Source organism: Phocoena phocoena, chromosome 11 (assembly GCF_963924675.1).
Source record: "Phocoena phocoena chromosome 11, mPhoPho1.1, whole genome shotgun sequence".
Lineage (NCBI taxonomy): Eukaryota > Metazoa > Chordata > Mammalia > Artiodactyla > Phocoenidae > Phocoena > Phocoena phocoena.
Window position 1 is genome coordinate 58312921 of NC_089229.1, and position 272303 is coordinate 58585223.

Consider the following 272303-nt stretch of genomic DNA (forward strand, 5'->3'; position numbering starts at 1 on the left):
ATTGGCATCTGAAGAGGGCAGGGGAGTCTTGTGGAACTGAACCCTTAACCTGTGGAATCTGACACTATCTCTGGATAGATAGTGTCAGAATTGAGTTGAACTATAGGAAACCTAGGCTGGAATCCAAAGAATCGGTTTAGATGTGTGGGGAAACACACCCATGCCCCACAATGGAACTGGTATCAGAATCCTACAGCACCCTTTCACAACTCTCTGCTCTCTTGGCTCCTATGAAATCACACTCTCCTAGTTCTCCTGCTTCTATTCCTATTTGTTCTCATTGTCTTTTGCTGGTTTCTCTTCCTCTACCCAATTTTTAAAGTCAATATCTTTAAGAGTTCTATCCTGGCCCTTCCTCTCTTCTCACTGTACACACCCTCCTTGTTTGGGGACCTCAGTCATCATCAGCTTCAACCCTGATCTGAGATCTAATGACTTGCAAATCTCTGCCTTCAGTCAAGATGTCTCCTGACATCTAGCTCCTCATATCCAACTACCTGCTGGGCATCTTCCACTTGAATTCATCCATTCATTCCATAAACATAGAGTCCCTACTATGTGCTAGGTCCAATGCTAGTTACTGGAGCTAAAAGAGGTGCGTAAAATAGACATGATATTTGAAATCTTAGAACTTATTATTTTAGTAGGAAAAATAAACATTAAATATATATTCCCACAAATAAATATATTATTACACACTGTGATGAGGGCTATGAAAGAAAAGCATAGAGAGCTTAGGGAGTATCACAGTAGCAACTCAAACTCAACTTTTCAAAACTGAAATAATGATGATTCAGTACAATCTGATCCTCCTCCTTATTTTCACATTATTTCCTATCCCTACATGTATTCAACAAATACTCAACACATTTAATGATTGCCCACTAGGTGCCAAACAACCCCTTCCAACCAGTTGCCCAATTCTGAAACCTGGGAAATCATCCTAGACCACTTCCTCATCCCCCACATCCAATCAATATTAATTCTCAGTAATATCTCTTAAGTCACTTACGTCCACACAATCACAACCATCTCTACTTTACTGCCTTACTTCAGGCCACAAGTACTTGTGCCCTGGATTCCAGCAACAGTTTCCTGGGATTGCTCTGCCTCTGTTTGCTCTTTCCCCTTCTGTTTGCCCTTTATAGGGCTCCAGAGTTTATTTCTAAAACACAATTCTGATTATGTTTCTCCCCTTCTTAAAAGCCTTCCAAGACTCCCCACTGTCTTCAGACAAATCCGAGTTCCTGTGGAGGAACAAGGTTTGACACTGTGTTTTGATCTGAATCTGCCATCCTTTATTTTAAGCAGTCTGCAAGGAGGAAGCTAGATCCCAATAGTATATAGCTTTATGATTAACAAGAAAACCTATACAATATGTATATTGGCAGGTTATTTATCAAAAATCTGCTAGAGGGGGCCTCCCTGGTGGCGCAGTGGTTGAGAGTCTGCCTGCCGATGCAGGGCACACGGGTTTGTGCCCCTGTCCGGGAAGATCCCACATGCCGTGGAGCGGCTGGGCCCGTGAGCCATGGCTGCTGAGCCTGCGCGTCTGGAGCCTGTGCTCTGCAGCGGGAGAGGCCACAACAGTGAGAGACCCGCGTACTGCCAAAAAAAAAAAAAAAACCAAAAAAAAAAAATCTGCTAGGTTCATTTATAGCTTAGGTGAGAAATTCAATTTCATATATTATATCCATCATATAGATTCAAAAACAATTGCAATATCCTATAACACATGTTTTATCAGCTTTGAAGTCATCATTTGCTTTGTGGTTAAAAGAATCATTCCTGTGAGATTAAACTAAAACTTTGTCATTTAAATAAATATGAGGGTACTCTTTATTACTTTTCAGTAGTTGATGATAGCAAGTGATAAAACCTATCATAAACTGAAATATGACCTTGGCTCCACCTAGATAGTCTCCCTTTGTTTATGATGCTCTTCTGTCAACAGAACATTAATCTTCTTTTATTTTATTGAGGAGGAAAATAACTAGCACAGGAGTACTTCAAATTTTCAATTTGTTTCAACAATATTATTCACTCCCAAGGCTTCTCATCAAATACAGATATGATCAATATTTTATTATAATTTTAACCAAAACTGAATTAAAATGGAAGACGAATAACTTTTTTTTTTTTTTTTGGCCACACCTCATGGCATGCAGAATTTCCCTGACCAGGGGGAAGGTGAATAACTTTTATTTCCACACTCTTTAGCTTGGCATGCAATGCTCTGGCCATAGCTTGCCTCTTAGTCCCATTTCTCACTATGCCTTCCCTTGAAGTCTGAGTTCTGACCATATGGAACTATACTGGCAGGTTCCTGAAAGCACCATGCCATTTCCGCTTTTATGCCTTTGCTCCCTGTACCAATACTGTCCAAGTCTTTAAAAAAATGCTGATGCCACATTAAAAGGATCATACACCATCATCAAGTGGGGTTTATCCCAGGAATGCAAGGATTCTTCAATATACACAAATCAATCAATGTGATACACCATACTAACAAACTGAAGGATAAAAACCATACGATAATCTCAATAGATGCAGAAAAAGCTTTTGACAAAATTTAACACCATTTATGATAAAAACACTCCAGAAAGGAGGCATAGAGGGAACTTACCTTAAAATAATAAAGGCCATATATGACAAACCCACAGCCAACATCGTTCTCCATGGTGAAAAACTGAAACCATTTCCACTAAGATCAGGAACAAGACAAGGCTGCCCACTCTCATCATTATTATTCAACATAGTTTTGGAAGTTTTAGCCACAGCAATCAGAGAAGAAAAAGAAATAAAAGGAATCCAAATCAGAAAAGAAGAAGTAAAACTGTCACTGCTTGTAGATGACATGATACTATACATAGAGAATCCTAAAGATGCTACCAGAAAACTACTAGAGCTAATCAATGAATTTGGTAAAGTAGCAGGATACAAAATTAATGCACGGAAATCTCTTGCATTCCTATACACTAATGATGAAAAATCTGAAAGAGAAATCAAGGAAACACTCCCATTTACCACTGCAACAAAAAGAATAAAATACCTAGGAATAAACCTACCTAAGGAGACAAAAGACCTGTATGCAGAAAACTATAAGACACTGATGAAAGAAATTAAAGATGATACAAACAGATGTAGAGATATACCATGTTCCTGGATTGGAAGAATCAACATTGTGAAAATGACTCTACTACCCAAAGCAATCTACAGATTCAATGCAATCCCTAATCAAACTACCAATGGCACTTTTCACAGAACTAGAACAAAAAATTTCACAATTTCTATGGAAACACAAAAGACCCCGAATAGCCAAAGCAATCTTGAGAACGAAAAACGGAGCTGGAGGAATCAGGCGCCCTGGCTTCAGACTATACTACAAAGCTACAATAATCAAGGCAGTATGGTACTGGCACAAAAACAGAAATATAGATCAATGGAACAGGATAGAAAACCCAGAGATAAACCCATGCACATATGGTCACCTTATCTTTGATAAAGGAGGCAAGAATATACAATGGAGAAAAGACAGCCTCTTCAATAAGTGGTGCTGGGAAAGCTGGACAGCTACATGTAAAAGAATGAAATTAGAACACTCCCTAACACCATACACAAAAATAAACTCCAGATGGATTAAAGACCTAAATGTAAGACCAGACACTATAAAACTCTTAGTGGAAAACATAGGCAGAACACCCTATGACATAAATCACAGCAAGATCCTTTTCAACCCACCTCCTAGAGTAATGGAAATAAAAACAAAAATAAACAAATGGGACCTAATGAAACTTAAAAGCTTTTGCACAGCAAAGGAAACCATGAACAAGACGAAAAGACAACCCTCAGAATGGAAGAAAATGTTTGCAAACAAAGCAATTGACAAAGGATTAATCTCCAAAATATACAAGTAGCTCATGCAGCTCAATATCAAAAAAATAAAGAACTCAATCAAAAAATGGGCAGAAGACCTAAATAGACATTTCTCCAAAGAAGATATACAGATTGTCAACAAACACATGAAAAGATGCCCAACATCACTAATCATTAGAGAAATGCAAATCAGAACTACAATGAGGTATCAACTCACACAGGTCAGAATGGCATCATCAAAAAATCTACAAACAATAAATGGTGGAGAGGGTGTGGAGAAAAGGGAACCCTCTTGCACTGTTGGTGGGAATGTAAATTGATACAGCCACTAAGGAGAACAGTATGGAGGTTCCTTAAAAAACTAAAAATAAAACTACCATACAACCCAGCAATCCCACTACTGGGCATATACCCTGAGAAAACCATAATTCAAAAAGAGACATATACCACAATGTTCATTGCAGCATTATTTACAATAGCCAGGACATGGAACCAACCTAAATGTCCATGACAGACGAATGGATAAAGAAGACGTGGTATATATATACAATGGAATATTACTCAGCCATAAAAGGGAACGAAATTGGGTCATTTGTAGAGACGTGGATGGATCTAGAGACTGTCATACAGAGTGAAGTAAGTCAGAAAGAGAAAAACAAATATCATATATTAATGCATATATGTGGAACCTAGAAAAATGGTACAGATGAACCAGTTTGCAGGGCAGAAATAGAGACACAGATGCAGAGAACAAACATATGGACACTAAGGGGGAAAGTGGTAAGGGTGGGGGGTGGTGTGATGAATTGGGAGATTGGGATTGACATGTATACACTAATATGTATAAAATGGATAACGAATAAGAGCCTACTGTATAAAAAAATAAATTAAATAAAATTCAACAATTAAAAAAAAAAGAGAGAGAGATGTACCACAATGTTCATTGCAGCACTGTTTACAAGGCCCAGGACATGGAACCAACCTAAACGTCCATCAACAGATGAATGGATAAAGAAGATGTGGCACGTATATACAATGGAATATTACTCAGCCATAAAAAGAAACAAAATTGAGTTATTTGTAGTGAGGTGGATAGATCTAGCGTCTGTCATACAGAGTCAAGTAAGTCAGAAAGAGAAAAACAAATACCATATGCTAACACATATATATGGAATCTAAAATTTTAAAAAATGGTCCTGAAGAACCTAAGGGCAGGACAGGAATAAAGATGCAGAAGTAGACTTGAGGACATGGGGAGGGGGAAGGGTAAGCTGGGACAAAGTGAGAGAGTAGCATTGACATATATACACTACCAAATGTAAAATAGATAGCTAGTGCGAAGCAGCCGCATAGCACAGGGAGATCATCTCCATGCTTTGTGACCACCTAGAGGGGTGGGATAGGGAGGGTGGGAGGGAGGCTCAAGAGGGAGGTGATATGGGGATATATTTATACGTATAGCTGATTCACTTTGTTATATAGCAGAAACTAACACAACATTGTAAAGTAATTATATTCCAATAAAGATGTTGAAAAAAAATGCTGATGCCAATAGACAGCTGGGTTATAAATTCATCTATAACATGTCATTATACTTCTTGATTTGGATCCATTGCCCCTGCTAGACTATAACTTTCTCGGAAGTAGAACCCATATCACTTTTTCTCCACAGAGCCTAGCTAAATGTCCAACACAAATTTTCAATAACTCTTTGTGGAATTGTGGAATAAATGAATAAGTTAAAGAATGACTGAATGAACTATATCTTTCCCAAACAGATCATCCTTTTACATGCTAAAAACATCCAGAATAACAACAGGAGCTGGACTGCAAGTCCATGAAGTAGGTTCTACGTCTGCAAAGAACTTGAAGAGGGAGAACTAGGGCTGACCGATTACCCAAAGAGGTTGATAGCAGACATAAATAGTAAATGTCAAGGGGATGGTAGATAGCATAAGGCTTGAAGGACAAAGGGGTTTTGCACCTATGAGGATGAAAGCACAAGGGGAAACCAACTGAATGGCAATACTGCCTCCCAGTGGCCCTTGGGATAAAAGCCTCTATACCAGAGCACTTTCACAAAATAATAGCTTTCTCACTTTGAGTGGTTCTGGGCTATGAGCTGGGCCAGGCACCTCTTACTTTATCTCATTTAACCCTTACAACGATCCCTTGTAGACACATAGCTTGTAGATTAGGAGTGAATCACACAGACTCTGGAGTCAGGATGTCTGGCTCTCCTACTTACTAGGTTTGTGACCTGGGGCAAATTAATTCTCAGCATATGTCCCCAACTGTAAAATAGGGATAATATTAGTACCTATCACATACATCCTTGACAGCATAGCAAATGCTATATAAACGTTAGCTATTATTATGCCCTTTTTTCTGGTGAGGAAAACTTATGTTAAATAAATGAAGCATACAATAGGAACTCAATAAATAAACCTCCTTTGCTTTCCCCCCTTATGTCTTAGCTCCTTACAGTGCGCCCTCTTTAATGGTCCTGAAATTTAAATAGGGGACTCCCAAATAGCTCAAAGAAGTCAGTTCCTAAAGGGAGCAATAAGGAATCTCCAGTAAAGAAACCGAGAAACCTCCATTAAAAAGCCCAGGGGGGCTTCCCTGGTGGCGCAGTGGTTGAGAGTTCGCCTACTGATGCAGGAGGCACGGGTTCAGGCACGGGTTCGCGCCCCGGTCCGGGAAGATCCCACATGCCGAGGAGCGGCTAGGCCCGTGAGCCATAGCCATGGCCGCTGAGCCTGCGCATCCGGAGCCTCTGCTCTGCAACGAGAGAGGCCACAACAGTGAGAGGCCCGCATACCGCAAAAAAAAAAAAAAAAAGCCCAGGGCATGTGGTTCTGGAAAAGAGAACTCTACTGGCACTCTTGTTACTGTTATTAGAGTGAAGACCTTCCCAGCAATGAAATTCACTCTACTGAAAACAGGATGCACGGAGATTGTGAAAATCAACTAAGATTTGTGCAGGATGTCACATTTCTAGAAATATTCAAATAAATATGATCTGTCCAGAGCCTATTTTTCACAACTTTGCCCACAGAAGCTAAGGGACCATGATCACTTTCAAGACTGGGCTAATAATAACCTACTAGAGAGTCTATTCTCTCGTTGCTTTCCTACTATTATTGTAAAAATAAAATTCATGAAAATGATAGTTTTCATGTGACACAACACTGATGTGATTATCAGACTGCCCACCCCAGTTCACCTTTGAGATGAGATGTATCTTTACCTGGTAAGACTTATTGGCAGATCTGCACATCGATAGCAAACAGGCTCCTTTACATGGAGAGTAAAGCTCTCCATGCTTCTGCAAGCTTCTTCTGATTCAGATTTTAGTATTCCTGGGTGTTCTATTTGAGAGACTGAATATACAAACAAACAATGACCAGACCATATTTAAAAACAGAACTCTGACCCGCAACCTGCCCGAAGCCTACCCAGGAAACCAACCCCCTTATCTATAATAAACAGCCCAGGAAGCCAGCCTGCTTAAGTCAGACTTGTAGGAAGTCAGACTGCGGTGTCTAGTGATAGTCCAGGAAGCCAAATAACCCATACAACAATCCGCTCAAAATAGCCAGGACTTGATTAACAACTGAGAGCTTCCCTAATTTTTGTCCCCACTTCCAACTTAGGACCAACCAGAGAAAGCCACATATGCACCCCTAACCAATCACATAGGATGCCCCTCTCTTGAGTTAGACCACCTACAACTTACCCATGAAGACAGCCTTGAATCAGGACATACCTGAAACCTTCCCTTTTTTCACTATCAATCTTTTCCACTCCTCTGCCTGTCTATGAGTCTCTGCCAAAATACAAGTGACGGTGGCTGACTCCCTTTCTAAATATAGCAAGCTATTGAATAAATAGCTTTTGCTTTTCTCATTTGGTTGGTCATCATTTATTTCCACATATTGGACCTAGTAATTCTACAAAGAACTAATTTCCAAACCCTCTTTAAAAGATATTGGTTGGGTTTCCCTGGTGGCACAGTGGTTAAGAATACGCCTGCCAACGCAGCGGTCACAGGTTCGAGCCCTGGTCGGGGAAGATCCCACGTGCCGCGGAGCAACTAAGCCCGTGTGCCACAACGACTGAGCCTGTGCTCTACAGGCCGCGAGCCACAACTACTGAGCCCATGTACCATAACTACTGAAGCCTGCACGCCTAGAGCCCATGCTCTACAACAAGAGAAGCCACTGCAATGAGAAGCCCGCGCACCGCAACGAGAAAGCCCATGCGCAGCAACGAAGACCCAACTCAGCCAAAGATAAATAAAAAATTTTTTAATCTTAAAAAAAGAGATATTGGTTAACATTGTTTCTAAAACAGTCATAAAGTTAGCAGAGAACATCTCTTTTACTTCATCTTAATAACCTAAATCTATATGCTCCAAGGCTCACCTTTAGGCAGAAGATATCCCTGGAATGGGCGCAGCCTCCTGCCCACCTGAGCAGTGGAGTGTCGAAGCGGGCGGGTGGAGACCGCGGGAGCGGCTCCCTCGCTCAGGCGGACCTCCGAATGGGAACTACAATTCCCAGTGGCCCCTGCAGACCGCTGGCCGCGGCCACGATGCGCCTGCGCAGTGGCGGGGGCTCCGGCTGTGTAGTTCCCGCCCTTTCTCGCGGAGGCCTCCCTGGGTTGAGTTCCGCGCTTCATGGAGGCGTTTGACCCCGCCGAGCTGCCCGAGCTGCTTAAACTTTATTACCGGAGGCTCTTTCCCTACGCCCAGTACTATCGCTGGCTCAACTATGGCGGAGGTGATGGAGGCGGGGAGCGTGGTGGGAAGTGGGTTGGGAGGGGAACGTGAGGAGGTTTCAGGAGGGTACCTTGGAATGACAATATGAAGCGCCTCCTGTGCGCCAGGCGTTGTGCCGGGCACCGTCTTGCGTTATCCTGAGCCCTCCCCCTCACTTCTGAGGTGTAAATGGGCCGAGAGAGGTTGTAATGACCAGCCTACCGCTACGCATTGTAAGGCAGAGCCGCTGCGCCTATCACTCCTTGGTCAGACTCAAGTGGTCGGACTCACTTTCGGTTCGGTGTTTATCTGCAGCCAAGGGGGGGGTTACCGGGTCGTAGCATGAAGCTGCAGAGGCGTGATCAGCTCAGGGACAGAGGGGCATCTCCTAAAAGAGGAGAGGTACTTAACTCTTCCCAGGAATTTACTAGTGCCCACCGAGGAAAAAGAGGTGGTATTACATATTGAAAATATTTCTGCATCTTTTTCCTCATTTTTACTTTTCCCTATTAGATGCGGGATGGTAAACCCCTTCAAATTAGGAACCGGTTCTTGTCTTTTTTTTTTTTTTTAACATGTAACACAGTGCTGAGCACGGAGGACTCATTAAAAATATTTTCTCTGGGGTGTGCTCAGAGCAGGGGGTCTGAAGAAATGGCTCATGTGTTTACGACACACCCAACAGGAATTAGGGTTCATTGTGACAAGGGGCACAAAACTTGTGGCCTTCCTATGAACAGATACCCAACACGTATCCCCCCTTCACCTGCACGTGGCTGCTGGGCAGGACCAGTGGGACAGGGCTCAGTACTGGGAGGAAAGCTACAGTATTCAGTGGGGGAGTTTGCCACGTGGAGCCTGCCCGGTCCACCTGTGGCTGGGCCATGAGTGGTGTTAATAGGCATAAAGGCTTTGAACTCCTCTATTCAAGGAAAAAAGAAAAATAGATTCCGTGTATATGCCATTCTGGAAAAGGCAAAACAATGGAGACAATAAAAAGATCAGTGGTTGCCAGGAGTTTGCGGGGGAGGGGAGATGAATACATAGGATACAGAAGTTTTTATGAGCGGTGAAAATACTTTGTATGACATTATAATGATTTTATGTCATCATACTATTGTCCAAACCCGTAGAATGTGCAACACTATTCACTTCATAAAGCAAACCCTAAGATGAACTAGGGACTTCGGTGATTATGATGTGTCAGTGCAGTTCAGCCTTAATTTTTTAAAAAAGGTCTTAAAAAGAATTAACACTCAGGGTAGACGTTTTTGGCAAAACCTTTGTTTCACTTCTATATATGTATACACATTATATATGTGTTTGTTGGACTGTGATGTAAAATGTGCTTTTTAGAATAAAAAAGTTTGCAGGTTACTGTAGTTATACTGGCAAATAAAAGCACAAATTAAAAAGAAAAAAATATATATCTTCTCATTGGTTAATGTTTTAATGCTCTGAGCTGGGTAAAGTACCAAATTAACTTTTAAAGTGTACATTTATTTTGCAGTGGTAAAGAATTACTTTCAACACCGTGAATTTTCCTTCACATTGAAAGATGATATTTACATTCGTTACCAATCCTTCAACAACCAGAGTGATCTGGAAAAGGAGATGCAGAAAATGAATCCGTACAAGATTGATATAGGCGCGGTATATTCCCACAGAGTAAGAAATGGGTTTTTTATGTAGTTTGTTGTTTTTTAAACCAAGAATGGATTGGTGCCCCTAGCATTTTGAGATAAATTTTTAGAGCTTATTTTAGTTGAAGAGCCACAAATTGTCCTTTGATGCTTTACATTACTGACTGGAAATAGTTTGGAAGTGAATTGGTTGTATTCTCACTAGAACAAAAAAAAGAGTATCTGGCTAAAAGACTAGGAAGTCAGCGTGGTTGAGCACAGAGGGCATTGGAGAGAATCATTCTTGATTTCTCTCACACCTGTATCTGTTTCACTAGGAAATCTCTTTAGCTCTGCCATAATAATATCTAAAATCCAACCACTGCTACTAGTGCTGCTACCATCATCATCTCCATCTCTAATCTAAACTACTGTAAAAACTTTCTAACACTTTGCTCCTGTAGACTCTAGACTCGATTCTCAACACAGCAGCCAGAAGGATCCTTTTAAAACAAGATTGTTATGATTCCTCTGCTCAAAACCATTCTCCAGTGGCTCCCCATTTCACTCCAAGTAAGAGCCCCTCTCTCCTGCTCAGTCACTCCTCACCTGCCACACTGGCCCGTGCTCAAGCAGTTTCCACTGCCTAGAACCCATTTCCCCAAATATCTTATTGGTTCATTCCCTCACCTCCTTCAAGTCCTTACTCAGTGAGGCGTCTGCAGCCTGCCATTCCTCCTACCTGCTCACCTCACTGATACATTCTAAGTGCCTAGAATAGTGCTAGGCAGAGAGTACACCGTAATTATCTGTGGAATGAATAAACATACCAAAATTGTCCTCCTTCCTCTCCTTAAAAATACACACATGGTGGGGAAAATATACACATGAAATAATAGCGTTTGTATGGAGCTTTTTCATATGTTGTATAGCTTGTTTTTCATATCAATCCTTACTATTCTTTTTTTTAATATAAATTTATTTTGTTTATATTTATTTTTGGCTGTGTTGGGTCTTCGTTGCTGTGTGCAGGCTTTCTCTAGTTGCGGCGAGCGGGGGTTACTCTTCGTTGCAGTGCGTGGGCTTCTCATTGCAGTGTCCTCTCATTGCGGAGCATGGGCTCTAGGTGCGCAGGCTTCAGTAGTTGTGGCCCTTGGGCTCAGTAGTTGTGGCTCACGGGCTCAGCCACTCTGCAACATGTGGGATCTTCCCGGACCAGGGCTCGAACCCACGTCCCCTGCATCGGCAGGCAGACTCCCAACCACTGTGCCACCAGGGAAGCGCCCTCATTATTCTTTTTACAAAGGAGAACTTCGATAATTTGCCCTAGGTCACACAATTTCTAAATGAGGGAGATGGGACCTGAATCCAGGTTTTCTGACTCTAAATCCCAGGGGAAGGGGAGAAGAAGAGGTAAGATAAGGCAGGCAGGGAAAATGCTTTGGAACAGTTTACTCCTCTTCAGAGGTGGAGATTAAAACTGAAGTCTCGTGCTTCCCTGGTGGCGCAGTGGTTGAGAGTCCACCTGCGGATGCAGGGGACACGGGTTCATGCCCCGGTCCAGGAAGATCCCACATGCTGTGTGGGCCCGTGAGCCATGGCCGCTGAGCCTGCGCGTCCAGAGCCTATGCTCCGCAGCGGGAGAGGCCACAGCAGTGAGAGGCCCGCGTATTGCAAAAAAAAAAACAAAAAATTGAAGTCTCTGTAGAAGGGTCAAGTTGTCACTCTACTCCTTCTCCCTAGCACAGAAGGGCGGGAGGCATAGTGTCATTTTTTTAATTGGACCAAGACAGAGGCATCTGTACACCTTTTTTGTGTGTTTTGTTTGTGATTTTTATCAGTTATATATGCGCGTAAGTTTACAGAATCAACTACTATTAATTAGGCTTTTTTTTTTAAGGTCTCCTACTTTTCCCCCTAGTTTTTGCTCCCCAGAGGCAAGCATTTTCTTTTTGCTGATTGTTAAGGTATTTGCCTCCTTGTCTCTAAATAACATGATTATATTTCTTCTGTTTTTCCATTTTAAGCATTATCTACTGACCTTCCATTCTGGCAGATGAGAGTTTAGGGTTTTTTTAGTCTCACCCCCTACCCTCACCACACAGAGAACCTTCCTATTACCACATGCTCTTAGTATGTTTGTTAAAAATTAGGATTAGATCACTAATTCAACCCCAAACTGCTAATTATATAAATCTCCCAATGTATTCAGATCCATCAAGTATTTTGTCAGTTTCATCCTGAAGAAATTTCTCCTGCAGCCTTCTTAACTCCTCCTCTCTAAGCCTGACGGGTAAATATGAACTTGTAATCACCCTGGTTTCCTTTCACCTCTCTCCTGTGATCCATGTTGCCTAGATCCTATGTTCTCTTTTTGGTTTACTCCCTTGTTTTGGTGGAGCACGTCCTCCAGGAGCTTCCTAAGAAAAGGTGCATGGAAGACAAAATATTTCATACCTTCTGTATCTGGAAAATGTCTTCATTCTATCTTTATGCTTAACTAATGATTGAGTTTGTAAATCATCTTCCCTCAGAATTTTGAATACATTGCTACATTATCTTCGAGCTTCCAATGTTGCTGTTAAGAAGACTAATGCCATTCTGATTCCTGTTCCATTGTGTTGGACCTGGAAACTCTTAGGATTTTCTTTTTTAAAAAAAAAATTTATTTCTTTAATGTTGTACCTATTTTATTTATTTTTGGCTGCATTGAGTCTTCGTTGCTGTGTGCGGGCTTTCTCTAGTTGCGGCAAGCGGGGTCTACTCTGCGTTGCGGTGCGCGGGCTTCTCATTGAGGTGGCTTCTCTTGTTGTGGAGCACGGGCTCTAGGCACGTGGGCTTCAGTAGTTGTGGTGCACGGGCTGTGGGATCTTCCCTCACTAGGGCTTGAATACGTGTCCCCTGCATTGGCAGGTGGATTCTTAACCACTGTGCCACCAGGGAAGCCCCGCTCTTAGGATTTTCTACCTATCCCCTCTGTCCCTAATGGTGTACATCTTTTTTCATCTATTGTGCTAGATACCTGATGGACACATATGATCATGAGCTCATATCCTTCAATCCTGGGAAATTTTCCTTTTTTTTTTTCTTTAATAGATCTTTATTGGAGTATAATTGCTTCACAATATTGTGTTAGTTTCTGTTGTACAAAAAAGTGAATCAGCCATATGCATACATATGTCCCCATATCCCCTCCGTCTTGAGCCTCCCTCTCCCACCCCTCTAGGTCTTCGCAAAGCACCGAGCTGATCTCTCTGTGCTATGCTACTGCTTCCCACTAACTAACTATTTTACATTCGATAGTGTATATATGTCAGTGCTACTCTCACTTTGCCCCAGCTTCCCCCTCCTACCCTGTGTCCTCAAGTCCATTCTCTATGTCTACATCTTTATTCCTGCCCTGCAACTAGGTTCATCAGTACCATTTTTTTTTTTTTTTTAGATTCCATATATATGCGTTAGCATATGGTATTTGTTTTTCTCTTTCTGACTTACTTCACTCTGTATGACAGACTCTAGGTCCATCCACCTGACTACAAATAACTCAATTTCATTACTTTTTATGACTGAGTAATATTCCATTTTGTATATGTGCCACATCTTCTTTAGCCATTCATCTGTCGATGTACATTTAGGTTGGTTCCAAGTCCTGGCTATTGTAAATAGTGCTGCAGTGAACATTGTGGTACATGTCTCTTTTTGAATTATGGTTTTCTCAGGGTATATGCCCAGTAGTGGGATCGCTGGGTTGTATGGTAGTTCTATTTTTAGTTTTTTAAGGAACCTCCATACTGTTTTCCATAGTGGTTGTATCAATTTATGTTCCCACCAACAGTGCAGGAGGTTTCCCTTTTCACCACACCCTTTCCAGCATTTATTGTTTCTAGATTTTTTGATAATGGCCATTCTGACCCTTTTTATTTTTTTAATTTAATTTTTAGTTTTATTGATCTTTGTTATTGTTTTCTTTGTTTCTATTTCATTTATTTCTGCTCTGATCTTTATGATTTCTTTCCTTCTACTAACTTTGTGTTTTGTTTGTTCTTTCTCTAGTTCCTTTAGGTGTAAGGTTAGATTGTTTGTTTGAGATGTTTGTTGTTTCTTGAGTAGGATTGTATTGCTATAAACTTCCCTCTTAGAACTGCTTTTGCTGCATCCCATAGGTTTTGGATCATCGTGTTTTCATTATCATTTGTCTCTAGGTATTTTTTCATTTCCTCTTTGATTTCTTCAGTGATCTCTTGGTTATTTAGTAACGTATTGTTTAGCCTCCATGTGTTTGTGTTTTTTACGTTTTTTTCCCTGTAATTAATATCTAGTCTCAGAGCATTGTGGTCAGAAAAGATGCTTGATGTGATTTCAGTTTTCTTAAATTTACTGAGGCTTGATTTGTGACCCAAGATGTGATCTATCCTGGAGAATGTTCTGTGCGCACTTGAGAAGAAAATGTAATCTGCTGTTTGGATGGACTGTCCTATAAATATCAATTAAATCTATCTGGTCTCTTGTGTCACTTAAAGCTTGTGTTTCCTTATTAATTTTCTGTCGGAATGATCTGTCCATCGGTGTAAGTGAGGTGTTAAAGTCCCCCACTATTATTGTGTTACTGTTGATTTCCTCTTTTATAGCTGTTAGCAGTTGCCTTATGTATTGAGGTACTCCTATGTTGGGTGCATATATATTTATAATTGTTACATCTTCTTCTTGGATTGATCCCTTGATCATTATGTAGTGTCCTTCCTCGTCTCTTGTAACAGTCTTTATTTTAAAGTCTATTTTATCTGATATGAGTATTGCTACTCCAGCTTTCTTTTGATTTCCATTTGCATGGAATATCTTTTTCCATCCCCTCACTTTCAGTCTGTATGTGTCCCTAGGTCTGAAGTGGGTCTCTTGTAGACAGCATATATATGGGTCTTGTTTTTGTATCCATTCAGTGAGCCTGTGTCTTTTGGTTGGAGCATTTAATCCATTTACGTTTAAGGTAATTATTGATATGTATGTTCCTATTACCATTTTCTTAATTGCTTTGGGTTTGTTATTGTAAGTCCTTTTCTTCTCTTGTGTTTCCCAGTTAGAGAAGTTCCTTTAGCATTTGTTGTAGAGCTGGTTTGGTGGTGCTGAATTCTCTTAGCTTTTGCTTGTCTGTAAAGCTTTTGATTTCTCCATCAAATCTGAATGAGATCCTTGCCGGGTAGAGTAATCTTGGTTGTAGGATTTTCCCTTTCATTACTTTAAATATGTCATGCCACTCCCTTCTCCCTTCTGGCTGAGAGTTTCTGCTGAGAAATCAGCTGTTAACCTTATGAGAGTTGTATGTTATTTGTCATTTTTTCCTTGCTGCTTTCAATAATTTTTCTTTGTCTTTAATTTCTGCCAATTTGATTACTATGTGTCTCGGCGTGTTTCTCCTTGGGTTTATCTCTGTGCTTCCTGGACTTGGGTGGCTATTTCCTTTTCCATGTTAGGGAAGTTTTCGACTATAATCTCTTCAGGTATTTTCTTGGGTCCTTTCTCTCTCTCCTCTCCTTCTGGGACTCCTATAATGCGAATGTTGTTGCGTTTAATGTCCCAGAGGTCCCTTAGGCTGTCTTCATTTCTTTTCATTCTTTTCTCTTTATTCTGTTCTGCAGCAGTGAATTCCACCATTCTGTCTTCCAGGTCACTTATCTGTTCTTCAGCCTCAGTAATTCTGCTATTGATTCCTTCTAGTGTATTTTTCATTTCAGTTATTGTATTGTTCATCTCTGTTTGTTCTTTAATTCTTCTAGGTCTTTGTTAAACATTTATTGCATCTTCTCGATCTTTGCCTCCATTCTTTTTCCGATGTCCTGGATCATCTTCACTATCATTATTCTGAATTCTTTTTCTGGAAGGTTGCCTATCTCCACTTCATTTAATTGTTTTTCTGAGGTTTTATGTTGTTCCTTCATCTGATACATAGCCCTCTGCCTTTCATCTTTTCTGTGAATGTGGTTTTTGTTCCTCAGGCTGCAGGATTATAGTTCTTATTGCTTCTTCGGTCTGCCCTCTTGTCTGACCCTTTTTATTTTTAATATAATTTTTCCTACCTATTTTCTCCGGTCTCTAGAATTCCTAAAGGCGATTTTATGTCTTAGACTGGTCTTCTAATTCTTTTTTTCTTCCTTTATTTTTTTTTTTTGCAGTACGCAGGCCTCTCACTGTTGTGGCCTCTCCCATTGTGGAGCACAGCCTCCAGACACGCAGGCTCAGCGGCCATGGCTCATGGGCCCAGCCGCTCTGTGGCATGTGGGATCTTCCTGGACCGGGGCACGAACCCGTGTCCCCTGCATCAGCAGGCGGACTCTCAACCACTGCGCCACCCGGGAAGCCCTTTCTTCCTATTTTTTAGTCTCCTTTTTCTCTACTTTCTGGGCAATTTCCTTAAAAGTTTTTCATTTCTGCTATTATATTTTCATTTCCAAGAACTTTTTTTTAGGACATCCTGTACTTTTTTCATTGATACATCTTCTCTCACTGAGGATATCAATGATAGTTTTTAAAATTTTTTTCTGTTCCACAGGCTCTTTTCTCTAAAGGTGCATTTTTTTCTGTTTTTTTTCACTCTTTCATATCAGAGGTTTTCCTCATATGTCTGGTAGTTTCTTGCTTGTTGCTTATATTTAAGAATAGAGTACTAAAAAGCTGATTGGAGACTCTGTATACATGGCTGAGATTTCTTTACTACAGAGTGATCTGGCCGGGCTGTTTTATTGGGGCGAATCTCTGATGTCAATTTCTCTAGATCTTTACTAGAATGAAAACTCCAGTTGATGACTGATCTATTCCTAGAGCCCAATAACAGTGCCTGGCACACTTGGACAGAGTCTTCAGAAAGGAATCTTCCCATCTCCTGCCTGGGGTGTTAGTGGAAGGGTACAGAGGAGAGGGCTGGGTTTCAGCATTCCCCATGTAAAGGTCTAATTAATCCTCTGAATATCTGTACAACACATCCTTCTTCAACTGTGCCTGTTGTCCCCTCCCCAGCCCAGAGACCCTCTGTTTTACACTCTGCAGATAATAATTCAGGTATCTTTGCCAAGGAAATGGAAGCACAGTCACCTAGCTCCACGGAGTAAGTTTAGCACTATGGGGAACTAACTGCTTCATAAGTAGATTTTAAATCAATCCTCTTGTTTTTAATCTCACCTCCAGAGATGCCTGTTGTCACCTATTCCTGAGACTTTTGGGGATTCTGAGGTGTAAATTGGGTTCCTTCTTATCCTTCAGTGAGAGCTGAAGATTCAGTTTTTTGGTTCTCCTTATAAAAATTGTGGTGGTATTGTCTCCTCTCTGGTTCTTTTTTTTTTTTTTTTCCAGGACACCTCTTTATTGTGTTAGAAAATGTTGGTTACAATAGTTTCTCTAGACATGGAAGGCAACACTGTCCCCAGACCCAGGGGGACCAGAAATTTTATAGCATCAGACGAAAGCCAGGGCAGGAAGCCAGAGCCTACTGAGGACAGAGCTGGACTTAAGACCAGAATACTTTCTTCCCCCTGCTCCTTACCCGAGCCCAGGGTTCTTGCCCCAGCTTCAGCTGTCCAGACATCATCCTTCACCCCAAGATCCTCCTAGCTACCACAATTCAACAAAGGTGCAGTTGGGGAACTTCAGGGTAGGAGTACAGGCTGTGCCCCTAGCCCCGTGGCCTTTGCTCACCCTGAGGTACCCAGTGCCCGTCCCTCAGCCAGCTGTGCCTCCTGGGGAGGGGCCTGGTCATGCAGGTCAGGCAGGGAAAGGGGCTGCTCAGGTCAGCACCAGGCCCCTCTCTGGTTCTTTTTTAAAAGACTTACGCCAATGAACTTACTTATAAAACAGATATACAATCACAGGGACTTCACTGGCGGTCCAGTGGTTAAGACTGCACGCTTCCAACGCAGGGGATGCGGATTTGATCCCTGGTCGGGGAACTAAGATTCCATATGCCGTGGGGCGCAGCCAAAAAAAAAAAAAGGAAATAGAGTCATAGATGTAGAAAACAAACTTATGGATACCAGGGGGGGAAGGAGGGGAGAGGGATAAATTGGGAGGTCGGAATTGACATATACACACTACTACATATAAAAGATAACTAATAAGGACCTACTGTACAGCACAGGGAACTCTCTACTCAATACTCTGTAATGACCTATATAGGAAAAGAATCTAAAGAGTGGATAGGGACTTCCCTGGTGGCCCAGTGGTTAAGACTCTGCACTTCCACTGCAGGGGGTTTGAGTTCCATCCCTGGTCAGGGAACTAAGATCCTGCATGCCAAAAAATAAATAAATAAATAGAAAAAAAAGAGTGAATAGGGGCTTCCATGGTGCGCAGTCGTTGAAAATCCGCCTGACAATGCAGGGGACACGGTTTCAATCCCTGGTCCAGGAAGATCCCACATGCCGTGGAGCAACTAAGCCTGTGCGCCACAACTACTGAACCTGTGCTCTAGAGCCCTTGAGTCACAACTACTGAGCCTGCGAGCTGCAACTACTGAAGCCCATGCGCCTAGAGCCCATGCTCCACAATGAGAGAAGCCACCACTATAAGAAACCTGTGCACTGCAACGAAGAGTAGCCCTGGTGACGCAGTGGTTGAGAGTCTGCCTGCTGATGCAGGGGACACGGGTTCATGCCCCGGTCCGGGAAGATCCCACATGCCGCAGAGCAGCTGGGCCCGTGAGCCATGGCCGCTGAGCCTGCGCGTCCGGAGCCTGTGCTCCACAATGGGAGAGACCACAACAGTGAGGGGCCAGCGTACCGCCAAAACAAAAGAAAAAAGGAGTAGCCCCCACTCGCCACAGCTAGAGAAAGCCCTCACACAGCAACGAAGACCCAACACAGCCAAAAATAAATAAATAATTTTTTTTTAATGGATATATGTATATTTAAAACTGATTCACTTTGCTGTACAGCAGAAACTAACACAACATTTTAAATCAACTATACTTCAATAAGAATTAAAAAGTAAGTGAATGAATAAAAGACTTGTGCCTTTCTTTAAAAAAAAAAAAAAGGGCTTCCCTGGTGGCACAGTGGTTGAGAGTCCCCCGGGCTTCCCTGGTGGCACAGTGGTTGAGAGTCCCCCTGCCAATGCAGGGGACACGGGTTCGTGCCCCGGTTTGGGAAGATCCCACGTGCCGCGGAGCGGCTGGGCCCGTGAGCCATAGCCGCTGAGCCTGCGCGTCCGGAGCCTGTGCTCCGCAACAGGAGAGGCCACAACAGTGAGAGGCCCTCATATCGCAAAAAACAAAAAACAAAACAAAAAAAATTTATTTTTGCACAGGTTTAGAGGAAGCCAAATAAGTATTTGTATTCAGTCCACCTTCTTTACCAGGTAGTCCATCGCCTCAAAGGAGATTACTTACAGCTTAAACCAGACTAATTGAGAGATCTTTTTGAATTATTGAAAATTTTTAAATACATTTCTGTTACTTATATGTCCAGTAACAATTAAAGGTCCTTAAAACACCTTGCAATAGGGCATTAATTATTTGTATGTACTTTTCCTTATCAGAAACCTAAAAACTCATTGTTACGATTTCTATTGATCAACAAATGTTTATTATACAATGTCATATATATCAATTATATCTCAATGGAACTAGAAAAAAAATATGGTAACATGTATTTATCACATCTTGTTTTAAGTAGATGAAAGTTACACTGTCATCAATTCTGGATGTATAGGATCGAGTCAGTGAGCTTCAACTGACATAGACTTGGCATTATATGGTTTCTTCACTTCTCTTTGGCCACTTTTTCTGTGTAGGTAGAAAATAAGCATATCTGGCAGCATGGCAGCTGTTACAGAAACTGATTGTTATTTTGTACTTGTAGCCCAATCAACACAATACAGTGAAGCTGGGAGCTTTCCAGGCTCAGGAAAAAGAACTGGTGTTTGACATTGACATGACAGACTACGATGATGTGAGGAGATGTTGTAGGTGAGTTCCACGTGTTTTGATGGTAGGTGGGTGGTATCACTGACAATGAGTAATGATGATTCTGCTCCAGTTCTGCAGACATATGTTCTAAGTGCTGGACCCTCATGACAATGGCCATACACATCATTGACCGAGCATTGAAGGGCAAGTATTAACAGTATCTGAGTGGGATCAAATGCGAGAATCTGTTTTCCTCTGAATATTAACCTGTCTATACCATTTTATAGTCAAGTCTCATAAATTCCTAACATGTTTCTTTGAAACATATGGTAGGGAAAATAAAAGATTAGAATAAAGTTGTAGTTAAAACTTTGATAAAGCTATTGATCAAATCATTTAATTTTTTCCCAGTTCAATCTATTGAGCAACTTTTGCAAGCTAGGTACTGTGCTAGATGAGGGAACTATGAAAGATAACAATTCTTACTTCAGGTAGGTTATGCAGTCTAAGGAGGAAACAAGAAAATTCAGGATTACATATGCATTAATATGCACGGGATGCTGTGGGGGTATAGAACAGCAGGAGTGCATACAGGAATGGGAAGAGATTAGATGAGAAAAGGCTTCCTAGAAGAGGTGATGATGAGGATGATAATGATAATAGCTAACTCTTATATAGGGGGCTTATGGTACCAGGCACTGTTCCAAACATTTTAAATTTATTAACTCTTAATATCCCTAGACTGTGTCTTTAGAGATAAATGGCAGTTGGTCAGGGAGAGAAATGGAAGTACTGGGGCATGAAGACATTCTTAGCAGAGAGACCAGGATAGGTAAAGAACTGAAGGCAAGAGCATGGGGGCATGGGAAACTATTGGGTTGGCCAAAAAGTTCATTCGGGGTTTTCTGTAAGAGGTTACAAAAGACCCGAACGAACTTTTTGGCCAACCCAATACAAATAATGTACAGTTGACCCTTGAACAACAAGGGTTTGAACAGCGCATGTCCACTTATACAGATTTTTTTTCAATAGTAAATTCTACAGTACTCTATGATCTGTAGTTGGTTAAATCTGCAGATGTGGAACCGCAAACACAGAGGAACTGATGCAGAGGAACTGTTTCTACGGAGGGCCTACTATAAGTTGTACATGGATTTTCGACTGGGGAGCGTTGGCACGCCAATCCCCACTTTGTTCAAGGGTCAACTAATATAGTTAAGATGAGTACATGTGGATAAGAGGTTAAAAAAATGAAGCTAAAGAAGTAAGCAAGAACCAGGAATTCATAGATTTGTTTTAAAACCTATTTTTTCCCCCCTCGTCAGAGGACTTTGGATTTAAACATCGTCTCTGGGTATATTCTGGAAGGAGAGGTGTTCATTGCTGGGTCTGTGATGAATCAGTTAGAAAACTGTCCTCTGCAGTACGTTCTGGGATAGTTGAATATTTGAGTGTTGTAAAGGTAAGGTCTTCTTAATGATATTTACATTTCTTTGTTTGCTAGATATGACCAAGCCTGGTATGTTTTGTAAGAAAATTAAACTATCTTTTAAGAATTTGTATTTCAGAGGAGATGATTTTACCAGGAGATCAATTAAAATCATAGTAGCTACATTTTTTAAGATGCTTCATATTTTGCTGTTAAGCATCCTCCTTTGTGGCATAAGGAAGATTAGTTGACTTTTCTGGTTCAAGTATGTCAAGTAAAGTTAACCCAGAAAGTTACATGTATTGAGACTATATAAAATGTCATCCAAGGTTCTATACTTTGACAGAATTTAATCAATATCTTTAGAACACGTTAAAGAAAGTTTTAATTATTTCATTTATGTTACATAATATACACGAAGTGTTTTTGTGATGGTTTGTTTTTCAGGGTGGTCAAGATGTTAAAAAGAAAGTTCACCTAAGTGAAAAAATTCATCCTTTTGTCAGGTCTGTTGGAAAAGACTCCATGAAGTTTAAGTTGTGTCTGATTTACCTGCATGTGCTTTTAGAATTACCTGATTAATTTTCTCTGCTGGGGTAGCATTTTACAATAATAATAGCTAAGTTAATTGAGTGTCTATTTTATACGCTCCAGTATTCATGATAGGTGCTTCACAAATATTCTCATTGGTCTTCACAACAACCTCATTAGATACATGATGGTATCTCCATTTATAGATGAGAGAAGTGAGATTTGGAGAGATTGTATAATTTGCTTGGCTTCACACAAGTAATTATTAAATTCAGGATTCATGTCCTGGTCTGCTTGATTCCACTGAATTCACTACTTCTCCAGGATAATGGAAAGAGGATTTGCATTAGGAGTAGGAATCCCTATTCTGCCAGTTTAATACAACCTTGATAAATTTTAGAGCCTCTGTTTCTTATCAGTATAGGGAGAACAATGTCTGCTCCATCTATCTCACAGAGTTGTGGCAAAGATAAAATGAAACAGTAGAGGGACTTCCCTGGCGGTCCAGTGGTTAAGACTCTGTGCTTCCACTGCAGGGGGCCCGGGTAAATAAATAAACAGTAGATGTGAAGTCTGTTTTCAAACTGCTAAGCACTATATAAGTGTTGAGATGTTAAAGCAAGCAATTCAGAGTAGAAACTATAGACTGTATCCCACATCCTACTACTGATGTATTATTATGCTGTCCTGACTTGGTTGCTTTCCACCCTTGTTACAAACTAATGATGCTATTACCTTCTAAATCGTGGAGTTTAAAAAGTAAACATTTCTTGAATATCTAGTCTAAACCAAGTATTATGCTAGGTTCTTTCCCCTTAGAGTGTCTCATTTAACTCTTATAACCCTGTGAAGAGATGTAATTCCAGTTTCATCTAGTTAAGTTTTAGAAATTCAGTGAAAATAAGTACTAGCCTTCCAAGTGGACAAAAGCCATGTGGCATATGTGTTGCTAATAACTTTGTTATTGTTATTCCTACAGAAAATCTATAAACATAATAAAAAAATACTTTGAAGACTATGCCTTGGTTGATCAAGATATTCTTGAGAATAAAGAAAGCTGGGATAAGATTTTAGCCCTTGTTCCTGAAAATATCCTTTCCCAAGACCATTTCTATGTGAGCTACTTGTATTGATCTATGATATTATAAATGTGTTCTGCCTACATATTCTCATATGTTTGTAAGTCTAATGTTTTTACACAAAACATCTCCTGTGTTTCTGCGTTTTTTAATCTCTCGTCTGGAATACAATAAGAAGCGAGGCCGTTTTTTTTTTTTTTTTTGCGAGGCCGTTTTGTAAATAAATTTACTCATTTTGAAAGTTGATCCTCCTACAATTAATGACTACTTAAAGGATGTGGGATCATCCTCAAAATATGTACAGACCAGGGACCGGTTTTACTATAGTTATTTTGGCATTCTTTGTTATATCTAATATAGTTTAACAAGGGAATTTCTCTAAGGATATGTGTTTAATATTTGCATTTTAGAAAACAATAATTACTTTCTATGTGAACTTTAGATATCCTTGTGGTAATACATACTGAAAATAAGTTTTTCGTTGATGTGCCCTAAATGAGTGTGTTCCTTAATGACCCATCACCAATGCATGATGAACTTCAACAAAGCTTCCAAAAGCATCACAATTCACTTCAGCGCTGGGAGCATTTGAAGAAAGCAGCCAGCAGATGTCAGGTATATTCCATTGAAATCTGTATTACAAATACAATAATGCAATTTTTAATTAAATTCTGATTGTTTTGCTTACTAAGTTAAAGATGTTTGAAGATCACTTTTTAACCACTTCAAAGAAATCCTCAAAAATTCCTACTGATCCTCATGCTGGATTTGCATCTACTTTTAGAATAACAGCAAAAATGACAAATGTGGACCCTGGCTTGAGTGGGAGATCATGCTCCAGTACTGTTTTCCACGACTGGATATCAATGTTAGCAAAGGAATCAATCATTTACTGAAGAGCCCTTTTAGTGTTCATCCTAAAACAGGTACTATGTAAAGAAAGTAAGGAAAATAAAAGAAAAATCAAAGTTATTTTTTGTTTTAGAAAGCATATCACTGGGTGTGAATGTCTGAAATAGTAAAGGTTGAAGACTTGTTCTGTCAGCTAATGCCCGCGTTCACTGACTTTTCAACTGTTGATTAGTAGCTGCCTGATGAGTTTCCACTATGTAAATAATTTTTAGTTGGGTTTCTGAGGTTCATTGTTAGAAGTAGAGTTGGAGAGGAACTTAGAAATCACAGAACAATAGCTCTCATTGTACAGATGAGAAAACAGTGGCCCAGGAGGTTAAAGTGACTTGTCCACAGTCTTAAAACAAATTGTGGGGAACACCCTGGTGGTCCAGTGGTGAGGACTTGGCGCTTTCACTCATGGGGCCCAGGTTTGATCCCTGGTCAGGGAACTAAGATCCTGCAAGCCTCGCAGTGCAGCCAGCAACTTTGTTCACTTTGTTATAAAGCAGAAACTAACACACCATTGCACAGAAACTAACACACCACTGCGCCATCAGGGAAGTCCCATAAATAATTTTTTTTAAAAAATACTCCCAAATTGCCTTGTTTCCTTTAATAATCTACAGTGACTCTGTAGTGTATACATTTATACAGCCCCTTTTCAGACCTGCCAACACATAGGTGTCTTTTCAATTTCAGCAAATAACTCAAGGTAATGAAATGAACTATTTCCATCTATTCTGTTCCATTTTGAGGACTCTAAATTTGAGACTGTTGTACTTAAATATAGGAGGATATAGGGAAGAGGAAGATAGAAATAAAAGTAGAAATAACAGCAACTAGGTAATAGCTTAACAGTCTTTCACATCTATTTTTTGGTGTTTTGTTAAGAGAAATAAAAGACACACCTAGGGCTTTCCTGGTGGCGCAGTGGTTGAGAGTCCACCTGCCGATGCAGGGGACACGGGTTCGTACCCCGGTCTGGGAAGATCCCACATGCCGCAGAGTGGCTGAGCCCGTGAGCCATGGCCGCTGAGCCTGCGCGTCCAGAGCCTGTGCTCCGCAACGGGAGAGCCCCGAGTACCGAAAAAAAAAAAAAAGGACACACCTAATGTGCCTAAATACTGTTCTTAACAGATGAGTCTAACCCTCTTTCTAAGCCTTAGATTAAAATTTTAGCCAAAAATAACTCATAGGAGACAGCTTATAATGATCTGTATTCCAGTCTTCAGTTTATAACTTCTGATTCTCACAGGTCGCATTTCTGTGCCTATTGATTTACAGAAAGTGGATCAGTTTGATCCATTTACTGTTCCAACCATAAGGTATGTTCCAGATTACTGATCACTCATTTTTTGTTTGTGATTGTTGTTCTAAATGTGACGTATGTTGGATTAGATCCCTTCAAGAGAGGCAGCTTCTCTGAGGCTGTATGATGATGCCCTAGCAGAGCAACATTTCCTAGTGAGTTCCATAGAACACAAGTTTTTCAGCTGCTATTATGCAAAAAAAGAGTTCAAATAAGTTTGGGAAATGCTGACTTAAGCAGATTAAAAGTTATTTACTGCAAAATTTCCTGGTCTTTAATATGCTAATGTGCATGGAAAACTCCAAGAAGAGATTATCGTTTTTAGAATATCCCAAATTTAGTTGGCCACACAATTTTTTCACAGAAAATCTTGTGAGATTCATGTGCTTTCATACACTGGGTAATGTTGACCAAGAACCAACTTTAAAATTATCTTATTCTACTATCTGTAGTTCCATTTGCCATGAATTGGATGTTATTTCCACTAAAGAAGAAGAAAAAGAGAATGGAGCTGAATCTGATATCAAACATAGAACCAGAGGTAGGTTAATATATTGAAGTCTCACTTTAACATAATCTTTCTATATAGACATCTTTCTGTGACTCCAGTAATTAACTCGCCTTGGATTCAGACCAGAATAGATCAATGTTTATCCTGAAACCAGCTCAGTAACAAACAATATTATAGCAATGTTTCTGTCCTTCATAAATTGCCCAGATGGTGCTGTTGAATCCAATTTGAGTCAACAAATATTCACAAGTAACATCTGAATGCCAGGATCTATATTGTAAGTTTAAATTGTCAGTTGGTTTTGATAGTTGTTTGAATCTCACAGTCTTTTTTTTTTTTATATACAGCAGGTTCTTATTAGTTATCCATTTTATACATATTAGTGTATATATGTCAATCCCAATCTCCCAATTCATCCCACAGCCACCACCACCCCCCGCCACTTTCCCCCCTTGGTGTCCATACGTTTGTTCTCTACATCTGTGTCTCTATTTCTGCCCTGCACACCAGTTCATCTGTACCATTTTTCTAGGTTCCATATATATGCATTAATATACGATATTTGTTTTTCTCTTTCTGACTTACTTCACTCTGTATGACAGTCTCTAGATCCATCCATGTCTCTACAAATGACCCAATTCCATTTCTTTTATGGCTGAGTAATATTCCATTGTATATATGTACCACGTCTTCTTTATCTATTTATCTGTCGATGGGCATTTAGGTTGCTTCCATGACCTGGCTATTGTAAATAGTGTTGCAATGAACATTGGGGTGCATGTGTCTTTTTGAATTATGGTTTTCTCTGGGTATATGCCCAGTAGTGAATCTCACAGTCTTATATTCAACAACTATTTATTTAACAACTACTATATATGCAATATTTTGTTCTCTACTTTGTCTTTATATCTAGATGAGTGTTCTGTTAAATACATGTCTAAACTGTGACTGAATTGTATATTCAAGAATTTGAAGGAGCTGGGAATATAAAACTTCCTGTTAGTGAAAGTCAAATCATCTTATACCAATACCCAAGAGACACTACAGCAGTAGAGTCCAATAGCACTTTCTGTGATGATGGAAATGTTATACATGGCCCAAATGGTAATCACTAGCCATATGTGGCTTTTGAGCACTTGAAATGTGAGAAACTGGATTTTTAATTTTATTTAACTTTAAATAGCCTCATGTGGCTAGTGACTACTGTAATGGGCAGTGCAGATTTCTCATCTCTGACCTTTTTAGTCAAATGTTGCTACCCTTTTTTCAGATTCCAAGTTCAAATATCACTTCATATATTCTAGCTCTAACTTAATACGTAAACAAGTACATTCCACCATCATTATTTGTAGAATGATTACAAGCATTCTGTTTAAAATATTGGAAAAAAGTCTCCAACATAAATAAACTGGAAAAAAGAACTCAGGGAAAACAGACAATGCAAGGAACAAAGGAAACCTTTTTTGTTTGTTTTGTTTTGTTTTTTGTGGTACGTGGGCCTCTAACTGTTGTGGCCTCTCCCGTTGTGAAGCACAGGCTCTGGACACTCAGGCTCAGCGGCCATGGCTCACGGGCCCAGCCGCTCCACAGCATGTGGGATCTTCCCGGACCGGGGCACGAACCCATGTCCCCTGCATCGGCAGGCGGACTCTCAACCACTGTGCCACCAGGGAAGCCCAGGAAACCTTTTTTAAAAAAAATGATATCTGGTCTTCCCTGGTGGTGTGGTGGTTAAGAATCCGCCTGCCAGTGCAGGGACGTGGGTTCAAGCCCTGGTCCAGGAAGATCCCACATGCCACGGAGCAACTAAGCCCATGCATCACAACTACTGAGCCTGTGCTCTAGAGCCTGTGGACCACGGCTGCTGAGCCTGCGTACCACATCTATTGAAGCCTGCGCACCTAGGACCCTGCGCAACTAGGGCCCACGCACAGCAATGAAAACCCAACACAGCCAAAAATAAAAATAAATATAATAAATAAATTTATATTAAAAAGAAAAACGATATCCTCAGAGAATAAGAGAAGATAGTGTATCCATGAAACAAGACCAAAACGCTATGAAAAAGAAACACTCAGAGAATAAGAAAGAGATCTTAAAAATCAAAAAAATCACCATTTGAATAAAAAATTCAATGGAAGGGCTGGAAGAGAAAAGTTGAGATTTCCCAGAAAGTAATACAAAAAAGACAAGTTAGTTGTTTTTTTAAGGAAAAGAAAGATAAAATTAAAGACTGGTTCAGGAGGTCTAATATCTGACAGAAAAAGAATAAATAAAACAGGGAGGAAAAAATTGTCAAAATTATGTAGGACAACATCCCAGAAATGAGCCCTTTGTTGAAAGGGCTCAGCATAATAAGAATGATGTGCCTACACCAAGGCACATCATTTTGAAATTTAACACTGAGAATTAAGAGAAGATCTTAAGAGCTTTCAGACCCCTTCCTACTATCCCTCCCCAACAAAAAAGCCATAGAGCTAGGAAGAATGGCCTTAGATTTCTAAGTAACAATGGAAGTATTCATTTTTAGAAGTGAATGCTAGGAAAGAAAAAAGTAGTTGCCATTCAAGAAGATGGAAAGGTCAGAATTACGGCAGGAGGCTGCTATTTTTTTCCACTATAAACCTGTTAGGACTATTTTACTTTTTTTAACCAAGTGCATATATTACTGTAACACAACTTTTTAAATTAATATTATCTCTTTGTGGACATCTTTTTCCTTTGTTCAGAGGTTTTGAGCAAGCAAGTTTTGGCTCCCTATAAGGAGAAGCTTTGTAATAAATACAAGTGTTCAAACATAAACTGCACTGCCTATCATTTCAAGTATTCATAAAGGCTAATAGCCATCAGTAAATCAGGGATGCTCTAGAGGTAGTGGGAGGCTGGAATAGGTGATATGTAAGTTCCTTATTATTTCTTTAGTTTCTGTGATTGTAAGCTTTTGTCCACTTTCAGATTAGTACCATTTGCTCCTTCCCTTCTACTTCTCAAATCCTGGAATGTTCTCCACTCTCCTTTCTATCTAATTAAATCTTTTTTCTAAGACCTAGTTCATAGCCACCTCAGTCAACTTTGATTGGTCAATTCCTTTTTTCTTTTTTTTTAAAAATTAATTTTATTTATTTATTTTTGGCTGTGTTGGGCCTTCGTTGCTGCGTGCGGTGTTTCTCTAGCTGCGGCGAGCAGGGGCTACTCTTCATAGAGGTGCACAGGCTTCTCATTGTAGTGGCTTCTCGTTGCGGTGCACAGGCTCTAGGCGCGTGGGCTTCAGTATTTGTGGCACGCAGGTTCAGTAGTTGTGGCGCACAGGCTTTGTTGCTCCGCAACATGTGGGATGTTCCTGGACCAGGGCTTGAACCCATGTCCCCTGCGTTGGCAGGTGGATTCTCAACCACTGCACCCCCAGGGAAGCTCTGGTCAATTCTTTGGACTCATACTTATCCATATGCCTGTTTGGCCTTTAATTATATATTGTTTTCTATCACTACATATAGGAGTTGTTTTTCCAGTTCATTCCAAAACTTCTTGAGGGAATTCCCTGGCAGTGCAGTGGTTAAGACTACGAGCTTCCACTGGGCCCCAGGTTCCATCCCTGGTCGGGGAACTAAGATCCTGCAAGCCACACAGCATGGCCCAAATAAATAAATTTTTAAAAATAAAAACTTCTTGGGCTTCCCTGGTGGCACAGTGGTTGAGAGTCTGCCTGCTGATGCAGGGGATATGGGTTCGTGCCCCGGTCTGGGAAGATCCCACATGCCGCGGAGCGGCTGGGCCCGTGAGCCATGGTTGCTGAGCCTGCACATCCGGAGCCTGTCCTCCGCAATGGGAGAGGCCACAACAGTGAGAGGCCCGCGTACCGCAAAGAAAAAATAATAATAATAAAAAATAAAAACTTCTTGAGACTAAGTAGTATGGCTTATACATTTTTATAATTTAGCATAGTACTCAATATATTGTATAATAGGCAGTTGTAAATATTTGTTTAATTTGTAAGTATTTGTTTAATAATTATATGAAGAGCTTATTATATATTCCGCAATGGTGAAACAAATATAGAGGCCTTCATCCAAGGAGCTTACAATCTTGAATTAAAGGTTCAAAGTACAATGTGGTTGAACCCAAACTAAATTGATTCTTTGGTATAAGTTTATTTATCTTAAGAAAATTTATATATTAAAAATTTAGAACAAAATTATAATCTACTTTCATAATTGCCACAATTGAGATATTCATCCTTAATACTCTCATCAAGATTCCTTTTCCAGTCCCAAGTAAGTCAGATAACATTTACTAAAAAAATTTTTAAGTATAGTTTCTTTTTTATGTTTTGTTTTAAGATTTTTTGTTTGTTTGTTTAATTTTTTGGCCACGTGGCATGTGGGATCTTAGTTCCCCAACCAGGGATCAAACCTACACCCCCTGCAGTGGAAGCATGTAGTCTTAACCACTGGACCAAGGGCAAAGTCCCTAGTTTCTTTTTTTACTCTTTCCGGTAAACTATTATGAGGACTCTTAATTCCATGCAGACAAAATCCAAATCTCATTTTGATCTCAATTAGATTTTTGCCTCCTTTGGGTATTAATTATAGATTGTTTAATTAAATGGATGATTAAGATTCTGTATTCAAAATTTTATGTACATTTTTAAGACTGTTTTATAGATCAAAGAATACCTGTACTTAATGCATGTGACTATCAACTTCTGATTGTTTTCAGAAGGCATGGCCCTGACTTCACATTTTTAATGTTTTGCTCTGTTGGTAAAACTATTTATTATTAAAGCCACAATTTCTAAAGGAAGGAATGTTTGATGGGACTTAACACACAGCAGTAGATGATGCTATGACTGACTGCTAGAGTAGATGTGTACACGTGGTTTGGATGTTTTAGAGCAGCACTGTCTAATACATTAGCCACATGTGGCTATTAGCCACAGATTTTTTTTAATTTTAATTAATTTAAACTTAAAAACTGATAATCGATTCAATTATTGGAGAACTTTTAAGTATGTTTGGAAAAATTAGTTATATGAGCTTTTTTATCTATATATTTTATAATTTAAATCTAGATCAAGTATTTCCAATGATAATATAGTATCTAAATTGAGATGTACTTTAAGTACCAAATTCTAGATTTCAAAGAAGTGTGAAAGAATGTAAAATATTTCAGTCTTTATCACATGTTGAAATGATATTTTAGATGAAATGATATTTTAGATATAATGGGCTAAATAAAATACATTATTAAAATTAATTTCACCTTTTTAATATGGCTACTAGAATGTTTTAAATTACACATTTCTTATTATATTTCTATTGGACAGCGCTATTCTAGAGAATTTTTACAAGAAACTTATACTTTCATGTTATTCTTGCTGCCAAAATGCTAATTATAATTCATGGTCTTCATAATTTAGATTACAAGAAGACCAGTCTAGGTCCTTTTGTAAAAGTTTTTGAGCAGTTTCTTGAAAACCTGGATAAATCTCGAAAAGGAGAACTTCTCAAGAAGAGTGGTAAGATTCTATACCTTTCCCTTATAGCTATTTAGGTCTTAGTACAGGTAGTTTAAAACATCCAGCAAGTGAACAATTTTTAAAGCTGTAATCTTTCTCCTCTCAAAAAAAGTTACTAGTTTATCACTATCCTTAGTATTTTGAAAACTGGGGTCCCTTAATTCAATTCAGCACACACTCATTTTAACACCTTCTATGTGTCAGGTACTATGAGGGAAACAAAAATGAATTATACAAAGATGAATTCCACATGATGGCTCCCCGCCCTTAAGGAGTACTAACTGGTACAAAACAAAGAAGTACAAAATGCTAAGAGATCTCATCTGATTGAGAGAACCTGAGAAGATTTTATATGAAAAGGGTGGTATTTGAACTCTATTTTAGTGAGCTGCTGTACGAATTCTAATCCCCAATGCTAATATATCATACCTTGAGGTATAAGTAGGATTTCCGCAAGCAGAGATTTGATGAGGTAAAGGTACAGGAGTGGAAAAAGGAGACAGGTTGTTCATTCTTGAAGGAACTGCAGGAACAAAGGCATAGAAGCAGGAAAGCATCAAGTCACTCTAGAGGCCATCAAGTAGTACAGCTTATCTGGTAAAAGATGCATCAGGAAGTGATGGGAGAGAAATCCGAAGAAGCAGACTGAAGCCAGAGTACAGATGGCCTCGAATTCCAGTCTTGGGAGTTTGAGCTTAATTCAGATGGGACAGGGAAGCTATTAAAGGTTTTTGAGAAGGGGAATGCCATGATTTGTAGTTTTATCTATAATAGAAAGATAAATCTAGTGACAGTATATCTGGGGAGAAGCAGGGGATAGACTAGAGCCCAAGAGATCAATTGAGCTATTAGTATTAGGACAGTAGAATTGGAGATCTCCAAAAAGTGCAAATACTGGAGCCATCCTTGAAACTTGGTAATGATTTTTTGGAAGTTGAAAGATCTAAGTAAAAGTGTCACAGAAGCCAAGGGAAAGGAAAGTTCAAGAAGATTATCAAGTGTCAAATGCAGTAGAGAACTGATAAAATCCTGTTGGATATAAGAGCGAGAAGGAGGTGCTAGGAGGATAGCAGTGTCAAAGGAAGAGTTCTTTGAATAGGAGACGCCTGAGCATATGTGTAAGCCAAAAGGAAAAAAATCAACAGTGAATATTATTCAAGAGATTGATCGATACCATAGAAAACTGGCAGTGTTATAAAAATACAAACTCCCTTTCCACTTCATTTTTTAACAAAATGTGTGGTGGTTAAAAAGTAGTGCCTAAGATAATGCTCTAACTCATAGTAGCCACTCAAATATGTGCTTGTTGAATGAACAGTGATGACTCTGAACTTGGAAAGCCTCATTGAAGCTGCCATTCCAACTGGTCATATTAAGTCCTTTGTATTCTTGTTCTGTACTAGCTCAGCCTATAATGTTGGCTTCAGCAAATGTGAAAGCAAATCTTTATGCATGATGTGAATTTAATGGAAGCATTAAGCAAATCAGGATGTGAAATAAATGGGCTTTGTTTTGTTTTCCTTTACTATCCTTGATAAAAATCTGTTCTATTTTAGATTTACAAAAAGACTTCTGAAGATAACAACTCCCTTTTTACCAATGTGGATATCTTCTCCCTTCAACCAAGAATCAACTACTTCAAGAGCCATTTAATAAATATAGCAGAACTGTGTATGTGTCTTAATGCTCAAAGCAAAATTTTCTTTTCTTGAAAAATAATTATGTTGAAAAGATTCCTGAGACCACCAAAGGAGAATATTCAGGTTCCTGGAAGGAGCAATAATAGGAGGATATAAGTGGATTGCAGATTAATTCGTAAAATTTAATATTATAATTCTAAGATTTCTGATATAGGTACTCACTTCTACCAGTTGCCATATATGGAGGTAAGTGAGCAGTAATATGCCCAAGATTTTGATGTCAGTTCACCAGATTCAGCCTCCATATTTCTAGGTGAATGAGCATTTCGTTCTTAAGTCTTAGACACTTAAGTCAATTATACCTGGAGTGTGTATTCATTCACTCCCTAATTTTGCTTACTGATATTTTTATTGGTCAGGCCACACCCTGCTGCTTGTCTTTTAAAAAATTATTTTAAAATGAGCATCTACACCTACTAAAACTTTAGTTCAAAAAATACGAGTTACTATGTTACAATATTAGGGCCTAGTAGAGTATTTTTTACAACTGTTGGCAATTGTAGCTCCTAACTTCTTCCCTCAGAACAATTTTCTAAGCAATTTAGAAAAAATAACTTCACCAGCATAAAACCTTTTGTACTTGTCAAAACACTTGGACTCTCTATATCTCCAGACACTTAAATTTAATTTTAAAGGTTTCATTTCTTCTGTATTTGATTTCATGTGATAGATTCTGAAGTGTCAGATTTCTTTTGCCTGGTTTTACAACCAACCTAACAAAACAGTCATTCTGGTTTACATTCTGTCTTTTGAGAAACACTGAGAAGCAAGCTATCAGGCTGGTGCTTTCCGTGAGTTATGAAAATTTTCCTTCCTTTGCACTATCTATAACATTGTATTCTCCATTGCCACAGTCCGTTTTTTGTTTTTGATTTATATAAAACAGATTCTATAATACAGTCAACACACTGAAATGCCTTTCATTTCTTTCTCTTTTCTAATTTTTTAAGAAAAAATATTAAAGACTATTGTGTAAAATTCCTCATCTGAGCTTCTGTTTACTATGTATTGTTCAGTCTTTTTGGAAAACAGTGACTGGTCAATTAAAACTCCTGAATACAAAATTCCTAAAGACTTGGGACTCCTCTCGTGGTCCAGTGGCTGACTCTGTGCTCCCAATGTAGGGGACCCCAGTTCCATCCCTGTTCAGGGAACAGGATGCCACATACTGCAGCTACAAGTTCACAGACCCAGCGCAGCCAAGTAAATAAAAAAATTTTTTTAATTACTAAAGATTCATTAGTCCATCCTAACTCAGAATGAGTAGAAAGACTGGTATTATGCTTTCAGCAAGAGATGTTTTAGGCTTCCAATATGTCTAGCATTAAAACATTTTAATGCTTTAATATTAGAGCCCTTGATAAAAACCGGTATAATTGCCCATAAAATAAATTACAGAATATATTGTGCTTGTGCAAAAGAGTGTTTGGTTCTTGAAGACAACAGAAACATAAAGACTTGACTTCCCTAGCTGATTTGCCTTCTCATCCATATATGAGAATTGTAGAAACAAAGGGCACAGAACTGGTGTCCGTCTGCAAACTTGCCCAGTTTATAAAGAAACCCAAAGAAAGAAAATACATCCTTCCTTAGCTAATCATTAACAGAGTTAGAAAAGTCAGTGGGCTTGCTGGGAAAGAAAGGGGAATGGTCAAAATGTAGTTTTGTTTGTCTAAGGAGATGGTTGGCTATTGCTGGCCCTTCTGAAGGTAAATGGACTGCATTGACAAGTCTCCCAGATCACTATTAGGTAGAAATTCTATTAACAATTTTAACACTTTTTAAGTAATGTACATAATTTAACCTTCCTAACAATCCTATGAAGCAGCTTCTGTTATCCCCATTTCATAGATAAGGAAACTGAGGCATATATGTGTTAATTAAATTGCCGAAGGCCACCATTAGGTAACCTAGCTGAGATTCAAACAAAGGAGTCTGGCTTCAAAATCCATGTTCTTATTCACTCCATAATATTGTCACTCCTATCTAAAGAGAATTTCAGAATTTTTCATTCCTGGTAAACTCCACTCATTTAATCCTAATTCACTAATCCTAACCCTCACTTCACTATGGTAAAATATCATAAATTTTAAAGTAGCTTTCAAAGCATTGCTTATCTTAAAAGGCAGCCACCATTGTCTTAAAGCCACTAGCTCAAATAGTGTTAGCTGGTTTAGGTAATGTATGTGTTGAGTCCTTTTGGAGAGAGGATATGGGAGTCAGGATCCCTAGCCTTTTCATTAACAAAACACTGTTACATTCTACTTTTCAAAAATCCTACTGTATAAAGCGTGGAATCCTGGGCCTCTAGAACGGATGAGTTTCAGGGTATAATGTCCAAAACAGAAGCAAAAAGAATTGTATATGTGCCTATGTTTTTTTTTCTGAATAGGGAAATTTACACCTTTATAGTAATCTCAGTCTAAATTATGTATTCCAAAAATAAAATTGAGGATTAACCTAGGTCACAGCTATCTTCCAATGGTGTGAATACAACCTCTGGCATTCAGCATTACTTAACACCATATTTTCCTGAATTATTTGAGAAAAGGAAGTCAGAAAGTAGCAGTAATACTGCTGTGGCTACTTTACCGACGGGGGAGCAGAGTTTGCTTCTCCTACAATTGCCCTTCGCGTATCAAAAATGCCTCGACTTGGGGGACGGGAAGGGGTCGGCTATCTTAGGACTGCATGGCTCAGAGAAGAGAGCTCCTGCCAGACCAGCGAGTCCTGCTCTAAATTCATACCCTTATTTAGCCTCGTCACCACCCCAGACTGGAAATACCCGAACGGCTCACTGGTTAAAGGAAGTGACTGCCGGCAGCTCCTGACCCGGAATCGGATCCTGGTCCCGCCCCCTTCCCCAGGCTTCGTTCTGCAACAGGCGTGGGTCACGCTCTCGCTAGCTCTCTTTCTGCCGCCATCTTGGTTCCGCGTTCCCCGCACAGTAAGTGCTGTCTTCGTCACGACTTTTTATCCGTAGCCATCCGCCTTTCTTGCGGGCTGAGCCGCCCCGAGGACTGGGAACTAAGGAGAATTGGAGGTTTTATGGGGCCACCGGGTTCCTGCTTAGCCCTGGGCAGTGTGGCCTTGGGGCCTCCGGACAAAATGGGGTCTGCTGTTGGTGTCCTGGCAAAAGCAGGGCAGAAAGGCCGTAGGCCGCGAGTCCAGGGCTGGGGAGATGGGAGCCGTTGCGGCGTCGGGGATGGAAGTGGGTTGCGTCCGGTGTTGGGAACCGCTTCACGAGAACCTAGAGGAGGTTAAGGGGTCCCAGCCTTGGAACAGCCCCTCCGCACGCGCACACACAAACACACTTCTTATTGTGACAAGCGAGTGTTGGGACCTAGGACACCCTGTTTCTCCTTCTGGGTCCCGAAAGTCGGCAAACGGCAGTCCTTGAGGTCCTAGCCCAGGAAGCGGGGCGGGGGGCGGGGCGGCGAGGGGAGACGACTGTTCAAGGTAGCGTCTGAAGTCTCCCATCCCGTGCTCGGGAGCCAGACCGCGAGCCTCTCCCTCGGGTGGAGAACGCAGTGGTAATTGCTTCTGTGTGGGATTTGGAGTGTGGAATAAAAGGAATCCCTGGGCACTGGGAAATCCGCTTTCTGCAGAGTGTAGAGGAGCGGTAAAAGGTGGTGGTTCTGCTGATCAAAAATGGGAGGGTTACGTCGTGGTTTTCACCTATTCCAGCTGCGTTGGGGAGGGTTGTCCCACGCTTATGGTTTTCTAACAGCCCTCCGCAGTTTGAAGCTTCACTCTGGGTTGGGCAGCAGAATGGATCCGAGTCATTTCAGGCCTCCTTTTTATTCCCTTCAGAAATGCCCGGTGAAGCCACAGAAACCGTCCCTGCTACAGAGCAGGAGTTGCCACAGCCCCAGGCTGAGACAGGTAGGTTCCCCTAGATCCCTTGCCCTTGATTAAGATTGTAAGATCGACCCTAAAACTATTTGGTGGGTTAAGTGACAAATAGAATATACTTGTGTATTTCAGTGTTGACTCTCATTAAAGAAGATGGGGCTGTAGCTTTACCAGGGAGTAGAGTCCATAATAGTAGCTTTCCTGAAAGGACTTGCTTAGAGAGTGGAATAAAAACCGTATATTTAAGATTCGGGAACGTTAAAAGCTCCGTGGCTTGCTTTGTAGGTTATGAGAGCTGCCTCAAAGGGAGCTCTGTTGTGGAAGCCTCCCCTCACATAGGAAAATTGAGCAGGAAAGGGACTCTGATTCTTACCTGTTGGAACTAGGTGACACACTGGCAGGTCCAGGAGACCTGAGCTTTTGTGAAGTTCCAGCCAGCAGGTTGCAAGGTTTTAGATGGCAGTGCTTGGCATTGTGCCGTCATCACATGCCTGGATAAGATGTTTGCTGATGGTAAATGTGTCCTACTGGGCCCCAGGGCCCTCCTAGATTGGTTAACTTGTTTTATGGATTGGTGCTGAGATGTTTCTAGCGTGCTGGAACAGTGCCTGCATCAACAGCTTATCTGGAACCCAGAATTGAAATAGAGCCTTCCTTTGACTGCTCTTCGGCTTTGGAATTAATGAATGTAGAACATAGTGTAAGGCAGGTTTTGAATTCTGATTAAAATACATTTCTATAAAACTTGAGAAGGGGTAGGGAAAAAAATTTTTTATGGTAGTCTTCTTGCTGATTAGTTGTGCAGAGCTAAATGAAGGGAATTTTCAGGCTGTGACCTCCATCCTCATCTTTTTTATTCCCCCTTTATGGTAAATTCATTATTTCTTTTTAAACTCCACCTGTGACTTAACGGCAATTTTTGTCTCCTTCTGGAATTAAAATAGAGTTGTTTATAGTTGAAAGCATTAAGGTTCTCCCTCCCCACCTGTCTGATTTTAGCAGCTGAAGGGATTAATACAGCTGCTAGCAAAGAAAAAGGAGGGGGCCTCTGAGCTGGGAAGTAAACTATATGAAATCCTTGAACTGCAAGGGACTTAAGGAAGGTAAAAATAAAGGACTGGTCTCTAAAAGATTCTGTAGTTTCAGTGCTAACAAAACTTTAGAGAATCTCAACTTGATTTTACAAATGTGGAGACTGAAATTCAGATGAATTTAGAATAATCTGGATCAAGCTTCAAAATTAATGCTATTTGCTTCTGAAGCAATCCTTAGTGCTGTTAAACTTATTCCTGAATATTTTGAGATTGCACAGTAGGTTAGATGATAATATTAAGTAAGCGCCCGTGATGAACACTCGGAGTTTTTTTAATACATAACTATAATTAAATAATTATTAGAATGAATGAGGAAACTGACTCGGGATTCGTTATGGTGTCTAAAGTGAGTAATTTGGGCCTTAATCCCATCTTGAGGTCCAGTGAGATGAAAACATTCTAAGTTTCAAATTCTGATTAATGTGTTTGAGAACATTTGCGCTGTAATCATAAGATTTTCACGTACCAGCTCTTGAGGAAAAACTGCGTGAGCCACCTGTCTTTTCTGTAGTTGGGATACTTTTGGTTGAGTGAATTTGGATGCTATAAGCTTTTTTTTTTTTTTTTTAAATAATACTCCCTTCTAGGTGTTGAGCATTTGTTGGTCTAATCCTGTGTTACCTCCTGATTAGTAAGCATGGTATTTTTTCATCATTTCGAAAACCTTTTGCTTAGGTTTACTCAGTGCAGATAGTGCCTATTTTGGCAGAATGGCATACTCATCCGGATTAAGGGGTGGGGATCCAATGTATTTTCTCCACTCCAGTTCCCTACTTTCAAAATAGAACCACAGTCTGGTTTATCAAGTTGAGTTACAGTTTCATAATACAGTTCCTACCCTTGTGACTAAGCTGTCTCTCGTGGTCTAATTCATCTTAGATTGATGTTTGGAGACTTAACATTACTTAGAAACTGTAGAGTCCACCCATTTGTGGTTGGTTTTTTGTTTGACTTGGGTAAGTAAAATGAGGTATAGGGAGGCTAAGTGAAGTAGTATTTAATACACAGTATTAAGGGTCAGATTTTTCCTGACTTAGTGGAAGCCTGAGCATTAAAAGGCCTGTTTTTTATCATTCAGCTCTGATTCCCCATCATTATTGCCACTATCTTCCTTGTTCCAGTTTTCGGTATTTGTTTCAGTTCATGCTCCTTGGGTAGACAGGGTAGAACTGTTCTAGTGGTGATTCAATGGCCTGTGAGAAAGACTTAGGGTTTGTTTGAGGGGGGAAGGGAAGAGCACAACTGGGAAAGGGTAGAAAGCATGCTGTTCCCAACTTACTCCTGGGCCTGTGCTCCCCATTTAGAGACTAATAGGCTGCTCTTAGACTGTTTTTCACCCTAAAATATTTCACTTACTTTAGTAGAACTTGGGAAATGTGGAAGATGAGGAGAGGGATGTATTCTTACTTGACCACTGAAGTATGTTTGGGGAAGATTGCTGTTGCTTGTCACCTTTGTCTAATCCTGTATGGTGACTTTCATTCTCAGATTTAAAATTCCAATGTTTTCTGTGAGGCATGTTGTACCAAGTTGGGCTGTATAACTCACCTTTGTTTTTTTCCTTCCCTTTCCTCCTTTATCCTCTTTTTTTTTTTTTTTTTTTTTTTGCTTTTCTCCTCCAGCTTTGCTTCCTGTGTCTTCAGCCTTGAGTGTCACTGCTGCTTTAGGGCAGCCTAAACCTACCCCTACGCCTACCCCTCCTTGTTCCCTGGCCTCCCAGCAATGCCCTCTGGCAACCCCTAACCAGCCTTCCTCTTTCCTTTCTCCCTCTACTATTGCCTCAACCCCTTTTGAAGCTCCTTTTCCTGAGTCATCCACTGGGACAGCCCTGCCTTTGGGAGCTGCCCCTCCCCCCGCTGGCACCCCAGCTTTCCTACCAAACCTAATAGGGCCTCCCATCTCCCCAGCTGCCTTAGCTCTGGCCTCTCCCATAATAACTCCAACTCTGAAAGGTGTTCATTCTTCTTCAGCTCCCTTGGCTCTGGTGGCCTTGGCTCCCCACTCAGTTCAGGAGAGCTCTGGCTATCCACCTAACCCTCCTAGTTCACCTCCTTCAGTTGCTGTGATTGAGTCAGGGTCAGTGACGTCTCTATCAGCTCCAGTTGCTTCCTCAGAACCAAAGCCCTCTCCTCTTCAAGCTCCCTCTCAAGTAGTCCCTAATCCAAAAGGTACCCCCAGTCCTCCAGGTATAGTCAGTGCTGTTTCTTCCCATCTTGTAACTCCTTTGGTCTCTCTTCAGTCTGGACTAGCCTCATGTCCTCAGACACCACCTGCCACTCCCTTAGCCATTCCTTCCCCTCAGGTCAAAGGCATCCCTATTTCCTCAGCTCTGACTTCTCCACAAAACCCTGCAAGCCTCAGCCTAAAGGGATCCCTTAGTCCACCTGCTGCTTTATCTCTTTCAACTCAGTCTATTCCTGTGGCTCCTCATGCCCCCCCAGTTTTCCTCACTTCTCTTGGTTCTCCTGTTCAACCTTCAGGTTCTAATATTCTGTCAGATCCCACAGAGGATACTGTTTCTGTAGATCATTCTTCCACGGGTACCTCTTACCCTTCTCAGAGATCTGTAATTCCTCCCCTTCTTTCCAAAAATGAGGTGGTTCCTACTGCTGAGGCTGCTTTTCCAGTGGGAGTTCCAACTTCCCCTCTGGCTCTGTCTGCTGACAAAGGCCTCTCTACTATCACTGACATAGCCTCTTCCAATGTAGCTACCTCTTCTCTGTTATCTCCTACAGCCTCTCTGATTCTCAAAGACTCTCCTAGTGCTGCTCATCAACCTTTGGTGGCCCAGATTCTTGGTTCTTCTCCAGGGAGGCCAGGCTTGAAAGAAGCTCCTGTTTCTTCTGTTGGAACCACCCCACTTGGGATGGCTAACTCCTCTACAGTTTCTGCAGCATCTATTACCTTTGAGGTAGCTACTTGTGTCTCTCTTCCAGTTTCATCAGGTCCCATGAGCAGTAAGGGCTCAGTTTCCCAAACTGTCTTGGTTATGGCGCCTGTGGCTCCCAAAGAGCTTCCTACTCCTCAAGTAACCACCACTCTGGGGATACCTGTCTCTCAACCTCTGCCAGCCCCCGAGAACCCCAAAAGTCTCCCTGTTTCACCAGCCCTGGCAGCCCCTAAAAATCTCCCTTCTCTCCAAAGTACATCATCTTCTCTGGAGATAGCTCTTTCTCCTGAAGCCACCTTTGCAAAGAAGAGCTTCCTAGAGCCTCTCCCTCTAGTTAAGCCAGCCAGTACTACTACCTCTTCTCTGGGGGTCAACTCCCCAACCTCTATAATCAAGACAGATTCTTATGCAAGCCCAGATCCAACTAGTCTGCTTCTCAAAAGTTCTCTCACTACCCCAATTGTAACTACATTTCCTTTGGAAAGCACTGCCATTGATGGGATGGCTCCTACAACTGCCAAAGGTACCTCCACTCCTATACCTGTAGCCAGTCCTTTTCTAGAAGGAGCTGTCTCTTTAGATTCTAAAAGCCACCCTGCCAAGAAGAGTACTTCCACTCTTACTACTTTACCTTTGGTCCCTCCAACCTCTGAAAGTTGCCCTCTGGCTCCAGCTGTGACTTTATCTCCCCAGAATGTTTCTGCTTCTCCAGCTACTGTGGCACAGGTCCCTGAAATTCCCAAGTCTGAGTCTTTTCCCCCTCTTCCTCCAGCTGGTACTCCTCAAGGTGCAAAGAAAGTTCATGGTATTTCTCAAACTTCAGCATTGGCACCTGTGGCTTCCTCTCCTGAAGGGTACCCAACTGAGGATTCTGGTGCTTCTGTTACTGCATCTTCCAAAGGAACTTACCTAACTGACTCCCCATCTCCTCTAGGGACTAGTGTGTCTCCTCAAACCAAAAGAACTCCAACCAAGAAGGGTTCAGCTACTACTACCTTAAGTCTTGCTCCTTCTGTTTCTAAAAGTGTACCTGCTATCCCTGATACCCCTGCTGGAAATCTGTCGTTCACTATTTCTCCAGTTGAACCTTCCTCTCTTCCAGAGGCCAATCTTTCTTTTCATGTCCGTAAAGGATCACTAGCCAAGAAGCATTCCCCTACTCCCCCATCCCCCAAAGAGGCTCCCATTCCCCTACCTATGTCTTCTCCTTCCCCCAAAGCGGGGCCAGCAACCCCATCCCCTAAAGAAACCCTAGCTCCTCCAGCTGTGACTCCTTCCTCCCCCAAAGGAGCCCCAGCAGCTCCGTCTCCCAGAGAGTTCCCAGCTACCCCATCTCCCAAAGAGGCCCCCAGTCCCTCAGTTGTGGCTCCTCCTTCCCCCAAAGGGGGACCAGCAACCTCATTACCTAAAGAGACCCCCACTCCTCCAGCTGTGACTCCTTCCTCCCCCAAAGGAGCCCCAACTACCCCACCTCCCAAAGGAGCCCTTACTTCCCCCAAAGGGGGCCCAGCAACCCCATCTCCCAGAGAGCCCCTCACTCCGTCAGCTGTGGCTCCTCCCTCTCCCAAAGGGGGCCCAGCAACCACATCTCCCAAAAGAGCCCCAGCTACCCCACCTCCAAAAGGGGGCTCCACTCCCCCAGCTGTGGCTCCTCCCTCCCCCAAAGGAGGCCCAGCAACTCCATCTCCCAAAGAGGCTCCTGTTCCCTCAGCTCTGACTCCTTCCTCCCTCAAAGGGACTCCAGCCCCCATAAGAGCTCCAGCTATCCCACCTCCCAGAGAGGATTCCACTCCCCCAGCTGTGGCTCCTCCCTCCCCCAAAGGAGGCCCAGCAACTCCGTCTCCCAAAAGAGCCTCAGCTACCCCACCTCCCAAAAGAGATTCTACTCCCCCGGTTATGGTTCCTCACACGCCCAAAGAGGCCCCAGCAACTCCACTCAAAGGAGCTTCCACTCCCTCAGCTGCGTCTCCTCCCTCTCCAAAAAAGGCCCCAGCAACTCCATCACTCAAAGGAATCCCCACTCCCACTCCCTCAGCTGTGGCTCCTCCCTCCCCCAAAGGGGGCCCAGCAACTCCATCTCCCAAAAGAGCCCCAGCTACTTCACCTCTCAAAGGAGACCCTACTCCCCCATCTGTGGCTCTTCCCTCCCCCAAAAAAGCCTCAGCAACTCTGGTCCCCAAAGAGTCTCCAGCAACCCCAGACCCCAAAGAAGTCCCCACTTCCCCAGCCATGGCTCCTTCCTCCCCCAAAGGGGGCCCAGCAACTCCATCTCCCAGAAGAGCCCCAGCTGCCCCACCTCTCAGAGGAGACCCTACTCCGCCATCTGTGACTCCTCCGTCCCCAAAAAGAGCCTCAGCAACTCCAGCTCTCAAAGAGGTCCCTACTGCCTCAGCTGTAACTCCTTCCTCCCCCCAAAAGTCTCTAGCCCCGAAAGGGGGGCCAGCAACCTCATCCTCCAAAGGGGCTCCCACTCCCCCAGCTGTGATTCCTCCCTCCCCCAAAGAGCCCTGTACTTCCCCAGTTTCAGTCACATGTCCCTTGGGGTCCACTGCACCTCAGGCATCTAAAGGGCCCCCAATAAAGAAAGGCCCCACAGCTCTCAAAGCAGTGCTTGATGCTCCAGCTCTAGAAAGTGCACCAGTCGTCACAGCTCCCACTCAGAAGAAGAGTTCTGTTTCACCTCCTGTGTGCCCAGATCCCTCAGCTCAGAATGGTACTAAAGGATCCCTTCCTGCAGTGGCTGCAGCTCCTCTACTGACAGTCTGCACTCAGAAAGGTTCTTCTCCAAAGGCTCCAAAAGCCCTCCCTACTTCTCTCTTAAAGGGCAAAGACTCTTTCCATTCCCCAAAGGGCCCCTTGGCTCCTCCTGAGTCTGAGACGTCTACCCCTTCAGCAGCAGCTGCCCCAGAGAAGGTCCTTCCTAAAGCTGGATCTGCATCTGTCTCTCCAGCACCTACCCCATCAGTCTCTCTGCCTCTTGCTCCCTCCCCAGTTCCCCCTCTGCTCCCTAAACAGCAATCTCTGCCGTCCTCACCTGGGCTGGTGCTGGAATCACCCCATAAGCCCTCAGCCCCTGCTGATGAGGATGAGCTGCCGCCTCTGATTCCCCCGGAGCCAATCTCGGGGGGAGTGCCTTTCCAGCCGGTCCTCGTCAACATGCCCACCCCCAAACCTGCTGGGATCCCTGCCCCAACCCCCTCTGCCAAGCAGCCTGTTCAGAAGAATAATAAGGGTATTTGCCTTGGTTTGCCGTGTGCATGGTGTGTTGCCCACAACCCTCTGGGGGCTACCCACCGATACTAACCGTAGGATGCGCCGCTTTCTCCAGTATATCTGCTTGTGTTTGGACGTAGAACGATAAGTTTAAATGCAAAAGCTCTAGGAATATGAAACAGAATCTTGGTTTTCATCTCAGATGGTCTGTTGTGTACCATCCTGTGTAATGTGGTTCAGACTAACTCTGGATCTGTCATCTTTTTTACCTAACTGATCTGACATTGAAAACCAAGACCTTCTAGACCTTTAATTTGCTCTAAACTCTACTATGTCACTAACTTTGTCCCTGGGCCTGGGATTTGCTAAAATTTTGGGAAATCTAGAACTACTTGAATTTCTTTTCACATCTTAGACTTAGTAATAACCAGTGCCCAGGGACTCCCTTTTCTTAAAAGACCTATTTTTCCTAGCCTGGGAATGGTGCAGGTGTATGCTTTTTCCCTTAGTAGTCTATCGATGCTTGGCCTTTGAACTGAGGGAAACTTAAATATGTGAATTATTTTTGGAAGAAATGGAAGAGGTCACAAGAGAGTATCTAGTAGAGGTGGCTACAGAACTGTAGATCAGCATTTTTGAGAATCTTCAAGCTGTGTTGATTAGATCAAACTGCTAGGGTGAGTGGTTTGAAAATAAGGCTAAATGTGTGTACACAACTGCTTTTGGCCTCCCCCAACCCAGTTTAAAGGATGAGGGGAAATCGTCCCCCACCCCACCCCCAGTCTGCCTCCACAATGTGATCTTACTTTTTTTTCACTTAAGTATATGTGGAGGCACCTTGTTTACCAGAATCTTTCTAAGACCGTTGGGCTCTTGGGTAGAATTTGGCATTACATAAGTCATTGGTGTTTACCTGTGCCAAGAAGTGAAGACCTTGAGGGAAAGGAAGCAGTTACATAAACTGCTTGGCTGTATCTAGTAATTTTCTCTCATTTCTGGGGCTGGGTCTTTAATAGATGTGTACACACTAGTTTGTGACTGAGTTGGGGGCTATCATATCAGTACAAGCTGGCTTCGTACCAGTCAGTTGGTTTACACTTAATTTTGCGAGGTCTAGCATAAGCCAGTGACCTCTAGTCTGGGGAGGCCATGGTGAGGTGCCTCTTCCTTGTAATCTTTACTATAAAATAGTAAAAGTTACTTATCTTCTTAGGGTCTGGAACAGAATCTGATAGTGATGAATCAGTACCAGAGCTTGAGGAACAGGATTCTACACAGGCAACCACACAACAAGCCCAGGTAGGTATTCTCTTTTTTTTTTTTTTTTTTTTTTAATAAAGTTACTTATTTATTTTTGGCTGAATTGGGTCTTCCTTGTTGCACGTGGGCTTTCTCTAGTTGCGGCGAGTGAGGTTTACTCTTTGTTGCGGTGCGTGGGCTCCTCATTGCGGTGGCTTCTGTTATGGAGCCGTGGGCTCTAGGCACACGGGCTTCAGTAGTTGTGGCACATGGGCTCAGTAGTTGTGGCTCACAGGCTCAGTAGTTGTGGCGCACGGGCTTAGTTGCTTCGCGGCATGTGGGATTTTGCCAGACCAGGGCTCAAACCTGTGTCCCCTGCATTGGCAGGCGGATTCTTAACCACTGCACCAGGTGGGTATTCTCTTAACTTACTAGTGTAAGTACTAGTAAGTTAAGGAAGTCAAGGAAGCATTGGAGGACCAGTGTTGATCAGAGAAGCTGACTTATGTATTTGGAGCTGTGAACCTTCATGAAGGGAAAACCACATAGGGATTGTGGTATCCAGGTCTTACATTCCAGTTTACTCATAGCTGTTTGATCTTCTTAGCTGGCAGCGGCAGCTGAAATCGATGAAGAACCAGTCAGTAAAGCAAAACAGAGCCGGAGTGAAAAGAAGGCACGGAAGGTAAGAGTTTAAGTTATAAAGAAGGATTAAAGGTGCTGATGAAGCACCTTTTGAGAGGGGAAACTGTGGTGGAACTCTTGGTAGTGGTATAAACACGTTTAGTTAAACTAACAGAAGTTAACTATGGCAGAAAGCCCAGGAGGCCTGGAAATCAATTCTGTGTTGCTATATAAACTTTTCTTAGCCCACAGAAAGTCTTTGCTTAGAATGTAGTTTTATTATGTTCCTTACTTCCTGAAGCTGCTTCTAAAGAAGTTGAAAACCTGATGTTCTTTTTTATTCTTTAGGCTATGTCCAAACTGGGTCTTCGACAGGTTACAGGGGTTACTAGAGTCACTATCCGGAAATCTAAGAATATCCTTTTTGTCATCACAAAACCAGATGTATACAAGAGCCCAGCTTCAGATACCTACATAGTTTTTGGAGAAGCCAAGGTAAGGAAAGTTCTTGGGAGTTGCTCTAGACCAGGGTTTCTCAACCTCAGCGCTATTGACATTTTGGGTCAAATAATTCTTTGTTGTGGAAGGGCTGTCTGTTTAGCAACATCACTTGCAGTGTGATGGGGAACAAAATCACCCCCCCCCCCAGTGGAGAACCACTGCTTTAGACCTAAGTTATTTCTTTGTCTGCAGTAATATATAATCCAATATTATCCAATATTATATATAATATATATATAATTATATATAATATATAATCCAAGTGAGGCCACGTGATTTAAAGATACGTAGTTAATGTGAAGTGGGTTTAAGAGCGGGAGTTTGGAAAAGATACAAGTGATTTCTTTGATTTGCTGCTGATCAATCTACTCACATGAATCTCTCTATTTTCTGCCTTATAGATCGAGGACTTATCTCAGCAAGCACAGTTAGCAGCTGCTGAGAAATTCAAAGTTCAGGGTGAAGCTGTCTCAAACATTCAAGAAAACACACAGACTCCAACTGTACAAGAGGAGAGTGAAGAGGAAGAGGTATATAAGGAAATCTTTTGTGCTTTTAATCCTCACAAGATAATATTATGTTTGTATTGATGGGTGGATTCTATATTATTTTAGGCTCTTGAACTCCATTGAGTTAAGTAGCTTTTGAGTTATATTAAGAGCTAGATTCAGGAGATGCCTGACAGAACTACTGAAGTTGTTCTTGCCTTTAGTTTATTAAGTGTTTTTTCTCTCTCTTTTAGGTTGATGAAACAGGTGTGGAAGTTAAGGACATAGAATTGGTCATGTCACAAGCAAATGTGTCGAGAGCAAAGGCAGTCCGAGCCCTGAAGAACAACAGTAATGATATTGTAAATGCTATTATGGTAAGTGTCCAAGCCTTTATTCCTTGACTCCCTCTGCCCAACCAATCGTGGGTGACTTTATTTTCTGTGCTTAATATCAGCCAATTAGGAAGCCTCTTTCCAAAGCCTTTCTGACTTGCCTCAGGTTGTAGTGACCTGAATTCTCTCAATTTGCCTGTAACCACCTCTGATGATCTCTTTTCTCTTACAGGAATTAACAATGTAACCATCTTGAAAAGAGGACCTTTTTTTGGTGTTTCAAAAGAGTAACTGCAGCTGGGTTTGAAATTTGTACTGTTTCTATCATTAATAAAGTTATGGCTTCTTGTTGGATGAACTCAGTTGGTGCTTGATCTCTTCCCCCCAAAAAACATGAAAGCTCTAGAAATGAAAAGGTTTAGTACTTCAGGTTCCCCTCTTAAAACCTCAGCCTTTTCACCTCTTGTGAGAAGATAACTGTTCAGGCTATCTATTAGGAACTTCTTGTTCTCAGAGACAACTGAAAGTTTCTCCTTTCTTTCCCAGATGTTAACTAGTAGCAAATCCTGATTATTCTTACTCATTTTTTTAAATAAATTTATTTACTTTTTATTATTTATTTTTGGCTGCGTTGGGTCTTCGTTGCAGTGCGCAGGCTTCTCATTGCAGTGGCTTCTCGTTGCAGAGCATGGAGGCACGCGGGCTTAGTTGCTCTGCAGCATGTGGGATCTTCCCAGACCAGGTCTCAAACCTGTGTCCCCTGCGTTTGGCAGGCGGATTCTTAACCACTGCGCCACCAGGGAAGTCCCTGATTATTCTTTATTTAATAATTATCCCCTTCTCTGACCTGCGATCTTTCTGAATACATATTGGGCCCCGTCTGGCTTCTGTGGCAAGCATTTCATGTTGGTTACATCTTGTCATGTAAGAGCTTGGGACAGAGTTGGAGAGAATGCATAGTGGGTGAGGGTGAAATGACAGTACTTTGTAGCAAATGAAAAGGTACCTCACGAAGGAGAGATTTTGACTATTGATATACAGTACAAGCACTCTGCTCTTAGACATACACTGTACAGGTATATATTAATCTACAAAGTAAATTATGATTAGGGTAGCCATAGTTATGCTAGGATAATAAATGAAAACCAGAACTGTACCAGGCAAACTGGTTCATACAATTAGCCAGTTTGTGATAAATATAGATAGCTCTATAGAAGTCCTAAGAAGAATAAAATTTCTGCGTTTAGGTTGTTAGGAAATGGTTTGAGGGAAAGTGGAGGGCTTAAAATTTGGAAATAGGAAGCCTACGAGTAAATGTAGAGTCAAGAATCCTAAAATGAATAAGTGGTAAGACACTTAGAACGCATATTAGGATAAGAATAAATTAGACTAACATTGCTGAAGGCTTTTGGAACTAAAGTTTAGATCTTTTTTTATTATTTTCTCAATCTCTGAGAAAGTAGGCATTATTTTAGCAGTTGTGATTAAAAGCTGAGGACCAAAGAGGTTAAATGACTTCCACAAAGACCAGAGCCCTTTTGCTGTGGCAGGCTACTCTGGAGAAGCACAGATGGGTGTCTGGGGGAGGACGATGATCTGCTTCCATTTCACTGGAGTAGAACAAATTAGATCATTAAATGAACAAAGTCTCATGAGGCTAAAGTCTGCCAAGTCTGAGTCAGCCTAGTAATTCTCATTTCAGGAAGAAATTAGGGATATTAACTCATTTCCTCACCCTTCCCTCTACAGAGTTAACAAACTGCCAATTGTTGGTTACATTTTTAGAGAAGTATCTTGTTGAAGGCTATTACTGCCACTGGTAACTGTAATGCTCTTTATTCCCACCTCAAAGACCTTGCTATTGCTACCCCTTCTACCATGTATTACTGGCAAACCTCAGAGATGTGGGTTCAGTTGTAGACCACCACAATAAACAAATATCACAATACAGTGAGTCGTGAATTTTCTTTGGTTTTCCAGTGCATATAGAAGTTATGTATACGCTACATTGTAGTCTATTAGTGTGTGATACCATTATGTCTAAAAAACAGTGTACAGCAAGTCCCCTACATATGAATGAGTTCTGAGAGCACATTCGTAAGTCCAATTTGTTCGTAAGTCCAATAATTAGCCTAGGTACCCAACTAACAATCAGCTATGTAGTATAGTACTGTACTGTAACAGGTTTATAATATTTTTCGCACAATACATAAAAAGCAAACATTTTTAATCTTACAGCACAGTACCTTGAAAAGTACAGTAGTACAGTACAATAGCTGGCATACAGGGGCTGGCATCGAGTGAACAGGCAAGAAGAGTTATTGGAGGACGGAGAGGAGGTGGGAGATGGTAGAGCTGAAGGACCGTCAGCAGTAGGAGACAGAGGGCAAGCTGCAATTTCACTCGCCTGTCTGATGGCACAGGTTCTGGTTCCTTGCTGGTTTCAATTCCATCTATCCCCTTGAAAAAACAATCCAGTGATGTCTGGGTAATAGCTCTTTTTTTCTAGTCATAGATGACACGGTAGCACTGGATCGCTTTCTGAACGGCTGCTGCAGCCTTCATGTACCGTTCTACGTTCAGGTCCTGTGCCTCAAAAACTAACAGTGCTGCCTCAAGTAAAGAAAATCCCCTTACCATTTCCTGTGCTGTGAATCTCTTCGGTTCTTCAGTTACTTCTTCCTCTTTGTCTCTTCGTCCTTTCTCTGGGCCTCCAATTCCATTGTTAACACTTGGTGCTTGTTAGCAGTACCAGCTACATCACCACTGCTTTAACCTTGCTTCTGGACATCCTGGGCTTGGTAAAGATACTGTACTACTGTACTGTATATAGTACTGTACAGTAAAGTACACAGAAGCACAACCACTTTTGGATGAACGCACATGACAACGTACACCAGACACAGGAACTAACTTACATGACTGGACAAACGAACACATGTTTGCATCTTTGAAAGTTCTCAACTTGAAGGTTCATATGTAGGGGACTTACTGTACAGGCCAGTGGTTAAGACTCCACGCTTCCACTGTAGGGGGTGCATGTTCGATCTCTGGTCAGGGAACTAAGATCCCACATGCTGTGCAGCATGGACAAAAAAATAATTAAAATAGTGTACATACCTTACTTAAAGAATACTTTATTGCTAAAAAATTCTATCATCTGAGCCTTCGAGTCATAATTTTTCATTTTACTGGTGGAGGGTCTTGAAGGCTACTGACTGATCAGGTGGGGATTTCTGAAGGTTGGGGTAACTATTTTTTTGGCCATACCACATGACTTGCAGGATCTTAGTTCCCTGACCAGGGATAGAACCCAGGTCCTCAGCAGTGAGAGTGTGGAGTCCTAACCACTGGGCCACCAGGGAACTCCCAGGGGTAACTTTCTTAAACAAGACAACAATGAAGTTTGCCACATCGATTGACTTTTCCCTTCACGTACGATTTCTCTGCAATGCTGTTTTGATAGCATTTTCACCCACAGCACTTATGTCAAAATTGGAGTCAATCTTCTCAAACCCTGCCGCTGCTATATCAACTAAGTTTATGTAGTATTCTAAATTCTTTGTTGTCATTTCAAAATCTTCACAGTGTCTTCAGCAAGAGTAGATTTCATCTGAAGAAACTACTTTGCTCATCCATAAGAAGCAACTCATCCATTCACGTTCTATCATGAGATTGCAGCAATTCAGGTACATCTTCAAGCTCCACTTATTCTAGTTCTCTTGCTGTTTCCACATCGGCAGTTACTTCCTCCACTGAAATCTTGAACCCCTTAAAGTCATTCATGAGTGTTGGAATGAACTTCCAAACTCTTGTTTAATATTGATGTTTTGACCTCTTCTCATGAATCACTAATGTTCTTCATGGCATCTGGAATGGTGAATCTTTTCCAGAAGGTTTTCAACTTACTTTGCCCAGATCCACCAGAGGAATCACTATGGCAGCTATAAGCCTTACAAAATGTATTTCTTAAGTCATAAGACTTGAAATTACCCCTTGATTCCTGGACTGCAGAATGGATGTGTTAGGTGTGAAAACAACATTAACTTCACTACATCTGTCAGAGCTCTTGGGTGACCAGGTGCATTGTCAATGAGCAGTAGTATTTTGAAAGGAATCTTTTTTCTGGCAGTAAGTCAACAGTGGGTTTAAAATATTCAGTAAACCATGTTGTAAACAGATGTGCTGTCATCCAGGCTCTGTTGTCCCAGTTACAGAGCACAGGCAGAGGAGACTCAGCATAATTTTTAAGAGCCCTAGGATTTCTGGAATGGATGATAAATGAGCATTGGCTTCAACTTAAAAGTCACCAGCTGCATTATCCCCTAACAAGAGAGTCAGCCTGTCCTTTGAAACTTTGAAGCCGGGCATTGACTTCTCTCTACCTATGAAAGTCCTGCATGGTATCTTCTTCCAATATAAAGCTGTTTTGTCTTCACTGAAAATCTGTTTAGTGTAGCCACCTTCATTAATTACCTGAGCTAGATCTTCTGGATAACTTTCTGCAGCTTCTACATCAGCACATGCTTCTTCACCTTGCCCTTTTATGTCATGGAGATGGCTTACTTCCTTAAACCTCATGAACCAACCTCCACCAACGTCACATTTTTCTTCTGCAGCTTCCTCACCTCTGCACCTTCATCAAATCTAAGAGAGTTGGGGCCTTGCTCTGGATTAGTCTTTGGTTTAAGGGACTGTTGTGGCTGGTTTGATCTTCTGTCCAAACCACTAAAAATTCTCCATATCAGCAATAAGACAGTTTTGCTTTCTTTTATGTTACTGGAGCAGCACTAATTTACTTTAAGAACTTTTTCATTGCATTCACAACTTGGCCAACTGTTTGGTGTAATTTAGGCCTAGCTTTTGACCTATCTCTGCTTTTGACATGGCTTCCTCACTAAGTTTAATCATTTCTAGCTCTTGATTTAAAAAGAGAGATGTGGGCTTCCCTGGTGGCGCAGTGGTTAAGAATCCACCTGCCAGTGCAGGGGACACGGGTTCGAGCCCTGGTCCGGGAAGATCCCACATGCCGCAGAGCAACTAAGCCCGTGCGCCACAACTACTGAGCCTGTGCTCTAGAGTCCGTGAGCCACAACTACTGAAGCCCACGCGCCTGGAGCCCATTCTCCACAACAAGAGAAGCCACCGCAATGAGAAGCCCGCGCACCGCAACGAAGAGTAGCCCCTGCTTACTGCAACTAAAGAAAGCCCGCACACAGCAACCAAAACCCAACGCAGCCAAAAATTAAATTTTAAAAAATAAATAAAATGAGAGATGTGGGACTCTTCCTTTCACTTGAACATTTAGAGGCCATTGTTTGGTTATTTATTAACCCTAATTTCAGTATTGTTGTGCCTCAGGAAATAGGGAGCCCTGAGGGGAGAGAGAGAAAGAAAAAGAGAGATGGCTGGTTGGTAAAGCAGTCAACACACATATATCAATTAAGTTCACCGTCTCATATGGCCATGGTTCATGGTGCCCCGAAACAACTACAATAGTAACATCAGAGATCACAGACCATCATAACAGATAACAATAATAATTTAAAAGTTTGAAATACTGTGAGAATTACCAAAATGTGACACAGACATGAAGGGAGCAAATGCTGTTGGAAAAAATGGCACCAATAGACTTACTCGACACAGGGTTGCCACAAACCTTCAATTTGTAAAAAAAAAAAAGTGTCTGCAAAGAGCAATAAAACGAAGTATGCCTATAATTCCTTTCTTTCAACCATTTTTTATCCACCATACTTAAAATGTACAACTAACTTCCTCTGCCACAGAAAGATTAAATTTTTAGTTCTCAAATTAGGGAATGTATAGTTTGAATAAACCTTTTAAAGAGGAATTACTCCTTCCTAGTTCTCAAACTGATTAAATATGTGTTCAAATACTCAATAGGCCACGTAAAAATATCTCAAGTAATCTCTGTCTCCATCTGTAACAATAGACCTAATACTCCCCAAACACATATAGGATGGTTAGAAGCATTTGATAAGAATTTGAAATGGGCATAGGTTATTTGCTAAATGACCCTTCTGATTTAAAAGAAAAAAAAATAAGCCTCCTAATGGGCCAGTTTAGTTACTTAGCTAAACTTTCACATGTTTGTACCATTCGCTTAAAAAGTGATTATTGATTATTGGGAGTTTTCTTGGTTTGTTTTGGCTTTGGTTTTTGGGGTTTTTTGGTTTGGTTTTTTTAGGCACGTGGGATCTTAGTTCCCCAAACAGGGACCGAACCCATGCCTCCTGCATTGGGAGCTCAGAGTCTTAACCACTGGACTGCCAGGGAAGTCCCCAAAATTGATTTTTTTTAATTGAGAAATACTTAAAACATGTAGATGAAAGGTTATGTGTACCTACTACACAGCTGTTTCCTTTTTAAGAAACATTACAGGGCTTCCCTGGTGGCGCAGTGGTTGAGAATCCGCCTGCCGATGCAGGGGACACGGGTTCGTGCCCCGGTCTGGGAAGATCCCACATGCCGCGGAGCGGCTGGGCCCGTGAGCCATGGCCGCTGAGCCTGCGCGTCCGGAGCCTGTCCTCCGCAACGGGAGAGGCCACAACAGTGAGAGGCCCGCGTAACGCATAAAAAAAAAAAAAAAAAAAAAAGAAACATTACAGATACAGATGGGGAACCCTGTATATTCTTCCTCAGTCCTATTTCCCTCCCTTAAAGGTAAACACTATCAAGAACTGATGTTTTGGGCTTCCCTGGTGGTGCAGTGGTTGGGAATCCGCCTGCCAATGCAGGGGACACGGGTTTGAGCTCCTGGTCCAGGAAGATCTCACATGCTACGGAGCAACTAAGCCCGTGCACCACAACTACTGAGCCTCAATGCCACAACTACTGAAGCCCACGCGCCTAGAGCCCATGCTCCACAACAAGAGAAGCCACCACAATGAGAAGCCCACGCACCACAACGAAGAGAAGCCCCCACTCGCCACAACTAGAGAAAAGCCCGCGCGCAGCAACGATGACCCAACACAGCCAATAAATAAATTAATTTTTTAAAAACTGATGTTTTATAATTCCTGTACATGAGTTCCTACTCTTAATACATATTTATAATATACCCAAAAAAGTTCGTGTTCTGCAAGTTTTAAAACTTTAAATAAAATTATATTGTGCATTACATATCTTCATGCAAATTGCCTTTCATTTCAACTTACTTTCCAAGATTTATCTATGATGATAGATGTAGTTCTATTCATGCTCTTCCTGGTCCATTGTAGTCTGCCTTTTTTTTTTAAATATTCCCTATTTTTCTTTTTTTTAAAAAGGATTTTATTTATTTATTTATTTGGCTGCGTTGGGTCTTCGTTGCTGCACATGGGCTTTTTTTAGTTGCAGTGAGCAGGGGCTACTCTTCGTTGCGGTGTGCAGACTTCTCATTGCAGTGGCTTCTGTTGCTGTGGAGCACAGGCTCTAGGCACACGGGCTTCAATAGTTGTGGCATATGGTCTCAGTTGTTGTGGCTCGCAGGCTCTAGATCACAGGCTCAGTAGTTGTGGCGCATGGGCTTAGTTGCTCCGCAGCATGTGGGATCTTCCCCAACCAGGGCTCGAACCCATTTCCCCTGCATTGGCAGGTGGATTTTTAACCACTGTGCCACCCGAGAAGTCCCTGTAGTCTGCTGTTTAACTCTACCTCTCCAGCAAACGTTTCTTGTCCAGTTCACCTAGTTGCTAATTCCCGTGGATACTCTTCATGCATGGCCGCATTTGTCTTTCTTCAAATTAGTTTTCTGACTTAGCAAGTTCATCTTCTGTTTCAAGATACCCAAAATTAGTTCTATTATCTATCCTGTCAAAATTTTCCCATATGTATTTCCTGCTAACACAGCTAATGAACGACACAGCTATCCATTCAGTCACATTAAAAAAAAAAAAAAAGGGAATTCCCTGGGTCCAGTGCTTAGGACTCTGCACCCCCACTGCCGAGAGCCCGGGTTCAATCCCTGGCTGGGGAACTAACATCCTGCAAGCCACGTGGTACAGCCAAAAATAAATAAATAGGGATATCCCTGGTGGTCCAGTGGTTAAGAGTCCACACTCCCAATGCTGGGGTCCCGTGTTCGATCCCTGGTCAGGATCGAACTAAGGCCGCAACTAAGACCCAGCACAGCCAAATAAATAAATATTTTTTAAAATTATAAATAAATAAATATAAATAAATTTTTTTACTTTTTTTTTAAAAAAAGGAACTTGGTCTTTGCAACAAATTGTGTTGGGAAAACTAAATATCCACATGCAAAAGAATGAAGTTAGACCCTTATCTTACACCATATACAGTAAGTCCCCTACGTACAAACTTTCAAAGAGGCAAACGTGCGTTCCATCAGCGTCAGGCGTGAGTGAAATTGTAGCTTGCCCTCCGTCTCCTATTGCTGACAATCCTTCAGCTCTACCATTTCCCACCTCCTCTCCCTCCTCCAGTCAGTAACCCTTCTTTCCTGTTCACTTGATGCCAGCCCCTGTATGCCAGCTGTTGTCCAAGGTAATGTACTGTAAGATTAAAAATGTTTTCTTTAGTTTTTGTGTTTGTTTGTTTTTTATGTATTATGTGTGTGAAAAGCATTATAAATCTATTACAGTACAGTACTATATAGCAGATTGTGTTAGTTGGGTACCTAGACTAACTTTGTTGGACTTATGAACGCACTTTCAGAACAGAACTAATTCATATGTAGGGGACTTACTGTACAAAAATTAACTACAGGGAATTCCCTGGCAGTCCAGTGGTTAAGACTCGGTGCTTTCACTGCTGTGGGCCTAGGTTCGATCCCTGGTTGGGGAATTAAGTTCCCACAAGCCTCGCAGTGCAGCCAAAAAATAAATAAATAAAAAACTACAAATGGATCAAAGACCTAAATGTAAGACCTAAAATCATAAAACTCTCATAAGAAAACATAGGGGTGGGCTCCCCTGGTGGCGCAGTGGTTGAGAGTCCGCCTGCCGATGTAGGGGACACAGGTTCGTGCCCCGGTCCGGGAAGATCCCACATGCCGCAGAGCGGCTGGGCCCGTGAGCCATGGCCGCTGAGCCTGCGCGTCCAGAGCCTGTGCTCCACAATGGGAGAGGCCACAACAGTGAGAGGCCCGCATACCGCAAAAAAATAATAATAATAATGAGAGGGCAGATGAAATGAATGACGTTGCCTTCCCTTATTAAAACAAACATACATAAACCTTCAGCTAGTTTTCCTGGGGGAGTTCTAGAATAGTAACTCACAAAAGCATTGTAGAAGTGTACCTCTATTGTTTTACTCCCTGTCTCGTCTCATGTTTCTCCTCTTTGCTGAACTAAAAGCTTTTTCCCTCTTTTTAGTTTTCTCCTTCCCCATGTGAGGTAGACCGTCTGCAAAGATGGCTACCAGTAGTTCCTCTCATTTCTATATATACATGCTGCTCTTCTCTTCAAGAGGTGGCATCTATTTCCCCACACCTTGAATCTGGACTGGCCTTGCTACTTGCTTTAACCATAAGAATGTGTTGGAAATAAAGCTGTGACAATTGGAGGCTTAGGACGCAAGAGACTTGGTAACTTCCACTTTTCACTCTTGGAGCCTTGGAGTCTAGCTATCCTGCTTGAGAGTTTATGTGAAGAGAAAAGCTCTGGCCAACAGCAGGCACCAACTAACCGATGTATTAGGCCATCTTGGATCACCCAGACTCAGCCAAGCCTCCAGAAGACTGTCACATGACTGACCCCAGCTGATATGACATGGAGCAGAAAAACCAGCTGTGCCCATCCAACCCACAAAATAGTAAGAAATAAGTTTTTGCTTTAAGCTACTAGATTTTGTGGTGGTTGTTATGCAGAAATGGCTGACTGAATTGTGATGGGCCAGATACATTTAGATAGAATGGGCACATCCTTGGGAGTTGTCCTCAGATAAAGAGATGACTATTCTTGAGATGTCTACAAAAGAGCTTGAGGGAATTCCCTGGCGGTCCAGTGGTTAGGACTCTGTGCTTTCACTGCCCAGGTTCAATCCCTGGTTGGGGAACTAAGATCCCACAAGTTGCGCAGCACAGGGAAAAAAAAAAAAAAAAAAGCTTGAGGCAATAAAGTAAAATATGTGGCTGATCCAATTATAGATTTTCCACCAAAAACTAGCATAAAGAAAACCAGATACAAAGATCTTTTTTTCTGACCACATATAAGAAAACATGAATGTATCTCATTTTGTCCAATACTCCATCTGTTGGACCTGAGCCAAACAAGAGAACAGGTTCTCAGACTTAAACATCTTACTCCTTGAATTTGGCTTTAAGGTGCAAGGAGGCTTCTTCCCTCTCCTAGAGTAAGAAACCTACACTTACTGGATGGAGAATATATCAAAATATCAAGCTTCTTAGGAGTTGCACTTGAAATTGAAGTCAATTTCCAATTGTCCATGTAATGGAAGTTAAAGCCAGTAAAATATAATTTAAAACTTACCTGAGGAAAAATATTTTTATTTTTGTTTTGTTTTTCTTTTTTGGAATATACTGAGTTTCACTTTTCTCATTATATTTTACCCATGACATGTTATTAAAATGACATCTCAGGAATTTCCTGGCAGTCCGGTGGTTAGGACCCTGCACTCCCACTGCCGAGGGCCCAGGTTCAATCCTTGGTGAGGGAACTAAAATCCCACAATCTGCGAGGAGCAGCCAAAAAATATATGACATCTCATTCCACCCCCAAGCCCAACAGGGAAAGGAAGCCCTAAAGTATCAGAAGAAAGCATTTTATTTTATTTTATTTTATTTTATTTATTTTTGGCCGCACTGCATAGTGAAAGCGCTGAGTCCTAACCACAGGACCACCAGGGAGTTCCCTAGAAGAAACCATTTTAAAGTTAAACTTTGTTTCAACAATAAATTTTAAGCATTTAGTAGACAGCTCCAACATTACCAGTTATCTCATAATTTGGAATGTGGCAAAATCAAGGCACAAAATATCTCTCTTCCTCTTCCCTGCCTCCAATTATGCAGAGAGAAGGGATGTAAGGAATTGAGAGTTGTTTCTCATGAAGTAGAGGACAGGAGGCTGAAGGAAAAACCTAAAGGTGATCTTCAAATACAAAGGAGAGTCATCAGTTTTGCTTCCAAATACAGAATGTGAAGGGGAGAAATGGCAATTGAAGTAGGTAGGGTTCTTTTTGAGGAATGGATTATCAATTCTCTGAGGGAGTTAAAGTAAGCATAGGAAAATAGATGAGATTACTTTCTTGATTTATGTATAAGCATTTTTCCATATATATATATTATTTTGGTGGAGGTTCTTTTTATTTTTCAGTGCTTTTTTTAAAAAAAATTTTTATGTTGTGTATATTATTTATTTATTTGGCTGCGTTGGGTCTTCATTGCTGCATGTGGGCTTTCTCTAGTTGTGGTGAGCTGGGGCTACTCTTTGTTGTGGTGCGCCAGCTTCTCATTGTGGTGGCTACTCTTGCTGCAGAGCACAGGTTCTAGGCACGTGGGCTTCAGTAGTTGTGGCGCACAGGCTCAGTAGTTGTGGCTCACAGGCTCTAGAGTGCAGGCTCAGTAGTTGTGGCACACGGGCTTAGTTGCTCTGCAGTATGTGGGATCTTCCCGGACCAGGGATCGAACCCATGTCCCCTGCGTTGGCAGGCAGATTCTTAACCACTGTGCCACCAGGGAAGTCCAAGGTGGGGGTTCTTAATATGAAAACTTTCACACATAGAGAAAAGTAAAAAGATTAGTATAGTGAATAGCTATATTCCCTTCCAAATTCAACAATTAATATTTGTTTTGTTTTGTTTTTTAACAATTAATATTTTGCCATATTTATTTATTTGCTGAGCAATTTTAAAGAAAATTATGAAACAGGAGGGAAGAGAGCAGGGCACAACCTTTAAAAGAATGACATAGCCAGAGGACATGACAAAAACTGGTTAGAACGTAACAGGCCCAAGATGGCGGAAGATTCAACTTGCAGTGGACCTTGAGCCTCATTATATGCTCATTGTAATACTTTAGCATATGCTACATGACACACCCACCAGGTGCCATGACAGTTCTGAGGATGACCAAAAAAGCCCAAAAAGTGGGTGGTGACCCAATTCCTGGAAATCCCTGCAAAAAAATATAATCAAGGACTTCCTTGGTGGCACAGTGGTTTAGAATCTGCCTACCAATGTAGAGGACATGGGTTCGAGCCCTAGTCCGGGAAGATCTCACATGCCGCAGAGCAACTAAGCCTGTGGGCCACAACTACTGAAGCCTGCACGCCTAGAGCCCGTGCTCCGTAACAAGAGAAGCCACCGCAATGAGAAGCCCATGCACCACAATGACGAGTAGCCCCCGCTTGCCGCAACTAGGGAAAGCCCGCGCACAGCCATGAAAACCCAACGCAGCCAAAAATTAATTAATTAATTTAAGAAAAAAATATATATATATAATCAAATGTTGAAGTTGTAAAGTAGTTCTCTCAGCCTCCACCTTAGGGAAGGGCCATGGGAACCACCCAGGAATTACAGTATAGTCTGTATTAAAGCTACCACAGAAATGCAGGAAATTATTGCTAGGAGGTAACTTACAATGGAAAGTAAAACAATACTGCCCATCCTCCTGTGCCCTGCCCCTCCAATATTCTCTTGCTTAGGCAAGCAGGGGAGAATAATTTCACCTTTAAGAAACTCAGAAGGGAAACGCTGCTAGAATAGGAGGGAACATTGAAGCTTTTGATCTCCAAGTTTCTTGGAAGCTTCTGTGCTCAATGGAGAACTCTGGGTGGGGCCCAGAGAAGAGGAATAGGGACCTGACTACTTAGGACTATGTCTAGGATTTAAGAAGCTGAGGTAAGGGTAGATGAAGTTTTCTATATAGTCAACCCAGATCATTAGGGTAAGAAAGGAAATCAAGATTCATTCTTTCAAGAATATTGTGCATTTAGGGACTTCCCTGGCGGTCCAGTGGTTAGGACTCTGTGCTCTCACTGCTGAGGGCCCGGGTTCAATCCCTGGTCGGGGAACTAAGAAACCACCAGCTGAGCGGCGTGGCCAAAAAAAAAATTTTTTTAAATAATAAAAATAAATAAATAAGAATATAATATGTGAAATATCTGAAACAGAAACTGTTAAACACCTATTCCAACATCTCTTTATCTTCCTAAATCATACAATCTCTGATATTAGCTTGGCACATAATCACCTGGGTAAACAATCCCAGTCTCCCTTGCAACTAGATGTAGCCACGTAAGTTCTTGCCAGTGACTTGCAAATAGAAAGGTTCTGTGCCAGCTATTGGCAGATTGATTTAAAAGATTGCTGGGCAATGAGAAGCCCGAACACCGCAACGAAGAGTAGCCCCTGCTCGCCGCAACTAGAGAAAGCCTGCACACAGCAACGAAGACCCAACACAGCCAAAAAAAAAAAAAAAAAAAAAAAAAAGTAAAAAATAAATTTAAAAAATAATAAAAGATTGCTGGGGAACTTCCCTGGTGGCACAGTGGTTAAGAATCCACCTGCCGGGCTTCCCTGGTGGTGCAGTGGTTGAGAGTCCGCCTGCCGATGCAGGGGACACGTGTTCGTGCCCCAGTCCGGGAAGATCCCACATGCCGCGGAGCGGCTGGGCCCGTGAGACATGGCCGCTGAGCCTGCGCTCCGCAGCGGGAGAGGCCACAACAGTGAGACGTCCGCGTACCGCAAAAAAAAAAAAAAAAGAATCCACCTGCCAATGCAGAGGACACGGGCTCGATCCCTGGTCAGAGAAGATCCCACACGCCACGGAGCATCTAAGCCCCTGTGCCACAATTACTGAGCCCATGTGCTGCAACTACTGAAGCCCGCATGCCTAGAAGCCGTGCTTCGCAACAAAAGAAGCCACCGCGATAAGACGCCCGAGCACTTCAACAAAGAGCAGCCCCCGCTTGCCGCAACTACGCAGCAATGAAGACCCAACGCAGCCAATAAAAAAATAAATAAAAATAAAAGACTGCTGGGATGTCTTCTTTCTCTCTCTTTTTCTCCAATCCTCCATCCTACTGCCTGGAACATGAATGTGATGGCTGGAAATCCAACAGATATCTTAGACCATAAGGACAAGGGCCCTAGGGATCAAGGAGTGGAAAACTTAAAGAATCTGGATCCCTGATGATATCTCAGACTCTCCATACCATTTCCAGAATCCTGTGTGTGTGTACTTCACAATTTTTAAATGGCACTTAGGGTTGTTCTCAGTTTCAGTGAAGATGAAGATAGCCCTGCACTATTCTTGCATTCAAATATTTCTTTCTTCACCCTCACATTTCATAAACCTTGGGTTGCCCTAGAAAAATAAAGATTGGCACAATATTAGTATGCTCTTCTTAAGATATGGTGTTTAAAAACTGAAATGGTTGAAATTAAATATCACTTCAGGATCATTTCTCTAATGTGGGGAATTAAAAATATGAAGCTTGGATGGGAATATAGCTGATAAGAAGTTATGATAGAAAATCAATCTAGATATAGAAATAATTTAGCAATTATCATATCTATCCCTTTACTCATATTGATGAATGCTATAAATATCTGTTAGTACTTAATCAGTGTTCTATTCATGAGCATCAGGCAATAAGCCATACATGCTGAACAGAGGATCAAAAAACATAAGGGCTTCTTTGGCATTTTCCTGAGGATTTCAAAGCCCTTAAAGTTACCCATCTAGAAATATATCTTAGATATTGTGTGGGAGTTAGATATTAGTTTTATTTCCATGTTGCAAATCTGGAAACACAGAACTCAAGTGATCTGAGGTCCTCTGAGGTAAAAAGTGATTTCTATCACAGATCTGGCACCTGATGCACTCCTTCAACAAATTATTTATTGAGCAGGAATCAAGAGAAAGCTGCTAGAAATAGAGACTTCCCTGGTGGTCCAGTGGTTAGGACTCTGCGCTTCCACTGCAGGCAGCATGGATTCGATCCCTGATTGGGGAACTAAGATCCCGCTTGCTGCTCGGTGTGGTTAAAAAAAAAAAGAAGAAAAAAAAAAGCTACTAGAAATGAAACCAGCCCTGTAAAGACTGCTGTTGGCATCTGCAGGGGTCAAGAGAGTAACCCATGGGGACTTCCCTGGCGGTGCAGTGGTTAAGACTCCCTGCTTCCATGCAGGGGGCACGGGTTCGATCCCTCGTCAGGGATCTAAGATAGCTCATGCCAGGATCTTAAAATTTTAAATAAATTCTTAAAAATTAAAAATAAAATAAAAGAGAGTGACCCATGGGCTAGGAATTAAGAATGTCCCTCTATAAGCCTGGAGTGGAGGTTCCTGAGAAGTCAAGGGGGACTCAGATTTGTACACTTTAATACAATTTTTTTTTTCTTTGCCGTGCGGTGTGGCTTGCAGGATGTCAGTTCCCCGACCAGGGACTGAACCAGGGCCACAGCAGTGAAAGCCCGGAAGCCTAACCACTAGGTCACCAGGGAATTCCCAAATTCTTATTTTTAAAAAAGTGAGGGAGTCAGTATCCTCAGGGTGAGAACAGCCCTTCTGCATGTCTCCCTACTGACCTCTATCAGCAGAGGTCAAGTGGGTACCCCAGAACTCTTCATGTCCTGGCAAGATTCCCCACTGTGGGACTTCCCTGGTGGTCCAGTGGGTAAGACTCCATGCTCTCAATGGAGGGGGCCTGGGTTCTATCCCTGGTCGGGGAACTAGATCCTGCATTCATGCCACAACTATGAGCCCAAATGCCACAACTAAAAGACCCTGCATGCCACAAATAAAAGATCCTGCATGCTGCAACTAAAAGATCCTGCATGCTGCAACTAAAAGATCCTGCATGCTGCAACTAAGACCCGGCACAGCCTTAATTAATTTTTTAAAAAAGATTCCCCACTGTACTCAATATTCACAGCCTCTCTACCACCATCTCCCTTGAGATCATTATGCCCTTTATCCCTGTGCAGTCAGTTATCATTAGAATCCAGGAGTCCCCAGCCATGCCTTATGCCCTGGACTCTAAAATTCCTACATTCTGTATATCATTGCTTCTAACTCCATTTTACATGCCTTCCCACATTTTGAAATCCTTTCACAACTGAACTCAAGATCAAATATCTGCAAAATCCCTTATATCCTCAATCTCTTCTCTGAACATTTTCTTCACCTTCTTGCTCTAAGTGTAACCTGGCTCTCCTTTGATGGCAATGTTTCCCCTGCAGCCCTCTTGAATGTAGCTATTCTCCTACACTCTGTTACTATTGGGCCTAGAAGTGGGGTAAGTGTCCTCTTTAAATCGTAAGTTATCAGACTACAGACAGCCCCCAACTTAGAATTGTTTGACATGGTGATTTTTCAACTTTACAATGGTGCAAAAGTGATATGCATATAGAAGAAACCATACTATCAAATTTTGAATTTTGATCTTTTCCTGGGCTAGCAATATGTGGTACAGTACTCTCTTGTGTTGCGAGGCAGTGCAGTGACCCACAGCTCCCAGTCAGCCACTCGATCACAAGGGTAAACAAGCCATACACTGACAACAATTCTGTACCCATACAACCATTCTGTTTTTCGCTTTTAGTACAGTACAGGCATACCTTGTGTTATTGTGCTTCACTTTACATTTTTTACAAATTAAAGGTTTGTAGCAACCCTGCATCTAGCATATCTATTGGTGCTATTATTTCCAACAGCACTTTGTTTCCATGTCACATATTGGTAATTCTTGCAATATTCCAAACTTTTGCATTATTATCATATTTGTTATAGTGATCTGTGATCACTGATTTTTTTTTTTTTTTTTTTTTTTTTTTTTTTTTTTTTTTGCGGTACGCAGGCCTCTCACTGCTGTGGCCTCTCCCGTTGCGGAGCAACAGGCTCTGGACGCGCAGGCTCAGTGGCCATGGCTCACGGGCCCAGCCACTCCATGGCATGTGGGATCTTCCCAGACTGGGGCATGAACCCGTGTCCCCTGCATCGGCAGGCGGACTCTCAACCACAGCGCCACCAGGGAAGCCCTGATCACTGATTTTTAATGCTACTACTGCAAAAAGATTATGATTCACTGAAGGCTCAGATAATGGTTAGCATTTTTTAGCAATAAAGTTTTGTTGTTGTTTTGGTTTGGTTTGGGTTTTTTTGGCCATGCCACGCAGCATGCAGGATCTTAGATCCCCAACCAGGGATCGAACCTGTACCCCCTGCAGTGGAAACACAGAGTCCTAACCACTGGACCGCCAGGGAATTACCAATAAAGTATTTTTTAATTAAGGTATGTACATTGTTTTTTTAGACATAATGCTGTTGCACACTTAGGCTATAGTATAGTGTAACCATAACTTTTATATGCACTGGGAAACCAAACATTTTGTGTGACTCACTTTATTTATTTATTTATTTTTGCAGTATGTGGGCCTCACCGCTGTGGCCTCTCCCGCTGCGGAGCACAGGCTCCGGACGCACAGGCTCAGCGGCCATGGCTCACGGGCCCAACCGCTCCGTGGCACGTGGGATCCTCCCGGACCGTGGCACGAACCCATGTCCCCTGCATCGGCAGGCGGACTCTCAATCACTGCACCACCAGGGAAGCCTGACTCATTTTGACATTTGCTTTATTGTGGTTGTCTGGAACCAAACCTGTAATATCTCCAAGGCATGCCTGTATTCAGTAAGTTACATGAGATGTTCAACACTTTACTATATTTATTTATTTAAAGTTTTGCTTTGTTTGTTTTTTGGCCATGCCATGTGGCTTCTGGGATCTTAATTCCCCGACCAGAGATCCAGAGATTGAACCTGGGGCTATGGCAGTGAAAGCACTGAGTCCTAATCACTGGACTGCCAGGGAACTCCCTTATTTATTCGTTTATTTTTACATTCTTTTAAAAATATTTTTTCCATTATGGTTTATCCCAGGAGATTGGATATAGTTCCCTGTGCTATACAGTAAGACCTTGTTATTTATCCATTCTAAATGTAATAGTTTACATCTACTAATCCTAAACTCACAGTCCATCCCTCTCCCTCCTCGCTCCCCCTTGGCAACCACAAGTCTGTTCTCTACATCTGTGAGTCTGTTTCTGTTTTGTGGATAGGTTCATTTGTGCCATATTTTAGATTCCACATATAAATGATATCATATGGTATTTTGCCTTTTTTTCTGATTTCACTTAGTATGATAATCTCTAGTTACATCCATGTTGCTGCAAATGGCATTATTGTGTTCTTTTTTATGGCTGAGTAGTATTCCATTGTATATTATGTCCCACATCTTCTTTATCCATTTATCTGTCGATGGACATTTAGGTTGTTTCCATGACTTGGCTATTGTGAATAGTACTGCTATGAATATAGTACTGCTATGAACATAGGGGTGCATGTAACTTTTTGAATTATAGTTTTGTCTGGGTATATGCCCAGGAGTGGGATTGCTAGATCATATGGTAGTTCTATTTTTAGTTTTCTGAGGAATCTCCATACTGTTTTTTTTGTTTGTTTGTTTTGTATTTTTGGCTGCATTGGGTCTTTGTTGCTGCATGCAGGCTTCCTCTAGTTGTGGCAAGTGGTGGCTACTCTTCGTTGCGGTGTGCTGGCCTTTCATTGCGGTGGCTTCTCTTGTTGCGGAGCACAGGCTCTAGGCCTGCGGGCTGCAGTAGTTGTGGCTTGCGGGCTCCAGAGCGCAGGCTCAGCAGTTGTGGTGCACGGGCTTAGTTGCTCTGCGGCATATGGGATCTTCCCGGACGAGGGCTCAAAACCATGTGTCCCCTGCATTGGCAGATGGCTTCTCAACCACTGTGCCATCAGGGAAGTCCTGACTTACAGTATTTTCAACTTACCATGGGTTTGACATAACCCCATCGTAAATTGAGGAAGATCTGTATACTACACACTAGCTCTTCTTGTAATTTATTGCCTCTTTCCCTAGGTTACTTCTACTCATTCCTTTAAGCCTTTAGATCCTGGCTCTCTATCACCCTCTCCAGGGACAGCCATCAGAATTCTTGGTGATATCAATAACCCTTCAATACTTTGGCGTTTCAAGTTCCTTGACCTCTTCTCCTCCAATGATATTCTCCTTCACCATACCTGAGCCACCATTTCAATGATCATATGACCTTGTCATCACCAAATAACTGCATAACCAATAACTGCAACCTTGTCATCACCAATTCATTTCCTTGCAACCTTCTTTGGCCACATACTTGAGAATGTGTAATTTTAATATATATTAGATAATTTGGAGGTGATTGTAATTTCTTAAATCTTTTTGTAAAGGCATTGAATAATGCATCTCAGCATATTTCTTGCTTCTTTATTGTCTCCCTCATTAAAATGTAAGATGTATGAGGGTAAGGACTTTTGTTTTGTTCACTGTCTTCAGCATCTACAACAACACCTGGGCCATAGCAGGTGCTCAATAAATGTGTTGAATAAATGGAGGAAATGCCTATTACATATCAGGCCCTAGGAGTACAACAAACAAAACAAAATCTCTGACTTTATGGAAACTACAATTTTTAAAAATATTTATTTGGTTGCGCTGGGTCTTAGTTGCGGCTCACAAGCTCCTTAGTTGTGGCATGTGAACTCTTAGTTGCGGCATGCATGTGGGATCTAGCTCCCTGACCAGGGATCAAACCCGGGCCCCCTCCATTGGGAGTATGGAGTCTTATCCACTGCACCACCAGGGAAGTCCCAAGAAAACTACAATTTTATAGTGAAAATAAAAATATTAAAGTGGTAAAACTTCACTATTTAGATAACAAAGTACCTTTTAAAATTATTTTTTATTGAGATATAATTGACACATAACATTATATTAGTTTCAGTACAAAATCTTTTTTAAAAATTATTCGGCCATTATGCAAAGGTTTGTTTCTGGGCTCTCTGTTCTGTTCCATTGGTCTACATGTCTGCCTTTAAGCCAGTACCACACTATTTTTTTTTTTTTAATATTTATTCAGCTGTGTCGGGTCTTAGTTGTGGCAAGTGGGCTCTCTAGTGGTGGCGTGTGGGCTCCAGAGCATGTGTGCTCAGTAGCTGCAGCATGTAGGCTTAGTTGCCCGGTGGCATGTGGGATCTTAGTTCCCCGACCAGGAATCGAACCTACGTCCCCTGCATTGGAAGGCAGATTCTCAACCACTGGACCACCAGGGAAGTCCAGTACAAAATATTCTTGTGTCTGTGTCTGGACTCTATCAATAATACCCCATTCCTCTTATTGGTTATCATTAATGTTTATACAGAGGTGATCAGATCTGTATGAAATCATCACTTTGATATATGCTTGATCGTCTTTGGCAAATTGTCTTAGGTTAAGCTGCTCTAACAAAGTACCATATACTAGGTAGCTTATAAACAATTGAACTTTATTTCTCACAGTTTTGGAGGCTAGAAGTTTGAGATCAGGTTACTAGCACGGTTGGGTTCTGCTGGAAGCTCTCTTCCCAGTTGCAGACTGTGACTTTTCATTGTATCCTCACATGGTGGAATGATGGGAAGAGAGAGGTCTCTGGGTCCCTTCTAAAAGGGCACTAATCCCATTTATGATGGTTCACCCTCATGACCTAATTACCTCTCAAAGTCCCCACCTCCTAATACCATCACACTGGAGGTTAGGATTTCAACCAATGAATTTTGCAGGGGACACAAGCATACAGTCTATCACACAAAGCCAAAACTTTAACATTCCAGGATTAGAGTACCAAAATAGTTCTATCTATATACACTACATAAGAGATCCTCCTTACAAGCCAAGCCTTGAGTTTTTGTATGTGAAGGAGTTTAGAACCTGTTTACATACTAGTTTAAAAGCCCTTAGACTTTCATCTCCTTCCCTCTTTCCTCTGTGTTTTATCCTCTCCTGCCTCATACCAGACCTTGTTCTCTCAGTTATCCTGTCTTCAACCCCTCCCTTTCTACTAGCTGCTTCTCTTACTCTTCAAACATGATAAAAACAAACAAAAACTACTCCTCATTTCTAAACAAGCCACAAAAATAAAAATCCTTACCTCAAGTACTAAATATATACAATATTAAACTATCTCTTTTTACTCCTCCATCTGTCCCTTTCAGTCTCAGCTAATGGTGTCACATTTCACCCCCTCTCCCAAACTAGAAGCCTCTTTATCTCTTCCCCGCTTCTCTAACTGGTCTTCAAGGGCAGAAATTTATCAAAATTCTGGGTGAGCATTTCTCTTCAGCCCTTCAGCAACTGCTTTAGTTCTGGCTCTACTCTCTTGCCTAAACTACCATAGCTGGCCTGTCTGCAGTCTTTTTACAGCAAATTATATTCCACAAACTTTTGAGCATCTATTATGTGTCTGGCACTGGAAACAAACAAATATGACACCAGTACCTATACGCAAGAAGCTTGTCCACTCACGCTATAGCATCATTCCTATTAAAAACCTGTTGCCGATAGAATTAAGTACAAACTTTTAAGCAGACATATAGGGCCCTTTACCATCTGGCCTGAACCCACTGAACTTCCTGCATTATCTCTCATCACTCTCCTTTACCTATAGTCTCTCTTAGGCTCTGGCCACACTGAACCTTGCACAGACCCCTGAAAATTCCATTGCCTCTGCTTTACATATGCTATATTCTCCATATTCTCCGCCTGGAATACCCTCTTCTGCCTCTCACCATTGGCCTGGGAGAAATTCATTCAGCCTTTGAAACTCAGCTTTGATCATTACCCCTCTTTGATGCTTTCCCAGATGCCCCTACTTAGTTCTTTGGGTTGCTGTTCCCACAGTACTCTGTTTACAGCTCTAATATAGTACTTGTCACATGCATTATAATTTATCTATTTACTTATTTACCTTTTCTAGAATTCCTAGAGGTCAGGAACAATATTGCTTTGCTGTATCAGGCATATGGTAGGCTCTAAATTCCAATTATTATTATTTTTTTTTGAGGTACGCGGGCCTCTCACTGTTGTGGCCTCTCCCACTGCAGAGCGCAGGCTCAGCAGCCATGGCTCACGGACCCAGCCGCTCTGCGGCATGTGGGATCTTCCCGGACCGGGGCACGAACCCGCATCCCCTGCATCGGCAGGCGGACTCTCAACCACTGCGCCACCAGGGAAGCCCTAAATTCCAAATTTTTAAAAAATTAAAAAAAAATTTTTTTTGCCACACTGGGTGGCTTGTGGGATCTTAGTTCCCCAACCAGGGATTGAACCCTGGCCCACAGCAGTGAAAGCATGGAGTCCTAACCACTGGACTCCCAGGGAATTCCCTCCAAATATTTTTTAAATGAAATCTCTTAGCACTTGGTCTTCTCTCATTTTCCTCCAAATGGAATTACCTAGCCCTTATTTCCTAGAAGAGGGAGCATTAAAAAAATTTCAGGTGAACAACTAAAAAATCAGAAAAAAAGAAGCCTCCCTTAACTTTGAAAGTAATCCTATTTCTCCATCATCCCATTATATACTCAGTTATCCTGCAAGGTGCTGAACAAAATGATGTTAATATTCCACCAAAATCTAATGTCTGAATGTATATGTAACCTTTTTCTGGTCACTTCCTACCTTACACAATGGAAAGAGCACAATGAAGTATTTGCTTATGGCAAACAGAGTTACCCGAGAACTGTAATACATTCTCTCTCATGAAAACCATGAAATTAAAAACTATTTGATTTTTTCTGATCCCAGAGAGTACTGCTAATTTACATAGAAATAAGCATATATCACTCTATTTATTGTCTTATTTTCTACAACATGAACTGCTGTAAGGTGATGTTTGGGGTAGAAGACCATTTTTAGAACATTTCAATGTATTTTATTTAAAAATGAATTAGCTTTTTAAAGCTGCTTCCTACACTGAGAGCTGTTCATGCTTTTGTCATCCTACAGTGAGAGACTAGCAGCAAAACTCAAAATATGAAAAAGCTCAACACAAGACACAGTCATTTCTTAACCTTCTATTACTGCCAAACCAGACTGGTAAGGTATGCTTCTAAATTGTAGGAAGATAATGATATCAGAGAACATAAAGTAATTTAAGTTGGTATATGTGATGTTTACATTTAGCTAGGTCATGATGTCTCCTTTAAACTTTATGACCAATTTCTTATTTCCTATACCTAGAACAGGTTACTACTTTGCCCCCTTTCCTTTTATTTACCTTACAAATACAAAAGTAACAACCTCTAAGTTCTTATCGTTTTAGAAAACCCCCTCATAAAACTGGACTTTTCTCACCTGTTATAATTTTTTTTTAATTTTAAAAATTTCTCATATCAGCCTATAAAGTTCTCTTTTGCTATTAGTGACTGTGGACACATTGAAATTCAGTCCTCAGTAAAATATCAGGGAGAAGGTGGATGCTGCAATTAAAACTGACAAATTCTGTGTTCCTTTTTACTAGTGTTTTAAATTGGCCTGGGTACTTCTTTTCTCTTAGGAGACTGTTAGGATCAAACTTGTGAAATGGCATCTAATACCAAGTATTTTCTAGTTTTTGCCAATTCGGGTTGCATATTTCTCTCCCCAAAGCCCTGACACTACTAACTATACATCTTTGAATCTAGATTTTGCCCCCTACTAGATACAGAACTTTTCAGTGAATTTGAAAAAGAGATCTGGTACAACTTGGGTCCCCATCAGCTAATGGATGAGATAAAACGTAAAGACATGGATAAACCTGATTATAAGCTATTTGTGAAACATCTGGGTGAGACGCCATTTCCAGAGCTACACTAACATGAAATCCCTTGAAATATGCCCAATGGGGGTAGTAAATAAACTATAAATTACAATGCAATGGATTTGAATTTTCAAAAATTTCTTGTGATGGTTTTTCCCACAGCACTTCTTTTGATAAGGGAAAATGCCAGTTATTTCGGGTTGCAGACTTCTAAATGCTATCTTCAATTCAGTTCCTCCATTTTCAGTTCATCTTATATGTTGTTGCCAAATTAATCCTTCTAGAACATAAGAGTGTTACTCTCCTTCAAAAAAACTTCAATAGCTTCCCACTGTCAGAGAAATAAGTTGAAAACAATTAGCCTGATACTCAGTGTGACCTACCTTCTCCCTACACTCTGGACTTCCTAGGCTGGGGATTGGCAAACTACAGCCTGCAGGCTGCTAATTTTTTGTATGGCCTTCAAGGTAAGAATGATTTTTACATTTTTAAAGGTTGGAAAAGAAAATCATATGACATGCGGACATTAAAAAATTCCAATTTCAGCATTCTTAGTTTTTTTTTCCAACATACTCTCATTTGCTTACACATTATCTATGGTTGATTTCATGCTACAATAGCAGAGTTCAAAAGCTGCAGTAGAGACCTTGTGGCCTTATCTGACCCTTTACAGAAAGTTTGCCAACTCCACCTAGATATACTTGTTCCTATCTCTTCACCTATCAAGATCCTTGCCTGGAATGTACTGTTCCCACTCATTCCTGCTGTCACCTCTGAGGCTATCAAAGTAAAATTTTCAAAAAATTTCAAAACATGATTCTCCCGCCAATATAAAATTAACGTGAGCCAAGCATTCATTTATTTAACTCACCGAGGGAACCAGTAAGACGGTAAAGCTGGTTCCAGGAGTATTTAAGGAACTAGATATTTACAGGCATTAGAATAAGGTTGCAGGTTAAACAAAACTGGTTAGCTCCTACAGAGCAATAAAACCATAAACTTTCGAGTTAGCTTTTCTATCAGACAGCAATCTGCAACTCAAGTAACTTCACAATGTCTGAGCTCTAATCATATAACAAATAGCAAGTCAAACACAGGTACCTTCTCCTAGAGAATCATCCTTGGGCAGACAAGTTAAACCATGTCTCAGCGTGAACTGAAAGGTCATCCCTCCACTCCTTGCCTTATTTCCATGTTTTGGGTAGTTTTTCTTAACAAGGCCTCTCTTAATCCTTCCAGTCAATATCGACCTCTCCTTTTATGCTCCCGTTATTTTTTGTACTTCCATTATAGGACTCAAATATCTGGATTTGTGTGCTTTATTTTGTTTTCCCCAACAAGCACTAAGCTCCTTAGAATCACGGTATTGAGAGCTGGGGTTTAATCTCCCCTTTCAAAGGGATTTGAGCATTGGGTCCAATGTCCGTAGTTCCCAACATTTGCCTTGCACAGTATAGATACCAAGTCCTCAATGCTTAATATGAAGCCCTCAAACACTTCCCAAAATGTCTTACCGCACTTCCTTAAACCTTGTCTTCTAACGAGCGGCGCATTGTATTTCTCCCTTACTGCACCGTTAAGTGACCTTCTACAGTAGACAGGTACTGTTTTGACTCTCTTGGTTACCATCCCCCAAGAGCCTAACCCAGTGCCTTGCACAAAGCGGCAGTTCGACCGCAGAAAAAAGATGGGGTACCTCCACCAATTGATGTACCTGGAGACATGAAAGTCCTAGTCTCTCCTTCCCACAAACTTAGACCCTAACAGCATTCCTGTTTCACCTACAGCATTAATATCTCAAAGCAGGTGCAAACGCCGGCCCCCAAGGGTAAACGTTCCTCCTCAGCCAAAGACCTCAAATTTCCGCTGCCCCTGTACAGGGTCTCCAATTCTCATAAAAAATGGCGAGGTGGACCAAGGCCCTGCATTCGGAAGTCAGCCCTTCTCCGCAAATATTATATCACCAGCAGAGGCTTTTCCCCTCCTTCTGCGGTGGAATGTTTCCTCGGTGGGCCGCCTTACGCTCTTAAAAGTAACTAAACCCTCATTTCACTTTTCAAGCCTCAGGACTCTGCGTCCCTCCGCCTCGGCCTCCCTCCCGGGATCAACGCGGCCGTTTCTCGGGGAGATCGCCCGAGTCGGGTGGCCGGGAGGTTAGGCGGCCAACGGTTTTCCACCACAAGGGGAGAGCGCGGGAGGACCGGCGGGAACCAGACGGGCCAGAGGAAGCGGACGTAGGGCGGGGCCAGCGCTAGGAAGGATCGCGAAGGAGCTGTGAGGCCCCGCCCTTTCCGTAGATATCTCTAGAAAGCCGCGCAGGAGCCCGAAAACAAAGAGTGCGCACGCGCGGCGGCTAGGCCCGGGCATTTTGCTGCGTCACCAGCCGCCGCCCGGCCTCACCACCCCTCGCTCGCACGCACGCACGTTCGTTCTCCGTCCTCGCGCCCCTTTTCCTACACTTTCCTCTTCTCTCCGACCGGAGGAGTCGCTCTCCCCGCGCGGTGCATTCTGGGGACCCAGGTCGAGCCCGCCGCCGCCGTCGCTTGAGGGAAACGAAAAGAGGCCGCTACCGGGGAGAAGACGCCGGAGTCGCCACCGGAGAGGAGTCACCTGCCCAGGAGCTGCCGCCGGAGACGCCCGCCACCCGTTCACCCGTCCCCCTGCCCCGTTCACGATGTGAGTGCGACACCCCGCCGAGGGAAGGTCGCCCGTGAGGGAGGCCGAGGCCGCGCGGGGGGCTGCCGGGAAGCCGTCCTTTCCCCTCCCCCGCTTTAGGCCCCCTCGGCTTTTCCCCCTCGGTGGAAATCGTTCTTGCCTGGGGGTGGGAGGTTCAGTATCCTTGTTATGATTACCTTTGGCGGGTGGAGGACATATTTTCTCCGATGTCCGCTTCCCCCACCTCTAAACCGGCCCTCGGCTTCCCCGTGCCGGAAATCCCACCTTCCCCCTTAGGCAGTGCCGGCTGCTCCTAACTCTCCGTAACTTAGCCGTAGGCCTTAGTCTCCCGTGAGCTTTTCGCCGTCCGGGCGCCCTGGAGGCGTGGATCCTCGTGGGCTACCGCTCCGCTCCTGGGGTGGTCTGCTCCTGTCGCTCTGTGATGCTGTGACCAGGCCCGGGGCCAAGTGCACCTGCGGTGGGTGCTACCACAAGGCTGCTGGTGCTCGTAGAGCACCACGCGGCCGTGCGCCGCGAGCGACAGGTACTGCTAGGCGACTGGAGGGAGGCCGTACCGTCGCCGCAACTTAACTTCGCTCTCGGTTGTCGTGATTGCTTGAGTATGGTCTTTCCAGGCTTCCTCCTAACTCCAGTCTCGCTGACGGAGTGAAAGTTGCCAAAACTCAGCTGTGTCCCTGGCAGCGAGGAATTACCATTGAGCAGGGCGTTCTGCACGTGTTGGAGTCGAAAGATATTTGTGGACATTTTCAGTGTTCATATTAAACTTTAGGCGAGATTTCATCATCCTATCTTAGTTTAAGGATGAAACAGGTATGTCGTCACCTTTTTGTTGCCTTAGTTTAATTTTCTTTACTGAAGTGACTACAGATTGTTTAGAAGCTTTATGATACAGGAAAACCTTGGTGACTTTAACCGAATGAGAATTCTTGGCATCGCCACTTTCAGCCTTTAAATTTTTCTCAGGGAAAGCTTTACCTTTTCAGATACGAGAACTGCCGATTTAGTAGTTTTTTGGTTCTAATCGCTCCCTAAAAGTTATGTATGGAGAGCAATTGAGGGGAACAATTTTTATTCCTGTAAAAAGTAATGCACTTGCAAGGGTTTACTTAATAAAACGTCTAGACGTTTTATTTAGATAAGTAAAGAAAACACTACCGTCACTTGATGGAAAAGAAGCCTTGAGAAGAATGCATGTATTATTGTAAAGTGACATATTAGAATTTTGGAAGGATTCTCCCACCCCCAAAAGTGGTATGTAATAGAAGATTTTAATCTGTGAAAAATAGCTTGGGCTTTTTCTCTTTGACATTTATTCCAAATAATGTAGCAGGATTGTCAGTCTTAAAACATCTGTGAGGAGAAAATTAATCCTCAGATAAGGCATTACCAACTTTTAATAGATTAATGTAGCCAAGCAAATTTTTTCATGAAGAAATAGTATGTTTGAGATAGAAACACTTTCAGAGGTCACATGAAATAGTTAAATAGGTAAGAAATATTAAGTTACATAAATAGGTTAAAAACTTGGATGAAAAGTGTAGCAGTATTCCAAAAAGCAGTCTGTCAGAAGAATGCTGTTTTCAAAATGAGTGTTTTGAAGGGACCAGGTAAATTTCATTGTGTTTAAGGTATTCAGTATATGCCATCTTGCAAATTCTTTAGGGGATCTTATTAATGACTGAATTTGTAAGATGAATATTATGAGTCAGTTATTTAAGTTGGAAAAGACTTTTAATGGGTCCTAGGAAGAATCTGGCTGATGAGCGTTCATTTTGTTGATGTGTGCTGTGGACTTTTTTTTTAGCTGTAGAGAGAGACATTTACGCTGGACATCTCAAGGGTTTTAAGGTCTGTTTTTTTATCATTTGATTGCTCTTCAGTCGTCATTTCCTAGATAAATTTTTTCTAATCAAGTTTTGTCTAGTAGTTTGCATAAAAGCTCTCAATCTCTCACCTACCTTGGGGGAGGCTGGGAGTTTTAGGACCTCTCTCTTCTCCATTTAAGACCTGCACAAATCCCCTGCAGGGGGTGCTACTTTACTTTTTTTTTTTAAGCTGTTGTAGTTGGTTCTAGGTTTTAAGTTGGACGTATTAACAATAGGTATGAAGTAAAACATTTTATTTAGTTTTGAGCAGTTTGAAATCATTCTTTCCAGTGTCTTGTAGTTAAATTAGTAAATTGTCCAGAAACATACTGTGACCATTGCTAGCGTTGGTTAAAGTCTTAACTTTGCCATTGTTCAGCTTTGTACGATTGAGTCCCCAAAATAAAGTCATCAGTCTTTAACCTCCAAAACAAATGGTAATAGTGACCATACAGCATATGGTTAATTTCTGTAAGTTAAGGAAGAGTAACTGATGATGGCTTTTGTTCAGTGTTGATTTCCTAACCACTGTAACCTAGCAACTGGATTTTCTTTTTTTCTGTGCTTAGTTAGACTTTAACTGGAAGGCAGTAGAAACGAAGTGACAAATCACTTGAGGCAGACCAGTATGTATTGTTAAGATTCTCCTGTTTGTGTTTTCTCAGTTTTAAGATCTTCTAGAAGCTTTATCATTTTAGAGTCATAGGTGGTTAGTGATGATTGCTTTTCAGGAAAAAACACCTTCGTAATAAACTGTTTAGAATCAATCTAGCTCTGAAACATTAATAATCATATTTTATTTGAGTTATTAAGAATTGCTGCATCTAGTGTATTTTACTACAGAAATACAAAGTGTGTTTTAGTAAACTTTATTATTTACTGTGTAGGTTAGGGATAGATTTTAAATTGAGGCTGATGACTTCCACAGAACACCTTAGAACTTCTGGTTTTCCAGGAAGATGCCAATTACTTTAAATCTTACCTTGAGTAATATGCCCTCACCCGTGTTGTACTCCAAAACCAAATAAAATGTGCTGTTGTGGATTTTCTATGCTGTAGTTGATCTTCTCATGTAGCCGTACTTCATTGCTGAAGAGTGTTTGTATCAGGGCTCTTTCCAACTCAGCATGCTTAATTATCTTTGTGTACTGAAAGGATCTAAGCCACAGAGGTGTTTTTTTTTAACTTTTAATTTTATTACATTACAGGATTTAGTTCTTCAAATATCAATTCACAGCACTGCTGATTAGTATAAACAACTGTCCCAAATAGGCTTGGAACCCAGAATTTCTCACAAAGACATTATTTTCACTTTAAAAAAAGGGAGAATAATTTTCCAGGTTGTCCTTTTATTTCCAGTACATAACCATGCCTGGGGCTTCCCTGGTGGCACAGTGGTTGAGAGTCCGCCTGCCGATGCAGGGGACACGGGTTCGTGCCACGGTCCGGGAAGATCATGGCCGCTGAGCCTGCGCGTCCGGAGCCTGTGCTCCGCAACGGGAGAGGCCACAACAGTGAGAGGCCCGTGTACCACACACACAAAAAAAATTGCCTGTAGTTCAGTTTTTCTCTTTTCCCCTGAAATATTTATTTAATTGGTTGTGTTCGGTCTTAGTTGTGGCAGGCGGGCTCCTTAGTTGTGGCATGCAAACTTAGTTGCGGCATCCATGTGGGATCTAGTTCTTGGACCAGGAATGGAACCCAGGCCCCGTGCATTGGGAGTGTGGAGTCTTTACTGGACCACCAGGGAAGTCCCACACATTTATATTTTAGAGTGGGAATTACCAAAGAAAGGAAGTAGCAAAAAGGTTCACAAACTTTCTTGGTTCACCCCTTGGTGTCTTAGTAGTATTTTTGTTGTTACTATTTTGTATTTTTTTTATTTGTTGGTTGGTTTTTTAATGGTGCTGCTAGGCCAAGAGGAGTAACCTAGAAGTTCTGTTTATTAGATAGTTGGGTCCAAAGAGCTTAAGTATTTCGTCCTTATAGCCTGTTAGCTTTTCAGAAAGCTAACACACATAAATTGAAAGAAAAACGTAGTTTCTTGTATAACCACAGTTACTGATGAAAAGTGTATGCCTTTTGGGAACTGTATAACTTGTTATACCTTGAAATCGGATTGGATACTTCCATCTCAATTCCTGTTGCCTGTTGATTTTTTTGTAGGTCTTTTTTTTTTTTTTTTAATCGTAACCGCCAAAAATCCAGCTTTGCAAAGATGGAACTTAGTGGAGAGGGTTACAGTGCAGTCTGCTGTTGAAACTGAACCACTTAGTGTCTTGACTGAAGTTGAGTATCACTGAATTTCTCTTAAATTTGAAATATCCAGTGGCAGCCCTGTAAATTCTTCCGTAGTGCCTTGATGCACCTTGGCATGTAATTTGGGGATCATTGGACTTGCATGTATATTCAGATTAACTTTCCAGGAAGTTTTACATAGTAGTACAACTGGCATACAGAAGATCTGAAAATATGAGAAGTGTATCGGGGTTTCTCTGAGCAAAGAATATGTGTGAGAGAGTTTGGTTTTAGATGTTTACAGGCAGGGCTTTTGATAATACTTAAGGAAAAACTGCTCAGTCTGAAACTGGAACTGCCTTTTTTTTTTAGCAGAATTTTCATGTTTCCGTATCATTCCTCACTTAGTACAAACTGAAATAGATTTACCAGTTTCTCGATTCTCTTTTGCAAATAATAGACCAGTTGATAGACTTGGTTTTAAAATATCAGTTATTCTGAACTTTGTAACATCTTTTAAACTTTTTTTTTTCTCCCTTGGTTATAATGAGTTTGTTTTTTTCCGTAACCCCCTTTTTTTCCCCTTTGCTGCATTGGGTCTTCATCGCTGTGCGCAGGCTTTCTCTAGTTGCAGTGAGCAGGGGCTACTCTTCGTTGCAGTATGTGGGTTTCTCATGGAGTACGGGCTCTAGGCACGCGGGCTTCAGTAGTTACAGCACGTGGGCTCACTAGTTGTGGCACGTGGGCCCTGGAATGCTCGGGCTTCAGTAGTTGCAGTGCACAGGCTCAGTAGTTGTGGTGCCTGGGCCCATCTGCTCCGCGGCATGTGGGATCCTCCTGGACTGGGGATCGAACCCCTGTCCCCTGCCCTGGCAGGTGGACTCCCAACCACTGTGCCACCAGGGAAGTCCCTGTAACCCTTCTTGATGTTTAAAAATACTCTGGGATACATAGAAGGGGAGTGACTCTAGTTTTTAAGAAGCTCTTCATTTACTGGAGATGTTTAGTTTATAGAGGATAAACATAGAGGATACTTTCTCCATTATCAAGTTCTAGTAAAAAGCTAGTCTTCTGATTATTATTGTTTTATTTTAGAATTCAAAGGGATGTTTTAATTCAGACAAACATCATGTTCCATTAAAAATAAATTTATATGGGGATTATCATTACTTCTGAATAAAGTATGTGAGGTTATAGATTGTGATGTAATGTATCTTACAAATACAATTAAATATATAGATGAGTTACTTTTCAGAGTACAAACAAAAAACATTGTCTTATAGTGTATCACTTACTTTAAGAAAGGTAAACCATAGCTAGTAATGGATCCCTCTACCCCCATGTTTCTTAGAAGAAGAATTTTAGGCTAAATTTCATCCAGCTTGAATGTGAGCTTTTTTTTTTTTTTTTTTTTTTTGCGGTACGCGGGGCTCTCACTGCTGTGGTCCCTCCCGCTGTGGAGCACAGGCTCCGGACGCCAGCGGCCATGGCTCACGAGCCCAGCCGCTCCTGTGGCATGTGGGATCTTCCCGCACCGGGGCACGAACCCGGGTCCCCTGTATCAGCAGGCGGACTCTCAACCACTGCGCCACCAGGGAAGCCCGAATGTGAGCTTCTTAAGGGCAGAGATTTTTTTTTTTTTTTTTTTTTTTTTTTTTTTTTGCGGTACGCGGGCCTCTCACTGTCGTGGCCTCTCCCACTGCGGAGCACAGGCTCCGGACACGCAGGCTCAGCGGCCATGGCTCACGGGCCCAGCCGCTCCGCGGCATGTGGGATCTTCCCAGACCGGGGCACGAACCCTTGTCCCCTGCATCGGCAGGCGGACTCTCAACCACTGCGCCACCAGGGAAGCCCAAGGGCAGAGATTTTTATCTGCTTTGCTGACAGCTGTATCTCCGGAACAATTCCCGGTATCATGTTTAATAAATAATTTGTTTATTGAATAATATTTAGACTCTAAATCTCTTTCAGCTATAAGACTTGGCTATATGAGGTGCTTGACAGTGATGTTTGGAACTAACTGGGATCTTTTACAGTTCGTCCTTTATTTTGCTGTATCTCATCTTCAGTCAAATTCAGCTATATCTCAATATAGATTGGCTTCTTTTTTTTTGGCTGCACTCCACACCATGTGGGATCTTAGTTCCCCAACCACCAATCGAACCCATGTCCCCTGCATTGGAAGCGCGGAGTCTTAACCACTGGGCCACAAGGGAAGTCCCTATCATGCAAATTGGACGAGTAGTTTGGTGGTCAGTAGGTGAAAGATAAAGTTGGTGAGAGTCGTTTATAACTTTAGATTCTATTAATTGAGGCTGTGCTATATTTTGGGAAATCTGGAAAAGAAGGACCACCAAATCAGTATATACCCTCAAAATACATTTGACTTGCTTGTGAGCCCTTTATTTTGAGAATGTTTATTTGGGGAATATTTAGTTTATTAGTTACGATTTGGTCAGACTGATTTTTTCTCTTAATTAACTGGATGATTACCATAAATTCTCCTTTAAGAGATTCTACCCTTCTTTCTCTTCCCCCTCCATTTTTTTAAAATCTAAAGAAATTGGCCTTCCAATCAAAAACTAATACTTACACTTTTTCTGCTTGATTAATTTCTGTATGAGGCCATTAGTTGAAGATAAAACCTAATAGATTTAAGAATATTTGCTTTATCATAAAGACTGTCATTTAGTGCATCCTTGTATCACATTTTGCAGTCTTAAATATTTTTACAAAAGTAGAGCATTTTTTGTGTTTGGTTTTTGGCTGCGCTGTGCGGCATGCAGGACCTTAGTTCCCCGACCAGGGATCGAACCCGTGTCCCCTGCATTGGGAGTGTGGAGTCTTAACCACTGGACCACCAGGGAAGTCCCAAAAGTAGAGCATTTTTATTAAAAGGTCGTTATTGCTATTTTCCCCAGTATATTTGTCTGTTTTGGGGTTTTTTTTTTTTAATTTATTTATTTTTGGCTGCGTTGGGTCTTCGGTGCTGTGCGCGGGCTTTCTCTAATTGCGGCAAGTGGGGGTTACTCTTCGTTGCAGTGTGCGGGCTTCTCATTGCAGTGGCTTCTCTTGTTGTGGAGCACGGGCTCTAGGCATGCGGGCTTCAGTAGTTGTGGCTCGCAGGCTCAGTAGTTGTGGCACATGGGCTTAGTTTCTCCACGGCATGTGGGATCTTCCAGGACCAGGGATCGAACCTGTCCGCTACATTGGCAGGCAGATTATTAACCACTGAGCCACCAGGGAATTCCCTGTCTGTATATGTTGAAGAGCCTAATGTTTAGTGACCAAATAATAGTATTCTAATTTTTTCTCAATGATTAAGAGTAAGAATTGAGATATTGATCATATGTCTCATTTGTGTATGTTAAAACTTTTATAAAAAAATTAATTTGATCGAACAGTCCCATGACAGTTCTTAATGATTTCTGGGGGGAAAACACCAAAATGATGTAGAATCCTGTGTGATTCTATGGGACGACCATGTAATATATACGTATCCCATGAGGTTGAGCTAAACTGTGCATTTCAGGAAGCCAAATTTGAATTATTATGGTAGTAACTACCATAGGCCTCTCACTTGAATAGTAAAAATTTTTTCTTTCACTAAATTCTCACATACAGAGCTCACAAAATTTTTTTAACTTTTAATATAAATTAATTCATTTTTGGCTGCATTGGGTCTTTGTTGCTGCCCATGGGCTTTCTCTAGTTGCTGCGAGCAGGGGCTACTCTTCACTGCAGTGCGGGGGCTTCTCATTGCGGTGGCTTCTCTTGTTGCAGAGCACGGGCTCTAGGCGTGCGGCCTTCAGTAGTTGTGGCCCGCAGACCTCATAATTTTCCATGTTTGCTGTATAATGGTCCAGAGTACCTGCTTACAAAAACTTCTATTGATTGATTGATTGATTGGCTGCGCTCTGCAGCATGTGGGGATCTTAGTTCCCTGACCAGGGATCCAACTCTCGCCCCCTTGCAGTGGAAGTGCAGAGTCTTAACCACTGGACCACCAGGGGAATTCCCCTTACAAAAACTTCTGAACATTGGAAATTCTGAGAGACAAAGAAAATAAAGATGTTGGAGCTTTGGCGGTAGTATTCGTTATAGAGACAAGACATATGCTGTAGAATTCTATTAGATACAGAATTTTTCTCTCTCAAGATATTCAAACTTCTAAAGCGATGATAGCTATAATTAATTTTTTTTTTTTAACTGCCCAGATACAGAATAAACTCTTTTCCAGGGACGTCTGTGACCTTGGTTTTTAACCTTAAGCTTTATGAACTTACCTGGAATTATGTATGATATGTTTGTCCTACCAGTTCATAAAAGACTTGATGTGTCCTAATTGTCTTTTAATAATTTAATCTGTCCTGCACATAGTAAACTATCAGAAGAACTGCAATAACCTGGAAATGTTCTTTAGCAAATTTTTTCCATGTAGCTTTGCTGGTTGGTTTAGTCTGGGCTGCTGTAACAGAATACCACAGACTGGGTAGTTCATCAACAGTAGAAACTTATTGTCTACTATTCTGCAGTCTGGAAGTTCAAGATTTAGGCACCAATATGGTCACCTTCTGGTGAAGGGGCCCACTTTCTGGTTCATAGCTTCTTGCTGTGTCCTCATAGTAGTGGAAGGGGCGAGGGGCCCCTCTGGAGCAATGAAAGGGCTAGGGGCCTCTCTGGAGCCTCTTTATATATAAGGCATGACTTTATTTATTTTTTAAATAAATTTATTTATTTATTTTGGCTGCGTTGGGTCTTCGTTGCTGCGCGCGGGCTTTTTCTAGTTGCAGCGAGCGGGGGCTACTCTTTGTTGTGGTGCGGTGGCTTCTCTTTTTGCAGAGCACGGGCTCTAGGCACGCGGGCTTTAGTAGTTGTGGCACGTGGGCTCAGTAGTTGTGGCGCACGGGCTTAGTTGTTCCACGGCATATGGGATCTTTCTGGACCAGGGCTCGAGCCCGTGTCTCCTGCATTGGCAGGCGGATTCTTAACCATTGCACCACCACGGAAGCCCCTAAGGCATGACTTTAATTTATGAGAGTTCTACCCTCATGATCTAGTAGTAAACACCTCTCAGGTCCCACCTTCGAATATCATCCCGTAGAGCATTAGGATTTCAATATATGAATTTGGAGGGCATGCATTAAGGTCATGGCACTGGTGCATCCTTTCTGGGGGGCGGTGCACACCTCACAGTATGTGGAACTTCCCTCGACCAGGGATCAAACCTATGCCACCTGCAGTGGAAGTACGGAGTCTTAACTGCTGGACCAACAGGGAAGTCCATGGTGCATTCATTTTTTTTAAGGGAGAGGTGCTTGTAATTTTCTACAAATTAGAATTAAAATGCACGAGATTCTAGTATATTAAAAATGGTATTTGGGAACAAATGTAGTTTCCACTCTGTCATTTTAAGACAAACTAAGAAATTTTAGTCAAAGCTAGAGAGGAGAATTTTAGGTTATGCAAAGTTTAGTTGCTCGAATTGACATAGCCCTAACATTGAGCTTGGAAGAACTTGTCAGAAGAAGTTGGAATGTCCCACTTCAGAGATTTTGGGTATTATTTTGTTATAGGTAGTGGCTTATTCACATAATGTATGCAGAGGTGAAAAAGTTTTTGCGTTTATAGGTATGTTACTATTAAAATGAATTAACAGACTTGAACAGTAGTTTGGGATTTTGCCAGTGTTTGTATAAGACTATAGACGCGAATCCAACATAGTTTAGGAGAGTTTAAAATCACCCTTTCTCTGGGTTAATAGGAGAAAAGAGTTGTGATTTCATAAACACTTGGTTTTCCTTTCAAATGAGTGAATATATGTGTTTATTACTGTTTAGGTTAAGTGTAGGATTCCCCCCCCCTTGTATTTTCAGACGGTTTAGATCAGGGGCACTTGGTAAATATTAGGCTTTACAGGCCACAGATACCTGTCTCACATTTTTGTTTTCACAACTTGAAAAATATAAAAACCATTTTTGGCTCCAGGTTAGGATCATTTAATTTTGTTTTTATTGTCTGGTAAATGATTTTATTAGTTGGCTAGGGCTACCATAGCAAAGTACCAGAGACTGGGTGATTGAAACAGTAGAAATTTATTTCCTCACAATTCTGGAGGGTGTTAGTCCAAGATCGAGGTGTCAGAAGGGTTGGTTTCTCCTGAGGCCTCTCTGCTTGGCTTGCAGATGGCCGGCTTCTGTCTTCTTCACAGGGTCTTCCCTCTGCAACTGTACTAATCTCTCTCTCTTTTTTTTTTTTTTTTTGCGGTATGCGGGCCTCTCACTGCTGCGGCCCCTCCTGCTGCGGAGCGCTCCGGATGCGCAGGCTCAGCGGCCACGGCTCACGGGCCCAGCCGCTCCGCGGCACGAACCCGCACCCCCTGCATCGACAGGCGGACTCCCACTGTGCCACCAGGGAAGCCCTCTCTCTCTTTTTAATTAATTTATTTTTAAATTAATTTTTATTGGATTATAGTTGCTGTACAACGTGTTAGTTTCTGCTCTACAGCAGATTGAATCAGTTATACGTATACGGTATATCCACTCTTTTAGATTTCTTATTTAGGTCACCACAGAACATTGAGTAGAGTTCTATGTGCTATACAGTAGGTTCTCATTTGTTATCTATTTTATACATAGTAGTGTATATATGTCAATCCTAGTTTCCCAATTCGTCCCATCTCCTCTTCCCCTCTTGGTAACCATAAGTTTGTTCACTACATCAGTGAGTCTGTTTCTGCTTTGCATGTAAGTTCATCTGTACCGTTTTTCGAGATTCCACATATAAGCGATACTGTATGATTTTATTCTGATTTCACTTTGCATGACAGTCTGTAGGCCCATCCACATCTCTGCAAATAGCATTTCGTTCCTTTTTATGGCTGAGTAATATTTCATTGTATATATGTACCATATCTTTATCCATTCCTGTCGATGGACCTTTTTTTTCCCCCAAGAGGGTATTAAATCGTTTATTGAATACACATGATAATGGATGATACACAAGCTTCATTCCCATCTATAACTTTATCTGGTGCTGTAATTCAATTTAGATATATTGCATAGGATGTGCCAACAATCATATTAATAACCAAATAACTCCATGACTTTGCTTGGGTGACCCTTTTCACGGTGAACTCCAGGTCACAACGCAGTAACTGTCAGTTCAACTACACCAGGGTTTCTGAAGGCAATAGCGTTTCCACCAAAGCAGGTTGTAAATAAATTTTGAATGGAACGTGGCATCACCCTGAAGGAGCTCTAACTTCACACTGTTGGGGTGGTTTACCAAAGTGGTTTCAGAGTAGACTAACTTTACACAGCTCATTTTTTAAAAAGACACATTTATTCAGCATCGTGATCAGACTATTAAATTTAGCAATCAACAGCATGGGTGCCAAAAAAAAAAGAAATCTACATTAAAACCCTTTGTTGGAATGCTTTACACTTTACACAGAACAGAAACTGAAATAACGTGTTATACAGGTCGTCACAAATACAGTCCTCGAGTTTTTTTGCCCATACACATGAGTATTGTCTAAAACATGTCTTCTTTGTAGCAGCTAGGCCCTGCCACCACTGTGCTTGTCTGAGTTCACAGGTCTGTTGTAACCTGTAGCTTCCCTGTCACTTCTCTGGCTCTCCTCTCCTGAGCTTTGTTTCCTGGCAGTAATTAAAACCTTCTGCCACTGCCATAGCTACTGCTGCTGCTGGAACCACCATATCCACCTTGCTTTCGTGGTTTGGCAAAGTATTAGCCTCCACCACCATAGGGGCCAGAACTTCTGCCTCCAAAGTTTCCTCCTTTCATGGGCCCAAAATCTGAAGATTGTTGTAATTTCCAAAATCATTGTAGCTTCCACCACCTCCAAAATTGCTTCCATCATTACCAAATCCATTGCAGCCATCCCCACTGCCACCATATCCACTACTACCATGGCTGCCACCAAAGCCACCTCGACCACTGAAGTTTCCTCCACGACCAAAGTTGTCATTCCCATCAAAACCACCTCCACGACCACCGCCAAAGTTTCTAGAACCACTTCAACCTCTTTGGCTGGATGAAGCACCAGCCATCTCTTGCTTAGATGGGGCTTTTCTTACTTCATGGTTGTGGCCATTCACAGTATGGTATTTCTGAATGACAGTCTTGTCAACGGAGTCATGGTCATCAAAGGTTACGAAAGCAAAGCCTCTCTTTTTACCACTGCCTCGGTCAGTCATGATTTAAGTCACTTCAATTTTCCCATACTGTTCAAAATAATCTCTTAGGTGATGTTCTTCAGTGTCTTCTTTAATGCCAGCAACAAAAATCTTTTTCACAGTTACGTGGGCACCAGGTCTTTGAGAATCTTCTCTTGAGACGGCCCTCTTTGGTTCCACCATTCTTCCATCCACCTTGTGTGGCCTTGCATTCAGGGCTGCATCGACCTCCTCCACAGTGGCATATGTGACAAACCTGAAGCCTCTGGAGCGCTTGGTGTTTGGATCCCTCATTACCACACAATCTGTGAGCGTTCCCCACTGCTCAAAATGGCTCCTTAGACTCTCATTGGTTGTTTCAAAGCTCAAACCTCCAGTGAAGAGCTTCCGCAGATGTTGAGGCTCTTTGGGTAACTGACTTAGACTTGACTGCAGTGGAGGGAGGAGATGTCAATGGTGCTTACTTGGCGGCGTCCACGGGCAGAAAGTCAGTGGACATTTAGGTTGCTTCCGGGTCCGTGTAACTGTCCTAATCTCTTATGAGGACACCGGTCATATTGGATTATAGCCCACCCTAAGATCTAAGTTTACCTTACTTTTTTATTTTTATTTTTGCTGTACGCGGGCCTCTCAGTGTTGTGGCCTCTCCCGTTGTGGAGCACAGGCTCTGGACGCGCAGGCTCAGCGGCCATGGCTCACGGGCGCAGCCGCTCCGCGGCATGTGGGATCTTCCCAGACCGGGGCACAAACCCGTGTCCCCTGCATCGGCAGGCGGACTCTCAACCACTGCGCCACCAGGGAAGCCCTACCTTACTTTTTTAAAGATCCTCTCTACAAATACAGTCACACCCTAAGGTACTGGCGGTTTAGGATTTCAATATATGAATTTATGATGTGATTTCAGGCCATGACAGTGGTATAAATCTAGATTACTTAATGTGAATTCAAGGAAAGGAAAGATTCTTCCCTGGTTCCAATGTCCTTGATACGAACAGAAACTAAAGAGCTTACATACCAGATCGCCATTAATGTGCTCCTTCTCCATTACTATAGGTTCTTTTTTTTTTTTTAGTTTATTTATTTTACTTTTGGCTGCATTGGGTCTTCGTTGCTGCGTGCGAGCTTTTCTCTGGTTGCGGTGAGCAGAGGCTACTCTTTGTTGTGGTGCGTGGGCTTCTCATCGCCGTGGCTTCTCTGGTTGCGGAGTGTGGACTCTAGGCACATGGGCTTCAGTAGTTGTGGCATGTGGGCTCAGTAGTTGTGGCTTGCGGGCTCTAGAGCGCAGGCTCAGTAGTTGTGGCGCACGGGTTTAGTTGCTCCGCAGCGTGTGGGATCCTCCCGGACCAGGGCTCGAACCTTGTCCGCTGCATTGGCAGGTGGATTCTTAACCACTGCACCACCAGGGAAGGCCTACTATAGGTTCTTAATGTGTAACTTGATTTTAACAAGGTAAACAGTACTATCAAGTATTTTCAGATTACGTTGTTAAATTCGGCTAGAAAAGCATTTTTACCAGAGTTTATTGAAATAGCCATTTGTAAACATATTGAGAGAAGAATCTGCTCACTATAATCAGGTTAATTCAACATTGTAAGTCAACTGTACTCCAATAAAAATTAATTTGAAAAAAATCAGGGTAATTGTTCTCAGCTTTATTACCTTTTTTGTTCAAACAGGAAAGGTAGAATACTACAATGAATTCCTCATGTACCCATTATTCAGTCACAACCATTATCAGTACAGGGTCATTCTTATTTTATCTACTCCCCTCCTCTTCTGCCCAATGGATTTTAAAAATATATATTTATTTATTTGGCTGCACCAGATCTTTAGTTGCGGCATGTGGGATCTAGTTCCCTGACCAGGGATTGGACCCAGTCTCCCTGCATTGGGAGCACGGAGTCTTAACCCCTGGACCACCAGGGGAAGTCCCTCTTTTTAAATTTTTAAATAACACAATTTCACAGTTAGACTGGGTTGCTCTAAAGAAAGCATTCTGTGCCGAAACCATTTAATATCATTTTTTGAAAAGTATTATGAATGTAATAAATCCCCATCTACCCATCTACCAGATTCAACAGGCCTTTGCCACACTGCTTTATCTCGCCCTTTTTCCTTAGTTATTTTAAAGCAGACTCCATGTACTTCCCTTTTAATCTTGAATGGACATTTGTTTTCCATAAAACAGTGCCTTTCACACCTAACAAAACTAACGGTTTTCACATTATCTAATACTCTGTCCATATCTAGGTCTCCACCGTTTCAGTAATCTTTTTTATGTTTAGTTTGTTTGAATCAAGATGCATACCAGACTTACAAATTGCACTTCTTTGATAACTCTTAGGTTTCTTTTAATCTAGAGTAGTACCCCTCTCTTTTCTGCCATTGATTTAAGAAACAGTATTCTGAATTTTTCACTTCTTGTGATATGATTTAACTTGTTTCTTTTCCTCATATTTCCTATAGACTGGAATTACGTTTACTGCGGAATATATCATGTTGATCAAATCAGGAAGTGAATGTCTCGTCCCACTTTTAGTGATGCTAAGATCATAAGTTCTTTATCTGCTGTTCATGTAATCATTGTTAATGGTCCCATTCATTGATGAACACTGCCAAATCAGCTTAAAGGTTGCAAAATGGTGATTTTTTTTTTTTTTCCTCCTCACGTTTTATTCCACACAAAGCTGATCTTCATGAACTGGCCCTATTCAGGTATCATGAATAAAGATTCATAAAGGGAAAGAAGGATAAATGCCTATTCTTTCTCTTTAATTTTCTTTTTGTAAAGAATTGGAGCTGTAGCATCTTCTGGTGATCTAGAATTGTGGGTAGTTTGTTTTATATTTCTTTAATCAATATAAACTGGAGTATTTATATTTTGTGTATTTGGATCAGTTTGCAGTCATCCTTTCAAATTGTCGTTGGCCAAGGAGAGACTCTAATTGTTTCCTCCTGTTTTTTTTTTTTTTTTTTTTTTTTTTTTGCGGTACGCGGGCCTCTCACTGTTGTGGCCTCTCCCACTGCGGAGCGCAGGCCCAGCAGCCATGACTCACGGGCCCAGCCGCTCCGCGGCATGTGGGATCCTCCCGGACTGGGGCACAAACCCGTGTCCCCTGCATCGGCAGGCAGACTCTCAACCACTGCGCCACCACGGAAGCCCCTCACATTTATTTAAAAAAAAAAATAATTGAAATAGTTGAGAATGAGGTGGCTCTACTTTGTCTCATCTTTCTGGTTCATTCTTTAGAGGCAAATGCTGTTCATTTGTGTGCGTGTGAATTCTTCTTGGAATTTTTATGCATATGTAAATACTTACCTAAGTAACTTGTTTTAAAGATGACAAAGGAAATTTTTCAAAGTATTTACCACGTATAATCTTTATTGCCTGTTAATTAACCACATTTGACTGTATTTGCTTCTACTAGATTTTTAGCTATATTCTAAAACATAATTTTAATGGATGAAGAGAGCTTTAGGCAGCTAACATTGAAGAAGACAGGAGTCTATTGCAAGGGATAGGAGCTGGTGAATAATAAGGAAAAAGCAAATATTCCAAGTTGTTTCTAGTATAAGTTTATATTGGATACAGATACAGATTAACAGTTGGGACTATAAAGTTTAATTTTTTATCTAGTGTCGTCATTTAGAATCATAAGGAAGATATTTTTGCCCAGGAAAAAAAAAATGGTTGCTTTGTTTTATATAGTCAGCTGCAAATGAGAACTTTTTTTTTTTTTTTGGCTGTGCTGCACAGCATGTGGGATCTTAGTTCCCCAGTTAGGGATTGAACCCCTGCCCCTTGCCGTGGAAGCTTGGAGTCTTAACCACTGGACTGCCAGAACAGTCCAAATGAGAACTTTTTTGAGGACAAATACTGTCATTTCTCATACTTAAAAAAAATTCCCCCCACAGTTCCTAACATGGTAAGTAGAAATGTTGAATACTGTATTTGATTTGACAGTGGATTAGTTCAGATTTTTATTTTTATTTTTTAAAAATATGTATGTGTTTATTTATTTTAGTTGCACTGGGTCTTAGTTGCGGCAGGCGGGCTCCTTGGTTGTGGCATGCATGTGGGATCTAGTTCCCTGACCAGGGATGGAACCCGGGGCCCCTGCACTGGGAGCACAGAGTCTTAACTACTGCGCCACCAGGGAAGTCCCCTAGTTCTGGTTTTTAAAATTCTGTGAAGTTGAATTCTTAAGAGCAGGGCTATAAAGGAGTAGCACAAATTTTGACAGGGCTACCTAAATGCTTAACTCCAGTGAGCATTTTGTTTCATTTTTTAAATCCTTTCTATGATGAAATTTGTATCATTGCATTTTGTTTGTTTGTTTAGTTTATTTTTGGCTGTGCTGGGTCTTTGTCGGTGCGCAGGCTCCTCATTGCAGTACCTTCTCTTGTTGCAGAGCATGAGCTCTAGGTGCGCGGGCTTCAGTAGCTGTGGCTCGCGGGATCTAGAGCGCAGGCTCAGTAGTTGTGGCAAACGGGCTTAGTTGCTCCACGGCATGTGGGATCTTCCCGGACTAGGGATCGAACTGGTGTCCCCTGCATTGGCAGGAGGATTCTTAACCACTGCACCACCAGGGGAGTCCGTATGATTGCGTTTTAACTTGTACTGCAGCTGTTAGGGAAAAAGATGTAGTTTACGTTTGAAATTGCAGTAAACTGCCTCAAAATAATCAATGCTCTGATGGAGAACAGAAATATGTTACTTACATGCTAAGCTTTGGAGGTTATGTAAATAGTTAGTGAATTTCAGCTTAACTTTGTCTAATTTTATCTTTTTGTAGGCAGCCTGCTTCTGCAAAGTGGTACGATCGAAGGGACTATGTCTTCATTGAATTTTGTGTTGAAGACAGTAAAGATGTTAATGTAAATTTTGAAAAATCCAAACTTACATTCAGGTAAATTACCATTTTACATCATTGGGTAAAAGACTTGTTTCAGGCAGCTTGAATAACTTTGGCTTGATTGTTTTGTGTTTTCATTGAAGATACTACTAATCTTTACCTCTTTGAAGAGGCTCATTTTTTTCCCTTTTTCTTTTTTGGTACAGTTGTCTTGGAGGAAGTGATAATTTTAAACATTTAAATGAAATTGATCTTTTTCACTGTATTGATCCAAATGTAAGTAGTCTTGATGCTTTAATCCCAATTTAAATTGTAAGGAAATGGACATACTTTAAGTACTCAAAGAGATAAGCACTAATTCTTAACAGTTTAGAGGTTAATAAGTATGTATTTTGCATTATTTTCCCTCTTGTAACTACTTTCCTGGATACTCTTTTTGTTCTTGTTATTGTTTGGACTGAGGGCAATACTTTTAAAATTTTTTTTATCTTTTAAAAATTAAATTGTGTAGTTGATATAAGGGCTGTACTCTTAAGGCTCGTCTTATTTAAGCATAGATACATCTAGGTATGTTCTATGATTGTACCATATTTAGTTAATTTTTTTAAGGTTTTATTTTATTCACCTTGTTCAGGGGAGGAAAAATGTTTTCTGCAATTGGATAGCTTATGAAATCTTCAGTAGTCTAGGGATTGTTTCAGGGTTTAGAGAAAGTGTAGGGAAAGAAATTAGGAGAAATGACAAATAACCAGCTACTTTGTGCCCTGTAGTAATACCAGAGAGATAAACGGTGTGATAGCGCTTATTTTTGTTTTTAGGATTCGAAGCATAAAAGAACGGACAGATCTATTTTATGTTGTTTACGAAAAGGAGAATCTGGCCAGTCATGGCCAAGGTTAACGAAAGAAAGGGCAAAGGTAGGTTCCTTTTTCTTTTTTTGAAAGTTTGGTATTTTTAAGTAATTAAAGATACATTGACATCAGACTGAAAAGTATCTGTCCAGCAAAGGAAACCATCAACAAAATGAAAAGACAGCCTACTTAATGGGAAAGTATATTTGTAAGTCACGTAACTGATAGGTTAATATGCAAAATACATGAAGAACTCACACAACTCAACAACAAAAACCTGATTTAAAAAAGGGCAGAGCAGTTGCCTGGTGGCCTAGTGGTTAGGATTCTAAGCTTTCACTGCCACGGCCCAAGTTCATCACTGATTATCAGAGAAATGCCAATCAAAACCACAGTGAGAGACTTCCGTAGTGGCACAGAGGTTAAGAATCTGCCTGCCAATTCAGGAGACATGGGTTCAAGCCCTGGTCCAGGAATATCCCACATGCCTTGGAGCAACTAAGCCCATGCACCACAACTACTGAGCCCACATGCCACAGCTACTGAAGCCCACACGCCTAGAGCCTGTACTCCGCAACAAGAGAAGCCACTGCAATGAGAAGCCTGTGCACCACAACAAAGAATAGCCCCCGCTTGCCACAACTAGAGAAAGCCCGCACGCAGCAATGAAGACCCACGCAGCCAAAAATAAATAAATTTATTAAAAAAAAAAAAAAAAACCACACAGTGAGATAATCATGTCCTAACTGTTAGAATGGCTAATATGAAAAATAGAAATAACAAATGCTGAAGAAGATACAGAGAAAAGGGAGCTCTTGTACACTGTTGTTGGGATTACAAATTGGCGTAGCCACTATGGAATCAGTATGGAGATTTCTCAAAAAATTAAGGGTATAACTACCATATGATCCAGCTATTTCACTTCTGGGTATTTATTTGAAGAATATGAAAACACTAATTGGAAAGGATGTATGCCACCCCTGTGTTCATTGCAGCATTATTTACAGTAACCAAAACATGGAAGCAACCAAAGTATCCATTGATGGATGATTGGATAAACTGTGGTGTGTGCGTATTCAGTGGATTACTACTCAGCCATTAAAAAAGAATGAAATCTTGCCATTTGCAGCAACATGGTTGGACCTTGAGGGTAATAAGCTAAGTGAAATGAGTCAGAAGGAAAAAGACAAACCTAATTTTAAAAAGCATAAGGAAATGAAAACTCACAGATACAGAGAACAGATTGATGGTTACCAGTAGGGAAAGGGTTGGAGGGGTGGGTGAAAGGGGTACAAGGAGTCAATTGTATAGTGATAGACGATAAGTGGACTTGGAGGGTGATCACTCTGTAGTTGTATACAGATGTTGAGTTACAGCGTTATACACCTGAAACTTACATTTTAAAAAAAAATTGGTACAAGGAATATAGTGTTTTTGTTTCATAGCTAGGTACTATTAATATTAAGGCCTTGTGCTCTATATATTTTCCTCTACTTTGAGGTTTATTAGCTTTAACTTAATACCAAGTGTGGTCAGAATAAGATAGTCACTAACAGATGCAGACTCTTCTGCATTCAAGAGGCAGACTTTGCTTAGAAGTATAAATTACTCAGATGCTGCATTGGAGCATATCATGGTGACATTTAAAAAATAATAAATTAATCAAGTATCTGAATTTGAATAGTTCCTACCAGTGAAGTTTTGTTTTAAAGTGTAGGTTCTTCTGTTCTTTCTGTTTTTTTGGCTGCGTTGGGTCTTCATTGCAGTGTGCGGGCATCTCGTTCCGGTGGCTTCTCTTGTTGGGGAGCATGGGCTCTAGGCCCGCCAGCTTCAGTAGTTGTGGCACGTGGGCTCAGTAGTTGTGGCTTACGGGCCCTGGAGCTTGCGGGCTTCATTAGTTGTGGTGCATGGGCTTAGTTGCTCTGTGGCATGTGGGATCTTCCCGGGCCAGGGCTCGAACCTGTGTCCCCTGCAATGGCAGGCGGATTCTTAATCTTAACCACTGCACCACCAGGGAAGTGCCAAAAGTAGGTTTGTTTCTGACAACTGTGAAAGCAGCTTCATGAAACTATACTTACCATTATTACATTTTTGTAGTTTTTTTTTTTTTGTGTTTGTGTGCTGATGCCATGCCTCACTAGTATGAACCCACAGCTCAAAAAATATAGTCTTTAGGTACACACTAAAAGAGTACAAGGTAACCTAATCATAGGGTGATATTTGTATTGATCTGTAGCTTAATTGGCTTAGTGTGGACTTCAATAATTGGAAAGACTGGGAAGATGATTCAGATGAAGACATGTCTAATTTTGATCGTTTCTCTGAGGTAAGTTCTTTTAAATGCATTCTTCCACCTCCCTCCCAGTGTATTTCTGTGTAATCAATTTGGTTTTAAAGACATAGTGATATTTAGGACATGCATTATTTTACTTTCAAGACTGTTCTGCAGAAAACCAAATAAGATTTTAACAATGGTCATTTAACCTTCTTTTATGAATTTTTAAAAATTAGTGTTCTAAAGTTGATGTATAATGACAAAAAAATAAACCATACAATCAGTGCAGCACAGTTAGTTTTTATTCCAGCATTGGAACAGATTTTTTTTTTAAGGAGCATGAATGTAGTAATTGGCTTGCATTCTGGAGCCATGTAATATGAATATAAACCTTTAAACACAAGAATCACGATGAGATATGTACAATGAGTGGTGTGTGGGGATATTTTAGTTGCAAAATCAGGGAAAGGATTTTAAGTAAGCCTATTTTTCCAGGACGTCACTGAAATACATATTGCCGTGGCCAAAGGGAAAAAATCATTGAGATTCTCTTAGGTAGACTAGACCTTATTAAATGTGTTGCAGTAAAGCTGATCAGAAAAGAAAACGTTAGATTGTAAGTTGAAGATACTGTCATTGTGATTTGAAATCTTGACTGTACTTTTGTGTTTCTTCTTTGACAACAAAGAATTAAAAGGAGTAAGTGCCCAGCTTCATGTATGCAACTGCTTATTTAACATCTCTCCTCATATGGCTCTGGCACCTTGATTTCAAAACAGAGAAGGGAGATAATGGTATTCATGTGATTCTCCTAAACCATGCTACTCCTTACTGTAGTAATTGATGCCACCATTTACCCAGCTGTGCAAGTCATAACTTCTTAACAATGTTCTCTTTCACTGATTCTCTCTGTCCAGTATAACATTAACTGCTGTCTTTGCTGTCTGTGTTTTGTTTATATTTCCTAAGTAGCTCTCAAATGTATTCAGTTCTGTGTCTATTGCCATTGCATCTCAGTACCTAGCATTGAGCTTGGCACCTTTTGAGCATTTTTCCTGCTCAAAGAAACTTAACCAGTATTTAGTGCTTTCAGATGTAGGAAAACTCTTTACTACTTGCTCATGTTATTCGAGAGTTGATGCCCAGAATTTTTATACTGAGAGATTTGAGTAGGTATCATTTTAAGGCCCCTTCTAACTCTGAAGTCCAGGTAAGCATGTATTTTTGAAGTCCCCATCTCATATTAATTATTTAGTCTGCTTATTTGTTCCTCTTTAAATAATATACTGCTTGCTTTATGATCAGAAAGAACTAAATTTGGGAAATTAGTACTTTATAAGTATGTTCTTTTGGTCCCAGTTTATTGTAAGTATACAAGGGTGTTTTTCACAGTGTGTATCTTTTCTTTCAAGGTTTATGTTTATTTTCTGTTTGTAACTTAGTTACTGGTGTTTAACCTTTGATTCAGTATTGAGGCCTTTTATGCAAGCTAATCAGCCGAGAGGACTTTATTTTAAATTATTTATTGGTTCTTCACAATATTTTAAAACTACAATGAGAATACCATAATACACATGCCACTTAGTTGAAGATACAAAACTTTACAACTATTCAGGACAAATAATCTCCTTCTTAGCCACCAGAGGTGACTGCTATTCAGGATTGTGGTGGTTAATTTCTACATTATACATATATATCTTGTTGGATGAATTTTAATAATTTTTCTTCAATGAGAACTTACTCTTAACTTCCTACAAGGTTTCAGGATTTTATGTAATTACCTATAATCTACCTTTTCCAGAAAGGAGGGTACCTAATATATAGTTTGATTTATTTTTTCTTTTTCTTTTTTTAAATTGGTGGAAACCTATGACAGACTTAAGTTTTATTCTGGAGCGTGCAACCTAATACTTAGGGCTTAATTTAACATCATTTTTAAAACTAATTTTTACACTTCAAATAGATGATGAACAACATGGGTGGTGATGAGGATGTAGATTTACCAGAAGTAGATGGAGCAGATGATGTAAGTCTATAAGTTCTTTTCTATGTTTACTTAAATACTAAGAAACAATGTATTTTCAGGTTGTTTTATGTAGATTCAAAATTGCTCCTTTTTTTTTTGCCACTTAATGGTCTTAAAAAATATTACAGGGAAAACCAGTTTTTTAAATGTGCCCATTTTTGAGGAATGGATGCCTACTAGGAAACAGGTGTCCCCTGAATCATTCTTCAAGGCACTAGATTTATAATTCAAAATTACTATTTTATAGAGACATATGCCTTACTCAGTTAACAGTTAGTTTAGGGATTATTTTGACAAAGAAAGTTGAACAGGTTTTAACATCAGGATTGGTCAGAGAGACGTATAGTAAACAGATGGATGTTGTGAATCTATAAGGATATACTAGACCACTCTTCTCAACATTTCCCCACCTGGCATTCTGTTAACATCTTTAAGAAAGTTGTTCAGTGTAGTTTGGAAGATACTTAGACAATTCACCAGCTAGGATTAGAGTTCATTGTCTTCTGTCATTCCAGGGGCCTTCATATTGAGCCATTCTCCTCTTCCATTGAATGCCAAGAGAGAAGAGAAACTATTTTATACCAGGATTCAGTCTGGTTGATAGGAAGGGATTTAAAGGGTGGGCTCAATTCCCACGAAAAGGCATATATCTTATAGGAAGATAGATCCTCAGCTGTATGTCTGTTTGTCTTAAGTAAACCTGTTCTTAAGTCCATTGCTAAGTTCAAAGATGGATATAACCACCAAACCAAAGATTATATCTAACCAAAGATTGATATATCTGCTACCTTAGTCAAAAGTGCAGTGCTTCAGCTTTTTAAGGTGCAAACTGTTCAGTTAGCAGAGGAATGTTTGATCAACTTGGTAACTTTTTAAATTTTCCTTTCTGCAGGATTCACAAGACAGTGATGATGAAAGTAAGTATCTTTGTAAAAAGTATGTTTACGCAGTGATATTTCACATCAGAGACCAAACTCTCAAAATAGAGAAGTAAAGTTAATTAACCTGTTTAAAATTCTTGGAAGATACATGATTGTTTCTTTATGGCCTCTAAAAAATAGCTAAAGCAGAAATTTGAATGATTAGAGATTCAAATTTTTTAAAAAAGACAGTTCTCTAGGAAACAACTCTTGGTGGCTGCTTTTTCCTATTGTAAAACTTTGAAGTTGTTAGGTTATTCCCTTGTAATTTATACTAATCTTTTAAAAATCCTTTCAGAAATGCCAGATCTGGAGTAAGGAATGTTGTCATCGCTGGATTTTGAGAAAGAAAAATAACTTCTGCAAGATTTCATAATTGAGAGAATTCCTAAGTTGTTAGCTCTAAAGGCAGATTCTGTATTTGCCTCCTTTAACCCATTTTTCAACCTGTTTGTTTTTTTAAAGGCTTCACTAAGGGTTGATATGTACCATTGTATGGGGCAATTTTAAGTCAGCTAAGGCAATAACCTTATGCATGAACATTTCCCAGATTCCCATGATGCTGTTGAGGTCCTAGGCAATTGATAAAGCAGTTGTGATAAATAAAAAAACATTTCACCTAAGTCTCCTTTACTTCATAACATAGATACTGACACGATCGGAAGCTTTCGGCTTAGGGAAAGTAAATTTTAGATTTTAGAACATGGACTCAAAGTGGCTGAAACAAATTGGTTGATACGTTAAACTGGTAACATGTTGTTCCTCTGGTATATCCTTCAGGATTGTGCCACTAAAGTTTTATTTTTCAAAAAATTTACTTCACATTATTGTTTGTAAGTGATCACTTGTCAGTGTTCCAGATGTATCTTAGCTAAAACTAGTGAATGCCCTAACTTAGATGGTATTGAAGCCTGTACATTTGGTATTGTTTGACCCTTAAACTTTTACATCTCTTAGCATGGAGGACGAAGAAAGGCTGTACATTGTTGCTTGAGTCTGTACATTTAGACCAAATTTGTATTTGCACTGTCAGTATGGCAAATGAGTGAAAAAAATGTTAATACACTATTGGATTTTTTATTTTATTATTTTTTTTTGATTCAGCTTGTACCTGGGCTGAAAACCTCAATTTATGTTCATGACAGTGGGGAGTTTTTTTAATGTCTACATTCTTTCTAATAAACTGTTGGAAGACTTCTTGGCTATCCTTTCAAGTGTCTGGTTTACTGTAATTTCATGTATTGCCATTTACTGGAATGGAGTTTTTATTTTTGCTTGAGGAAGAATTTGGGAATATTCCTCTGTTTGGGGAAAAAAAAAGAGGCTTGCTGTAATGTCACAGAAAACCTTTTAAAAGTGGATCTGTAACAGAAAATTGTAGATGCACTTTGCAACAGTTGGAAAAGAAAGTGTTGTGATTTGATTGAAATAAAACTAAATGTGTTGTCCTCCTCTAAATCTTTGAGCTTCCGCATTTTGGCACTTTTTATTCCTTCCAACTACTGCGTATTTGTCATAGCATAGAACTGCTTCATATTTCAGTACTTCCTTATGTCAGTCATTCTGGACCTGTGTTACAGGCAGTGTTAAAGTGCTGGGGGGGATACAAAGATTAACCCTTCAGGTAATTGTGAACTCAGGGAGCTCACATCATAGGCTAGGCCTCAGGACAAATAGTGAACAAAAACTTGGGAGATGGGAAGTGTAGTAATAGATATGGATAGAGTATTTAGACTTAGAAGGGAAAACACAACCTTTTTTCTTCCCTTGTCAAGTATATGAGTGTTCCAAATAATATTCAAGACCATTTTCTTGAAATGCCACAACTAGAAAATCTTAACTTTTTGGGGACTGTGGGCATAACAACACTTGGCAGTCAACTCTGTTTTGTTATGTTACAGAAGTATAACTTGGGTTCTGGTCCTGTTAAGGAAATGCAGTTTCCTCAGAGCCTTAGGTTTTTCCACATTCGGAGGTATGTTTGGACTTACGTACTTCTCAAAAATTACTTTAAGCTTGGTCTCCTTTCTCTGGAGCATACCAAAGGTATCAGTATGCCTGATAGTGTACTGCTTAGCTTCAGGGAAAAACTTCAAAATTTAAAAAACTCTTCTATTTTTACTTTTATTCTCTCGAACTATTTTTGTATGTCAGTTCTGGAAGTTAAAAGATTCATTAAGGATTGGCTTAATGCCAGCCATTAGGCTATAGCATTAAGAAAGTATAGCATGATGGGTTTCTGATTTCATCCTATTTCTTAAGATTCTTACAATTTTTAAAACCTATTTTGTGCTCAGACACTTGAATGGGATTTCACTAACCCTTATTGCTGTCAGGTACAAAGTCTTGTGAATGGTGTCTGATCCCTCTAAGTTAAAGTACTTCATGCCAAAAGGTGAATTGACAGGCCAAAACTGAAGGAGAACTATTTATTTGGCCTTGTTATCGAAAATCTAAACTGTAATTACTTTTGCTTTAAAGAGAGTCACTGGGGAGAGGATCATTTGGTGAGTTTTTAAGTTTGAGTGAGAGACAGCATCTATTCTTAGAGTTTGTCTATTTTGACATGTGATAAAGATGCTATATTCAACTTCCTGAACTGTTAAATTACCTCCAAGGAAGAAGGCAAGGTGATTAGTTGTTACAAGTAGCATGAAGGTTTTATTTACCCATTCAGTTTTGTGCAAGTTTTCGTTTTTTCTATTTAGCAAGAATTCTTTTGACAAGAAATGAGTGATAATGAACTTCACTCGTATTCTAACATCAAATGCTGTTCTGCATGGCTCACCCAGCATTATACCAACCTTGAGAACATACAGGCTTGGAAGGAGGGTGGAGGCAGGTACCTTGTCTAAGGCCTACTCTTAACTCCTAAATTATTTATTTTATCCTGGTAGGCTTGTAAGGCCTGTGGACTTAACTGAAACATTAACCACACTTGATTATAGTTGGTAGTTTCCTCTACTAGGAGAGTGAAAGATGTATAACTAAATCTCCAGCCTGATGACAGCACCTGGTATGTTGAACACTCAGTACATACTTATTACTACATTTTGCATGGGTAATGTATTGCAGGTGGGCCTGGACGTAAGGAAACAAGTTAGTGCAGTAATTGAAACGGTGAAATGTAAAAACGGTGAAAAAAAAAGGGTAAATTTAGGCTCTGGCATTGAGAACTGGAGAGAGATTCCAGAGATATGTCAAATAGGATTTGGTGATAACTTGTATATATACTGCCTGTCATGCTTTGCTCTGAACACTTAAATGTTTTCTAAACTGGAAACCAAACATTTGCTTACAAGTTATAGTGTCAGCCTGGATAACTTCATTGTTTACGTGAAGGACCTATCCAGAACTCTAGCTTAAATTTCTTAGCCTCAAATCCAGTGACCTTGACTTCCATACTCTCCTTAGCACCACATTCCTGTGGCTGTATCTCATCACAAGTTTAGGGGTGACAGCTGTAAAGCTGCTTCCAATACAGTTAACACCCTCCATGAGGAGTATACCTCCCTCCCTCAACCATTGGTTTTTTTTTTGTTCTCACAACTAATTAGCCTCATAGCTCTAGTTTTTTCCATAGAACTAGACCTTGGTGATTCTCGGACAATCAAAATCATGGGACTGTGTGGATTCATCAGTCCCAGCCCTCAGATAGGCTTTCGTATGGTAGGTGATGTGGGGCCCAGGAATTTGCAATTTAACTGATACTTGACAACGATTGAAGTGTGATCCCGGCTACCAGCATGAGTCTCCCCTAGGAACTTGTTAGATACATAAATTTCGGGCACCCACACAGACCTACTAAATGAGAAATGAGACAGTAGAGTCCAGTGATCTGCCTTAAGCCCTCTAGGTGATTCTGATGTGTGCTGAAGTTTGACAACTTCTCTTTTAGATCTAAAAGGCAGATTCTGAATTAGTCCTGCTGAGGTATCAGCTCCATCCAATGTGACTTTTTGTGATGCAATGTTCTGTATCTCTCCATTGTCTGATAAAGTAGCTGCCAGCCGCATAGAGCTGTTAGGGATCTGGAATGTGGCTAGTGTGACTGAAAACTGAATATTTAATTTTATACTAAATTTAATCCCGTATAGCTAGTGATTACCATAGATAAAGCAGAGCTAGGTGATTCTGATGCTGGTGGTTCCTGGCCCACTCACTGAAAAAAAAATTCAAATTCTTATTAATGATAGGGGGAAATCCTCCAAGAATGATACAGAATGTAAAAGCTACAAAGGAAAGTTTAAAAAGAAAATCTAATATTAAAAGTAACATGGGTCAGGAGTTCCCTGGCTGTCCAAGTGGCTAGGACTCCGCATGCTCACTGCTTAGGGCCCAGGTTCATTCCCTGGTCGGGGAACTAAGATCCCACAAGCCGCGTGGTGTGGCCAAAAAAAAAAAAGACATCAAAAGGTAACTCAGGTTAAAAAGTAAGTGATATACTTGAATAAAATATTTACAACATTGAACAAAGCATTTGAAGAGCACTAATCGTGACAAGCCAATAGAAAAGAATGGGCAAAAGGTAGAGATAGGTAATTCACTGAAGAAATAAAAATGACAAAGTATTGTCTTAGAAATTAGGGAAATGCAACTTCAGTCAATAAAGTAATTTCATACATTTAGTATTAGGCCCTTTTTTTAATTTTTAGGCACATTTTTTAAAAAAAGTTTTGGCAAGGATTCTGGGAACCTAGGAAATTAGCAAAATGTTTTAGAAAGCATTTGGCAGAATCTCATTTAAATGAACATAATTTTAGGAAATTCCCTGGCGGTCCTGTGGTTAGGATTCTGAACTTTCACTGCATAGGGCCCGGGTTAGATCCCTGGTTGGGGAACTAAACCCCACATCCCACAAGACTTGTGGCATGGCCCAGAAATAAATTAAACGAACAGAATTTTATGCCAGCATTTTATTTCTAGGAATCTAAAGGTAGTAGTAGATGCTGTACTCAAATGTTTTGCTGTACTCAAATGTTTACAAGATATCCTTTTTTTCATTCAGTACTGCATGTAATAGCCATTTGAAACAATCCAAATAACCATTAATGGAGTAAAATAAGTTATTACACATTTTTATGACATGAGGTGTAGCTGCAGTCAATAAAGTTAAATGTACTGACACAGAAAGTTCTCCAAAACATAAAGATTAGAAAACTTAAGCTTTCTGTAGTGTGCTTCCACTGAAGTTTTTAAAAATTCGGAATGCACATGTTTTATGTACATGGAATGGATAGAAAGTAATGGATATGTGCAAAACGTTTTTAGAGGTTATTTCTGGGAATGAGATTTGGGTTGTGGTGAAAGGATTTATTCTAATCCTGTATACTTAGAATTTGTTCATGTATTGTGTTAAAAAAAAAGTGGTTTGACAGAATATTGAAATTTTGAGGTAGAACTTGAGTAGGATACTTACATGAAATGTCAGTGCTAAGCTAGTTGGAATTGAAGAGATTAAAAAACTCTGAAGCTAGGGTATTGATTGGATTATTTTCCTGGAATTTGAAATCACTCAAGATGATTGTCAAGAAATACGGTAGAGACAAAGACATTTTACTATTTCCCAGAGTACTGAAAGAATGTGGAACATGACCATTATGGATGGCAGTAAAATAAAGAGTTGGTAGGGAATTCCCTGGCGGTCCAGTGGTTAGGACTCTGTGCTTTCACTGCTGAAGGTTCAATCCCTGGTCGGGGAACTACGATCCCGCAAGCCATGTGGCGCAGCCAAAAGAAAGTTGGAAAATGCAATCTTCACCTTAAGATAAAATTCATAAGGTTTTCAGCCATGAATTGTGGGGTCAGTCATTTGGAATTAACTTCAGGTAAGAAACCAGATTAGGTCTTTGTGGTCTCTGTTGTCCCATGGAAAGTAACTTGTATTTTACATGAAATACTATCTGGGAATCAAGAAATACAAAGTAGGACCAAAACATGTCAGAACTCTAAAATAGATGACATTATTCAGAAATACTGTTGTTAAGGCCTATCTCAAACCAAGCTAATCAAGTTTATTTACTTTCATTTTAGACAGTATTACTTATAAATTTAGCAGGTTATCTGATTTCAGAAGAGGACTTGAGGTTGCTGGGGCCAAACTGACAGCAAAGAAGTTAGAAAAATCAATTTACAAAGTTGAGCATAGTGGAGAAATATGCCTCGGTAACATTGAAAGCATTTAGCGTTGCATTTTGGTACAAAGATTTAATTATAACCCAGCTGCCCAAAGAACAGTTAAATTTCCTGATAATCTGCTAAAAAGACAAATGTGTAAATACATTTCAAAAAGTAAGCCTCAGTTAACCTGGAAATTTAGGTCGAAATCTTCACTTTGAAACTTCGATTAAGTGTCAGTTTAAATGTTTGACGGTTAAAATTTTGGCCACGACCAAAATTGGTGATACAAAACCGAAGGATCTTAACACTATGTCAATAGTAAGTAAAAATACTAGCCGACACAAAGACAGTGCTAACTATGTGCCAGACGCCAGACATTGTTCTAAATGCTTTTCACATTTTAATCTACTTAATTTTTGAGACGCCCTTATGAGATTATCTCATGATGAGGAAGGTGATATACAGAGATTTTAAACCTAGTGACAGTTTAGTAAGTGGCAAAAACAAGATTTTAAACCCAGTCTGGGACTTCCCTGGTGGTCCAGTGGCTAAGGCTCTGTGATACCAATGCAGGGGGCCTGGGTTTGATCCCTGGTCAGGGAACTAGATCCCACGTGCCACAACTAAGAGTTCACATGCTGTAAATCCCACATTCTGTAACCAAAAAACTCCCGCGTGCTGCAACTAAGGCCCAGCACAGCGAAATAAATATTTTTAAAAATTAAAAAAAATAAACACAATATGGCTCCAGTAGCAATACTCTTTTAAGTATCTTATCCTATCTATAGAAACTTGAACTCTGATAGTCGAGGGAGGCAAGTGAAATATATAGGTCCCTATTAACTGGGATGCTGCCCAGCATAATGGGAAGAGCACATATTGCAAAACAAAAATGTATATCCTGCATCCATTGAAAGTACCTTTGACCCCACATCACCGTGGAATGAATTCCTAGTTGCCAAACCCAGTTCTTTACAGCCCTTATTTTATAGAATGGTTATGTGATTTATACTATTGACCACTTTCTCTTTAACATTCTCTATTTTTGATTCTTACACTATGTTCTTTGGTCTTTTCCTTATTCCTCTGCTGCTTCCTTACGTAGTTTATTTTTTTCTACCTGCCCCATACATGTTGCTGTTTTCTTGGGTTCTTTCCCTCTTACTAGGCAAGATTACCAAAGACACTTCAAATTTAACATTCTCTTCTATTCCTGCTCCTTTAAATTCTCTGATAGTTCTTGCTGCCAAATAGGAAACTTTCACTATCACGCATAAAAATGAGAATTAGGGCTTCCCTGGTGGCTCAGTGGTTGAGAGTCCTCCTGCCGATGCAGGGGACACGGGTTCGTGCCCCGGTCTGGGAAGATCCCACATGCCGCGGAGCGGCTGGGCCTGCGCATCCGGAGCCTGTGCTCCGCAAGGGGAGAGGCCACGACAGTGAGAGGCCCGCGTACAGCAAAAAAAAAAAAAAAAAAAAAAAAAATGAGAATTAATGTGTGCTGGTCGGAGAAAGTCTGGGGAACTAGCTTCATGCTGAACTACTCCATTTAGCCATGTTTGTTCTAATAGATTAAGGGTCTCCCCCACCCTGCCCCCAAATACCTTGAATAAAGGATGTCCTGTTTATTTTACCATTTTTCATGCTCAAGGACCACTCACCTACCACTGCCCAGCCTCCGCTCCCATCCAATACCCTGAGAACTGGTTCTGGCTTCTCTCTATACTCATCTCTTTACTTTTTTTCCCCTTCCTCACCTCTAACCTTCCTCACCTGCAGTTCCACAAAAGGAACATGCTCTTTAATGCAAATGTGTGCTTGGAATATTCTTCCTTCCTACTTTACCCTAGGAATTCTACTGATGTTTTGCGACCAATCTATCAGCCTCCTCCACCTAGTGACAATTCCTCCTACATTTCTAGATGACCCAAATTTATCCCCTCCTTCTTCCTCCATACATTTTACCCTATACTAACCAGGACCCATCACACTTGATTGCATTTTTTACTCGTCTGCCTTTCCTTAAAAGAGGTCCTAAGTCTTACTTATCTTTGCTTCCTCAATGCCTAGCACACATTTGTTAAACGACTGGTTACGTGAGTTTCTTTGTAGCTTTAATTCTGTCTGGATCCCTGACCTGAGTTATCTGAAAGCTTCCAATCTCGCTAATTAGAAAGAAACACCGTTTGCCTCTAGAGAAGGATCCTAACAGACAATGTCAGTCAGTGGTGCTTCACGACACCACCACTTCCCTAACCCCGCCCTTGAGATTGCCACCTAGCTCAAGGTCCTATCTAAGGAGAGAGCTCAAGGACAGCCAGTTACAGCCAAAGGGCTTCCCCACAGGAACTCGGTCCCTTTCCTAAACGCAGTTCCGCCAAGTACTCTCTCCAATTGACATCTCTGTTGTCCAATTATGTTTCGAGGCTCTGAGGGTTGCACCTAACTAGACACTGTCCAATAAAAAAAAAGCAATTCAGATTAGCACCAATTTTGGCCAATGGTTGAGAAGATGGGAGGTTATTAGCCTATAGGAGCAGCGCTGAGAGTGATGAGCAGCAAGATCATCCAGTGGCCATGCCTACTGCAGAGTAGGCCTCGCCCCCCAGCCGTGGGGAGTTGGAGGCTAGATTGCTGCAGCGCTCAGTCGCCACCCGGGCTCCGCCATGTTGGGCCTCGTGGGTCGTGTGGCCGCCTCCACGGCCTCTGGGGCCTTTCGGGGACTCAGCCCTTCAGCGCCGCTACCTCAAGTCCAGCTCTTACTGCGGGCCGCTCCGGCAGCGCTGCATCCTGGTAAGTGCCTTGCTCTAGGGGCTGGGTTCGTTTCTGCCGTCCCATGACCTTGAGCCTGGGGCCGATAGTCGCTTGGGCCTAAGGGATCTGTGGTGCTAGAAGGACGCCAGGGCCAGCGCCCTGCCCTCTAACGGCGGGAAAACAAGAACAGGACCGATCTAATTCCGTCTCATTTTGGAAGGGGGCGTTGTGTGACGGAAAAGTGTGGGCAGGTGCATTGAGCTTCCCGTGGAATGGGGGCACCGAGCCCTCGAATAATGGGGTTTTGTGCAGGAGGATGGGAAGATGGTGCAGGCTCTTTCTCCGCTTCCAGTGCGGCCCTCCCTCTGGACCCGCCTTCCGTGCAAGCGGAAGGAGGTCGGGCCTGGGCTGTATTCACCAGTACTTGTGAGTTATGTCGGGGTTTCCGATGACCTTTAACTGTCCTAACCCCAGCTTCTTCCATATCTTTTTTGTCTGTTAGCCAGAGACTATGTCGCTCAACCATCTCCGTCGCCAAAGGCAGGCGCCGCCACTGGGCGCATCGTGGCGGTCATTGGTGCAGTGGTGGACGTCCAATTTGATGAGGGACTGCCACCCATCCTAAATGCCCTGGAAGTGCAAGGCAGGGAGACCAGGCTGGTTTTGGAGGTGGCACAGCATTTGGGTAAGTAGAATTTGTTAGGAATAGTAAAGATCTTGTTTGACCGAAATATCCCCCCAAACTAAGCTGTCTTCCTTCTATGATGATTTTATCAAAATGACTTTCGTTCTTCTGAGTTTGCTGAAGCCACATTTACGTACTGAGAAGGAGTCTTGGTTGACTTAGGTGTTCAGTGCCAGTTACACTTCATTAAATATCATGAAGCCAGTTTGTCCTGTATAACCCTGCAATGCCTTATCTGACAGGTGAGAGTACAGTAAGAACCATTGCCATGGATGGTACAGAAGGCTTGGTTAGAGGCCAGAAAGTCCTGGATTCTGGTGCACCAATCAAAATTCCTGTTGGCCCTGAGACCTTGGGTAGAATCATGAACGTCATTGGAGAACCTATTGATGAGAGAGGTCCCATAAAAACCAAACAGTGAGTATCCCCCTCTTGTTGCATCTACACAGAAAGGAACTGTTTTTCCTAGCAGTTTTATACGTTAAGGTGACAGCCTCTACTATAGCAGAATTTTCGTGCAGAGAATACTTAAAGTGCCGATATATTCATTTATTAAAACCACACAGTGCAGCTTCTTCTGAAGAAAATTAATGATGCAGAAGTTCTGATGGTAAAAAAAAGAGAGAAAAAAATCAAACTGCTACTTAGGGCCCAAGTTGATTATTTCAGTTCATTTTAATACCAGTGGCCTTTGTATTTCTTGTTGGTATGTGAAGAAGTGCTGTTAAGTTAGGGCTCTGTAAAAGGAAAACCTTATGACAGTTAAAGTTGTCAGGGAATGGGATTATTGCTTCCTGAGGTGATGAAATCCCCTTTATTGCAGAATATTTGGGCTTGATGGTGGGTGACAGTTTTATCTAGAATGTTACATAAGAGATAAGATTATGAGTAAAGGGTTAGGCTTGAGAATTGAGAGGTACTGTTTAATAAGAATAGACGCTGATCTTCTACCTTTACAGATTTGCTGCTATTCATGCAGAGGCTCCTGAATTCATGGAGATGAGTGTTGAGCAGGAAATTCTGGTTACCGGTATCAAGGTTGTGGATCTGCTGGCTCCCTATGCCAAGGGTGGCAAAATTGGTATGTTAGTGGTGGGTAGATATTTTCCAAACCTAATGTGTGGAAAAAAATCCTACAGTGTTATGAGTGGGTACTGAGATCTATCCCTCACTGATGAGTAGCTTCTGACTTTCGTTCTTCTGAGTTTGCTGATGCCAGCTGCCATTTCTGAGAAGGGAGAAGATGGAAAGAAACAAAATTTTTTTTTGAAGTTTGCTTATTTGGAAACAAAACTCTTATTCTTTTTTTCTCAACCTCTCCTAGGGCTCTTTGGTGGTGCTGGAGTTGGCAAGACAGTACTGATCATGGAGTTAATCAACAACGTTGCCAAAGCCCATGGTGGTTACTCTGTGTTTGCTGGTGTTGGTGAGAGGACTCGTGAGGGCAATGACTTATACCATGAAATGATTGAGTCTGGTGTTATCAACTTAAAAGATGCCACCTCCAAGGTGAGCACTGAGCTGATTGATGTCCACAAAGTAGTGCCAGGAAACTGCTGCAGTTGACTGCATTGCTAGGTGAAGCCATGTTCTATATTTTCATTTTATTGTCCCAGGACCTACAAACGAAATTTGTCAGTGCTTTTCCCCCAGCTTCTAATACACTAATGTACATTTTGTTTTTTCTTTGATATTTGTAGTCTTTGTTTTTGGTACATAGACCCATCATTTGAAAGCTAACTTTGGGGGGAGTTGAAGGTGGTTCTTATATCTCAGATTACCCTATTTTGTGCCTTTCACTTATTTACAATTTATTTCCTTTCTACTGTAAGAACATTGCCTCAGTAATTATAAGAAATTACCTTTCATGTTGTTTTGAACTACATCTCTAAAAGGGAAAATTGTGAACAAAAACATAGACATCTGAGGAGGGTTTTTTGGTAGTTTCTCTGATTTGGGGACCTTGGGTGTATGGCTTTCCCACTCCTCTGCCACAATTTCTGAATTTGTATAATTACTGCAGGTCGCGCTGGTGTACGGTCAAATGAATGAACCGCCTGGTGCTCGGGCCCGGGTAGCTCTGACTGGACTGACTGTAGCTGAATACTTCAGAGACCAAGAAGGTCAAGATGTATTACTGTTTATTGATAACATCTTTCGCTTCACCCAGGCTGGCTCAGAGGTAAGAGAGAAGGCTTGAGAGAACCTGGTTCATTTGACCTTTCTATGGAATGATGCAGATGAGGCTAAAGATTTTTTTTTTTTTTTTTTTTTTTTCCAGGTGTCTGCTTTATTGGGCAGAATCCCTTCTGCTGTGGGTTATCAGCCTACCCTGGCCACTGACATGGGTACCATGCAGGAAAGAATCACTACCACCAAAAAGGGATCTATCACCTCTGTACAGGTGAGAACTGCTAAATGGATGAAGGTCTAATTTGTATAAAGGCATGTACAGAAAGGTACAAAATCTAGTTACTTATATCTCAAAAGGCTTTTAAGTAGGTACCTGAGCTCCCTGAAATAATGTGTAAAATTCTGCGTGTGCATGTTAAAGACCCTAAAAGATTAAGAAACCACTCATCTAAACTAATTGAAGGTGTACATGTAAATGTAGATCACAAAGTAGTGGTTTCCATCCTGAAGGGGAGTTTGAAGCTGCATGGAAACTGAGCATTAAATATGGACTACACTAACTACTACAAATTTTCAAATGTATGTAGATGGTATATAGTAAAAATTATCTAGAAGTTTGTCTAAATTTTATTAACTTTCATGGTTCATTTTCCTGATGAATTAGTATAATAGTGCAAGGGTTTTTGTTTTTTACTGTTAAAGTCGGTATCGCTACAATAGAGTTAAAAAGTAGGATGAAGAACAAAAGGAATAACAATGAAAATTCTTTCATCACGTCTTGGAGGGACTAGATAATCTATAAGCTTACTCAGCCACTATTAGGGGTGATAAGAGCCCACATTTTTTGAGGTGGACTCTTGAATGCTGAGAAGATAAGAGTGACATAATGAGGAGAGGTCAGAAAAGGGGATGGCTTAAGTAGAATTACTTGGCTTCCTGCTGCTCTTCATGGGTTCTTGACTTTAGGCTATCTACGTGCCTGCTGATGACTTGACTGACCCTGCCCCTGCCACTACCTTTGCCCATTTGGATGCTACCACTGTGCTGTCCCGTGCTATTGCTGAGCTGGGCATCTATCCAGCTGTGGATCCTCTGGACTCCACTTCTCGCATCATGGATCCCAACATTGTTGGCAACGAGCATTATGATGTTGCCCGTGGGGTACAAAAGATCCTACAGGTGAGTACTGCAGGTGAGATCAGTGGCCATAAAGTTGTAGAGGGAATTTGGGGACTGTATTAGGACCGTATCTCTCCTGGTGATTTGTGATTTGGTTTAGAGCAAGAAAAGATGAGACCAGCCGTTCCTAGTGAGTGTTAATGAGGTCTCTTGAGTTTCCAGGTACTCCACGTTTGTAATCCAATATTTTCTAACACCACCTAATAGACTCGGAGTAAGGGAAACAAGACACTGATCTTAGCTGAGGGCTCTCATGACCCCCAAGTAACTAATTTGTTTCAGTTAAGTGCAGTAAAATGCTGTATACAGAGCTCAGTGTGAATATAAAGTTGTGTTAATCCTTAGGTTTTTGTCCAAATTAGAGGAATGTAAATGTTTACTAGGCCTCTCTTAATCTTGTTTTCTCATAGGACTACAAATCCCTCCAGGACATCATTGCCATCCTGGGTATGGATGAACTTTCTGAGGAAGACAAATTAACTGTGTCCCGTGCACGGAAAATACAGCGTTTCTTGTCTCAGCCATTCCAGGTGGCTGAGGTCTTTACCGGTCATATGGGGAAACTGGTACCCCTGAAGGAGACCATCAAAGGATTCCAGCAGATTTTGGCAGGTGAGATTTCAAGTATAAGGCTGAACATAAAATGGCAAAGAAACTGCAATCCCTTGAATGCTTGCTGTGCTGTGTTCCCATTCCAGGAACCATCAAGCAATATATAAATATATTGTGCCTAATTACATAATTTTTATATAAAAGTAAGTTATTTCCCATCAGTTTTCTTTGGAAATACTCAATGTCTGAGAGTAAGACTTAGACTTACTGAGTGCTTTCATGCTAGCTACTCTTCTAAGTGAATTACAACATCCTTATAAGGAAGGCATTATTATCCTGTTTTACAAATTAGGAAACTTGAAGCATGGAAAGTTTAAAATAACCAGTCCCAATATCATACAGCCAAAGTAGCAAGAATTTGAACCCAGGTTATATGACTACGGACCGTTTGTTCTTAAGCTGTACTGTAGCGTCATGTCTTGTAAATTGGATTTGTGAGGGAAGTTTAAGAAAAGATACCTAAGATGACACGATTTCACCACATTCTGACTGGTGGCCTCAAGTGGTGAGGTATGTACCCACTGCAGAAAGTTGATAATATCCTTCACTTCTCACCAGTTGGATTTTTTTCCATGTAGGTGAATATGACCATCTCCCAGAACAGGCCTTCTATATGGTGGGACCCATTGAAGAAGCTGTGGCAAAAGCTGATAAGCTGGCTGAAGAGCACTCCTGAGAGGGTCTTTTTGGCAAACTAAGCACTCATCCTCCGTGCTGTCCCGTCTCCTTGCTCCTAATCCAGAAATTGCAGTTTTCTCTGTAGGCCACATTCCTGAGAGCCTTGATTGAAGACATTGTGTTCTGTCTGAAGAGTATTGAAGGTTTCCAATAAAAAGTACATCCCTCAGCATCTGTCTGTTTTTCTTGGTCTTGACAACACAGCCAACACTGACGTTTTTAATAGTAATTTTAGAATAACCACACACAAGAAACAGCACGAAGTAGGCCATATATATTTGAAATGGGGTCATCAAAAAAGAAAAGCCATTGTCTTGGATTGATGAACAGCTGTGAGTTTTGTGAATGGGTTTCCTGGGGATGATGTGATCTTAATAGTAGGGCCTCATCTTTTGCCCTTTTATGTCATTGTTCAAAGGAAGTTGATTTTTTGCCTCTTGTATATAGTGCATTTCTGCTTTTTAAAAAGCCAAAGGACTTTTTAGAAGAGCATTTTGGGGAAAATGGGTTGGGTTTAGAAATAACAGCTATTCTAAGAGAAGGCAGGGGTTAATCAGTGAATGAAATTTTTTGGAAATGATAACATGTTCTGAAGGATTAAAATTGAGTCAAAACAGCCCTCTTTTCTATCTTTCTACCTTCCTTTTTTTCAGAAGGTGTTCCAAACTACTGCCTCCTAACTTATATTTTGGGCAAGACTAGTATGTTTGTGATTCCTTGAGGCAATGCAGAATATAAAGTACCATGGGGCCTATTCTGAGGTCTGCCAAAACCCCTTAAGAAAATTGGGGAAAGAATCTTACAGGAGAATAGTAATTTTCAGTGGTGTTGGGCTTGGGTTTCTGAACTAAATAATGGAATTAGACAATTTTCCCTTCATCTTAGCCCACTAAAACAAGCAGGATTGCAAGGATTACTCAAAAGTACACCCACCTTTTCAAACAAGTGCAGGGTTGGATTTGATGCCCCTTAAACATTCTTTTCTGGGCCCAGACCCATCTCCTACTGCCCTCTGGTGGTGGTAGGACTGGAGGCTCTGCAAGAACTCTGATCTCACCATTTTGAAATCCATGAAGGCCATTTGCTGGGATGTGGTTCTTTGCTAATGACTGTTTACAAACCAGCTGGGGCTTTTGTCCTAAGGAGGAGCCTGAATCTATAAGCTCCACCCCGAGGCATTCAAGTCGGGTAGAAGCAGGGCAGGACAAACAGATCCCAATTCAGAGGCCCCTGGGGGCTAAAGGCTGGGGAGGAGCCTTGGGAGAGATGCCAGGGGTGGAGTAGGGGCCTCTGAGTTTCCCCCCATCTGCCTGTGACGTCCTTGGCACGTCTCTCCTGTGTCATGATCTGGACGTTAGGTGGAGCCCCTGAGCTGCCTGTGTCCAGTAGTTTGCTCCTAGAAAAGCCTGGATTTGGGGAAATGCTGAGTTATGGGGGTTGGGGGCACATCCTCTAGGTCCTTACTCTGGAGTGGGTAAGAAGCTGGTGCAGAAGCCCCCAGGGTATGGGTCCGCCCTTTCTGCTCTGTTTTCCCATGTTATCCAGATGCAGACCTAGGAACTGTGAACCTAAAGGTTGTTTCTATCATACCTCCACCCTTCCCCCCATACATTTATGTCTCTTAGCATTCATCGAGAACCTTCTCCTTCTCACTAGCTGCAACTATTTATTTCCTTCCCCCTTCACCGCTCTCTTCTTGTACCACGCCACTGGGGTGTCAACACAGATCTAACCTTCCTCCATATTTCTCCTGGTTCTGCCCTGTCCTCACCGCCTCCTCCCTCTCCACCCAGAGAAAGCCACGCCCTTCCCTCCTCCCTCCCCACCCTAGTCTGTCACACAGGGACATCACCCTACAGCAGTTCAGGCTGTGGTTCGCAGGAAGCATACATTGGCTTTTTGATTCGTGCTAGTTCCCACCTCACAGTTTGGGAGGATCTAACACCAGCCTGCACGTGAAGGGGGAACCAAGGACAGTGAGGAGCTGGGTGGTCCCAGCCCTGGAGCCCTGCCAGCCCGACATGGGTAAGTATGAGGACCAGCCCCCGGGAAGGCCTGAGGGATGCCTACCTCCCTCCCTGGCTGACTCAGCAGGGGTGGGGCCTAACCTTTGCTCTTTTGGGGGGTGAAGGAGGGGAAACCAGACTATAGGGGCACAGGGGCTCAGCTGGTGAGGCTGCCGACAAAGGGGTCATGAGCACTGGCCAGCTCCAGCTCTGGGGAAGAGCCTAAGAGTGTACCTTAGGTTGGGGCTTTCCCCACCTCACCACCCCCGCCTCAGCCCCTTGCGCCTCCCACTTAAGCTGCTGAGATTCAAGAAATATTTCACAGCACTCACTGCTGGCTTTACCCCCACAAAAGTAAAGCCCACTTTTGGTCGCACTGGATGATTTTTAAGGTGCTTCTCCCCCTGTTTTCTCCTCAGCCTTTCAAGTCCCTGCCCTCTTCCCTCCCTGACCCTGACCCACCACCAGGTGGGGGGCTGCACTGAGCAGCTGCTTCCTGTTGCCCCATAGGTTGCCGCAAGGGTGGTGGCGGCTGGGGGAGAACTGAACTAGAAGAAAGCCGATTCTCACGGCCCCACACCACCCTCACTAGGGCTGCTACTGGCGATCCCCATGCTTCAGTCACTGAGAAGACAGAGGCAGGACTGAGGTTGAAAGGCCTAGGAGGTCTTTGCCCTCCTGGCTTCCTGATTGCAGAAGTTTTTAAACTTGGGTCGTGCTGGGGGAAGGAGGCTGCGTCTCTCCAGGGCTGTAGGGCTTGAGCCCCTGAGGAGCTGAAACACAGGGAACCTGTTCATCTAGTAGGGCAGCTGTCTGTTACCCCCAGCACGCTCGGCCTTGAGTTCCCTCTCCGACACCTCCATTCCTCCGGAGTCCTTGCGACTCTTACTGCCTTCCTGGCCCTCCTTTGTGAAGAGATCTTTGCCGGTGCCTCCGGAGAGCGGGTGGAGCTCTCCCAGGTCCTCCAGTTCGGACCCACCACCATCCCCCACTTCACCGCAGAAGTTTCTGTCTCTTTTTCCTGGGATCTGTTCTCTTCCTCCATCTGGGATCCTTCCTGGTTCAGGCCCCTAGGAGACGCCACCCGTTTCCCCCTCCCTCAGCGGATTCTTCGCGACAGCCCTACCCGAGCGCTCGTCCCTACCCCAGTAGCTCCTGTCCCTTTAAGTGCTACCTCCCCACCCCACCCACCCCCCCACCCCCCCCCGCCACCGCCGCCGCCGGCCAGGGCTGGGGGAGGAGGCGCCGCCGCCGCCCGGCTCGGCCACCTGCGCCGCCGCCGCCGCCGCCCGGCCCTGCTCCAGGTGAGGCCCGGAACCCACGTCTGGTCCCAGAGCCCCCGGGCGGGCCGCCCCTGCGGTCCCCTGCCCCGGGATCCCCGCTGCCCTGGACTCGGGATCTGACCCTCCCCCTGCGGGAGCTGCCCTTCCTCTCTCCCCCGCACTATCTACTCGTCCATTTCTCCCCTGTCCTCTGCGACCGGAATCCGGAGGCTTCTCACGCCTCTCGGCCAACCTCTCCCGGGTACCCCTCCTATTCCGGACCCAGGATCTCCCCCTCCCCCGCTCCTTCCTCGCCAGAAAAATCTCCCGCGGTCCGGGTTTCTCCTCCTCCCCTCTGGAACCATCGCTTTCCCACGCCATCCTAACCTCCAGTGGGAGGGGGAACAACCGCCACCCCAACTACTCTCCTTCCCCGTAGTAAGGGGGGTTGGGGGCTATCATAGACTAGAGTCACTTCCAGGCCCTGCTCCGTTTAGCCCTTCAAGTTCAACTAACTCCCATCTAAAGCTTTTCTGTAGCCCTCACCCCACTCCACCTCTCCCGGACTTTGGGGGTGCGACCTCAGCACCAGCCCAGGTGGGAACGACCCTCTTGGACTTGGGGTGGGCCGGTCCAGCCTAAGAACGCTCCTGCCCCAGAGTCAGGGAATGGGGGAGGGCGCATCCAGAATCTTGTGATTCTGGGCTTAAGGGGTTGTTGGGCGACGGTGGATGAGGTTCTTGGACTAAGTCTCTAAGGGCAGTGGGGTGGTGGGGAAAGCCTGGGAAGCCCAGCCTTCTCTATTCAGATGCAAAGGGAGTCCTAAGGAAATTAGGTCTTTCTCCATCCTCTTCTGAGACCAGCATGGAGAAGCTCGTTGGGGAGTTTAAAAAAAGACTGTGCTGAATCTGAGGGGACACATACTAGTTTGGAGAGAAGAGGGATGAGTTGTGGTCCTTTTGATGTGTTATAGGAGAATCTGGCCTCCCCAAAATACAGAGGGGGAGGAGACTGTTTTCCATTAACCTGGACAGGAAGGGGGACAAGCTGGAATGGTTACAAGGTTGAGGGCCATCTCCCTACTAGACCCTATTAACACTGTGAACCCTTCAGCCAGTGAGCACAAGGGAGGTCTTTAATAATTACCCCACCTCCACTGGGGAATTCCCCCTCCCTGCAAATCCAGCTGCGACCCTAGCCCTGCCCCTTCCCTTCTTGCGCTCTCATTCCCTGCTAACCCCAACAGAGCACACTCCAGAACGAGGGGACAGGGTGTCTGGATTTGCTTCAGACTCTTCTGAGTCATGTTTCACAGGCTGGGAGGGAGCCGGCCGGAGGAGAGGGTGGTCAGCAGTGGTGTTTGGGGTTGAATTCCAGTAGTACCTGGACAGGGAGAGGGAGAGAGGTAGAGGGATGCAAATGAATCCCCTCTCTCTCCCTTTCTGTCTCTTCCCCCTCCCAGCCCCAGCCATCTGGCTTCTGCGTGGAGCCACGCACTGTGGCAGCTGACCCCAGTCAGGGTGGTGCAGCAGAAACACAGGGAGGGTGAGAAAGGGGGAGCAGGTGCTAATTTCTCCCTCCCCATTCTCTTTATTACCCGCCCACTGGCCTGGCTTGTGAGAGGTTCAGAGTATTCCCTAGGTACCCTTCTCACAAGTTGCTGAAAAAAAGACCATTTGCCCCTTCCTCTTTCTAGTAGCTTCCTAAAGGGAGGTGGGGTGGGTGGGTGATTGGCCACATCTGATGGGATTGAGGAATGTTTGGGGACAGAAAGGGTCAGTCTGCCCTCTGTCATCTGGATGGGGGGGAGAAGCACAGCTGCTGCTTGGGGTGGCTTCTGGCAAGAAGTAAACACCCAGCTGTTGGCATATTGACACCCCACCCTCATCCTTCCTCAAAGAGCAAGGAAGACCTCTGATTAGATGGGATGAGGAGGGGTCTCATTCAAGGAGGAAGGTGATTGTAGTCTTTCTGCACCAGATGGGAAAGAATGGATCCTGCCCCACTTTCTTTTCTAATCCCAGGTGGCCCTCTCCTATCCAACACCCCTCTTCCCAATCGCTCCTGGCCGGGATAGTCCTAGGGGTTGCCCTGGAGACTAGGCCTGGGGCTCGGAAGGGGTGGGAGCAGTCAGTGTGGCACAGGAGTAACCGGCTCTTCCGGAACCGAGTGGAGCCAGCGGGTGGGTGTGTGTGGGTGTGTGGTGGTGGGGGAAGGGGCGTGGCTACACCCGTCTGACTGGCCCAGGCTCCTCCCCTGCCGCCCGCCTCCGACTGGCCAGCCCTATGATTGGGGGCGGGAGGTAGGAAGATTCTCCCTCATCTGCCCTGGAAAAGGAAAGAGGAAAAGGAAAAAAAAAAAGATACCTAGCTCTCTTCCTCGGCCCTTTAGGAAGCCAGTTCCATGCCCTGAGCTCTCTTCTTCACCTGTCTTTATTTTGGGAATGGGGGAAGCATTCCTTAGCAGAAATTTGCTGGATCCCTGCTTTCTCCAGAAAGAAGGACCCCCTCTACCCTGAGTGTGGCCTCTATTTACCCAGGGGCTTGAGGTCACTAGGCTGTTGGGGGTCCTTATTTTTTATACTAGGTGACCCTATAAATCTGTTACTGAGTCATGGGGGAGAAAAGGATTTTGATTTCTGTCTACTCCTTCCCACTGACAATCTACTTTTTTCAGGAGAGGGACAGAAACCCTCCCAACCCTCTTAGCCCCTCTCTCTCTGGCCCACACACTTTGAGGCTTTGCTGAAGCTCACTTCCTTCTAAGCTTCTCTGAGCCATTTGTAGTGGGGAGTGAAGTCTGTCCCCCAAATTTAGGAAGAACTCACTCCCCTGTGGAGTAAGGAAATCCAATCTACACTAATGTATTTGATCCTGCCTTACTCTGGCCCCACCCAGTTTTCAGGTCTCCTTCCTCCCCAGACTCCCAAAGGAAAAAGTATTTGTTGACCCCCCAACCTGCCAGAGTTTCATCATCCCCACTCTGTCTGTTCCTCTTCCAGAATATTCAGCTTGAGTTTTGCACAGTTAGGCAACTGTTTGTACAACTGCATTGCAATGAATTGAATGGGAATTATCTTGAAGCCTGCAAAGTCTGTTGAGTTGCAAGGAAAAGAAACCTGGTTTCTAGTCACATTTTATCCACAGTTTGACCTTGAACAAGTCGGTTAACCTCTTCAGGCCATAATTTCTTCATCTACCAAACAAGAGAATGTTGAACTACAAATTCTCTAAATTCTAACATCATGTATGACACTGTTCTTCATTCTGGGTCCCTGCAATAGACGTTTTAGGTGATAGCTAAACTCTAGTCCTCTGCTAGATTTTTCTTTCCTCTTCTCAGAAGGTCTCACTTAGTTATATAGCTCTATCAGAAAAAGTATACTGGAACTATAGAATAGGTGGGCATTTGGGGCACCTTATTTGCTGGTCATTTTTCCTGCTTCTCCCCTGTCCCTCTGACCAGGTTTAGGCTAGACTCAGGCCTTCCCTGTCTGGTCTCTGAGCCAAGCTTCCTTTTCCTACCCACAGGAATCTTCCCGACCCCCAGAGCCCTGTGGATGTCGCCGGGAAAGTGGTGATCCAGGCAGGACCAGGCTGCCACCCACGGGACAGAGGTGAGTGGGCAGCAGATGGAGCAGGAGCTTGCCTTTTTCCACCCCTTTACCAGGACTGAATTTTCCTGACTTACCTTTCTGCTTCTACACTTCCACTTTTCCACTCCCCAGCCTGGGAAATAACTGCCCCCGAAATGATCTTAGGGGAGTGGCACATGCCTCGGTCCTAGAAATTTGGTTTAGTCTTTTAGGTTAACCTTGGGATCAGGACACGCCTTTCAGTTTGCTCAGTGTGATGCAGGACTACCGCCCACAATGAGACACAGTGCAGAGGGAGCTTCCCGGTAGGCTAGGGAGACACTGCGGCGCTAGGACCCAGATCCGGGTCGGGGAGCCGGGATGGCCGGCGCTAGGACCCGGGATGGCCGGCGCTAGGACCCGGGATGGCCGGCGCTAGGACCCGGGATGGCCGGCGCTAGGACCCGGCGGCGGAGGCCGCGGAGGGCGGCTCTCTCTCGGCCGCAGCTTCCCCGCCCCCTCCGGCTCCGGCTCACTCCTCCCCGCCGGCCATGTTGGCTCCGCTCGGGCCCCGCGGTTGAGCCGCGTCCCCCTCCCCCCTCCCGGACCCCAGACCCCCTCCCCCGCGTTCCCCTCCCCTCCTGGCGCCCGGAGCGAGGCCATGTGAACCGCCCGTCCCCCGGGGAGAGACAAGCCCCGAGCCTGGCTGGACGCCGCCGCCTCAGGTCTGTTGGGTCTGTGGCTGGGGGCCTGAGGGGAGGGAGCCCCGCTTTCATCCGAGGCTTCCCTCAGGGAACCGAAGCTCTGGAGCCGCCTAGAGCCTTGCCGGGGGGTGGGGGGGAGGAGACGCCGACTCGAGCTTATTTCCAGTTAGAACCCAGCCCCGGGCGGGGGTCTTCCTGCACTGGGGGGTGGGAGGAGAAGGGGGCTGGTCGGTCTGCAGAAGATCGGGATGGGGCGGCGGGGGCGGCAGCGGGAGGAGCTGTGGAGGTTCCCGGAGACGGCGGCGGCTGCGAGGAGGAGGCGGAGAAGCCGCCTGGCTGGTGGAGATGACTCCTGTGGGGGACTCGGGGTGGAATCCCCGGGAGGGGCTCCACCTCTTCAGATGGGGTGGGGATTGCCCGAGTGCGAAGGGTAGGTGAGGGGGTTCCCTGGACGGGTTGAACACTCCGTTTGTGGGGATTGGGGCGTTTTGGCAACGGTGAGTGGAGGTCAGAGGGGTTTCCAGGGGTCTCGGGGTGTCCGCTTGGCGGGGTGGGGGTGTGGGGTGCACGTTCTCTTGAGCTTGGCGAACACGAGAGGGCCTTGCTGGAGTGGAGCTGTTTTTGGCCTGGGGCCCCCGAGTCCCGGGAGAATCCGCCACTCCAGGGATGGGGGTTGATAGGGCCGGTGCTGAGGCGTACGGATTTGAGCCGGCCTTAGGGGCCGGAGGGAAGAATGAAGAGGGAGCCCTTTCCAAGGGGGATCCCTCACTAAGGGGATCCCCATTTCCGTGGCAGAAAAGATGATCCCGCATCATTCCTTTCTTTCCTGGTGTACCCAATTTTCAGGAGAATGCAATGCCAACAGCAGTCATCCTTTGTAGGATATATTGGAGTGGGAGATTTGCATCCTTCGGGGGGCGATGCGGGGGGGATAGCTTCCACCTCCATCTGTACACAAACAGCCCCTCCCCCAAACCTCCCGCAGGAAGTGGCCGGGAAATGGCAGCTGTGCGTTTGCTGCTGCGTCTCTCGTTGTTTTGAAATGTCCATTTTAATCAGATTTGGTTTCATTTTCTGAGGCCTTCGGGCAAGCTTGGATCCTGCCAACCATGTGGTCTGAGAGTCCTTCGTTCGACTTTTTTTTTTTTTTTTTTTTGTAAACTTAATTTGTCAACTGGAAGTAGTCACTGCAGTTGACTCCCTGATCCCAATCCCCCCTCCAAAGCATCTCTGTCTCCCTGTCTGGATTTTTTTTCCCCTGAGCTAGAGGTCATAGAAAAATCAAACTCACTCATCCACCAGCAGGGCTACACAAGTGATGCAAATTCCCTCGGTGTAGAGAGCTGTCAGGAAGGCTTGGGATCTTTTGTGTCATGAGAGTGGCTTTTTGGGATCCTGCTTAATATATATTCTTATATACATACGAATATTAAATTTATTCTTAAGTATGATAGTTTCTGTATTGCTGAGCACTTGAGTAAGTGAGCTTGTGACGTGATGAAGTTGATTCCGAGAGGTGGAAGAAGAGGGGAGAATGGGGAAGCTTAAACTGAGTGGGGTTTGTGTGTGGGGGGATAGGGACTGATTTGCAGAGTGAGTGTGGTGGGCTTCTTCCTCACTGGTGATTCTAGCCTAAAGATAAGTCCCTGTGGGAAGCCTGTTAGTTGACATGGGGGTTTACCTTCTGCAGTACCAAGTAATTAGGAGAATTAGTTATCATATGACTTATGCTTCAGTCCATAAAAGACATCTCTCTTATTACCATTCGTGGAGAGGGCTAAGCTTTTCCCTTGTTCTGTGCAAAGTCATGTGTCCAGATTTTCCCTTTTTCCCACCTGATAACTCCAGGAGATTTCTACTATAGCATATAGTGATGGACTGTGTGTACTGTGCCCCCAGGCACTTGGTTAGACCCTGGGTTTGGTTTGAGGTGAGCTGGCCACAGGGTTTTCTGTTTTGAGAGGTGAGATCATTTGGACTGTCCTGAAAACTGCTTAAGCCTAACATTTAAATAATCTTTTCTGTTTTCCACCTGAATTGTAGATTCTTAGATTAAAGGTCCAGGATAGGACCAGATAGACATATATGATTATGTGTGTGGCACTGGTAAGATAGCATCATTGCTCCTTTTACTGGGGCTGTTGGGGTTGATAGTCTGGAAACAGTAAAAACGAGTTCAGTGTCACTGTCCTTTTTCTTGCCCTTCTGCTTGACTGATTGGTTCCTTTGAGTTGCTTTCTTGACAGTGATTTTAAGTTCCCCATTCTTCAACCTTTGTTTACCTAGATTGGGGCCTGACAGAATAGTAAATTGATTTTCCCTGGTGGAAGTTAAAAGAATGAAGGAAGGAGAAAGACTACTCTTATTTCTTTGGACTCTTTAAGAGAAATAAAAGTTGATTTTGAGAAAGTAGATAGCTATGGCTTCATTTGATACACGACCGATCAGAAAGCTGAATGCAGTAAACCTTTCATGGCCTTTTTGTAAAGTGGATGCATTTTTCTCTCAGAGAAGTGGATTTCTTAATATTGACTTTTTTTTTTTTTTTTTTAAGCCTCTCCGTAAAGGAAAAAATTTGAGGTGTAGGGAGAACTATGTGGGCCGACCTCAGAGCCAGTCAGAAATCTAGAATGCCCTGAGAGGCTCATCTTGCAGTCTTGTGGTTCTGGAATCAGGTGTTGCCAAGAGGGAAGCAAAGCTTGTTAGGGTTACTGTGTCTTGCTGATGTTGACCTTTCTTATCATCTCTGAAGAGGTCTGCTATATTCTTTTACTGAAATAATAAAATACAGTTAAAATAGTGTGGAAGTTAGTCCAATAACCGGTATGATGTTTGACCTTGTGTGAGATGTGTACAGTGAGGCAGTAATGCCAAAGTTTTTATTTCCTAGGACATAGAGTGAAGTATAAAACTCTTGAGGATTTCCTGGGGCAGATAATCTTCCTGATTTATTTCTTAGGATATGGATGTCCTCATATACCTCATAGCCTAAGATTAATACTTTCTCAGCATTGCTGCACATGGGTCAGAGGGACCATTTTTCACCAACTTTTTGGTCTTCATAATTTTGAGATTTATAAAATTGTGCAAAACAAAAAACCTGTCTTCTTTGAAGAGTTCTGGAGATTGTTCTTGGATTGGGTCACTGGCAGTAGAAGTAGCATTGTGTTATTGTTACGTGGTGTTCTGTCCTTCTCCTAGTTAAAGAGAATAATTAAAGGGGCATTTTACATAATGAAAATATTACCAAACAGTTTAGCAAATATTCATTAAAAACTAAAGCATGAGGGTTCTTGGGAATTCCCAGGTGGTCCTGTGGTTAGGACTCCACGTTCTCAATGCCAAGAGCCTGGGTTCGATCCCTGGTCGGGGAACTAAAATCCCCCAAGCTGCGAGGTGCGGCCAGAAAAAAACAAAAACCGTGAGGGTTCTTAAGAGACAAGTGGTACTGCTACTTTTGGTCTCTTGGGCTTGGGCACTGTATAACCTGCCTCCTCAGCTCGGTTTTTTTTTTTAGGGGGGAGGGGGATAGATTTTTGAAGGAAGGGGTGAAGTCATTAACTGTTAGAGCTGAAATTCTGAGAAACAGTCAGAGCTTGAAAGGGAAATAACATTGTTTCCACCTCTGGAGTGTGGTTTTTAGTGTCCTGCAATTTAAAGGCATTTCCAGTCCTCTGACAGTGAAGTGACCAGAGCTGTGGCAGAAAACCTAGCCTAGGTTGTTAGTATATGGCTCCTTTATTCAGTCGCCAAATACTTTAAAACCTGCTATATACCTTCAGTGTTCAGTTAAATCACGCTTCCCTGTTTCCAGGCCTTATTTTCTGCATGAGACATATGTCTAAAATATGTCAAGATTTGGGGCCTTTCTTCCCTCTAGAAATTATCTCTGTGAAGAATGAAGCTGAATTTTTTGGTTCTCTTGAGAATGGTGGGAGCAAAAATCACAAACTTTATTGGATGAGTAAGTTGGTAGTGACAGAAAAGACAGATTTACTCATTCATTTGCTCAATCTATGAGTTCAACAAGTATTTCCTTTCATTTTTTTAATGTACTTAGCACTAAATTAAGTGCTGGAGATATAATGGTAGAACTTAATTTCTGGTTGATGCTGTAGAACCTACATAGTATAGAAGAAATAAGGACAGAGAACAATCATCTTTGTGTTTTTCTGTGCAGCCTGGACGTGGCAGTTGTCTTTGAGTAGCCTCCCTTAGGATAATAATCTTCCTTCTTTCCTCATCTTCCTTCTGCCTCACTGTCCTGACTAGGAAAAGGGGGTTAAGGAAAGGACATTTTGAGAGAATGAGCCTCAGTCAGTATGGCTGTAGTCTGAGTCTGGGTTCCAAGGGAAGATTGTTACGAGAGCTGTCTGAATGGGCTATCCTTACTGGGGAAGAAGGCATGTTGATTTTGTGGCTTGGCACTTGGAACTCTTTTGGTGGAGGAAGACAGCTTAGCCAGGAAGGAGTTTTTAGATTTGAAAGTGAAGGCTTGCTTGTTTGCAGCATCAGGAATTGGGAGTAGTGAAAACTTTGGGATCTTCCCTAGGGTATAGGGTAGAAATGGGAAATGAGGCAGCTTTTGTGGTAGAGCAGGGTTTTTCAACCTTGCTCTTGATTGAGCAAGAACCAAATAATCCTTTGTTGTAGTGGGCTGTCTTGTGTATTACAAGATCATTAGGAGCATCCCCAGCTTTGATTTCCTAAATGCCAGTAGCCTATACCTTTCTAAATGACTGAATGTCCCCTGGGGGCAAAATCACCCTGGTTGGAAACCACTGTATTAGAGTATGGTGGATGATTCCAGAGATGTGTAGAGTTCAGAAGTATCCTTCATAACATTCACAATTACAAATCTAAAATGTAGTACGATTTACTTACTATACTGCAAGATTTAAATTCAGTGTTTAGTAAAGATAGACATTTGAAATCTCTCCCCACCCCATAAAATTAGAAACCTCTCTATTTGTGGAATTTTAGTATTCTATATGGGAAGAATGAACCAAGGAGCTGCAGGGACTGCTCAAGTGTCCAGCTAGATGGTGTTAATGTGTCTTGTCTTTCTGGGGGTAGCCTCAGAGGTCTGAGCGTTAGGGTTGGTCAGGGCACCTGCAACAGTGTTGAAATTTGTAACATTTATTTCAACACTGCATTGTCAGCCCTTTTCTGTTAAAACCATGTCACAGGTCCACAGAGTAGTAACTCTTCAGTAGCAACTGAGAGAAAGAGCAGCCTACTTGGCCTTGTGGCAAGAGCTTTACTACCTCAAGCTTAAGGGGCAGTGTCCCTTAACGCTTATAAATGAAGCTTAGAGGTCCTTAAGAGATCCACTTACATACTACTGGGACTGGGCTGCGTGCTGGCCTGATTGTACTTCCTGGTCAGGAGAGCTGTCTACTATTCTGGGGGTTGGGCACTGACTGATTTCTCTTTTCATTTGGCCAAAATCCCATTAGTTCAAAGGGAGACACTCTCCTTTGCTTTACTGTTCTTCTTATTAGCTCTAGATGGGAGGACATAATTTACCTTCAGGCTTTATTGTGAAAAGCATCTTGGGTAGGAAGGTTAAAATAAAATAACCCTGGTTTTATTGCTGAGAGGAGCTGCCCACATTTTCTTTGCGTTCCTATAATGTGATCCCATATTTAAGTGACATCTGAAATCAAGAGTGTAGGGACTTCCCTAGCCATCCAATGGTTAAGACTCCTCGCTGCTAATGCAGGGGGCTTGGGTTCGATCCCTGTTGGGGAACGAAGATCCCACATGCAAAACTTCTCTTGAAATCAAGAGTCCAGTTGCATACAAGGCTGGGAGGATCATCCCTGGTTTTGTAGTATCTCCCATACTAGTAAAAATCATAATGGTTTTAAATTATATTTTGACCCTTTGGATATGATTATCTTTTTAAAAACGAAAAACAAAAAATAGTTTTTACTCTTTTTTGTCTAATAATAATAGCTAAAATTTATTGAGTGCTTACTGGGTGACAGATGCTGTGCCAGGTCCTTTATATAGATTTTCTCATTTAATCCTCACAAGCCCTGGAGGTGAGTACTAAAATTTTTACTAATGATGAAGCAGAGGCTCAGCAACATTAAGTAACTTGTTCAGGGTCACACAGCTAGTGGTAATAGAGCTGGGATTTGCACCTAGAGCTCACTGTTGTCGCGCTGATCTCACTGCACAGCACAGAGTATTTTATGTTTCTAGGAAGCTTCTTATAAATGAAGTGATTGTGGTCCTGATGACCCCTCAGTAGAGGCTCCTGGGGAAACAGACCTCAGGCACTAGATAACTTCCCATTCGGTTTACTTATCTGATTTCTGTAAACCATCCATTTATGCTTATTAGTATGTAATTTATGAGACAGGAAATGCTATGCTGTCCCAGAGTAGCAGAGATGAGAAGGTCACTAGTTTCCTCATGGATTCAAACAGAAAAAGGAAAAACGAACTGTGGCCTATCATTGACTGGGAGAATGTAGTCCAGCGCACAGCAGAGGTGTGGCTGTGCATAAAACTGGGGGAGAGGAGATGTGGGGACCAGATGAGATTGGCTCTCCAGGCATAGCATTTCTAGACTTGCGAAATGAATCCCTGAATGTCCTCTTTTTTTTTTTTTTTTTGGCAGCATGTAGTTTCCCCACCAGGGATCGAACCTGGGCCCTGGCAGTGAAAGCACCAAGTCCTAACCACTGGCCTGCCAGGGAATTCCCTGTGATGTAAGCTTTGTTTTGTTTTGTTTTTTAAAGATTTTTTTTTTTTGATGTGGACCATTTTTAAAGTCTTTATTGAGTTTGTTACAATACTGCTCCTATTTTATGTTTTGGTTTTTTGGCTGAGAGGCAAGTGGGATCTTAGCTCCCACAACAGGGATTGAACCCGCACCTCATGCATTGGAAGGCGAAATCTTAACCACTGGACCTCCAGGGAAGTCCTCCCTGTGATGTAAGCTTTGGAAGGAACCTAACCTAGAGTATAGGGAATGAACTTTCCTCCTTGGTGTCTTTCATTTCGGAAGGGTCACTAATCTAATGATGCTTATTTTTCAGATCCCTTAGTGCTGAGGATGGTCTTTAACTATAAGGAAATCCTGGGGGCCCCTGAGGTCTTCTGTAGAGACCAAGTTTCTTCACTGATGCATAGCAAGTCTGGGTCTGTTGCTTATTTTAGAGTGAAGATGGGAAATCCTGTATGGGAAATGAGTTTATCCTAAAAGATTTTCCCCTCTTAAATTGACAAAATGCAAATTGCTTTTATTATTTATTTATTTTAATTTATTCACTTTATTTATTTATTTTTGGCTGCGTTGGGTCTTCTCTGCTGAGCTCGGGCTTTCTCTTGTTGCAGCGAGCAGGAGCTACTCTTCCTTGCGGCACATGTCCTTCTCATTGCAATGGCTTCTCTTGTTGTGGAGCACGGGCTGTAGCTGCGCGGGCTTCAGTAGCTGTGGTACGCAGGCTCAGTAGTTGTGGTGCACGGGCTTAGTTGCTCCACAGCATGTGGGACCTTCCTGGACCAGGGCTCGAACCTGTGTCCCCTGCACTGGCAGACAGATTCTTAACCACTGGGCCACCAGGGAAGCCCCTGCTTTTATTTTTTAAATTCCAGTAAAATTGATAAAGGTAGAGACAATTATGGTATTAAGCATGGAAAATCTTTTTTTTTAATTTTTAAAATTTATTTATTTTTGACTACGTTGGGTCTTTGTTGCTGCACATGGGCTTTCTGTGAGCGGGGCAGGGAGGGGTGTACTCTTCGTTGCCAGTGCGCGGACTTCTCATTGCGGTGGCTTCTCTTGTTGTCTAGAGCACGGGCTCTAGAGCGCATGGGCTTAGTTGCTCCGCGGCATGGTGGGATCTTCCCGGACCAGGTATCAAACCTGTGTCCCCTGCACTGGCAGGTGGATTCTTAACCACTGCCACCAAGGAAGTCCCAAGCACGGAAAATCTTACAGCTATCATGCTGTATACTGTACAGAGTTTATATTTCATGCTCAGAATTATGTTAGATTCACCTAATGGTGGCTAATTTGCATTATCTAGCATGTTCAAGAATATGATTCTTGCAAACCTTGGGCAGTGGCCTTATGTGTTCTTAACTGATTTATTCATTCTTTTAAAAGCTTTACTTGTAGTTTTTTTTTTTTTTAAGAGGTTATTTAAAACATCACCTAGGTCTGCTTATTATCTCATCTTGGAAGCTTGATAAAAAAATCTTTATACCTGAACTCTTCTGTCCTTTAGTCTTCTGTGGTAACCAAAGGAGTTGCTTTTTCTATATCAAGACAGATCATGTCTCTCACATAACAAATTAGTATGCGCTAGTACATCGTAAGTATCTGATTGATGTGTCAGGCTTTGCCAGTAATTCTAGCTTCTGCTTTCTGTCTTCTTCCTTCTTCCCTTTGCTCTATCGAAGGTAAATTTATTCTCATCATCATTCCTAGTAGTATATCACCTCATCATATTCAGGAGAGGGTAAAGAGCTTTTTAACCATACCACTCCCCAATGAGCCACTGCACTTTACAACTTTAAGTACCTAGCTATCCTCTCAGTGACCATTTACATTTAAGCCACAAAACCAAAACATGGGGAAGTAATCACAGTAGACATAACAGAATACTGTTCCTTGGGACATTCTCTTATTTAGTCAGTTTTCCAGCTCTGACACTTTTGTGAGCTGTGTTCTTAGAGAGCATGGTATTTCCCATGAAAAAGGAGTAGACGTGTTACTGGATGATTTGACTTTTGCTATTATGGTCACCTTTCCTGAGATGTATTCTTTTCAAATTCCTTTACCTCAGTTAACTATACTATCTTCTTCAGGTGTCTAGGGCTATGGATAGGATAACATGGTAATTGCTTAACTCAACTATAATAATAAAACAGTATATGTATTAAACATGCTTTTTCTGCCAACACGTCCATGCTTTTCTGTCAGAAAGATGGCTTTGAGAACCTTCTGTATACAGAAGTCCCAGAGTGGGACTCTGGCCTTACCTTGGCGGTGGGGGCGGGGGGCCGGGGGGCGGGAAGGATGGAGAATGTTAAATTTTGCAGTTGAGGGCTAATATCTAACATAGAGGGGTAACCTGGGCTGGGAGTTAAGAGGGTGGGGGCTTATACAGGGGGAAGACTCCTCTACGTGTGTATCTTGGTTTTCTCCCTAATCTTTTTATCTCTACAATTCTGACTTTTTAAAACACTGTTTCTATAAGGTCATTGCCCAGGTTAGGAGTATATTTCCACTTCCTCTTCTCTTCTCTCCTTCCCCACTCCCCCCGCAACTCCCCTCCCTCCCAATCCAGTACCTGGGTAGGAGAAGGGTAAGTAAAGTAGATGGAGGGGAGGGGGCATTCCCTCTAGAAGATTCCAGGTGACATAACCTTGTTTAACCGCCAGTATTTTTTTTCCCCTCTCTCTCCCCTCCTACAGAAATGGAGGCAAACGACCATTTTAACTTTACTGGCCTTCCCCCTGCACCTGCTGCCTCAGGACTGAAACCCTCTCCCTCCTCAGGGGAGGGGCTCTACACTAACGGGTCTCCCATGAACTTCCCCCAGCAAGGGAAAAGTGAGTGTGAGGGCCACATGGCCTGGGAGGGAGTGGGCATCGCTCCTTGAGAGCAGGTTGATGGGATAAGGTTTGGCTCTGGACTAGCTACTTTACAACAACTCTCTTTTATGCCAGGTGGGAAGGGAGGAAGTGAATCCTCAGAACTCCAGCTGCTGGAGAGAAGTCAAACTTCTAAGAACAAGTTCTAGGGATTTATGGAAACAACACTTTTCATTTTAAGGCTGGAAGGGATTAGAAAAACATACTGGCCTTTTCATCTTAGCTTGCTCTTCTGTCAGCCCTGTTCCCTGGCTGCTGCTTCTGATAACCAGGTTGGACCCGTGAGAAAGAGATAAAGGGCCAGCCGTCTGAGAAGCTGTTTTTAGGGGCTGGAGTAGCCCTCCCTTAGGACTGGGGGTGGAGGGGTTGGGTGAAGGTTGGGATATGTTTGCCTTCTAGTTCGTGCAGCAGAGAGGCGAGCAGATGCTTGAAGTGCTTGTGCCACCTCCTGTCCTTGCGGGTAGTTATAATTCTTACCTAGCTCCCCAGAGAGAAACATCTATAATTCCAGACGGAAGTGTTGCTGCCAGGATCAGGTCTTTTCCTGGATTTGGCTTATCAGTTGCTCTGTACCATGGCCCTGCCAAGTACCTCTCTAATCTTGCCTTGGTTTCAGGTACTTTATGCTTGGAAGCAGAGTGAGGCACAAATGTTTGCCTCCTTCCTTGCAGCAGAAAAATACTGCCACAGGCTTATTCTTAACCACCACTCCCTCCTGTCTTTCACAAGGGGGTTGCAGATAGATAGAAACTCCCTTATTTCGCTGGAGGACTGCTCCCATGTCCCCTGAAGCTTCCTTAGTATCTTGGTTCCTTTTATTTGATTGCCCTCCAATCCAGAGGCTGCCATTGGTGTTGAGAACTGAAGTCTGCATACTGCTCATGCAGTTTTCCCCCCCTGTGTATTACCCTCCAGTGCCTATGGGGAGGGGCCAAGCCCAGCCTTCCGAGCTGGGATCTTTCTGCTGTGGTGACTGCAAATTCTATTCTTAGCCCAGCACAAAGTGCTGGATCTGCATGTGCCAGTGAGGTGGAGGCTGTCCCTTCTGGTGCCACTGTGGGGCAAACAGGCACTGGGGAAGGCGGCGGGTGGTGGGGGGTGGGCAGAGAGTTCAGTCATGCCACTCCAAAGGAAGAATTCCTCCAGGGAATGAGGGTGGGGAAGAATGCAAGTCACTGTAGGGCGTCTGCGAACAGTTTCATTAAAAAAAAAAATTTTGAAAAGCCCTGAGCATCAAGAGCAGCCAGCTCTCTGCTGGTCGCTCTTGTGGTGGCTGGAAGAGTTCCCCAGCCCCCTACTCAGCAGCCTCAGCAGCAATTGCTAAGCTTCCACCCAGGAGCATCTGGGTTTGGTGTTCCCTGGAGACCAAAAAACTATAAATACAGTAGAGGGGGAATCCCCCACCCCTTCACCTTCCCTTTTTCTAGTCAGTGCTGTTCCTCTAGTAGAATTTATAGTGTTACTTGCATACATAGCTGTAACTGACCCTTTTCCCTCCTTCTCTGCCAGGTTTGAATGGGGATGTGAATGTTAATGGCTTATCTACTGTATCTCACACTACTACTTCAGGGATTTTGAACTCTGCTCCCCACTCCTCCAGCACCTCACACCTCCATCACCCCAACGTGGCCTATGACTGTCTCTGGAACTACTCACAGTACCCACCTGCCAATCCTGGCAGCAACCTCAAGGACCCACCCCTTCTCTCCCAGTTCTCGGGGGGGCAATACCCACTCAACGGCATCCTTGGGGGCAGCCGGCAACCTTCATCCCCAAGTCACAACACTAACCTTCGGGCTGGGAGCCAAGAGTTCTGGGCCAATGGTACCCAGAGTCCCATGGGGCTTAACTTCGATTCACAGGAACTATATGATTCCTTTCCTGACCAGAATTTTGAGGTGATGCCCAATGGACCCCCTAGTTTTTTCACCTCCCCACAGACTTCTCCTATGTTGGGATCCAGCATCCAGACCTTTGCACCCTCCCAGGAGGTAGGCAGTGGTATCCATCCTGATGAGGCAGCAGAAAAGGAGCTGACTTCAGTTGTGGCGGAGAATGGCACTGGCTTGGTAGGCAGCCTGGAGCTGGAAGAGGAGCAGCCAGGTATAACTGTGGGTCTGTGAGCTGGGTTGGGAGAGGGAAAATGGGGCTCTGGGGGGCGCAGTGGCTTTTTGAGGTGAGGAAAACTTGTCTTTCCAGCTCTCTGCAGTGGAGGCTGATTTGCATGTTGGTGATTAGCAGAGCCAAGTGGCTGGTGTTTTTGTGGCAGCAGCACCAGCTCGAGAGTGGGAGTGCAAATTATTTCAAGCTCATGCAGAGCTGCTGGCCTGGAGAGGGCAGGTGGGCGAGCCCGAAACAGCCCCAACAGACACCCTGCATCAAGAAAGCCTTCTTCTAAGTTATAGGAAGGGGTTGGGGCATCAGCAGGAGGCAAAGAAGCCAATTTGATTTGACTATGGCAGGGCCAGACTGGCTGCTAAAGTGGGCTGAGCCCTAAGTAGTGATTGGCACGTGCAGGAGGGAAGGAACAGGCAGAGCACACCATTGCTTGTCTACTCACAGTTTCCTTTCTTTTTTGTTGTTGTTAGCATAGGTACATGTGCAGTCCCTCTCACCTTCCCCCTCAGAATAGATAAATGCTTAGTTTGCTATTGATTCCAAGTATAAGGGTGACCACCCTGTGAAATCACAGGATGTTTTCTCTGTTTAACTGGATGGGGGAAACAGTTGAGAACATGATGGGGTTCTTGTCTCAGACCCCACTCTTCTTTCCCCTCTTTACCTGCTGCAGGATCTTCCTCGCACATCTTTGCATACTCAAAAGTTCTCGGTATGATCGGTACCCAACATAGAACTGGGACCCATAAATGTTGAAAGAATGAACATCCATCCCTCTAGCAAAGATTGCCTACTAATAGCTAACTGAACCCGTTGACGGCACTGATTTTGACTTTTGCCCTCTCCTGGGATTTCCTAGAACTAAAGATGTGTGGTTACAACGGCTCTGTCCCTTCTGTGGAATCATTACACCAAGAGGTCTCAGTCTTGGTCCCTGATCCCACAGTGAGCTGCTTAGATGATCCTTCACATCTTTCTGATCAACTGGAAGACACTCCAATCCTCAGTGAAGTCTCTCTGGAGCCCTTCAACACTTTGGCACCGGGTAGGCTTGGAGATTAGCTCCCTTCAACGTATCCATGCAGAGGGTAGCCACCTTATACCACCTGGAAGAGATAGTAAGCCAGGGAAAGTATTTGGGAATCTGGGACACTGGGGTCTCTAGATGATCCTGTGGCAGACCACAGTTTCATGCCACAGGCCTGACTGGGTCAGCTGCACTCTGAGCTGAATTGGTTCATTTCCCAGGTTCTCTCCCAGTGTTCCTTTTGGCCAAGAGCCCTGGATAGGGACTTTTTACCACACAGATGGGCTGTTTGGGTTCTCATTAACTTGCCATTGAACGATTACCTTTTACCCCACTGAAATATAAGAAAGGCCTATTTTATGATAGATGCTAGAATTTTGTGTTGGTCTGTGGGTAGAAACCATTGCCTTGCCTTTCCCTAATATTAGAAGGAAGCTTCACACTATAGGAACTAAAACTGGATATATTCAGACTAGTATTTCTTAACTCTTGCTTTCTGATTTTTCCACCCTTGAAGAGCCAGTGACTGGAGGACTCTATGGTATAGATGACACGGAGCTGATGGGTGCAGAGGACAAGCTGCCTCTTGAGGACAGCCCTGTGATCTCTGCCCTCGATTGTCCTTCCCTCAATAATGCCACTGCCTTCAGTCTCCTGGCAGATGACAGTCAAACTTCAGCCTCTATATTTGCCAGCCCCACCTCTCCCCCTGTCCTTGGGGAGTCTGTTCTGCAAGGTAAGTGAGGAGAGCTAGGACAGAGAAAGTCCTTGACCTGGGCAAAGGTGAGAGAACAGGCCTTAGGGGTGGGAAATCTGTGAGAACACCTTCCTGGGAGCTGAGGAGGCCATGGAACAGTGTATGGTGGGACTAAAAAAGGCACTCTGACTTCTGCCCTGTGCCCAAAAGAACTTGTGGGGTGAAACTTGGAGTTTGTGGGGAACAGGAGGCCAGAGGCCTTTACTGGCTCCAGGTGAAAGGTATTTCTTCACACAGTGACAGCAGCAGCAGCAGTTTTGCCCTTTAACCTTCATGAATGGTAGGGGAAGAGAGCCAGAGGCCATTTCTCTTTTTCCAACCCTAGGGGAAATCCCTTGAAATAACCTTGTTTTAGCTCCATCCAGGTTTGTCTGAGTAGATTCTCTTGTTTTATATGATCGTTCTTCCTTTAGCCATCCTGTCCCTTTGGATTCTAGATACTAGCTTTGACCTGAATAATGGCAGTGATGCAGAACAGGAAGAGATGGAGACTCAGGCTTCAGAGTTCCCACCATCTTTGACCCAGCCAGCCCCTGACCAGTCATCCACTCTTCAGCTCCGTACAGCAGCCTCGCCAGCGGTCTCACCAACAGCCTCGCCAGCAGTCTCCCTGGCGGTTTCTCCAGCAGCCTCCCCGGAAATCTCTCCAGCAGCCTCCCCAGAAATTTCCCCAGCCATCTCCCCGGCAGCCTTCCCAACAGTCTCTCCAACTTCCTCAGCAGCCCTCCCACCCGTCTCCTCAGAAGTCTCCTTGACGGCCTCCCCAGTGACCTCCCCAAAAGCCTCCCCCGCACCTTCCCCAGCAGCTGTCTTCCCAGCAGCCTCCCCAGCAGATAAGAATGTCAGCAGCTTCCTTGAGACAACTGCTGACCTGGAAGAGATCACTGGAGAAGGAGTCACTCCCTCTGGTAGTGGTGAGTGTCTAGATTCTGTTCCACCCCTAGCTGGTTCCAGGAAAAGTTTCTGTCTCATGTGGCATTTAGCCCTTCCTCACTGGCCTGTTGTCTCAGTATTTTGCTTGAACTCTTAACTTGGGTATCCCCCGTCTTCTTCCCCAAGGTGATGTCCTGAGGAGACGTATTGCTACCCCAGAAGAAGTCCGTCTTCCCCTCCAACATGGGTAAATGCTCTAGTTTGCTACATGCATCGACCTTTGACACATTTAATGAATGACTCTAGGAAAAAGGGAAGGGAGCTCCTCTCATCTGAGATGGGGAGAAATGGGCTAGACAAGAATGGGTTAAAGGATAGTTACCTGCAGTGATAATGTTTCTGGGCATGAGATTCTTAGGCTACCTTTCTTCCTCTCTCACGGTCTTCCTCCGCTCACCCATTCTTTCCTCATTTTGTGACCACTCAGTTTTTTCCTCAAGGGGCTACTGCTGTTATCTTTTCCAAATTCAGCTGGTGGGTCTAGGGTTCAGATGTCCAAATGAGTTACCTTGTCTTGTATGCTTAGAGAAGGAATAGCAGTGAATGGGGAGTGTCTTAGTCCCCATGAATTGGGATTTTTTTTTTTTTTTAATGCACTTTAAGGGCAGGAACAGTATGAGACCAGAATGAACAAGCCAGCACACCAAGGGCTTTATAGGAATAACTGCCTTCCTGACCTTCCCCACCTCCGCCCCTGTAGGCTACTTGTGATCACCAAGTCTGAGTTCTGCTTTAACTTTTGAGAGAAAGATAAGGCTTAGTCTTAGAATAATCTGTTGCTCAGAACACAGAGTTCCTCACTAAACCCTGGCCTCTACGGAGTCATTTCATGGAGTCAGCAGTGAGTTTACTCTTCTGCTTGCCTCCCCAGCCTCTGTCTCTTCTGCCTTTATTCTCTTAGGTCTTTTATCCTCTTTAGTGGAAACCCAGTAATTTGCCCTGAATGGCATTAGGGAGGGGGTTTCTGGCTGCTCATCTCACTGACTTTGTGAAGGGAGGGGTGGAGGTCTTTCTGGGCTTTTGCAGTTTGGTGTGTTGCTTTCCCCTGTGGTGCTGAGGGGCTTGTGGCCCAGGCCTGCCTTCTGACCAAGCTTGTATCTCAGGAACCTCTGCATCTACATGCAGTTCTAGTGAGACAGGTGCGGGGCAGGCCATCTGCTCACTGGGCTTGGCTTCTGGGTGGCTTGAGAGTGGGTAGGGGTGTGACCTGGCGGCAGGGCCCGTGTGCTTTTCTGGCAGGTGGCGGAGAGAGGTGCGCATCAAGAAGGGCAGCCACCGATGGCAGGGGGAGACCTGGTATTACGGCCCCTGTGGGAAGAGGATGAAACAGTTCCCGGAAGTGATCAAGGTAATGTAGTTTTCGTGGACTTTTTTAGGAAAGCACAGACTCCTGTTTTGGGGCCCAGTGGCAACAAGCTGGCATTGTCTGCTCTGGGGCTTGTTCTGCTTGTGCTATTGCTGGCCAAAGGTGTGGTAGGGCTGTAACTTCACTGATGCCACTCTACCTCCTCCTCATAGTACCTGAGCCGCAACGTGGTACACAACGTCCGCCGTGAGCACTTCAGCTTCAGTCCCCGTATGCCTGTTGGTGATTTCTTTGAAGAGAGAGACACACCAGAGGTGCACACCCAAGGGTTAAATATGCTTTTGTGTCTGAGAATGGGTTGATGGACAAGCTGCAGCTTCCTCTCATGGGGTTTGGAGATTCTTGGGCATTGAATGGTTCAGAGGGCCTGGTGGCTTGCACAGACTCCCTCCCATTGTAACAGAGTCTTCCTTATTACCTCAGGGCTTGCAGTGGGTACAGCTCTCAGCAGAGGAGATCCCATCCAGGATTCAGGCAATTACTGGGAAACGGGGCCGACCTCGAAACACTGAGAAGGCCAAGACCAAGGATGTCCCCAAGGTGAAACGGGGCCGAGGTCGGCCACCCAAGGTCAAAATCACTGAGCTGTTGAATAAGACAGACAACCGCCTCCTAAAGAAACTGGAGGCCCAAGGTACGATTGGGGATTCTGCTCACTCTCTGAGGTATCTGAAATGTTGATGAATAGCTAATGCCTGGGTTTCCCAGGAGTGTGACTGACATCTGGAAGAAATGAATCTGAATCACCTTCCCCTCTCTGGAAAGCAGCATCAGGGTCCCAGCACTTTTGTGGTACTTCTTTTACAATCAGTTTCTTTCCTGAGTTACTCTCTTACTAGTGGAGCCTGGGCGGTTCCCAAAAATAGTTATGAGAGGAGAGGGCTTTCATGTCCTTTCTTTCCATCTTTCAGCTTACTTATCTTACTGGTTTTGGCTGTCTCGTACGTATACTCTTACCTTACTCATTGCCACCATCATGGAGGTTCAGAATTCACATCTGAATCCAAAAGATAATTGGCACTGTTTTAGTGGGATGGACAGATTGGAAATGTCTAATTTTTCAGTAAATATTGCACTTGCCCTGATATAGTATAAATTTGAAATAATTTGGAGTCATCGGTCTCCTATTCAGAGTTCCAGCTCTTCCAGATTCTGACTGTATGACCTGGAGCAAGTCACTTATATTTTAATAAAAGCCTATAGTGGTTCATCTGCAGGTAATACCTGTCTAACTTAGAGGGTTGTTGTACAGATGTGGTGGTGGTAGTGTTTATATGCCAGAATAGGATAGGTACTGTCATATCAAAAACACCAATTCTGAAACACTATTGTTTGCAGAATCACACTTCAATATTATCTTCCAAAAGGGAAGAAATTCAGACCTTTTAGTAGAGCAAGACATAAGAGCTGAGCGTAAGCAATAGCTATGTCAGTTTGATATGATTCTGCTGAAGTGTCCATTATCTGGGCCCTTTCTTTCTGGCACATTCTTGCTTAATTGGTGTTTCCCACTCAAGACCACCTGCTTTCCCTGGCAGTTTTTCTGTTTCCTTTCTTTGTTCTAAGATCAATCTGTCAGATAGCCTGGAGGAGAGACAGGCTATAAGGCTACTTTGCTGTTTTGGCCTCTAGGACCCCTTCTAAAGCAGTCTAGTGTTCCAGGGGCTGGTGCTTCTGGGCAGGAGATACCATTGGAGTTCTTTGTGCCACCTCTGTAGCAGGTGCCTCTCCTACATTTTTTCTCCAACAACATTTTATGTATACTTAAAAACAACCCCACAAACTTTTGGATTCTTCAGGGAGCTGCTTCGGAGGCCAGCTTTGTGACAGGCGTGTGCTGCTCTGGGTGCTGGAGATTGGCCTGCCTCCCTCTTCATTTTCCTTTCTGCCCTCACAGAAACACTGAATGAGGAAGATAAATCAAAGATGAGTAAAATCAAGAAGAAGATGAAGCAGAAGGTACAACGGGGAGAGTGTCAGACTACTAACCAAGGGCAGGTGAGGGACATCAGAGAGATCACACAGTAGGTTAACTTTTCCTACAGCTGCTCTGTCTTCTCTTCCTTCTCCCACGTCTGCCACTCGCCATTTAGAGAATTGGGCTTATTCAGGAATAATGTGAGCATCTCCAGGGTGAGAGAATTGATCCATTGCCAACCTTTCATCCCATGTCTCACCTCTCTTCCCCAGTACCCTTGTTTGTTTTTGAATGCTAGTCAAAGCGGTGATGCTTTCAGAGTTTGAGGAGAAATGACTTCCCTTATGGTTTACAGGCCAAGAGCAAGAGGAAACAAGAGACCAAGAGCTTAAAGCAGAAGGAAGCCAAGAAGAAATTGAAGGTAGGTGCATGTACCCACAAGCATAACTTTGAAGTCACCAAACTGATTTTGCAAGACGTGTGAGTTGGTGTCGTTTTATAGTCATGTTTTTGGGTGTAAGGTGGGGAGGACGGGGACCTGGAAAGGGTGGTGACTTGAATCTTTATGGCACTCTTGATTCCTCTCTCCCTTGGGTGGCTAGGCTGAGAAGGAGAAAGTAAAAACAAAGCAGGAAAAACTGAAGGAAAAAGTCAAGAGGGAGAAGAAGGAGAAGGTAAAAATGAAGGAAAAGGAGGAGGTGGCCAAAGCCAAGCCAGCCTGTAAAGCAGATAAAGCGCTGGCCACACAGAGGCGCTTTGAGGAGCGACAGAGGCAGCAGATGATCTTGGAGGAGATGAAGAAGCCCACAGAGGACATGTGTCTGACTGACCACCAGGTAGTGAGGGGAGAGTAACAGGTCCTGGAGGGGCCATCCATGAAGACACTTCTGTGAAAGGAAGAGCCTCCTAGATATCCAGACTGTTGCCTTCCCATATGTTTGACAGAACACCCTACCTCTTTTTATCTCTACAGCCCCTGCCTGACTTCTCACGCATCCCTGGTCTGATCCTGCCTAGTGGGGCCTTCTCAGACTGCTTGACCATTGTGGAGTTCCTGCACAGCTTCGGCAAGGTGCTGGGCTTTGACCCTGTCAAAGATGTACCTAGCCTGGGGGTCCTGCAGGAGGGACTCCTGTGTCAAGGCGACAGCTTGGGCGAGGTGCAAGATCTGCTGGTGCGGCTCCTGAAAGCTGCGCTCTATGATCCTGGCTTGCCTTCCTACTGTCAGGTGAGGTCCTTTCCTGGGCAGGTTCAGAGGGCCTGGAATCCGTGCTTTTCTCAGTTTTGCTTTCTGTTTAAGTTAAACACATGAAAGCCCCTTCCCAAAGTGATCAGGACAAGTGAAGGGAGATATACAAACGGTCCCCAATTTACAGTGGTTTGACTTATGATTTTTCGACTTTACAGTGGTTCAGAAGTGTTACGCATTCGGTGGAAACTGTACTTCACATTTTGATTTTGATCTTTTCCTGGGCTAGAGAAACACAGTACGATACTCTCTCATGATGCTGGGCAGCGGCAGCAAGGCACACCTCCCAGTCAGCCATGTGTTCACTGATATACTTACAACCATTTTGTACCCATGCAGCCATTCTGTTTCTCACTTTCAGTACAGTATTCAGTAGATTACACGAGATAGTCAACATTTTATCATAAAATGGCTTTGCGTTAGATGATTTTGCCCAACCCTAGGCTAATTTAAATGTTCTGCGCATGTTTAAGGTAGGGTTGGCTAAGCTATCATGTTCTGTAGATTAGATGTATTAAATGCATTTTCTTTTTTTTTGGTACGCGGGCCTCTCACTGTTGTGGCCTCTCCCGTTGCGGAGCACAGGCTCCGGACGCGCAGGCTCAGCGGCCATGGCTCACGGGCCCAGCCGCTCCGCGGCATGTGGGGTCTTCCCGGACCGGGGCACGAACCCATGTCCCCTGCATCGGCAGGCGGACTCTCAACCACTGCGCCACCAGGGAAGCCCTAAATGCATTTTCAACTTACGATACTTTCAATTTATGATAGGTTTATTGGGACATTACCTCATCATAAGTTGAGGAAGATCTATATACTACATGCTAGCCCTTCTGGTAATTTATTGCATCTTCTCCTAGGTTACTTCTACTCACTGCTTTAAGGTTTTAGGTCCTGACTCTTGTCATTCTCTCCAGGGACAAGTGGAGGAAGATCTGTAGTTTCTTCCTGTTTCTGTTTTCCATATATTTTTTCCTCTTCTATTCCTTTTTCTTTCTGACCTCCCTCTGCTTACTTTGTTCATTTTCCTTTACTTTACTCCTTTTCTTTTGCACCTGTCCTTTTCCTTCTCTCATCTGTCCTATCAACTTTCATTCTTTTCTTCTTTTCCTATCTTAACCCTGTAGTTCTATTGTATTTTCCTGCTCCAGATTCACCCAACTTGAGTTGTTCCTCTTTCTCTCTTAACTCCTATCATGCTCTCCTCCAAACAGTCCTTAAAGATCTTGGGGGAGAAGGTGTCCGAGATCCCACTAACAAGAGACAATGTGTCTGAGATCCTGCGCTGCTTCCTCATGGCGTATGGAGTGGAGCCAGCCCTTTGCGACAGCCTGCGCACCCAGCCTTTTCAAGCCCAGCCGCCCCAGCAGAAGGCTGCTGTCCTGGCCTTCCTTGTGCATGAGCTCAATGGCTCCACCCTCATCATCAAGTGAGGGGCAGGGGTGGGGATGGTTATTGTGTGCCTTGGTCAGAATGGGATGGGGGAGGGGGTTAGCCATTTAGAAATCCTCGGCAGTGTGTGTCCACCGCCATGCTCTGGACATGCTGGTGGTGTGACTTAGGACTGAATCTAATTTTCTTCCCTGGGAGAATCCAAGCCTTCCTCTGCCGTTCATCCAATCTAGGCTCTAGGATGAAACTCCCTTTACCCTTGAGCCTCCCTTCTTTTGTGTATGTGCTGCCACTTCTCCCTCAAAATCCCATTCCCTGTTCCCCTGCAGTGAGATTGACAAGACTCTGGAGAGTATGTCCAGCTACAGGAAAAACAAGTGGATTGTTGAAGGCCGGCTCCGGAGGTATGGACAGGACAGAGGAGAGAAGGGGGAAAGAGTGAAGCATAGCCAGGACTTTTGCTTGGAACTCAGTGTCCTTAGCCCCTCCTCTGGGGTTGGGACCTTACCCCAGGGCCTGGGATTGCTTAGATTCACGGTGTTCCTTTTGTGGTGATATCATGTTCCTCACCACGGTTTCCCTTAATCTGTCTACGTCAAGATTGAAAACTGCTTTGGCCAAGCGAACTGGGCGACCTGAGGTAGAGCTGCAGGGGCCGGAGGAAGGCCTGGGGCGGAGGCGCAGTTCTCGGATCATGGAGGAGACCAGTGGCATGGAAGAGGAGGAAGAGGAGGAGACTACAGCTGCTGTCCATGGCCGTAGGGGTCGAAGAGATGGAGAGGTACTAGCCCAGACCAAGGAAAGTGGGAGTTGGAAAACAGATTATTTCTTTTTCTTGAATCTGATGATTCCCTTTCTCTTGGTGTCTACTTGTTTTTTCTCCAGGTTGATGTCATAGCATCTAGCATCCCAGAGCTAGAGCGCCAGATAGAAAAACTCAGCAAGGTATTGTGCTTCTAACCTCCCAGGAGCTGGAGATAGGGGCTGGGTGAGAATTGATTCCTTATGAGTAGGGCCCAGATGGTATCAATTTTATAGGGAAGCTGAGAGCCATTGCCCTTCTCCCATATACTGGATGAAGTCACCACCGGGACTGAAGCTGGACTTCCAGTCCCTGGAAGTGTGTTTTTCATTCATCTTCCTTTTCCACTGCCTACCCAGCGTCAGCTCTTCTTTCGCAAAAAGCTGCTTCACTCATCCCAGATGCTCCGGGCAGTCTCCTTGGGTCAGGACCGCTACAGACGCAACTACTGGGTGTTGCCGTATTTGACTGGTATCTTTGTGGAAGGAACAGAGGGGAGCTTAGGTAGGTGTGTTGTAGGACCCTGAATTGAGTCCTGTCTAACAAAAGTTAAACGATTCCTTTTCCTCTACCTAGTTGTCTTGGGCTTCTTTCATTGTATGAGAATCAGTATAGCACAGTGTGGTTAAGAGCACAGGCTCTGGAGTAGGACTGCCTACCTACCTGCTCTGCCACTTACCAGCTGTATGCTTTCATTTTTTCATTTGTAAAATGGAGTTAATACTAGAATGTATACGTCATAGGGCTATTGAGAGGATTAAAATGAGTTAATGCTCTTAGAATAACGCTTACCTTATAGCTGGTTCTCAGTAAATGTTAGCTTATGATTATGCTGATGGTGATTACTTGGGAGCATAATGGTTCTTTTCCAGACACTGTGCTCATTGGCATATAAGCTTTTCCCAGTGCAGTCTCCAAAAGGGGGGTATGAAGTCCAAGAGAAACAGAAAGTATATGTCTTGTGTTTGTACACCCTCTTTCTTTCCCCTTATATCTGTGTATGTGTTATGCTCTTCATTTTTCTTTACAGTTCCTGAGGATGTGATAAAGCAGGAAACTGACTCCTTAAAAGTGGCAACCCATTCAACACCCAGCCCAGCCTCCTTCTCTCTGAAGAGGGAGTTAGCTGGCTCCAGCACCTCTGCCAGTTCTCCTGCCCGGGCCCGAGGCCGACCTCGGAAAACTAAGCCTGGGTCTGTGCAACCTAGGCACTTGAAATCTCCTGTCAAGAGTCAAGGTTCAGAACAGCTGCAGGTCCAGCTTCAGCCCGAGACTCAGCCCCATCCTCAGCTTCAGGCTCATGCCCAGCCCCAGCTTCAGTCCCATCCTCATTCCCACAATGGGTTCCTAGAGCCAGAGGGCTCCCCTCTGTCTCTGGGTCAGAGCCAGCACGACCTCAGCCAGTCAGCCTTCCTGTCTTGGCTGAGCCAGACTCAGAGCCATGGCTCCCTGCTCAGTAGCTCAGTCCTCACACCTGATAGCAGCCCTGGAAAACTGGACCCAATGCCATCACGGCCCCCGGAGGAGCCAGAACCTGACGAGAGAGAAGCCAGCCCCGATTCTCAAGCTCCCTGGTTTAACTTCTCAGCCCAGATGCCCTGCAGTGCTGCCCCTACACCACCCCCTGCAGTTTCTGAGGACCATCCCACTCCTTCCCCTCAGCTACCTGCCTCCTCCAAGCCAGTAAGTAGCCAGAATTAGTGGTATGCACTTATCTTCATCTTGCCACAGGCCCTGTGGCCTGGCTGTGGGCTGTTGCTTAAGTTGGGGGAAGGGATGGGGCCACTGGGGTCCTGTCAACATGAAAACACCCTCATCACCTTATGTTTCATCATTCACAGGTGAATAGACCCAGTGCTGCCAACCCCTATTCTCCAGTGCAGCTCTCTTCCACCCCCTTGTTGGGCGTGGCTCCTAAAAGGCGAGCAGGAGACCCTAGAGAAACACCACAGAGCCCCACAGGGATGGGACAGCCAAAACGGAGAGGGAGACCTCCCAGTAAGTTCTTCAAACAGATGGAGCAGCGTTACCTAACCCAGCTGACAGCCCAGCCTGTCCCCCCTGGTGAGTGACTTTGGGGTGGAATGGGGTGAGATATAGGTAGGAGTGGCATCAGATGTGGACCATGTGATTCATAGCTGGTTCCCACTCCCCACCCCACACACATAAACTGTCTTCACAGAGATGTGCTCGGGCTGGTGGTGGATCCGAGATCCTGAGACATTGGATGCCATGCTCAAGGCCCTGCACCCCCGAGGCATCCGAGAGAAGGCACTTCACAAACACCTAAACAAGCACAGGGACTTCTTACAGGAAGTCTGCCTGCGGCCCTCAACTGGTAAGGTAGATGCGTAACCAGCCTGAGCTGCAGAGCCCAGGTAAACGTTGAGCTGCTGCTGTGGACAACGAAATAGCCTGATGGGCTTTTCCCTCTGCCTTCTGTCTTCTCAGACCCTATCTTTGAGCCTAGTCAGCTACTTGCCTTTCAAGAAGGGATCATGAGCTGGTCCCCCAAAGAGAAGACATATGAGACAGACTTGGCCGTGCTTCAGTGGGTAGAGGAGCTGGAACAGCGGGTTATCCTGTCTGATCTGCAGATTCGGGTACACTTGGGCTGGCACTGGGTAGGGGGTTGTTGACGAGAGGGTGTTAATCTCCTGTACCCTGTTAGGGAAAACTTGGGGTTCCCACTTCACAAGTGACCTCCCATGACCCTAAATGGGTCACATCATTTTCTATGCTTAATGTTCTTTCTTTATAATGAGTTTTATTCCTCTCTCCCACCTGCAGGGCTGGACACGTCCCAGCCCAGACTCTACTCGTGAAGACTTGGCCTACTGTGAGCATCTACCTGACTCCCAGGAGGATATCACCTGGCGGGGTCGAGGCAAGGAAGGACTGGCACCCCAGCGTAAAACTACCAACCCCCTGGACCTGGCAGTGACGCGACTTGCTGCCCTGGAGCAGAATGTGGAGCGGCGGTACCTGCGGGAGCCCCTATGGCCAGCTCATGAGGTTGTGCTGGAGAAGGCCTTGCTCGGCACGCCCAGTAGTGCCCCACAGTGTGCCACTGCGGAGATGTGAGTGGCTCCCCCCTTCTTGGTCTTGCGGAGAAGGGATAAATTTAATGGACCCTGCTCCTCATCCCCAGATCACCACTTTCTCCCTCCAGATCATATGAGATTACCCCTCGCATTCGAGCCTGGCGCCAAACGCTAGAGCGGTGCTGGAGCGCGGCCCAGGTCTGCTTGTGCCTGGGCCAGCTGGAGAGGTCCATTGCCTGGGAGAAGTCTGTCAACAAAGTGGTAAGAGGCCTGGAGAGCCTGGGGGAGCTGACAAGATGGCCAGCTGGCGTGGGTGGGGTCAGTGGCAGGCAGAGGCTTGAGGGCTCACTCTGCCTCCTCACAACCTTGGTCCAGACCTGTCTAGTCTGCCGGAAGGGTGACAACGATGAGTTTCTTCTACTTTGTGATGGGTGTGACCGTGGCTGCCATATTTACTGCCTTCGGCCCAAGATGGAGGCTGTCCCAGAAGGAGACTGGTTCTGTGCTGTCTGTTTGGCCCAGGTAAGGCTTCTGCTCCCTCTCATTCCACTCCCAAGCAAAAGTCAGAGATTTTCTTTCTCATCCCATTTACCACCAGTCCTACAAATATCATTCTTACCATGCCTCAGTCTCTCCTGGGAAAGGGCTCCAGACTAAGTGCTAGGAGACCTGAGTTCTGATCCTTCTTTGCACAAGTCACTTAAATTCTATAACCTTACTTGTTTTTACTTTCCTTATAAAATGGGAATGATTATACTTTCCTTTTCACCTACCTTATTGGGTTATGTGAATAAATTCACATGCTGGCTTATGCATGAAAGTATTTTGAAGCCTCAGTCACACTTAGACAAGTAGGGATTGTAATAAAGTGAAGGGCAAGCAGAGTACATCTCCAGCTGTTGCTGATCTTACCTTTTTCTTATCTTCAGCAGGTAGAGGGAGAATTGACTCAGAGGCCAGGTTTCCCAAAACGAGGCCAGAAGCGGAAAAGTAGTTATGTGCTGAACTTCCCAGAGGGTGATAGCTGCCGGCGCCGGCTGCTGTCGAGGGGCCGAGAAAGCCCGGCAGTGCCTCGGTGCTCAGAAGGAGGACAGTCCCCCTCAAAGCGGCGGCGGCTCTCCATGCGGAACCACCACAGTGATCTCACGTTTTGCGAGTGAGTTGAGTGAATTCTGGGGACAACTGGCTCTATCTTTGCCAGGGTAAAGGGCTGGGAGGGGTCAGTGTGTTTGCTTCCTGAGAGTGCAGTCATCACTGTCTTTCTTAATAGGATTATCTTGATGGAGATGGAGTCCCATGATGCAGCCTGGCCTTTCCTGGAGCCTGTGAACCCACGATTGGTGAGTGGGTACCGGCGCATCATCAAAAACCCTATGGATTTTTCCACCATGCGGGAGCGGCTGCTCCGGGGAGGGTAAGTAGACTTCAGTAACTGTCCCGGCTCTTCTGTTACGGCCGTAACTTGTACCCAGCTCACAGGTCTGTCTCCACCCCTGCCCAGGTACACCAGCTCAGAGGAGTTTGCAGCTGATGCACTTCTGGTCTTTGACAACTGCCAGACATTCAATGAGGATGACTCTGAAGTGGGCAAGGCTGGGCACATCATGCGTCGCTTCTTCGAGAGCCGCTGGGAGGAGTTTTATCAGGGAAAACAGGCCAATCTGTGAGGCAAGGGAGGTGGGGAGTCACCTTGTGGCATTGCTCTCTGCCCTCCAAACAGACAGACCCTGCCATTCTCACCTGCTGATGCTGCCCTGGGTCCAGACTTGAGTCAGAGGTAGAACCCTGATTTTTGACCCTACCTTTGGCAGCGCCCTACATCTTCTTATCCCTACACCCCTTTCTTCCTTTCCTCCTCTTGTTCCTCACATAAGAGGGGCAGAGATGAGGTCCTTCTGGACTGAAAGCCAAAAAAAAAAAAAAGAAAAAATAATTTTTCCTTTCTGTTTTATTTCCTAATTAAAAAAGAGGAGGAGGATGAAAGAAGCCCCTACTTCCTCCTCCCAGCTTTCTCACCTTCCCTGTTCGTGCCCCAGCATTCTGGGGCTATTTAACAATAGCAATAGTTCTAGTGAATGTGTGAAACCAAGAAACACTCTGTACTGTGTGTGGACCCGCAGTGACGGCCAGTAAAGTGGACTTAACTCCCAAGTGTGTCGAGCCGGACACCGGGCCCTGAACATGCTGCTTCCATGTTCAGTCCCTCCCCTGCTTTTCACTTTCTCTCTCTCATTCCCTCCCCCCCGCCCCCTTTTCAGATTTTCTCTCATCCAATAATGTAAAACTGTTGTGTACGGGTTCCTCCATCCTTTTCCCCCAAATCTTTTTTCCCTTCAAAGGAAAAAGAAGTTCAGAGGTCCCTGTCTTTCTCTCTGTCCTCATCTTCCTGCCAATAGCTAGTCCCTCTATAATGTTGGATACTCCTCAAATGCTGAGTTTCTAGCCTTTTCTGAAACTTAGCAAACTGGGGAGATGGCAGGGAGGCACCCTGAACCCTGGGCCTTCCAGCCTCCTTCCCCACCTCTTACCCAAACCTCCTTCTTGGGAACTCCTCAGGGACAACTACTGCTGAGTTTGGGCACACCCCCAAGATGGAGGCCAGGTAGCAATCGACTGGCCTGAGAGAGAGAGAGGTGTGTGTGTGTGTGAGAGAGTGAGTGAGTGAGAGGATGCTGTGATTGTGCCCCTGTTTTGTTTGGTGGCATCCATTCAGTTTTTCCCCCACGTATCTGTTTCCCATTGTTTCCAACCATTGAAACACCTTTCCCATTGTTTCACACCATCACTTTGTCTTTGGGAAACCACAGGAACAGTTTTTCTGGGTACAAGGCTGTGTCTCTCCCCTCTCTCCCAGTCATTTCTGTTCCAGCCTCTTCAAACTGTGCAATCTTTCAGCAGGAACTCCCTCTCCTTTCAGTAGCTCTGAGTCTTAAGCTTTTGCAGGGAGAGGAGTAGAACTGGATCTCTTCCTAATCCCATGAGCTTCTGTGGGTTTAGTAGTGCTTTCCTTCCCTTATCTACTTCATATCCTGGGACCCCTTCTCCAGTAGCAGAGACCCCAGAACACAGGAGAGTAGGGAGGAGAGGTTCTGGGTCCACCACTGCCCTACATGTGACTGTGCCCAAGTTAAGCCCCGACCTGTGAGAGGAAAGCTGCTAACTCCCAGCTATAGCCATGGGCCCCTGGCCCCTGCTTTCCTGCTCAGCAGAGCCCCTCCCATCAGAGATTACGGGTACTTGCACTGGGGAGGTGGCTGCTGGCTGGCCCAAGCAGAGCGCTGAGGCACCCAAGAAGTGTTCCACTGGTGGGAGGGGGTGCCAGGTGAGGGGAGCATTCCTTGTGCTTCTGGCAGCACTGAATAGCCACTGAAGGGGGTGAGGGGGCAGTACAGGTCCCGGGGCAGCCCCTTTCTTATTCCTTTATGCCCCTTCTCCCCCATGGCCTATTTCTAAAGTCGCCTTTTCTGTCAGATAAACCTCAGAACTTTTAATTTTATTTGAGATTTTTTTTTTGCTTTTAAATAAGAGGTGGATTGAAGAATATTTGAATTGACTTTATATTATGCATAAATATTTATATTTTATCTAAATAACTGCGCTGTAACAAACTTTGTGTTAGTCAGACATTTGGAACTGTTGTAGTTGGGGGCTCTTCTTTTCCCCATGGCAGTCTTACCCTGCTATAAAATGTTCCAGATTAATTCTACTGTTGGAGGTTAGGTGGACGGGGGAGTGAAATCTTGATTGTTCCTGTTCTGTGTTCCTCTCCCAGCTCCATCTCTTTCCCTAGGGACCAGGCACTCTTAAGGTGGGGTGGGTGGAGTCCTAGCCTCAATTTGAAGTGAGGGTTGATGGGGGGCGGGGGGAGGGCATGACCAAAGGGGCCGTTTCTCACTTTCCTTTCCTCATCTTCACTCTGCCCCTTGAGCTAGGTGGATTTTCTCTTTTTGACAAATAAGAGTATTTGGTAGGGAAGGCAAGTTAAAAAAGTAAATAAAACCCACCCCTACCCCTTTGTTTCCCCTCCCCTATCAGTCTGGTAACAGGAAGAAACCACACCATCAACACCAACAAATTTCCACGTTCCTTTTACAACAAAAGGGACTTGACTTTTTATATAACCAAATGTGGTGTTTTAGTGACTTTTTGATAATGTACAGTTTTTTGTGAATTTAAATTTATTTCTTTCTATATTTTTAGGACCAATCTCATTTTTAATAAGGTAAAAAAAGGAAAAAAAAGTCTAGAGAAAAAAACTCCTGTTTTTGCCATGTGATGTTCCACAAGTGCAGCTGTAGAAAAGTGCTTGTCAGTTGAATAAAAACCACATTTGATAGAGATTCAAAAGAGTCTGTATTTATCTTCCTTCAACATAGGTTTTCATACTTGCCTAAAGGTGAAGGCTGGGTGTTAGGGTGAGTACGACTGGTTTGATGTAGGAGACCACAGGCCAGGGAGAAATACGCCTCTAAACTTCAAAGTTTATCTCTGAACCTCCAAGCTTGGCCCTTCCTGTGCAAGAGGCATCCAAGGCAGAATTTGTGCTCATGTGGGTAGAACAGGTGCTCCTGGCTGAGGTGCTAAAACAAAGGATTCAAGTGTCCCTAGTTCCTGCCTTGTGAGACATGGCCTTGGCTTCCTAAGCTGCCACCTGTGTTCCCATTATAGCAAATATATGTGCTCAACACCACCTTCCCAGCTTCCAATCATGGATAAGACACCACGAGGTAGACTTTTGTGTTTTATTTCAAAAGTTGAAATAAGACAAAGTTCTACCCAATTGTAGGGAAGGAACAAGTGAATACCAAGGGTCAGAAGAATGGGTAGCATTGGCACAGACGTGGCAAGAGTATAAAACTGGAAACCTCTGGATAAAGAAAAAATGTGTTTTGAGTATAAATTAAACTTATTTCCTGTCCAAGGTGATAAGTGCATGCTAGAGAGCACTTGGCCACCCGAAAAAAAATGTGTGTGTTGGGGGATGTGGACACCAGTAATGGGGCAAGAACTTTTCTTTACTCAGGCTAGGAAAGCTTATCACACCCCAGGCTGGAAGTTTTGTTTTGGTGACCCTCTAAACTAACTGGAATAGGTGGAGAAGGAGCATCTCTGCTTTCAGCCCTATAAAAATCCCAGATGCCCTCTCTGGTGCATGTTTACCTTCTCAGCTCATGGCAGCCACTGGCAAACTCTTATCCTCTCAAGTTCTGAGCTCTGCTCCCATGTTGGTGTTCCTGGGGGTGGCTCCCAAGCATTAATTAATATTCTAAGCACTCATTACTCAGCCTATCCTCCTGGCATACCACAGCAAGACCTAACTGAAGAGTTCACACTATTCTGGGGTGATAAAGGAGGTAAAAATCTCAAAGAAGACATTCCAGAAACAAATAACCAAGAGATTTTGCAATTGATCGTGAGACCTTTGTAGCCCCCATCCTCCTAACCCTTATGAAGGCAAGGACAGAGTAAAGGAAGGAAAGAAGTGAACCAGGTGCCCGTGTTGAATTGTGAAACTGTGAGGTAGGTCTTTAACAAAGACAAAGTTCTGGGATACACCTGGAGAATGAAGATTCATTCAAAACAGACGTGGACATGCCAGGGAGAAGGAGCAGTGGTAACTGGGGTGAGAGGGCACCTAGCTTCCTCATTACTACAGTCATGTGGGGACCACCCCTAGGGAGGTGCAGTAGAATTCGGCGAAGACGAGAAGGGTGATAGAGCTCCAGGCCCACCTCAGCTGTTGGAGGAAGACCCTCCTACGAAAGGAAGGAGTAAAAGCTGAGTAAATGAGGGATCTGCTAATGCTTGGAAAGACCTAACATGCAGGTAGCATAGAAATGGAGTAGTTGGTTTAAGAGGGAATCAGGAAGGATCAGTGTGACAAGGCCCAAGGTTTAAGACCTAGCCCTTACAGACTAGCTTTCATAATACCCACCCTCTTCTCTGAATGAAGCTGGTCTAGCAGAGCCTGAGGACAAGTTTAGATCTGATCACTGACCCAAGTTTACTGCCCTAGGAGAACGTGCATAAGAGAACAGCAACGACTTTTTTTTTTTTCCCCTAGAAGATGATTCTGTGGGGATCCCTGCAACATTCCATTCCAGCAAGGCCTCTCACCTCACCTTTGTGGAGCAAAGTAACAACCCACGTGTAGGTCCCCAAACGGTAGACACTGAAGCAGCAGGGAATAAGCAATGCAGGCAGGCACGAAGGGGCTGAATGAGCTCACTGATCAGTAAGTTAGGAAAGAAGAATGGAACTGGGCTGAGGTGGCCCAATCCAGGGATGGTCAGTAGAGCAGCACAGTCCTCACACTGAGTGCAAGTAATGTCCCCCTACTACCCCCATCTGTTACCGACAAGGGCTATTTATTACCCCTTCAGAGTCACCAGGCTTCCTAGTCTAGGCAACTCTTCAAATCCTTTGGTTAAAAACACACTTTAAAAATAACATCTCTCCCCATCATCATTCCCACATCTTCCCTAACCTCGACCCACACCCTCCTCCAAAAACTCTAATCAGCCTCGGGGCTGAGTATCATCTCAGAGTGAGAGAGGAGCAGTAATAACACCGCATGAGATGGGATGGGCAGGCTCTGAGGCTAGTAAAGGATTGTATCATCTGAGAAAGGGATCTAGTATGTTCTATTTGACTGAAAAGAGAAAAATACAAAGTACTAAAATATTTTAAGAATGTTATGAGCATCTGTAATGAGTGGGGGTGAGATATGAAGTACAGAGAGAGTTATGACCTGGCTCCATGAATACAGGATTCAGAAAACACTAGCATAGTGTTTAAAGAGCCCAGCCCTAGGCTGTGAGCTTGAAGGCTCCCCCTACAATTCCTCTGCCACCACTGCCACCAATGGGACTATTTCATGGGAGAAAAAGTATCCCTTATTCCTTGTCTCCTTTTTCCAATCACTCACCCATGTTATGAACTGTTAGAAATGAACTAACAATTAGGCAAAAAGTATCATGAGTGTAACCCAAAAAGGCCCAAACAAAATTCCACAATGCCATTAACCATCACAAAGATAACCTCAGGCTCTCCGTCACTTCCCGTGCCCCAACCTGCCCAAACCAGAGACACCCATTAATAAAATCCATCAAGCAGACTGACGTGAGAACACACAAAAGGTAACTTCAGAATTTTACAACAAAACACAGCAAAATTACAGCCATTTAAACATTTAAATACAGAGAAAGTAGACAGAACCAGGAATTCTGGGAGGCAGAGGAGGGCAGCAGTGACATCAACAGTTTCTACACATGAAAGGCCCTCATTTCACTAAGCCTCCTAGCAAAGCAAGGCTCCCCTAAACTACTATTAATTAAATGAACAGGATTCTAGATTTTTCTCCTTTTCTTCAAGGCCACTGACAAGAAACATATGGTGTATTTTCCTTGACTAAGGAGTAGAGACTCAGAAACAAGAGATACCTGCCCAGGCAAAACCTTCTATAAAGTTACTCGGTTTGGGGCTGTTTTACATCAGATAAACCCTTCCTGAGGTTGGAAGTACCCGTGAGAAAATGAATAGTGGCAATTTTATCCTTTATACTTTACATCCTACCTATTGTCCCCTACCCCTACTCCCTTAACCCCAGGATGTACAAAAGGACACTCTATGGGTAGGGAGCATTAGGACTCTCAACTCTGGGATGGGTGGAGGGGAGGGAAAGCTAGGTCCAAGCTCTAGGTACAACAACTGATAATACAGCTTCTTCCTGCCCAGTAGCATCTCCTTCCTCTCCCTATAGCCAGCCTACTGAACACCTGTTTCTCCATTCTCCATTATTTGGCTTTCTGTCTGATTGGTGGAAAGGCACCTGACCTTGAAGTGAAGGGGAGCAGAACTCTCCTTTCAGTGCATAAAGGAGTGACTGGGAAGAGACAGGTGCAGGATCTTATTTCCTAGAAGATGGACAAAGGCTTCCTCCTATCTGTCTCCGTGTGCACAGTCAGGTCTTGCAGAAGGTGATGGAGTTGAAGAGCAAATTATAGCTTTTTGAAGGAATCTTGACCTTGTAAATAGTGAGATGGGGTTTATGGCCCTTTTCTATCCCAGCTCCCTGCTGTCCTTCCACAAGCAGGAAGATTATTTCTGATGTCCTGATTCCCTGGAAAAGGGGCCCAAACACACTAGGGCAGGTTGCTCTGGACAGTTACAAAGAGCCTTGTCCTTTCTCGCCTCTTCACGGCACACACACACAGAACAGTCCCCACCTCTATCCCTCTGGATGTGTGTGTGCACATGGCACAAGCCTTTCAAGGACAGCTCTTGCTGTACACAGATGTGCCAAAGGTCAAAGCCTGGGGAAAATTCAAGAACCTCAGTTCTGTCCCTCTCAACTAGCTGCCTGAGTGTCAAAAGGCACCATGTGTCCAGGGTGGGGATGGGAATTTACCAAGTCCTCTGGTACAGGAGGCAGGGATGACACTGTCTACATCAAGGTTTCCTAACCTTGGTACCACTGACATTTTGAGCCAGACAATTCTCTGCTGGGGGAGTTGGGGCTCTGCTGTGCCCTGCAGGGTGTTTAGCAGAATCCCTGGTCTCCAGCCACTAGCTGCCAGTAGCACACAGCCCCACCCCCAGGCGCGACAACCAAAAGTGTCTCCAGAGATTGCCAAATGGCCTCTAGGCGACAAAACCACCTCTTTGAGAATCGCTGGTCTAGAGGTAAAGCAGCTGATTGTCCGTGATGGGGAAGGAACCTAAATGGATTCAGCAAGGTCACAAATGCAAAGGCCCTGAGCACAGCAACCATGTGAGATAGTGAAGAGAGGGGCCCTGAGACCCAGGGCAGAAAAGATCCTCTAGGAAGCAGAAAAGCAGGTATTCCTGAAAAGCTGTAACAGGGGAAGACATTTTCTCAGAGGGTGTGGTGTTGGCCTCGGCAGTGAGAAGAGTTAGTCAGAAGTCAGTAGGTCCACTCCTCTGGAACTCGCCAGGGAAAACCTAGTCTTCATCCGAATTTGGATCAAGGATGGCTTCCTAAGGCTGTGGGATTGTCTCCTTAGTGAGCCTAGGTCACATCTCTGCTTCCGGAGGGCAAAGCCTAGTCTTTCCTCCTAGGATGTGGCAGGTCAGAGGGAGGAAAAGCCACTTCCGCTGCCTGCTTAGTGTTCTACCTTGTTCCTTGCCCAGCCCCCCAAAATTCCATATGAAATTTCATTCAAAAAAGAAATTCACAAAGCTAAAAACTTAAAGAGGCAAAGTGGGCAGGTTCTGCTGTATGGAAAAGAGAAAAAGAACACTCTGGATGAGAGAAAGAAGGCATAAAATGTATGTGAAGAAGAGATGGGATGTGTGATCTAAGAGCTTTATAAAACAAAACTTTAAAAGTCTGCATGTTTTCTTACACCCCTGCCAAAAGGTCCATAACTAAACTCAGTAAGTAGGGCCCACAGTAGGACTCCATCAGTCTTCTAGCACGACACCTTTTTCTTTTAAGAAAATAATTTGTTTAAAAAGCCTTCCCAAATAAGTCCAACACATCAAAAACTGTTTTTCATAAAGATGAGAACAAGCTCCAGGCACCGTGTCTCTTTGGGGTACGGAAAGAGTATATTGCAGTTTAAAACAAAACATAAAACTTTCTTCACAAAATAAAAGAAGTCTTTTTGGTCTCCTCGACTGTAGCACACACAAAAAGTGACAGTTCCTCCAGGCTCCACCAGGAGTGGAGCAAGAGCAGAGGGCAGGAGTGCAGAGACTTCTTTTTCCAGGCCCAGGCCTGTGAAAACCGATGACCAACTGTTAGTCCTCAGCTGGGCCCACAGAGGGGCTGTATTCCTGGTCAGCCCTCTGGAGTCTGGAGCATCAGCATCTCCAAGAATTCATTTATATACTCAACAAAGATGGGGAGGGAAATCCTAAAGCAGGCATAAGCCAGAGAGGGTAGGGAGGGGGAATGACAAACATGAGAGTCTGATTTCAGGCTGCTCAGCCCACACCGCCCCTCAGTATGTGATTCTTACCACTGTTACTTGTTGAACTGGAAAGAATAGACCCCATGGTCTGAGGGAGCATCCACCGTCACTTGATTTTGCTGGCTGCCGCTCTCCTGTACCACAGCCAAGGCAGGAGAGTCACCTTGTGCATCCTTTCCTCACCTCCCACTGAAGCAGCTTAGCTAAGTTGCATGTCCTCCCCAACCAACCCATTCCCACACACCTGTGTGAGTGCACATACACACACACACACACATACACACACACGCACACTCAGAGCATCACTTCCCCAACGTTTAGAGCAACCCATCCTCTTCCCAGGACACACTAGTCGATACAAGCCAGCATCCTGGGATTAACTACCATCTGCCAAATGAGAGGAAGGGCCTCATTCAAAGATACAAACTAAGTCTTTCCTTCCTACATTCTTCACATCCCTACCAGCTATTTGTGAACACAGAATCAGCATCACTGTGAGAGGAAGATTTTGATCAGGGGAAAATCTGCCTCTGTTCATTTTCCAATCCTCAATCCAAAGAGATTATAAAGCTCTTACCTCAACTGAAACACTGGAAGAAGGCACAGGGGTGTACTGGGAGATGTACGCTCCTTGCATAGCTGCAGCTGTTGGCATATACTGGAATGAGATACATCAATAGGCTTAGAGCAGTGATTCTTGGCTACATTTAAAGCACCTGGGGAGCTGTAAAAACTACCAGTGCCTATTGTTCCGTCCCCAGAGATTCTAATTTAATTGTCCTAATTGTGCTTTTTAAAAGCACTTCAGGTGACTCTAAAGTACACTGGCTTAGAGAGGCTTCTACGTACATGACTACCTTTTCCTCCTCTTTCCTGTCTTCTGCTTTTTCTCAACGCCTTCTCTGCTTTAAGCCCTCCTGAACAAATCAGAATGCATCCGACCTACAAGAAAACTAATGAGCTTCACCCTTTCTTCCTGTTACTACTTTGATAAAGACTTCTAGGAAAGTGTATGAACTAGATAAACTAATATGTAGGTAGAAACACCATTTATTTAGTTGCATGAGTAGGAATCAGTTAAAATGAATGAGCTAAACAGCAGAATGGCTGTATTCCTAGCTCACGGATTATTATCTTTTTAGTTTATCGCCTTTTCTGAGTGTGCCCTCGATGACACTGAAGTGATTCCCATCCTTATTCAAGAGTATTTAAACCTAAGAGTATTACATAGGTATTCTTTGCTTGGTAGGAGTTTATAATAAAAAAATATCCTGCTTTACTGTGCCCGTGTTGCTGAGCGAGAGGTGGCCCAGTTGCTGGGTAAGAGGTCCCATCATGGAGGCAGGCTGGAGAGAAATAGGATGATCCATTCCTGGTGTCAGAACTGAACCCTAGAAGCAGCAACAAAGGACAGGGTTAGTTGGCAGCATCCTATGAGGCTGCCTGAAGCGGTGATTCATGGCTACCAGAACCACTGAAGACAGACATTTAAAAATCCTGGGAAATGATAGGTGAGCAACGACCCAGCTATGTAGCAGGAACAGGCACTGCCCATCAATCTGGAGGGATCCTTGTCTAAGAATAGCAAACTCACAGAATTTAAGGTCAAACACCTGGGTTACACAAGAGACTGAGCCAGAACTCACACCCTTATCTCATTTCATCAAATCCCACTGTTTTTCTTTACATCAAATTGCCTCTTTGGCTTTTGCCCACTTCTGAACACTCACTGAAGGCTGCATGAGGTATGACTGGTGGTGCATCCAAGACAGGTTAGGTACTTGTAGAGGAGATGTCTGAGTTACTCTCTAATGCAAGCGAAAATAAACAAACAACGTTAATTGCCTAGAGACTATTATTTCGCCCAATGATCTGATAATGTTCAGCAAAACCCACATAAGGTTGGAGTGTGCCCCCCCCTCAGAAACTGTAAATATTAAGAATAAACTGTTTAAAAAATATTAACAACTCTTACACTTCAAGTAATCCAATTTTAAACTGGGCTACAAATTTGAGTAGATATTTCTCTAAGGTGATACACAAATGGCCAACATGCACATGAAACAGGTTCAACATTAGTCACTAGGGAAATGCAAATCAAAGCCACAATGAGATACCACTTCATACCCACCAGGATGGCTATAATTAAAAAAGGACACAATAACAAATGTTATACACTACAGGTGGGGATGTAAAATGGTACAGGGGTTTTGGAAAACAGTTTAGCAGTTCCTCAAAAAGTTAAACATAGAGTTACTATGTAACCCAGCAATTTCACTCCTAGGTATATACCCTGGAGAAATGAAAACATATGTCCACACAAAACTGTGCACAATAGTTCAGAGCAGCATTATTCATAATAGCCAAAAGGTGGAAACAACTCAAATGGCCATCAACTGATAACTGGATAACAAAATGTGGCATATCCATAAAATGGAATGTGATTCAGTCATAAAAAAGAATGAAGTACTGATACATGCTACACATGAATAAACTTTGAAAACATGCTAAGTGAAAGAAGCCAGACACAAAAGACATATACTGTATGATTCCATTTATATGCAATGGTCAGAACAGGCAAATCTATAGACGTAGAAAGTATATTGGTCATTGCCACGGGCAGGGGTAAGGGCAAATGGGGAATAAATACTAATGGGTACACAGTTTCTTTCTGAGGTGATGAAAGTGTTCTGGAATTAGATAATGGGGACAGTTGCATACTTCTATAAATATACTAAAAAATACTGACTTGTACACTTTAAGAGGATGAATTTTATCGTCTGTAAATTATATCTGAATTTTAAGATTAAAAAAAGCAACGAGAAGCTAGAAATGCATCTTGATAGACAAGTAGGTTTATTCCACAAATATAAGGATTGTTCGAGATCAGAAGCTCTACAAACATAAGTCAAAATTGAAGAAAAAAAGTCATAGTGTAATATTAGATGCTGAAAAGACATTTTAGAAAATTCAGCAGCCATTTACTTTTTAAAAAATCACAAAGTAGGGAATTCCCTGGCGGTCCAGTGGTTATGACTCAGCGCTTTCACTGCCGCGGCCCGGGTTCAATCCCTGATCGGGGAGCTAAGATCACATAAGCCCCGAGGTGCGACCAGAAAATAAATTTTAAAAAATACCACAGGAAAAAAAAAAAAAAAAAAAAAAAAAAATACCACAGGGCTTCCCTGGTGACACAGTGGTTGAGAGTCTGCCTGCCGATGCAGGGGAAACGGGTTCGTGCCCCGGTCCGGGAATATCCCACATGCTGCGGAGCGGCTGGGCCCGTGAGCCATGGCCACTGAGCCTGCGTGTCCAGAGCCTGTGCTCCGCAACGGGGGAAGCCACAACAGTGAGAGGCCCGCGTACCGTAAAAAAAAACAAAACAACAAAACACCACAAAGTAAAATAGAGACTAGAAAGAAACTACTTACATATATTAAAGGCTATTACCAAAAACTATCTGCAAACCTTAACCCAAACAGAGAAATATTAAAACCATTGCAATTATAGTAACCTATTAGGTAGTGGGGTCAAATAAATACAATTGGATAAGAACACAGTTGGCATAAAATTGAAAAGGAGGAGAGAACTATTATTTTGCATCAATGATATAACTGTATACCTAGAAAACCTAAGAGACTTAAGTAAAAAAAAAAAAAAACTAGTAGTAATAAGAGGATTTGGTAAGTGAGCAGTATACAAGATAGATGAACATAAATTAGTAACTTCTCAGTGTATCAGTAAGCATCTAAAAATGCTTATAAAAATTACAGAACACTTAGAAGTATATTTAACAAGAAAAACATAAGACCTACATAAATAAAACTAAGATCTTATTGAAGGACATAAAACTTTGAGAACATGAAAAGAAATACCATATTTTAGGTGAAAAGACTTAGTACTTTTTAAGAAGTCAATCCTCTTTAATATATAGATCTAATGTAATTCCAATTAAAATCCTCCCTCACAGATTTTTAAAAATTAGATAAAATGATCATAAACTTATACAGAAGAATAAATGCCAAAACATAGCAAAGAAAAGTATGAAAGAGTGGAGAAGGTTTTGTCTTATCAAATATTAGAACATACTATGAAAGCCACTGTAATCAAATCAATACATTATTGAAATAGGAACAGACACAATGATCACTGGAAGAGAATAAAGGATACAGAAAAAGATTCCAGTGTTTACTATATGACAAAGGTGGCATTTCAATTCAGTGGGAAAAGGATGGATTATTTAATAATTTGGTGCTAGGATAACTGGTGAACATTTTGAAGGAAATACAATAGAACCCCTATCTTATGTCATATACAAAAATAAATTCCTGGTTATTATACATTTAAATGTAAAACAATGAAATACATCTTGGGGACCATATGTACAATATAGGGACTGGGAAGACCTTTTAAATTAAGACAAGAAATGCAAAAGCTGTAAGTAAAAAAGCAGACATATTTAACTATACACAAATTTTAAAACTTTTGTACGGCAAAAACTAGTGATTCCCAAAGTATGGTCCCCGGATCAGCAGCAGAAGCAGGAGCAGCATCTGGGAACTTGTTAGAAATACAAATTCTTGCCTCTCACCCTAGACTTGCTGAATCAGAAATTCTTGCTGTGGTACCCAGTAACCTAGGTTTAATAAGTGATTCTGATGCACAGCTGAAGTTTGAGGACCATAAAGTCAACAGAAAACAATTAAATTTGGAAAAAAAAACTTGTAACAAAGATAACATTCAGAAGATTAGTACTTATAATATTTTTTTTTTTTTTTTTTTTTATGCGTTACGCGGGCCTCTCACTGTTGTGGCCTCTCCCGTTGCGGAGGACAGGCTCCGGACGCGCAGGCTCAGCGGCCATGGCTCACGGGCCCAGCCGCTCCGCGGCACGTGGGATCCTTCCGGACCGGGGCACGAACCCGCGTCCCCTGCATCGGCAGGCGGACTCTCAACCACTGCGCCACCAGGGAAGCCCTAGTACTTATAATATTGACAGTTTTTTTTTTTTTTGGCTGCCCCGTGTGGCTTGTGGGATCTTAGTTCCCCGACCAGGGATCAAACCCATGCCCCCTGCTTTGGGAGCACAGAATCTTAACCACTGGACCACCAGGGATGTCCCAATAATACTGATAGTTTTTATAAGTTGATGGGAAAAGAACAAATAGTCAAACAGGAAAAAGGACCAAGTATATGAAGAGCAAATAAAAATATGACCAAAAAAATGCTTAAACTTAGCTGCAGTCAGCGAAGTGCAAATTAAAGTAAAAATGTACTTTACATGTATCAGGATTGAAAAAAATTTTAAAAGAGCAATGTCACCTCTGGCTGGAGGAAAATGGGTACTCTCATATGTTGCCAGTGGAATGTGAATTGGCACAGTCTCTGTGGAAAGCAATCTGGTAACATCTATAAAACTGAAAGTCCGTGTATTATTCAACCTAACAACCTCACCCCTCGGACTCTAGCCCCCAGAAACAAAAGCACTCATATGTGAGGATATAGGCAAAAGGATGTTTACTAGAGCATTATTTGCACCAGATAAAAACTGAAATCCAAAGAATGCCTTTCACTGGGGTATAGTGGAAGAATTCTGGTATGTGTGCAGCATAAAATATGTCACTGTTAAAAAGGAAATAATTAGAACAGAGCTGCGTAAGAACTACCTGGAGGGCTTGTTAAAACTCAGACTGGTAGGACCCGTCCCCAGAGTTCCTGTGAATCTAGGGTGGAGTCCAAGAACTTGTGTTTCTAAAAATCCCCGGGTAGTGCTGATATTGCTGGTCCAGGGACCACACTTTGAGAATCACTGGTTTAAATGAGAAGAGTAAAGTGTAAAAATATATATTTAATATGGAAAATTTTTGTAACATAAACAATGACTTCCAAAACCCTCTACTTATGTGTATATGCAGATAAGAAAAAATATGGAAACTAGTAGGAAATTAACATGGGTTTGCTTGTGGGAGTAGTGGAGAGTAAAAGGATGCTTCTACAACAGTTCATATACATGTAGTGTGATCACATGTTATGCTTTTATGTAAAACTATTTGTGTAGAGTATGTATAAAGGAAAAAACAAAAGAACAACAAGTAGTTCCCAGCCTAAAACACAATGGTAGGGAAAACCACCACACCCTTTTCTGGGCATGAACGTACCTGATATGAAGACAACATACCTGATATGAAGACACAGGAGATGGAAGATACGGGGACAGTGCAGACTGAGCAATCATCCTGCTGGGGGTGATGTTATAAGGAGCTGGGTAAAACCTGTAGGAAGGGACCTCATCAGTAAGGAGTCACAGGAAACTACAAGGCAAGGGCCCCCACTGATAGACACAGCCACTTCCCACTAACTACTCTTTTTTTTTAAAATAAGTTTATTTAATTTTTGGCTGCGTTGGGTCTTTGTTGCTGTGTGCGGGCTCTAGTTGCTGCGAGCAGGGGCTACTCTTCGTTGCAGTGTGTGGGCTTCTCATTGTGGTGGCTTCTCTTTGTTGTGAAGCATGGGTCTGGTCATGTGGGCTTCAGTAGTTGTGGCACACAGACTCAGCAGTTGTGGCTCGTGGGCGGTAGAGGGCAGGCTCAGTAGTTGTGGCGCGTGGGCTTAGTTGCTCCTCAGCATATGGGATCTTCCCGGACCAGGGATCAAACCTGTGTCCCCTGCATTGGCAGGCGGATTCTTAACCACTGTGCCACCAGGGAAGTCCCACCACTGACTACTCTTTAAATATCAAGATGAAACATCCGAGTGCCTGGACACAGGCCGCTGTCATTTTCAGGTGGCCTGTTTATAGAAAACACCCTTACCCATTCTGAAGAGCTGTGGTGGGGTCATAGGTCAAGGCCATACCACCCTATAAAGAAAGAACACAGCACGCACATTGTGAGCCCTTAGTGAGAACAGGAACAAGCCCAGAATTTCAAGGCTGAGGACGTATTTGGTTCAACTGATTAAAAATGAAGTCTGAACTAATCCCACTACAACTGTTCCAGGGTTTTTCTGGTTGTGCAGGATGCAAAATTCCATTCAAGATCCACACTGAAGAGCATGTTAAGCAGCCAGCATCTCTATTACATACTGTAGCTCTCAAGTTTACCACAGAAATCAGGCCATGGAAATTTCCATTCCACTTTTCTTTTCTTTTTTTTTTTTGGCCGCTTTGCTCGGCATGCAGGATCTTAGTTCCCCTACCAGGGATAGAACCTGTGCCCCCTGCAGTAGAAGCACGGAGTCCCAACCACCGGACCGCCAGGGAAGCCCCATCCATTACATTTTAATGTCCTTAGTATTCCTGTCTCCTAGAGGGCCTCTTACCATGTCTCCATTCCTTGGCCAGGCCCGTCCATTTTGCACAAATTTTCCTTGGTTCTGTCGTTTCTTTGGACCCCCATCAGCAAATTTGCAAAGCAAGGGATCAGATGGGGCTGCCAAGAGAGAAAGCAGACAGGCAGCTGAGTCCCACCTCACTTAGTCCACTCACTCATGCAAAAATCCTCCAGAATCTTCACAGGAAGTCATAACCTGTGGCCCTCTCAGCCTGATTCCCAGATGCCTCACCTGGTACTCCAGGGGGTGTCTTAATATATTTTCCATTAAAGTGGGTGATGATGGCTTCACACTTCTCTGTGGACTCCATCCTAAGGAGCACAAGAGGAGTTAGGGTCTACCTTCTCCAGGATCTGTACTCTCCTTATATTCGAAGAGAAAGCTCTAAGTTCCCAGCCCCACAAATGCTCCAAAAGTTGTCGCTACAGAAATACAGAGTTTCCTCCACACAAAGTCAAGGTATCTTAAAGAGGCAACCCCAGCTTCTAATGAAGGTTTTCTCAACTGGCTCCTAAAAGGAATAATGGTGGTCTTCAAACCATGAATATTCCAAAGAAGACACTGATAGATGGGCCTAGTGTTGTGTCTGGGTCCCTAAATAAGAATACAATGCTGTTACCATTATTTTTTATTACAAAATTCCTAATGGAAATTGTTCCCTCACTTTTTTTTTTTTTTTTTTGCCACGCTGTGCAGCTTGTGGAATCTTACTTCCCCAACCAGGGACTGAACCCAGACCACAGCAGTGAAAGTGCCGAGTCCTAACCACTGGACCACCAGGGGTTCCCCTCTTCCCTCACTTTGATAAAACTGTACAAGCTAAGAATTCGCCAATATTTATTTTTTGCTTCTGGTTATAATTATCAAGGTCTAAATAGCTACCGATAACATCATTAAGATTTCATGAGTCGGGGCAGGGAGGGATAAATTAGGAGTTTGGGGTAAGCAGATACAAACTAATATATATAATACAGATAAACAACAATGTCCTACTGTATAGCACAGGGAACTATATTAAATATCCTGTGATAAATCATAATGGAAAAGAATGTGAAAAAGAATATATATGTGTATGTATACATATATTATCTATATATACATATAAACACATATGTATACATATATATGAAAAAGGATACATATATAAATCACTTTGCTGTATACCAGAAACTAACACAATATTGTAATTCAACTATACTTCAATTTTTTTTGAAAAATGGGAGAAAAAAAAGATTTCATGAGTCTGTGGGAGGAAAGAGTATTAAGACAGGGTTTATGGTCCAGAGTGATAGAAAAAACAATGTTAGGAACTACTGAGTTAAAGTGTCTTGTTGGGGAAAGAGGACTGAGTAAAAATCAGAAAATCTAGATTCCAGCACCCGTTCACCGCTCAGAGTCTCTGTGAGTTAGAAAATGCACAAAAACCCTTCTGACTCATTCCTCATTTCTGCTTCAAATCCCCATCTACCTTATTACACAGGGCTGTATAGATCAAATGAGATAATGCATATAAATGTGTTTTAAAATGATAAAGATCTATATAATACAGGGTACAGTATCTTCCCCTCTTTCCATATTTAAAGTAAGTCTCAGTATATTTTCTATGCCAATAACAACTAAAGATACGAACCATTCCTATGAAGGCAGTTACTAAAAAAGGCCTCAAATGGAAACTTTTAGAGAAAATAACCTTAGGCGTCCTAGAGCAAAAAGTGTTGAGTTGGGTTACTCCCACTCCTTAGTCTTTCAAAAGGGTGAGCAGGCATGGAGGGTTTTAAGAGAATCACTTTCAGGACCTCAGCTTCCTCATAAACGCTTTCCTAAAACTGATGTGCCTGAGGGAGAGCTTGTGATCACTAATGATCAAGGCTGAAGTCCCCTCTTACAACCACTCTTCTCAATATACTTCGAACTCATCCCAAAGCTCAACACAAGGCATGGAGGACTAAGTTACAAATCTTTTTGTTAAGTCAGATGTTTCCAATTCTTCCTTCCCACAAGCTAGAGGACTCAACAAGTTGTCAACTGACACATAAAAAAGTCATTTTGGATGATAGATCACCCTGGTCTTGGCATATAATTCAGAAGGAATTCAAAGAATTCCTATTTTAGCAAAACTCTTTCCATTCCCATTTACTTATTTATGTGAACAAGGTTCCTCACCATGAAAACAAAACACAGGAACAGAGCTGGTACTAAACTCTGTCTTGTTACAGCAATAAACAATATTCACTGATGGCTACATGATCTAATTATATAAATCTAAAAGGAGCATTTCCAATAAAATTTACTTTATATCAAACAATTTTGTATCAACATTTTAATATATTTATGTTGTTTGGGGCAACTGTGAACTAATTATAAATATAATTTTCTTATGGATTAATGCATATAGACTCAGGGCCACAGGAAAAAAATTTATATACATATTTTCATTGCAGAGAAGTGTAACAATGATCCATACAAAGACTTTCAACTATAAAAAAGTATTTTACACTAGAATACAATTCTGTAGGGAAATACAATGGAAATACAAGATCAAGAAGAAAAACAGAACACTATAAGAATGATGTAAGAGTTATGACTTTTAAAAAAATGCCCTAGGTATTTTAAAAATGATTTTGTGTATCAAATTGCTATGACATTTAGATCTCATTTAGATACATTTTTAAATGATATGACAGTTTTATTTAAAATGTCAATATTTATAAATTGCTGGAAATTATACTTTGCAAGAATCTAAATGTATGAAGAAAATCTGTAGGTATTAATGTAGAAACATGCAAGAGATTTCATAGTTTTTTAAGTTTTCAAAGCCATATTTCCCACACTGGGCTTTGAGGCACCCTGGGCCATTGTGATGAGCTCACAGAGGCACAACAAGGGATATTTTAACTTTCTGAAGAAAATACAGCAATACCTATTGGATATCTACTGTAAAGACGACTAACTCTAAACAGTTCATCATTTCAACATTAGATCACCCTACAATCCTTTAGATAACATATTTTTGCAAAGCTGGTTTTTCAGTGGTTGCTATGACAAAAGCAAGTACCATAAGAAAACTAATGTGTAACAGGAAATGAGGGTGTAAGTGTCCAATCTGATTCCAAGGTTTGAGAAGTTGTGTAGTGTCCAACAGGCACACACATTCACTAGAAAGTATAGTTATTTAAGAATGAAATAAAAATATTTTCTCTTTCAATGTATTTTTCAAATAACTACAAAGTTGTTAAGATATTTATTAAACACTTTTTGAATTGTCTAGACCATTTAATTACTTAGTAAAGCAAATTGTTAAGTATTTCTTTTGTCTAGGGCTAAAAAATTATCGAGACAACTAAGGTGCCATGAACTGGAGCTTTTGCTTTAAGAGTATGGAGCAAAAACGTTTGATGATCACAAACCTTAGAAACTCCCCTTTAGTTATACTTGGGATTGCCAGCAGGTGGTGCCACCAAGATTGAGTTGGCTAGGGAAAAGGTCCTATTCCTTGTTCTCAAGGTCTAAAACACTCTAGAGTAAAGGAATGTTCTTGGACCAGAGAAGATATTATAAAAGAAAAAGGGACTTTTAGATCACTTACTCCAATACTTTTCAAACTTTTTAGAAAGGCAACAGAATTTCCTTTCAAGCAAAATCTTAAATAAAAGCAGAACCATTTCCTAAGTGGGCTAGAAGAGGCTGAAGCCCTACAATAGTGACCCTAAGCTCAGAAGAAGGTACCCTGAAAAATTCTGCAGCTCTAGGGAACACCTTAAGAAAATCACTCATCTAAATCTCTACTTCACAGAGTAAACCAAGGCTCATAAAGATCTGATATCACATGGGCAGTTAGTCGCAGAGCTGGTTCTAGAATCTACGACTCTCAACAGATCTGAAAAGGTACCAAATCTTCCATTTCATCCTGCTGATCCTGAAGCCAGAAGGATAAGGGCTCTGCTCCTGTGAGACCTTTGGGCAAATCACTTCATATTGGGAATTTTGGTTTCCTTTTCTATAAAATGGAGAATTAATATTTATTTCACAGATTAAATAATAGGATGAGAAATACTCAGTAAACTATAACAAGATATGGAATTATTTTATTCTGGTTATGTCTGAATGAAAGAAACAAAGGCTAGAATAGCAGAAAGTAATGGGGAAAGGATAAAGATTTGGGAGAAAATAGGTTTGTGAGTACTTTGACCTAAAATTATATGAACTTTTGATTTACTGTCAAGTACTTTCGACTAATCGTTTGGTCCTGGGGGGAGCAGGGCACAGACTTTCTGGTGACCTTCTAAGTGACATTCCTTATTAACCTCATCATTTCCCATTCTTGGCATCCCTCACCTTGCAAAGCCAACGCCTCTGCTGGTCCCACTGGTGTCTCGAAGGATTCTAGTGGAAATAACCTGGCCAAAGGGCTTCAGCATTCCCTCCAGTTCTTGCTCATCCATTGACAGCGGGAGGTTTGAGATGTATAAATTTGTGGGGTCCTGCTCCTGTTGCTATGGAAATAAAAGTGAAAAAATGAATTTCATATCTCTTAACCCTCTCCCACCCTCAGTGGGCAGCCACAAAATGACATCTCAGAAAAGAGAGAGCAGGGAGGCATGCACATAAACAAAGAGGATCTTAACGATTTGTAACACCTGGTCCCACTATCATGGGTCATGGGTTATAAACTGAGTCCGGGCCAAAAAACCCCACAGATTTAATATTTCTAGTACTGTACAAGCCCACAGTACAAGCCATCAATTAAGTTTTTGGCTGTCTCTTTAAGAACTAGGCAGAGCAGCGCTCTCCTCTGCTATCCAACAGCCCAACAGCCTGTCCCAGAGGCTGGATTCTCTCGGACTGCCTTTGCTTCCCGGGCTGCATTGCTCTGGGTAATCCCCCCACTCCGCTCTTCCAGCCACAGCAGACTCCTCTTAGTAGGAATGCCTGTACACTCCCTGATGGAGGGAAAGCAGGAGGAGAAGAGAAGGGAAAAGGGAAGCCAATGTGCTGGGGGTTGCACTAAGAGCCAGATGTATAGCTCACTGGGTCACCACGGAGCCCTGAAAGTTCTAGTCTCACAGGAAGTCTAAAGTCACTCTAATGTCAGAGGGCTTTTCTCAAGAAGAGGTGGGAGAGGGCCTCCCTGGTGGCGCAGTGGTTAAGAATCCGCCTGCCAATGCAGAGGACACGGGTTCGAGCCCTGGTCGGGGAAGATCCCACATGCCACAGAGCAACGAAGCCCGTGCGCCACAACTACTGAACCTGTGCTCTAGGGCCCGGAAGCCACAACTACTGAAGCCTGCGCGCCTAGAGCCCATGCTCCTCAACAAGAGAAGCCACTGAAATGAGTAGCTCATGCACCGCAACCAACAGTAGCCCCCGCTCAACACAACTAGAGAAAGCCCACGCAGCAACGAAGACCCAATGCAGCCATAACTAAATAACTAAATAACTAACTAAATAAATTAAAAAGCACTGCAGATAGCCCTTGCCCATCAACCGCATGGTTCTTAAACCTCTGGAAGCCTTTGGTGCTAACTACAACCCCTCAGAGGAATAGACACGGGGTAGTACCCTTACCTTTGCCATCTGTGCTTGCACACCACTGGCTTTCAGTGCTGTTACAGCTTTCTGTGCTGCTGAAGGACTGTCAAAGTCCACAAAGCCATAGCCTGGAACAGGGAAACAGCATCACTGGGAGGTGGGGGGGTGTGAGGGAGGTAGGAGGCCCAGGCTTTTCAGGAAACAGAGGAGGAGTTACGATCCACGCAATAGAAGTGGTAGGGAGGAAGAGAAATGAAGAGGTTTCAGGTGGTTATCCACGTGCTCCTCAAACCCTGTGAGATTTGGTCTACTTTATAGCTAAGAATGCCAAGGGCAATGAGGTCTTTATGGTATCCTTGCCTTCCTCCCTCTCCCCTAAGAAATCCTAGGTTTCAAGAATTAGGCTCCTCTAATAATTCACAGCCCCCTCTATTTCCAAAAGAACCCCCTTCTCTTTTCTAGGCACACCTGCAGAAATGCTAGGCATGTAGGAAATACAGCCTCTCCACAGCAGATAATCAGCCACCTGCTGGAAGAAGCCCCTCCTCACCCCAATGTACAGCCCTTTCCCCTCCTTCCACTCTTCCATCCCCACCTAGAATTGCTCAAAACCCCAACAAACCCAACCCACCTCCACAAACAAAAGGCATTTACAATGCTTTGCTAAGTAGAAATAAACTCACCCATGAATGAATATCTACCATCCAATCCAGGGAAACATGACAGCCAAAGTAGGCCCAGGGGACTCAAAGGCACTCTGTGCAGGCTTCTAGCCTTGAGTCCCCAAAACAGCATTTTCAGCTCTAGCTATCTGGTCACAAAGAATCTAAATACCTACTAGTCTTTTAAGCCTGAAAACCCTGAAGACTCCTCCCTGGCACTGGAAACCAGGGACTTGCAGCAATAAAGGGCAAAGGCAAGGGATGGCCTCACTTACAGCTGTTCTTCACCACCAAGAGCAGCTGTTCTCTTACCTTTGCATTTGTTTGTGGTCTTGTCCAGTATGGCCTTAGTGGAGACAATCTTGCCATATCTAAGGGAGAAGAAAATGCAAAGTGATAATCTGGGGACAGGGATTTAGACTAGGACAGAGATTGAGACATCTGCATGAATCCATGCCCTGTCTTCACTCCCACTAGGAAAACTGTCCCTACTCAAACCTTAGAACAAAGAAGAAATGAATTTAAAACGTCACACTTATCATATAAACCTATTCCCCAAAGGTACCTACAAGAAATAAGGTAACTGCAGTCCCTACACTATCAACACATTTCTCTCTTCTTCCCCAAATAAGACTCAGATACTAGTTAGAAAAAGACTACTGTCTTTTTTTGGGAAAGAAGCTTGGTGGTGTCCACATAGCAGTGTGTAAGGCCAGAGCTCTGGCTAGAATTCCTTGAGGACTAAAAATAATCCTTGATGTTATTTATCTTCCTTTGAAGAAACACCATTCCTCCCATGAAAAACTGTTTCTCTTCTCTGACACCCCACTCTTCACCCTTCTACTGGCCCCCTGAGTGAAGGTCAACTTGAGCCAAACTGCTTTTGTTCAAATCCTGGTTCTGCCACTTTATAGCTATGTGTGATCTTGGACAAGTCATTTAACCTTTCTGTGCCTCAGTCTCACCATCTGTAAAATGGAGATAGGATTGTTGGAAATATGAAATGAGTGCATGAATATAAAGTACTAATGTCTATCAAATGGTAAACACCTGAACACTCTTAACTGCTATTATTATTATATGTTATATTATATTATTATTATATTCATGGGACCTCAACATTTAACCAAATGGCTCTTTCCTGCTTTACTCTCTAAGACTTCTATTTCTTTTCTTTTTTTTTGGCTGCACCTCACAGCTTATGAGATTTTAGTTCCCCAACCAGGGATCAAACCCAGGGCCCCAGCAGTGAAAGCGCCAAGTCCTGACCACTGGACTGCCAAGGAATTCCCTGATTTCTATTTCTTATTGTCAAGATTTCAGTGTATTAGGGAGGGGAGTGGGCATAAAAGCAAATGCAACAGCTGTGTTAAGAAAATTATCCAAAACTTGACGATAAGGCAAAATGAGGATTGCACATTCTTTCAATGTCATTCTGGAACACTGTCTACAAGGCCCATTCAAAGTATATTCTGTTATCTAGGGGGATGTTTCTTTGTTTCAGTTACTATTTATTACTGATGAGGGCCCAGATTTTGTGAAGATACATATTAATTTGTAGATTTTTATCAAGTAGAAATACAAACAATTTCTGTCCATTAGAAAAGATGATCCCAAAGGTTACTGTTTTATAGTCCTATAGGGTATGAACCAGTTTTCTCTGTAACCTCGTAATCTTATTCCAACATTCTTTCTTCAGTCCCTCAAATACTCTTTGAACCCATTTTACCATCCTGCTAGTTCCCTCACTAATGAGTAAAATAAATATTTGGCATGCGTTCATCTATACCTGCAGCAGAGTTATGCTTTTCAACTTTCTGAAAATTATACTTTGGCAGCAGATTCATGTGGAGTTCCCCAAACTTGAGCAGTGGAGTATCTATCACAGGTCAGGGATTATATTAGAAGTGTTCTACTATAAAGAAGTCTCTACATTCCACTCCAGGAGGGTGAAAATATTAGAGAGACAGAACAGAAATCACTAACAAAGTCAGAAGTATAAAATTTAACTGAAAACAGTTGGCAGGGACTGAATTTGAGACGAATACCTGAAACAAGCATTTTTTTCTACTTTTCCTCTCATCCCATCCCTAAAGAACATACGATGATTGATGCATTTGTTTCGCTCCTCGGCAGCCTCTCACTGACTGTTGTAGAGAGGAGCTCTGTGACCCATTGGATTAGACAGAATAAGCCAAGCGATGCCCTGGAGGCTAGAATGGATGTGGCGAACCTAACCCTTCAGGGCTACATACTTGGACTCTTTCCCAAATTTAGGAAAGGAAGGGATGCAAGAGTCTGTAAGCCAGAGGACACACACACACGCTGCTATCCCTATCAAGGCCCCAGGGTGGAGCTTGCTGTGGTCTGAGCAGCCTGAGACTTTGAGTCAGAATTTCCACTTCAGCTGGCAACAGCTGGATCATGCAGCTTCCTCCTCCGAAGGAGTCCCTCCAAGAGAACCAGGAGTTCCAGTTCCAGACTCCACGCCTCTCCTTCCTGCCCACCAGGGCTTAGGATCCAGCAACATTTACTTCCCGTACAACCTAGAGAGATAACTGGGACAAAGGCAGGAAGTCCTATGCATGGGAAACACCCTTCACAGAAAGGTGTCCCTCCTAGCTCACACACCCATGAGGATTCCACCCACCAGTTCTTCACAGCTTCCCTTTCATCATAACTCATGTAGCACCTATTCTTTCCCTTCCTCATTCCTACTTCTCTATGGTCCCCTACTGGGCTCCTTACTTCCATCTTATTGTACATGCTGACCCTGACTGTTCTCATCCCTTCAGACATAGCAGAAGGTAAGGCAACTATTGGGAAGGGCAAAATGAAAGTCTAAAAGTATAGTGAAGTAGAATTGAGTTTTTTCTCTGTCTTGTGGAGTGAGAGGATTGATTTTTGCAGCACATTATATTTAGTACAAGAAATACACAGTGGGGCTTCCCTGGTGGCACAGTGATTGAGAGTCCGCCTGCCGATGCAGGGCATGCAGGTTCGTGCCCCAGTCCAGGAAGATCCCACATGCCGCGGAGCGGCTGAGCCCGTGAACCATGCCACTGAGCCTGTGCGTCTGGAGCCTGTGCTCCGCAACGGGAGAGGCCACAACAGTGAGAGGCCTGCATACCGCAAAAAAAATAAAAAAAGAAATACAGGGTGCAGAAATCAAGGAACTAGATTGATATGATACTCTTTTCCCTCATAAACCAACATTTTTGCCAATTCCCATTCCCTCAAAAAAATTACTAGTCCTAGACTAAGTTCCCTAAGTTCCATTTAAATAGCCTTCTAAAGCAAGGTAAGCCGAGGTAACAGATTCAGGTTTTATACACACATCTAGCCTTTAGAGACTGATTTTATGCAGCCTGGTGCTAGCAAACTTCCAAAAGCCACTACCTCAGTAGAGTAAGGGATTTATAGAGTACCTCTGATGCCGCATACAAACATTTTGAGGGGAGAATGTTCTGCCTCTTCAGGATTTGGAACAGCTGCCACATACTCATACTGTTATGGGAGTTTGAGTTACTTTGACCACTTTAGAAAATTGTTTACTAGTATCTACAAAAGCTGAACAAATGTATATCCTATGATTTAGCAATTTTACTCCTAGGTATATACCCAACATAAATGTATATACTTATACACATGCACCAAAAGACATGTACAAGTTCATAGCAGCACTGTCCGTATCCATAATAGTCACATACTGGGAACAACTCAAATGTCCAGCAACAGCAGAACAAGTAAATAAGTTGTGGTTTATTCCTATGATGGAATTCTATAAAGCAATAAGAATGAACACATTTTTGCTATATGCAACAATGTGGATGAATCTCACAAACAACATTGAACAAAAGAAACCAGACATAAAACGGTATGTGCTATATCATTATATTCATATGAGGTTCAAACAAGCCACATCAATCGTTTAGAAGCCAAACAGTAGATACCTTTGGGGGTGGGGGACGGACTGTCACTGGGAGGTGGGCTTCTGAAGAGCTGGTAGTGTTCTATTCCTTGATCTGGTTACCAGGGACTGTTACAAGGATGTGTTCACCTTGTGAAAATTCACTGTTCTATAAACACTTCTGATTTGTGCACTTTTCTGTATGCTTGTATGTAAAACTTCTGTATGTATGCTTGTATGTAAAACTTCTGTATGTAAAACTTCAATAGAGTTTTAAAAGATGGTAAATTTACACAGACTAAGGTTCCTATCTTTATTTCTTTCTAAACTCGATTTCCCCTTCCCCATTAATATTACCATCCAACCAGACTTCTGCCTCTAATCAGTCCCCCATATAAATGATTTGAAACACATATATTTCTGCCAAATGGAATTGAGCTGGCCTCTCTGCATTCTTGCAATTTTTCCAGTTTTCCTAATTGGGCTAATTCCATGGTAGTTGTCTCCACCTCATGACTCAAATCTAAGCTGAAGAAACCCCAAAGATCTTTAGGGGGTAGATGCCAAGTGACAACTCTTTCTCCATTTTCTTCTTTATCCACTAATTTGAGGGCTCCTCTGGGTCACTGAGAATAACTCTAGCAGCAGAAACTCTCCTAAGTGTATAATTCGATTGGCTAGTCCCACTTTCTTCTATCCCTACTGCTGGTTTTCACTATCTACTAATCAATATCTTTAGAGATACTGAGCATTTCTATTCAAGGTGTAAGGATAGGAATTATTTCCACTAAGACCATCAGTTCTGGGTACATGCTGGAAACAAAGTCATATACTAACTAGGCTTCAAAGGTCAGCCCTATCCAGCTTTCCTCAGAGAAACACATAAAAGTTATATATATATGTAGTAGGTAGAATTCCTCTAAGAGGGGCTGCTGAGAAACCTTGCAACTATAGGGGTAGAAGCAAAATATTGATAATATTGCATTTCAGGATAAGAGTATCTGGTAAGAAGCCAGTATCACCAAATCTGTACTGTCCCTGGAGACCTACCCCTATGTACCCCAACTTACGACTGACACAACTTGACTAGGTCCTGGTCTGTAGTGCTTGGCTGCAATCCCCGGATGTAGAGGTTGGTTTTACTCAGCTGGTCATTTACAGTGCTCCCACTGCTGCTGTTAGGGGTACTGTTGCTTGGACTAGGTGGTGCCATTGGCTGAGACAATGACACATATGGCTGCAGGGAGACATGAAGAACAGAAGGTCAGAAGAATTATACATTTAGATGCTGAAGAGTGAGGAAGATCTTGGCCCCTTGGAAAGAATGATTCCAAACTTTAACAGCAATGAAGTCATCAAAAGAGTTAAAAGGGCTTCCCTGGTAGCACAGTTGTTAAGAATCCGCCTGCCAATGCAGGAGACACAGGTTCGAGCCCTGGTCTGGGAAGATCCCACATGCTGCGGAGCAACTAAGCCTGTGTGCCACAACTACTGAGCCTGTGCTGTACAGCCCGTGAGCCACAACTACTGAGCCTGCATGCCACAACTAATGAAGCCCATGTGCCTAGAGCCCGTGCTCTGCAACAAGCGAAGCCACCGCAATGAGAAGCCTGTGCACTGCAACAAAGAGTAGCCCCCGCTCGCCGCAACTAGAGAAAAGCCCTCACGCAGCAACAAAGACCCAATGCAGCCCTTAATTAATTAATTAATTTTTTAAAAAGAGTGTTAAGAAAGAAACCTAAAGGAATTCCTCTCTGCCATAAAATAAGAAAATATTTAACTGTCCTACCTAACTTTCAGGGGAAATGAGAGGCCAAAATAAGCTTGATAAAGGTTTTGAAAAAAGGTTCTTAGTTATAGAGGAACGTTTTTATCATACAGATGCTGGAGACACAATTAATGTATGCCTCTTAAGTAAACTGTGTAATGAGACAAGACTAATAAAATCTAGGTTCCATTCAAAAATCACAGAGGAACTAATAAAAATTTATTAAATGATGAAGGTATAGAAAAGTTGAACATAGATTATTCATAAAACTGTAGAATATGAGACTGCAAAATACCTGCAGGAGCTTGAAAATTATTATAAGATTAGACAAACAAAATGAAATACTAATTACCATGCCAGGTAGTAAAAAATGAAATTTGTTACTGTGCTGATAGGGGTTTAGTCATAAGTTATTTACAAGTTTTTAAAAGTTTAAATATGAATGAATAATAGATAAAGTATGGTTAAGGAAATCCAGCATTTGGGATGAAACATCTGTAATTTTTCACTACTGATACCAGAACAGGCAACCAGACTCTGCTACATTTTGGGGCCCCTTCTGTAGGGGGGTACTTCTGTTAGAGAAAAATTACCAGGTTGACTGGAACATGGATTCATTTCTTTCATGGCATATTTTATACCCTTATGCTCTAATCAGGCTTCTAGTGTATATACATATATATGGTTCATAATCCTCTAAATTTGCATAATTACCTATAACATAGTGCATTTTACTATATCATACTCATATTCCAGTTCTCCCTTGTCTTAAAGCACTGTATAGTATAAATCTGTTTGGAATTACTTCCCTATAAAATACTAGCTGCATCTCCAGGTTTTCCCCCTCTCTCTCTTCTTTGGTAGTAGTGGTAAGGGATTAGAGTGGTAACAGAAGAAAAAGGGAAACATGAATATCAAAGAGGGGAAATCTTCCCCCCAAAGAATCTTAATGTGAAATGTGCCTCTTACATTTCACGCCTCTGACCTTTAGCAAACTTTAAAATAAAAATATTTGCTCAAGCTAAATATGTTGAAGCAAGTATTTACCTATTTCTGTCACTATACATAATCACAAATGTGTACCCACTTGCAAATACACAGTTTATTCCTCAGCTCTATACTGCAGCAAAGAAGAAACCCAATACCACATTCTGGAATGGCCCAAAGCCTCATGACCTATTGTAGCTCTTGATACACCCTTTATATTTCCTATCCATGTCCCCCTCTCTTTGCCAGCACTTACACTAGGATTTTCCATATAGAACAATCCATGTGCCCGAAGAATATGAATTCTTCCTCTGTGGTGGTAGTGACAGTCGACAAGTGCAGGGTAAGGCACATGCATGTTTTTCAGCAACTTTCAGACAACAAGACAAAAACAGGGCAAATAAACCTAAAAGTCATACATCCAGTGCTAGAAATGGCAGTACATACTTTAAGAATGATGTTGAAATCTCCACTGAATTAGTAGACATGTAATAATAATCAAATACTAGTGGTCTAGGCCCCCTCCATTATCACTACTGTTGTAAGTGCACCATCTGATTTAAAGTAGAGGCAAGAAGGGACTTCCCTTGTGGTCCAGTGGCTAAGACTCTATGCTCCCAATGCAGGGGGCCCGGGTTCAATCCTCAGTCAGGGAACTAGATCCCACATCCCGAACCTAAGAGTTCACACGTCACAACTAAAGATCCCGCATGCAGCAACAAAGATCCCACATGCCACAACTAAGACTGGGCGCAGCCAAATAAATAAATAAATATTTTTAAAAAATAATAATAAAGTAGAGGCCAAGAAGATTATCAACTATATTCTAATCATGGCTGTTCCTGAGTTCAGAATAAGATCACTGCTGGAGATCATTCACTAAGATATGCCTTTCCTCATCTCTAAGGAATTGCCATTATTGATCCTTAGCTGAGAAAGCCAAGCTTCTTCTAATATGAGAGTCTAGGGAATTCCCTGGTGGTCCAGTGGTTAGGACTCGGCGTTTCCACTGCTGGGGCCTGGGTTCAGTCCCTGGTTTTGGGAACTAAGATACTGCGAGCTGCATGGTGTGCCACACCCCCACCCCGCCCCTAAATAAATAAATAAATAAATAAATAAGAGATTCTAGGCCTGTGGGGTGATGATGATGCCAACAGTAACAATGATAGCAGAAGCAACTCTAGCAGCATCATATCATGTGCCAAGCACTGGCAGATGAGATCACCTGCCTCAGCTAGAGTTCATCTATCCCCTTTCCCAATGTGAGAGAATATTCCTAAGAGGAAGTTATCAATGATGCTACGACTGTCCAAATAAGAACACAAGGGTTATTGAGGAAAGAAATAAATTGAAAAGAAGCTTCTGGCTTACTACCATGGTTATAACCTTGGTTTTAACACTAATGTCTTAGTTATAATCTAAAAATATGTCTTAGTCAATGATAAACTTGCTTCAAGGCCAGAAAAATTCCTAGAAAAAAAGATGTAGTTCAGAAAATAAAAACCCAAAACTTTTCTCTTTTGCTATTCCCAAACAGCTTCTGAAACTACTACATAGTCTCCAAAGAGAAAAAATAGAAAAATATTCTCTTTTCAAGAGAATTCAGTAAAAAAGGTCAAGAAAGCCTCTAAGTAAAGCTTATCTAGCTTCCCGAAAGAAACTATTTGGAGAGACAATAATAACTAATGTAAACTAATGATCCTTGTTTACCTATGTACATAAAAGAGAACAGGGCAGTATATATGAGAGTCCAGAGGACTGAGATATTCTTACTGGGCGAGAGAAGGGTGGGGCAGTATTGTCTCTCTTGACTCCTGTTGGTCTGTAATGGTTCTCTGAGGCCACTGGTTCTCTGTCCGAGCCTAAGCTAAAAAATGAAGAGCAAGATTTGAACTGTTTAAAACAAGGCCCTCATATTTGTTCTAGAATCTTAAGATGCCTGGGATGGTATTAGATTTGCCTTTAGAAATAAAGGATGGTAGCATATTATCACGTAGCAAAGAAATATGTAAAGTTATCCAGTAGAAAAGGTAGGTATGAGTCTTCTTTTTTTACAAAATATTTATTTGGCTGCGTCGGGTCTTAGCTGCAGCACGTGGGCTCTTCCTTGCGGCGCTCGGACTTCTCTAATAGTGGCGCGTGGGCTTCTCTCTAGTTCTGGTGGGCAGGTTCCAGAGCTCGAGGGCTCTGTAGTTGCAGCATGGGGGCTTAGCTGCCCCGCGGCATGTGTGATCTTAGCTCCCTGACTGGGATCAAACCCGCGTCCCCTGCATTGCAAGGTGGATTCTTAACCACTGGACCACTAGGGAAGTCCCTAGGTATGAGTCTTCTCATGAAGGAGATTTATTTCTGACTGGGAAACATTAACAGGTTTATAAACTGAGAAATGACATGATAACATATATTTGAGAAAGCTAACACTAGGTGCATTATCCCAGCTGGTTCGGAGGGGTAGAAGACCAGAGGTGGTAAGACTAGTTAGGAGATATTAGACATGAAGGGAGGTCAGGAAAAAGTATAGAAGTTAAATTCAGACTGGCAGAATTTGAAGTTATCTGCTTGATGGATATATGCTGAATGCTTTTAGAATAAATACTGGTTAATTTATTCAGTTAGTAAACATTTAAATACCTTTAAAATACTATGCAGGGAAGGCGTGACAAGCCTGGTAGTTAGCATGGAAGAGCCTGGAAGTTTGATTTCTTAGCTAAAAGTTAACGCACCACCTTAGAAATATAGGCTTATAAAGGAGGTATTAATGCTTTTAGAAAGTTCTAGTATTGCACTACTTCTTTGGGAAGTGGAGTAAACTCAGTTATGATAGCTAAAGGTGGGAAGCAATCTCAGGGCGAGGACTTTTTGGCTTTGGATCTTCCAGTGAAACCCAGATGCCTATGGGCAATTCGTTACCAAGGCAGAACAGGGAACACTGGATTGCAAAGACGAACTGATTGAATGCAAACGCTAGGGAACACCAAATTTGAGGTTGGTTGGAGACTAGAATCTATCAATAAAAGGTGTGTGAGAACACTAGCAGGGGGAGGACTTGGCTGTTTCCTAGAAGGGCCACTACCCTTGCATAGTAAATAGCCATACATAAAAGCTGAAAGAAGGCAAAGAAAGGTAGGACAAATGAGTTAATGGATATAAAGTACTTAACATGGTGTTTGGCATACAGCAAGTATAAACTGTCAGCAACTGTTATTATTTTAAAATTTGGAGTCTTTTAAAAAATGGAGTTCTTCTATAATTAAAGGACAAAATTCTCCTTCCTTTGCAGAATATGGATAACTCACCCAAGTTGAGCTGTTATTTGTCTGCAGAGACTTGATGTTTCCCCAGCAGTTCTTTTTTTTTTTTAATTTTTATTTATTTATTTATTGGCTGCATTGGGTCTTCATTGCTGCGCGTGGGCTTTCTCTAGTTGCAGCGAGCAGGGGCTACTCTTCATTGCGGTGTGGGCTTCTCATTGCGGTGGCTTCTCTTGTTGCAGAGCATGGGCTCTAGGTGTGTAGGCTTCAGTAGCTGTGGCACATGGACTCAGTAGCTGCGGCTCACGGGCTCTAGAGCGCAGGCTCAGTAGTTGTAGCACACGGGCTCAGTAGTTGTGGCTCACGGGTTCTAGAGCGCAGGCTCAGTAGTTGGGGCACACGGGCTTAGCTGCTCCACAGCATGTGGGATCTTCCTGGACCAGGGCTCAAACCCGTGTTCCCTACACTGGCAGGCGGATTCTTAACCACTGCGCTGCCAGGGAAGTCCCCCCACCCCCCAGAAGTTCTTAAGGATCCAGGAAAACTCTGGAGAGATGTTTTTATGGAAAGCACATGAAGAGATTTGAGCCTATGAGGCAGGCAGCGAGATAACTACTCAGTAAGCAGGCCCTGACCATCTTCAGAACTACCTCTCTCTGACCTCCTCAGAAAGTTACTTATGTCTAGATTATAAAACGATTCCTTATGTTTTGTTCTTCTTTTACTGTCTAGGGCTGAGGCCTTTTAGATAAAATACTGAAGAGACTTTAATTTCCTAAAGATTGGTGGGGTGGTATTTGAAGGATGGTTAGAGAACTGTCCTATAAAATATCCCATAAGAATCTCTGGGATAATAATCCAGGGAAGGGCTTATAGTATGGGGATAGAGAAATATATAACTCCTTCATCTTCATCCAGAAAAAGAAAAATCAAACTCCCGTCTTCCTGTAGCAAGGAACTTTATGTTTCCTGTCTTGCTGAGTTACAGGAAACTAGGAGACAAGAGAGCGTTCTTCCTTTTGCTCTCTTGCAAGAGATCATAATGGTAGAAGTGATACAAGGCCTACTTCCCAATCACTAAGTTTTCATCAGATCTTTAAAAGAATGATCCAGTCAGATGAGCTACTTAAAAATTAATGTAACTGAAACACTGTCTTTATTCTGAAAATAAGGTTCTCTGATCAAGTGTTCATTTTGCCTGGTTTAATAAAATTCACAAACCCTGTATCCATTCATTTGCTATCAAAGTTATCCCCATCCTAAGCCCTTAACTCTTATTGTCACCAGAGCAGGAGAAAACTCCATCCCATGTCTAGTGCCCAGTGAAGTTCCTGGCATAGAGTATAAGCATGGATATTTGCTAAAAGGAGTAAAATAAACTTAGGGGATTTGCTAATTGTGTATCATCTTAATAAACGCCTAAGAAAGTCTCACAGATACACAATCCAGTGGCCTGACATCAAAATTCCTATTACAACCTGGATATTGATGATCCACAAGACAAGCTCCTAAAGCCAGTGGTCTCTGGGACATATAACACATCTGAACATTTTTGTCTAAAAATACATTATTTTCTGAGGTCTGTCATAATGTCTCCTAATAAGAGAAAGTCCACTTTCCCTGCAAAGTAACAGACCTCCTAATATTCACTCATGAGACCCTTTGCATTATTTGAATCATTCAATAAATATCTGAATGCAAATATGTCCATGCCCTGCTTGATGCAGTGGGGACTCACAGATGAGTAAAAGTGAAATATTTCATAATAAATTTAAACACACACTCACAAGAAGCCATTAAGTAATTCACAAACCAGAGCGTACAATCTAGATAACTAGTAGAAAAAAATATGTGTGCTAATGGGGATCCAAGCAAAATGGTATAAGAACATGAAAGAATAAACAATTCCTGAGGGAAAAGTTTCTCAAGTAAGTAAGATGTTTGGGTTGTACCTTGAAGGATGAGTAGGATATTAAACCTTTAATAGGGAGCCATAGGGGCAAATCAAAATCATAAGGAGAGGGACTTCCCTGGTGGCGCAGTGGTAGAGAATCCGTGTGCCAATGCAGGGGACATGGATTCGATCCCTGGGTCTGGGAAGATCCCACATGCTGCGGAGCAACTAAGCCCATGCACCATAACTACTGAGCCTGCGCTCTAGAGCCGGCGAGCCACAACTACTGAGTCTGCGTGCTACAACTACTGAAGCCACACGACCAGAGCCCATGCTCCTCAACAAAGAGAAGCCACCACAATGAGAAGCATACACACCTCAAGGAAGAGTAGCCCCCACTCACTGCAACTAGAGAAAGCCCGTGCACAGCAAGGAAGACCCAATGTAGCCAAAAATAAATAAATAAAATAAATAAATTTATTTTAAAAAATCATAATGAGATACCACTTCATATCCACTAGGATGGCTGTAATAAAAAGACTATGACTTTACTCAAAAGTAACTTTGATGGCTATAATAAAAAAGAACAAGTGTTGGTGAGGCTGTGAAGAAACTGGAACCCTTGTACACTACTGGTGGGAATGTAAAATGATGCAGCTGCTTAGCAAGACAGTTTGGCAGCTCCTAAAATGGTTCAACACAGAGTTATCACATGACTCAGCAATTCCACTCCTAGGTATGTACCCAAGAGAACTGAAAACATATGTCTGCACAAAACCTGTACACGAATTTCGCAGCAGCATTATAATAGCCCAAAGTGGAAACAACACAAATGTCTATCAACTGATAAATGGATACATAAAATGTGGTATATCTATACATGAGCTTATTATTCAGTCATAAGAAGGAAAGAAGTACAGATACATGCTACAATATGAACCTTGAAAATATGCTAAGTGAAAGAAGGCAGTCACAAAGGACCACTGATTACATAATTCCATTTATATGAAATGTGTATAATAGGCAAGTCTTTAGAAACAGGAAGTAGATTACTGATTACCTATGGCTGGGAGAGGGGGATAATGAAAGAACTGGGAAGTGATAGCTAAGTGGGCAGAGTTTCTTTGGGAGGTGGGTAATGAAAATGTCCTAAAAGTATGGTAATGGATGCAGGACTCCGTGAATATACAAAAGCCACTGAACTGTACCCTTTAAACGGGTGAATTGTATAGTATGTGAATTATATCTCAATAAAGCTGTCATAAAAATTTGATAGAGATGGGTAGCGAGAAGAGGACTTTCCAACCATTGAAAACTTCTTGAGATGTTTGGCTATCACACACTAGTATGACCTAGCACAGGATTCAGCCTAGGTTGGCATCACCCTACTTCATTTCCAGATAGAAAATTCATAAGATTAATATATTTTATTGAAATTCAAGTGGAAGTATGTATTAGACATTAAATCATATCAGAGCAAGAAAGGAATATTTTCTGTAATCCCCCTCCCTGAAAAAAAATATAACATTAAAAACAAAACAAAACAAAAAAAGAAAGGTATCTCTGGAACACACAGCACCTGAGCCACAGAACCCATACCACGGATCTGCCCACCATACCTGGTTTTATTTTATTTATTTATTTATTTAGGCCACGTGGTATGGCATGCGGGATCTTAGTTCCCTGACCAGGATTGAACCGGGGTCCCCTGCGGTGGGAGCTCAGGGTCTTAACCCCTGGACCACCAGGCAAGCCCTCATACCTGGTTTTCAAAGCTGACTCTCAGCACTTCTACTACTTCCTCTTAGCTCAAGTAAACCTGACACCATCTCCAGCTCCTCATCTCCTCCCCCTTACTCTTTCATGGCTCTTACCACTACAGTAGCAATCTGTTTTCTACATCCCTTTAATACCAGAGGGAGTTTTTACATTCATACCAGGTGATACTCAAACTAGTTCTCAAGTATAAAATTGACGTTTTTAAACCCTAAGTCAAAATAACTAAAGAATCCTCAGTTAAGCATACAGCCAAACACATTGCTCAAGAATCCATTCACCCTTCCAGATCCACTAGGCACTCTTGTCCACCTTGCATTATGCCTTGGAAGCTGACCATACAGAGTGTATGAACAGGCTTCCTTGCCCTCTGGCTTCCAGTTGGGTTTGGCTAACCAGATATATACCAGTAGGATATCAAAGGGCAGGAGGAGAATGAGACCAGAGTATTTCTTTTCCTAGCTCCTTTCCCTGCCAGAATACCGTGATTTGGCTGCATACCTCTACTGAAGCCCATAGTTCTCTCCATACACTCTTAGATTCTGGTAATCTCCCTCAGTTCTTTGACCTTTTAGATATAGAGTACGTAGGCTCTGTAATTGCTGGCCATAGGGTACTCTACTCCCTCTCACTGGTTTCCCTAAGTCCCTTTGTAAATAGTCCCTTCATTACATCTTTCTCAAATTACTCCATTTGGGTATGCATCTGTTTCCTTTTAGGACCCTAAACGATGAACAAACCATTCTACCTTAAAGATTCAGGTGCAAGAGGATATGTACCAGAAACTCTTGAGAAATTCTGCTTTCTTTAAGATTGGATAAAGAACCTCCTCACTGGGCAAAAATCCTCAAGGCACAGTTTGATGCAGAATTCTTTTCATCTAACAATTTAACAGTATCTTAAGTTAAACTGTTGATTTAACTTTATGATTTCATATCATCTTCCAGACAACTTTGTGAAGTAGAGCAGGTGATGTGTTATTTTCCTTCTAAAACTCAGAAACTGAGGTTCAGTTTTATTTCAACATTCCCTCTGTTGTGTCGCTTCTCTTTTTGTTAAGCAGAACCAAGTAATGGAAACCTTAATACTGACAGTATCCAAACCAAGGCAACCAGCTGAGTAAACATGTAAAGCAGTCCTTTCCATGACCCTACATCCTTTCTCTCCCTTCTGGAAAGAAAACAGTTCTAAGTTCCCTGGCCATAGGTAATGTCTAGTCAAAGTAGAACATTTAAGGAACAAAGGCATTTGAACTGTGAACCAAATAAATTAGAGGAAAACCTACATAAGACTGGTGCTTACATAGACTTACTAGAGCAAGAGCCCTCAACTGAAATATATGGGCAATTCTATTGGGGGGCAGAGCCCTTTTAGGCACAGTGTTTTTAGGCAGCACAATCCCATGCCTCTATCCCAAGGAATAACCAACTATGCCACCAGTTTGTGGGTACATGTCAGTGTGGCAATATCTCATATGTACCAGGAACCATAAAGCAAAAAGTTTAATTAATTCTCAGGACAGAAAAAGGATCTTTGAAGGTTAAGTAGCTTAAGTCTGAACATGACCACCAACTGCTTGGGGAGAACATGGGTAGGATACAACTGAGCCCCCATGGAGTGCTACTCTGCATTACACAACCCCTCCACTCTTCAGCCTAGCTGGTGGATCATCGTATGGCCTGAGAAGGAGTTGCAAAGTGAAAAAGAATAACGGCATCATTGGAGCTTCAGAGCTTGCAGAGAAGTATATGTGCCTCTCTTCCACAATAAAGTTGCCTCAGATAGAGAAAATATATAGGAAAAGATAATGCCTGCCTATAGTTTATTTTGCCCTATCTTGTCATTTACCCTATTTTCATCATCTGACACAATTTTATTGTGGTCAGAAATACAGAGATCACAAACCCATAGGAAGTCAGGAAACACCAGCACTCCTCTTCTTCACCCTTATACTACCTATACAAAGAATTCCCAGATTGGTAGATTAGGGATCTGGTTTTATCAAGGCCTAAAATCTCAAAGTCATGAAAAGATTCTGCTCCTGTGACCATTATAGAAATATTTTTGATTCACCAAACAATAAATACTGGCAATACTACACACCTGAAGAAAGTAACCTAACCAAAGAATATGGAAGGTATATATGCCTAGTCTATTTTCAAATCAAAATAAAATGTATACATGCAACCACCTAGCATTACGTTAGGTATATAAAGTTTAATCCTTATTCTACCCTGCCTTGTTTTGGTCACGCCACAGGGCATGTAGGATCTTAGTTCCCCAACCAGGGATCGAACCCGCATCCCCTCCACTGGAAGCGTGGAGTCTTAACCACTGGACCGCCAAGGAAGTCCCTCTAGTCTGCTTTTTACAAGTCACAAACAACTGCAGATATAATTTTTCAAAGTCTGATATAATATACATAAAATACGTCCAGAAAGATTCACAAGAAACGGTTAATAAAGTTGGCCGCTAAAAAGACGAACTAGGTATATGAAAGATGGAGTGAAAACAGACTTTTGAACCTTTTATATTTTATACCAAGTCCATACATCTATTATCTATTTAAAAACAAAAGAAAAAGTTTCAAGGTCCGACATACTAATTTTTTAAAACTAGGATAGAATGTTAAAACACTTGAGTCCATACAGCCTGACTCCTGGACCCATGCTCTCATAGTTCCTAACATACTCTGAATCTCAAAAAAGACAGTGATCTCAACAGAACTAGTCCTTGGCAAAGTGTTAACCTAGTTTATCAAACTCACGGTCTTAAACTACAATTGGGAATGGGGCAGAAGTCGGAGGTAAGGGGTGGAGGTGACGACTGATTGCCAAAGTAAGAACTGAATACCAAAAGCCAACTATAAACAAAGTGATAAGGTCTCCAAAAGAGGAAGAGAAAGTTCTGTAAGTTCTACCTAATTCCTGGATGTAATGTGGAAGTAATGTGGAAGGTTATGTAAGAATTTTTGCAAGGTCCAGTACCCATAGCCACATAAAGATATACTATTTATATAATAGCTACAGTGTACTTAATCCATAAAGAATATAGAAAAGGGGGAATCCCTGTTCTTTTAGGCTGATATATTAAAACAAAACAGCGATTTTTCTTTCTCCTTATTACAAAAAGTTTTGACAGAACTTACAGAGCAGAATCTCAGGTTCCTATTTACCTCTGGTATCCTTTGGAGGTGAAATTGGAAGAAAATTTAGAATGAGAATAAGAGACTTATAGCTTAGAGGCAACCCTCTACTACCCCTTCACTTCTTTCCCTTTCTCTAGTCTCCATCCTCTCTCTTGCTCTTTTCTATTCTTCCTCCATTTTTTCCCTTCTTCTCTATCTTTGCTTAGGCTTACTCCTGACAGTTGCATTCAGTGATATCCTTAAGTAATAATTAGCCTGGCTGTGGTATTAAAGTTGCTCATATCTTAACCTATTAAAAAAAAAAAAAAGACAGTCCTGGTTCAGAGGATGGGAGGCAAAGTTTAATAAGAATACCTTTTTTTACTATTAATTATGGAAAACATACAAAGGCAAAAGAAGAGTATAATGAATCCCTACACATTTATCACTTAGCTTTAACAATTATTCATGGACAAACTTGCTTCATTTGTAACTCTACCTATTTCCTTACCTCCCATATTATTTCAAAGCAAATAGCAAATATATAATTTCATTACAAAATATTTCAGCATGTAGCTCTGAAAGATCTCTTTAAAAAAAAAACCCAAACAACTCTATATCATCTAAAAATTAATAATTCCTTAATTTTATAAAATAGAGTTAAAATTTCCAATTGTCTTATATATGTCAGAATTGTTTTATTTTGTTTTACAGTTTATTTGAATTTTTTGGCCACACTGTGCGGCTTGTGGGATCTTAGTTCCCTGACCAGGGATTGAACCCAGGCCCTTGGCAGTGAAAGCATGGAGTGCTAACCACTGGACCTCCAGGGAATTAGCCAGTTTATTTGTTTGAAATAGGATCCAAGTAAGGTCCATATACTGTCACTGGTTGCTGACACATCTTTTAATCGACAAGTTCCCTATCCATTCCTATTTCTTGCAGTTTTCTTTAAGAATTTTAAAAATTTATTTATTTAGGCTGTGCTGGATCTTCCTTGCACTGCACAGGCTCTCTAGTTACAGCGCACGGGCTCTAGAGCTCATGGGCTCAGTAGTTGCGGCGAGCGGGTTTAGTTGTGGTATGTGGGATCTCAGTTCCCCAACCAGGGATTGAACCCAGGCCCCCTGCATTGGGAGTGCGGAGTTTTAACCACTGGACCACAAGGGTAGTCCCCTATTTCTTGCAATTTATTGTCAAGGAAATTCTTACGTTTGTACCAGCATAAAAATTAACCCATTCAAAAACCATTTAATTAGAGTTACCATGTGATCCAGCAATCCCACCACTGGGCATATATCCAGAGAAAACTAATTCAAAACGATATTGAGGGGGGGCTCCCCTGGTGGCACACTGGTTAAGAATCTGCCTGCCAATGCAGGGGACACAGGTTCGAGCCCTGGTCCAGGAAGATCCCACATGCCGCAGAGCAACTAAGCCCACGTGCCACAACTACTGAAGCCCATGCTCCTAGAGCCTGTGCTCCGCAACAAAAGAAGCCACCACAATGAGAAGCCCACGCACCACAATGAAGAGTAGCCCCCACTCACTGCAACTAGAGAAAGCCTGCGCACAGCAATGAAGATCCAACACAGCCAAAAATAAATAAATAAATATTTTAAACAATGGTTTAGATGGCAAATTTTATTTAAAAAAAAAAAGATATAGGGGACTTCCCTGGCAGTCCAGTGGTTAAGACTCCACGCTCCCAATGCAGGGGGCACAGGTTTGATCACTTGTTGGGGAACTAAGATTCTGCATGCCACGCAGCGTGGCCAAAAAAAAAAAAAGATATATGCACCCCAATGTTCACAGCAGAACTATTTACAATAGCCAAGACATGGAAGCAACCTAAATGTCCGTCAACACATGAATGGATAAAGATGATTCAGTATATATATGTACAATGGAATATTATTCAGCCATAAAACGAATGAAACAATGCCATTTGCAACCATCTGGATGGACCTGGAGATTGGTAAGCCAGACAGAGAAAGACAAATATCATATGATATTACTGATAAGTGGAATCTAAAAAAATGATACAAATGAACTTATTTACAAAACAGAAATGGACTCAGAGACATAGAAAACAAACTTATGGTTATCAAAGGGGAAAGGGGGTGGGGGAGGGATAAATTAGGAGTCTGTGATTAACAGATACATGCTACTATATATAAAATAAATCACACTACTATATATAAAATAAAACAACAAGGACTTACTGTATAGCACAGGGAACTATATTCAGTATCATGTAATAACCTATAATGGAAAAGAATCTGAAAAAGAATACATATATATGTATAACTGAATCACTGTGCTGTACCCCTGAAACTAACACAACATTACTAGTCAACTATATGTCAATAAAAAGTTGTTTGTTTTTGAAAAAAAATTTATTAAGTAGGTACTATTTGGAGAATAGACAAAAGAATCTATAACTGAACAATTACTTATTGTATCTAATATGTAGCATGTGGAGATGCTATGAAGAAATGCAAAATGAGAGAAAAGGTTGGCCTTCAAAAGGCACAACATGGAATGCAAAAACAGAACAATGACATAAAAACATAAAATCAAAACAAAACTTCCTAGTAACAACATAGCTTCTCTAGTGACTATTGATGTTAATCTCAATAGTCAACTGACCTTTTATTTTATTATCTTTTTCTCAGGCGAAGGAAAGGGAAAATAACAAATGTTGGCTATTTACCATATTCCAGGCCCCATAGGATTTTGTTATCTAATATAATCTTTACAAAGAAAATCATGAGGGCTTCCCTGGTGGCACAGTGGTTAAGAATCCACCTGCCAATGCAGGGGACACGGGTTCAAGCCCTGGTCCAGGAAGATCCCACATGCCGTGGAGCAACTGAGCCCGTGTGCCACAACTACTGAGCCTGCACTCTAGAGCTGGCAAGTCACAACTACTGAGCTCACGCGCCTAGAGCCCATGCTCCACAACAAGAGCAGCCACCGCAGTGAGAAGCCCGTGCACCACAACGAAGAGTAGCCCCCACTTGCCGCAACTAGAGAAAGCCCGCACACAGCAACGAAGACCCAATGCAGCCAGAAATTTAAAAATTAAAATAAATAAATAAAAGAGACAGTAGAAGAGAAATTTAGAAAGTAGGAAGGTGGAGGTTTGTTTAAAAAAAATGATAATGAGATAATGGGATAGGTATAATTTCCATTTTCTTTTCTTTTCGCTTTTTTTTTTGTCCACGCTGCACAGCTTGTGGGATCTTAGTTCCCTGACCCAGGGATCAAACTCAGGCCAACGGCAGTGAAAGTGCCCCTGAGTCCTAACCACTGGACTCACCACCAGGGAATTCCCTCCGTTTTCATTTTTATTGATATGGAAATTAAGGTTCAGAGGAGTTCTTTCTTTCCCAAGTTTACATAATTAGTAAGTAGTAGAATCTTATTTTTGACTGAGGATCATCTGGTTCCCAAGTCCGCATCCTTTCCATTGCTGTTTGTCTAAACACAGGAACAGCAATGGCTTTCACGAACTATAAGCAAGGTCAACAATTAGCTCCAATTATTTTTTTAAGAGATCGATTTCTAAAATGTGTTCAAATCAACAGTCTAAAATGACACCAGACAACAGGTAAAGAGGGACTTCCCTGGTGGTCCAGTGGTTAAGACTCTGCTCTCCCACTGCAGGGGGCATGAGTTCCATCCCTGGTCAGGGAACTAAGATCCCACAGGACACTCAGTGTGGTCAAAAAGAAAAGAAACTTAGCTTATCATTTTACCTCAATAATCAAAATATCTACTAGATTTAAGTACTGGTCTGATATGTGAAAATGGGACTGAACTGAGGAATCTGATCATCATCTTCCCTGGAGAAAACACTTACTGCCCACTCCACTGCTCCCTTCAGTGTAGAGGGACAGACAGACATCAGCATATCGCTCCTGCTGTGCAGGCAGCTCTAGAAGCAGCAGCACAGCTGTGTCCTCTTTTGCTCTGGGGGTTCAGCTGCCTGAAGGGAGCACACACTCAGCTTTGCTACCTTACACACTGGTGGGGTTTCACAGGGGTTGCCCCACAGGGGAAGTCTGTAGTTTCTCTTTGGTTTGGTTTTGATCACTGCTTGCACCTAGATGGAGAAATCTGTCTAATTCTGGCAGTAGTAGAAAATCCAGTGGCCCACAGATACAAGCTACCTTCTTGAATATTAGTGTTATCAGTAATAAAGTTGTTGTTTTTATTTCCATTTGTCAAACTTTCTTCTTATTTCTCAACTGGAGTGGAGGAAGAAGGATGCTTCAAATTGAAACCCGCAAACCCCAGCAGTCTTTAAGGGCTAGGCAAGTATTTCCTCTGGTAGTTGAAATGGAGGCCAGAGTAAAATGTTAGTGTGCCTGGCCCTACCAGTTTACAAATCCTATAATTGTAAAATAATGATTTAGTAATAATTCAATTTGGGACAACGAAGAAAATCATTTTCATTTATAATGTAAGACCTTTATTTCACAAATGAGGAAAAATCAGATTCAGTTTTGATATAAGCACTCAGTTATTCACTATTCATTTAGCAATTGAGTAGGCAATGAATCAATGTTTACTAAATGTTTTTTCAAAAGTATATTTCTTGACTATAGAGCCCATTAACTAGCAGAAAGGGGTTAAAACACAAGGGCTCAAAAATCAAAGACTATAGTTTAATTCTAGTGTTGCCATGTACTAGTCTGTGACTTTGGGTAAGTTGCTTAACCTTACCTGCAAAATGCAGACAGTAACAGCACCTATGTAATAGGATTAGTGTGGGGATCGAAATAAATACATATAAAGCTCTTATAGTGCCTGAAATATAAAAGGAGCTCACACCCATTCATTCAATAAATACTTAATGCCCGATTTAGAGTACCAGGCACTATGTCTGACAGCAAGGACAAAATGCCAAGCTAAAGATGGTCTAAGACAAAGACTAGAGATGGTCTTGGTTCTAACAGAATTCAGCGTTTAGTAGAGATATAGCCATTAATCAAATAATCACAAAGTAATTGTATAATTACCCAGTGTGATAAATGGGCTAGGAAAAAAAAAAACAGAAGGCTGTGACCTACTTTAGTTAGTATAGTCAGAAAGGTGACATTTAGGTGAGACTTCAAGGAGGAGCAGAAAGTAGCCATTCAGAGAATGAAATAAAGGATCATTCCAGAAAGAGAAATGGGAAAAGACACAAAGTGAGATTTTCAACTGAATCTGAAAGAAACAGAAGGCCAGTGAAGCTGGAGTGTAATGAAGGATGGAAGGGTAGGCAGAGCCTTCCAGGCTGTGTTAAAGTACTTGGCTTTCATTCAACACAATAGACAGTCAATGAATAGTTTTATGCAAGAGAGAAGTTATAAGATCTGATCTATGTTTTGAAAATATTACTCTGGCTACTATGGGAAGAATAAATAAGAGTGAGGCAGGGGGTGAAATGGCAAGCTCAATTAGGAGGCCACTGTAATAGTCCAAACAAGAGACAATATAGTCTATAATTGGAGAGATGGCTGTAAAGGTGGAGAGAAATGGAAAGATATGAGGTGTAGTTTATAGGTAGAATCAAAGGACTTGCTTATAAATTAGATGCAGGAAAGTATAGTGTCTAGCTTGAGTAACTGGATGGATGACGGTATCATTCACTAATGCTGTAGAGATGGTGGGGAGAGCCAATTTGAGGACTGCAAAGCAATCATTACATTTTGAATATGTTAATTTTAATAACCTGTGAGATTTCTAGGAAAAAAATATCAATTCAGCAGTTGGATACACAGAGGAGAAGTCTGTTCTAGCAATTATCTATAAATCTGTTCGCATAGTAATAAATGAAATCTAGGAATAAAGTATATTTAGAGAGAAGGCAAGAAAGCCTGAAGAAATATAAACACTCAGAAATTGAGTAGAGTAACTGACAAGGAGGTCAAAAGAGGAGGGCAAAAGGGCAAGACCCAAGAAGGTTGTGTTACCGGAGGCAACAAAAGACAGAGTTTCAAGAAATGGGGAATAGTCAACTCCAGCAATGCCACTAAGAGGTTATGTAAGATAAAAACTAAAAAACAAACAAACAAAACACTAGTTGGATTGGGCAACTTAAAAGTACTATGGACTAGAGCAAGCAGAAGAAAGAATCAGTGAGCCTGAAGAGAGATCATTTGAATTTATCCAGCCAGAAGGAAAACAAAAAAACAAGCAAACAAACAAAAACCATAATGAAAGGGAATGAAGAAAGCCTATGGGACTTACGGGGCATAATAACAGAAACAAGCTATGAACTACTGGAGCTGCAGAAGAAGAGAGAGAGAAAGGGGTAGAAAGCTTATTCAAAGAAATAACAGCTGAAAACTTCCCAAATGTGGAGAGAGATGTGGACATCCAAGTTCATTCAGCTAATAGCTCACTCCAAAGTTTCAATCCAAAATGACCTTCTCCAAGATGCATTATAGTAAAATCATCTAAAATCAAAGACAAATTAAAAGTCAGTTCGAAAAAAAAAAAATGTCTCTCATACAACAGAGCCTCCATAAGGCTATAAGCAGATTTCTCAGCAGAAATCCTGCAGGCCAGGAGAGAATGGGATGATATATTCAAAATGCTGAAAGAAAAATAATGCAAAACAAGAATACTTTACCCAGCAAAGCTGTCCTTCAGAAGTGAAGGTAAGATAAAGACTTTCCCTAACAAAAGCTGAGAGAGTTCACCACCACTTGACCTGCCTTAACAAGAAATGCTGAAGAGTTCTTCAATCTGAAAAGAAAGGATGTTAACTAGTAACACAAAAACATATGAAAATATACAACATACTGATAAAGGTAAACACACAGTCAGATTCAGAATACTCTAGTACTGTAATGTGGTGGTGTTAACCACTTAACTCTAGTATAAAGGTTAAAGGACAAAAGTATTAAAGTATTGTAGCTATAGCTACAATAATTTGTTAATGGACACACAATATAAAAAGATGTAAATTGTGACATGAAAAACATAAAATGGGGGTGGGGGTAAAAGGGTAGATTTTGTATGCAATCAAAGTTAAGCTGTTATCAGTTTAAAATAGACTGTTACATCTATAAGATGTTTCAAGTAAGCCTGAGGGTAACCACAAAACAAAAACCTATAACAGATACACATAAGATAAAGAGAAGGGAATCAAAGTATACCACTATCAGAAATCATCAATTCATAAAGCAAGACAGTAAGAGAGGAAGAAAGGAAGAAAGGAACTACAAGACAGCCAGAAAACAATGAACAAGATGGCAATAATAAGTCCTTACCTAGTTATAATTACTTTAAATGTAAATGGATTAAATTCTCCAATCAAAAGGCACAGAGTGGCTGAATGGATAAAAAACAAGGTCTAACGTTTATGCTGTTTGCAGAAGACTCATTTACTACAAGGACACACATAAGAACAAAGTGAAGGGTTGGAAAAAGATATTCCACACAAATGGAAACCAAAAGAAAGCAAGGATAACTATACTTATATCAGAAAAAAGAACTTTAAGTCAAAAACTGTAACAAGAGACAAAGAAAGTCATTATATAATGATAAGAAAAGGGTCAATTCATCAAGGGGATGTTAACAGTTGTAAATGTGTATATACCCAACATTAGAGCACCTAAAATATTGAGCAAATATTAACAGATCTGATGGGAGAAACAGACAATACAGTAATAGCAGAGGATTTCGATACTCCACTTTCAATAATGAATGGATCACCCAGACAGAAAATCAATACAGAAACAATGGACTCGAACTATACTTTACATCAAATGGACCTAACAGACATATACAGAACCTTCCACCTAAAAACAACATAACAGGGCTTCCCTCATGGTGCAGTGATTGAGAGTCCGCCTGCCAATGCAGGGGACACGGGTTCGTGCCCTGGTCTGGGAAGATCCCACATGCCGTGGAGCGGCTGGGCCTGTGAGTCATGGCCGCTGAGCCTGTGCGTCCAGAGCCTGTGCTCCGCAACGGGAGAGGCCACAACAGTGAGAGGCCTGCGTATCGCAAAAAATAATAATAATAAAAAAATTTTTAAATAATTAAAAAAATAAAAACAACATAACACACCTTCTTCTCAAGTGCACCTGGAACATTCTGCAGGATAGAGCACATTAGGTCACAAAACAAGTCTCAGTAAATTTAAAAATACTGTAATCATACCAAGTATCTTTTCTGACCAAAATGATATAAACTAGAAATCAATAACAGAAGGAAAACTGGAAAATTCACAAATATGTGGAAATTAAACAACACATTCCTGAACAACCAATGGGTCAAAGATAAAATCAAAAAATATCTTGAAACAAACAAAAATGGACACACAACATACCAAAACTTATGGCATGCGGCAAAAATAGAGCACAGAGGGAAGTCTAGAGTGATAACTGTCTACATTAAGAAGAAGAAGAAAAAAAAAAGATCTCAAATAAACAACCTCAAGGAACTGGACAAAGGACAAATTAAGCCCAAAGTTAGCAGAAAGAAGGAGATAACGAAGATCAGAGCAGAAATAAATGAAATCCGGAATAGATAAACAATGGAAAACTGTTAGTTTTTTTTAAAAGATTAAATTGACAAACCTTTAGCTAGATTTACCAAGAAAAAAAGAGAGAGGACTCAAAGAAATAAAACTAAAAATGAAAGAGGAGACATTGCAACTGATACCACAGAAACACAAAGGATCATACGACACTGCTATGGACGATCATATGCCACCAAATTGGACAACCTAGAAGAAATGAATAAATTCCTAGAAACATACAATCTACCAAGTCTTAATAATAAAAATACAGAAAATCTGAACAGACTAATAAGTAAAGAGACTGATAATCTCCAGGACTAGATGGCTTCACATGTGAATTCTATCAAACATTTAAAGAAGAATCAACACCAATTCTTCTCAAACTCTTCCAAAAAAATGGAGGAGGGAACACTTCCAAACTCATTTAACAAGACCAGCATTACCCTGATACCAAAGCCAGATGATGACATTAAAATAAAACAACAGACCAACATCCATGATGAACATAAGTGCAAAAATTCTCAAAAAAATACTAGCAAAACAAATTCAACAGCACATTAAAAGCATCATACACCATGATCAAGTGAGACTTATCCCTGAGATGCAAGGATGGTTCAATATACACAAATCAATAAATGTGATATAGCACATTAACAGAACAACAAAAATCATGATAATCCCAACAGATGCAGAAATAGCAATTGACAAAATTCAACATCGTTTCATGATAAAAACACTCAATAAATTGGGAACAGAAGGAACATACCTCAACATAATAAAGGCCATATATGACACGCCCACAGCTTATATCATATTCAACAGTGGAAGTCTGAAAGCTTTTCCTTTAAGATCAAGAACAAGAAAAGGGTGAACATTCTGACCACTCCTATTCAACGTAATACTAGAAGTCCTAGCCAGAGCAATTAGGCAAGAAAAAGAAATAACGGCATCCAAATCGGAAAGGAAGAAGTAAAATTGTCTGTTTGCTGATGACATGATTTTGTATACAGAAAATTCTAAAGACTCCATCAAAAAAGTGTGAGGCCTAATAAACAAGTTCCATAAAGTTTCAGGATACACGGACTTCCCTGGTGGCACAGTGGTTAAGAATCTGCCTGCCAGTGCAGGGGACACGGGTTCAAGCCCTGGTCCAGGAAGATCGCACATGCCGCAGAGCAACTAAGCCCGTGTGCCACAACTACTGAGCCTGTGCTCTAGAGCCCATGAGCCACAACTACTGAAGCCCATGCACCTAGAGCCCGTGCTCTGCAACAAGAGAAGCCACTGCAATGAGAAGCCTGTGCACCTCAATGAAGAGTAGCCCCTGCTCGCCACACTAGAGAAAGCACATGTGCAGCAACAAATACCCAATGCAGCCAAAAATAAATTTTTAAAAAAAGTTTCAGGATACAAAATCGAACATACAGGGCTTCCCTGGTGGCGCAGTGGTTGAGAGTCCACCTGCCGGTGCGGGGGACACAGGTTCATGCCCCAGTCTGGGAAGATCCCACATGCCGCGGAGTGGCTAGGCCCGTGAGCCATGGCCGCCGAGCTTGCGCGTACGAAGCCTGTGCTCTGCAACAGGAGAGGCCACAACAGTGAGAGGCCCGCATACCACACACACACACACACAAAAATCGAACATACAAAAATCAGTTCCATTTCTATACACCAACAATGAAATCAGTTTTATTTCTATACACAAACTATCTGAAAGAGAAATAAAGAAAATCCATTTACAATAGCATCAAAAATAAAATAGGAATAAAGTAAACAAGGAGGTGATAGATCTGTACATTGAAAACTACAAAACACTGCTGAAAGAAATGGAAGGAGACACAAGTAAATGAAAAACAATGTTGTGGGTTTTTTTTACAGAAATAAAAAGTTCCATCCTAAAACTCATTTGGAATCTCAATGTACCCTGAATAGCCAAATCTTGAACAAGAAGAACAAAGCTGGAAGTCTCAAACTTTCTCATTTCAAAAATTATTACAAAGCTATAGTAATCAAAACAGTGTGGTACTGGCATAAAGACAGACATACTAACCAATGGGATACAGTAGAGAGCCAGAAATAAACCCTTGCACATATGGTCAAATGATTTGACAAGGGTGCCAAGACCACTCAATGAGAAAAGAACAGCCTTTCCAACACATAGTATTGGAAAAACTGGATATCTACCTGCAAAAGAATGAAATTGGACCCTTACCTTACACTGTAAGGGTAAAAAATTACCCTTATACAAAAATTAACTCAAAATGGATCAAATACCTAAACATCTTGGAAGAAAACATAGGGGAAAAACTTCATGAGATTGGATTTGGCAATTTCTTGGATATGACACCAAAAGCACAGGTAACAAAAGAAAAAAACGGATAAATTGGACTATATCCATATTTAAAACTTCCATGCTTCAAAGGACACAATCAACAGAGTAAAAAGGCAACCTACAGAATGTAAGAAAATATTTGCGAGCCAAAGCAAATCACACTCTCTTTGTGGGCAACCCTGAAACAAAGTCACAGAGGAGCTCCTTTTTGAGCTTTTTCACCAGGCTGGGCCAGTAATAAAAGTGAAAATTCCAAAAGATAAGGATGGTAAAGCAAAGCAGTTTGCGTTTGTGAATTTCGAACATAAAGTATCTGCTCCTTATGCCATGAATCTACTTTACGGAATCAAGCTTTTTGGAAGGCCCATCAAAATTCAGATTAGATTAGGAAGTAACCATGCCTCACAGGAGGTCAGTTTGTCATATCCCCAGCATCGTGTTGGAAATTCAAGCCCTACTTCCACATCTCCTAGTAGGTAGGAAAGGAGCTAAAATGACTCGATCAGCACGGATAATTCAAAGATCTTTCTCTTCTTCAGAAAATTTTCAGAGACAAGCAGTGATGAACAGTGTTTTGAGACAGATGTCACATGGAGGGAAATTTGGTTCTCCATATCTGGATCAATCAGGATATTCCCCATCAGTTCGGTCATATAATCATACTTTTTAAAAAAAAATTTTTATTTATTTTTGTCTGCATTGGGTCTTCATTGCTATGCACGGGCTTTCTCTAGTTGTGGCGAGTGAGGGCTACTCTTCCTTGTGGTGCATGTGCTTCTCATTGCAGTGGCTCCTCTTGTTGCAGAGCACAGGCTCTAGGCACACGGGATTTAGTAGTTGTGGCACGAGGGCTCAGTAGTTGTGGCAGACGGGCTTAGTTGCTCTGTGGCATGTGGGATCTTCCCAGACCAGGGATTGAACCCGTGTCCCCTGTATTGGCAGGTGTATTCCTAACCACTGCGCCACCAGGGAAGTCCCCCACATAATCATACTTTTAACCAGTCTTCAAGCTCCCAGTGGCGTCGAGATACACATTATCACAGAGAAAAGTCAGAATTCTCATTCCTATATAGCGGATAGACATTATAGCCGTAAACAGTGTTAAACCACTGATCATGGGTCTGACCATCATTACAGAGAAAACAGAGATGATTTCTTCTATGAAGATAGGAATCATGATGGCTGGAGCCATGACTCTGATAACAGAAGAGACACTGGTAGAGAAGGAAAATGGTGCTCATCTCGACACTAACAAGTGATAAAAGGATGTTTTCATAAGGTTATTCTAGGCCCTTTTTGTTAATTTGTCTGGGACTGTTTTCTTAAAAGACTGTATAGAACAGCTTTATAAGTTGCCACATTTCTTTATAAAAATTTTAAAACCTAACAGCAGTCCAATACAGAAACGAGAAGAATTGTGGTTCTAGTTTTATTACATTAATAACCTTTCACCTCAGGGTTTTAAGAGGAGGCAAGGGTTTTATGCAAACGAAGGTGCCACAATTCCTAATCACTTCAGACAGTTGAGGAAGGGATGTATTATATGGATTATTTGTATTATGGAGCAAATATTTTAATTATCTGTTATCTTTTTGTACTGCAAGAAGTTTCTTGTTAGTGAATCAGATTTTTGGTGTATATAATAGAAAACATTCAAGTTGATAGTCTGAAATGACTCAGTATTTTGTTAATAAATGAGAAAATGTAACTTCAGTGATTCATTTTACTAACATTTCAGAAAGCTTTTTGGTAAAGTTTCAGGATAAATCATATTATTTAACTTCTTAGAGAATTTAAGTGTAAGTTCTGTGACATAATCTTGAACTTTACTGTAACTGAACATACAAGTATACATCTACATGTGCTATTTCATTATAAAATTTTAGAATTTGTTCATTAAATCATGTTTGATGTATGACTGAAGCCACTCAGTAAGTTAAATATCTCTAAATGTATTTTTTTACAGTAAAAATACAGTGTTAATGTAAATCCCCTTATTCTGAAAGAATAAAAATGTAAATGCATGGTCAGATAAAACGGTAAAATGTTTTACTAAAAGTATACTTTTCGGGGGGAAAAAATGGTTCACAAAACCTTTAAGTGCTGCCTCTATCACTCAAACTTCTAAAATTTTAACATTTTCAAAGTATCCAAGACAAGTGCACAAGGACACATTTTATTGTTGAAATTGTATAGGTTGCTTTTTGTTTTTATTTGAACATTTGAGAATTTAGCCTTAAACACTTTCTGATTTAAAAACTTTAAAACCTTGTTTAACAAAACTTTTATGTATCAAGATACTGTTTCCAGGACTTCCCTGGTGTCATGGTGATTAAGAATCCACCTGCCAATGCAGGGGACACGGGTTTCAGCCCTGGCCCGGGAAGATCCCACATGTCGCCGAACAACTAAGCCCGTCTGCCACAACTAATGAGCCTGTGCTCTACAGCCCGCGAGCCACAACTACTAAGCCCGTGTGCCACAACTACTGAAGCCCACACGCCTAGAGCACATGCTCCACAACAAGAGAAGCCACTACAATGAGAAGCCTGCGCACTGCAACGAAGAGTAGCCCCCGCTCACCACAACTAGAGAAAGCCCGCGTGCAACAACAAAGACCCAACACAGCCAAAACTAAAAATAGTTAATTTTAAAAAACAGACGCTGTTTCCTTTTCATTGTAGAACTTGTTTATAAAAATTCATTCCGGGCTTCCCTGGTGGCGCAGTTGTTGGGAGTCCGCCTGCCGATGCAGGGGACGCAGGTTCGTGCCCCGGTCCGGGAGGATCCCGCGTGCCGCGGAGTGGCTGGGCCCGTGAGCCATGGCCGCTGGGCCTGAGCGTCCGGAGCCTGTGCTCCGCAACGGGAGAGACCACGGCAGTGAGAGGCCCATGTATCGCAAAAAAAAAAAAAAAAAAAAAAAATTCATTCCTAGGGACTTCCCTGGTGGCACAGTAGATAAGAATCTGCCTGCCAATGCAGTGGACATGGGTTCAAGCCCTGGTCCAGGAAGATCTCACATGCCACAGAGCAACTAAGCCCGTGCACCACAACAACTGAGCCTGCACTCCAGAGCCCACGAGCCACAACTACTGAGCTCACGTGCCACAACTACTGAAGCCTGTGTGCCTAGAGCCTGTGCTCTGCAATAAGACAAGCCACCTCAATGAGAAGCCCGCACGCCGCAACCAAGAGTAGCCCCCGCTCGCCACAACTAGAGAATGCCCGCGCGCAGCAACGAAGACCCAAAGCAGCCAAAAATAAATAAATAAATAATTTTTAAAAAGATTTAAAAAAAATTCATTCCTTGAAAAAAAAAAGAAAATACTTGCAAATCGTATACCTGATAAAGAGTTAATAGCCAAAATATATAAAGAACTCTACAACTCAGTAACAAAAAAACAAACAATCCCATTTTAAAAAATGGGCAAAGGACTTAAATTTTTTCCAAAGAAAATATACAAATGGCCAATAAGCACACGAAAAGATGCTCAACATCACTAATCATTAGACAAATGCAAATCAAAACCATAATGAAATACCCTGTCACACCCATTAGGATGGCTACCATCAAAAAAAAACAGAAAATAAGTGTTGGCAAGGATTTGGAGAAATCAGAACTTGTGCACTGTTGGTGGGAATGTAAAATGGTACAGCCGCTAAGGAAAACAATGTGGTAATTCCTCAAAAAATTTAAAATAGAATTACCATATGATCCAGCAATTCCACTTCTGGGAATATACCCAAAAGAATTGAAAGCAGAGTCTGAAGAGATATTTATACACCCATGTTCATAGCAACATTATTCACAACAGCCAAAAGATGGAAGCAACTCAAGTATCTCTCACAGATGAATGGATAAACAAAATGTGGTATATACATTCAATGCGGGAATTCCCTGGCAGTCCAGTGGTTAAGACTCGGGCTTTCACTGCCGTGCACCCCGGTTCAATCCCTGGTTGGGGAACTAAGATCCCATAAGACATGTGGCGTGGCCAAAAAAAAAAGAAGTAAATACATTCAATGTAATATTATTCAGCCTTAAAAAGCAAGGAAATTCTGGGGCTTCCCTGGTGGCGCAGTGGTTAAGAATCCGCCTGCCAATGTAGGGGACACGGGTTCGAGCCCTGGTCCGGGAAGATCCCACATGATGCGGAGCAACTAAGCCTGTGTGCCACAACAACTGAGCCTGCGCTCTAGAGCCCGCAAGCCACAACTACTGAAGCCCACGAGCCTAGAGCCCGCGCTCCGCAACAAGAAAAACCACTGCAATGAGAAGCCCCGGCACCGCAAGAAAGAGTAGCCTCCGTTCACCACAACTAGAGAAAGCCCATGCACAGCAACGAAGATCCAATGCAGCCAAAAATAAATAAATGAAATAATAATTAAAGGAAAAAAAAGCAAGGAAATTCTGACATATGTTACAACATGGATGAACCTTGAGGACATTATGCTAAGTGATATAAGCCAATCACAAAAAGACAAATACTGTATGATTACACTTATATGAGGGACTTAGAGAATTAATAAAAACAGAACATAGAATAGTGGTTGCCAAAAGCTGCGGGGAGGGGAGAATGGGAAGTTGTTTAATGGTGTAGATTTTCAGTTTCACAAGATGAAAAGAGTTCTACTAGAGATTGGTTGCACAATGTAAACGTACTTAACACTATTATACTGTATACTTAAAAATGGAGGGCTTCCCTGGTGGCGCAGTGGTTGGGAGTCCGCCTGCCGATGCAGGCGACACGGGTTCGATCCCCGGTCCGGGAAGATCTCACATGACGTGGAGCAACTAAGCCCGTGCGCCACAACTACGGAGCCTGTGCTCTAGAGCCCAGGAGCCACGACTACTGAGCCTGCATGCCGCAACTACTGAAGCCCATGTGCCTAGAGCCCGTGCTCTGCAACAAGAGAAGCCATCGCAATGAGAAGCCCGCGCACCGCAACAAAGACCCAAAGCAGCCAAAAATAAATAAATAAAATAAATAAATTTATTTTTAAGAAAAAACCCCAAATACTAAGAAAAAGAGAGTAAGATGTAATGAAGTAGAGATTCTATAGGTAGGAACTACTTTTCAAGAAGGTGGATTATAAAAGGGATCAGAAAAATGGGACAGTAACTGGCAGGAGACATGGGATCCAGCAGGGTTTCTATTTTCCATTAGATATGGGTGATATTTAAAGCTACGAGACTAGATAAAATTATGAAGGAAGTGTAGATAGAAAAGAAACAAGGACTGAGTCCTGGGGATCTCCAAGGTTTAGAGATCAGGAAAATTGGGAGGAACCAGCAAAGGAGCCTGAAGAGGAAAGGCCACAGATACTAGAGGAACAGGAGGGTATGGTGGTCTGCAAACCAAATGAAGAAAGTGTTCCAAGGAATTGTGTGATCAAACGTGTCAAGCGTTGACAATAGATTAAAAGTAAGATGAGGAAAAAAAAAAAAAAGTAAGATGAGGGCTACAAACTGACCACTGAAGAACGTGAAAGTCACTGCAGACCTTCATAAGAGCAGTTTTGGTGGAGTGGTGGGAGTAAAAGCCTAACTGGATTAGGTTTAGGAGAAAATGAGAGGTATGACACTATCAACAAGTAGAGAGGATGTGAGTCTACAGTAAATTTTACGCTGTTGATGGAAACAAATGTGGTATAGTTAGAAAGCAATTTAGCATTATATCTTTTTTAATTAATTAATTTTTTTGGCCATGCTGTGCAGTATGCAGGATCTCAGTTCCCAACCAGGGATCCAACCCGTGCCCCCTAAAGTGGAAGTGCAGAGTCCTAACCACCAGTCCACCAGGGAATTCCATAGCATTATCTCTTAAAGGTGAACATTCACATACCTATACTGCACAATACCACTCCTAGGTATAAACCCAAAAGAAATTCTTACACAAATGTACCACATAAATGATAATATTCTGAGCATCAATGTTAGGAATAGCAAAAACAAGCCTGGATTAATCCAAAAGCTCATTGGCAGGAGAATGGATAAATTATGGTATATTCACAAAAAGAAATATTATACAACATGAAAAAATGAATAAAACAGCTATATACAACATGAATTAATCATGAAGATGTAATACTGAATGGAAACAAACAGAAGACTGTTTGTCTAATTGCAATAAGACAATATAGTAGTGGTTGAGAGCACAGACTAGGAGCCAAACTATCTGGGTTCAAATTCCAGCTGGGCCATTCACTAGCAACGTGATTATTAAACTCTCTGTAGTTCATTTTTTCTCATCTGTGAAACAGGGAAAATAATAATGAAATTGTCATAAGGATTAAATGATATATATAATTATACATAAAGTACTTAGAACAATGTAAACAAGCAAATTAAACATGACTTTAAACTATGTTTTAAAAAAGCAATAGAATAATAAATTTAAAAGAGTGATTACCTCTAGAAGGGAGGGAGGGAGGGGATGGGATGGGGAGAAACTCCTAAATATATGCAATTTACAGGCAATGATTCTAGTTCTTGAGTTGGAAGATGGGTTTACAGGTGTTCCTCTTATTATTATGCTTTAGAGTTCCATGTAACCTTTTGTATTATCAAATAATATATTAAAGATAATAAAAGAAAAAGTAATGGAAGGAAATAAATTGGAGACAACAAGTATATAACTCTTGAATAAACAATACTTTCAGATAGTTTATATAAAGGGAAGAAGAGAAATGGGGCAGCAGGTGGAGGAAGAAATGGCATCAAGAAAAAGGGTTTTTTTTTTGATAAAACAGTCTATTTACATACTGATATATGATTATAAATATTAACAAATATTACCAATCCTCAAAAATAACCCAATAAAGTATATCAGTACTTTAAGATGAAGAACTCAAGGTCAGAGAGCCTAAGAAACTTGGAACTAGGTCACACATCTAATAAGTGACAAAAGCCATATTTAAATTCAGATCTAACTCCAAATTTCACAACTTTATTTTATTTTAAAATTTTTATCAGAGTCTAGTTTACTTACAATGTTGTGTTAGGTTCAGGTGTACAGCAAAGTGAATCAGTTATACATATACATATATCCACTCTTTTTTAGATTCTTTTCCCATACAGGTCATTACACAGTATCGAGTAGAGTTCCCTGTGCTATACAGTAGGTCCTTATTAGTAATCTATTTTATATATAGTGGTGTGTATATGTCAATCCCAATCTTCCAATTTATCCCTCCCTCCCACCCCCTTCTAAATTTCACAATTTGTACAGAACAAAATGCTGCTTTCCTTTTCTTAATCTAATGCCTAACATTAGTTTAATTACATTTATTAGGATACATATTTTAAGTATCTACTAGATAGGCTTAAGATGCTATATCAGGTGTTTCAGAGCATAATAAACTGAACAACACTGTCTTTACCTTTACAGAGTTTACACTACAGCAATGAAGATAAGACAATCACCTAAATGATTCCAATACAATGCAAAATTACATAAATACCACATATGAAGTACAAAATATTATGGAGGCTAAGAAAAAAAGTCCCCTTTGGGGTTAGGAGGTAGAAGGATTAGGAGAAGCTTTATAGAAGAGGTAACATTTCAGCTGAACTTCTAAAGCGTAGTTAGGGTTTTGAAAGACAGTTTTGACTGTGAGCTCTTGAATGGCCACCATCATGCCTTAGCCCCAGGTCCTAGCATTCTGGAGCTATTTAAGGAATATGGGCAGAGTGAACAAATGAACAGAAAGGCCATTCCAAAAGGAAGCAACAACAACAACAAAAGGATCAGAGGCTGAGTACTACATGAGGCACAATGACAAAAGAATCAGAGAGTAGGAGGGATATGAATATGAACATATATATTTGGAAAGTAAGTATCAAGTTACTCATCATGATTCTTTTTACATTTTGGCTCCCATATCTCCCATCTTTAAGAAAATTCTCTCAACACTACCACCATCCTCTTCCAGGCTTTATCTCATTTCTCTGCTCCCTATCTTTTTAAAATAACAACTTTATGAGCTATAACTTATATACCATGTAATTAACCCATTTAAAGTATAATTTCAAACTCTAATGGAAAAGAATATGAAAAAGAATGTATATATATGTATAGCTGAGTCATTTTGCTGTACAGCAGAAATTAACACAACATTGTAAATCAACTATACTTCAAAAAATAAAGTTTTTTAAAAACTAAAAAAAAAAAAAGTATAATTTCAATGGTATTTGGATCACAGAGTTGTGCAACTATCACCATAGTCAATTTTAGAACATTTTCATGACCCCAGAAAGAAACCCAATACCCATTACCAGTCACTCCTCTTTTCCCCCCTAACCATCTCCTACTCCATCCCTAGGCAACTACTAATCTGCTTTCTGTCTCTCTGGATTTGCCTATTCTGGATATTTCATATAAATGGAAGCATCAAATACAGTTGACCCTTGACCAACACAGGTTTGAACTGCACAGGTCCACTTATATGTGGATTTTCTTCAATAGTAAATACTACACTACAGCAAGACCTGCTGTTGGTTGAATCCTAGGATGCAGAACCATGGATGTAGAGGAGTCACGTATATATGGATGATCGACTATAGCTTACACATAGATTTTCCCAAGCCCCGCATTGTTCAAGAGTCAAATGTATGTGTTCTTTTGTGAGTGGCTTCTTTCACTAACATAATGTTTTCAAGGTTCATCCATTTTGTAGAATGTATCAGTACTCTATTATTATTATTTTTTTTTTGGCTGTGTTGTGTCTTCATTGCTGTGCGAGCTTTCTCTAGTTGCGGCAAGCAAGGGCTGCTCTTCGTTGCTGTGCACAGGCTTCTCATTGCAGTGGCTTCTCCTGTTGCAGAGCACAGGCTCTAGGCACACAGGCTTCAGTAGTTGTGGCGCACGGGCTTAGTTGCTCCACAGCATGTGGGATCTTCTCGAACCCATGTCCCCTGCATTGGCAGGCGAATTCTTAACCACTGTGCCACCAGGGAAGTCCCTCTAATTACTTTTTATCACTGAATAAAATTCCAAAATTCCATTGTATGGGTATATATAATATTTTATTTATCCTTTCATCAGCTGATGGATATTTGGGTTGTTTCCACCTTTCGGCTATTATGAATAATGCTGCTATGAACAATGATGTATACAGGCTTTTGTGTGGACGTGTTTTAATTTCTCTTGGGTATATACCTAGGAGTGTGTTTAACCTTTTAAGGAACCGCCAAACTGTTTTTCAAAGCAGCTGCACCATTTTATATTCCCATCAGCAGTGTATAAGGGTCCAATTACACCACACATTATTATCTGTGTTTTTGATTACAGCCATCCTTGTGGGTGTGAAGTGGTATCTCACTGTGGTTTTGACTCCTTGATGGCTAATGACGCTGAACATCTTTTCATGGCTATTTGTAGATCTTCTCTGGAGAAATATCTATTCAGACCTTTTACCCATTTTTTTAAATTGGGTTCTGCTCTTCATCTTAATCAAAGTTCTTAAAAGATTAGTCTATATATACCATCTATACTTCCTTACCTTCTTTCACTCCACAACCCACTCCAACCCTGCTTTTGCTCCCCCGCTCTGAAATTGCATGTCAAAGTCACCAACCACCTCTACACTGACAAAATCAATGACTATTCATCAGCCTTCATCTTCCAGGATTAATTCTATGGTTTGCACATCTGCATTTTAATTCCAGCTGACTTTTTTTTTTTTTTTTGGCCGTACCGCGTGGAACGTGGGATCTTAGTTCCCCGATCAGGAATCGAACCCACGTCCCCTGCATTGGAAACACAGTCTTAACCACTGGACCACCAGGGAAGTCCCTGACTTCCTATTCTAATCTATATTTTATTTTGTCCTGTTCTTTTCTATATTTTTCTGTTTTATTATACAGCATATTTTCTTATGGGATGAGAAATGTAAACCGAAAACCAAAGGTTATATCCAGAGAACTGCAGGTAACACAACTGGCTAGAGCAGAGTCAATGTGATGAAATCATACAGGAGAGGTGGGGAAGATAAGGAAAGGCTGGATAAACAGTGGGTATTGGGCTAAGGATTTGGACTTTGTTTAGCAGGTAATACATAGCCATTAAAGGTTTGTATATAAGAAATGCTCAGCACTAAACTGCTGGAATGTTGGAAGATTATTCTGGTAGCAGGTATAAAATTACTTGGAGTCAAGGGGTAGGGAGTGGAGAAACAGGAGACAAGGAGATCATGCGGGAATGTTTATTGCTGTGGAAATGAGGGCATAAGTTAGTGTAGTAGAGCTAAAAAAAGGAGGAATCAAAGAAATTACTACTAAACTTTAACCAACTGAGTTAACTTTATTACTGATAACAGAACTATTAGCTGCCCCCAGTCAAGAGATGTTAGACTTTTAAAAGTTCTACTAAATTTGATTTGATGGAAACTAGATGAAAATGTAGTAAACACAGAAAAATTCTCTCTCCCTGTTAGAAGTATAAACAATTCTAGTCTTGCTTCCTACTTTCTTCTCTCCTGAGTAAATTCTTCCAAAAATTTCAGGTAACTCAAACTTCTTAAAGAGTGAAAGTCTGGCAGTGCCTACCAGTCAGTTCTACTCTCATTGCCTCCACTCCCCACAACTTCCAGCCCCAATATGGTCTTCAATATGTTAAAATCAAGAAGAAATAGAAATTTATGCAAAATAGGTTGGGGAAGGCAAATTATCCCAAGTTAAACACAGTCCCTTTTCTTTTTTTCCAAAGGGAATGGTTGCTGATGCTCTGAGGAGTTAACTTATAATAACACATGCCAGGAAGATGATGTCAGGGAAGGCGTGGTTAGGTTCTTTACAAGTCTGAAATTCCTTTAGTCCCAAACACTTCCTCTTTCAATCTCACCTATACTCAAATCTCTCTACTGAGGCAACTCTTTCAAAAGTTGAAGGAAGTGTTGAGACCCTAGAACTCTGATCTTTTTTTTTTTTAAGAACAAAGAATAATTGAAGGCCATTAAAATAGATGTGTTTTTTTTTCATGTACCATAATTTTGCAGAATCTCTCTTTGAAATCCACATTTTCCCCCTTCTGTGACTATTTTAATTCCAAAGAAAGGAAAGGATATTCAACACTACATCCTGAGAAAAAATGTGCCTTTATCAGGCATTATATATTTGCTGATTGTATGCCTATATTTACAACAGCCAAAAAAGAATAAGAAAACTATAATCGTCCTGGGCTCCTCAGTTAACAACTTTCCTGATAAAGTATACAAATATGTTTCAAAATAAAACAATCCTACTTTTCTTTCTTGCCATATCGCAGGGCTTACAGAATCTTAGTTCCCTGACCAGGGACTGAACCCCTGGCCATGGCAGTGAAAGCGCCAAGTCCTAACCACTGGACTGCCAGGGAAGTCCCCAGACAATCCTACTTTTTATTTTTATTATTATTATTATTTTTTTTTGCGGTACACGGGCCTCTCACTGTTGTGGCCTCTCCCGTTGCGGAGCATAGGCTCCGGACGCACAGGCTCAGCGGCCATGGCTCACGGGCCTAGCCGCTCCGCGGCATGTGGGATCTTCCCGGACCAGGGCACGAACCCGTGTCCCCTGCATTGGCAGGCGGACTCTCAACCACTGCACCACCAGGGAAGCCCCAATCCTACTTTTTAAAGACAAGTAGGACTTCCCTGGTGGCGCAGTGGTTAAGAATCTGCCTGTCAATGCAGGGGACAGGGGTTCAAGCCCTGGTCCGGAAAGATCCCACATGCCGCAGGGCAACTAAACCCGTGTGCCACAACTACTGAGCCCACGTGCCACAACTATTTAAGCCCGCGGGCCTAGAGCCCGTGCTCCACAACAAGAGAAGCCACCTCAGTGAGAAGCTTGTGCACACAACCAAGAGTAGCCCCTGCTCTCTGCAACTAGAGAAAGCCTGCACACAGCAACGAAGACCCAATGCAGACATACATAAATAAATAAATAAATAATAAAGACAAGTAAATAAAACTAATGAAGTCACAACAGTAATGTACAAATGTCTTTTCAAACTGAGCTCACTGGAAATTATTTTTATTCCACCAACCAGAAGTGATGACTACAGTAAATTATGATGTAAAAATGTTCCTTAAAGAAGGCAGATCTCTGCAAATCTATTATTTCCAGATTCTGGTATAACAAAATGATGGACAATAAAAGCACATATTTATGTGTACTTTTTCAGAAGTTAAGAATTTTGTTTTTTATTTCAGTGTTTTAAATGTTCCAGACAGGTCTAAGAACTTTTTTACATAGACTTGTCCTACTTGAGAAACTGAGCAAATAAGCCAATGTCAAAATTAAAACTTTACTTTGTCATAGAAAAAAGTCTGGTAGAATAGATAGAGCAAACTGCTACTAGTTATTTCCCTTAAGGAGTGGGATTTAGGTAAGGAACTTCAGGACATGAAGGGAAGACCTGACTTTTTATTTTACATGCCTCTTTATGCTTAAATTTTAAAAATAGACATGTCTTACATTATTACTATAAACTAATAAGTTATTTTAAAAATTTAATTTTCAGTATAAAAATGCACAAATTACATGAGCAAATTCACTCGAAACATTCTTCCCAAAAAATGAATGAACACATTAGGCCATACATATAAACAAAAAGACAAAGAGCAGTGTAGTAATCAATTAGTTTAAATATACCCAACACCCACAAACCTATATATACACACAAGGAGTCATCGATATAGTCACAAAGTGATGATATCATAGCAGTGACCTGTAAGAACTCAAAGAATACTTGACAAATACACTAGTAAGTATGTATCTACCCTTACCCCAGGTTTCCTAATGTGTTTCTCAAACCTTACGAGTTATCAGAAAGAGATATGAGATTTGAATCCCAGTCCACAATCATACCTCTTGTCCCCTACACTATCCTAGATTTAGAAGCTGGTTAAATGTTTCCTATACAACAAGCGGGAAAGGGAGTGGAGAGCTAAGAAAAGAGAATATTTTAGATAGCATCAAATACATGAAGCCGCTAATAGGGAAAAAACCAATTTCTGGAATTCATTTTACTGTATTTTAATGGGTAACCTGATAGACTTGGAGGGAAAAAATTAGGAAGGAGATTTCATACAGTAGTATACAAGATATGAAAAGAATAAAGACAGATTAGATATCTATCAAAATCATATTGATTTATGTGTGTGTGTGTCTGTACATATATATATACATATAAAATTGATAACAAATATGAACCCATATTTCTTAAGGATGTAACAGAATGAATACCACATAAACTAACACCCATAAACTAACACCCATAAACTAACACTAGGTGTTTTGGGTCTAAACATTTACCAATGCCTTGATCAGATACTTTGTTCACCTATAACAGTCTCCCTAGGTGTATAAGAAAGCATCAGGAATTCTTACCCACTGTCCAACAATCCATCAAATGAGTAAAAGATCCTTAAATGTCTAAGGCACCTTTTTTCTTCAAAGAACAGCTATAGGGCTTCCCTGGTGGCTCAGTGGTTGAGAGTCTGCCTGCCGATGCAGGGGACACGGGTTCGTGCCCCGGTCTGGGAAGATACCACATGCCGCGGAGCGGCTGGGCCCATGAGCCATGGCCGCTGAGCCTGTGCGTCCGGAGCCTGTGCTCCGCAACGGGAGAGGCCACAACAGTGAGAGGCCCGCGTACCGCAAAAAAAAAAAAAAAGAACAGCTATAAAATCAAGAGACGGGGTAAATGGTCTTTCTGCTACAGCATACAGTTCCTCCTAATCAGCACGGTGTGCACTGAAATGCCAAGAAACTGCCCAAGATATTCCCTGGCAATTGTGGGGATGACTGTACACCTCTCCCCAGACTGCCCCTGTGCCCAAGCATAGACTCCAGATATCTCTGCTGAGCCTGGCTATCTGCAGAGCAGAAAGGCCCAGCTCAGCAGCAGACCCCAAAGAATCACAGAACTTTCTGCCTTAATTCCCAAGGTACGTCTTCTCTTAAAACTCCTTCCCTACAGGCTGGGTGGGGTAGGGTCTTTATCAAAGCTAGAAGAGTAGACTCAGTCCTCAGATGAAGCTGTTGTGATTTCACTGACTGTATTCAGCTACCTGATAATGCTGGAGGAATGGTAGGAAGGAAGGTGGGCTGGGGGGAGAATGCAAACAGTTAACCAAAATGACAAAATAACCTTGGAGGTGGTAGGCTGGGGGCCAGGGTTTGAGGTGACATATTTTCCCTGTGAAAATTGGATACATCAGCAGGAAGTCAAACTAACTTCCTTTCACAAAGATACAAACTTGCAAAGCTTAATTTGTTTTTAATTCCACTGCCTTCAGGCCTCACATCAGGGACTATAAATTCCTAAAACTTCAGAACCAGGTGAGAAAAGATGCCAAAAAGTGATGGAAAAAGAGAGGCGCTGAGAAGAGAGGAATCCCGTTCCCCTCTTAAGGAGAATGTTAAAGCCAAGGGCACTCCCGATCCCCAGAAAAGGAAGTAGCTGGATTCCAAAAAAGCACTTTTCCCTACCTTCTTGTTGTTTTTGTTATAGCCAAAAGTCGAAATCCCAGGCCTGGAAGTCACTGATAGCAGCATTTTCTCTTTAATGTTAGGAAGCTAAGAGACAGAAGAGGGGAAGAAGGAGAGGGAAAGGGAGAGGAAAGAGAGAGAGGGAGAGGGAGGGAAGGAGGGAGGGAGGAAGAGAAGGGAGAGGGAGAAAGGAGGGGGAGGAGAAAGGGGGAGAGAAGGAGGGGGGGAGTAAAGAATGAGCTAGGGCTGCTTGTTTACGTCACTGATAGAACTTAACCCCGAGTCTGAGTGAGGCTCTTCCACTGGGTCCTAATGCCCAAGATGTTTTTTTGGTTTTTTGGTTTTTTGTTTTCCCCCACAGGCTTAGCAGTTAAAGCAAAAGAAAAGTTCTTAGGTCTACCCCTTTCAACTCCATCACCTTTCCTATATGAACAAGTTCAGAATCCCATGAAAAAATGAGGATATTTTCTCCTTAGATCTCAGCTATAAGAAGATTCCAATCTTGATTTTAAAGGGGCCACTGGGACACTGCTTTGGAGAACATGTGAAGAAAATCACAGTACTGAAAAAGAATATGTGAGGTGAGCTCAGGACTTACCCCCCACTTTATATTTAGAGCGACCTTAACACACAAAGAAAGAACAAACAGAAGAGCTCACCAAAGAGCAGAGACAAGCAAAACAGAGGATGGGAAATAAATAGTTTCAGATCCTTGGATAGTTTTACTCCTCTTAGGTTATGCTGATGGGCTGATGCCTCTTAATCCTTTTCAGATTCTCCCAGCTATGACTTACTACTTGAGAAGGAATTTTCAAACTGGACTATGTCATGAAACTTGGTGCCTAGTGCTTTCTTTTTTCTTTCCCCCAGCTTTATTGAGATATAATTGCCTAGTGATTTCTTCAATCGTAAGCTATCTTATTTGAATCTTTATCCCACTATTTCCTAGTCTTCAAGGTCTATGAAGCTGAACAATTAGTTACTCACCCAACCTGAAATTTATGCCCAAGCTGAAGTTCACAGAGTTGGGATGTCTGCTTCAAGCTGTCTGTGAACTGTAGAAAAAAATAAATAAATAACTATTTTAAAAACATATGCTTCACAGAGAAGAAAAATACAAAGTTCTTAGGAAAGAAGAACATTAATTTAGAGTCAAGAATTGAACACAGTTGCAACACTCACCTCTAATACTTTCAAAGGGATGTCCTGTAGAAGGTACCTTAACAATAAAAGAAACTTGTTGGAAAACAAAAATTTAAGAATGATACCCAGTAATTTACCAATCTAGTCCAAGTAGAACAGGGATATAGAATGAAAGCCTTCAAATCACTTCTTAAGGCCCCCTCAGAGCCATAGTGGATATTCTAAGTAATAAATTAACCCTGTCTGCTTTGCCACAAAAAACATTAAGCTCAAACCGTCCCTTAAATGAAGTCCCAGTCTCTATTCTAGCTTTCCTGTCACCTTTTTGCTATAATAATGGGACAGACAGTACCAACAGTCTGCAGAGTAAATACACACATACCATACCCCCAATCTCTAACTTTCATTTCCAATAGGACAGGAAGTTCCTGCTCAGCTCAAGGGACACAGGAAGGGTGGGAACAGCCTCAATGTGGGAACTGCAACTGAGATTGGAAGCACAGCAGCCAAACGCAGTCAATAAATCAATAAAGGCATCTCTCAGTGATACCATATTTTTTTAAAGTCCCTTTTCTGCCCTCAGAGATTCTCATTCATGATATGCCAAGTTATCATTGCCATTTAGGTCCTTGGTTGATGTCTTCTCCCTTAGCCTAACAATGTGGTAAAAACCCTTCATTTTTAAGGCCTCATTTATAATGGGATTTATAATAGCAGTCAATCTAATTTAACTTTTTAAAACTTCTAATATTCTCAACGTGTTGTGTTCTCTTACTGCATTCCTTAATGCTCAATGATATCTTAGAATTTAAAATAGTTAAAACCATAAGTTTTAGAGAGAAGCAGACATGAGTTCAAATCCTGACACCACTGTTAGTTACTGTTTATGTAACTTTAGGCCAAGTTACTTAACATCTCTAATTTACTCATTTCCAAAATGGAGATAATACCTACTTCATTTGCCTTTAGAATCAAATCTAAGTTCTGGTTTGGTCCTGTCACTCACAAGCTGAGTGACACTGGGAGAATTACCTCACGTCTGAACCTTCTCTCCTCTGTAAAATATACAAAATAAATAGTCTCTGCTTCCTAAATTGTAGTGAAATGAAATAAGGCAATGTATATAAAGCCCTTAGGCAGGTATCTGGCACTTGGTACACATTCAACAGATGTTAGCTCCATTTTGATTAATTACCCTACTGTCTCCCAGTGTATCCCTCTGGGTATTGTATAACCCAGATTTTATGATCTGAAGTGAACATTTCCAAAAACTAGTATCTTAGTTACATTCAAAAGATCATACTAGGACTAGGCAGGCTAAACTATATAAGTGGAAGTACTGAATAAGAAATTTCAGGAATCACCCAATCCAATTTCCTTTCTCTGCCTTCTAGAAGCAAACAATCCGATTATTTGGAAATTCTTTTCATAACTCCCAATCTCTTGGAAATTGGTGGATCGTCTCTTATCTCTAGGAAAAAAAGGAAACAAAATAGTACAGAATCAAAGTACACTAGACAAGACATCCCAGCTCCCATTTCTCTAGAGTCCTACTACTCTAAGAAATTGAAATAGATCTAGAAAAAGTAGAAAGTATCAGAAGAGAGATAAAGAAGGATCCAATTGGGACTTCCCTGGTGGCGCAGTGGTTAAGAATTCGCCTGCCAATGCAGAGGACATGAGTTCGAGCCCTGGTCCGGGAAGATCCCACATGCCGTGGAGCAACTAAACTCGCATGCCACAACTACTGAACCTGTGCTCTAGAGCCCGCAAGGCACAACTACTGAGCCCACGTGCCACAACTACTGAAGCTCGCATGCCTAGAGCCCGTGCCCCACAACAAGAGAAGCCACTGCAATGAGAAGCCCGCGCACCACAACGAAGAGTAGCCCCCGCTCGCCACAACTAGAGAAAGCCCGCGCGCAGCAACGAAGACCCAACGCAGCCATAAATAAATAAATAAATTTATTTTTAAAAAAAATGAAGGATCCAATTAAATAAATTCTATTTTATCAATTCTATATAAATAAATTCCATATGTATTTACTAATACAAAAACCTGTATGTTTATACTCTGATTATAAGTTTAGGGCCATAAAAGTAAAATGACCCAGATTGGTGAACTGATGTCAAAGGTCAGTTATGTCAAAGAGCACCAACAGGACTGGAAACTACATCCTTTACTCTGGTAAGTATATTTTTAAAGGAGGCGATGGAATCTTGTGGAAGTTGACAGAGAAGGTAAAGGAGTTCTGTGGTTATATTCAGGAAGTATATAAGAAGAGGAAGAATCCTATTTCTTCCAGTGTGCTTACTTTGATCACCGCCCCCCATCTGCTTTGCCCATTATATTGCTTACATTTTTCCAGATTTAGTCAATGCCTCTCAAATTCTTGGTTCTCTTGAGCCCAGCACCCAAAAGTTGTTTTGAGGGGAAAAAGTAAAATAAGTTATTTGGAACATCTCTTGGACGGAGACATTTATACCTCGGATCCAATATAGACTGGTTTGTGATTTCTCCAGAAAAACTGTAACAGGGAAGAACAAATCTGACTCCATGTTGGACCTGTTTCTTTTACTTTAACCTTTGTATTCTATTGCTTTTGCTACAAGTTAAGAATGTTGCCTATAGCCTGAAATATACAGGATAGCCCATTCTCAAGGCTCTGACCTTTAAAGGTATAAAACTTTTCCATTCCTACAGAGATAAAAAGTTGCAGAACAGAGAATAACATTTGTCATGCTGGAGTTTTACAGGAACAATATGACCTGACCTATCTGGACAGTTGCAAGAACAAAGGATTCTGACACGAAGAAGTTTGCAGCAACCAACCACACCCCCTCCCCTTTTAGTAAAAGAGAAGCCTAAATTCCAACTTGGGTAAGATGGTTCTTTAGGACACTAGTCCACCACTTCTCGGTCTGCTGGCTTTCCAAATAAAGTCACTATTCCTTGCCCCAACAACTTGTCTCTCAGTTTACTGGCCTGTCCTTCGGCAAGCAGCACGAGCTTGGACTTGGTAACAAAACAACACTTTTAAGTATGTGTCTCAGGTAGAGAGCAGCTGGGGTCAGATCAACCCTGACTTGTACGTTGAAAGATGACTGCATGCAACTATTGGGCCCTCCACATCAGAGTGGAGAACTCAAAGAATGTATTACCTGCAGATATGCCAGACCCTAGCTGTAGGACTAGAGCCAGGCTGATGTATCACATGTGTCTGCCAGCAGTGAGACAGGACCAAGTTTGTTAGTGGAGCTCTGAATATGGTTCAGAGACCTGAATAAATATATTAGGGCCAAGGGTTTTTTTTTCCCCAGCTATTCATATTCTCTGTGGGGATTTCCCTGGCAGTCCAGTGGTTAAGACTCCACGCTCCCACTGCAGGGCACGTGGGTTTGATCCCTGGTCAGGGAACTAAGATCGTGGCCAAAAGATATACATATATATATTTCAAATAAATATATAATATAAATTTATATAAATATATGTTTTATATATATATACTCTGTGGATTATCTTTCCTCCCACTGATTAACTTTTGTGCCCAAAAGTCTAGGTCATGAAAAAAAGACCAAAAAGTTCAATTTATTTAATGGTAAAGAGATGAGGTAATGCCTTAAGAAGAAGTGAAAAAAAAAAAAGTTTAACACATCAGCTTCCTTAAGTAGGAAAATTTAAGGATCTGAATCAAACAACTAGAAAAGCTTAGCCCTGTCCCCTTCGAATATAGGATGGAATGACAAAATTGGTCTAAAACTAGAAACTGGGAAAGTTTGGCCTCTCGACTCCTTGACTTAACTCATTGGAAAACAGGGGAAAAGACACGCAACTCTGAAGAATTATTTATCTCATACCCTGGATATCAGTGCTAATAGTATATTCTCCTCTTCTATAACAACAGATATTTCTGGCCAAAACTTACTACAGAGAATATCCTAACAAAATTTTCAAGTAGACTTTTCCTTTGCCAGACACTAAAGAAATAGAGGAATCAAATCTTCTAGAATCACTGGACCAGAAAATTGGTATAATGTAGAAAGAAAAGACTAGACTGGTTTCTATGCATACCCAGCAATGGACTGCATTGATGGGTAATATTATAGTCTCCAAATGTATGTTTCCTTTACACTTGAGACATTAATTTTGTTTGGCTTCAGCTATCCCTAAAATAAATAGCTCAGATGATCCCCATAAGCGTCCACAACTGAATTTAACAATTAGAACCAAATGAAATGGCTGCTTATGTAGGTTAAATATAAATCTTTTCAAATAGTCAAATACTGGTAACTTCATATGGTTAAATCTAACACTGCAAGAAGGGTGAGACTGTGGAGATGATAATGAGTCAGAATACTGATGAATTGGATAGTTCTTTTCCTTTGTCCTCTCTCATTTTCAGATTGAAAATAAAAAAACCCGGAAAGGTAAGCTCACTTGCATAAGGTCATAGGGGTCAAATATCTGACACCAGAATCCAGACTTTCTGTCTCAATTCAACATTGTTCCCATACCAATCTGATTTGACTGTAAAATTTAGAATTCTGACATATATATCTTTCGGGGTCAGAAATAATAAAGAAATAATCCTAGGATTTCAGAGGTGAAAGTTCAACCATTTTCCTCAAATCAGCTTTTTATCTTAAGTGTTAAATCAGTGATACCTACTATTTTGGCCTATTTTTTTTTTTTTTGCGGTACGCAGGCCTCTCTCACTGTTGTGGCCTCTCCCGTTGAGGAGCACAGGCTCCGCACGCGCAGGCTCAGCGGCCACGGCTCACAGACCCAGCCGCTCCGCGGCATGGGGGATCTTCCCCGACCGGGGCATGAAGGACTGTCAACCACTGCACCACCAGGGAAGTCCCAATTTCTTTTAAGTATCTCCAATGGGAAAGTGAGTCTCAATGAACATTAAGAGAACACTGCCACCGCCTGGATAATATAGGTCATGCACCCTTTAGCAAATACCAGGAAGAGAAAGTACAGAACTTGAATACAGGGAGATCAGAACTTTGAAATTTAAACCCAGCTCTATCATTTGCTGTGTTAAATTGGAAAATCTCAATCTTTTAAAACATCAGTTTCCCCTTCTACAAAATGGGCATAGTATCTGTTCTATTTCTCAGGGATAATCATGATAGTCAAATTAGATAATGACTGTAAAAGTACTTTATTGATTACAAAGCATTTTCCAAGTGTGAGACCACAGGTGATATTTACTATGCCATGTTGAGTATAACAAATCCATCTTTTTTTTATTGAATATTTTATTAACATAATAGTTGTCTAAACAAATCCATCTTATTCCTTACCGCAAATCTAAGTAAATAACCTTCAGCTTGAGAATCAGAGCCAACTCATAAAATTTTAGATGCCTAATGGCAAATTTCTTTCTTTATATGTTAATGTGGACTCACTATCATTAACTTATTGAAATGTGTTGTTGAACAGAAAAATATGTTAAAATTAAAACTACTTGGAGATACCATTTCTCACCTACCAGACTGGCAAAAATCCAAAAGCTTGACAACAAACTGAGTAGTCAAACAAGTGGGAGAGACTGTAGTAAAAAGGCTGTCATATATTGTTTGTGGAAATAGAGAACAGCATAACTCCTTTTGCACTATTTAGCAAAATTACATATCCTTTTACCCTTCAACCTAACAGTTCTACTTCTAGGAATATATTCCAAAGATATAATGGCAGAAATAAGAGAAAACAATATGTACAATGCATATTCAGACCAGTAAGCAAGGAAGCTATCAAAGAATACTGGGGTTGTTTTACTGCACACTTTAAATTCGTAATCTTAAAAAATGAGATTTGAATTTTTATTGAGTACCTTTAAAAAGGTAGCATCAGGGGCTTCCCTGGTGGCGCAGTGGTTGAGAGTCCGCCTGCCGATGCAGGGGACACGGGTTCGTGCCCCGGTCCGGGAAGATCCCACATGCCGCGGAACGGCTAGGCCCGTGAGCCATGGCCACTGAGCCTGCACGTCCGGAGCCTGCACGTCCGGAGCCTGTGCTCTGCAACGGGAAAGGCCGCAAGAGTGAGAGGCCTGTGTACCGCAAAAAAAAAAAAATTATAAAATTAACATCTGTTATGAATCATATCTAAAACTGGGTATAAACAGAAATTTTATTTCCTGATTTAATTTCAGGGGAACTAATGTTTAGGAAAGCTATTAGGTGAATGTTTATTTATTTATTTATTTATTTTAATACAGCAGGTTCTTATTACTCATCCATTTTATACACATCAGTGTATACATGTCAATTCCAATCGCCCAATTCATCACACCACCATCCCCACCCCACCCGCGGCTTTCCCACCTTGGTGTCCATACATTTGTCCTCTACATCTGTGTCTCAACTTCTGCCCTGCAAATCAGTTCATCTGTACCATTTTTCTAGGTTCCACATATATGCGTTAATATACGATATTTGTTTTTCTCTTTCTGACTTCACTCTGTATGACAGTCTCTAGATCCATCCACGTCTCAACAAATGACCCAGTTTTGTTCCTTTTTATGGATGAGTAATATTCCATTGTATATATGTACCACATCTTCTCTATCCATTTGTCTGTCGATGGGCATTTAGGTTGCTTCCATGACCTGGCTATTGTAAATAGTGCTGCAATGAACATTGGGGTACATGTGTCTTTTTGAATTATGGTTTTCTCGGGGTATATGCCCAGTAGTGCTATTGCTGGATCATTTGGTAATTCTATTTTTAGTTTTTTAAGGAACCTCCATACTGTTCTCCATAGTGGCTGTATCAATTTACATTCCCACCAACAGCGCAAGAGGGTTCCCTTTTCTCCACACCCTCTCCAGCATTTGTTGTCTGTAGATTTTCTGATGATGCCCATTCTAACTGGTGTGAGGTGATACCTCATTGTAGTTTTGATTTGCATTTCTCTAATAATTAGTGATGTTGAGCAGCTTTTCAAGTGCTTCTTGGCCATCTGTATGTCTTCTTTGGAGAAATGTCTATTTAGGTCTTGTGCCCATTTTTGGACTGCGTTGTTTGTTTCTTTAATATTGAGCTGCATGAGTTGTTTATATATTTTGGAGATTAATCCTTTGTCCGTTGATTTGTTTGCAAATATTTTCTCCCATTCTGAGGGTTGTCTTTTCATCTTGCTTATGGTTTCCTTTGCTGTGTAAAAGCTTTTAAGTTTCATTAGGTCCCATTTGTTTATTTTGGTTTTTATTTCCATTACTCTAGGAGGTGGATCAAAAAAGATCTTGCTGTGATTTATGTCAAAGAGTGTTCTTCCTATGTTTTCCTCTAAGAGTTTTATAGTGTCCGGTCTTACATTTAGGTCTCTAATCCATTTTGAGTTTATTTTTGTGTATGGCGTTAGGGAGTGTTCTAATTTCATTCTTTTACACGTAGCTGTCCAGTTTTCCCAGCACCATTTTTTTTTTTTTTTTTTTTTGCAGTACACGGGCCTCCCACTGTCGTGGCCTCTCCCGTTGCAGAGCACAGGCTCCGGACACACAGGCTCAGCGGCCATGGCTCACGGGCCCAGCCACTCCGCGGCATGTGGGATCTTCCTGGACCGGGGCACGAACCCGTGTCCTGCATCTCAACCACTGCGCCACCAGAGAAGCCCCCCAGCACCACTTATTGAAGAGACTGTCTTTTCTCCATTGTATATCCTTGCCTCCTTTGTCATAGATTAGTTGACCATAGGTGCGTGGGTTTATCTCTGGGCTTTCTATCTTGTTCCATTGATCTATGTTTCTGTTTTTGTGCCAGTACCATATTCTCTTGATTACTGTAGCTTTGTAGTATAGTCTGAAGTCAGGGAGTCTGATTCCTCCAGCTCCATTTTTTCCCCTCAAGACTGCTTTGGCTATTCGGGGTCTTTTGTGTCTCCATACAAATTTTAAGATTTTTTTGTTCCAGTTCCGTAAAAAATGCCATCGGTAATTCGATAGCGATTGCATTGAATCTGTAGATTGCTTTGGGTAGTATAGTCATTTTCACAATATTTATTCTTCCAATCCAAGAACATGGTATATCTCTCCATCTGTTGGTATCATCTTTAATTTCTTTCATCAGTGTCTTATAATTTTCTGCATACAGGTTTTTTGTCTCCCTAGGTAAGTTTATTCCTAGGAATTTTATTCTTTTTGTTGCAATGGTAAATGGGAGTGTTTCCTTAATTTCTCTTTCAGATTTTTCATCATTAGTGTACAGGAATGCAAGAGATTTCTGTGCATTAATTTTGTATCCTGCAACTTTACCAAATTCATTGATTAGCTCTAGTAGTTTTCTGGTGGCATTTTTAGGATTCTCTACGTATAGTATCACGTCATCTGCAAACAGTGACAATTTTACTTCTTCTTTTCCAATTTGTATTCTTTTTATTTCTTTTTCTTCTCTGATTGCCATGGCTAGTACTTCCAAAACTAAGTTGAATAATAGGGGTGAGAGCGGATATCCTTGTCTTGTTCCTGATCTTAGAGGAAATACTTTCAGTTTTTCACCATTGTTTGCTGTGGGTTTGTCATGTATGGCCTTTATTATGTTGAGGTAGGTTCCCTCTATGCCCACTTTCTGGAGAGTTTTTATCATAAATGGGTGTTGCGTTTTGTCAAAAGCTTTTTCTGCATCTATTGAGATGATCATATGGTTTTTATTCTTCAATTTGTTAATATGGTGTATCACACTGATGATTTGCGTATACTGAAGAATCCTTGCATCCCTGGGATAAATCCCACTTGATCATGGTGTATGACCCTTTTAATATGCTGTTGGATTCTGTTTGCTAGTATTTTGCTGAGGATTTTTGCATCTATATTCATCAGTGATATTGGTCTGTAATTTTGTTTTTTTGTAGTATCTTTGTCTGGTTTTGGTATCAGGGTGATGGTGGCCTCATAGAATGAGTTTGTGAGTGTTCCTTCCTCTGCAATTTTTTGGAAGAGTTTGAGAAGGATGGGTGTTAGCTCTTCTCTAAATGTTTGATAGAATTCACCTGTGAAGTCATCTGGTCCTGGACTTTTGTTGGAAGATTTTTAATCACAGTTTCAATTTCATTACTTGTGACTGGTCTGTTCATACTTTCTATTTCTTCCTGGTTCAGTCTTGGAAGCTTATACCTTTCTAAGAATTTGTCCATTTCTTCCAGGTTGTCCATTTAATTGGCATAGAGCTGCTTGTAGTAGTCTCTTAGGATGCTTTGTATTTCTGCAGTGTCTGTTGTAACTTCTCCTTTTTCATTTCTAATTTTTTGATTTGAGTCCTCTCCCTCTTTTTCTTGATGAGTCTGGCTAATGGTTTATCAATCTTGTTTATCTTCTCAAAGAACCAGCTTTTAGTTTTATTGATCTTTGCTATTGCTTTCTTTGCTTCTATTTATTTCTGCTCTGATCTTTATGATTTCTTTCTTTCTGCTAACTTTGGGTTTTGTTTGTTCTTCTTTCTCTAGTTCCTTTAGGTGTAAGGTTAGATTATTTATTTGAGATTTTTCTTGTTTCTTGAGGTAGGCTTGTATAGCTATAAACTTCCCTCTTAGAACTGTTTTTGCTGTATCCCATAGGTTTTGGATCATTGTGTTTTCATTGTCATTTGTCTCTACGTATTTTTTGATTTCCTCTTTGATTTCTTCAGTGATCCCTTGGTTATTTAGTAACGTATTGTTTAGCCTCCATGTGTTTGTGTTTTTTATGTTTTTTTCCCTGTAATTGATTTCTAATCTCATAGCATTGTGGTCAGAAAAGATGCTTGATATGATTTCAATTTTCTTAAATTTACTGAGGCTTGATTTGTGAACCAAGATGTGATCTATCCTGGAGAATGTTCCATGCACCCTTGAGAAGAAAGTGTAATCTGCTGTTTTTGGATGGAATGTCCTATAAATATCAATTAAACCTATCTGGTCTATTGTGTCATTTAAAGCTTCTGTTTCCTTATTTATTTTCATTTTGGATGATCTGTCCATTGGTGTAAGTGAGGTGTTAAAGTCCCCCACTATTACTGTGTTACTGTCAATTTCCTCTTTTATAGCTGTTAGCAGTTGCCTTATGTATTGAGGTACTCCTATGTTGGGTGCACATATATTTATAATTGTTACATCTTCTTCTTGGATTGATCCCTTGATCATTATGTAGTGTCCTTCCTTGTCTCTTGTAACAGTCTTTATTTTAAAGTCTATTTTATCTGATATGAGTATTGCTACTCCAGCTTTCTTTTGATTTCCATTTGCATGGAATATCTTTTTCCATCCTCTCACTTTCAGTCTGTATGTGTCCCTAAGTCTGAAGTGGGTCTCCTGTAGACAGCATAAATATGGGTCTTGTTTTTGTATCCATTCAGCAAGCCTGTGTCTTTTGGTTGGAGCATTTAATCCATTCATGCTTAAGGTAATTACCAATATGTATGTTCCTATTACCATTTTCTTAATTGTTTTGGGTTTGGTTTTGTTGGTCCTTTTCTTCTCTTGTGTTTCCCAGTTAGAGAAGTTCCTTTAGCATTTGTTGTAGAGCTGGTTTGGTGGTGCTGAATTCTCTTAGCTTTTGCTTGTCTGTAAAGCTTTTGATTTCTCCATTGAATATGAATGAGATCCTTGCCAGGTAGAGTAATCTTGGTTGTAGGCTCTTCCCTTTCATCACTTTAAGTATATCATGCCACTCCCTTCTGGCTTGTAGAGTTTCTGCTGAGAAATCAGCTGTTAACTTTATGGGAGTTCCCTTGTATGTTATTTGTCGTTTTTCTCTTGCTGCTTTCAATAATTTTTCTTTGTCTTTAATTTTTACCAATTTGATTACTATGTGTCTCGGCGTGTTTCTCCTTGGGTTTATCCTGTATGGGACTCTCTGCACTTCCTGGACTTGGGTGGCTATTTCCTTTCCCATGTTAGGGAAGTTTTTGTCTATAATCCCTTCAAATATTTTCTCAGGTCCTTTCTCTCTCTTTCCCCCTTCTGGGACCCCTATAATGCGAATGTTGCTGCATTTAATATTGTCCCAGAGGTCTCTTAGGCTGTCTTCATTTCTTTTCATTCTTTTTTCTTTATTCTGTTCTGTAGCAGTGAATTCCACCATTCTGTCTTCCAGGTCACTTATCCATTCTTCTGCCTCAGTTATTCTGCTATTGATCCCTTCTAGTGTAGTTTTCATGTCAGTTATTGTATTGTTCATCTCTGTTTGTTTGTTCTTTAATTTTTCTAGGTCTTTGTTAAACATTTATTGCATCTTCTCAATCTTTGCCTCCATCCTTTTTCTGAGGTCCAGGATCATCTTCACTATCATTATTCTGAATTCTTTTTCTGGAAGGTTGCCTATCTCCACTTCATTTAGTTGTTTTTCTGGGGTTTTATCTTGTTCCTTCATCTGGTACATAGCCCTCTGACTTTTCATCTTGTCTATCTTTCTGTGAATGTGGTTTTTGATCCACAGGCTGCAGGATTGTAGTTCTTCTTGATTCTGCTGTCTGCCCTCTGGTGCATCTAGGTGAATGTTTTATAAATTACTGTTCCTAATTTTCGGTCATACTATCTTCTAAGATATGTATCAAACCTAGTACACATTAAAAATCCTATAAGGTCCTAGGTAGTTTTCATTTAATTATTTATTAAAGAAACACTTATTCTCCTATTGTAACAAGTGTGAAGTCTTTCGACTGTTAATAAAAGATCTGTCAACCAACAAAAAAACAAAACAAAACTACTTGGGGTTGTGTCAAAGAATTCAAGAGTCAACTTGAGGGGACTCCCACTGTCCAGAGATGGGACATTTGAGCATCAAAAAGAATAACAACTGCAAAGAATGTAAACATATCATAGTTGTTCAAAATCATAATAATTTTTAAAACTCTGATCACCTTTGGAGGATATTACAGAACCAACCTATTATTCTATAACTTAGCAAATAAAGAGAAACAGATCAAATATACAGCCTACCTTTTCTATATGAACTGTATCCCTGAATGACCAAATAGTTGACGAAGCAAAGTCCTTATTTATAGAAGGATTTAAAATAATAAATAAGGAATGATAGAATAGCACCATTTTGCAACCCCTAGTGAAACTTCATTTGGGTAATGATTATCAAAGGTTATTAAAAATCATTAGGTTAAAAATTGATTGGGTATCATAAGGAAAAAAAACTATATAAATATCCCTTATGAATGTAGATGTAAAAAACCTCAACAAAATTATTAGCAAACCAAGGGACTTCCCTGGTGGCGCAGTGGTTAAGAATCCACCTGCCGATGCAGAGGACACGGGTTCAAGCCCTAGTCCAGGAAGATCCCACATGCCATGGAACAACTAAGCCCTTGTGCCTCAACTACTGAGACCGTGCTCTAGAGTCCGCAAGCCACAACTACCGAGCCCACATGCTACAACTACTGAAGCCCGCATGCCTAGAGCCCATGCTCCATAACTAGAGAAGCCACAGCAATGAGAAGCCCACTCGCCGCAACTAGAGAAAGCCCACACGCAGCAACAAAGACCCAATAGAGCCAAAAATAAATAAATTAAATAAATAAATTTATTTTAAAAATATTAGCAAACTGAATTCAGGAACATATAAAAAAGGTGTAAACACCATGACCAACTGCAGTTAGTGCCAGGAACCCAAGGCTGGTTAAATGTTCAAAAATCAAGTAATGTAATTTGGCATATTAAAAGAATAAAGGCAAAATCCCCATGATCATCTCAGTAAATGCAGAACTAGCATTTGACAAAATCTGATACTCATTCATGATAAAATCTCCTAGCTAATAATAGGAGGAAATTTCCTCATTTTGATAGATAAAAAAGTTATAAAAACCCTACAGCTAACGTCATCCCTAACACTAAAAGGCTGAATGCATTCTCTGTAAAATCAGGAACAAGGCAAAGGTGTCTGCTCTCACCATGTCTATTCAACATTATGCTGGAAGTTCTAGACAATGCCCTAAGAAAAAGCAGACAAACAACAAAAACAAAAACAAATAGCTTAAAGGAATCCAGATTGGAAAGGAAGAAATAAAACTGTCCTTATTCAAGACATGAGAGTCTATGTAGAAAATCCTAAGGAACCCACAATAAAACTACTAGAATTAGTAAATGAGTCCAGGGAGGTCACAGGATACAAGATCAATATACAAAAATCAACTATATTTCTATACACTGGCAATTAACAGACTGAAATGAAATTAAGAAAATTCCATTCATAATAATATCAAAAGGAATTAAATACGAATAAATTTAACAAAACAAATGTAAAATTTATACACCAAAAAGTATAAAACATTGCTGAGAGAAATTAAAGAAGTAATTGTTAAGATGGTAATTTCCCCCAAATTGATATATAGTTTCAATGCAATTCCTCTCAAAATCCTAGTAGGGTTCTTTGTAGAAGTTGATAAGCTGATGAAAGTGCAAAAGACCTAGGAGAACCAAAACAATTTTGAAAAAGAACAATTGAAAGATTTACACTAACTGTAATTGATTTCAAAGCTTACGAGAAAGCTAAAGTACTCAAGAGAATGTGGTATTATTATAAATATAGGAATGTAGATCAATGGAACAGAATTGTGAGACCAGAAAGAAACCCTTATATTAATGGTCAACTGATTTTCAACAAAGGTGTCAAGACAATTCAATGAGGAAAGAATTTTTCCACAAATAGTGCTGGAATAATTGGATATCCACATGCAAAAAAGAAAAACTTAGACCCTTACCTCATACCATACACAAAAATTAATTCAAAATGGATGACAGAATTAAATGAAAAAGCTTAAAACTATAGTCTTCTAGAAGAAAACAGGAGAAAATGTTCATGACTCTGGGCTAGCAGAATTCCCAGAGACAACATCAAAAGCATGAGGCATAAAAGAAAAATATGATAAATTAGACTTCAATAAAATTTAAAACTTTTGACTTTTTTTTTTTTTTTTTTTTTTTTTTTATTTATTCATTTATTTATTTTTGGCTGTGTTGGGTCTTCGTTTCTGTGCGAGGGCTTTCTCTAGTTGTGGCAAGCGGGGGCCACTCTTCATCGCGGTGCGCGGGCCTCTGACTGTCGCGGCCTCTCTTGCTGCGGAGCACAGGCTCCAGACGCGCAGAGCTCAGTATTTGTAGCTCACGGGCCCAGCTGCTCCGTGGCACGTGGGATCTTCCCAGACCAGGGCTTGAACCCGTGTCCCCTGCCTTGGCAGGCAGACTCTCAACCACTGCACCACCAGGGAAGCCCAAAACTTTTGACTTTTAAGAGATACAATTAAGAAAATGAAAAAACAAGTCGCTGGCTGGAAGAAAATATTGCAAATCACATATCTGATAAAAGACTTGTATCTAGAATATACAAAGAACTCTTATAACTCAATAATAAGGCAATAACCCAATTTTAAAATGTACAAAAGACTTGAATAGACACTTCACCAAAGACACCCAAATGACTAATAAGCACATAAAAAGCTGTTCAGAATCATTGGGTTTTAGGGAAATGCAAATTAAAACCACAATGAGATACTACTATATGCCCATTAGAATGGCTATAATAAAAAAGACAGACAATAGTAAATGTTGATGAGGATGTAGAGAAACCAAAACTCTCATACATTGCTGGTGGGAATTTAAAATGGTATGCCACTTTGGAAAACTGGCAGTTTCTTAAAAAGTTAATCACATCTTTACCACATAGCTTTATAAAGTTTTGATATCCTGTAGAGAAGTCCAGACCCTTCTTCACTCTTTTACAAAATTATCTTGGCTTCTGTTTTGTCTTCTACTATCAATAAAATTTTAGGATTCATGAAAAATCTGTGCAAAACCCTGCTGAGATTTTAATTGGAATTGTATTAAGTTTATAAGTTACTTTGGGGAGAGCCTCCATATTTTTGATTGTTTCCCTCCATTTAACAGAGTATATTAGTTGTCTATTGCTGCATAAAATATTATCATAAACTTAGTAGTATACAACAACACATATTTATTATCTCACAGTTTCTATGGGTCAGTTGTCTGGGCATGGCTTAGCTAGGCTACAGTCAGCGTTGGCCAGGGCTGAGTTCTAATCTAAGGCTCAAGTTGGGAAGGATCCACTTCTGTCACATGATTTTTGGCAGAATTCAGCTCCTTGCAGGCTGTTGGATGAGGGCCTCAATTTCTTGCTGCGTGTTGGCTAGGGGCTGCCTTCAGTTCCTTATCATGTGGCCTTCTCCTTAGGACAGCTCACAAAATGGCAGTTTGCTTCTTGAATGCCAAAAAGGGAGATTTTATTTCTTAAAAGCAAATCAGGGCTTCCCTGGTGGCACAGTGGTTGAGAATCTGCCTGTTAATGCAGGGGACACGGGTTCGAGCACTGGTCTGGGAGGATCCCACATGCCGCGGAGCAACTAGGCCCGTGAGCCACAACTACTGAGCCTGCGTGTCTGGAGCCTGTGCTCCGCAACAAGAGAGGCCGCGATAGTGAGAGGCCCGTGTACCGCGATGAAGAGTGGCCCCCGCTTGCCACAACTAGGGAAAGCCCTTGCACAGAAACGAAGACCCAACACAGCAAAAATAAATAAAAATAAATTTAAAAAAGCAAATCACAGCTCCCATTCATACTCAAGAGGAAGGGTTTACACAAGGCATGAATATCAGGAGGCGGGGATCATGGGAGCCAGCTTAGAATTTGCAATATACGGTATATCTTTCCATTAACTAATTTCTCCCTAAAATTCTTACGCACCCTATAATAGGTTTATTCATGTGCACTTCTCAGTTTGTAATGCCATAAGAAATAGGTATAATTATTACTTCAATATAGGAATTCTGGATACTGATCTTTTATCTAGCAGCCTTGTTTAACTATCTTAGCCCCAACAATTTACCTGTCACTTGGATTTTCCTCATAAATATCACTTGTGAATAATGACAATTTTGTATCTTTTCTTGTAACCTTTATATCTTTTGTTTATTTTTCTTGTCTTACTGGACAATAATAAGACCTCCAATAAAATATTTAACAGAAGTTGTGATACCAGGCCTGTTACCTGAAAAACCCTTTGTCAGGTTTATCAGGATATTCCTTTCCTTGTCTAGTCTGCTAAGAACTTTGAAGATGAATAGGTATTTAATTTTATCAAATACTTCTTCTGCAGTGACCAGGAGGATCAAATAGATTTTCTCTCTTAATCTGTTGATTTGGTAATTATGCACATTTTCTAATGTTAACCATTCTAGCATCCTTGAGATAAAAATTCCTTGATCATAAAACGTATGTTTTATGATTTTTGCACCTATGTCTTTATAATTATCTTTCCTAAACTGTCCTTGTCTGGTTTTGGTTTTAAAATATACAGTAATTTAACAAAACAAGTTGTAAAGTTTTTCTTCTTTTTCTATTTCATGGAACAAAGTGCATAAGATTGGGATTATCTGTCCATTGAAAGTTTCACAGCACTCCCACATAAAACTATCTGTATTTTTTTTCCTGCGTAAATGTTTAAACTACAAACTTCTCATCTCAAACAGGCTCTTAGATATTTCCCAACATTCCTACAAGATTCTAGTTAGTGCCTTCTCTTACTTCTACAAAAGCTATTCTAAATATTTACCATTCTCAAGCTTTCTACCTCACTTTTTCTCCCTATAATCTTAGCATATAATATTCACCTGCTATCTTCAACCTTTTCATCTCTACTGGCTTTCCTCCTCAGCATACTGAGATGATGATTTTCTTAAAAAGACAAAACAAACATGCAAAACAAACAAAATCCCCTTCCCTGAACTATAGATTCTTCTCTAGCTATTCTTGTTCTTTTAATTTTCCCCATAGTCAAGAGTAATCTGGACTTCCCTGGTGGCACAGTGGTTAAGAATCTGCCTGCCAATGCAGGGGACACGGGTTTGACCCCTGGCCCGGGAAGATCCCACATGCCACGGAGCAACTAAGCCCATGTGCCACAACTACTGAGCCTGTGCTCTAGAGCCCACAAACCACAACTACTGAGCCCGTGTGCCACAACTACTAAAGCCCATGCACCCAGAGCCCGTGCTCTGCTACGAGAAGCCACCGCAGTGAGAGGTCCGCGCACTGCAGTGAAGAGTAGCCTCCACTCGTCACAACTAGAGAAAGCCTGCGCACAGCAACAAAGACCCAACGCAGCAAAAATAAAAAAATTATAAAATGAATAAATAAATCTTTTTTTAAAAAAAGAGTAATCTACATTTGCTAAGTGTCCTCATCTCTCATTTGTTTTTTTCCCCATTCATTTTTCTCTATATTTTAAGTTATGTTAGATTTGGGAAATCATCAATGGGTTCCATAAAAACACAACGTAACCAGATTTGCATTTCTGAAAGATCACTTGTGGCTATGCTGTTAAGAATAGAAGTGAGTGAAACTGATGGGAGGGAGAACTAAATTATGAAGCTTAACTAGAATAGTAAGAATGGGGAGAAGTAGATGGATTTGAGACCTATTACAGGATCTGAAGGATGAGGAAATCAAAGATTACACGTGATTCCAGCTGAATAATGGATTTTGATATTCATTGAATAGAAAATACAGATGAAGAAATCTGACTACGTAAAGATAAAAAATTCCTACATGGCAAAACTGCAAAAGGAAAACCAAAAGTCAAATGATAAACTGGGAGGAGGAGGAATGTATGCAACTCATTTCACAAAAGGCTAATATCCAACAAAAACATAGGAAAATACATGAATAATTCATAAAAACGGAAACACAAATGGTTCTTAAACACATAAAAAGATGCTCAACCTCACTGGTAATTTTTTAAAAGTAAAATAAAAACAACACTAAAAAAAAAAACAAACACTGAGATAGCATTTTATACCTATTGGAAAAACAAACATTAAAAAACAAAGTGATCATGAACTGAGGTAAGGGTGGAAAAAGAAGTACTCTTCTGATTGTTGGTGAGACTGGAAAATGGTATGACCAATATGGAAGGCAATATGGCAACATCTATCAAAATTACAAATGTATATACCTTTTTTTTTTTTAAATAAATTTATTTATTTATTTTTGGCTGCGTTGGGTCTTCGTTGTTGCATGCGGGCTCTTGGACTCAGCAATTCTACTTCTAGGATTCAACTTACAGCTATATTTGCAAACTTGCAAAATAAAAGGATATATAATCTTATTCACTGCAGCATTGTATTAGCTCAGGTAACCATAAAATAAATTGTTTTGTTTTGTCCAAATCGGGACACTTTTATAAGAGAAAGGGACACTATTAATATTTAAGCTGGACATATATACACTACCAAATGTAAAATAGATAGCTAGTGGGAAGCAGCAGCATAGCACAAGGAGATCAGCTTGGTGTTTTGTGACCACCTAGAGGGGTGGGATAGGGAGGGTGGGAGGGAGACGCAAGAGGGAGGAGATATGGGGATATATGTATATGTATAGCTGATTCACTGTTACAAAGCAGAAACTAACACATCATTGTAAAGCAATTATACTCCAATAAAGAAAAAAAAAATTTAAGCTGGGACAATTGGCATAGCTGAGACTGTCCCAAACAAACCAGGAAATGAAGTCATTCTAATAATAACAAAAGATGGAAAACAATACAAATATTCACCAATAGGGGATTTTAAAAATAATAATGATACATCCAGACAATGGAATACTACATAGCCATAAAAGGAAGCACATTATACACTGATTTGGAAGGTTCTCCAAGATGTATAGTAATAAAAAAAATTTTAAGGAAAAATATTAAACAGTGCTTATATTATGTTACCATTTGTGTAAAAGAGGAAAAAATATAATTGCTTAGACATGAATAAAATATATCTGGAAGGATATATAGAAAACCAATAACAACGTTTGCCACTGGAAAGGGGAAGTGGGTAGCTAGGAAACAGGAACAGGAGGGTGACTTCACCATATGTCCATTTGTACCTTTTGAACTTTGAACCAGATGAATAAATAAAATTTTAAAAGAAAATGGTCCTATTAATGAGTTGGCTAATTGATAAGTTTTATGACCTATATTTTTTCCCTGCTTGAGCTTATATGCTGAATAATAAAAATTGTTGAAACAATCACAACACTGTTAATCGGTTATACCCCAATATAAAATAAAAAGTTAAAAAAAAATTTTTTAGGGCTTCCCTGGTGGCGCAGTGGTTGAGAGTCTGCCTGCCGATGCAGGGGACATGGGTTCGTTCCCCAGTCCGGGAAGATCCCACATGCCGCGGAGCGGCTGGTCCCGTGAGCCATGGCCGCTGGGCCTGTGCGTCCGGAGCCTGTGCTCCGCGACGGGAGAGGCCACAGCAGTGAGAGGCCCGCATACTGAAAAAAAAAAAAAAAAATTTTTAGAACGGAAAAAAATTCTGTTAAACCTTGTAATCCTATAGAGTTCCTTAAATAGTTTTTAAATCATTTTAACTCTGTTATAAATACAGGAATGAGAATTATGCAAATCAAAACTAAGATAATATTTCATAAAAATTTGAAATCAAGTACCAGTATTGCCAGTAACTATCACAGAAAATTTATATGTACTTATTACTTTTTTCCATTTCTGTATTTAATAATTCTCACAAAATGGCAATAATATTATATTAGTAACCATTTCATATATCATAAATTTATTTGGTACCTCTGTACTTTTTATTGTAATTTTTCACCTAATTGGTCTGGACTGGAATAATAAATGCAAATCAGTAAGTAAATACACTTAGCTCTGAAAATCTCTTACCTAAGTAGTAGTTACTACATAAATTACCTGATAATCTAAAATGGTTTTACCTAAAAATTTCCCAAAGAGCTGGAACAACAGCTTTTAGCAAATTGACAGGTAAAAGTGGATGATGTAAAACATTTCAAATTACATAACATCTTGAGAAATTATGGCTTATGGAGTGTTCAACTAGATAATTGTAGTTAAAAATTAATTTTACCTAGTGTTTTAGAGAATGTTTTTGGTCACTATATGGCAATATAAGATTCTGAAAACATCTTTCATATTCTTTAGGTTAAAAAAAAGGTATGAAAATGCTACCAATCACTTAAGTTTTTTTCTTTTTGCTGTTCAAATTCTTTCAAATGAGCTTTAGTCTACGAAGAGCTTTTTAAAATCTTTTTTAGAGACTTCAGCAAAATCAACATTCTCTTAGCATCTTATAATAATATGGACTTGCTATAATCTATTCTTATGGACATCAGAGAAGCCAAATTACAGGAGACATTTGGTAAAATAAAGAAAACGTGTATTAGGCATCATAAATCTCACTGTGTGATGATAATATTGTGACTTGTTTTGACATGCTCATGTCTATATTTTTCAGTCCTATAAAATTTGTGTGTAACTGCTAAATCAAAGAGGAATTAGGAAAGCATACTGGAATAGATCACAGATACATGTGAACTTAGAGGAAATTTCATTTACTCCATGAAGGTCTAACATCAAGTTAAAATATGTGCACCAGCACCATAGTGCCCTAGTCAGAATCTAAACCCTATTCAAGGGGAATTCTCAGCAGTCGGGTGGTTAGGACTAAGCGCTTTCACTGCCGGGGCCCAGGTTCGATCCCTGGCTGGAGAACTAAGATCCCGCATGTCGTGCAGTGCAGCCAAATTTAAAATAAAATTTTTAATTAAAAAAAAAATCCTACGGGGCTTCCCTGGTGGCGTGGTGGTTGAGAGTCCGCCTGCCGATGCAGGGGACACGGGTTCGTGCCCCGGTCCGGACGGATCCCACATACCGCAGAGCGGCTGGGCCCGTGAGCCATGGCCGCTGAGCCTGCGCATCCGGAGCCTGTGCTCCACAACGGGAGAGGCCACAACAGTGAGAGGCCCTCGTACCGCAAAAAAAAAAAAAAAAAAAAAAAAATCTTATTCCAATACACGTGCTTAACTAATGATGTCTTAGGAGTTTTTAAACATATTAATCTATTTGCTGACCTTGATGAATTATTATTTAAACTTTCAACTCCACCGAATCCCTTAAAGCCTATGAGCCCAAAGCAACACAATGGCAGCATCAGCTTAGTTTCACCATAATAAATAATAACTGAGCATAAAGAAGTGGTAAGTGTAACTTTTTCAAAAAACTTGGTGATGGAAGGGATACAGATAAGAGTAAAAATATATCAATTATATTTCAAATTTTAAAAAAAGAAAAAAAAGCAATATTGATGGAAAATCTGAATTGCATAAAGCTACTTAACTGAAATATATTTTAATTTAATCACACACAAAAAGAGTCAAAATATAGTGGCTGTTTCTTAAGATGGCAGAGTCTTGAGCATGTTTAAATGCTGAATGATGGAGTCATCAGAAGAAGTTGAAAAATAGAGCAAAGTAAGTAGAGAGATTAACCTGAGAGTGGAGGAAGGAGTCCTCTTAAATAGTATCTGAAGAGATAGATGTTGGTTATGAGTGTAATGGCAGGAAATTGAGGGCTTCTTTACGAAGCAATGGGATGGTAAGTTTAAATGAAAGAGGAGCTTTAAAAGAAGGTTTACTATGGAGTTGCCTTTAGGCTGTGGCTGAATATTCTTATCACAGTATTCAAAACTCTTCATAATGCAGCCCCCAGTATATCCTCAGCTTCACTGGTCCACACATTCTCACTCCCAACCAAACTCACTCCAACCAAAGTCATCTAGAGTCCCTCAACTGTTCCTCTCATGATGTTTGTTCTTGCAGAGCTGTGTCTGGAACACCTTTCTCCTTATGTGCCTGCAAACATCTCTCAACCTTTAAGAGTTGGCTCCACACAAGGGACCCCCCAGAGGGAGCCCCACTTCAGCATCACTGCCTTAACCACGGCCTCCCCTCCCTCCCTTGGGTGGGAGGGGGTTCCTATCCCCCTCTCTGTTTTCCCTGGAGGCAGATGTCACAAAGCATTTGTAAGTTGCTTCAGGTGCAAGAACACCGCCCACTCAGGACTTACCCCCATTATCCTTTTCAGACTGGCCACACACTAGGGCAGTGTGAGGAGCTAGCCGGGACCAGGTGGTGGAGCAGCAGCTTGGTGTTCTGAGCGCCTAGCATCCTTCTCTAGCATTGTGATGCCACCTCCCCTCCTTGTCCCAAGGTTGTGAGGCTTTGTCTTTCCCTTTGGTGTCACATGAGTAGAACAGGGTCCCCAAAGCCCATGTGATCATTTCCCAGGCGTCATTCCCTGGTGCCTGTGGGATCCTGCTTCATGCAGGTAGGGGAAGAGGGCTCCAGGGCTGGCCAGGAGCGACACCTCCTGAAGGAAAGTGGGAGCTTCTGATTCTAAGGCCCTGGCCTAGGCCTCTATCCTAATATTGCAGGAGGGGCCTCTCTCCCAAGCCCCATCCTAAGGATTAGCCCTTGGGCCAAATCTGCCATGGGGTCCAGCTATGCTTTTCTGACTAAATAAGCAATAAGAGGCTCTAAGCTGATCCAGTTCCGAGGCCCCTTTCTGCCCTGCTTTGGGTCTCCTTGCCTCCAGGTGAAGGAAGAGCTGGTGCCACCCGCTTTCCTATCAGACTTGTCCAAGTGTTCCAAGGGACTCATGACCAGAACCCAGGATGGCTTGGTGGGAGTGTCCCCGCTGCTTCTGCATGAAGCCTGGCTCCACAGGCCTCGTTCTCGCCAGAACCCTGCCCTGCCCCCATGCAGTTCCTCACCAGAAATGCCACACCCCCACTCACCGTCTCCTACCTTCCCTGGAGAGGCAGCTCAGCCAAATAGGTCTAAGCAGGGTCCATCGGTGTGGACCAGAGCCAGCCTGAAGTCATTATGTACCTTCTGGTCTCCAGTTTCACAGTGTATTAGGGGCAAGAGATGACTGCAAGACGTGCTCCTTAGAGGAATCAGGCCAGACTCAGTTTTGGAGGAAGGCAAGATTGAGAGGGAGCCAATTCACCCCAGGATCTCTTCCGGGGTTTCCTACCAGCCCTTCCTGTTTGAGGCTGGTCTTCGGGAAGCAACAGGCCACCAGGCCTGGTCGACCCCAGTTCACACCGTGCCAGGAATCTGCCTACCTGCCAGGTTCAGTTCTTTAAGGTGCCTCTTCAGGGACACAGTGTGTCTCCCTGATTGGGCTTCTAAATCAAAAGCCTGATGTTCGTGTCCCTCTCATAGGGGGAGCTTTGGACACAGGACCAATTTGGAAAGGGTCAGAGTTTCCACTCTGCACATTGTAGAGAGGACACTCTGTAGGTCCATGGGTCCCTTACTATAGTGAGGTTGAGTAAATTCGCCTTCAGTTAACCTGGGACCTTCTGTTTAATTCCCTCCTGCCTCCCAAAGATTTTGACCATTTTATAAATTCACCTCTGTTAACAGTGGCCCAGAAACTTCTCCGTGCTAAAAGCATGGGAAGTCTAAAGGCAGTCATTCCCTGGGAAATGGATCCCGTTCTGTTTTGCTACCCCTACCCTGTTCATGAGGCCTCATTCAATAAGGCAACCCCCCCCGTAAGGCTGTCCTGTATCCCATGTCCCAGACAGGTCACGTGTCTGTGGAAAGTAAGCCTGTTTTCCCCTTCAGGTCTTCAGTCAGTTACTTGCCACTACTGTCCCTCAGTCGCCTTTTTTGTAAAATGGGGTTTTAGTTTTGTCCTTTTATTTTAATACTGGTAAATACTTGGATTCAAGCAGGGGAGGGAAGGCAGGGGTCTGGCCCCCTGCACCATTCCTTTACTGCTGTGGGGCTTGCCCCTGGAGCAGACCCTCCTCTTTGCGCCCCGTGAGCTTCTTTGCTTGTAGTATCTCAGATTTTACATGTTCCATGTCGTGCCACGTAACCCCCTTCAAGATACCGTTTGGAGGGTGGGGGAGATCTGCTTCCCAACGTGACTGGGCTGTGGGGTTCTGACTACCTTGCTCACAGGTTCATGGTTTGATAAACTTGTTGTATTCAAAAACTTGAGGGGCTTCCCTGGTGGCGCAGTGGTTAAGAATCCGCCTGCCAATGCAGGGGCACGGGTTCGAACCCTGGCCCAGGGAAGATCCCACATGTCGCAGATCAACTAAGCCCGTGCACCACAACTACAGAGCTTGCGCTCAAGAGCTCGCGGGCCACAACTACTGAGCCCGCGGGCCACAACTACTGAAGCCCGCACGCCTAGAGCTCATGCTCCGCAACAAGAAAAGCCACTGCAGTGAGAAGCCCGCGCACAGCAACAAAGACCCAATGCCGCCAAAAATAAAAATAAATAATAAATAAAAATTTTTAAAAAAACAACACTTGAAATGTAGGACGCCATTAAGTGTCTGTTTATATTTTTGGAATATCTGTACTACTTACAATTAACGAATAAAAGTGGGTTTAGGGCTTCCCTGGTGGCGCAGTGGTTAAGAATCTGCCTGCCAATGCAGGGGACTCGGGTTCGAGCCCTAGTCCAGGAAGATCCCACATGCCGCGTAACAACTAAGCCCGTGCACCACAACTACTGAGCCTGCGCTCTAGAGCCTGCGAGCCACAACTACTGAAGCCCACGTGCCACAACTACTGAAGCCTGCATGTCTAGAGCCCGTGCTCCACAACAAGAGAAGCCACCGCAATGAGAAGCCTGCACACCACAACAAAGAGTAGCCCCCGCTCACTGCAGCTAGAGAAAGCCCACGTGCAGCAACGAAGACCCAATGCTGCCAAAAATAAATAAATAAAATAAATTTTTTTTTAAAAAGTGGGTTTAAAAAACCCATCCATGAATGGGAAAAAGAAAAAGAGTTGGCTCCAATACCCCAACCTCCCTTGATGCCCCTCCCCCTTTATCTTAGCTACCCGTCACCCCGAGCCTAGTTAGATGCCCCTTCTTTCTACTTCTTTTTCATATCTCTTCATCTCAGCATTTTTCATTAGGAATTTTAAACACCAGCTTTCTCATTTCTTCCAATAATCAGAAACTGGTTTTTTGTTTTTAATTTCTGTATTTCCTAGCACTGGGCCTGGCACACTATAGGCCAATGAATAAATATTCATTGAATGAACTGAAGATGATTATGTCAGAACTCCCAGTACTTATATTTTACCCAGTAAAAGACAAGATTATCTTTTACAAATGGAGAAACTAAGGCAGGAAGGAATGTGCACCAAGAGTAACTTCTGCAGAACAAACGCTAGTGAAAAAAATAACTTATGTGAAATAATCTTTCACTCTAATTAAGATTTAACTACAATCTAAAGAGTAGAACAAATGACAGTCTGTAAATCATAACAAATATACATCCTCCAAACATAAGCATCAAGTTTCCAATTTTGTACTACAGAGGATATAGCTTTTCTGATTTAAAACTTCAAAATCCTTCCCCATACACCACAAAACTCTAGCACAACAAGGGACTGGCCTAAAAACCTACTATTAGAGATACCTGAAAGCTTATGAAAAGCTTCAGGTTTAGCTGGCCATGTCACAGCTGGCTAGTACTTTTGCAAAGATTTAACTGGATAGGACCTTTTCAAATCAGAAATAAAAAAAAGAACTTAACATTGCCAAACTCTAACCACCTGGGATGACAAACTTGTTCTTAAATATCTTATACTTTACACAATGCTGTGGGCCTCCCAAGTCACCAGTTCACCCTCCATCCTCATACAAAAGTAGCAATGTTATAGTGGAAGAAGAATCAGTCCAAAGGTCAAAGTGCTAGATCTCTATGCAAAGAACCTCCCCTTCTACAGGCAGACTTTCTTCACTGCCCAACCAGTTCCTACTATCAGAGAGACCTGGGAAGAAAAAGAGTGAGGAACTTGTTACTGATTATAATTAAAGCTAATTCAAAAAAGCAGGGGTAGGAAATAAAAGGAAGCAAACACCTGGGTAATGTTTAGAAATTCCCTAACACATGTTATCTTTCTCGTGACAGCTCAAAAAACTTCAGAGATATAACATTCCTATGAAACAAGGATAAGATTAGCCTACTACATTTGGAAAAGTTAATGCTGGCTCGCATTTATACTAAGTATTAAGACCCAGAACTTTCTTAAAGAAGTAATGGGCAAAGCCATTAATAAGGCAGCCAGGGTAAGCTGGAGTCCCTGAATTAGAGTCCTACCTATAGGAGAATGGATAGGGCAGATAAGGAATAACTACAGAAGGGAAAAACAAACAAACAAAAACAAAAGGAAGGTCACTCTACCCGGTTTCAAACTAAATAAACCCTCTGACCTTAACCAAGCCAAAGGAGAACTGCCTTTCCACAGAACACACCAGAGTATCGTTTTGATATTTCTTTTCCCACAGTTACCCTTGATGCTCATTTTAATCCAAAAACAAAAAGAAAAGCAAGTGACATTTTGTGATACAGCCAGCCTCTAGCCAATTCTCAGTACCATATTATACTGCTTCGATGTAAATGCTTCCTTTAGGAGCAACTGGAATAATTCAGTGGTTAATTTTAGGATGAGCTGCATGATGGAGAGAGCCTTGTAGTCAGAGACTTGGGTCTGATTCCTGGCTCTGGTACTTATTAGATGGGTTATCTTATTCAAAAAAGTCTTGGGACTTCCCCGGTCGTCCACTGGTTAAGAATCCATCTTGCAGTGCAGAGGACGCTGGTTGGACCCCTGGTGGCGAAACTAAGATCCCACATGCCGGGGGACAACTGAGCCCCTGCGCCACAACTAGAGAGAAGCCCGCGCACTGCAACAAAAGATCCCAACTAAGACCTGATGCATCCAATAAATAAATAAATATTTTAAAAAGAAAAAGTCTTAATTTCTGAGTCTTAGTTTCCTCATCTTCAAAATGGGACTAGTAATAACTATTCTTTAGGTCTCTGGTAAGAGGGAGAGACAGACTATATAAAGTGGCTGACAAACCATAACAGCTATTATTTCCATGAGCTCCTACTAAATACGGATGCTGTGAAGATATAGGTGAATGTTCTCCTAGTTGCAAATGATAAAATTCCCGAATGTGCTTAGTTTTCAAAATTCTTTTTGTACATCTTTTCTGCCTGTGAGGAATACAGAGGCAAGCAATTAAATTAGCTAAAATTTAGGGGGCACCTAACGGCTTATAAAATGTTTAAGGGCTCAGAGTTAAGGATACCTAAGTCTTAAACAGACACCAAATAATTGGCAGAGGTAAAACGAGAACCCAGGCACCCTAGCAGCCCAGGATGACCTTCCCCCCCCCCCCCCATGATCTCACTGAAGTGCCTGGGCGCTGTTTCTGGTCGGGGTAATTTCCTGCCATATGACTCCTCACTCACCAACACCGCGTGCTGGAAACGAGGCGTTCGTTGGGCCTCCACGCCGCGCTACGAGGCCGGGTATTGAAGGCCGGTTTTGGACTTCGAATATCGGAGGTCACTAAGAGGCCTCTTGAGCAGGGCTCACTCTTATCCGAGTGTAGAGAGGTACCGCTTTCCCCTCTTTCCGAGAATTCCATCGTTCTGACGCCGCGGCGTCCTCCGCCTTCACAACGGCCCCACCTCAGCTTTCCCGCCCTCGGAGCTTGCACGCACGGCGAGCCGCAGTGGGCCGGAACGCGGAGGAATCCGCCGGAATTTGTGGACGGCCCACCGCCTTGCTTTCATTGGGTAGCCTCGTTTTATCTCCGCCCCTAAGTTTTTTACTTTCTCAATGATTGGGCCTGGGCATTGTCCATCCCAACTCTCAGGCACCGCCCACTTCTCACCAGCCACTAGACACCCTGCGCTCTGTGTTCCCTATCGCGTGCACTCCACATCGACGCCTTGTCTAGGTGGGGATTGGGTGCACCTGGCAGTGTACCGAGCCTTGTAGGGACCGGCCCCTCCTCCTGCTCCAACCCCACCTACCGGGCCTCACCTCTCCACCCCGCAGGTCTGGCACTCCGTTGCTTACCTCACCCCACGTGGTCCGCGTTTCCTCCGCCCCTCCCTCCGACCACCGCTCAGAAGCCCTGGCAGCTCTGGTCGAGCGCGCTGGGGGGATGCGCTCCATCAAGGCTCTGCAGAATGCGCTGAGCGGGGCCGGCAGTTACTGCCGGCGGGGAGGCTGGGGTCACCTGAGCCGGAGCCCCCTCCTTGGCGGGGGCGTCCGGCACCACCTCAGTGAGGCCGCGGCGCAGGGCAGGGAGACGCCACACAGCCACCAGCCGCCACACCAGGATCAGTAAGGCTCGCGGGACAGGGGCAGAGGACAGGCACTCTCACTGTCGTTCCAACTAGCTTCCGAGTCCCCTTCCCCAAGGAGCGCATCGCATCTCCCTTCTCCTCTCCTCGCTTACTGGCCTGCGATGCCTTTTCCTTTAGATTTGGGGCTTTGGGTCCGCCGCGCCCGGGCGGTAACGTGCCGTCCGCCCGGCAAGGCGTTTGGGCAGGTCGGTCCTCGGGATGGTGCCTGTCCAAGGTGCGTACTTAATTGGGAGCGCAGGTGGATGCGGAGTGTTGCTTGGTGCGCGTGTCTGAGTGCAGGGCCGTGTGCGCACCGCCCATCCTAATCCTCCTTCTCTCCCCTGTCCTCGTGTGTATATTAGGGGATGCGTGGGTATAGAACAGCCTGCCTAGAGTCCCAGTGTTCTTGGGTCTGTGTGTGGTCGATCTGTGTTTCGGCGTGTGTGATGCTCGTGTGTTACTGGTGCGCAGATACTTGCGTATGTGTTGGGTGTGTACGTTATCAGGGCTCCCTAATCTGTAGAATAAGGGTGGTTCTCCGACTGGTTTTTGAAGGAGGAAAATCTTTATAATGGGGGGGAGAATCATAAGACGCAGATCTCCCAAACCAGAGCCAGTCAGAGCCGTTTTATGTGCTGCTCAGGCGGCTCCCTGATTTAAGGGGTTCTCTTCCCTTGGGTTCTTACTCTGCCCGAGAGGCTGCACCTCTCTCCCCCACCACCCTGGAACACTTGGTGGCTGAGCTTCTTCGAGACGCAGAAACGGAGCTGAGCAGGAAATTTTGTCCTCCCCAGAAGCCAACATAGACACTATCCAAGTAGTCCCTGCTTTTTTATAGCAGGAACAGGAAATGGACCATCTCCCTTGTCATTGATATCTACTGATGACATTCAGAAAGACATGCACACCATAATTAAAGTAGCCAGACAGACTGCTCTGTCCTCTACCTCACCACCACTGGAGTCCCTGTCCTGGACAGGTAACATCCAATAAGGTATTATCTATTTATTATTAATGAGAATTATTATTATGCTGTACTTTTCCATCAGCCTCTTCTCAAGGAGACACAAAATGTTTAAATTTTAAAGAATAAACCCTCTCTCTCCTGGTCTACTCTCCATCCTGACTTTTCCCAAATAATCACCTTGGGAGAAATGGTGGTGGGTTAGAGAAAAGGCTTAACCTTCCTCACCCTCACACCTTCTGTGGGATGGGGAGCAAGAAGCATCCCTGGTTCCTCCACACACACCCTTCCTTACCCTGTAGTGTCAGGTGATGGAAGTGGTTTGTTTTGTTGTTGCTGTTGTTGTTTTAATTGGCATATAGTTTATTTACAATTGGAATTGTTTTTAGGAACCTTAATCCTCTTGCCTATTGCTGCCTGTGCTCCCAGGGACTTCTTGGTAAAGGCCTTGGACCAATGCTCCTTTGGGCAGGAGTTGAGGGCATGGAGGGGGATGGGTTCTGGGAGTGTGACACCATGAGGGGAAGTGTTCTTGGTGGATAAGGAGGGCAGCAAAGAGAAAATGCCCTGTTATTTAGGTTACTGTCTTGTTTCTTTAATATTTAACTTTATTTCTAATTATTAAAGAAGAACCAGGTAAATAGAGTATCAAGAAGAAAATCAAGATCTCAATATTAGAGGGAACCATATATCCATATTTAATATCTATCCATGATTTAAACCATATATATACTCTATATGTATATATAAAATTAAACAAAAATAGGATCATAGTATTCCTATTCTTTGGTAGCCTATATTTCCCATTTATGAACAGCTGTTAATATGATTTAATGTGGGCATGCATGATGTCATCTTAATGGATGCCATTTTGCCTTTTTTTTTTTTTTTTTTTTTTTTTTTGCGGTACACGGGCCTCTCACTGTTGTGGCCTCTCCCGTTGCGGAGCGCAGGCTCAGCGGCCACGGCTCACGGGCGCAGCCGCTCCGCGGCATGTGGGATCTTCCCGGACCGGGGCACGAACCCGTGTCCCCTGCATCGGCAGGCGGACTCTCAACCACTGCGCCACCAGGGAAGCCCCCATTTTGCCATTTTAAGATTCCATTGTATGAGGTATCACAGTTTATTTAACCAGTCTTCAATTTGGTTACTCCATATTCTTATGCACTTGTTCAATTATTTCTTAAATTCCTAGGAAATTTTGCTCCCCAGAGACATGTCACTGATATTTTGTATAACCTTCTAGAGATATTTTATGCATATATCAGCAAATATATGTTGATATTATTTCCACTTTTTACAAATGGTATCATACTATACATATTATTCTGCACCTTACCCCACCCCCAACATTATCTTGCAGCTCAATCCATATCTTGGTCAAAGGGTATGCAATTTTTTTTTTTAAATGCTTGTGATACATTCAGCCGTGTGGCATTGTTTCCTGTCTTCCTTCATTTTCCAGGCAAGGAGACCTGGCCTCAAAATATTCCTGCATACTTTCCTTCTTGAGTTATTCCTCAGATAGCTTTTTCCTCCCTTCCTCTGCCACCACATGGATCCTTTCCTCCCTATAGGCACCAGCCTCATTATAACAACTGGATTTCTTCAGAAACAGAAGGACTCCCCCCTCTCCTGGTATTCCTCCTGGCCCAAAACACACACATGCCTGGTCTATGCCAAGTTTCTTGAGAGGCTTTTTATTTTTAAATGCATTGTTTCAATAGATAATATATTCATAATCATATATCAATATATCATATCCATTAGGTAAAATGTACATATTTGTATGATTCAAAATTCAAAATATATAAAAAGATATATAGTGGGAAGTATCCCTCTTGCTTCTTTTGCCCAGCACCTGCTTCATCTCCCTAGAGGGAGCTAAATCAGTCTTACCGGTTTCTTATATATCCTTCCAGAAATATTTTATGCCTGAAAAAACATACATATATGTGTTCCCTTTTAAGCATAAATGGTACCATATACTATAAACGCTGTTTTACAGCTTTCTTCTTTTAGTTAATATTACATCTTAAAGATCATTCCATATCAATACTTAAAGCATGCCCTCATTTCTTTTTTCTACACTGCATAATATTCCATCATATGAATATACCCTAATTTACCTAACCAGTTCCCTGTTGATGCACATTTAGGTTGTTTCCAGTGTTATTATTACTAACAATGCAATGAATGACTGTGAATATGTTACCTTGTAGGTACGTGAATACACTTATATGGTAAATACCTGGAAGTCAAATTGTTGGATCTAAGGGTTTTGAAGGGTCTAATCTCATAGTTATCATATTTGGAATGGAGCTGATAAAATAATTCCTCTAAATCTGTTAACATATTAATAGAAGAAATCTTGAAGATCAAAAATCTTTAGTACCTGTATTTTTCGGTGCTATAATCCAGTGAGAGAGATACTTTAGGGAACAGGGGTATTCCTAGAAATGTAACTTGGTGATTCTTTATTGAAGATCCATAGTGTGCTAGGGACTTTGCTCAATTCTAGGAAGACAAAGATGTATAAAACACGAAGACATAACAGTGGAGCAAGGGAGATTGTCTTCTGTCAATAAGATGGTATGTTGTGTCATACCAGCAGCATAAGCAAAATCAAGAAGTTTGGGGAAGGCTTTACAGAGTTAGTAACATTTGATCTGGACCTTGAGGGATAAGCAGGACTGTGCAGGTGAAGGAGGAAAAGGTCTTTCCATGCAGAAGTTTCAGTGTAAACAACAAGGGCCAGGAAGCCTGACAGTGCCTAGGCCACCTATTTATTACCTGGCATAACTGGAGTATGGGGGCATAGTGGAGAATAGGAAAGGAATATTGACAGGTTTTAAAGAGCCTTGAATGCCATACCAAGAAATAAGAACTTATTTTGTAGGCACTGGGGAGCTATCAAAGGTTTTTGAGTAGAGAAATGATATTTGAGTTTTAGAAAGATAACTGGCACATTGTGGAAGATGGGTTGCAAGTCAAGAAAGTGTAGGAGCAGATAGGTAACAGACAACAAGGAGCTACTGAGCATCTACTTTGTGAAAGATGGTTTTTCATGGAATGGCATTTAAATTAAACCTCACATCACCCATGTGAAGCAGATGTTAAACCCTCATTTTAGGGATGAGGAAACAGGTTCAGCTTTATTAAATAACCTGACTTACTATCCATATTAAGATCACAGCTATTAAAGGCAAACTCTGGTTCTTTCTACAACACCGTGCTAGCACAGGGGAAGAGAAGAAAAGAGGGTGGATTTGAGAGACATTATGGAGGTAGATTCATCCAATGTTGATTATGAACGTAAGGTATGGGAATTATCCAAATGATTCCACATTTCCGGCTTGCCCCCGCCCCCGGGTAAGTGGTAACACTATTAATCCAAATGGGAATCACAAGAGGAGGAGCAGAGGGAGGGAAGCAAGATGATCTAAGGCTTGGACATGTTGAGTCTGCAGTGCCTATGGGACATCTAGAAAACGAAGTATTTAGAAGGCAACTAGAAATAAATGTCTGAAGTTTAGGAACAAAAGAAAGTTAGAGAATAGGATTTAAGACTTCTCAGGACCGATGTGAAGGTTGGAATTATAGGGGTAGATCAGATGGTTCAGGGAGAAGGTGTAGACTGAGGACACCTACCTGCTGCTAAGCCCTTGTTCTAGGAGGAGGAGCAGGGAGGAGTTCTCAGGTTCCTGTCCTCCTCCCCTGTCTCTGCCCCCAAACAGTGATTCGTCAGAGAGTGGCATGCTGTCCCGTCTGGGTGATCTGCTCTTCTACACTATTGCTGAGGGACAGGAACGAATCCCTATCCACAAGTTCACTACTGTAAGTTCCTCTCTACCTGCTCAGAACACTGATCTCTTAGGATCTCTGGAAACTGGGGAAAGGAAGGTAGGACAAGTACAGGGCAGCTAATGGGTTGCTTCATGAGGATGAAGAATAGCTGATGATAGCAGATACCTAGGCTGATGAGGCAATCCCATCCCTGCCCTGGGTGGGATGATTCAACCCTCTGACTCAGCCCATCTTTTTGGTTTGTGACTTTGACCTAAGGGGTTCAGAAACCAGCTGCCTTGGTGAAAAAGGGCAGGAAACCCCTATTAGCCTTCAAAACTGTTATATTCCATCCTTTCTTGGTCTGCAAACCCATTTCTTCCACCTGTTGTAGTAGTTGGGGTTGAGTTAATTGTTATCCATTGGGAAAAATGATTAGGATTAGATTATTGTCCTTGTAGCTGACCTTACCAGGCTCCTTTCCCCTGAAGGCACTGAAGGCCACTGGACTGCAGACGTCAGATCCCCGGCTCCGGGACTGCATGAGCCAGATGCGCCGCATGGTTCGAGAGACCAGCAGTGGTGGCCTCTTGGACCGAGATCTCTTCCGAAAGTGAGGGCCCCGGAAACAAGGGCACTGCTCTCAAAGCAGTTCTTTGGACACAGACTTTGACAGCAGGAAGGGATACTGGGGATTGGCTAATTCAACCCCTCAACTTTATTACTTATTACACAAGTAACACATATATATGCCTATATGTATTGTAAAAGTTCAAGCAACAGAGAAATACATGTTCTCCTTTCCCTCTCTCCCCTATCCCTGTCCCTTTTCCCAGAAGTAAACGTTGTTAACAGATTAGTAGATATCTTCCAGATAATGTCCTAAGCATTTACATATATATAGGAATATATGTAAACATACTTGTATAATTTAAGATTTAAAATATAAAGATGACCTACCATACATATTATTCAGGTATTTATTTTTTCTCCTATCCCAAGACACTGTGTCTTGGAGTATCTTTCCATATCATTACAACCCCTCATTTTAGAGGCATAGAAACTTAAGACCCAGAAAGATCAAGTGATATGCCAAAGGTTACACAGCTGTTGGTCCCAAACCCAGTGACCACTCACACTTTCTTTGTTCCCAACTTCCATGGCTCCAGAGTGAGTCACAGCTGCATCTCTCCAGCCCCCTAACCCAATCGTGTCTGGGATCCAGGTGTGTGAGCAGGAACATTGTGCTCCTGACCCAGGCATTCCGAAAGAAGTTCGTCATTCCTGATTTTGAGGAGTTCACGAGCCATGTGGACCGCATCTTTGAGGATGCCAAAGAGCTCACTGGAGGCAAAGTGAGGGCCAGGGGACTGAGGGATGGGCAAGGGCTCTGGACCAGATATACCTTGCTTCTCAGAGATTTCCTGGGGCTGGGAATCCAGTGGATGAGTGATGAGAAGCAGAACCTCTAAAAATGGGGACAAGGGCTTTATGTATTTTACCTGTGATTTCTAGAGCAGGTGAGGGAATCTGAAGTTTTTATGGAGACAGCTGACATAAGGATTCAATAGAACTTTGAAAGAGACCTACAGGATAATTAAGCCTAAGAGCAGAAAAGGGAAGCTGACCCCAGAATTCTCTTTATACCTTCTTTGGGCTTTACTGCCATCTCTATGGGAGTGGGGCTGCAGAAATATAAGGCCTTCTAGGACTTAAGGCTTGGGTGTCTCTAGGAACAACAGGCAGGAGGGAACCCTGTGTGTCTTGCAGAAGACAGAATTTTAGCTTTTATCTAAAAGATTCTCCTGACCTGAACCTCAGCTCTGTTCCCCCTCTCCACATCCATGTCTTCATCCTGTCTCTGTTTTCTCTACCCACTCATACCCAGGTGGCGGCCTACATCCCTCAGCTGGCCAAGTCAAATCCAGATCTGTGGGGCGTCTCCCTGTGCACTGTGGATGGTCAGCGGTGAGATGCTGGGTGAGGAAGGGGAGGCAGGGCACACGGGCAGAGCATAGTCCGACCCCTTTCATGGCACCTGCTTGCCTCCAGGCACTCCGTGGGCCACACAAAGATCCCCTTCTGCCTGCAGTCCTGTGTGAAGCCCCTCACCTATGCCATCTCCATAAGCACCCTAGGCACTGACTACGTGCACAAGTTCGTGGGCAAGGAGCCCAGCGGCCTGCGCTACAATAAGCTCTCCCTCAATGAGGAAGGTGAGCACTCCCTGGGCTCAGACCAGACTCACAGATGCCCCCTTCTTACCCTACCCTCCTCCCAAGGGTGTGTGTTTCTCTGCCCTTCCTGATCAGCTCTGTCACTCCATCCTCCCCAGAAAAGAGATCTTTCCCATTTACCCTACAGAGTGGGCAGGCGGTAAAGGTTTTGCGCAGTGGCTGGTAAGACTCTGGGTGGTTTGTATTTCCCCAGGAATCCCCCATAACCCCATGGTCAATGCTGGTGCCATTGTTGTGAGCTCCCTGATCAAGGTCAGTGCCACCCTAGCCTTCTGGAAGGTACTGTTCTCTAAACCCCCTTGTTCCTATATCCCTCGTATCTGCCTGTCTCTCCAGGGAGATTGGTGGGGACTTGATTCCTTTGAGGGTGCCCAGGAGGCAGTGAAGACACAGCAGGGACTCACAAATTATGCTGAGGATGTTAGTAAATGGAACTGTATCCCAGCTCCTACCCATGAGTCTGGAGCCCAGAGCTTCCTGGCTCTGAGGGAAGTGAGCAGGTCCTGACCCCAGCCTAGCACGAAGGACCAAATGCCACACACAGGGGGAGGACAGCTCTGTTAGGTACTGATTGGCCACTTGTGGGTGAGGGACACATGGAAAGAAGGGTGAATGGCCAGAACAGGGCAGCTATTCACGTCACCTGGAGCTGTGAGTTGGCCTTGAGCAAGGGTGTCTGGCCAGCCTGTCAGCTGTAGGTCTCCCAGGGCTTGAGCAAGAACCTGAGAGCAGTGTGGGCAGCAACAATCCAGAGCCAATCACAGCCCTTCCTGGGGAAGGTGGTGTTAGGAACCCTCCCCCCAGGGACCCAAGTGTCAGAGTCCCTGTGGTGTTGACACTATAGCTGACGAGTACAGGAAGCAATTGTTGGGGGGGGGGGGGGGATGGACCAGGCGGATGGACCAGGCTCAGGCTCTCCCCTTGCTCCGGGATAGCTCTATCTACAGCCCTGTATCTGGGGCCTGCTTCATCCCATTCCCATCGAAACAGGCCCTACTGACTTGACTCTTAGCTAAAATCTTTAGCTTTATTTCAGTTATCAATATAATTGATATAATTGAATATTATAATGTATGCAACACACACCGTCCTCCCATTCCCATCACTCACTCCAGTCTTGGACATGGCCATGGGAGTCAGGGGTAGGACAGAGGAAGCCTCCAGCCTGGGGTGTAAGGAATGAGGATGGGGACCAGGAATAGGGGTGGGGCTTGGGAACAGGATTGGAATCAGGAAAGTGAAAGTGGGAGTCAGGGATGAGGGTTGGCATTGAGAATGGAAATGAGAGTGAGACTCAGGGATGGGTGAGACTCATAGCTGGGGTGAGCTTATCTGTACTCATTACCTGATAATAAAATCTAAATGATTTGGTTTTTAAGATCACTAGGTATGCATGGATATAAAAAAGTCTCAGTTGTTAAAAAAAAAAAATTGTGAAATGCAACACACACCCAGCAGCAAAACCGGTCTAACACTTTATCTCCACTACATCCTTCTGACCCTCCCTGTCATCCTCCTAGGCTTAGAATACTGATATCTCTTTTTGTCTCCTTGCAGATGGACTGTAACAAAGCAGAGAAGTTTGATTTTGTAAGTTCCCTCACTGCTCAGCCCCTGGCTGCTTTTCTCCATGGCATGTTGTCCATTCCAGCTGCCCCAGTGCCTGGCTCTAACCCCACTCTGATGGTGCACCAGCCCACACTAGAAGCCTTATTTACAGAGGTGTAGGAATCTGCTGGCATGAGGGAAGAAAGCCTCCTGAAGTCACTGCTGGGATAAGGGCTGAGGAGTGCAGAAGGGTTAATCAGCCTATGTGTTTACTAGGGGTCCTTACGCATGGGGTGCCTCCCATGCCCCTTTTTCTCTTCCAGGTCTTGCAGTATCTGAATAAAATGGCTGGGAATGAATACATGGGTTTCAGCAATGCCACGTAAGGCCCTGTTCACAGGATTGGCTGAATGTGTGTGTGGATGTGTGTTTGAGTGTGTGTGTGTGTGTATACGTATGTGGGGGGCGGGGAATGGAGGAGGAGGATAGAATCTTAGGAAGAAGAAATCCCAGGGGAACCTTGGCCTTTCAGCTTCCTCTGAGCCCCTTCATGGACATTTGTTTGCTTTGTAAAAGGATTTGTTCCATTTCTATTTGGTACTTAATGAGAAGGACAGTGTGAGAGTTTGCACCTGGGCCCTCTCTTGCCAAGTCTCTCAAAGCCAAAAACCTCATTTTCCTAGACTAGATGACTAGATCATTTTGGGTTTGGTTTTGTTTTTCACACTTTACAATAAAGCTGGAACCAGTGCTTTCTCAGGTTCAGGAGTTTTCTCCAGTGTAAGTGTGAGAATTAATAAAGGGGCTGATTTCGTTTGACATGTGTGATCTAGTTCTGTCTCTCTCAGGGAAGGTATTTTTCCCCCTTCTCCTCACACCCATCCCTCAAATGTCAAGTACTAAATTGGGTGTTTGCTTCAGATTCCAGTCAGAGAAGGAAACAGGGGATCGGAATTATGCCATCGGCTATTATCTAAAGGAAAAGAAGGTAACTGGGAGAGGCCGGTACAAAGTCCCTGGAAATTCTGTGGCTGGTGGAAGGGCGATGGGGGCTGGGGACTTCAGCTGAGGTCCTGGCAGTGTGACAGGGGCTGCTGATGGCCTGAGAAACGCTCTCCCCTCTTCTTCCTTGCAGTGCTTTCCTAAAGGGGTGGACATGATGGCTGCCCTGGATCTCTACTTCCAGGTAAGCAGATGCCGCCATTCAGCCCAGCGCCAAGGGAACGGGACACACTGCCTTCCTTGCTCTGACCCACAAGAGGGATACTCATCTCCAGTGGTTCTGGCATCCTTCAGAAACACCAGGGGAACTTACTGAAGGATCAGGATGTCAAGAACATTGCTCTACACCTCAGAGCACAGCATTCAGGTCCACACCGGACCCTCACCTCTGCCTCGTCTCCACAGCTCTGCTCCGTGGAGGTGACCTGTGAATCAGGCAGTGTCATGGCAGCCACCCTGGCCAATGGCGGGATCTGCCCCATCACAGGCGAGAGCGTGCTAAGCGCTGAAGCAGTGCGCAACACCCTCAGCCTCATGCACTCCTGCGGCATGTATGACCTCTCGGGCCAGTTTGCTTTCCATGTGAGTGCTTCTGGCCCTGCCATCCATTTGCCATGAGCCCAGAGCCAAGAAAAGGGGACACCGAGTCTCTGAAGGTGGAGAGGTGGACACCTGTTCCTGCCTCTCACTCACTAACTTCCAGCCGGGCAATTAGGCCAAGAATCCTTAGGGGAGTTTGTCAAACACAGTAAGTCCCTCAAACACATAAACACATGACAGTGCAACTTCAGAACCACTCCTCTGCTGCCCCTCACATGGCTGGTGATTCTCTTCCAGGTCTCATACAGGATGTCCCTTCCAAAGAGAGGCTTTTCTGACCACCCTCTCTCCAGTGGGCTCTCCCTCCCACATCATTCTCTATCACAGCACCCTCCTTTTTTTCTAACATGTTATCATAAGTTGTGATTATTTTTGTCTATTTGTTTGTTTACCTATTTATTGTCTCTGTCCTACCACCAGAATGTAAGTTAACTGAGAGACCCTGTCCTAGTCCTAGCATATCATCAGGCACAGAGTACATACTCAGTAAATATTTCCTTACTGAAGCCATAAATTTAAGAGGGCGCAGGGGAGGACAGGAGTAAGAAAAGCTAATTAACAAGCCAATAGGTTGAGATGGCTGTGGCCTTGCCCATTAAGTCATTTGGGATAGACTAACTTGTTAACACAGAGTTGGGGCACCTCTTGCTCATTCACAGTTCCAACTTTGTCCCCAAGGTGGGCCTGCCAGCCAAGTCAGCTGTGTCAGGAGCCATCCTCCTGGTGGTGCCCAATATCATGGGAATGATGTGTCTATCACCTCCCCTGGACAAGCTGGGGAACAGCTATAGGGGTGTCAGCTTCTGCCAAGTAAGTCACTTTGCATATAGTACTTAATATTTTTGAAGGAGAAAATAAAGCAATTTTGAGCTCCTACTAAGTGCAGGGAGGAAGTAAACAATCTTTTTGCCTTACAATCCTAGAAGTTGGTATCTCTCTTCAATTTCCACAACTATGACAACCTGAGGCACTGCGCTCGGAAATTAGACCCACGGCGTGAAGGAGGAGAAGTTCGGGTAAGGAAAACCCCAGGTGGCTTGTAAGACTATTTCAGAAGAGAATATTCCGTAACACTTCAGTAAAACCCTTGGCTAAGCATCCATGGGGGAGGGCGACAGGGTAGAGCTGGGCATGGGTGGGTTCAAAGTCACAGTTAATCTCAGGTGGGTATGATTTGTTTTCCAGAACAAAACTGTGGTGAACCTGTTATTTGCTGCCTATAGTGGAGATGTCTCAGCTCTTCGAAGGTACTTCTACTCTAACCAAATAAACACAATAAAATACTGCTGGTCAGAGATCTCATTAGCCGTCAACATAGCAATATAGTTAAGTGCTTCAGCCTTAGAGTCAGACTGAATGGTCAGAGACTACATTTAAATGAGTTTTTTAAAAAAAGTACAGTGACTGCCATGTGATAAGAACTTAATTAATGGTAGCCACTGTTATGATTAACCTGGGTGTTAAAAGCAGAGTCCTAGGAGGCTGGTAAGGACCCTGCCTCAAATGGATTACCAACATCAACAAATATGTACTGGGTACCTACTACAGGTAGGCAGTGATGTTTCTGGAACCATCACACTCCTATCTCTCTGACGTAGGAGTAACAGTCTCATCTGGATAGAGAACATAGACTGTACATGGTCTACAGATCTTGGTATAAGCTCTGTTTTGCTTTTTCTGGAACTCATCCAGTCTGACCCCACTTCAGAAAGGATACCAGTGATTCTAGGCTGATCTGGGTAACTCCAGCTACTTTCCACTCCTCTCAGGTTTGCCTTGTCAGCCATGGACATGGAACAGAAAGACTATGACTCCCGCACAGCCCTGCATGTTGCTGCAGCTGAAGGTATCTGAAGGTTAAATAAGAGAGGAAGCAAATCCTAAGACCTTTCTTTTCTACCAAGAGTACCCCCCCATTGTATGTGCCCTCAAGGTTACAAGGGCAGCAACTAGTTTTGTCCAGCTGTGCTTCAGTTTGCAGGCTCTTATTGGGTGCTGCAGGGAGCGAAAATGGGAAGAGGCCTTTCCCCCCTCCCCTTTTAGTTCAGACTCCAGCTGCCAAGGGTCTGTACTAACGTTAACACCAAAAGGGTCAGGATCTATACCCTCTCATTTTCCTTCTGCCTATATTCCTAGGACACACTGAAGTTGTTAAATTCCTTATTGAGGCTTGCAAAGTGAATCCTTTTGTCAAGGACAGGTGAGTAGGATTAAGCTGAAAGTGGGGGGAAGGGAGGTGGGCAGCAGCTTCTCCACCACGGCCCTCCAGCCACCACAGTTATGTATATAACCAGGGCACTCTTGATGTCTTCTTTGCCTGATCATGGTCTTTGTTCCTCCTCTCAGGTGGGGCAACATCCCCCTGGATGATGCTGTGCAGTTCAACCACCTGGAGGTGGTTAAACTGCTCCAAGATTACCAGGACTCATACACACCATCTGAGACTCAGGCTGAAGCAACAGCTGAGGCCCTGTCCAAAGAGAACTTAGAGAGCATGGTGTGAGCATGGGGCATGCACAGTCCCTGCATAAGAGAAGCACGAGCTGGCCACACACTTAACATATAACCACCAAACATGCTACAGAGGGCCACACTGCTTCATTGGTGGTGGGGGGAGGGGCGGGGGGCAGTACTTTCAGTGAGAGTCAAAATACCCCATTCCCTTGGCAGACAGAGTATAGAGAAGTGCCTTTGTGGACTCCTGCAGTAGAGCTATCCATGAAGATTGTGGGCTTCTTTAAGGGACAGCCTAATGGCTTAGCCCACTCCAGATCATCCCAGGTCTTCACGCAGGTCCCCTCTTCCTCTCTCTAAAGAAGCCATTATGAGAGAGAGATACTCTGGTACGGGGCTCTAGCCACCACGCATATGTATATATCCACAGACAAAGAGAGGAGCTATGCACCAGGCTTTAGTCGTCTGGAGAGATCTGCCCCCCTTGGCCAGGAAGTGCTGCTACTGCTAACAGCAATTTTATAGACAGAGGAAGTATTTTGTGCTCAAATAAACTTTAATTACACAAATTATTATTTTTGCTAGACCCAGTCCTTCTCTTTCTCCCCTAGGGCCATCCAGCTGCATCACCATCATAAAGATAGAGTAAGATGGAACCACAGGGTCATACAGAGCCCAAAGAATACATATTTCACATATATACTCACCCCACTAGGTTTTCTTCAATCCCAAATACTGCTTTAGGTTAAGTGTATTCTGCTCCAAGTGGGGACAAGTGCTTGGGTCTGAACAGGCCCCAAAATGGATTGTGCAAGACTTCAGGCCTCCCTCCTCCCTCTGGAAGTTACAACTATAGCAGAAATGAAGATGGAACTTCTCAAGAATAAAGTTTCTAGTACTAATCCCCACATGTCTCTTCCCCTTTGGTCATGGTTGTAACTGGTTCAATGATTGCAACAGATTGACCAAGTGTCAGAGGTGTGCAAATTAAGGCAGATGGACTCAGGGTGAGGAGAGCTGCAGCTGTCTGGGGCTGAGAGTCTGTAACACTGAGGTATTAGGCAGGGAGGGCTCTGTTCTCATTCTGACACAGTCAATAAAGCACTACCTGAGGGAGCCAGAGCCCAAACTCTGTACGTGCTGTACAGAAAGGGCAAAGTCATTCACTGCACCACTCCTCCAGCCAGAGGTAGAAAGGATTTACTCTGGAGAGATTCGGTAGAGCCCCCAAAACAAACAGGTTACATGTGGGCAAAGGGAAGGAGAAGTAGCACAGTGATGAATAAATTCAAACAAAGCTGAAAAGTAAGACCCTAGGACTGAATACAGTCTGAGAAAGTCCTGGGCACAGGGAGGCAGAGAGACTGAAGGAAGCAAGTCAGAGAAAGTACATTCATGGTAGCCTAGGAAATTGGCAATAGTCTGGGGGAGGGGAGAGGGTAGCTGTATGCCTAGCTTTCACAAGGTAGGGGAGAGGAAGCTGACAGATATTGCACAGAGGACCCATCACTGAATTGTGGGAGCTAGCAGTTGCTTGGGGCACAGTTAAAAGGTTTCAGACACTTGGATCAGGAGGCTGGCCAAGAGCGTGATTAGGGACTCCAGTGATGGACATACTAGAGGCCTTCAGGCACCTCAAGCCCCGAATGGGTCAGCAGCTCTCCATCCCAAAGGGCAAAAGCAGGCACCACTGGACCCCGGAAATCTGTCTGTAGTGTGTGGACCACAGCAACCCGGCTCACATCCACCAGACTCAGCTTCTGGGCCTCATACTCCAGCAGCAGCCCCACCTTCTCTGGCTGCCCAATGCCCTCAATAGGGGCTTTCTCGTTGGCCAACATGGTGTGCCACTTGCGCTGAGCATAGATGAACACCCAGGAACGATCGTCAACACCGATGCAGCTATCCCGGGAAATATCCACGTCTGCCACTCCTATCCGGAATTGCTGGGAGCGCTTCACTGTCACCTCCCAGTAGTGCCTGCCACTGGTAACCGCTGTGTCTGCCAGCACCACTGCCCACTCCCGGAAACGCTCCACATTCGGGGCCAATTTTGTGGGCTCCAATCCCACCATGCCGTATTTGACACCTGTGTCACCTTTGAAGAGTGCCAGGCTGCTGTGAGCAGTCTTTTCTTCCAGTTTGAAACTGACGCCTGCGGGCAGAGCAAAGAGACTGGATAATGATGTGCGCTAGAACTCTAGAACCAGTGACGTACATATTCCGATCTGAAACAGGCAGTCAAGAGATCACGAGGAAACACGGAAGAGTCGGAACGTCAAGCGGGTAAGACAGTGGGGGCGCTTTGGTATGGGCAGCCCAAGGATCCGAAAAACTCGGACTGGGGAAGCCCTTGAATTTAGAGAAACCAGAGAGTGTCCCAGGTTTGGAATCTCAAGACCAACGCGGTGGGGGAGGGGGAATGAGTCGAAGGGGCTGGAGTTGTTTCTCCGAGCGGGCTCCAGGAATAACAGACGGAAACTATTTTGGAAGTAAAAGAGAGTAAAATGATATAATCCTACCTCTGCGGGCATCTATGGCGGCAACCCCCAATCGTTTGGCTCCCCAGCGGCTCAGGCACAGCGAACGACCAAAGGGCAGCGCCATCTTACGCCACGGATGAACAGGGCACGCCCCCCACCCCGCCCCCCTCCGCACTGGCTGAGACCCCCTCCATCTGCCCGCCTGCTCCCCTGGCACTTTGTGCGCGAGAGGCAGCAGCGCAGTGTGATGACGTAAGAGAGCCAGCGCCCCGCAGGGAGCCGCCATTTTAGTGAATTCTGTTCTGGTTGCATCCGGAACAGTTTATTCAATTTTTCCGCGGAGAAGAATGCTGTTCACGTTTTAACTAAATAGGACGTTTAGAAAGATGGTGTAACAAGATGGTTAAAGGTATAGATTTCAGAATTAAACAATAATTGCATTATTCGAACCCGGCTCCTCTGTGTGACTGGGCAAATCACTTAACTTCTGTGAGCCTTAATGTTCTTATTTGTAAAACGAAAATGTCTAGCCGTCAGACCGTAGTAAAAATTAAACGAGAGAATTACCTAGGATACATTTTGACAAATAGCAATCACTGGGTAAGTGGCAGTTCTAATAAATAAGTGTTGGTTTTGTGTTTTCAGGACTGGCAATGGAAGGTTTAACACAATATTTGGTTTTCTCAGGTGGAGGAACCCGAGTTTGCTCAAGATTTCATCTAATGCCTTCTCCCCGAAGGCAGAATCCACTATCACCTATTGGAGAACTCTCAAAATCTCTACTCCATATTTCTCTCCTGAGTTCCAGATCTGTATATCCAAAAGCTTATTGGACATTTCTACCTGAATGTCCCCCAGTCACCTCAAATTTAACATGTCTAAAGCTAATTTCGTTTTTCTACACAGACGGTGAACTGCACCCCACAGCCAGCCCTTTGCCCAGGCCAGAAACCTGGAAGCCCTTCACTTCTGTTTCCCTCACTTCATATATCTGATTGTTATTAAATCCCTATCACATTATTTTTCCCCTGGACTGCTGCACTGGCTTTCTAACTGGTCTTACCTTCTCCCCAGTGCTGCTGTGGGAACATTTAAAGAGGTAGCTACCTACCCCATCATTAGGTTGTGAATTTTTTTTTTTAAATAAATTTATTTTGGGCTGTGTTGGGTCATCGTTGCTGGACGCTTGGGCATTATCTAGTTGTGGTGAATGGGGGCTACTCTTCGTTGCGGTGCGCGGGCTTCTCTTTGCAGTGGCTTCTCTTGTTGCCGAGCAGGCTCCGCGGCATGTGGGATCTTCCCGGACCAGGGCTCGAACCCGTGTCCCCTGCTTTGGCAGGTAGATTCTTAGCCACTGCGCCACCATGGAAGTCCACTATTTTTGAATGAATAAATGAAGCAGTTTGGGGTCTTCCCTGGTGGTCCAGGGGTTAAGAATCCGCCTTCCAATGCAGGGGACACGGGAGTAATCCTTGGTCGAGGAACTAGGATCCCACATGCCATGCGGCAACTAAGCCCGTGTGCCACAACTAGAGAGCCCACGTGCCACAACGAAAGATTCCGCAGGCTGCAACTAAGATCCTGCATGCCGCAGCTAAGACCCAATGCAGCCAAATAAATAAATATTTTAAAAATAATTTTAAAAATTTAAAAAGGGAGTTTTGTGCTGATTCTTGCGTGCAATAGCTCATTCCTTCCACCAGGGGTCAGCCTGGCCCAGCCTTTTCATCCTACTTAGTATGTGAGAAGAGAGGTTTCTATTCTTTTCAAGCCTGGGAGGAAAGGCCTGAAGGTGACATTTCCTTCAGTAAAGTCCTGCTCTGTCAATACTTTGCATTTTGGTAGTAATGAGAGAAGAGTTCCAGGACTGTTTCTGTAGGATTTCTCCCTCGGTTCCACTTGGTCCTGAGCTGAAGCAATCACTGCACATTCCTCACACTGTCACTTAGACACAACTCTATTACTTTATTCCCTGCTCAGGGTATAGTGTCTTACCTGTCATCGCTTGCATTATTTCACTTTAACAGACTGACTATCCATCTGATAAACTCACCCTCATTCTGATGATTTACCTGTCTCGTTGCTAATGAGCAAGTAATTAACTCTTTAACATTTCCATGCATAATAATTAGGAAGTGATAGAATTTTACCTGACAGAAGAAAGAGGAAGAGGCATTCAAGTTACAGGGAACAGCTTAGACTAAAGCACTGGGTTATGAAGCAGAGTGGGTGTTTGAGGAACAACAAGGAGCACAGTATTGCTGGAGTTTCATGCTAAGGAGATGAGGAGAGCAGTTAGAAAAGTTGAGGCTGGATGATGAAGAGTCATGTATGCCCTGATAAGAATGTCTTTCAGACATTCACGAGCTGTTGAAGGGAACACAGGGAAGTGACAAATTACAGGTACTTTTACAAACGTCAGGCTGGCAGCAACATGGAGAATGAATTGGAGGGGATGAGACTAGAAACTGTTAAGCAGGGTCCAAGGCCACTAGAGTTAGGTGGGACATGGTGTGGGTTCAGCTATCCAAGAGGTAGAACTGATAGAACTTTGGTGACTGTTAGATGGGAATGCGAGGATGGGGGAAGGAAAATTGATACATAGGTTTCTGACTTAATGAGGGGATACAGAAGGAAAAGCATGTTTGGATGGGGGAAAATAATTAGTTCAGTTTTGGACAGGCTGAATTTGTGGTCAGTGGGACACCCAAGTAGGTAAACCATTCCATAGATATATGGATATAAATTTCAAGGGAGGAGATGACTTAGATGAAGTCATCCAAGGAGAGGATGCAAACTAGAGTAATTAGGGAATAAACTGAAGGTGCAATCCAAGGGAATACCAGTATCTGAGATAACACATATAAAGTGCTTGGAACAGGACCTGACCCATAGTGAGCATTGGTCTGCCTGGCTTGGAGTTGTATCTGACTCCACAGGAAAGAAAGTAGTGAAGGAGGAAAGGACAGGATAGGCTAGTGTATTTACTCTTTATTTCTTGGATTACCCCATTTCTAACATGTGGGGGTCCTGGTCTTTTCCAAGTGCTATGAGTGGGAGAGGGATGATGCACTCAGAGCTTGGTGATTGTTCTGGGCTTTGCCAGGAGTCAGCAGTCAGCAAAGCATAACCAGAGAAAGAGAGAGAAGGGGGGCCATCAGGAGCTAGCCAAAGGGGCTGCTAGCTTGTGCTATGCTGCAGCCTTTGTCCTACTGAAACTGTCCACACAATGGAGTTGGGTTACATGCTGACCTGGCACTCTAAATATGGGGCTGGGATAGAGATTCCACATGGTAGAAGCAGAGATGGATGGTCACCCAGCCCCTCAGGACCATATTGCTGTTCAACCACATTGTAATTGTTAGAGAGGGTGGTCAATACTAAATAATCATAAATCATGTTTATATCTGTTTAATTCATGAATCAGTTCATTTATACTTTAAGGCAGCCAACTTGTTTATATTGCTTGGGCATATCTCATCTGATCTTCTTACAATCCTGTATGGTCAGTAAAGTAGATATTTTTATGGAACTCAAACTTGGGTTATTCTTTAGGTCCTGGTGTTACAGGCTGGCTAGGGAGTAGCTTCAGAAAGGTAGTGGGTAATCACATGGGACCCACTGTGGAGAAATGAAGCAAGACCAGTAGCTCTGCCTGAAGATTCCCTAAGCTTTATAGACTCACTTGATCCCTAGTAGTGTGGATTATGCTTCCTATGGCACCTCTATGGGACAGAAATCAGGCCTTCTTTATTGAAGAGGGGAGTAAACTTAGGATCACTAGCTCCAGGAATATAAATAGGTTGAAAGGCTGATGGTTAGTAACCAAGAGTTAACTCAATCAAGTGTAGAGCTAGATGAGACTCCAGGATGTTTACTACCACAAGCCAGTAAGACTTAAAATAACTCTGTAACTACCCCAAGTTTCTTACTTTACAAATCCCTTTTATCCATTTCTGCAGTTCCTAGTGGAAAAAACTTCAAAAATGTTTATATGTTTACTTAAGGCCAGAAGAGAGAAAGGTGGAGAATCTAGAAGTAAACTTCGTTGGCAATCCTTGAAAAGAGCCCCAAATACAAGAATAGAGTAGAGTGGTAGCAAAAAAGTGAACAAACTAGCCAGAAAAGAAGCCAAAGATGAACTAGGGTGTGTCCTGGGTGATCCCGAGTTCTGACCCCAAGAATCCCCTGCACTCCCAGGCAATTCCTCACAGGTGCTTTCCATTGCCCATTCCAGTGGCCCAAGCGCTCTTTCAGCATTGGTACCTTCTCACTGGTTGACTTTGTTTCTGGTGAGGGATGGGAACGGCCTTACCTCCCCTTCCCCGGAATTCTTTTCATTGTCTTACAGATCCACACATTAGCTTTCCTCTTTACCTCTCTGGCTCCTGAAACCCAGGTTCATAGAGATGATTAGGGAGTGAAAGAATGAGTCTCCTTTCACTGTGAGTACCTCTGGTTGACTGAAGCCATTATAAGCTCCAGCCCCTCACTCAGTGAGGCTGGGGTTGAAGGGCTAAGGAGGAAGAAAAGCTTGGTAGGAGAGAAAAACGCCGAGGTTGGGGAGAGTGGATGCCTAGGTGTGAGAATGTGTGAGTACAAATGTCGAAGGCTGCCTTGGAAAGGGCAGTGACTGGGGTTAGGGGTGGCAGGTTGAGGGATGAGGCTCCTCTGTATTGGCTGAAGGAAGGAGATGAGGGATGTTCCCTGACACAGGAGCAGAGCTCTCATCTCTCTGGCTGCCTCTTTCTCCAGTACCTGAAACAACTGTTCCTCATCTCCCAACTCCACCCACCTAGATCTAGAATAGCAGTCTCCAAACAGGAGCAGGACACCCAACAGAGACTCTAGACCAGGCTGGCAAAATGGTGACCTGGGAGGTCAGATTCCTGGAGAGAGGAGAAACCACCATCTTTTTCTATAGACTCCATCCTTCTCCTATTGAAGCCAAGACATTTCCTCTTCTCTGCCATTAAATTCCAGTCCAGGGACTTCTCTGGTGGTCCAGTGGCAAAGAATCCGCCTTCCAATGCAGGGGACACTTGTTCGATCCCTGGTTGGGAAACTAAGATCCCACATGCCGAAGGGCAACTAAGTCCGTGCCACAACTACTGAGCTCGCAAGCCTCAGCAAGTGAGCCCACGTGCCGCAAACTACAGAGCCCATGGGCCCTGGAGCCCGCATGCCACAACTAGAGAGAAGCCCACGCGACACAACAAAAGATCCCTCATGCTGCAATGAAGATCCTGCGTGCCACAACTAAGACCCAACGCAACCAAGAAAATAAAGTAAATAAATAAATATAAAAATATTTTGCCTCAGAATTTTAAAAAATAGTAAAACAAGAAATAAAATAAATCCCAGTCCAACCAAGGGGGCCTTATTCTCTGATCACTTCCTTATTCTGTCTCTTAGTCCTTCTTCCTTCCTTTCACAACAGGAGGTTGGGGGTCAGTAGGTACAGAATGAAGAGGCTGAGGCCTGGTTGGGAGAGTTTGTTAAAGGGGATGGGGACAGAGAGAGGTTAAGGAGGAGAGGGGTGGGAGAACAGTGGGGAGAAGACAGCATGATCTTGCCGCCTTCCCTTCTCCTTCCTCTCCCGCAAGACCTACAGAGCCGGCGATTTTGGAGAGAGGTATTGGCTGAAGGCCTGGATACCCTGATCTTTATGGGGTTTGTCCTTAGGGCATCATGCCCCAGTGGGAGCTCCGTGTCAGGCACAGTCTCTCACCCCCTGCCTGGAGGGCTGGTAATGGTGAGCCTGGCACAGGTTTTTGATGAGGTCAGTGGGGCCCAGACAAATCCGGCCCTGCCACTGGCACTGTTCTGGGCCCAATGGCTTGACCCTTTCCAGCGGGTATCCTATGTTCTGGCCCAGACACAGCAGCCATCCTGGCCTCAGTCCTCCTCTACCTGGTACTACCATGGGTGACTGCAGCTTAGCTGGTCTCTCAGGTAAGCAGCAGCCCCTCTCCCTGAGTAGGACGACATTAGGTAGTTAAGGAGGGTGGACGGCTAGGACTTTACAGAATGAACAAAAGAGGGGGCAGCCCTGCTCTGTGCATCCTCTCATTAAGCCACTCAATACGATGCAATAGGCCAATGAGTCAGGCTCAGCAGCTCAGGAATTTGGGTGACTTGCTGCAGATTCTGCTCAAAGCTGCCTTTGTGGATAGATGGTGGGAGCTGTGGGCCAGTGGGAGGGATGTATGTGTCCTCCACCCCTGGTCTTAGCATCTCTGGTCCCTTCCAGATGAGCAAGAGGAACTATATAGGCCAGGGCCAGGGCATGAAGTTCTTCTCCACTTTCCAGTTTGCTGTGGCTCACCAGCAGGTGGACCAGGTAGGCTGGCAGTGGGTTTCTCAGTGACTTCTGGAGTACTGGCATAGATAACCCCACCCATACCAAGCAGCAGTCTTGGGGAAGGCTGGGTTCCATTCCTCAAGGGAGACACAGCTTTTTTTTTTTTTTTTTCCTTCAGGAGGCTAGGCTAATAGAAAACATTGTGTATGCTAATTACATGTAAAGATATGCAAAAATTCATGTGAGCTTTTGAGAGCTCATCCCTAGTTTGAAAGTTTGGCATTCAGCTAAGTAGGGAGGCTGATGTGAAAGGAAATAGGCTGGGGTTCAGTTCTCCGTGGGGTTCTTATCAACATCTGATAAAGAGTAAAGGGGACAGGCTTCCCTGGTGACGCAGTGGTTAAGAATCTGCCTGCCAATGCAGGGGACAGAGGTTTGAGCCCTGGTCTGGGAAGATGCCACATGCCACGGAGCAACTAAGCCCGTGCGCCACAACTACAGAGCCTGTGCTCTAGAGCCCGTGAGCCACAACTATGGAGCACACGTGCCACAACTACTGAGCCTGGGCGCCTAGAGAAGCTCCGCAACAAGAGAAGCCACCGCAATGAGAAGCCCGCGCACCGTAACAAAGAGTAGCACCCGCTCGCAGCAACTAGAGAAAGGCCGTTGCACAGCAACGAAGACCTGACACAGCCAAAATTAATTAATTAATTTTTAAAAAGAGTGAAGGAGAGAGGTTGGTAGCTCCAAATAAGGAAACTTAACCATTTTATTTGGTGTCTACAAGGGCACCAAATTAGCTGCTCTTTGCCCTTCTATTCCTTACTATAAGAGGCTATAGGGTTAATGGTTCCTGTTGATAAAACCCTCATCAAATGGCTCCAATTAATTAAGTGCTTTGTTCTGTGCCAGGCACCATCCTGGGCTTGTACCTACATTACCTTATTTGATCCAGAGAAAACTGAGGCTCAGAGAGCTTACATTAATTTATTCAACAAATACTTATTTACTGCATACTGTGTGTCAAGCATGGGGTTTGCATGCAAATCGACAAGTCCCTGCCCTCCTGGAGTTTGTATCTAGTGGGGTAACTTCCCCACCTAGAAAGTGGTAAAGCCAGGATTTTTGTTGTTACTGCTATTCTTTATGGATTTCAACTGCACAGAATAGTCCTTTGTTCATGACATCCCCTTCTCAATAGCCTATATGTGACTCCCAATTCCAGTGTTTCACACGGGAACAGCTTGTGATCTCTGTGACTTGCCACAATGTGGAGATGGTGGAGCCTATCAGTGTGTCCCATTCAGCCTTTTCCGCCACCACACAGCCCCCATCTCTAGATCCCAAGTCCCTCACTAAGCCTGTCCACAACTGAACCTCTTTCCCCAAGCTTTTCTTCCTCATCTTGTCCTTTCCTCTCTCCTTGACCAGCCTGCTTCCCCATATACCCACACCCCCAGACCTTTCCCTAGGCATAGAGGTTTAGGACTCCAGTGTCCTGATCACAGCCAGTTTAGGAGGAATTAGACACTCCCATTGCTTCATAGGCATGACTCAGTTTCCTTCCTCTCAGTACTTCCTGCTACGATCTTAGAGTTAGGAAAGATGAAGTACAAACTGAGTCTGAGATTTAACTACTCACCCCTTTTCCCCTCCCCAGCTCCCCAACCCCACTCTCAGCCTATCCATGGAAGATAGCATTTTCCTGCTCTCTATCTCTGTGGTTTAAAAGGCCAGCCTGGGAAGTCCCTGGTGGTCCAGTCCAGTGGTTAGGATTCCAAGCTTCCACTGCAGGGGGCACAGGTTCAATGCCTGGTCTGGGAACTAAGACCCTGCAAGCTGTGCGGTGTGGCAAAAAATAAATGGATAGATAGATAGATAATAAAAATAAAAGGCCAGGCTGAGGGTTTGGAAAGGGAGGTGCTGGCATGGGTTAGGGGGAGGGAACCCGGGCTCAGAGAAAGCCAGACGCAGCAGAACTATTCTGTCCCAGAGCTGCAGGGTCCACAGATTCCAGCCCAAACCAGCCAATGGGAGAAGGCCCTCTAATCCCAGAGAACTAAAGGATTCTCTTCAACTATCCAACTTCCCTGCTGGACCCCACTCTTGATCCCCACCCCCACCCTTACCCCGGCTTGTTCAGAGGAACCTGGAGGCCCCCAGGAGCAGTCAAATACTCCATGAAGTGAACTCAGCTGCACTAACCTCCCAAGCAGAGTTGAGGAATGTTCTAATATAGATGTCAGTCAGGACTATGAACCCCAACTTTGACTTGAGAAAGACAGATTCCTCCAGTTCCCCTGTTCTTAGTCCTTTTCTCTCAGAGCCTGACATGAGCCCTGACCCTATCCCCACCCTCACACCCATGGCTGTGCTCATCTCCCAATTGAGGAGGGAGGGGAAAATGCAGCAGCTTTATCCGATGCACAAGAGTGGTTCCAGCCCTCTGCAGCTGTGAAGGGGTTAAGAGGCTGGGCCAGCCACCTCAGCCTGCCCCTCCCAGGGATTAGAAGTCCTCTATAAAGGGGGCTGTCCATCCAGATCAGGCCAGGGGGGTATCAGGGACCCAGGCATTGTGCCTATCCCCCGTGCCATGTGGGAACTGCGGTCAGCCTCCTTCTGGAGGGCCATATCTGCTGAGTTCTTTGCCACCCTCTTCTATGTCTTCTTCGGGCTAGGGGCCTCACTGCGTTGGGCCCCTGGACCACTGCATATCTTGCAGGTGGCTTTGGCCTTTGGCCTGGCCCTGGCTACACTGGTGCAGGCTGTGGGCCACATCAGTGGAGCCCATGTCAATCCTGCAGTCACTTTCGCCTTCCTTGTGGGCTCCCAGATGTCCCTGCTCCGTGCCTTCTGCTACATGGCAGCCCAACTCCTGGGAGCCGTGGCTGGGGCTGCCGTGCTGTACAGTGTTACCCCGACTGCCGTCCGAGGAAACCTAGCACTTAACACGGTAATGGTTGGCTGAGTGGGGCTGGGGGAACCTGGTGCCCTGACTTCCTTCCTGAAGTGCAGGTAGATCAGTTCCCCAGGGGTCTGGGACAGAGTGTGTGTGTGTGTGTGTGTGTGTGTGTGTGTGTGTGTGTGTGTGTTCAGGGTGGGGAGGATCACAGGTGCTGTGGAGGGATAAGGAAGTCATAGAGCCCTGGACCTGAGTTCAGGTCCCAGCTTTTCTTCCAACTCCTGCAGGTTCTTGAAGAAACTTATTTTACCTTATGGGGCCTCAGTTTCCTCATCCATATTAGTGGGTGCATTTATTTCTACTATGAAGGAGTATTATTAGGAGAAATTAAGGAGCAAATACAATTACTATGAAAGAGGTTGTATTATCCTTCCTCTCTACGGAATGGATGCCGTAAGGGGGTTCCTGCCGGGGAAGCCTTGAGTAGGTAAGGCTGTGGCAGCCCTAATGCACTGCCCCCCTTCTTCTTCCTTTGCCCAGTTGCACCCTGGGGTGAGTGTGGGCCAGGCCACCATAGTGGAGATCTTCCTGACGCTCCAGTTCGTGCTCTGCATCTTTGCCACATACGACGAGAGGCGGAATGGCCGCCTGGGCTCCGTGGCCCTGGCCGTTGGCTTCTCCCTCACCCTGGGGCACCTCTTTGGGGTAAGCAGGAGAGGGGAGCAACTTCTTGTTTAAGGATTCCCGGTCCCCCAAGCCTTTGTTGACTTTTAAGCATTCTTCCTGCCCACACCAAGGATCAAACCCATGCCCCTGCATTGAGAGCGCGGAGTCTTAACCACTGGACTGCCAGGGAAGTCCCTATTCTCCTCTCTTGTGATGGCTTTATCTAGTCCTTCTTGACCCCAAGGTGGAAAGGCATGCATCATGGGTAGATGTGGGTTTTGCTGGGGGATCCATAGTCTGTCCCCAGATGGGGCATTAGTGACTTCACCCCACTGTGGGACTTCCATGCAGGTTGTTCTCCCCTACTTGCTGCTGGCTGGAGGCAAGTTGCCAACCCTTGGTGGGCAGGTGGGTGGTGGGAGAGAAGCCGGGGTGGAGTGGGTGGGAAGTGTCTCAGTTACAACTGTGTCTTTTGCAGATGTATTATACTGGTGCAGGCATGAACCCTGCCCGCTCCTTTGCTCCTGCCATTCTTACCAGAAACTTCACCAACCACTGGGTGAGTGAGAGGAGAAGGGCAAGATCCTGAGGCCCTCCTGCATGGGTGTGGACTGCAGGTTCCCAGGTTTGGTTCCTGCTTTCCATCTGGATGTGTTGACTGCTCTACCAACACTCAGCTAAGGGGGCTGCACAGAGTTTGCATGCCTGTGTGAGCAGGATTCATTATTTTGCTAGAAAGATAGGCTCTTGTTCATATTGTTCCTTCACTAGTTAGTTAGGGATTTTTACTAAGTATTCACTGGATTCCAAACTAGGAGCTAAGAGGACAGAATACTGATCAGGCAGACAGAAGCTTCTACTCTCAGAGACCAGGATATGTATGAGCACAAATGGGCCTGGGCTTCATCCCAGTTCTAGCACTTTATTAGCTTCATGTGTGACCATGACAAATAACTCAATCATTCTGCATCTCAGTTTCCTTAACTACAAAATGGGATGTTATGAGAAATAAATGTGAAAATTATATGTGTGAAATATTTAGCACAGAATCTGATATGGAATAAGTCCTCAATAAAAATTGGCTATTTTTGTGTTGTTTGGCCATATACCAGCTAAACGTATGAAAATAATTCAAAAAATTTTTCAGAGTTGTACACCCATTTTCATGGCAGCATTATTTACAGGAGCCAAAATGTGGAAGCAATCCACGTGTCCCTCACAGATGAATGGATAAACAAAATGTAGTATATACATACAATAAAATAGTATTCAGCCTTCAAAAAGAAGCAAATTCTATACAAGCTATATACAACATGGAGGAACCTTCAGGACATTATGCTCAGTGAAATAATCCAATCAGAAAAAGACACACATATTGGGGACTTCCCTGGTGGCGCAGTGGTTAAGAATCTGCCTGCCAATGCAGGGAACACGGATTCGAGCCCTGGTCCGGGAAGATCCCACATGCCGCGGAGCAACTAAGCCATACGCCACAACTGCTGAGCCTGCGCTCTAGAGCCTGTGAGCCACAACTACTGAAGCCCATGCGCCGAGAGCCCATACTCCACAACAAGAGAAGCCACCACGATGAGAAGCCCACACACCGCAATGAAGAATAGCCCCCGCTCTCTGCAACTAGAGAGGTCCCACAAGTTCTGCAACTAGAGAAAGCCCACAGGCAGCAAAAGACCCAGAAGCAACCAAAAACAAGAAAAAAGAAAAGAAAAAGACACATATTATATAATTCTACCTATACAAGGTATTTAGAGTAGTCAAATTTATTGAAACAAAGCAAAATGGTAGGTAACAGGGGCTGGGGAGAGGGGGAAATGGGGAGTTGTTTAATAGGTATAGAATTTCAGTTTTGCAAGATGAAAAAGTTCTGGAGATGGGCTGCACAAGAACACATATATACTTAACACTACTGAACTGTACAGTTAGAAATGGTTAAGATGGTAAATTTCATGTTATGTGTATTTTACCACAATTAAAAAGAAATTTTCAAAGCAATATGGAAACTAGTACAAACTTATAGCAAAAAATAGAATATACACGTGCTAAGAATGTGTGGGATAAAGGTATAATTTAATGAGTCGGAAAAGAAATGGTAAGTTCTGTGGTGCAGGCAGTGCAGGAGTCTAAAGTTTTAAAATAAACAAACACTGATTTCTACTTAAATAGTGCCCAGCTGTAATTGCCAAGTGCAGGATGTGTGTTTTACAACAATGGGGTTGGAAACAGAGCAGCCTTGCTCTTGGTCCCCTCCCCAAACCTGATTATTCCTTTCCTCTTCCTGCAGGTGTACTGGGTGGGCCCAATCATTGGAGCAGGCCTGGGCAGTCTCCTTTATGACTTTCTCCTCTTCCCCCGGCTCAAGAGTGTTTCTGAGAGACTGTCTATTCTCAAGGGTGCCAGGCCCAGTGACTCCAATGGACAACCAGAGGGCACAGGGGAACCTGTTGAACTGAAGACCCAGGCCCTGTAAAAGCTCCAGCTGAATAGAGGGAATAGGAAGCTTCTGGGTTTACATGGAGGGGCTGAGCCATTCCCTGGATAAAGAAAGAGACTGTGGGGAGGGGCATGTACTTCTTTATTTTTAAATTTATGTGTGTGTTTTATTTTTTTGCCTTTTGCCGTGTGAAATCTTTCAAGTTGCATTCATGAGCTGTTTGGTGCAAACTTCCCTTCCTCCCCATCCCACCTCTCTTCGCCGCTGTGTGTGCATGATTGTGCGTATGACTGTGAGTGAATGTGACCGTGTCTGAGTTTTGGGGCATGGCACGAGAGGTAGGGAAGGGAAAAGAGGTGTCACCCTATACCTTCCTCTCCCAACCCAGTGTGGTAAGTACAGGGAACCAAGACCTTAAGTTTCTGGCCTTTACCCTGCTGCCGGTCAAGTGTATGGCTCTAGGTTTCTGAGGGAGCAGGGAAACAGTTAGTTACTCCTCAGAGGAGGCAGATGGAGAGAAGTGGAGGAGATGAGGCATTCCAAGAGTTGGTAGAAGCAGCTGGGCATGGTGGACGAAATGGAGGTATCAGCCCCAGATCAGGATGCCAAAAAGTTTTGGAGTAGTTAACCCGAGGGTGTAGCCTACTTATCTCAGAAATGCTTGCCCCAGGGACTTGGGTGGGGAAGTAGCTCTGAGAAAAGTGAACACTGGGGTTTAAATCCACATCAACCTATCTACATCCACTGGCTGGGTTTTGCGTGCATTCTGGCATGATGGATCTGTGTGGAGGCCCTGGGCCACTGAGCTCCCAACCTAAGCAAAAGGTGGGTGAGCCTAGAATCTAGAAAAATTAAGTAGCTTAACTCTTCTGCCTGACACACCCGCAATGTGGCCTCCAAGCAGGTGGTACTTAAGCCCAGAAGAGCTCCCTAACGCCAAAACAGGAAACCTGATGCCTGGAGCAAATGCAGAGGTAGGAGTGGGGGACGTAGGAGGAAAAGGATTTGACCCTCAGTTTTAATTTAGAGCAGCCCAAAACACTCTTCAAATGGCATCCTTCTGTTTTTATCACTAGTTCTATAGTCTTATTTTCCATTTTTGTGTGTGTCTTTTCATTTTTCTCTCATCTATCTGTCCTTTCATCTTCAGCAAATCTAACCCTTTACATGTCCCAGAAATTGATTCCTTCCATTCAAATTTTAATTATTCACAAGATATTATTTGTTTGATCCCTATTTTCTTTTGTTGTTGGGAAAATACACTCATCTCAACAGAAGCCAGAGGAGACCCTGACCTGACGATGAATACTTGTGTTGACCTCTTCCTTTTAGGAGCCTCCTGCGTATTGCGCAAGCTTTAAACCTATACCTATAGTGAGACAGACACCCCAGCCCCGCAAAAGACCACTCTTCCACGTAGCTGAGCTCTCCATTTCCTCACAAATAAAGCCTAACTTTTCTAACTAACCTTGTTAAGACTTTGGAATAATCCACTTGACTAGGTGCAGGGGAAGAATGTTTGTAAATTCACCTCTAATCGGACTTAGATCCCAACTATCTTAAGTCAGCAGGAAATCCATTGTGCTGTGATTTGGGACTCAATATAAGGGATCGACTCAGATAAAAGAATACTTGTACTCGCTTCCCTTTTCCTTACTTCATCACCAACTCCCCCGCCCGCTCGGGGTCACATGGACCAGCCCCGCTCTCCCCGCCCAGCTCCCCACGTAGGGGGGGTGTGGTTCGGCCCAGCCGAGTGGCGGGAAATGCGGCGGCTGCTGCTGGCTCCGCGGGGACCCTGAGGACCGGCGGGGAGTGGGTGAGTGTCTGGGCAAGAGGGCTCTAAGCGGACTGCGTCCCTTCGAAGCCGCGGGGGCTCTTCTGGGAGGCGCGGAGTTCCCTTTCCCGTCACCCGGTTTAAAGGCAGGGGGCGGGGCGCGCGCTTTAGGTGCGCACGCGTCCCCACCCAGTGTCTTGTGTGGGAGCCGCAGCATTTCCACCTCTCCTGGGACGTCCCCTCGTTTTCCCGACGCCATTCTACACAGATAGGTCCTCGCGCAGCGGTGCGGCTGTGATGGGAAAGGGCTTGAAACCCTTATAATAAGACAGAAGCTTCCCGGGCATTTCCACTTCGGAATTTTCCATCCAGTTCAGACCCGAAAAAAATAGGTGTCCAGCTTGGTGGTCATTAGGAGCTGGGATTCACTGGTCGCTTGACTTAAATCTTGAGTTTTTATAAAATGGATTTCTCATTCTCTTCCCTCCTTTCCCTCGGGTAGAAGGCTTAAGGAGGATACAGCCTCTGCTTGGATTTGTTAGCCGGACCATCAGCCGTTAATTAAGCTCCTTCCCTTGAGTCTCTCAATTCTTGGACCTTCGTGCTGCCACTACATAATTACCGTTTTAAAAAGTCAATCTGGTCATTTCAGATTAAATTTAAAACTCCTCTTTGGCCTCCCACGGTCAAGTTTATATCCTTAGGTGGGTGTCCATGGCCTTTGGCAGTCTGACTCTGATCCTCTCAGCTGATTTTCTAAAGCTCCCTATCATTTTTTTCTATCTCATGCACTTGACTCCCAAACCTATGGAAAGGGTGTGTCTGCATTGTGCTCTTTCATGCTTTGGTACCTGTGCTCCTGCTGTTCCCTCGACTTGAAGTTCTTGCAGGAAATCCATCTCTGCCAGGTGAAGTTCTCTTTCAGGAGCTCAGTTGTCCCGCTGAAAACCTCTATTTCCAGCCCTCCTGGGCCAAAGTAGTCACTTCTTCCTCTGTGTCCCTGAAGTATTTTACCTCCCTCTATTATCAGTGGCACTTATACAACTGAGTAAAAGGTTACTGAGCTCCTAACATGTACTGTGCCGTGTGCTCAGTACCAGGTGGACAAGATGAATAGAACAGAGTTCCTGCCCTTAAGGAACTGGAAGGAAGAACACATGTAAATGAGTCCTCTGCAGTTACAGGGTGACAAAGAAGTCTGCCCTGGCTTCCTTACTCCTCTCGCTCAGAACTCTCTTGAGTAAGTTTATCTACTTTCACAACTTGACACACCACCTTACGTCCTGATGCCTCCAAATCTCCAGCCTCATCCTCTCCTCCCTCAACTTCGAAACTTGTCTACTTCAGCTTAGAAAGCATGTGTTGAACACTTACGATACCTGCTGTGGCCCGGGTTCAAGCTCTGGTTGGAGAACTGACCTCCCCCAAGCTGTGTGGCAGGGCCACCAAAAGGAGAAAAAGATGCAAGCCTGAGGAGCATCATCTCTTAAGGAGGAGTGCAGGAGCAGCCAATATGAGGTCAAGGAAAGGTGTTTGTTTGGTTTTGGGGGTTTTTCCCACCCCCTAAGATGGCGGAGCTTTGAGCAACTCATAACATGGGAATGGAGCCAGTATAAAGAGAAAATTGGAAACAAATGAGGAATGAGGAAGAAGCAACTGAGGGACGAGAAGTAATTGATCATTCACAAATGGAGGGCTTAGATTCATTTGAAATATGTATGTTTTTAGGCTTGGGTGGAGAGAAATGAGATACTTCGTTTCTGATGATCTCAGTTGTTCTGAGAGGAAGGGACCTGAGACACCAGCTGAGAAGTGTGGGAAGTAGTGGAGTAAAGGAGCTTGAGGGTAACGGTGAAAGTTAGAAACAGCTGTTCCTTGGGAAGGAGAAGAGGGACAGGACCAGGAACACAAAGGATTTGCTGGGCCAGGCTGAGGACCTGTTCAGGTTGGAGACCACATTTGTTGTGTATCATTTTGCAGGGTTGTTTGGTTTCCTCTAGCAAATCTGAGTCTAGATTTGAATCCAGGAGTCTAGAAAGCAAATGGTTGCATTGATCTGAGGTTGGGATCTTTTGCAGAGTGAATGCAGTAAAAGGAAAAAAGATTGAGACCTTACAGAGAGTGATATGTTTAGTGATACACCAGTAGGATATGTGCTCCTGCTTGTGCGACCCCAGTTTGATCGTTTTGTTTTTCAGCTCAGAAATCTTCAGTTAGTCCCAGGCTTATGTTCTAAATCCTTGAATTGATAGACAAAGACCAAGTTTTCCTATAAAGCTGGTTCCAACCCTCTTTTCCATTTTTTTCCTGTTAAGACTCCTCTATTCATAGTGGCTCCCTCTCTGGTTTTACTCTGGCAAATTCTCTGCTGAAGTTCCCCTCCTCCTCTCAGCTGCCTCAATTCTATGCAGCCTTCACAGGCCCAGTTCTAATCACACTTTCTCTGACAAAACCTCCTTGGCCACTTTAACCTGAAAAGAGCCCTAGTTTTTCATAATTTTTTTTTAATATCACTTAGAGCTAGTACTGACTTTCTTTTACATTGTTTCTTCTATATTAGGTGGGTTTTATTTCTGCAACTAAATTCCTTAAATTTCTTTAGCACTGCAGCCACTGCACCTGCACAGCACTGTCTTTTGCCTAGGAGGATTTTCGTAAGCACTTAGTGACTGACTATAGAGTCCAATAGATGGAGAGGAAATTAATATTTTGAGAATTCTTTGTGCTTAACACTCAGTATAAGTGTTTGATATCAGAGCTTCTCAAACTTTTGTGGTGAACAACCAGTGTTTTTTTCCCCCCCAGGCTGTTGCAGGCCAGTACTTTTCTTTCTTTCTTTTTTTTCTAGCTTTATTGTGATATATCACTTGAAACATAAAGTACTTTTCTAAAATAGTAGAACTAGAATCGTATTATTAGAAAAATTAAATTACTAGAGAAATAACGTGAAAAAAAGACATACAGAATATAGGGATTTTTACTATTAGATTCAACAAACATCAACTGCATCAAATTGCTATAAGATGTTCTAAATGCTTATGTTTTGTTTTTGTCCATATCTTGATGCAGACTGCTAACAGTTTGTGGACCAGCAGTGGTCCGTTGGTCCACAAATGACACTGATTTCCGTGATCTCATTTGAACCACCCCCTACATATTTTTCTCTGTGTACCGATAAGGAAACTGAGGTTTAGGTTAAGCCACATGCTCAAGATCACCAACTTAGTACTGGACAGAACTGGAATTCACATGCCAAGCATCATTCTGTTCATACTAGTGAATCTTAGAGCTGGTTCTTAGAGCAGGGTTGGTTTGGGACAGAGTTTTTTGCTTGGTTTTATTTTGTTTTCAAGAAATGTGTTAATTTTCTATTTTGAATTGCAAGCGTATTTAATATTTTATCCTTTATTTTCCTTTGGTTCTTGCATTTTGAGGCCTGCATTTGAGATGATTATTGCTTCATCTCAACTGCTTAGTACTTAGTTGAGTGAGAAAAGTAACTAACATCCCTTTTAAATGTCCAGATCTGCTTTGTCTAAGGTATTTGACAGAGTTCTCATCTGTCTATGATAAAATGTGAAAATACAACATAATGAGTTTTTTCATAAAATTAAATGTATTAAAGGACTGTACTTTATTCTGGGATTTTTGTCCTTCTTAGGTTTTTGTGGGGGTTTTTTGGTGTTTAAATACTGAAAACAATGTATAGTAATTGTGTGGGTGTTTTTTATAACAGCTGTATTGAGATATAACTCACATACCATAAAATTCACCCTTTTAAAATGTACAATTCACAGAGACGTGCAACTGTTACTGCTATCTAATGTTAGAACATTTTTATCACCCCCAAAAGAAACCACATAGGTCCCTACTAGCAGTCACTCCCCATTGCCTCCTCTCCCCAGTCCCTGGCAACCACTAATCTACTTTCTGTCTCTATGGATTTGCCTATTCTGGGCATTCCATATAAGTGGAATCTTACAATATGTGACCTTTTGTGTCTGGCTTCTTTTATGGAACGTAATGTTTTCAAATTTCATCTATATTGTAGCGTGTATCAGTACTTCATTCCTTTTTATTGTCAAATAATATTCCATTGTGTAGATATACCACTTTTTGTTTATCCACTCATCAATTGATGGACATTGGGGTTTTCCACATTTTGGCTATAAATAATGCTGCTGTGAACATTGGTGTGCAGGATTTTGTGTGGACGTACATATCATTTCTCTCAGATATGTACCTAGGAGTGGAATTGCTAGGTCCTATGGTAACTCTGTTTAACGTTTTGAGGAACTGCCAAACCAACTTCCACGGCAGCTGCACCATTTTACAGTCCTACCAGCAATATACGAGGTTTGTGTGTCTGTATTTTTTTTTAATTGTCCTTAAGTTACAAAATTTAGAGTCTGCCACCTTAGGTTAGTCTCCCTAAATTGAAAAAAAAATTAAAGACCCATCCATGAAATCCAGAAGTTTGGAAACAACTATATTACCCCAGTCAGTATTTTAAAACAAAGCAAACAGAACAAAACAAAAAACTCAAAAAAACCCTATCTAGAAGGTCATCAATTAAAAAAATGATGAGAACTAACTGCTGATTGTTGAATAAAGTTGTAGACCACCTTTGCATCTTTTTTTTTTTTCCCTCGCCTTTGCATCTTGATTTTCCTTCAGCATAATAGTCTTGTATATGTTAAAGCAGTTCCCAATTATAGGATCATTTGGCGAGCGTTTCCTAAATACTGTGCCTGTGCCCCTTCTCCCCAGCCCCTGGAGTTTCTGAATATTTGGACAGGGCCTAAGCAGGATTCCTAAGGTGGTTTTAAAGTACAGCCTGGCTTGAGAATGACTGTTTAGGTAGTTGGGACATTGAGGGTATAATGTTAATGCTTTTACTTGCATGTTTTGTTAATTCTAAGATAAACATTTTTTCAGAAAAAAAAAAAAAAGAATTTCTTTTTTCTCTTGGTTCTTTGGCAAGCCAGAATGGCTGGTTTTCCTGTTTTGCCTTTGTTCTGGGTCAAAGAAGTGGCATGGGGAGAATTATTTTCAAAGTAGAAAATTCAGGAAGGAGAGTAAAGTACTCCGATTAGAACAAAGAGAAATTAAAAGCTTGTATATATCTGTTCTGTCCCGTTGTCCTGAATAGCACTTGTGGTTTCTCCTTTTCCCTCTTTGTAAGAGGAAAGAATTTGGTGGTGGTAACTATAGTGAGCCCATGCTCACTATGACTGTAGTGAGCCCTGTGCTTAGTCATTAGCTGGGGGTCTGCCCAGGAAGAGTAGGGCTGAGGTGGGTCCTGGAGGTGCTGTCAGCTAACTGCATTCTTTGCAGCTGAATGGAAAGTTCTTTCTTGAGAAATCTGAGCAGGCACTTCCATGGCTGCCACAGTATCCTTTACCTTATTTCTCAGATAAGGAAGCTAAGACTGACTTGATGAGGAATAAATGGGCGGGTAGGCAGTGAAGCCAGGACTCTGACCCCACCTTCTGAACGTTGTACTGTTCTTTCTATTACACCAAGTTGCATTTAACAGTTTCTACTGAATGTCTATCTTATGAAAGAAATTCAGTGCATTCAGAAATGCATAAAACATTTAGTAGAGGAGAAAAGTTGTACTCTAGGTTATTATAACGTAAAGGGGTAGTTCAGGGCTTCCGTGGT

At 42.6% G+C, this 272303-nt stretch overlaps 9 protein-coding genes, 3 non-coding genes and 2 pseudogenes across 19 annotated transcripts; 11 read left to right on the forward strand and 3 right to left on the reverse strand.

Moving 5' to 3' along the window:
• The first annotated feature begins 8468 nt into the window (after window positions 1-8468).
• Window positions 8469-33104, forward strand: PRIM1 (DNA primase subunit 1). The gene is made up of 13 exons (XM_065887440.1): window positions 8469-8663; window positions 10152-10309; window positions 20106-20212; window positions 20283-20356; window positions 21478-21614; window positions 22029-22087; window positions 23092-23201; window positions 23715-23806; window positions 23976-24117; window positions 25341-25410; window positions 25847-25935; window positions 31322-31420; window positions 32977-33104. The coding sequence occupies exons 1-13, from the start codon at window positions 8561-8563 to the stop codon at window positions 32994-32996; spliced, it is 1260 nt and encodes a 419-aa protein (XP_065743512.1). The 5' UTR covers window positions 8469-8560; the 3' UTR covers window positions 32997-33104.
• On the forward strand, window positions 9265-9394 carry LOC136131660 (small nucleolar RNA SNORA11). Its single transcript, XR_010656392.1, has one exon. It is a non-coding gene; the product is annotated as a small nucleolar RNA SNORA11 (small nucleolar RNA).
• A 2898-nt stretch (window positions 33105-36002) lies between the features above and the next one.
• NACA (nascent polypeptide associated complex subunit alpha) lies at window positions 36003-47713 on the forward strand. 2 transcript variants are annotated; one of them, XM_065887065.1, is made up of 8 exons: window positions 36003-36067; window positions 36934-37005; window positions 45386-45471; window positions 46019-46096; window positions 46384-46530; window positions 46938-47066; window positions 47279-47401; window positions 47592-47713. In XM_065887065.1, exons 2-8 carry the CDS (start codon window positions 36936-36938, stop codon window positions 47604-47606), a joined length of 648 nt encoding a protein of 215 aa, XP_065743137.1. In that variant the 5' UTR covers window positions 36003-36067; window positions 36934-36935; the 3' UTR covers window positions 47607-47713. The 2 variants fall into 2 exon arrangements, with proteins under 2 accessions (XP_065743137.1, XP_065743136.1); XM_065887064.1 differs by lacking the exons at window positions 36003-36067; window positions 47592-47713 and having other exon boundaries at window positions 36936-37005; window positions 47279-47428.
• Window positions 47714-73334: 25621 nt separating this feature from the next.
• On the forward strand, window positions 73335-98328 carry PTGES3 (prostaglandin E synthase 3). The gene is made up of 8 exons (XM_065887233.1): window positions 73335-73638; window positions 90739-90852; window positions 91005-91074; window positions 91617-91715; window positions 93886-93975; window positions 95888-95950; window positions 96843-96867; window positions 97169-98328. Coding segments are annotated over exons 1-8 (483 nt in total). The 5' UTR covers window positions 73335-73636; the 3' UTR covers window positions 97189-98328.
• Window positions 85413-86356, reverse strand: LOC136130831 (heterogeneous nuclear ribonucleoprotein A1-like; annotated as a pseudogene).
• A 7225-nt stretch (window positions 98329-105553) lies between the features above and the next one.
• ATP5F1B (ATP synthase F1 subunit beta) lies at window positions 105554-111200 on the forward strand. Its single transcript, XM_065886577.1, has 10 exons — window positions 105554-105783; window positions 106247-106429; window positions 106672-106846; window positions 107389-107510; window positions 107754-107938; window positions 108453-108611; window positions 108711-108833; window positions 109529-109741; window positions 110152-110353; window positions 110932-111200. Exons 1-10 carry the CDS (start codon window positions 105657-105659, stop codon window positions 111027-111029), a joined length of 1587 nt encoding a protein of 528 aa, XP_065742649.1. The 5' UTR covers window positions 105554-105656; the 3' UTR covers window positions 111030-111200.
• Window positions 106500-106574, forward strand: LOC136131638 (small nucleolar RNA SNORD59). The gene has a single exon (XR_010656373.1). It is a non-coding gene; the product is annotated as a small nucleolar RNA SNORD59 (small nucleolar RNA).
• Window positions 107596-107666, forward strand: LOC136131639 (small nucleolar RNA SNORD59). Its single transcript, XR_010656374.1, has one exon. It is a non-coding gene; the product is annotated as a small nucleolar RNA SNORD59 (small nucleolar RNA).
• A 1703-nt stretch (window positions 111201-112903) lies between the features above and the next one.
• On the forward strand, window positions 112904-147147 carry BAZ2A (bromodomain adjacent to zinc finger domain 2A). Of its 2 annotated transcripts, none has more exons than XM_065886911.1 (29): window positions 112904-113056; window positions 128018-128155; window positions 129707-130300; window positions 131175-131360; window positions 131860-132078; window positions 132537-133013; window positions 133159-133219; window positions 134272-134380; window positions 134551-134652; window positions 134822-135032; window positions 136296-136396; window positions 136672-136737; window positions 136919-137152; window positions 137290-137544; window positions 138777-138991; window positions 139284-139358; window positions 139555-139735; window positions 139840-139899; window positions 140116-140260; window positions 140787-141439; window positions 141598-141820; window positions 141939-142094; window positions 142208-142359; window positions 142547-142836; window positions 142929-143061; window positions 143176-143322; window positions 143730-143956; window positions 144071-144214; window positions 144302-147147. In XM_065886911.1, the coding sequence occupies exons 1-29, from the start codon at window positions 113053-113055 to the stop codon at window positions 144465-144467; spliced, it is 5724 nt and encodes a 1907-aa protein (XP_065742983.1). In that variant the 5' UTR covers window positions 112904-113052; the 3' UTR covers window positions 144468-147147. The 2 variants fall into 2 exon arrangements, with proteins under 2 accessions (XP_065742983.1, XP_065742984.1); XM_065886912.1 differs by lacking the exon at window positions 112904-113056 and having other exon boundaries at window positions 128020-128155; window positions 129707-130095; window positions 130186-130300; window positions 144302-144723.
• Window positions 147148-152354: 5207 nt separating this feature from the next.
• RBMS2 (RNA binding motif single stranded interacting protein 2) lies at window positions 152355-208581 on the reverse strand. Of its 3 annotated transcripts, XM_065886640.1 has the most exons (14): window positions 208316-208581; window positions 171242-171408; window positions 166574-166632; window positions 165636-165727; window positions 164406-164563; window positions 160302-160381; window positions 160059-160168; window positions 159551-159597; window positions 158917-159010; window positions 154469-154546; window positions 154019-154129; window positions 153316-153396; window positions 152787-152872; window positions 152355-152681 (listed from the first exon to the last, which is right to left on the reverse strand). In XM_065886640.1, exons 1-13 carry the CDS (start codon window positions 208379-208381, stop codon window positions 152792-152794), a joined length of 1224 nt encoding a protein of 407 aa, XP_065742712.1. In that variant the 5' UTR covers window positions 208382-208581; the 3' UTR covers window positions 152355-152681; window positions 152787-152791. The 3 variants fall into 3 exon arrangements, with proteins under 3 accessions (XP_065742712.1, XP_065742711.1, XP_065742713.1); XM_065886639.1 differs by lacking the exon at window positions 152787-152872 and having other exon boundaries at window positions 152355-152542; window positions 208316-208381; XM_065886641.1 differs by lacking the exons at window positions 154019-154129; window positions 154469-154546 and having other exon boundaries at window positions 208316-208454.
• On the forward strand, window positions 194330-195088 carry LOC136131273 (RNA-binding protein 7-like; annotated as a pseudogene).
• A 28116-nt stretch (window positions 208582-236697) lies between the features above and the next one.
• On the forward strand, window positions 236698-250625 carry GLS2 (glutaminase 2). Of its 4 annotated transcripts, XM_065888013.1 has the most exons (19): window positions 236698-237462; window positions 242166-242265; window positions 242706-242827; window positions 243440-243569; window positions 244103-244182; window positions 244267-244430; window positions 244645-244703; window positions 246009-246041; window positions 246323-246381; window positions 246921-246987; window positions 247135-247185; window positions 247407-247583; window positions 248280-248411; window positions 248525-248617; window positions 248787-248848; window positions 249371-249447; window positions 249738-249801; window positions 249948-250436; window positions 250484-250625. In XM_065888013.1, the coding sequence occupies exons 1-18, from the start codon at window positions 237281-237283 to the stop codon at window positions 250102-250104; spliced, it is 1809 nt and encodes a 602-aa protein (XP_065744085.1). In that variant the 5' UTR covers window positions 236698-237280; the 3' UTR covers window positions 250105-250436; window positions 250484-250625. The 4 variants fall into 4 exon arrangements, with proteins under 4 accessions (XP_065744085.1, XP_065744087.1, XP_065744086.1 ...); XM_065888015.1 differs by lacking the exon at window positions 250484-250625 and having other exon boundaries at window positions 237281-237375; window positions 242163-242265; window positions 249948-250104; XM_065888014.1 differs by lacking the exons at window positions 236698-237462; window positions 250484-250625 and adding an exon at window positions 237587-237699 and having other exon boundaries at window positions 249948-250104.
• SPRYD4 (SPRY domain containing 4) lies at window positions 250593-252687 on the reverse strand. Its single transcript, XM_065888017.1, has 2 exons — window positions 252578-252687; window positions 250593-252210 (listed from the first exon to the last, which is right to left on the reverse strand). The coding sequence occupies exons 1-2, from the start codon at window positions 252660-252662 to the stop codon at window positions 251672-251674; spliced, it is 624 nt and encodes a 207-aa protein (XP_065744089.1). The 5' UTR covers window positions 252663-252687; the 3' UTR covers window positions 250593-251671.
• Window positions 252688-261392: 8705 nt separating this feature from the next.
• On the forward strand, window positions 261393-265070 carry MIP (major intrinsic protein of lens fiber). The gene is made up of 4 exons (XM_065887000.1): window positions 261393-261795; window positions 262285-262449; window positions 262889-262969; window positions 264710-265070. Exons 1-4 carry the CDS (start codon window positions 261436-261438, stop codon window positions 264893-264895), a joined length of 792 nt encoding a protein of 263 aa, XP_065743072.1. The 5' UTR covers window positions 261393-261435; the 3' UTR covers window positions 264896-265070.
• Window positions 265071-272303: the final 7233 nt, after the last annotated feature.

Bases quoted from the DNA above. Each gene is read 5' to 3' on its own strand.
- PTGES3 (XM_065887233.1), top strand. The intron at 91,075-91,616 runs GTAAGTAGTCTT...TTTTGTTTTTAG, and splicing joins TTCACTGTATTGATCCAAAT to GATTCGAAGCATAAAAGAAC. The intron at 93,976-95,887 runs GTAAGTTCTTTT...CACTTCAAATAG, and splicing joins ATTTTGATCGTTTCTCTGAG to ATGATGAACAACATGGGTGG.
- ATP5F1B (XM_065886577.1), top strand. From the start codon at position 105,657: ATGTTGGGCCTCGTGGGTCGTGTGGCCGCCTCCACGGCCTCTGGGGCC. The intron at 106,430-106,671 runs GTAAGTAGAATT...CTTATCTGACAG, and splicing joins GGAGGTGGCACAGCATTTGG to GTGAGAGTACAGTAAGAACC. The intron at 108,612-108,710 runs GTAAGAGAGAAG...TTTTTTTTCCAG, and splicing joins TCACCCAGGCTGGCTCAGAG to GTGTCTGCTTTATTGGGCAG.
- BAZ2A (XM_065886911.1), top strand. The intron at 132,079-132,536 runs GTAAGTGAGGAG...TTTGGATTCTAG, and splicing joins TGGGGAGTCTGTTCTGCAAG to ATACTAGCTTTGACCTGAAT. The intron at 139,359-139,554 runs GTATGGACAGGA...GTCTACGTCAAG, and splicing joins GTTGAAGGCCGGCTCCGGAG to ATTGAAAACTGCTTTGGCCA.
- SPRYD4 (XM_065888017.1), bottom strand. From the start codon at position 252,662: ATGGCGCTGCCCTTTGGTCGTTCGCTGTGCCTGAGCCGCTGGGGAGCC. The intron at 252,211-252,577 runs GTAGGATTATAT...CTCTGCCCGCAG, and splicing joins CGCCATAGATGCCCGCAGAG to GCGTCAGTTTCAAACTGGAA.
- PRIM1 (XM_065887440.1), top strand. From the start codon at position 8,561: ATGGAGGCGTTTGACCCCGCCGAGCTGCCCGAGCTGCTTAAACTTTAT. The intron at 8,664-10,151 runs GTGATGGAGGCG...TTTATTTTGCAG, and splicing joins CTGGCTCAACTATGGCGGAG to TGGTAAAGAATTACTTTCAA. The intron at 20,213-20,282 runs GTGAGTTCCACG...ATTCTGCTCCAG, and splicing joins GATGTGAGGAGATGTTGTAG to TTCTGCAGACATATGTTCTA.
- RBMS2 (XM_065886639.1), bottom strand. From the start codon at position 208,381: ATGCTGCTATCAGTGACTTCCAGGCCTGGGATTTCGACTTTTGGCTAT. The intron at 165,728-166,573 runs GTAAGAGAACAG...TCCCTGTTCCAG, and splicing joins GACCACAAACAAATGCAAAG to GCTATGGCTTTGTGGACTTT. The intron at 152,543-153,315 runs GTAAGAGCTTTA...CGGTTTTCACAG, and splicing joins CTTCCAGTGTTTCAGTTGAG to GCCTGGGCCTGGAAAAAGAA.
- NACA (XM_065887064.1), top strand. From the start codon at position 36,936: ATGCCCGGTGAAGCCACAGAAACCGTCCCTGCTACAGAGCAGGAGTTG. The intron at 46,097-46,383 runs GTAAGAGTTTAA...TTTATTCTTTAG, and splicing joins GTGAAAAGAAGGCACGGAAG to GCTATGTCCAAACTGGGTCT. The intron at 47,067-47,278 runs GTATATAAGGAA...TCTCTCTTTTAG, and splicing joins AGGAGAGTGAAGAGGAAGAG to GTTGATGAAACAGGTGTGGA.
- MIP (XM_065887000.1), top strand. From the start codon at position 261,436: ATGTGGGAACTGCGGTCAGCCTCCTTCTGGAGGGCCATATCTGCTGAG. The intron at 261,796-262,284 runs GTAATGGTTGGC...TCCTTTGCCCAG, and splicing joins GAAACCTAGCACTTAACACG to TTGCACCCTGGGGTGAGTGT. The intron at 262,450-262,888 runs GTAAGCAGGAGA...TGTCTTTTGCAG, and splicing joins CCCTGGGGCACCTCTTTGGG to ATGTATTATACTGGTGCAGG.
- GLS2 (XM_065888013.1), top strand. From the start codon at position 237,281: ATGCGCTCCATCAAGGCTCTGCAGAATGCGCTGAGCGGGGCCGGCAGT. The intron at 249,448-249,737 runs GTATCTGAAGGT...CTATATTCCTAG, and splicing joins GCATGTTGCTGCAGCTGAAG to GACACACTGAAGTTGTTAAA. The intron at 249,802-249,947 runs GTGAGTAGGATT...TCCTCCTCTCAG, and splicing joins AATCCTTTTGTCAAGGACAG to GTGGGGCAACATCCCCCTGG.